The 288,358-nt window shown below is 44.3% G+C and overlaps 1 long non-coding RNA gene across 2 annotated transcripts; it reads right to left on the bottom strand.

Moving 5' to 3' along the window:
* Window positions 1–126,257: 126,257 nt before the first annotated feature.
* LOC143773695 (uncharacterized) lies at window positions 126,258–240,023 on the bottom strand. 2 transcript variants are annotated; one of them, XR_013215312.1, is made up of 3 exons: window positions 239,909–240,023; window positions 229,231–229,375; window positions 126,258–126,321 (listed from the first exon to the last, which is right to left on the bottom strand). It is a non-coding gene; the product is annotated as an uncharacterized LOC143773695 (long non-coding RNA). The 2 variants fall into 2 exon arrangements; XR_013215311.1 differs by lacking the exon at window positions 126,258–126,321 and adding an exon at window positions 126,588–126,712.
* Window positions 240,024–288,358: the final 48,335 nt, after the last annotated feature.

The following is a 288,358-nucleotide window of genomic DNA, read 5'->3' as shown; positions in this document are numbered from 1 at the left end:
GATTCTGGCAATATATTTGAGTTGTAGATGACAGGAGGTGGCAAGAGATTGGACGTATGGTTTGAAGGACACGGCAGAGTCGAGCGTTACCCCGAGGTGCGAGAGAGAGTGTGATGCCGTTTACCATAATAGATAGATCAGGTAGGGGGATTTGTGAGATGGGGGAAAGATGATGAGTTTGGTTTTGTCTACATTGAGTTTTAGGAAGCGAGAGTTGAAGAAGGAGGATATGGCTGACAGACACTCTGGGATTCTGGACAGCAGAGTGGTGACATCTGAGACAGAGAGGTAGATCTGAGTGTCGTCTGCATATAGTTGGTACTGGAAGTCATGCGACTTTATGAGTTGTCCTAAGCCAAGGGTATAGATGGAAAAAAGTAGGGGCCCTAGGACAGAGCCTTGAGGGACTCCAACAGAGAGGGGGGGGCAGGGTGAGGCGGTAGTGTGGGAGTGGGAAACACTAAATGTGCGGTCATAAAGGTATGAGGCAATCCAGAACAGGGCAAGACCTTTGATGCCAATGGAAGAAAAAATCTGTAGCAGTAGACAGTGGTCGACTGTGTCGAAAGCAGAGGACAGATCGAGAAGGAGGAGGATGCAGAACTGTCTGCTAGCTTTGGCTGTGAATAAGTCATTAGTAATTTTGGCCAGAGCAGTTTCGGTGGAGTGGAGGGGGCGGAAGCCAGATTGGAGGTCGTCAAGGAGAGAGTTAGATGAGAGGTGAGAGGAAAGTTGACCATGGACATGCTGCTCAAGGAGTTTGGAAGCAAACGGGAGCAGTGATATGGGGCGATAGCTGGGCATAGCAGTTAGGACAAGGTTAGCTCTTTTGAGGATGGGTGTGATGGTGGCATGTTTGAAGGCAAAGGGGAAGGTACTGGAAGATAGCGATAGGTTGAAGAGATTGGTTAGGGCTGGAATGAGCATGTTAGTGAGGTTGGGGAGCAGGTGGGAAGGGATGGGGTCAAGTGCACAGTGGTGAGGTGTGATTTGGAAAGGAGGCGAGTAAGTTCTCCTTCAGTGATGTTGGAGAGGGAAGTTATTAGGGAAGGGCAGAGGTCTTGTATATGGAGTGGTTGGGGTGGTGGAACAGTAAAGGTTTGCCTTCTTTGGTCGATCTTGTTTTTGAAGTAGGTGGCAAAGTCATCAGAAGAGATGAGGGGAGTTGGAGGTGGCAGTGGTGGGCAGAGGAGAAAGTTAAATGTGCTGAACAGTTGTTTTGGGTTGTAGGATAGTGAAGATACAAGGTTTGTGAAATAGGTCTGTTTAGCAGAAGTCAGGGCTAGTTTAAAGGCAAATGTAGCTTGTTTGAAAGCAGTGAAGTCGTCTGGCAGGCGTATTTTTTTCCAACGCCGCTCCATGACCCTGGATGCTTGGTGAAGTTTTTTGGTGAGGTTGTTATGCCAGGATTGCCTATTGATTTGTCACACTTTGCCATACATGAGAGGAGCAACTGAGTCTATGGCTGATGTGAGGGTGGAGTTATAGAAAGTGGTGGCACTGTCCGTGTCATGGAGTGAAGATATGAAGGAAAGGGGTAGGAGAGAGTCTTAGAGTCTGTGAATGTCTAGGTGTGCACGGTTTCTACGAGGATGTGGTAGTGGCTGGATATGGGGGGCAGCTGAGGAGGACAAGGATGAGAAGGTGAGTAGATGGTGGTCAGATGGGGGAAGGGAGAGGTTGTGAGATTAGATAAGTAACAGAGGCTGGTGAAGATGAGGTCTAGCATATGTCTGTCTGTGTAGGTGGCTGTGGAGGACCACTGAGTAAGTCCAAAGGATGAAGTAAGGGCCAGGAGCTTGGAGGCTGCTGGCTGGCGGGTGTCAGTAGGGATATTAAAGTCACCCATTATGATGGTGGGGATGTCAACAGAGAGAAAGTGAAGAAGCCAGGTGGAGAATTGGTAAATGAAGGCAGTGGCTGAGCCCGGTGGTCGGTATATGACAGCCATTTAGAGAATAAAGGGAGAGTAGATACAGACAGAGTGAACTTCGAAAGAAGAGAGGATAAGGGAGAGTGGGGAATGGATAGGGTTGAAGTAACAGTTTTTGGAAAGAAGGAAATCCTAACCATGTCTGTTGCCAGAGCGAGGAGTGTGGGTAAAGTGGAAGCCACCGTAACTCAGTGCAGCAGGGGACGCCATGTCAGGGGGCATCAGCCAGGTCTCAGTGAGGGCCAGGAAGGAAAGGTTGCGGGAAGTAAAGAGATCGTGGATCACGTGGCGCTTGTTGCAGACAGAGCGGGCATTCCAAAGTGCCCCAGAGAGAGGAAGCAGGGGGTGGGGGTCAGTGGCACAGATTTTAAGTGTGAGGGGTTGCAGTAGTTTGTCTTAGTGTGAGAAGGATAGGGGCGAGGATTAGTGGGATGTATGAGGCGGGGGGGCAGGATTGGGGGATATGTCGCCAGCAGTGAGAATGAGAAGAAAAAGGGAAAGCAGGTGGGTGAAGGAGAGTAGTCGGCTTATATTATATGTTATTAGGTGAGGTCTGAAGTTGAAGAGCAGGTCAGGTAGATCAGAGGGAGAGAGGTGCATGGATTCAGGGGTGCAGTGGGTATTCCAGGTTAGAAGACAGTTCAAACGTACCAGGTAGAAAAGACAGAGAGAGGTGCATGGATTCAGGGGTTCAGTGGGTATTCCAGATTAGGAGACAGTTCAAACGTACCAGGTAGAACAGAGGGAGAGAGGTGCATGGATTCAGGGGTGCAGTGGGTATTCCAGGTTGGGAGACAGTTCAAACGTACCAGGTAGAACAAGGGAGAGAGGTGCGTGATCAACCTGCATGGCATAAATATGCTACCATATGCTACCATGACCATGCAGGCAGCATCTCTGGACTTGTCTCCCACTGAGCACATCTGGTCAGCAATTGCAAAGTTAGCTGTTAGTGGCAGATCTTGATGATTTGTGTACCCAACTCCAACTGCATTCAGCATGGAAGAATAATCCTCAGACATCCATTAATGACCTCACTGATAGTATTCCAAGTGTGTCATTGTGTGTATGCCTGCAAGCCGCACTCATATTTGATACTGAATAAATCAACATGTTTTGAAAACTTGGGTCCATTTTTTCATCATTTGCATATCATTAACATGCCTCTTGATCCTATGCTTTTCATAAATCCACGCTTTACCCTTCATGCTGTTGCAATTTCAAACTTCACACTTGTCGGTAGAGTTTACATACCCAAGTGAGTCGACTAGTGTGCACATGAATACATATGGTTGTCTCCTGAAGAAGAAGTTGTATGGACTTTGAAACGCGTTGAGAATAAACCACCATCATCTATATTTTAAACGGCTGGATTCCTAATTTATTCAGCAGCGCAGATTATATCCACAAATTTCCAATCATATCACTCCTGGTTCGGTCACTTGCTGGTCCGTGGATCTGCTGCAGCTGATGATAATCTGTCTGAATTTTCATGCCTCAATGAAAGCAGCACCAGGTGAGCACCATCTGAAATATATATCTTGAATAACCACCGAATAAGACCCTATTTTGCGCTTATTTCGCCTCCAGTTATTTTCGTTGAATCTGATTGAGAGCATGGCCAGAAGGATTCAGGCGGTGTTAAAAGCCAAAGGTGGATTTATTAAATACTAACAAAATAATCAAAATGAAAATTTAGATCTTTATGAGCAAAGCAGTAACAATGCAGTGACATGACAAGAATCTGCATGATGTTAGTCTCACATTCAATGCAGTAGTGGATGGAGAGATATGGAGCCTGAAAATCAAAAGTTCAAAACATTGTTACCCTTTTGCTAATCAGTGTATATACAGTATAATGTCCCCCACAGCACTCCACACAGTATGATATCCACCACATCCACCGAATATAGTATAATGTCCCGCACAGTCCCCTATAGAGTATGTTCACTACAGCCCCAATATAAGGTCCCATCAGCACTCAATTCAGTATGATCACCCTCTTGTTATGCTCCCATAACCCCTCTTGTAATGTCCCCTGTGATGCAGTGACCCCTGCTACAGCTAGGTGGCGCTGCATGTGGAGCGCCCCCACACCGCCGCAGGGCCGAGGGGTACCCGGAGCCGGGCCTCTAGGTCTCAGTCCTGGGGTTGTCACGGTGGCTAGACCCGGTCCGTGGCCCTGTCTGTCAGTGGGGGACGTCCGGTGCAATAAGTGGTGTAGTAACGGTGTAGCGGTGCAGTTGTGGGGTGCAGGTCGCGGTAAATAACGAGGACACCAGGTTGCAGTCTCTTTACCTCTTTACTGAAGCTCTCTGGGTCCTCAGTCCAGAATACGGCTCACCAGGCTGCGCAAGTCCGGCCGGTCCAATGGCACTTCCAGAGCTCTCCTTGCAGGTGGAAATCGGTGCCTTCCTTCTAGCGCTATGTGTTGCAGTCCTTCCCTGCTGTGCTTACGGAAAGTACCCCACAACTGTTGTGTCTGTTTCTCGTGTTCCCTCACAACAACTTAATTCGCAATGATCTTCCTCGTCCCTCCAGATACTATGGTAGGAACGCACCCGTATGACGGGGAGGCTCGGAGATCTTCCGGGACTCTATCTGCGCCCCTCTCCTGTTGGTACCCCCCTTTGCCTTCCTGGGTGATGCGTGAGACAGTCCGCCTAAAGCTAACTGCCCTGCCGTAGGTCTGAGGTATGGCTTGAAACTCTTTACCTCCTCGGCGTTCCGGCCACCGGTAGTGCGCCTCAGTAAGGTGCTGCCTCTTTCAGCACAACCCTCACTGGTATCTCCTTTCGCTTGACTTCGTTTCTCACTCAGCACAATCTATCTCGCTTCTAGTCCTTTCTTGAGTCCCGCCGCTTCCAGGAGCCTGCGCGGACCCGTTACGTTCTTTCAATGCCAAGCCTCTGCCAGGATCCCACCCCTGGCAGAGACCCTACAGTCTCTCCCTTCACAACACCCCCTGCCACAGGGTGTTGCTCCGTTCAATCCCGTCAGCGTTCTGTCTAACTTCCTGCCTGACCCCCAGTTTACCCACTATGGTGGGGAGTGGCCTAATGAATAGCACCCTTAGCTCCCCCCGGAGGCCCGCTGTGAAATGTATTGGTGACTGTGATACCTGCTCAGAGAACCCCTTCAGTGCCATCGAACGCACCATGGCCCCCCTTAGTGGCTGAGCCATGATACTGCAACGACCAGGACTCTGGGGCGCTGCACTCCCCCCTGGTTAAACACAGTACTCCGGGACTGGGAAGAAAAACAACAATACAGGTTAGCAAAAAGACATACAATTTTGTTGAGTGCAAATAACAGTAAGTATACTTAAGTAGGCTTCCCTTTATGGGAGGTGAGGACACTTTTAACGTTACAAACATAATCAACATTATAAATTACAGAGCATAAATAACTTCTGTTACCCAACCGGGTATTCTACTTAGTGCAATTTTTTAGAACAATAACTTAACATTGCCTTTAAGAAACTCACACTCTTAGTCTATCAAAGGCCTTCCTATAATCACATTATAAGGCATTTCAACTTTACATTCTCCTTCTTGTGAACCTGCAGGACCGCCTGTCCCTACGGCACCAGACCTACTGCCTCTCCTTTCTTTTACAGGACCGCCCTGTTCAGCCAGGGCCTTCTGCCTTTCGCTACTATACACAGTATAGACATAACATTCCTTTCATTTAAAGAACTCTGAGCCCGCTCTACTCGGCTCCTTTAAGGACTCACTCTCTAACCCCTACGGGTTCACTCTCTGTCCTTAGTAACAAAGTAACTTTTCAATGGGGACGCGGGGTTTACCTTCTATCCTCACCTTCATTATTACTTCTTTTACTTTCAACTATGCAGGCTTCTACATCTACCCCTACGGGCTCTCTGCATCTTTCCTTTCTACAAAACATTATTCAGATTTCACATTTCAACAACTTCAACACATATAACTTAGCATGTAAAACAGTTACATTTCTTTTCAAGGCATCATTATGGCATTACTGTTCTGCAACAGTATCTCTCTCAAGTTCAGTTTCTCACATCCCCTTTAAGAGGAGACCAAGTCTTTCTAAGGTAGCTCGTCTTCTCAGCCTACCAGTCTTATGCAAAGTTCCAGCCCGGGATCTTCACAAAGTGTCTTTAACTAGGACTAGTAGGAAAGGTTTCTTCGCAAAGTGTCTTTAACTAAACCCAGTAGAGAAGGAATCTTCGCAAAGTGTCTTTTGGCTCAAACCAATAGGGCAAATATCTTCACAAAGTGTCCTTGGCTAAAACCAGTAGGGAGCACCTTTAAGAAGGTGCAAACTATTTACAAGGGAAGTTCGAATCATGCACAGTTCATGATTTCTGCAGTTTGTATAACTTTTGTGCAACATCTTTAGAAAAGGAAAACAAACAAAGAGGATCCCGGGTGAACAGAGGGATCCATTAACCCTGGGCGGGTTTAGCAGCAACTTAAAGGAATAAAAGACAAACAGTAACTATTTACATTTTCCATGGTATCGAGGTTTATTCTTTTTCAGGCGGCTCGGGCTCCTGCCCCCCAGCCACCGTGGTGCCAGCGTCCGCGGTTCGAACGTGAAGATGAACTCGACTGGCCAACTCGGTGGCCGCAACCAGGCGCACCGTTGCGATGGTGACAAGATCGGGTGCTCCTGGGACCAAGTCCGAGGCGGTAAGGGTCGCGGCTCCAGACATACACCGCCGAACATTCCGTGCATACCACCCGAGCGGGTTCTGGTGGCGGCTGTAGGTCACCGAATCCCCCTTTTGCAAGGGTTCTCCACTACGGCCACAGCAGGGAGCCCTCACGTTACAATGCGCAACAAAAACGTCAGTATCCAATCCTGGCTCGTGTATGAGGCCCCACCCTCTTCTTGCATGGTAGGCCAACACAGTGCCCCGCCTTGTCACGTCTCTGTCATCCCATGCCGGAGGGGGTTGTTGTACTTTCGATGGGCCCACCGACTCGGCCTCTTTCCGGCCTTTCCACTGTAGAATCAAGCACTGTCTATATTGTTCCCATGTAAGCACCGCAAGAGTGGACCCGTTCTCCCGGGATCCATCTGCTCTAAACCAGGGGGTGTCCCACCGAAGAACTACTCCATCTAAGCTCACATCCACAGGCTCCCCCACTCCAGTCGACAGCGGTGGCACCATCCTTCCCAGGTCATCGGGGGATAGCACCATTAGCCCTGCCGAGATAAGTCGCTCCCTACTGCGATAGAGGTGGGTCATGGAAGCGGGCTCGCGGAGGGGAGCAGGGACGCCGGCCATACCTGCGCCCAATATGGTTCCATCGGTGTCGCTCCGGTCCGTTAACGAGGACGCTAAAGTCTGCTGCAGCCCGGACCGGGGCTCCTCCAATGGGATGCTCGGATTCAGCTCCGCTGGCCGTGGTTCCTCCTCTTCTAACTCCGAGGTCGGGATTGGTGGACGCAACTCCGCTGTCTGGTCCGCAGGCTTCCGGTCCATCTCCGGTGAAGAAGGGCAGGCCGGAACTGCTTCTTCCTCGCTCAGGCACTCGCCGTTCATCATCGCCGCCTGATAGTCGCTGGCAGTGCATGCACCTAACTCTGCCATTTCTCTGAGGTCGGGCTTCTCCATCACCCGCTTCCCGCCGTTGCATCTCAGGGGGTTGTCTTCTGTTTTGGGGCAGGTCATCTCTTTGCAGCCAGAAGTGCAGGGGGCGGTAGCCATTTCTCGCGCCACACTGAGAGTCTCCGCCCATAACACACCCTCCTTCTCCTGGGGTGTAGCAATGGCGGCGCCTTTTGGCGGGAACTTCTGGCGGCCAATGGCGCAGCACAATCTTGCAATAAAGTACAGTCCAAGCACAGTAAATCACAGTCTCTAGGCACACATGACCCGATTCTTCAGGCTTAAGTACATCCTGTTCGTGACGCCAAGTTGGAGCGCCCCCACACCGCCGCAGGGCCGAGGGGTACCCGGAGCCGGGCCTCTAGGTCTCAGTCCTGGGGTTGTCACGGTGGCTAGACCCGGTCCGTGGCCCTGTCTGTCAGTGGGGGACGTCCGGTGCAATAAGTGGTGTAGTAACGGTGTAGCGGTGCAGTTGTGGGGTGCAGGTCGCGGTAAATAACGAGGACACCAGGTTGCAGTCTCTTTACCTCTTTACTGAAGCTCTCTGGGTCCTCAGTCCAGAATACGGCTCACCAGGCTGCGCAAGTCCGGCCGGTCCAATGGCACTTCCAGAGCTCTCCTTGCAGGTGGAAATCGGTGCCTTCCTTCTAGCGCTATGTGTTGCAGTCCTTCCCTGCTGTGCTTACGGAAAGTACCCCACAACTGTTGTGTCTGTTTCTCGTGTTCCCTCACAACAACTTAATTCGCAATGATCTTCCTCGTCCCTCCAGATACTATGGTAGGAACGCACCCGTATGACGGGGAGGCTCGGAGATCTTCCGGGACTCTATCTGCGCCCCTCTCCTGTTGGTACCCCCCTTTGCCTTCCTGGGTGATGCGTGAGACAGTCCGCCTAAAGCTAACTGCCCTGCCGTAGGTCTGAGGTATGGCTTGAAACTCTTTACCTCCTCGGCGTTCCGGCCACCGGTAGTGCGCCTCAGTAAGGTGCTGCCTCTTTCAGCACAACCCTCACTGGTATCTCCTTTCGCTTGACTTCGTTTCTCACTCAGCACAATCTATCTCGCTTCTAGTCCTTTCTTGAGTCCCGCCGCTTCCAGGAGCCTGCGCGGACCCGTTACGTTCTTTCAATGCCAAGCCTCTGCCAGGATCCCACCCCTGGCAGAGACCCTACAGTCTCTCCCTTCACAACACCCCCTGCCACAGGGTGTTGCTCCGTTCAATCCCGTCAGCGTTCTGTCTAACTTCCTGCCTGACCCCCAGTTTACCCACTATGGTGGGGAGTGGCCTAATGAATAGCACCCTTAGCTCCCCCCGGAGGCCCACTGTGAAATGTATTGGTGACTGTGATACCTGCTCAGAGAACCCCTTCAGTGCCATCGAACGCACCATGGCCCCCCTTAGTGGCTGAGCCATGATACTGCAACGACCAGGACTCTGGGGCGCTGCACATGTGCTCCTCAAGATATGCATGGAGGCATATCTGTAGTTGTAATGGTTGAACTAGCCACACACACCTCCCACCTATGGGAGTGGCTACAAGTATATAATGTGACCATGTGGTCACATGGGAAAAAAATGGATGTACCTGAGTGGTCTGTGTGCCAGGTCCTGGAGGGCCTCTGTGTTGGGAGGTCCTGGGAGTAGGACTAGATCCCTGAAGAGCACATGGGGGAGGCCTTGGACCTGGGGACCTGTGTGTTGGACGGTCCCAGATGCGGATGGACATCTTGAATAGTGCACAGAGAGGACGTGTGTGCAGAGTCCGTGATGGCACTGCGCTTGGGGAAGCTACAGCCCGTCTCAGGATCTGGACTGTTAGGTGGCCTGGTGAGCAAGGCATTGCCCGGGACAGTGATCCCAGTTCGGCAGCTTCCCTGAGAGAGAGAGTACTGACAGGAGTCAGCGTATGGAGCAGGAGCTCCTGGAAGGTAACCCAGCGTATGGGGAACTGTGCAGTCATCCATGGTAACTGGACGGAGTAAAGTCCAGCATGATTAGAGACTGCAACCGTATTGTCGTATGTTGGTGCTTGTTGTGCCCCATGGACATTAATGAACTGTGTGGCATGCGGTCACCCATGATAACTGGACACAGAGGTTCGGCGTGTTTAGTGACCGCGATTCAAAGCCGTATACTATGATGTGAAGATTGATGTAAAGACTGTTTGCTTGTCGTTCATATTTCTGTGGCTTATGACTCCATAATAAACCACATGGACTGTTAAAGTGAGAACCCGTGCCTGACTACGTCAATCCGCTGCCAAATGAGTGTCCCCCAATACACTCAGTAAGTGCAATCTTTCACCCCATAGCCAGTTCCCTGTTGCAATGTCCCCACAGCCAGCCCCTCTTGTAATGTCCCCATAGTCAGCATATATGCATGTAGTGGGTATTCATAATGCTATACTGTAATTTAAAAGGTTTGAGTTACACACAAAAGACCCTGCAATACCAACTTGTCACACTCATCTCTGTATAAAAGAAGCTTTTAGTTTTAGTAAATGATTATCACAAGGTGGCGATGTTGCTTATCTTTGTAGTACACCCTTTAAATTCTGTTTGTGTTGTTTTGTGTGATACTTGTGAAAGAAAAAATCACTAAAGAATGCAACACTGCATAAAACATGAATGTATGATAAAATCCATTTCTATAGCATAAAAGAAAACAAAATCTTTATATTAGATTGAAAACAATAATTAAGTAATAACTATAATTATTATTTATGCTATTTAATATTACTGCAATAGTTGGTCTAAGTGAGTCACTTCAATCTTAGAGTAACAGAAATAGTGCTACAGGGTGGGACATTTATATGGATACACCTAAATAAAATGGGAATGGTTGGTGATATCAACTTCCTGTGTATGGTACATTAGTATATGGGAGGGGGAAAACTTTTCAAGATGCATGGTGACCATGGTGGCCATTTTGAAGTCGGCCATTTTGGATCCAACTATATTTTTTCCAATCGGAAGAGGGTCATGTGACACATCAAACTTATTGAGAATTTCACAAGAAAAACAATGGTGTGCTTGGTTTTAATGTAACTTTATTCTTTCATGAGTTTCATGGCAGACTTCAAAATGGCCACCATGGTCACCAACCATCTAGAAAAGTTTTCCCTCTCCCATATACTAATGTGCCACAAACAGGAAGTTGATATCACCAACCATTCCCATTTTATTTAGGTGTATCCATATAAATGGCTCACCCTGTACATATTTGTACTGCATTTCAAGTTTCTTGAAATCTGTTTTATCTTACAAATTCACCATGGAATATGCTGTCAACAGAAAAGTCTGTAAAAGAACAACAAAATTTACTTATTATAGCATCTGTTGCCTTTGGGGATAAAATAGAAAAGCGCATTCATATCACTCCTTGCCCAAAGGGAGCATACTGTTTAATTCTCCTACTAATGCATGTGTACACACATGCTGTCACAAACATGAACGCCAGTTTAGTAAGATGCTGTTAACTTACCACCTTTGAGTAGAAGTCCAAGTTTGAAAGCCACTTTACAAGTTATTGCCATCACCGATATTTCCTTACTAAAGCAGTTATTATCACTGTCAAAACGAAGTGGCACTACTCCATTTTTCCAAGTAGACATGCAAACATTTCTTGCAAATGAAAAGTATAGAGTCAATTGCTTCCACTACAGACTTTTTGTTAGTTTATCAGAACCTCCTTAAAGACCCACTCCAAGGTGTTTTTTTTAAAATTTTACCACTGGAGTGGGGCACCTAGTTCTTTGTACCTAGTCTCATACTTACCAGTCGCCGTCTTCATCTGTTATTGATGTCGCTCTGGTAGGTCTTCTTCAGATTGTGTTTCCTGGGTGAGCCAGAAGCCACAACTCAATGTACGTCTATGGGAGTCAGAACAAGGCTCAATTAGACTTGCATTGAGAGCTTGAGACCATTACTTCTGACTGCTCAAGAGAGAGAAACTGGAGAGGAGACAAAAGCGCAAATAGGGTGTTATCTGCATAGCAATATAGAAAGATATGCACAATTGCACTCACCTGGTAGGGTTGTGTGCACACAACCACTTAAAATGCTTAATGCTGCTGCATACACACGAGAAGATATATACATAAAATTGGAGAAATAAATGGGTTATTCTGCACTGCTGTGGAGAAAAAATGAAGGATGTCAATCCAATTTCAGATAGTTTTTTTCGTCAACGTGTTTAAAAGTATAAAACTTCTTCGTCAGGATATGAGACGGGCCTTCCATATAGTGTACCACAATTGCGCACACTGAAATTGGATCAGTCAAAAACAAGAAGCTTGCATGCAGATTGTCCTGCAACGTACAAAAAAGCCAGGAGAGGCCTGAAATCTGGGATCAACGCAATGCCAACTATGCAGACTGTAATAGAAAGGATGCAGCTTGGAGACGCATATGCTGCCAGATGTTCCTCAATTATGAGGAACATCCACGAGAAATGCAGCAGGACATTAGTAAGTAGAAAAAAAACATAAAGTGTAAATTCATTATTCCACATGATTTTATTTAGAAAATCTGGCATGTTTGGTAATACACACTTGGTAAACTGAATGCAAGTTCACACTGTGACCTATCAATAAAAGCGCAAATAAGTTGATCATACTTAGATTTATTTATTGTGTCACTTTGCAGTGGCTGATGTCACAAGACCGTGACCGCAGCTGCCGATATCAATATCGCCGTGAGCACCAGCAGCGGGCCAGCAGTGGTGCAGAAGCCAGTAAAAAGCGAAAGTACATATACAGCTCTTGCAAAAATTAAGAGACCACTGCAAAATGTACAGTTTGTCTGATTTTTCTCTTCATAGTTATATTTTTAAGTAAAATATAAATTGTTATTTTATTCTATAAACTTCTGACAACATGTCTCCGAATTTCCAAGCAATAAATTTTGGATTTTTTTTCTGAAAATGAGAAATAGTCAAAACTAAAAAAGGGCTTTCAGACCTCAAATAATGCAAAGAAAACAAGTTCATAATAATTTAGAAACAACAATACTAATGTTTTAACTCAGGAAGAGTTCAGAAATCGATATTTTGGGGAATAACCATGATTTTTAATCACAGCTTTCGTGCATCTTGGCATGCTTTCCACTAGTATTTCGCACTGCTTCTGGCGCAAAAATTTTAGCAGTTCTTTGTTTGATGGCTTGTGACTATCCATCATCCTCTTGTTTACAATCCAAAGGTTTTCATTGGGGTTCAGGTCTGGAGATTGGGCTGGCCATGACAGGTTTTTGATGTGGTGGTCTCTTAATTTTTGCCAGAGCTCTATTATGACTGTTTGAATTTCCTAACTCCCGTTCTGGATCTTCGTTCGTAAATGCATTCTTAACATACATTTTTAAACTTGACCTTAAGTTAGATAAATTAATATTTATTCCTTTGTGCAAATAACAGAACTGAATCCAACATTCGTGAACAAGAAACAGCATCGGATTCCAAGGTCAACTTGCACCCAGTTGTCGAAGTTGAAGAGGAGGCTGGACTTTCTTCTGCACCATCAGCAACATACCAACCACCACCACCACCACCTTCAGCAGGACATGATGCTAATTGAGGATGAACATGGATGAAGCAGTAGTCCTACGCTCCCCCTAGATACCTCACCACAAGTTGCATATATGCCACTCTGGGGCCAACGCAGGAAGGAGCTTCCCACCACCAATAACAGGTGCCAAGTAAACATTGGTGTTTTGGAATATCTATCGCGCACAGTTAACGATGATGGTTGAGGAGGCCTATGGTCGGTATCTTGCTTGGTATATGCACACAATTCCCCGTGAGGTGAGGCTGTGTGCCAGAGGTGCCATACAAATTGTGATTGATTCCTGCACAGAGCCTAACAATACAAGACTGGTTTTCAACTTCCTTGAAAGATGGCAGATGTCCACCGATAACCACCTATACATGCCTGGAAGTCATGATGATCAGCCTATAGTACTCCCAAAACCATATCCACCAGAGATCCCATCACCTCAGCCACAGCAAACCCCATACCAACACCTCCAACCACAAGCACACTTCTCAAATCCAGCTGAACCTGCCCAATATGGCCACTTGATTATAGAGAAACTAAGCGCACCACTATATACAAAGATACCAGAGAAAAAGGAAAACTAAGGATGCAAGCTCAGTGGTAAACAATAATGGCCAAAAAAAGAGAAAACACCACTGCAATAAATGAACACCACAAGATTGTATAGAAAATTATTTAATAGTATATTTTATTGGTACGCCACACAAAATATTAAAACATAATTAAAACCAGACAGGAATCAATCCACTCAGAAAAATAAGTACATGTTATAGTGCCCAATATATACAGATATGCATATAAACCAATCTCAGACCTACTGGCTCATGGGGCTATGTGGTGCAACTCTGCAAACCTAACGTGGACAATAACATGCCCATCAAGGAAAAGGGTCCCCAAGGTAGGGAAGGACCCTATAGGTAAGACCACAGAAGATGACCAAAGACAATATATATAAAAAGGTTAATCTGCATAATGCAACCAAGAGAACTCAGTAAAAGCCAGAAAGGTAAAGGGTTAAATAACCAAATGCTCCACGTGTGAAAGAGGGCAAAACCCCTCAAATGCAGGAGCTGAGTGGAATGAAGACAGTGGCCCCACGCGTATTGCCCTAGTAGAAAGGGCTTCGTCAGGGGCCACTTGAACATACTCACTGTAGGAGATTGTGTATGTTCGACAAGACCATTCTGGGGAATTTAGCCAAATGCCAAACACAAATCCACATGAGTATGGATACCACTAACCAAGTGGCCGATACCATCTACCTCTCAGGGGCCCAATCATGTAGGAAACCAAAATCTCCACCTTCCTACCAGAATTTGTAAAAAATTGTATTTTCAGGTGCAATGTCCTTGCTTGTTTATTTCATGTTTCTATGGAATATTATCCTAAGTTGCCATATGATTTTAATATGGCTTTTTTGGTACAAATTACACTTGTTAGAAATAAAACTGTTTTTTAAGTGTGTGATTTATGTTTTGGCCAATATATACTCGATGCTTGTGATATACAGGGTCTGTTTTTGGACATAAATAGTCATCATACACTTTGGTTGGTAATAGTTGTTTATTGAATTTAATTGAACAAAGGATATTTTAGCATAGACACAGCATAGTCTTGCCAAGTAGTATATCCCTCTGATGATATAAAATAATTTGTGAATATGTTCCGCACTTTAAGGCCAAAGAAGGACTGACGACGTGGATTGACAACATGTGTTGTAGGTCTGCCATTATTCCCATATTCTCCATCATCAGCATCATTTGATGGACATTCATTGATCCTCATTAAATTGTGTAGGATGACACAGGTCTTAATCACACATTAGCTTCACTTAATTGTATGGATCACATCAGGACCCTGCATTTTGCACATAGGACTTCAAAGGCACACTCCATCAATCGTCTTGCGTGAGATAGCCGATAATTAAAAATTTGCTGCCAATGGTCCAGGCCTCTACGTGGATTTGCTCTCATTATATTGTGACTCAATTGAAATGTCTCAACAGAAACCATTACATAAGGAACCTCTTCCAAACGTGAACCCAGTAGAACACAAGGGGGTGGGATGTCCAAATCATTATTTCTTATGGAAGAATTGAAGACTCTTGAGTCTCAAGTTCTTCCATAGGACCCAATATTGACAATCTTAAACCTGTATGTGCTGTCGACCAGGGCCAGCAGCACTACAGGAAAATATTGCTTATAATTATAATATTGAGGCTCTGAGTTTGGTGGCTTATGAAAATGGATGTGCTTCCCATCCAGGAATCCTATGCAGTTGGGGAAATGGAGTGTTTGCTCAAAGCCACAGGCTATCCGTAGCCAGCCGTCTTGTTTGGGCTCGGGCATAACAGAATTATGAAGGACAGATGAGATTTATCTACAAGTAGAACGTATAATGGCTGATCAGAAAATCAGAAACTCCAGATAAAGTGCCTCGTAGGAGAGACCAGTGGATAGAAATCTACAATTAAAAATAAGCAAAAAATCTGAAAAAAAACATGTCCACACATAACATTAACAGTGTAGTCCATCATAAAAGCAAGCAACATAGCAAACTACAGGTACCTTCACACTAAGCGACTTTACAACGATAACGATAGCGATCCGTGACTTTGCAGCGTCCTGGATAGCGATATCGTTGTGTTTGACACGCAGCAGCGATCAGGATCCCACTGTGAGATCGCTGGTCGTTGCTGAAAGTCCAGAACTTTATTTCGTCGCTGGATCTCCCGCTGACATCACTGAATCGGTGTGTGTGACACCGATCCAGCGATGTCTTCACTGGTAACCAGGGTAAACATCGGGTTACGAAGCGCAGGGCCGCGCTTAGTAACCCGATGTTTACCCTGGTTACCATTGTAAAAGTTAAAAAAAAAAACACATACTCACATTCCGGTGCCCGGCGTCCGCTTCCCTGCACTCCTCCTGCATCCTGTGTAAGTGCCGGCCGTAAAGCAGAGCGGTGACGTCACCGCTCTGCTCTGTGGGAGATGCCAGAGATGTTCAGCGCTGACACAGGATGCAGGAGGAGTGCAGGGAAGCGGACGCCGGGCACCGGAATGTGAGTATGTGTTGTTTTTTTTACTTTTACAATGGTAACCAGGGTAAACATCGGGTTACTAAGCGCGGCCCTGCGCTTAGTAACCAGATGTTTACCCTGGTTACCAGGGGACTTCGGCATCATTGGTCGCTGGAGAGCCGTCTGTGTGACAGCTCTCCAGCGACCACATAGCGACTAAACAGCGACGCTGCAGCGATCGGCATCGTTGTCTGTATCGCTGCAGCGTCGCTTAGTGTAAAGGTACCTTTAGCCCTGAGTCTACAATAGACAACACTATTACATGCTAAGGAACAGTTCATTTTGAAGAACATCAGCGAGTGATAAAATGTTGCGAAGTAAAGATGCCGTAAAAATTCACATTGGCATATGCCATAATTATCAGTTTGATGGAGGTGACAACTCTGGGAGCTACACCTATCTCGGAAACATGAGTTCTCTAACCCAGTCTCACCTACTGGCCACTGGAAAATTAAATAGTACGCTGATTGGGCTTATTGAAAAGCAGTACTCGATACTCTGCTTTATTCTTCAGTTGACACTTACCAGCAGGGCCGGCATCAGCACCTGGCGCACGCGGGCAAGTGCCAAGGCCCTGAGCAGGCGGGGGCCCCACTCGCCATCGGGACACCGGTACGCTATTGGGTCTTGGTGCTGTCGCTCGAGAGTGGGCCCCCCCACTTGCTCAGGGTCCGGATACTTGCAATACTTACCTTTCCCTGTTCCTCCGCTGCAATGTCTTCCACGTCTCCTGACTCTGTGACGTTTCAGGTCAGAGGGCACGATGACATGACTACTGTGTGCCCTCTGCGCTGAACAGTGTCAGTGCAGAAAGCCTGAAGTCGGCAATGCTGAGGAGTCAGGAGCAGAGCAGCGACCAGCGAGGAGAGGTATTTCATTTTTAAAAAATGTTTAGAGCATTATATGAGACCATCATATACTGAAGCATTATATGGGGCCCAGCAAATACTGGAGCATTATATGAGGCCCAGCATAAACTGTTGCATTATATGGGGCCCAGAATATACTGGAACATTATATGGGGTCCTGCATTTACTGGAGCATTGTATGGGGTCCAGCATATACTAGAGCATTATATGGGGCCCATCATATATTGGAACATTATATGGGGCCCAGCATATAGTGGAGCATTATATGGGCCCAGCATATACTGGAGCATTATATTGGGCCCATCATATACTGGAGCATTTTATTGGGCCCATCTTATATTGGAACATTATATGGGGCCCAGCATATAGTGGAGCATTATATGGGGCCCAGCATATACTGGAGCATTTTATTGGGCCCATCTTATATTGGAACATTATATGGGGCCCAGCATATAGTGGATCATTATATGGGGCCCATTCTGTATGGAACAGTACATGGGTCCCATTATGTGGCCCATCATATACTGTGTGGAGCATTATACGGGGCCAATTATGAATGGAGCATTATATATGGCTCATCATATACTGTTTGGAGCATTATAAGGGGCCCATTATGTATGGAGCAATATATGAGGCTCATTATTTTGTATGGAGCAATATATATGGGGTTCATTATTCCGTATGGAGCAATATATTGGGTTCTTAATACTGTGTGGAATTATATGGGGTCCATTATTCTGTATGGAGCAATATATGGAGCTCACTAAATTGTATGGAACAATATATGGAGCTAATTAAACTTTATGGAGCACTATATGTGATTTATTATACTGTATGGAGCATTCTATGGTGCTTAATATTATGTATGCAGGATTATGTGGTGCCCATAATACTGTATGGAGAAATATATTGGGCTCATTATTCGGTATGGAGGACTATGTGGTGCCCATAATACTGTATGGGGCATTATATGGGGCTCATTATTCTGTATGGAGCACTATGTGGTGCCCATAATATTGGATTGAGGACTATACTGTCAGGATTCTGAGCTATAGATATTACTCATTTAATGTAAGAAGTAAGTGAAATCTTTGGCATTGTACTATACCTATATTTCTCTGCTGTATCTGTGCATTATAAATCGTGGTATGTGTTAAAGGGGCCCACTGAGACTTTTTCTCCCGGGGCCCACAAAATTCTGGAGCCAGCTCTACTTACCAGTTTTATTTTTGACAATAACTTTGCTAACAAAATAATAAATAATGTCAAAAAATGAATAATTTTTGTGAGATGACACGTAGAGAAACATTTTGACAAATAATAATTTTATAATAATAATTTTTATTTATATAGCGCCAACATATTCCGCAGCACTTTACATTATAGAGGGGACTTGTACAGACAATAGACATTACAGCATAACAATAATCACAGTTCAAAACAGATACCAGGAGGAATGAGGACCCTGCTCGCAAGCTTACAAACTATGAGGAAAAAGGGAGACACGAGAGGTGGATGGTAACAATTGTTTTTGTTATTTCGGACCAGCCATAGTGTAAGGGTGTTCATGTAAAGCTGCATGAACCAGTTAACAGCCTAAATATGTCACAGTACAGACACAGAGGCTATTAACTGCATAAAGCGTATGAGAACATGATGCGAGGAACCTGATTATGGTTTACATTTTTTGACAAATGGCATATCTCCTGTATTTTACTTTATTAACTATACATACTGTTCAAAAAATAAAGTAGAATCTCTCTACTTGATGGTTTTTCAATTTGTGGAGAAAAATGTTTTGTTAAATTGAAATAAATCATGTTTTAATTGTTTGCATTCTGTCCAAGTACACACCCGTCTCATTATCCTGACATTTCTTTCATAACTTTACTGAGCATTAAATGGGTGTGTACTATTTTTTCTTTATGTTTGTGTGATTTAACTTTTTGGAATATCTTATTATATTTTTTAACCCCTTAAGCCCCGAGGGTGGTTTGCACGTTAATGACCGGGTCAATTTTTACAATTCTGACCACTGTCCCTTTATGAGGTTATAACTCTGGAACGCTTCAACAGATCTAAGCGATTCTGACATTTTTTCTCGTGACATATTGTACTTCATGATAGTGGTAACATTTCTACGATATAACTTGCGTTTATTTGTGAAAAAAAACAGAAATTTGGCGAACATTTTGAAAATTTCGCAATTTTCCAACTTTGAATTTTTATGCCCTTAAATCAAAGAGATATGTCACACAAAATACTTAATAAGTAACATTCCCCACATGTCTACTTTACATCAGCACAATTTTGAAACCAAAACTTTTTTTTGTTAGGGAGTTATAAGGGTTTAAAGTTGACCAGAAATTTCTCATTTTTACAACACCATTTTTTTTTAGGGACTACATCTCATTTGAAGTCATTTTGAGGGATCTAGATGATAGAAAATACCCAAGTGTGACACCATTCTAAAAACTGCACCCCTCAAGGTGCTCAAAACCACATTCAAGAAGTTTATTAACCCTTCAGGTGTTTTACAGGAATTTGGGGAATGTTTAAATAAAAATGAACATTTAACTTTTTTTCACACAAAATTTATTTCAGCTCCAATTTGTTTTATTTTACCAAGGGTAACAGGAGAAAATGGACCCCAAAACTTGTTGTGCAATTTGTCCTGAGTACGCTGATACCCCATATGTGGGGGTAAACAACTGTTTGGGCGCATGGCAGAGCTCGGAAGGAAAGGAGCGCCATTTTACTTTTCAATGCAAAATTGACTGGAATTGAGATGGGACGCCATGTTGCGTTTGGAGAGCCCCTGATGTGCGTAAACATTGAAACCCCCCACAAGTGACACCATTTTGGAAAGTAGACCCCTTAAGGAACTTATCTAGATGTGTGGTGAGCACTTTGACCCAACAAGTGCTTCACATAAGTTTATAATGCAGAGCCGTAAAAATAAAAAATCATATTTTTTCACAAAAATGATCTTTTCGCCCCCAATTTTTTATTTTCCCAATGGTAAGAGAAGAAATTAGACCACAAAAGTTGTTGTGCAATTTGTCCTGAGTACGACGATATCCCATATGTGGGGGTAAACCATTGTTTGAGCACATAGCAGAGCTCAGAAGGGAAGGAGCGCCATTTTACTTTTCAATGCAAAATTGACTGGAATTAAAATGGGACGCCATGTTGCTTTTGGAGAGCCCGTGATGTGCCTAAACATTGAAACCCCCCACAAGTGACACCATTTTGGAAAGTAGACCCCTTAAGGAACTTAGCTAGATGTGTGGTGAGCACTTTGACCCAACAAGTGCTTCACAGAAGTTTATAATGCAGAGCCGTAAAAATAAAAAATCATATTTTTTCACAAAAATGATCTTTTCGCCCCCAATTTTTTATTTTCACAAGGGTAACAGGATAAATTGGACCCCAAATGTTGTTGTCCAATTTGTCCTGAGTACACTGATACCCCATATGTGGGGGGAACCACTGTTTGGGCGCATGGCAGAGCTCGGAATGGAAGGAGCGCCATTTGGAATGCAGACTTGATAGATTTGTCTGCAGGCATCACATTGCATTTGCAGAGCCCCTGATGTACCCAAACAGTAGAAACCCCCCACAAGTGACCCCATATTGGAAACTAGACCTCCCAAGGAACTTATCTAGATGTGTTGTGAGAATTTTGAACACCCAAATGTTTCACTACAGTTTACAACGCAGAGCCGTGAAAATAAAAAATCTTTTTTTCCCACAAAAATGATTTTTAGCCCCCCAAATTTTTATTTTCCCAAGGATACCAAGAGAACTTGGACTCCAAAAGTTGTTGTCCAATTTGTCCCGAGTACACTGATACCCCATATGTTGGAGTAAACACGGGAGAGCTCGGAAGGGAAGGAGCACTGTTTTACTTTCTCAACGCAGAATTGGCTGGAATTGAGATTGGACGCCATATTGCGTTTGGAGAGCCCCTGATGTGCCTGAACAGTGGAAACTCCCCAATTCTACCTGAAACCCTAATCTAAACACAACCCTAACCCTAATCCCAACGGTAACCCTAACCACACCCCTAACCCTGACACACCCCTAACTCTAATCCCAACCCTAATCCCAACTGTAAATGTAATCCAAACTCTAACCCTAACTTTAGCCCCAACCCTAACACTAACTTTAGCCCCAACCCTAGCCCTAACTTTAGCCCCAACCCTAACCCTAACTTTAGCCCCAACCCTAACCCTAAGTTTAGCTCCAACCCTAGCCCCAACCCTAACCCTAGCCCTAACACTAACCCTAGCCCTAACCCTAGCCCTAACCCTAGCCCTAACCCTAGCCCTAACCCTAGCCCTAACCCTAGCCCTAGCCATAACCCTAGCCCTAACCCTAGCCCTAGCCATAACCCTAGCCCTAACCCTAACCCTAACCCTAGCTCTAATCCTAATGGGAAAATGGAAATAAATACATTTTTAAAATTTTATTATTTTTCCCTAACTAAGAGGGTGATGAAGGGGGGTTTGATTTACTTTTGTAGCTTTTTATATAGCGGATTTTTATGATTGGCAACTGTCACACACTAAAAGACACTTTTTATAGCAAAAAAGTTTTTGCGTCTCCACATATTGAGACCTATAATTTTTCCATATTTTGGTCCACAGAGTCATGTGAGGTCTTGTTTTTTGCGGGACGAGTTGATGTTTTTATTGGTAACATTTTCGGACACGTGACAGTTTTTCATCGCTTTTTATTCCGATTTTTGTGAGGCAGAATGACTAAAAACCAGCTATTCATGAATTTCTTTTGGGGGAGGCGTTTATACCATTCCACGTTTGGTAAAATTGATAAAGCAGTTTTATTCTTCGGGTCAGTACGATTACAGCGATATCTCATTTATATCATTTTTTTATGTTTTGGCGCTTTTATAAGATAAAAGCTATTTTATAGAAAAAATAATTATTTTGGCATCGCTTTATTTTGAGGACTATAACTTTTTATTTTTTTCCTTATGATGCTGTATGGCGGCTCTTTTTTTGTGGGACAAGATGACGTTTTCAGTGGTACCATGGTTATTTATATCCGTCTTTTTGATCGCGTGTTATTCCACTTTTTGTTCGGCGGTATGATAATAAAGCGTTGTTTTTTGCCTCGTTTTTTTTCTTTTCTTACGGTGTTCACTGAAGGAGTTAACTAGTGGGACAGTTTTATAGGTTGGGTCGTTACGGACGCGGCGATACTAAATATGTGTACTTTTATTATTTTTTTATTTAGATAAAGAAATGTATTTATGGGAATAATATATATATATTTTTTCTTTATTTAGGAATTTTTTATTTTTTTTTACATATGTGGAATTTTTTTTTTTTACTTTTTTACTTTGTCCCAGGGGGGGACATCACACATCGCTGATCTGACAGTTTGCACAGCACTCTGTCAGATCAGCGATCTGACTTACAGCGCTGCAGGCTTACCAGCGCCTGCTCTGGACCCGGAAGTAATCCCTGCAGGACCCGGATGCAGCCCCGCGGCCATTTTGGATCCGGGGCCTGCAGGGATAGGAGGTAAGAGACGCTCGGAGCAACGCGATCACATCGCGTTGCTCCGAGGGTCTCATGGAAGCACTCAGGGAGCCCCCTCCCTGCGCGATGCTTCCCTATACCGCCGGAACACTGCGATCATGTTTGATCGCAGTGTACCGGGGGTTAATGTGCTGGGGCCGGTCCGTGACCGCTCCTGGCACATAGTGCCGGATGTCAGCTGTGATAGTCAGCTGACACCCGGCCGCGATCGGCCGCGCTCCCCCGTGAGAGTGGCTGATCGCATATGACGTACTATCCTGTCGGTGGGAATTAAGGCCCACCCCACCTCGATGGGATAGTACGTCATATGGGATTAAGGGGTTAAGTAAAGGAGCTGCTATAATTACAATTTCACACTTTAAGGTTCTAAGCATATGAGTACACCCCATTTGAAAAGTATGATTCCAATCAATGACTCACTGGATACAAGAACAATTTCCAAAATTTTGACCAGACAGTTTCGTGTACAGCAAAGAATGGGAATTTAAAGCATTACATTTATTCAACCAATTAAAATGCCAATATAAACCAAAGACACACATACATATATAGATCTTAACACACCTACTGTATGTAGGATCACAGATAGGTAGGTATAATTGTTACAATTTTTTTAAAGTGCTGCAATTGGCTCAGCACCTTTTCAGACCTAGAAATCACAAAGCAAAAAGAGTTGGGTAACATTGAACCAGCTCCATATGTCAGGTAATTCTCATTTGTGATTGACCACATGCGAGTCAAAATGTGTTTCCATACTAATTTAATGTAAAGGGTGCCAATACCAGTGTCACGGCAAGCATTAGGTTTTTCTATTTTTCCCTCCCATTGGTTTTTGTTTTAAATTACTGTTTATCATTTACTTTTTTGTATTTTGTGTTATATATATATATATATATACATATATATATGTGTGTGTGTGTATTAATAGGCATAATTATCATGGATTTTGCCACTTCACCTTAAATTGCCCTTGGACTCTCCACAGGGAAGTCTCAGGTTGCGTTAATTGAAGGCTTCCATGTGGTATTTTGAGGTAAGGTACAGACTTCTCAGTAGCATGACTGAATGCTGTTACAACATACTAGATCAAGGCAGGCAAAATTCAATCAGTATATGAACACAGATAAGTCAAATTCTAGCCCACGTAACTTCAGTTATACCTCGATAAAATCATATCTTTTAGCTGCCTTTACAATATTAACAAATTCTGCCCATAGCTCATCTTCAGCATTACATGTATTCTTTTTCAAATTCGAGAATATTTTAAAGTGGTTGTCTAGGTGTAACATATTGATGACCCAGTCAAAGGATAGACCATTGATATCAGATTGGCAGGGTTCCATCACCTGTCACCCCCATTGATCGGCTGTTATTTGCTATGTTGGAGGATTAATGTCAACCATGTATGGCGCCAAAACAGCACAGTGGATGCTTCCAGGTTCAGCATCATATTTTCTATTCTGTTGAATTATACTGTTCCAGCTATATACTGTACATTGTACATCTGGCCCTTCCTTGGAGCAGATATCAGTTGATTGGTGGTGGTGACAGGGACCAAACTGATATTGATATCCCTTCCTACAGTATAGAAAGATCATCAATAATGTTAGTCCAAGGCCCTTTAAACCCTGTAAATGGTTAAATTTAGCACTATATTTCCTACTGCATCAATAGAATTCTAGGACACAATTGCATTTTTATACTATTGTTTTTCTATGCTAAATTGTTATAAAAAAAAAACAATGAATAAAAAAGTTTGCCTTAGTAGTCATTTTAAAATTTTATGTTTTAAAATAAAAAAAAAATATTCTCTTGTGTTTAGGTTGATTAAAAGTTTACTCTATGTTTTATGAAAAGCCATTGTTTTAAATGTCAAGTTATTCATTTTTTAGATCTAGGAAAATCTCATTAAAGAGTAGAGTGAAGGATACAAAATATTCAAAAGTCTTACAAGCAGAATGCAGATAAAAGTAGCAATGAACAGTGGGAGAACAGTGGGAGAACATACAGATATAGCCGTATCTGTCTGGATGATGAGAATGAATTAGAATGCCTCCTTTAATGATAACAGTGAAGGGTGACTGGAGATGCCAGGCGTTTCATTGCTGGGGGGATGTGTCCTTGACTTGATATAGAACAATTCCTAATTGTAGACGAGTGTTCAAAACAGTCTACGTCTTTGTACAAGAACAATATGGTATTCTTCTTCCAGTCTTCCATTAGCTGATAAAGCCCTGTCACTAATCTCTGATTTATTAAATGCAGAACTAGTTATTATATTTTTTCATGTTTATTATGTATAGTTCAGAATTTATTTTATACAAACAAACGCCAGTACTGAATGTTGCAGCTGTAAATTAGCTACATTTCTCGTTATAGAGATACCAAAGATGTAATTAAATCTGTTGCTGCGAGAGCAATGAATCTGCAGTGATATAACAGCTGATGGAATAGAATGGAGATAAATTTATTTAAATAACACCTCAAAATATATTTTTTTTCTTCATTGTTTACCATGGATTATAGTTCAGAATGAAACAAAATGTGCTAGTCAGAATGAATGGAATAACACAGCCCTTCTCTTCCATATGTCCCTTGTATTTGCCTAAAACAACATCCATAAAATGTGAACCTTCTTGTGACATTTTAAAATGAACAGTGCCTCCAACGTCTGATTCATTCATTATCAGATGTTCTGCCATTATGTTTAGAAAACTTGTTTCCATAGAAATGTATTTAGTCATCTAATATTACAGACATAGCCTTAAAATAAAGAAATCTACAGCCAAAGGAAATATGTAATATCTGTAAGTCTGTTTTTGAAAAAGCCAAAAGCCTAGACACATATATTTTAGATAAGAATATTTATTACAATCTTTCTGACATTTCAAGTAACTTTTCAGAATAAGCTGTCATGTGTGTTTACATGAGGAATAACATTACTTCTGGCCACTATATGATTTGTATCCTGCAAGTTTAACCAGTTTTTCCCTCTGCATTCTTTCTCTCTAATTTTAAATCGTCTCTGACATAATGAATAGAGACTTGTATCTATGATGTTTCCCATACATATTACCGAAAAGAGATAGATTTCTGCTTTTCTTTCTCAATAGTACTAAGACAGAAGAGCAGCTGCATGGAGGACAGTACTGAGCTGTGTGGCTGTGAATCCAGCACTGAAGCAAAATACTTTTGCGGAGAAATGCCTGTGTATTCCTTGTCTTTCACAGTGTTGGATGTGCCTCATTCACCTCCCCCACTTCCATTTTATGGAATTTAATAGTATCTGTAACATGACACCCCAGTCTTTTTAGACTGGATAGTCCATGGGGCAGGGATGGGGGTGCCTGCAATGTTGGTAGAGAGCTTACAATGCACATTTGAGCTTACATAGCTATTACTGTTGCTTACACAGCACCAAGATATTTCACTGTACTATGTAAAAATAAACTAAAAGAGAGGGCACTCCATGTGTAGAATGTCACAACATATATGTGGTAAGGAAAGAGGTATTAAATTCGCCTCTGGTAATTGTGCATGTTAGGTACAACATTGATGCTAGGTGATGAATGACAGCTGCAGCACCTTCCACCCGTTCTTGGCATGCTGCTCAAGAGCTGTGAACAGTGAAAAACGATAAAAGGTGAGCGGTGCACAAATCAACAGCAGGAAAACAATTGGTTTTATTTATTTTTTGTGCCATTCCTCATGCAAAATAAGTGATTAAATGGCTCTATACTCCGGCTTGGCGATACCAGATTTACATCGGCTTTTTATGTTTTGCTGCTATCACACACTAAAGAACTTTTTTTTTTTCAAAAGTAAACTCTTGCATCTTCATATTTTGAGGGCTATAATTTTTCTATATTTCTGTCTAGAGTCAAGTGAAGGCTTGTTTTTTTGAATTTTCATTAGTACCATTTTCAGGCAACTTCTTTTTCTTATGCTATTCACCGTGTGGTAAAATTGCTAAAATTATTCTTTGGGTCAGTGTGATTACAGCGATACCACATTTATATTTTTTTTTATGTTTTAGTGATTTTACACAATAAAAAATATTTTATAGAAAAAATAATTGTTTTTCTGAGAGCTATAGCTTTTATACTTTTCCGCTTATGGAGCTGTATGACAGATTATTTTTTGCGGGGCATAATTACATTTTCAGCCATACAATTTTTATTTATGTTTGACCTTTTGATAGCGTTTTATTTCATTTTTTTGCCGGTATGATAAAAAAGCATGTTTTCTATTTATTTATTTTTTTACGGTGTTCACTGAAGGGGCTAAATAGTGTGACAGTCTTGTAGATCAGGTCATTCCAGAGAAAGCAATACCAATTATGTTTACTTTTTTTGTTTATTTTTTCTCGACAAAAATATGTGCATTTATTGATATTTTTTTTTTCCATTTGTTTTGTTCTTTATTTTGTGACCTTTATTTTTAGATTTTTGCAATTTTTTTGTTAACTTTTATTACTTTGATTGCTGGTATAATGCATTGCAATGCACCAGCATTGCAATGTTATCAGACCTGTCAGTGCTGTACTGACATAAGCCTCCTAGACTGTGCTCCTGGCATGGTCTAAACAGGCCACCATAGATAGCAAACATGGAGTTCGTCATGATAATCTCAGGTTCCATGACGACCATCGGGCCATCATGATGACATTGTGGAAGGGAAAAAGTAGCCCCCTCCCTCTCCTAGCCTCCTATATGTTGTAATCGATATCAGTCGTGGCATTTAGGGGATTAAACAGCCAGTGGTGGTGTGGGCACCTCTCCAGGCTGTGACTGCTGGAGCTCAGCTATCATTAAGATAAGCTCCCGGCGGCAATCGTGCATGCAAAGCTACTGTGCATGATTGCATGAAGTGTCTATACGTCATTGGACGAGAACCCCAGACTGACCATGATGTATAGGTACCTCAAATGCAGTGAAAGGGTTAAAAGGGATACTGACAGATGATACATGCTGCCTGAGCCATGGGAAGCATGTATCAGACACTGGCTGTATAATCTCAGCTAGGTATGTTTGACATTTAAAAACTGCGGCAATTCCCAAGCTGCACAAGGGACTAGTCGGAGAGGCGGGTACCCAGGGGCTTTTCCCTGCTGCTGCCCTAAAGTGACAGCTCTCTCCCTATGTCGTGAATAAGGAAGGATCAGGTAGCCAGTATTAGCTGTCAGGTTATTTTTAAGCATTTTGAGTGAATTAAATTATCTGAAGGAAACCAAAGCACATGACTGGAGAATATTTAAAGTGTAACAGTCATTTTCATTTTCATTTCAGAAATAAATAAACAGTACTCGTAAAAATAAGCAACTTCGTAATGTATTTTGTCAGAGGAAATCTCTAATTTCTCCTAGAGGACAGATCATTCATTTCCAATATTCTCAATTTACAGGTAAAATCTTTATTCAGTAAAGACAGATTGCTATGCAGGGCCGTATTTGCCACTAGGCACGTGAGGGCACGTGCCTAGGGTGGCCGGATGCTGGGGGCGGCACCTGAGCAAGGATTGGGGTATTTTTGGGTTTTTTTATTTATTAACCGTCACCCGCCAGCCCACCCACCATCCCCCCTCACTCCCTCCTCACTCCCCACTCCTCCCCTCCACAAAGACGACATACTCACCCTCCTCCAGCGGTGGCTGCAGCTCCATTGTCCTTAGCGCCGGCAGCTCGTCCTGTGTTCACAGAGGTCACGTGGTACCGCTCATTAAGGTGATGAATATGGACGCATATTCATGACCTTAATAAGCGGTACCATGTGACCGCTCACACAGGAAGAAGCTTCGGCACCGGGAGTCGGGACAGACACGCAGGACAGGGAGTCCATTCAGCGTGCTGTGAGGAGGGTCAGTATGATGGCCGGGGGAGGAGAAGGAGAATGGGGGAGGATGAAGGAGAACGAGGGAGGAGGACAGGGAAGCCACGCATACAAGATGGGAGGAGGGGGAAAGCGGAGCCACGCATACAAGGATGGGAGGAGGGGGAAGCGGAGTCACGCATAGAAGGATGGGAGGAGGGGGAGCAGAGCCACGCATACAAGGATGGGAGGGGGAGCGGAGCCATGCATACAAGGATGGGATGAGAGGGGAGCAGAGTCACGCATACAAGATGGGAGGGGGGAGCGGAGCTACACATATAAGGATGGGAGGAGGGGGGAAGCGGAGCCACGCATACAAGGATAGGAGGAGGAAGGAGCAGAGCCATGCATACAAGGATGGGAGGAGGTGGAGCAGAGCCATGCATACAAGGATGGGAGGAGGGGGAGCAGAGCCATGCATACAAGATGGGACAGGGGAGCCATGCATACAACAGGGGGAGCCACGCAGAGCAGGACAGGATGGGGGAACCACACATACCGGGATAGGAATGAGGGGGCAATACATACCAGGCTTATACTCGAGTCAATAAGCTTACCCTGTTTCCGTGGCAAAATTAGGTGCCTTAGCTTATACTTGGGTCAGCTTATACTCGAGTATATACGGTATGTAATATATACACATGTATGTGTGTGGCTGTGTATATACATATATATATGTAGCTTTGTTGCCATAAAAGGAGGGGGCCCAGACACAGTTCTTGCACAGGGGCCCCAAGCTGTCAGTGTCTGCCCCTGTCCAGGATCAATAGCACTCGCATCTTACAGAAGTGAGTGCAATTGAGACTCTGACTGCAAGTCAGAGCGATGTGAGCAGCGTGATCAGATCATGTGATCACGCTGCTGACGCCGTTCACTCGCACTGCAGAGGCAAACACTGGTGGTAAGTGCTCCAGTGGAGCAGAAGACACCGAAGATCAAGTGCACGGAGGGACAATTTGAGTGGGGATGGGGGATTTATTATGTGTGGAGAATTTGAGTGGGGATGGGGGTTTTTAATGTGTGGGGTGAGATTTGGAGTGGAGATGGGGTTATTTATTGTGTGTGGGGAGATTTGTAGTGGGGATGGGGGGATTTAATGTGTGTGAGGAGATTTGAGGACACAAAATGAAGAGCAAAGGGGAGATGGGGAAACAGTACGGGGGAATGGGGGGCATGTATGATTTAACAGTACTGGGGGAATGGGGGGCATGTATGAGGAAACAGTACTGGGAAATGGGGGGCATGCATGCGGAAACAGTACTGGGGGAATTTGGGGCATGTATGAGGAAACAGTACTGGGGGAATTTGGGGCATGTATGCGGAAACAGTACTGGGGAATGTGGGGAGGAAACAGTACTGGGGGAATGAGGGGCATGTATGAGGAAACAGTACGGGCTAATAAACAAAAGCTCTTTTTAACTTTGAATGGTGTGCTGCCTCCAATTTTTGGATTTCTATATAAGGTTGGGTCATTGCCTGGGGGGTCTTTGCACCCTACTTGTAATTTCTTGTGCTGCTCTTACTTTTTTGTTTTCTATATAAATACGTATCTGTGGCAAGAAATTGTATATTCCAATAAGTAATGAATTGCATCGTAAAATCTCCACATGAGAAAAACAATCAGAGGAAATATATCAAGCAGTTAAACATACTTTATAGCGTACAGACTAATTCAATTCAAAGCTCCAAATGCAAGAATAAATTTGAAAAAAGTTATTGTAAATTAAGGAAATTTAGCAAAATATTATAATGTTAATAGATGGAGATATGTTAATGTAAATAGAGTAGGTCGGTTTATGTAAAGGCCCCGTCTCACATAGCGAGATCGCTAGCGAGATCGCTAGCGAGATCGCTGCTGAGTCACTAGTTTTGTGACGCAACAGCGACCTCAGTAGCGATCTCGCTATGTGTGACACGTACCAGCGATCAGGCCCCTGCTGTGAGATCGCTGGTCGTGTCGGAATGGCCTGGACCTTTTTTTGGTCGTTGAGGTCCCGCTGACATCGCTGAATCGGTGTGTGTGACACCGATCCAGCGATGTCTTCACTGGTAACCAGGGTAAACATCGGGTTACTAAGCGCAGGGCCGCGCTTAGTAACCCGATGTTTACACCCTGGTTACCAGCGTAAATGTAAAAAAAAACAAACAGTACATACTCACCATCTGATGTCCGTCAGGTCCCTTGCCGTCCGCTTCCTGCTCTGACTGAGTGCCACCGTACAGTGAGAGCAGAGCGCAGCGGTGACGTCACTGCTGCGCTCTGCTCTCACTGTACGGCAGCTCAGTCAGAGCAGGAAGCAGACGGCAAGGGACCTGACGGACACCGAAAGGCGAGTATGTACTGTTTGTTTTTTTTGGTAACCAGGGTAAACATCGGGTTACTAAGCGCGGCCCTGCGCTTAGTAACCCGATGTTTACCCTGGTTACCCGGGTGCTGCAGGGGGACTTCGGCATCGTTGAAGACAGTTTCAACGATGCCGAAGTTGTTCCCCTGATCGTTGGTCGCTGGAGAGAGCTGTCTGTGTGACAGCTCCTCAGCGACCACACAGCGACTTACCAACGATCACGGCCAGGTCGTATCGCTGGTCGTGATCGTTGGTAAATCGCTATGTGTGCCGGGGCCTTAACTTAGCCCGGCAGGTTGCCTGGTATTACATTTGACGATCCAATGTGCTTTGTGTTTAAGCAAAGCTTTGGTTCAATCTCCACCTCTCAGAGGAAGATTGATCCTTTCTATACCGGTGACTGCAAGATGACAAAGATCACCCTGATGTTTATCAAGTAAGTGTAGATATGCCCAACATACAGTGTTTTATTATTAGTGGATCATATTTAGCATCATGAATTTATTCTGCAATGCAGAGTTTTTGTTTCCATGTGGTACAACTTAGATATTGTGCCATGCAGTCTGAACATTCAACTATATAAACAATATGTGTGGTATTGCAACTGATAAAGGAATTGATTGAGTATGTGGTCAAAGAACCATATGATGAGAATTGAGTTGTTTTGGACATGTATTTACATAAGATGGATTTTGAAAGACCACATTTGAAATTACCCTTAGCGGATAACTAAGACAGTATTGAAGAACCATGTTCATGATATAGGCTAGTGAATAGTATATTGCGTAAAGAGAGTGCTTTGTGGGCAGAGTGTCTGACACCAGGGGTCTAAGGGGTAACGTTTCTCCTTATGGAGAGTGACATACCAGCTCTGGCTTGTCAAGATAAAGAGGCTTATTGTTATGACCCCAATGGCGAGGGTCTCAGAGAAACAAGTAAGTCTGCGACGTACAAAAATCCAGCTCATAGGGCAGTGGTAACTGGGTTGACCATATATCTACTCCTAACGCCAACACTAGCAGTAGCCGGGGAACATGCCTACGTTGGTCGCTAGATGTCTCGCGCCAGCCGGAGGACTAACTACCCCTAGAAGAGGAAAACAAAGACCTCTCTTGCCTCCAGAGAATAGACCCCAAAAGTAGGATAGTAGCCCCCCACAAATAATAACGGTGAGGTAAGAGGAAATGACAAACACAGAGATGAACTAGATTTTAGCAAAGAGAGGCCCACTTACTAATAGCAGAATGTAGTAAGATAACTTATATGGTCAACAAAAACCCTATCAAAATCCACGCTGGAGATTCAAGAACCCCCAAACCGTCTAACGGCCCGGGGGGAGAACACCAGCCACCCTAGAGCTTCCAGCAAGGTCAGGAAACAGATTATATACAAGCTGGACAAAAATGCAAACAAAAACAAATAGCAAAAAGCAAGAAAGCAGACTTAGCTTAATCAAGCAGGAACCAGGATCAGTAGACAAGAGCACTACAGATTAGCTCTGATATCAACGTTGCCAGGCATTGAACTGAAGGTCCAGGGAGCTTATATAGCAACACCCCTGACCTAACGACCCAGGTGAGCATACAAGGGATGAATGACATACCCAGAGTCAAATCACTAGTAGCCACTAGAGGGAGCCAAAAGGTAAATTCACAACAGCTTATTCCCTGTGCAATGCTCCTCTGGGAATTTAATATGCAAATTGCCTCTTCAGAGAAAAAGAGGACTTAACTCTATAGCGCCACCTGTTGGAAGTAGCGATCCTACAAGTCACAATCAACCCTTTAACAAGTCGTGCAATATGACTTAGGATAAAAGCCAAATCAGTATCTCAATTCGCAGACACGGTGTTTCGGGCGGTTGGCCCTCGTCAGTGCGAAGCATGAGAACTAATTTGGCTGGTAAGATGTTAGAAAGTTTATCATCTTGATAAAGTAAGGTAAGATTTTTATTAAAAATGGTTTTGATTGCCTCAAAATCAGTACTAGAGGAAGATACAAAGGTAATTTTGTCTGGGAGACCATTATTAGAATTTCTAAATTAAGCTGGCATGGTTTTGATTCATCTATATTTTGGGCTCATATTTGTTGTATTGAGTATGCTGTGAATGTTATAACATTCATCCCATGGTGGCTCAGTGGTTATCACTGCAGCCTTGGAGCACTGGGTTCCTGGGTTCAAATCCCACCAAGGACTACATCTGCAAGGAGTTTGTATGTTCTCCCTGTGTTTGCGTGGGTTTCCTCTGAGTTCTCCGGTTTCCTCCAAAACTCCAATGACATGCTGATAGGGAATCTAGATTGTGAGCCCCAATGGGGACAGCGATGATTATGTATGTGAAGTGCTGCGGAATAAGATGGCGCAATATAAGCAAAAGCATAATCAATAAATAATAATCCCTGAAGGAGAGGTCATCAGAGCAGGCATGACGAGCTCTACTCACCCACAGGGAGATTCTTGATCACATGTTGTGGATCACAGTTTGTGGCATGAAGAACTGAATTGCCACAATTGGGTTTTCTGTACAGATTAGTATCTATACATTTATTTATCGAATTACCGGAAACGAAAAAACATCAAGAAATGGTGTGTCTGAACCAAAAAACCCTACTGTGAACCATAAATTAAGAATGTTGTTATTAAGGAAGGTGGTAAATTTAAAAGGAATAGATGGGTTGGTGTCACATCCCCGCCATATAAACAATAATTCTTCAGTATATCTGCCATACCATATGATATTGTGACACCAAGGAGCAGGTCTGGTCTTGTGACATCACAAGGTCTGGACATGGAATTATGTGGGGGTAGGTGCTTGGTCACAGGTGAACTGCCGTTTGGACAACAAATCCCAGAGGCTGATGGAGACAGCGATCTTGGTCGTAGTCCAGAATAAACAGGTAGCAAATCAGAAAAGGAGTTTTAGTAAGGAGGAAGGAAGTGCGAATTGCTGTGCCCTATCCCACTTGTGCTCACCTGATGAACTTGGACTGTTGAGTAAAAGCTTGGTGTCCCATGTATTGAGTAGTGGCCGGAGCTGGAGCCGCCCCTCCCCCCCCCCAGCGGCGTAGGTGAAGGCGAACATGACCGTGGGATGGAGGGAGGGGTTAGGGCTATTGGGGAGGGGTGATGAAAAGAGCGGGAGCTTATATAGTGGTGGGGGGCGTGGGCCAAGCAGTTCCCGCTCTCCTGGCATCGTGAGTACACCTACTGACAATGGCTGCGGTGGACCAGATCTTGGAGAGCCTGAGGGTTGCGGCTGCCTCGCACCCTCCTGACTGGCTGCAGCGACAGGTTGCCGGCATCCTGGGGAGTGGTGGTCAGGCTGCGGCTGCGGCGGCTTCCCCGCTGCGGCGCTCGCGCCGGGCCAGACCGCCGGACCGACTCTCACCTGACTCGGCACCTCGGGCCCCGCGTAGGCGTAGGAGCCCCTCCAGGGACCCTCCAGGTCGGGCGCCAGCGGGTCGCGGTGTTAGACGGCCCCGGCCTGGGAGGAATCCATTAGCCACGAGGGGTTCATCTTCGGCTGCTAGGCCTCCGCCTCGCAGCGCTGTGGGGGCGGAGCCTGTGCGAGCTGGGCAACGAGGAAGGAATTGTGCGACGGGGGGCCGCAGCGGTGATGTCCCTGCCGCGCGGCCTGCCTCAGCGTCATCAGTGGCTACGCAGAGCGGTGGTTCCGGGACGGGCGGCTTGGGGTCTCCAGAACTGGGGCCGGCCCGGGATGCTGCAGCAGGTTACTCTCCTGCTCCAGGAGTGATGGATGGATTGGCGTTTTCATCAGGACCGGTTGGTGGCTCCGCATCTTCGTCGGTGCAGTCATTTGGTGGGCGGCTGGCACCAGATCCTACACCCTCGTCGGCTGGAGGTTCGCTGGGATTGCTACAGGATTCATGCCAGGGGCCCAGCATGGCACCCCCTTCTGATGGATCGGTTGGAGCGGGACGGAGTCGGCAGGACCCTGGTACTCCGGCTGGAGGGATCACAGCTCCTTCGCAGCCTGGTGAGTGTGCGTCTTTGTCTTTACTATCGGATCAATTGTTATCCTCGCCAGTGGTTCGGGGTTTGCAAGGCGATGGGGGGTCTGTTTTTGGGGCCGTGGGCCCGAGTGCAGGGGATTCAGGGGGGGTGAGTGCGCTTTTGGAGAATGTGAGGGATTTATTGTCAAGATTGGAGAGGGGTATGAATGATCGGAGGCATTTGGCAGCATGGATAGGTGCTGGTGGTGTTGGTGTGGGCACGAGGGAGGTAGCGGTTAGCCCTGTGGCTCCGGTTTCAGTTTCAGTGCAGACGGAGAAGGAGAAAGAATGCCGTATTCATTTGGATGACAGGGCGCATGGGGAGGTGTATGTTTGTTTTGAGGGCCCTTTGGGGGCACACCTTAAAAAGGAGGTGAGAGAAAAAATTGGAAAGGATGAGTATGTGGAAATTTTTTCGTTACTTCCCCTTGAAAAATTTAATCTGGATAGAGGGAAGAAAGAGGACAGTAAAAAGGAGGAGGAGGAGAAGCGCAGATGGCGTTTAATTCCTCAGACTTTTGTTAATTGGCTGCAAGCCTTTGCTATTTTGGCTAGTGTGATTGGGGAAAAGGCGCCTGAGAATTGTTCGGGCCTGTTCTGCTACTTGGATTCCATTGGGGAAGCGCATAGAGTGTATGGGGGGCAGGCTTGGTTGAGGTACGACGAACAATTTCGTCAGCGTAAAGCGATTCGGCCGACATTGCGGTGGGACCAGAAGGATATAGGGCTATGGCTGCGCGTGATGGCGCAGTATAAGTTCGGTCATTCCTTTCAAGGGGGGGGCCGGATCTTCCGGTCAAGGTAGCCAATCCACCGGCACGGGGGCGTCAAGCCAGTCTAGTCAGGCAGGGGGGCATAAGGCAGGCCTGTGCTGGCAGTACAATGACGGACAGTGTAAGTACGGGGTTAATTGCAAATTCAAGCATATGTGCTCCTATTGCAATGGATCTACACACGGGGCAGCAAAGTGTTTTAAAAAAGGCAAGTCAAAGTCAGGGGCAGGGAATTCCTATGGGGGTGACGCCGGTGAGACTGGAAAGGATGGCCCCCTATCTAAGTAGATATCCTGAGAGGGAGGCGGCAGAGTTATTATTCAGTGGTTTTCAGGTCGGTTTTGTTATCCCGGCTCCGTCATTTGAGGTGCCTCAGGTTTTTAAGAATTTGCGTTCGGCTTTGGTTCATAAGGAGATTGTTTCGGAAAAATTGAATAAGGAGGTGGCGCTAGGGAGGATGTCGGGCCCGTTTTCGTCATTGCCGTTTAAGGATTTGGTAGTTTCCCCGCTGGGTGTGGTCCCTAAGAAGGAGGTGGGTAAGTTTCGGCTCATTCACCATCTTTCTTACCCGCGGGGACTATCGGTTAACGATGGTATCGCTCCGGAGCTCTGCTCTGTGGTGTATGCATCTTTTGATGAGGCCATTGGGTGGGTGCGTAAGTTTGGTAAGGGGGCGCTGTTGGCAAAAACAGATATTGAAGCGGCATTTCGGTTATTGCCCGTTCATCCGGATAGCGTAAGACTTCTTGGTTGTTTTTGGGAAGGGGGGTTTTTTGTGGATCGATGTTTGCCCATGGGTTGCTCGTTATCTTGCGCATTGTTTGAAACCTTCATATCAGTTCGTTTTTGGAATGGGCAATTAAGGATGTGTCAGATTGTGATTCAGTGATACACTATCTGGATGATTTCTTGTGCGTGGGTCCGGCTGGGTCCGATCGTTGCCATAGGCTTTTGAAGGCGGTGGAATGGGTGGCGGAGCGGTTTGGGGTGCCTCTGGCTCCTGGAAAAACAGAAGGCCCGTGCACGTGCTTGAGTTTTCTGGGCATTGTCATAGATACTGTGGCTTGGGAGTTTCGGCTTCCGGTGGAGAAGATTCAGGGGCTTCGCCAGGATTTGGTCAGGGTGCGTCGGGTAAAAAAATTGCCATTACGGGATTTACAGTCTTTGTTGGGAAAACTCAATTTTGCGTGTAGGGTGATGCCGATGGGGAGAGTTTTCTCCAGAAGGTTGGCCAGTGCTACTGCGGGTGTCCGAGCCCCGCATCATTTTGTGCGGTTGTCAGCTGATTTAAAAGAGGATTTGGCGGTTTGGAGCACTTTTTTGGAAACTTACAATTGTCGTTCATTGGTGATGGACGAGGTTGTGGGAAATGACTCGTTGGATTTGTTCACGGATGCGGCGGGCAGCAGTGGCTTCGGAGCGTACTTTCGAGGGCAGTGGTGTGCGGCGCCTTGGCCTGCGGAATGGTTTTCGGAAGGGTTGGTGCGGAATGTTGCGTTATTGGAAATCTTTCCTATTCTGGTGGCCGTTTGCTTATGGAAGCAAGAATTTCGTAACAGGCGCATTCGTTTCAACTGTGATAATATGGGGGTGGTGTGTGCAGTTAATGGTCTCACTGCGTCGTCACCTCCGGTAGTAAAAGTTTTGAGACAGCTGGTTCTTCGTTGTTTGGAGTTGAATTCTCAGGTTACGGCTACTCATGTGCCTGGGGTGTGTAATTCAATAGCCGATTCTCTTTCTCGTTTTCAGTTCGACCGTTTTCGGTCCTTGGCGCCAGAAGCGGAGAGCAGCGGCTTGGAGTGCCCGGCGGAGCTTTGGCTTGTGGTATCCGGGACGCAGAAGATCTGATTAGATCGTCGTTGGCTCCCAAGACGTGGGAGGCTTATCAGGCGGCTTGGTTGTTATGGGAAAGAGAGTTGTTTTTTCATCGTGGTGAGGGTGATCCTGATGGACAGGTGGGGGTCTTGTTGTCATGGCTGAGTCGGGGGTTTTCTGAAGGTTGGTCCTGGTCTAAAACGTCGCGTTTGATAGCTGCGTTAGCTTTTGGTTTTAAGCTGAGAGGACAGCGGGATTTGTCAAAAGTGTTCCTGGTAAAACAGGCAGTTAAAGGTTTTCGTAGACAGTATAACCGTCTGGATGCAAGGCGTCCAATTTCGTTCGTGATGTTGGAGCGGTTAGGTGAGGCGCTAGGTCAGTTTTGTGTGTCGGAATTTGAACATTGTTTGTTCAGACTGGCTTTTTCTTTGGCCTTTTTTGGCGCTATGAGAATTGGTGAGTTGGTGTCTCCCAATAAGAGAGTAGTGGGGGGTATTTTGGCACGCGATGTAATTTTGTATGACGAGTGTGTGGAATTTTGGTTACGTCGATCTAAGACGGATCAGGCGGGTCGAGGTAAGAAGATCGTGCTCGGCTCAGTTAGTGGTTCACGGATGTGCCCAGTAGATTGTTTGAGAGTTTTTTGGGGACGGGGTTCGTCCAGGGCGGGTTCGTTGCTTTGCCACGGGGACGGTTCCTCGTTGTCGCGATATCAGTTTCATATGGTTTTTAAAAGGGCGATTGGAGCCTTAGGGCTGGATGATTCTCGATTCGCTCCTCATTCGTTCCGGATTGGGGCAGCAACCGCTGCAGCAAAAGGGGGTTTGGGTTCGGAGGTCATCAAGCGCATTGGTAGATGGCAGTCTAACAGATATCGCATCTATGTTAGGGATTGATGGTGGAGTACTGGGTGGCATCAGGTTTGATGTTCAGGTCGTTTTAGCGTTGGTTTTAACTGCATGTGTTTGTATTTTTCAGATTCCCCCCCGCTGCTTGTGTGGATTTTCGGCCATTCTTATGTTCATTGGGGAGCCTTGAGAGCTGATGTGCGGTCTGAAGGTAGACAGCTGGGATTCGATCGCGCGGTGGCGGTGGTGCGATGGATCGGATTTAGGGGCTTGGTATGGAATAAGGTGCTGAAGGAAATCCACAAGGCAGTTATTTTGGATAAGTCACCTGACATTCTGGTGTTGCACGTGGGGGGTAATGATTTGGGGGCAAGACCCTTTAGAGAATTAATCAGGGACATTAAGCAAGATTTGCTGCGGGTATGGCTCTTATACCCGGGCGTGATAGTAGTTTGGTCTGAGATAGTGCCGCGGAAACATTGGCGGAACATGAGATCTTTGGACAAGCTTAATAAGGCACGTATTAAAGTAAACAGAGCAGTGTCTGCGTTTGTTGTGCGGAATGGAGGGGTTGCCGTGAGGCATTTTGAATTGGAGAAAGGTGAGGGGGCCTTTTGGCTGGCTGATGGTGTCCATCTGAATGCAGTCGGAATGGATTTCTGGGCATTGGGTTTGCAAGAAGGTGTGGAGAAGGCCATAGCGTTCCGTTTTGGTGGGGTCTTGGGTCTTTGAGGTATTCAAAGACCCTCGTTGTGGTGGCTGGGGGGAGTCCTTGGAGTTGGTGGAAATTGGGTTGGGGGAGCCATTGGCTGATGGCTCCTCTGTATTTAGAGGTCAATTGGTTTTGGATCTGGTGACTGGGGTGGGGGTTCCGGCAGGGGTGGTCGGTTCCCCTGGAATATTAGCGTGAGCAGTTAACCCGATGGGGTTCTTTGGTGCTCCCGAGCCAGTAAGGTAACGGCTGGGAGTAATTCTGGTTTGGATAAAGTCACGCTATGCTGTGTTGGTCACCAGATTCTTGGGAGCTTCAAGGACTCCTTCACAGTTTTCATGATTGGTGTTTTTTATATATTCAACTGTTGTTTTGTTGTTTTATGTTAAATAAATAAAAAGGCTGCTGTGGCCGATATTATTCCAAAGAATATGTTGTAAGTGTGTTTTTTGATGGGTAACGGGGGTGGTAAACGGAGGGATGTGCAAGTTTAAGTAAGATGGGGTGTTGCCCTGCTACCCCGGTCGCTCGACATTACCAGGGTCAAGTAGTGGCCGGAGCTGGAGCCGCCCCTCCCCCCCCCCAGCGGCGTAGGTGAAGGCGAACATGACCGTGGGATGGAGGGAGGGGTTAGGGCTATTGGGGAGGGGTGATGAAAAGAGCGGGAGCTTATATAGTGGTGGGGGGCGTGGGCCAAGCAGTTCCCGCTCTCCTGGCATCGTGAGTCCCGCCCGCCCGCCCTAATTTTATGGTTGGGGGGTTGGGAATTTTGTTTGTGGGGATCGTTTGTATCAGGTAACAGGGTCACTGTGGCTTTAATGGCTGGGGGGAGTCCTTGGAGTTGGTGGAAATTGGGTTGGGGGAGCCATTGGCTGATGGCTCCTCTGTATTTAGAGGTCAATTGGTTTTGGATCTGGTGACTGGGGTGGGGGTTCCGGCAGGGGTGGTCGGTTCCCCTGGAATATTAGCGTGAGCAGTTAACCCGATGGGGTTCTTTGGTGCTCCCGAGCCAGTAAGGTAACGGCTGGGAGTAATTCTGGTTTGGATAAAGTCACGCTATGCTGTGTTGGTCACCAGATTCTTGGGAGCTTCAAGGACTCCTTCACAGTTTTCATGATTGGTGTTTTTTATATATTCAACTGTTGTTTTGTTGTTTTATGTTAAATAAATAAAAAGGCTGCTGTGGCCGATATTATTCCAAAGAATATGTTGTAAGTGTGTTTTTTGATGGGTAACGGGGGTGGTAAACGGAGGGATGTGCAAGTTTAAGTAAGATGGGGTGTTGCCCTGCTACCCCGGTCGCTCGACATTACCAGGGTCATGTGCAGCGGCTACTAAGGATGGAGACCTGGAGGCAGCGGAGGCCTACGGCCTACAAGTAAGTGTGATGCACTTCACACTCTACAGCACACTGGGACTGGGATATTTCTTGCTTGTAAAGTGTGAGAGCAAAACTGGACAGCAGTTCGGTCACGACCACTGCTCTCAGCCACTTTACAGAGACCACCCCTTGAACCTGAAACCAGAGGGTGCTGTCCCTGAAAGCAGCACTGGATTGACTTCAATACACTACCAAAAAATAGCCCTGTCCTCAAAATACAGAGGTTTTTCAACACAAAGTAATAGTGTGAACTGAGGTCTTGAAACAAAGATATAAAAATTTCTGTCATAAAGGAAGCTTAGTTTACATAATTATTACAATTTTTTACTGCCTCATTCTGCTTTCGTGCAACCGGTCCTGTGTGTATCTACACTCCCAGCTCATCCCAGTGATGTCATCCTAATCTGCTATAAATCTCTCACACACACCAGTCATACCTGTATATGAAGTCTGTGACATTCTTAATCTCAGAACATTAATAATAAAAACAGTTGATAAATCCTATAATACAAATATAGATAATCTAACAAAGGAATGGGTGGTGCTCGACGAAAAAAAAGAAGTCACAATTGTTTAAATTCCACTAAGTGAATATTCAGTTTGCTAAATAAAAAATAAAATTAAATTTCAAAATTCAAAGTCACTTTCCCCAGAAAAAAATTAATATTGGTAGTCCTCAAGTGTCACATATAAATATAGCCAGTAGAGATATTCTAAATATTTCTTATAAGAACAAGTTACATTAAAATATTGAGCAAGTAGCTCTGCTAACATAGACTCAAAAGCTACTGGACTCGGCGATTGTAGTGGTGATGATGTGCAGTGTAGACATGGGGTCAGCTCTGCCGCCGTTAAACAAAGACTCGAGTAGCACGCAAAGATGCAGTGCTGGATCCAGGAAAATTGAATATATCACTGTTTGTTATGTTTGTGCACGCCAATGGGACAAAACAAACTTGAAAAGATACAGTGTCTGATGTATAGGCATTATGTTATAGAGAAAAAGAATATGACCAGATTCATGTTTAGTTTGGCAAGAAAATATTCAGTAAAGCTTACTACATTTAAATATTTATTTATTTTATTTATTTTACTCACTTATATAACGCCATTAATTCCACAGCGCTTTACAGACAATATTGCATCTGCTCTTTTTATGCTTAGTAGTCATGTGGATGGTCTTACTTAGTGATACCAGTCAATTACTGACTAAGACCTGCCATGTGGCATAGAAAGAGTAAGAATTTCAATAAGTTAAACACATGCTTATATATAGACCATTAATTTATAGACCATAAATTTTATTTGACTTGGTTAACAAAACGAAGCTGGAGGAAGATTCATTGACTTTTGTGCAACAAATCAACTGTCCATCATGAACACATTCTTCCAAAATCACAAACAGAGACTGTACACATGGACATGACCAAATGAGGCCTATAAGAATCAGATTGACTACGTATGTGTTCGCCACAGATGTAGGTCGTCGATCATTACTGTAAAAACAAGGCCAGGAGCTGACTGTGTAACTGGTCAGGAACTTCTGACAACAAAGTTAAGAGTCAAGCTGCACAAACAGATTAGACAACAAGCCATTTCCAACTTCGATTTGACCAACATACATGAAGTTTTTTGGAACGGTCTGCACAACCAATTACATGACTGGACATAGATTTAAAAAAAAGCCTGAGGAATTATGGACGCCTATAAAGACTACTGTATTTTTCAAACTATAAGATGCACCAGACCATAAGACACACCTAGGTTTTACAGGAGGCAAAAAATGAAGCAAAAAATGTGGTCATGATACACTTACAGGGGAGGGGATCTGCGGCTTACAGTGTTATATAATAATGTCCTTTCTATACTAATATCCCCATCCTGGTATATATGCCTCCCATCCTAATATATATCCCCATCCAGGTATATATGATCCCCATCCTGGTATAAATGTTCCCCAATCCAGGTATATATCGCACCTAATCCAGGTATACATGGCCCCTATCAACATTCTGGTATACATGGCCCCACCATCCCCATCCTGGTATATATGTCCCCATCCAGGCATATATGTCCCCCAATCCAGGTATATATGTCCCCCAATCCAGGTATACATGGCCCCCATTCAGGTATACATGGCCCTCCATCCTGGTATACATGGCCCCTCATCCAGGTATACATGGCATTCCATACTGGTATACATGGCCCCCATCCAGGTATACATGGTCCCCCATTCTGGTATACATGGCCCTATCCTAGTATACATGGCCCCCATCCTTATCCTGGTAAGTATGGCCCCATCCCAATCCTGGTATACATGGCCCCCATCCCCATCCTGGTATATGTCCCTCATCCCCATCCTGGTACATATGGCCCCCATCCTAGTATACATGGCCCCATCCTCATTCTGGTACACATGGCCCACATCGCCATCCTGCTATACATGGCCCCCTTCCTGATATACATGAACCCTATCCTCATCCTGAAATATATGGCCCCCCATCCTGCTATACATGGACCCCATCATGGTATATATTGCCCCATCATGCTGCACACATAAAAAATTACCATTTCTACTCACCTTCCATCTGTTTCCTTGGACAACATCCTGTTCGCAGCTGATTTCAGCATGTACAGTAAGCAGCGCATTACATCACTGCCATGCACCCTCGCAAGCCGAGGTCAGTGGCCGGAATATTCATTGCTCCCCATGCCTGAGACTATGGAAGTGGACAGCAGTGAATATTCATTTTTTTTAATAGAGTGCACACTGTTAGCCACAGCCGCCAACTTCTGCAGCTACGAGGCAATCATGTGTGCGGCTATTAAAGAGAATAAATATTCACTGCTCTCCACTCCCAGGGGAGTGGAGAGCAGTGAATACAGTGGGGAAAAAAGTATTTAGTCAGCCACCAATTGTGCAAGTTCATTCACTTAAAAAGATGAGAGAGACCTGTAATTGACATCATAGGTAGACCACAACTATGAGAGTCAAAATGAGAAAACAAATCCAAAACATCACCTTGTCTGATTTGGCAAGATTTATTTTGCAAATTATGGTGGAAAATAAGTATTTGGTCATTATACAAAAGTTTATCTCAATATTTTGTTATATATCCTTTGTTGGCAATGACAGAGGTCAAATGTTTTCTGTAAGTATTCACAAGGTTGGCAAACACTGTTGGTGGTATGTTGGCCCATTCCTCCATGCAGATCTCCTCTAGAGCAGTGATGTTTTGGGCCTGTCACTGGGCAACACCGACTTTCAACTCCCTATATCGATGGCACCACTCACCTAAAGGCATGGAAAGCCGTTGCTGCTGGTCCATGGCTGGAGGAAATCTTTTTTTAGAGGTATAATGGCAAAAATGGATGCTGGCACGTTTAGGCGGCTGTGCTGCGAAAATGAAGAGTCTGGGAATTCCAAAATGTTTGTTATTAATACCAACAAATTTCTACACCGGAGAGGCACCTTTCTCAAGGCATTAAAAGCAAGTTTCACTTTTCTTTTACACCTTAAGAAAGGCGCCACATTGGTATTAATAAAAAATAATTTTTGAATCCCAGTGCACATCATTCCCGCAGCCCAGCCAGGTTACAACTCCATGTGTCTCTAATAAATTATTCATTTATGATTTCATGTCATTTAAATGGTAAATGTGCAATTAAATGCTCATGTTCAGCACAGGGGGTAAAGGGAATGTAAAACATGTAAATGTGCTTGCTAACAACTTTCTGATCACATATTTTTCTGAAATAAAAGTTAAATTAGTAAATAAGAACGTAATTTGTAATTTCTTCTTCATGTTCTATCATTTCTTGAACATCAAAGGATTTGTTTGATAATCAAAATCATAAATCAGCATGCATACAGCTTTGGTGTAGCCAGCATAAACACATGTTAATTGTTTCAGAGACCAATTAAATATGTGTGGTTCCATATTTGAATAATGACCTCTGTGCTTTCATGATAGCCTAGTGAAGTTATTCCCGGGAAGCATTCATAATTTTTCAACTTGCCACCGCAAATGTAGTGTCATTTTGGAAGAAGTCCTGAAAATCACTATCTTTCAATAAGTAAGAACTAGTAGCTTAAGTCAAAGTCAAGGAAGTGGAGGATTTTCTATACCTCAAGAACAAGTCACGTACTTAAAACCATACACATTTACATGGGAAGATCCCAAACCTGAAAAATGGCTAAAAATAGTGGCCTTTACTGAGAAAAATTATCTAGATTGGAAGTGTAGTTTATTAAGGTTCAGTCTCTTAAACTGAAGACCTTGTTGGACCAACCATGAAATACATTTTGTACTAATTTATTCAATTTAATTTTAAGATGTATTTTGACCAGGAGTTTTACACTTGAGTAGCAGCTTCTGTTGTAAAACTGCTTATAGACATGCCTAGAGAGCAGATTAGCATGTTCAGGAGCAGGACTTAAAGGGAACCTGTCTGTTAGGTGTCGAGTTCCCACCTCTGCACAGGGGAAATCTCGAACCATCTCTGCTGCGGTCTCCCATTCTTCTACAGCTGCAGTGGATTCTGCTCAGCGGAGACGTTGGTCCCAGCATCTAGCTCAGGCTGATACTGGATGACTGGTTACTACTGCCCTTCCAAGCTCTGTCCTTGTAGCCAGCAATGTTCAGCAGCGAGCAGGTCTTTCTGGGACTAAGTCCTGCTTTTCCTATACTGAGCATGCCCACGGGACAACCTCCCATTGGAGGTCGGGGGTCACATGCTCAGGTCCTGTTGCAGCTCCTATTGGTCCATCTGGAAGGTCTTGAAGCACTGCCACAATAAAAGGTTTGCATGGCCGCTCATGTACACATGCGCTAGTGTACACTTGTGAAAGTGTGTGTGTTGATGAGAGAAAGTCGCTCTTTAATTATCCCCTCCCTTGTGTTTGACTGCTCATGAAAAGTGGATGATTGTTATCTAGCGCCCGACTTTGTTATCAACACTTGAACACACAAAACAGTGTCTATTTGCTGTGACCGCCAGTGCGGTGCCGTGCGCTATCACAGTGCTTTCCCTACCTAAGCCTGGGTGGTTAGTGGCATCCGCCAGAGCGGCACCGCATGCACTCCCGTGCATCTAAATTATTACTTTGGTTACGCTGACACCCCAGTTGCGGTGTCGAGCGCAAGAGGTCTAGCTGTACTCTAATCCCGAGTCTAGGGGTAGAGTTCTGTGACTCCTTGCTTGCGCTCTTTGTGTGGTACCACGGCCCTGTGACGCAACAGGGTTTGCTTTCTTTATACAGGGTGAAGTTAACCCGTGTGTGAATCCATATTGTACCGCCATATAGTCTGTCATTACATAGCAGCAGGTTCCATCTCTGCACAAGGGACCCCGGGCTGTGAACGCACCTTACTCTATCTTTCTAATCATTTGGTGCATTCCGCTAGCCGTAACACTGCCACCTCAAATTGGCGGGATATGCCTTTTTCCGGTCTGATGGGTGGTGTTTCGTCTTCATTTCTCCACCCCATCTGTCCCTGTTGTCCGCAATATATTCAAGAATTAGAGTACTTGTCCTCCATAGTTGGAGTGTGCACAATGCAATCTTCGCTCGCGCATGCACAGTATGCTTTGCCCAACTGCGGGCAAAGCCAAAAACCATTACTGTGCATGTGCCCGCGTACTATATCCCGGAACACAGAGAAATACTTGGTGGGACATAGTGCGTGGACGCATGCGCAGTAATGCTTTTCGGCTTTGCCCGCAGTTTGGCAAAGCATGCTGCTCGTGCGACAGCGAATATTGCATTGCGCACATGTGAACTATGGAGGACAAGTACTCTAATTCTCGAACATATTGCAGACAACATGGACGGATGGGGTGGAGAAATGAAGACAAAACGCCGCCCATCGGACCGGAAAAAAGGCATTTACATATCCCGCGAATTTGAGGTGACAGGTTTCCTTCAAATTTAGGAAATCGGTAAAGTCATTATTATTAAGAAATAACAATACATTAGCCTAAAGTTTACCGCCAGTGGAGTATATGATTTTCGGAGCACAAATTCAAATGTATATAATGCCGAATTATTATCATATGTTTAATACCGTGAAAGGTTATTCTGAGTGACTACTTCATTCCAAGTTTATAATGTAGATGCCTTGAAACTAATTGTTTTAGTTTTCTAAATGAGAATTAACTAAAGTCCAAAGGGATTTTAGAACATGGGATAGTCCTTTACATAAACATATTGCATGAAAATATCCTAATAGCAAAGTTGTTTACTTTCTTAGAACAATCGGCTTATTCATACATTTGAGGTCATCAAAATATTAAGAACACAATGAGAAATATCCGATTTATTTTCTTTCCAAACAAAGCAGTTCCCATGCTGCTCATTACAATAAAATATTATAACTTACATATTCATCTTGACATGATCATGCTCACATCTTCACTTTGTCTGTCAAAGTGGTGCATTTATTTTCATGGAACAACAACTAAGTAATAAAAAATATTATATTTAACTCCCTTGTACATAGACTTATTTGGAATAGTTCAAAATTATAAGTTTATTTTCCTGATCTGGCTGCCCTATTTATACCACTATGATCAGATATGAAAATCTTTAAAATATTAACTCTACTACATCACAGAGGTCTAAGAAAAATATGATGCTGAGTAATTTGTTTCATAAGTAATACAATTTTTTTTATTTTTAAACAAATACGGCAGGAGAGCTAACAGGTTTTTCTTTCTTGCTTTGTGCATTAAAATTGAACTGTACTTACAACAAGCTTTGCATAAATCAATAGTAGAGGTGAAGATAATAAAGTTTGTGATGCATCTAATCAAAGAAATCAGCATCATTCCCTATTTACACATTTTTCCCTCTCCATTGCCACCTAAACTTGTTATTCACTTTAAAAAATCAGTACAAATCCCTCCTGACAAGATAGGCTGCCAGCTGACTGTATAGTTATATAACAGTGCCCATTACAATCTAAGTATGTGGGAAGGAGAAGAAGATTGAAGGGCAGAAAGAGGAAACAGGTAGAGGAGACAGATTGTGCTGAGCTTTCTAACAAGTCTTTTACCTCAAATCTAAGCTAGATTCACAATCCAAGAAATTCAGAACTGCGATATAAGTCCAGCCATGCTGTTGATGCTTGTCACTGTCTGCTACCAAATTTTATGAAGACCAGGAATTCATCTCTCTGTGTTTTGTTTGTTACATCAAATCAGCTTGTCTCCTCCCCCTAGAATAGTTATTGCAAATCAATAGCTATAGTCTGCAGATGAGTTATATGAAAGATACAAGGTATATAATAGGCAGCTATAGTATTATTCCTCACAGATACACACAGGACAGCTTATTTTAAAAACGTTACTTGAAAGTACAGTTACCCTTTAAAGAAAACACATGCAATCCTAGACTGTTGCTTTAAAATCACAAACCAAGCAAAATAATATTACATGTTCCAAAATTCTTTATTTCTCCTGCAATTTATCATCATACATATGAATTGTGAAAGCATCCAAAAATGGCGCTTAAAACAACCCTTGTAATAAATGTCTCATGATTTTTCCACGTTTCATAAGATTCAGTTGGCGTGAAGTATAACTTTGGTTAACATGGTTGACAATAAAAATTTTAGCACTCTTTTCTGCATCAAAATGTCTCTTCTTCAAAACACATGAAGTAAAACATGTCAAAGCCTCCAGCACTAATTCAGTATTCCAGTTTTTCCATTACAAAAGCCAGTATAAAATCTGATACAACTAAGTAAAGCTTTTAAAACATGTCTCTCTAGACGGAAAATAGAATTAACGAAACTCATGAGCAAGCAAGGACCGTAGTTATGTAGAAGCTAAAATATATGGTAAGCGTACATCTTATAAGATAATAAAGTGAACGTTGTGTAAAATATAACAATTATATGGTATGTAGATGCACTAGATGTGTGTATGTATATGCACGTACTGTATGTAAAATTTGTATCACCAGTATTCAACAAAAGAAAGCTTTCTTGGAATAATTTCAATCTGCCTTGGCAGCATGCAATAATATGTCTGAAGTCTGGATGAAAATTTCCCTGTTAAACGTCAACTTTTACTGTCTTACAGATTCTGTTACAAAAGAATGCCTTACAAAAGAAAACAATTCTTAGTGTGTAATATAAGCTTTCAACACCTTTCAAATACATTGCATAAGCCAAGACTTTCTTTCCACGAAGACATTCAATGATGAAAACTTACCAGGAATCTACAAAGGACTGCCTAAGTGAGATTAACAGTATTTGACATGCACCTATAGAGAGCCCACCAGTCTCCTAATGATGAATTACTGGAACTTACAATATTTCCTAGGAGGATTTCTATACTGTCTATTCTACCTAGTGTTAAAAAAACATGAACTGAATTAATCTGTCTTGTTATACCATCCTTACTCAGTATGGAAACTAAAACCTTGATGTTTCATAAGACTGTCATTACTCACTAGCATCGGTAAAATTTGCCAAGCTCTGCCTGAGGAGAAAAGCAGAGATTCCAGTTATAAATTTCACTACTGGACACTGCAGAACTAGCATGAAAGAGAAAACTCTTAGGTCTGTATTTCTCATCACATGAGGAACAGTTTAATGTAAAGTGCAAATGTTCCCTGCCGAGGTGTATAACACACCATGTCAAAATACTCACGTCATTGAACCAATAAACAGCAACGCATTCTACTAAAATATTCATTGTGTCATTATTTATTTACCACATGCTTTATATATGTCCCTTCTAAGGAAAACAAGACTATTGTGTGGGGAGACATTGTGTTCTTGTTTACTAGTTCTTCGTAACTAGATTACTGGATCAAATGATTATAAGAACACTTATGGGAAAGGAAAATTTGCACTTTTTTATTTCAAGTGCTGGAGTTATATGTAAAGTTTGTACTGAAATGAGGAAAGTGCATCAGTGAAATACTGATGTTCAAAGTGTACCTGTCATGTATGGTGTCTTTTCAGAATAACCCATTAAAGACCGAGGCACTTTGTAGGTTACTGAACGAGCCTCATTTTTTAAATCTGACCAGTGTCATTTTATGTGGTAATAACTCTTGTAATGCTTCAACGGATAATTAGGGTTGAGCGAAACGGGTCGTTCATTTTCATAAGTCGCCGACTTTTGGCAAAGTCGGCGTCTCATGAAACCCGACCCGATCCCTGTGTGGGGTCGGCCATGCGGTACGCGATCTTGGCGCCAAAGTCGCGTTTCGTATGATGCGATTAGCGCCATTTTTTCAGCCAATGAATGAGCGTGGGCAGAGTGATGACATAGGTGTTAGGGGAGTGAACGCCTATCGTCATGTTATCGCTTGTGCGCAGTAGCGATTTGGAATGTGGAAATCGAAATTTTCTGTTCTGGGACGGAGGGGGAGAGAGAGAGAGAGAGAGAGAGAGAGAGGAGAGAGAGAGAGAGAGAGAGAGAGACTTTTCACTGAGGTCGGCCGATTTCACTCGACTCGACTTTTAAGACAGTCGGGTTTCACAAAACCCGACTCGACCCTAAAAAACTAAAGGTCGCTCAACCCTACGGATAATGGTCCGGAGCTGATTCTGAGATTGTTTTTTGTGACACATTGTACTTCATGATAGTGGTAACATTTTTGTCTATTTATGAAAATATCACAAATTTCAAAATTTGTATTCTTATGCCCCTAAATCAGAGACTTATGTCACACAAAATAGTTAATAAATAACATTTATCACATGTCTACTTCACATCAGCACAATTTTGTAAACTAGAATTTTTTTATTGTTAGGAAGTTATAAGGGTTTAAAGTTGACCAGCAATTTCTCATTTTTCCAACAAAATTTGCAAAACATTTTTTTAGGGGACACAACACATTTGAAGTCTCTTTGAGGGGACTATATGACAGAAAATACCCAAAAGTTACACCATTCTAAAAACTGCACCCCTCAAGGTGCTCAAAACTACATTTAAAAAGTTTATTAACCCTTCTCGTGCTTCACAGGAATTAATGGAATTTTACTTTAGACCCAAATGTTTTATTTTCATGTAACAGGAGAAAATTGTACCACAAAATTTGTTGTGCAATTTACGTGCCTAAGCAGTGAAAACTGTTTTTGCATCACCATATTTTGAAAGCTATAATTTTTCCATATTTTGGCTGACAGTCATTGTGTTAGGGTTGGCAGTTTGCACTAAATAAAATATAGATTAAAGTGCAATCGCAACCCGGGGTCCACCGTGCAGAGATGTATAACTGCTGCTAGTGAGAATAATGATGGAACAAAACAGCCAGCGTTACCTTGAACATACTGAATTAACACCACTCAGTGTGAACGGGACACCGAATACCAAGCTCAGTTACTTCACCGAGAGGTATGACACAAATATGCAAAGTGCTATACACTGTTAATGTCACAGAGATATTAGAACGTGGCTTGGACTAGCTCTGCAACTAAACGGTGCTAACCGCACACCTGAATGAAGCAGATGCAGAGCCAAGAGAGAGCTCTTTGACGCTATGTACAATAATAAACGGAAAAACACACACAACTATGGGGCTGCAGCATGTAGTAATTAAAAACCACAAATATATATGTGACCCATAGTAAATCTCAGGACATATCCTGACACACTGAAATCCAACTGGAAAACACCACAAACATAATTCAGTGTAATAAAGTCCAAGAGTTGCAAACATATATGCAAAAGATATTTATTGATAATTTACACAAGATGAATGGCAGAACACATGGTTAAAAAGTGACGGATTTTACCAATATACACAAGGCAGAGAGAGAATATGTGGAGCCCTAGGAGACATCGCAAAGTAACAAATGTCAGTGCACCGGACCATAACACACAGTGGCCGCGTCTCCGATCACATACCTGATATCACAGTAGGGACACACGTACTCTCCCGCCCTCCCCACGCGCGTTTCGGAAGTGAGAACTTCCTTCCTCAGGGGGTATGGGTGAGGAGACACCACTACAATAAAATAGAGCCCCAGGCCGGAAGTACGCGCCGGCCAGCAGGAGAAGCGCCGCCCACCCAGAAGCGCCGCACAACGCTGCCGACGCCAGAACACATGGGGCCCCATGTGACCAGGACGCCAGACAGCGGGCGGAGCCAAGAGGTAAGACGGAGCAACCCCCACTGCACAGCAAATACCGGCAGCCATGTTGGTATGGGGCAACAGCCCTTAGTACATACATAACCAGCGGCTAAGAATAAAAGTGCGGAGCCGGATACAAATAACCACGGCATCGGACACACTGGAATCGCAGGACTGCGGCACACAGTAGCCGACAGGCACCCGCCACCCATCCAACGGCATCGACACAATACAATACCCTGTCGCTTACACCAAGAAGTATAGTATAAGGGTTGAGCTTGCTCTGTAGCTGAACTGTGCCAATCACGCACATGAACTAAATAGATGCAAAGCCAAGCGGCTAGTTACCCCAGTCCTGACACTACTGAACATGTGCCTGACCACCACCCGAAGCATGTAGCAGACTTTAGACTCAGGCATTGAGCCATGGGAACGAAACCGCATAAGTGTGCAACCAGCCTGCCAACATCTACAGTCTCTGAGCAAAGACACACACATGTGCAGACAGAGTGGTAGAGTATCCACCGACAGACACCAAACATAAATGACATGCGCCTGAGAGCCTTTTATATGCTAGGCTCCACCCCAAACACTCACGCACAGTCGGCCGAGACATTGCCCGTGGGCCAATCCAGAGCTGCCACATCATCAGAGCAGCTAACGTCTGGCCACCAATGAGAAGCCACCACATCACGGACATGCTCAGTAATGTGATCTCTGGACTTAGACTCCAGAGCACAAGGCTGCACCTGCATATCATTGGTTACCATAGACTTGACTGGAGGGCCAGCAGTAATCAAATGTATACCATGAGCCTGAGAAAGACGCTGGGACCCAAGTCTGTGCTGAGCAGCAATCACAGCTGCCGGACCTGAGTGGGAGACTTGGGATCTATCCCGAGCAGTGGGAGAATCCCGACATCTAACACATGATAGCTTGTCTATTGCAGGACAAGTTGACTTTTTTAATGGTACTATTTTTGGACACGTGACTTTTTTATCACTTTTAATTCCGATTTTGGGTGACAGAATGAACACTATCCAGCAATTCAGGAATTGTGGGGGGGGGGGGGGTTGGGGGGGGATTTATGCCATTTCACATGTGGTAAAAGTAATAAGGCAGCTTTATACTTCGAGTCAGTACAATTAAATTCCGAACTTTTAAATTCCTATTTTGCATCTGTTTTCTCTCAGAAAGGAAATGTAACATCAATTGATCTTCACTATCTTATTAAAGGAATAGAAGAATCCAGGATATCTATAAACAGAAAGATAGTGAGGAAACACTTAGCTAACATAAATGAATTCAAGTCTCCAGGTCCAGATGAATTATACCCCAGAGTACTGAAGGAGATAACAGAAAAAAAATTTAAACCACTCTCCATAATCTTTGAAAATTCTTGGAGAACAGGAAAAGTCCCAGAAGACTGGAGAAGAGCAAATGTTGTTCCTATCTTCAAAAAGGGGAAGACGGTGGACCCATGGAAGAATAGGCCGGTGAGTCTGACTTCCATACCAGGAAAGATCTTAGAAAAAATTATTAAACAACATGTATGTAAGTACCTGGATAAGAATGAAGTGAGTAACCAGAGTCAGCATTGGTTTGTAACTAATAAGTCATGTCAGACTAATTTAATTTCCTTCTATGACAGAATCACTGACTGGGTGGATCAGGGAAATGCTGTAGATATAGTATATCTTGACTTCAGCAAAGCATTTGACAAAGTATCTCACACCCTCCTTATTAAAAAAAATGACTAAGTATGGAATGGACAAGGCAACTGTTAGGTGGATTCATAACTGGCTTAGTGACCAGACCCAAAGAGTGGTCGTAAATGGCTGCACATTCAGTTGGAAGAATGTCTCAAGTGGGGTACCACAGGATTCTGTCCTGGGCCCTATATTGTTCAACATCTTTACCTATGATTTAGATGAAGGAATTGAGGGTACACTGATTAAATTTGCTGATGACACAAAGCTAGGAGGTATAGCTAATACTAGAGAAGAGAGAGGATTCAAAAAGATATAAATAAACTGGAGCAGTGGGCAGCAACTAACATAATGTTTTTTAACAGGGAAAAATGCGAAGTACTACATCTGGGCAATAAAAATGAAAAAAGCATATACAGAATGGGAGGAATAGAGCTAAGCAACAGCACATGTGAAAAAGACTTCAGTATACTAATAGATCATAAACTGAACATGAGTCAACTGTGTGATGCAGCAGCAAAAAAGGCAAATGTAATTCAAGGATATATTAACAGAAGCATACAGTCTAGATCACGTGAAGTCATTATTGCCCTCTACTCCTCCTACTCCTCTTTGGTCAGACCTCATCTTGAATACTGTGTCCAATTTTGGGCACCACATTTTAAAAAAGAAATCAACAAACTTGAGCAAGTTCAGAGAAGAGCGACCAGAATGGTGACTGGTCTGCAAACCATGTCCTCTGAGGAACAGTTACAGGATTTGGGAATGTTTAGCTTGCAAAAAAGAAAACTGAAAGGAGACTTACCGTATATACTCGAGTATAAGCCGACCCGAGTATAAGCCGACCCCCCTAATTTTGCCACAAAAAATTGGGAAAACTTAATGACTCGAGTATAAGCCTAGGGTGAAAAATGCAGCAGCTACCGGTAAATTTCAAAAGTAAAAATAGATACCAATAAAAGTAAAATTAATTGAGACATCAGTAGTTTAAGTGTTTTTGAATATCCATATTGAATCAGGAGCCCCATATAATGCTCCATAAAGTTTGATGGGCCCCATTAGATGTTCCATATTAAAATATGCCCCATATAATCCTGCATACAGGGTAATAAGGGCCCCATAAGATGCTCCATAGAGATATTTGCCCTATATAGTGCTGCACAAGTGTTATGGCCCCATACAGATGATCCATACAGCCACTTGTCCCTTATAGTGCTGCACAAGTGTTATGGCCCCATAAGATGCTCCGCACAGCCACTTGCTCCTTATAGTGTTGCACAAGCGTTATGGCCCCATACAGATGCTCCGCACAGCCACTTGCCCCATATAGTGCTGCACAAGTGTTATGGCCCCATATAGATGCTCCGCACAGCCACTTGCCCCTTATAGTGCTGCACAAGTGTTATGGCCCCATACAGATGCTCCACACAGCTACTTGCCCCTTATAGTGCTGCACAAGTGTTATAGCCCCATAAGATGCTCTGCGCAGCCACTTGCCCCTTATAGTGCTGCACAAGTGTTATGGCCCCATACAGATGCTCTGCACAGCTACTTGCCCCATATAGTGCTGCACAAGTGTTATGGCCCCATAAGACGCTCCGCACAGCCACGTGCCCCATATAGTGCTGCACAAGTGTTATGGCCCCATAAGATGCTCCGCACAGCCACTTGCCCCATTTGCTTTTGCTGCCATAAAAAAAAAAAATCACATACTCACCTCTCTGTCGCTCAGGACCCTGGCACTTTTACCTGCTCCTCGTGCGGCTCCGTCTTCGGCACTGACGTTCAGCAGAGGGCGCGCACTGACTACGTCACCGCGCCCTCTGACCTCAGCGTCACTGCCAGAGGACGATGAAGACAGAGCCGCACTGGAACGAGGAGGGGTAAATGTCGTGCTGCGCTCCCCCTCCCCGTATACTTACCTGCTCCTGGCGCTGTGTCCCTGCTTCTTCCCCGGCGCTGCATCTTCTTCCTGTATTGAGCGGTCACCGTTACCGCTCATACATTAATGAATATGCGGCTCCACCTCTATGGGAGGTGGAGCCGCATATTCATTTCTGACCATGTGACCGCTCAGTACAGGAAGAAGCTGCAGCGCTGGAAGAAGCAGGGACGTCCAGGGACCGCGCCGGGAGCGGTTAAGTATAATTACACAGCCCCCGCCCCCCCTCACCTGCCGACCCCCAGGTATGACTCGAGTATAAGCCGAGAGGGGGACTTTCAGCCCAAAAAAATGGGCTGAAAATCTCGGCTTATACTCGAGTATATACGGTAATAGCTGTCTACAAATATCTCAAGGGCTGTCATATTGTAGAAGGATCATCTTTATTCTCATTTGCACAAGGAAAGACTAGAAGCAATGGGATGAAACTGAATGGGAAGAGACACAAATTAGATATTAGAAAAAACTCTTTGACAGTTAGGGTGATCAATGAGTTGAACAGGCTGCCACGAGAGGTGGTGGTGAGTTCTACTTCCATGGAAGTCTTCAAACAGAGGCTGGACAGACATCTGTCTGGGATGATTTAGTGAATCCTGCTTTGAGCAGGGGGTTGGACCAGATGACCCAGGAGGTCCCTTCCAACTTCACAATTCTATGATTCTATGTTTACAGGGACATCACATTTATCTTTTTTTATGTTTTTGTGCTTATACATAATAAAAACAAGCTGTATGGTGACGAGATGACGTTTTCAGCAATACCATTTTTATTTACATTGGTCTTTTTGATTGCATTTTATTCTACTTTTTTAGGATGAAAAAGCATAGTTTGCCAGTTTTTTTTGTTTTCTTCATTGTGTTCACTGAAGGGGTTAACTAGTGTGACACATTTATAGTTTGGGTCATTCCGGACGCGGCAATACCAAATATTTTTATGTTTTGTTTATTTTTTTAATTTTTACATAAAAATGTGTATTTATTAGTGTAATTTTTTTATTTATTTTATATTTTAACACTTTTTTTAACTTTTTTAAACTTTTTTACTTAGTCTATGGGACTTTCACTTTTTTAACTTTTATTCACAGGTATAAATGCAATGACACGGGGATAGTGTCACAACGGTTTAGGGCAGGGGCGCTAGCTGGGAAACGAGCCGATATACACAGAGCGAGAAGACCAAGGTGTGAAGAGCACACAGGACCTAAGCTAGGCCGGTTATGTGATCCAAGGGGGCAGAGCTAAGCCAGTCACGTGACCATAGGGGGCAGGGCTACCCCACAAACGGATGGAGAAAGATGCGCAAATCGAATAACGAAGTCAAAGCAAAGCCGAGGGTCAGAAGCCAGATAAGTACGAGGTAACCAAGGGCAAGACAGACGAGTAAACAGGGACAAGCCAAGGGGCCACAATACCAGGGGGACAAAGCAGTACAGAGCAGAAAGACAGAGACAGTAGTAAAGGGACAAACCGGGTCATATACAGCAAAACTCACACATGCAGAGGAACAGTGATTACAGACTAGTAACCTGGGTCAGCAATCTCTAGCTGAGTAAACAGAAGTATCACCGACACTGGACCCAGGAACTACCAGCATTAGAGAGCCACCCCAGAACCAAAGAGAGGCAGACAAACTTAACTCTGACCTGACCAGGATGGAGCAGAACCGCCCCGTGCTGAGTTATGACAGTACCCACCTCTCAACGGGGGACCACAGGACCCCCAGGTTTCTCAGGAAATCGAGCATGAAAAGACCGCACCAGACGAACGGAATGAACCGATCGGGCAGGAACCCAAGATTGGTCCTCCGGACCGTACCCCTTCCAATGCACAAGGAATTGAAGGGAACGACGGACCACCCAAGAACCCACGATGTGCTCCACCTCATACTGACCATCTACCAAAATGGGTAGGGAAGGACTCAAAGATCCTTCCTCATCAGCCCCCAACGGTTTCAACAAGGACTTATGGAACACATTGGGGATCTTAAAAGATGATGGAAGATGCAACTGAAACGCCACCAGGTTAACCATTTTGCAATTTTGCCGCAGGAACTTTAAGCTTAATGTTCCTGGTAGTGTTGAGCGATACCGTCCGATACTTGAAAGTATCGGTATCAGATAGTATCGGCCGATACCCGAAAAATATCGAATATCGCCGATACCGATACCCGATACCAATGCATTTCAATGGGACGCAAAGTATCGGAATGGTTCCCAGGGTCTGAAGGAGAGGAAACTCTCCTTCAGGCCCTGGGATCCATATTCATGTGTAAAATAAAGAATTAAAATAAAAAATATGGATATACTCACCTCTCCTGTGGCCCCTGGATCTTACCGCTGTAACCGGGAGCCTCCGTTCCTAAGAATGAGCGCGTGAAGGGCCTTCGATGACGTCGCGGCTTCTGATTGGTCGCGTGACCGCTCATGTGACCGCTCACGCGACCAATCAGAAGCCGCGACGTCAGCCGCGACATCATCGAAGGTCCTTCTTAGGAACGGAGGCTCCCGGTTACAGCGGTAAGGTCCAGGGGCCGCCGGAGAGGTGAGTATATGGATATATATGGATATACTCACCTCTCCGGCGGCCCCTAGACCTTACCGCTGTAACCGGGAGCCTCCGTTCCTAAGAATGAGCCCGTGAAGGACCTTCGATGACGTCGCGGCTGACGTCGCGGCTTCTGATTGGTTGCGTGAGCGGTCACATGAGCGGTCACGCGACCAATCAGAAGCCGCGACGTCATCGAAGGCCCTTCACGCGCTCATTCTTAGGAACGGAGGCTCCCGCTTACATCGGTAAGATCCAGGGGCCGCCGGAGAGGTGAGTATATCCATATTTTTTATTTTAATTCTTTATTTTACACATGAATATGGTTCCGATACCGATTCCCGATACCACAAAAGTATCGGAACTCGGTATTGGAATTCTGATACCGCAAGTATCGACCGATACCCGATACTTGCGGTATCGGAATGCTCAACACTAGTTCCTGGTAGACAGCCAAACTTTAACCCTAATCTAGAGCGTAGGTCTCGCAGCCCGTCTCCTGTCTGCAAAAACCTTAAACTTTCTCTGAGCCTCCCCAATTTTCCTCTAGACCTCTCGCCACAAGTCCCCCAACCGATGTACAACTACATCAGCCCCAGGGCAACTGGAGTTCAAACTGGAGAACTCCCAGAAATGTGGATTAAAGCCATAATTACAGAAGAATGGAGAAATGCCTGTGGAGTGACTAACACAGTTACTGAACGCAAACTCCGCTAATGGCAAAATTTATTCCAACAACTGGTTGGTCCGCTCAGTTTGACCATTGGTCTCTGGATGGTATGCGGACAAAAAGGATAACTCAACACCCAGCCTTTTTCAAAATGCCCTCCAGAACCTGGACACAAACTGCACTCCACGATCAGACACCATATTCAAAGGCACCCCATGCAAGTGAACTACATGCCGTACAAACAACCTGGATGAGGTTTCCGCAGAAGGCAAAGCCACCAAGGGTACGAAGTGTGCTTGTTTAGAATACCTGTCCACCACCACCCATATGACAGCCTAACCCTTGGAAGGGGGAAGATTGGTGATAATGTCCATGGGCAAGTGTGTCCATGGTCTATCAGGAACTGGCAAAAGCTCCAATTCCCCGGCCGGCCGGTTATGGGAGCTCTTAGCACGTGCGCTCACTTCACAAGCAGAGAAAAACTTTTTAACATCGGACATAAGCAAAGGCCACCAAAAAACTTGCAATGGCCCCCGAGTAGCTAAAATCCCAGGATTACCACTCAGAGCTGAATCATGAAACTCCTGCAGCACCCTGAGGCGAAACTTTATCGGAATAAACAGTTTATCAACTGGTTTGTAAGAGGGAGCTTGAGACTGAGCTTCTCGAATTTCTCTATCCAACTCTGATGACACATCCACCACCACCACCCCAGGTTGAAGAATGGAGGATGGAGCTATGTGGGGAGAAACCGGATCCAGACTCCGGGACAAGGTATCGGCCCTTGCATTCTTGGATCCTGAACGAAAAGTGATCGAAAACTGAAATCGGGAAAAAAGTGACCATCGGTACTGTCTTGGGGTCAACTTTTTAGCAGACTCAATGTATGCTAAATTCTTGTGGTCAGTAATCACAGTAATGGGATGAGCCTCCCCCTCCAAAAATGCCTCCTCAAAAGCCAACTTAACAGCAGTTCCCGATTGCCCACATCATAATTTTGTTCTGCCGGGGAGAACTTTTTCGAGAAGAAAGCGCAAGGTCTCAGATTGGCCAATGTGGCAGGTCCCTAGGACAACACTGCCCCCACCCCCACCTCTGAGGCATCAACCTCCACCACAAAATGTTCAAATGGATCAGGTTGGACCAGAACCGGGGCAGTCATAAAGCATTTTTTAAAGACAGAAATGCTGCATCAAATCAGTGAGGGGTTTGACTGCTTGAAAGAACCCCTTAATAAACCTTCGATAATAATTAGCGAATCCTAAGAATCGCAGAAGACCCTTCAGATCATGGGGCTGCACCCAATCAATAACACTGGTCAACAGCATTTTTGGTGCCAAAGATATTTCATCGAATTTAGGGTATTTTTGGGGTGCTGATTCTGAATATGTCATCAGTTTTGCCAGATTGGCTCAAGTTTTTGAGATTTTTGGTATCTTATTTATAGCACTTGTTGGTAAATGCGACACATCATCTCATTAATTTCTTTGGATTAAGTACTTGAACTGAGCAGTTCTCAATATAGTTTTGTGTTAATTAGTGTTCTAAAAGTTTGTTCATAGCTTGATTTTTGCACTAACTTTATGTTGTTGTCTGTTTTCCAGTGAAAAGCATGAACTCATCAAGAAGAAGTTGTCTTAACGATCCAGACTCATTCTGTTACATTTGTGGTGAATACACACTGCCAAAACATAGAAGAAACATAACAGACTTCGTAAAAAAAGTGTATTTTGCCTATTTTGGGGTTATGCTTGGGGACCAAGACAAGTTTTGGGCACCACACATAGTGTGCAAAGCATGTATCGAATTATTACGAAAATGGAGCAAAGGACAAAGAAAAAGCTTCAAATTTGGTGTTCCAATGGTGTGGAGAGAGCCAAAAAATCACCATGATGACTGTTATTTATGGTAAACACAGGTACAGGCACATCTTCACAATGAGGGACAGGCCTTCTTGCAGATTCCATGTTACTCCCATTTTCGTTTCTTATGCTTATTGAATCCTTGCACTTGCACTGCACAGAAATAACAGTCATCATGATGATTTTTTGGCTCTCTCCACACCATTGGAACACCAAATTTGAAGCTTTTTCTTTGTCCTTTGCTCCATTTTCGTAATAATTCGATACATGCTTTGCACACTATGTGTGGTGCCCAAAACTTGTCTTGGTCCCCAAGCATAACCCCCAAATAGGCAAAATACACTTTTTTTTACGAAGTCTGTTATGTTTCTTCTATGTTTTGGCAGTGTGTATTCACCACAAATGTAACAGAATGAGTCTGGATCGTTAAGACAACTTCTTCTTGATGAGTTCATGCTTTTCACTGGAAAACAGACAACAACATAAAGTTAGTGCAAAAATCAAGCTATGAACAAACTTTTAGAACACTAATTAACACAAAACTATATTGAGAACTGCTCAGTTCAAGTACTAATCCAAAGAAATTAATGAGATGATGCGTCGCATTTACCAACAAGTGCTATAAATAAGATACCAAAAATCTCAAAAACTTGAGCCAATCTGGCAAAACTGATGACATATTCAGAATCAGCACCCCAAAAATACCCCAAATTCATTAAAATATTTTGGACACCAGAAAATTTTTTTTTTTTTGTTGACCTGTGTAATGGCTTGAACCTTCTTGGGGTCCATACAGAAACCCTCACCAGAGACCATGAACCCCAAAAAGGACAATTCCTGAACAAAAAACGAGCATTTCACCAACTTAGCGAAGAGCTGGTTTTCCCTAAGTCTATGGAGAACTGAGCAAAGATGACCAATATGGGCTTGCTTATCAGAAGAATAAATTAAAATATCATCTAAATATATCACCACAAACTGCCCAGTAAAATCAGAGAACACATAGTTGATGAAGTTTTGAAAGACCACAGGAGCATTTGTCAAACCAAGTGGCATGACAAGATTTTTAAACAACCCTTCAGAGGTAAAAAATGCAGTCTTCCACTCATTTCCCTCCCGTACCCGGATCAGGTTATATCCCCCTGCAAGTCCAACTTAGAAAACCATTTGGCCCCACACAATTGGTTACACAAATCAGGAATGAGTGGAAGGGGGTATGTGTTTCTTATGGTAAACTTATTCAGTTCCCGAAAGTGAAGACATGGGTGGAGACCACGTCTTTCTTTTTCACAAAAAAAAGGGAACAGGCGACACAGAAGGGCAAATATGTCCCTTGCGGAGACTCTCAGAAATATATTCCTTCATGGCGACCCACTCGGGACTAGAAAGGTTGAACAATTGGGCCTTAGGCAATTTAGCCCCAGGAACCAGGTCAATGGCACAATCAAAAGGGTGGTGCGGTGGCAACCCCTCGGCCTGACTTTTGGAAAACACGTTCTCCAAGTCCTTCAGGAATACCCTCCAGGCTGACGGATGACACAGATGCAGATATCAGACAATTATTTTCACAATTTGGGCCCATTTAACAATTTCACAAGCCTCCCAGTCAATGATTGGGTTATGCAATTGCAACCAAGGGAACTCCAAGACCAACCTGGCAAGGAGGTTGTCCAGAACAAAACAGGCTATGTGTTCCAGATAAACAGGGCCAACCTTAAGGATGAAATCTTCTGTAACAGAATGGATCCCATCCTTGGTGAAAGGCGTAGAGTCAATAGCCACCACTTTCATGCATTTCCCCAACCTGACACATTTTGAGTTAATCAAGTTTATAGAAGACCCACAATCCACAAAAGCAGAAGAGGGAAAAAAACAATTGTTCACAGCAACTTCCACTTTCAGCAATAATTTGAAAACTGAGGAAAAAAGTACCTGGGGTCTGGGTAACCTCCTCGGCAGCTACCCAGACCTAGGCATTTCCCGAGACTTTGGAATCTGGCGGGCAAGAGGGACAGTCCTTTGTCCAACGGCCTGGAGCTCCACAATAGAAATAGAGTTTATTCTCTCTATGATGTCTCTTTTCTCTTTCTTTCATGGAGACTGCACCCACTTCCATGGGCTCAACCGGTGAAGAAGGTTCAGATTTAAGTGGCAATAACAGAGCCTCACGTTGCACCAATCATCTTTCACGCAGTCTGCGGTCCATGCCGACTGCCTTTTTCATGGCCTCTTCCAGAGAGTCAGGTGGTGGATGCAGAGCCAAGGCATACTTTAAATGCTCTGACAGACCCCTTTGGAAAATCCCCCTGAGCGCTGAGTCATCCCATGATACTTCTGATGCCCATCGCCTATACTCCGAACAATACCACTCAGCAGAGTGCTTTCCCTGGGTGAGACCCGAAATCATGTCCTCTGCCAATCTCACTCGATCGGGTTGATCGTATATCAGACCCAAGGCTTCAAAGAACCGATCAAGAGACAGTCTCTCAGGGGAGGTGGGAGATGGGGAGAAAGCCCAAGCCTGCAGCCCCTCTCGTAATACAGATATCACTATTCCCACCCTTTCACTCTAATCACCCGAGGACCGAGGGCGCAGGAAAAACAATAATTTGCAACTTTCTCTAAATACCTGGAATTTCTTTTTATCCCCAAAAAAAGTATCTGGCAGTTTGACAGAAGGTTCCGGAGAAGACAAAGAGACATCTGACACCGTACCACCCACATTGCCAGATGGGATAGGGGCACCCCGAATTGTGTTAACAGTATCCGCTAACTTCCTTTGCACCTGCTGGTGGGAAGTGACCAAAGCTCTTTGCTCATTTTAGTCAGATTAGCCACCTGATCAGACAGAGCATGGAGCGGATCCATGACATACAGTAAATCTATGCACCCCTAAAAAATGTTTGTGTCAGTGATAATGTAATGACATGGGGATAGTGTCACCAGGGTTTAGGCCAGGGGCGCTAGCCAGGAATGCGAGCCGATACACACGGAGCGAGAAGCTGTGTAGAGCGCACAGGACTTGAGCTAGGCTGGTCACGTGATCACAGGGGTGGGACTAAGCCTGTCATGTGACCACAGGGGCGGAGATGCTCATGAACAGACGGAGAGCCGACTATGGTGCGGAGAAAGGTGCACAAACAAAATAACAAAATCAAAGCAAAGCCCAGGGTCAGAAGCCAGACAAGTATGAGGTAACCAAGGGCAAGACAGACAAGTAAGCAGGGACAAGCCAAGGGGTCAGAATACCAGGAGGGACAAAGCAGTACCAAGGTGGAAGACAGAGACAGTAGCAAAGGGGCAAACCAGGTCATACACAGCGAAACTCACACACACAGAGGAACAGCGAATAAAGATGAGTAACCTGGGACAGCAATCTCTAACCAAGTAAACAGAAGTATCGCTGACACTGGACCCAGGAACTACCAGCATTAAACTGTCGCCCCAGAACCAAAGAGAGGGGGACAAACTTAACCCTGTCCTGACCAGAACGGAGCAGAATCACCTTGTCCTTAGTCAGCATTGCAGTGAATTATACCTGTACAGAAAGCTTCTTATACCATGCTCTGAGCATGGTCTAAACAGCTTTCCGTAGCTTGGTGACCCAGGGGTTGTCATGATGACCCTGGAAACTATCAGGCCCAAACTGAAGACAGAGGGAGTTCCCATCCTCTGCCTGCCTCCTGAATGTTGTGATCGCTCTCAATTGCAGCATTTGGGGGATTAGCAGACAAGAAGGGTGCTGGCACCGCTTTTGGTTGCTAATCCAGAAGCTAAGCCTCAGGCAGCGCTGAGCTCCTGCTGTTATCGTGCAGAGGTGCAGCACCACCTGAACGATCATGCTGTGATTGGTCAGTCAGATTGGCTGACCGATTACAGTGATTTGGTTGCGAGGACTGACAGCATATGTCCCCACACTTCTTCCTGTACTGCTCAGCTTTCAGTATCTTTACACACCGTGACAGTTGAAAGTCATGAAGAGCATAGCACGTCATGGTGCGGGAACTGACACCCGCTCATGACATGCTGTGTCCATCATTGGACATAAAGGGGTTATACCTGCAATCATGTGTGTTTATATGAGGAATAACACTGTTTCTCGTCCTTATAAAGCAGGTATCCTGCAAATTTCACCAGTTTTCTCCTCTGTAGGTTCTATCTGTAATTCTCTGTTGTTTCTAAGCTAGTGAGTCAAAACTAGATGCTTAATGCCTCCTATACAATATACTCTGGAACTTTAGGTATTTCTGCTGTGCTTAAAAAGAAAAATAGTTATCCTGTGCTTACCTTCTTGATATATAGTTCTCAGGAATGGCTCACTAGGTACTGCAGACTTCAGACATTCGGACAGTGGAATCGAGAAATTCCTGCCAGCAAGTGAGTGAAGCATACTAAATTGGCATGATAGCCATGTGGCAAGGCCTATAAAGAGTCTTTATAGACTGCTATGACTGCTACCCAAATAGATTACCATAGCATACTAGTCCTCTTCCTTTGGGAAAAGGCTATTTGCATATACTGTCACATAGCTTGTATAAAAGCTGGGGTAGAGAATGCAGTGCAACAACCATTTACACATGCTGTACAAATAGTGTGTTTGACAAAACACCAATAATGAAGGGATACCACTTCATAGTGTTATACTTGTCTTTTTTCATGGCAATTGGAATAACCGTAAATTAATGTGAATTCAAATTTGAAAAGACTTGATTATTTCTAATATTTAACATTATGGATATTTTCTAATGTATACAAAGAACCTGAATAAAATGATTGCATTCTTAAAAAGAAAGGTTTTGTTGTACTGCAGTAATGATATATACAGTAGTTTTGCTCATGGGGCACTAAGCTAACAGCTAATAATTTAGTTAAAAAAATGGATCTTGAAAAGCAGCGAGTCCTGGATTGTCTCTCATCGAGCTCCTCTGGGATGTTACTGGTCAGCAATTGCAAAGGAAGCTGCCAGCAGCATTCCTCAGACAGCCATTGATAAAATAACTCATAGCATGCCAAGGTGTGTATGAGCGTGTATTTATGTGCACAATGCTCATACTCAATACTGGATAAATCAAGATATTTTGAACAAGTTTTCCATCTGTCCATCATTCGCCTATCATTAGCACATTAATCTTATGATTTCTATAGGTCCATGACTTTTCTTTCTTGGTGTTGCTATTTCAATGTTGAAGAATGTTATAGTATATCTGGGTTCAAAAAAGAGCTGTTCGCACTGCTACTGTACATGTATTAGGGTACATGTGTGTATAAAAAAAATCCGAAAAAATAAGCTAAGATGCCGCTTTGAATAATTCACCTCAACTTCCTTCTATATCAAAGTATAGATATTTTGTCAATATATGCCAGCTTACAAATAGGTACATTGGATCTTCAAAGGAAATGTTCTGAGATAAGGTGCCTTTTGTTCTTTTTTACTGGCCCATGCCAGACCCTTTCCCAACTCTGCAGCTGCAAGTAAACAATGTGGCGTCTCCTGTCATCCAATGTGACCGGTGTCATGTGTTGTCAAAGTAGAAAATGACAACATGTGACCCCAACACCACCAGGTACATTGTTTATATGCAATCTTTGAGAACTGGAGCCAGGGGCAAATTACTTGATCATTACTTATTGGCAAGAGCCTTTAAATGTGTGACATGTCAATAATCCCCTTTATTCTGCCTCCCCCCACATTTTTTTCAAAAGAGAAATAAATAAAAAGTATAATTTGCTGAGCAGCTTTATTAAGTCCACCATTTGCAGACATAGCAGACTGATGAATGTATTGGATAATTGCATAGTAAATATTTGCTTTGGAAACTTCGTACAGCGACTACAAGGTCCATGTGACATCAATTGTTATCCCTTCTAACAATAGTCTACAGCTTGAACATAAACTGATCTTATCATGAATTTTCTATGCTGCACTTTGTTTTGGTTTATTAAGGTATTCTCAGATCTTCAATTAATTAAGTTTCTCATTTATAAATGAAAAATAGTAGCGTTCACATAAACTGATAATTTTAGTGACTTGTAATGTCTTGTAGGATAAAAGTGACATTTTTTTCTTGGTTGATGAATTGGTCTTTTAAGGTCAAATGTATCACTTTGTTTATATGTCCCCTTTTCAGTGACTGCTTGTTTCCAGACTAGTAAATAGTTCTGTTTACATGGGACAACCAAGGTAGATTTTTGTGTGTTGCATTTCCTCCAGGCAAAATTGCTGTCCAGGAGCCTGAAGTTTCCTGCAAAGGGGCCTGCTAGACTGATAGATCTTGACTTTTGGCCAGTTCTACTAATTTGTGGCTTGTCTTACTTGCCCCTTCACGGTAGGGCGCTTTCTCTACTGCCGTAGGCATTTTGACATAGACTCTCCTCATTGTTTACTTGACGTGACCTACTAAGTTCTTTTTCTGACCAAATTTATCATTTGTCTGTATGACTTGTTTTATGTTAATCAATGCATGTCAACTTATAACTGAACTCTGCTTATTTAGAGGCATCAATATCTTGTGATTTTTATATTTATACATGTTTTCTTAACTTTATGTATTGCTTCTGCACCTATTGCTCCAATGCGTGCATGTAGCATTCTTTTTTTTTCTTTAGAATTGTCCCACATCTGCCTTTTACATTGTCTCTAAGCTTCTAGGTAACATTGTATAATAATTTAAATTGTGACTAATTGCCTTCCTTGTGGTATTTCCATTGATGCTAAACTAATAAAATATTTATTACCTTTTAATAAAATGTTTATCAAAAGGCTTCTCCTTTGAAAAACTAAATTAAAGCATGACTTTAGTGAGGGGGGATCAGCATTGGAGTGGCGCTTTAAATGTAAGACCCCTGGACCCCACAGCTATATACTCACCCTCCAGTGTATTCACAGATCTTTTGGTGCCACTTCAGTCTCCATGCACCATTTTGTGACAGTATCTTCTAACTGGCCGGAGGATAGAAACTATGTAATACGCTCTCAATACAAGCCTATGAGAACCAGAAAGAGACTCTTATAGACTTGTATTGAAAAGTGACCCCCTCGCAGCTCCATGAAACATTGGATGTGTGAGCAGGTCACTTTTCGTCAGAGACTGGAATGACGCTGGAAACAGATGAAGGTTGCGGCAGGTGAGAATCAGACAGGGGGCAGGGGAATTACATTTGAAGCACCACTCTAAAGGTGCTTAAAAAAAACAGCTGGAGTGGTGCTTTAAGCAACTGTAAAAAATCAGTTCCCTTAACCAGTTCACTTTCCCCCATCTCTGACATGACATATGTTCAGTTTTTTCATACATGTTGTATAAAGAGCTATGCATTTTTATATAGTTATTTAGATCATTTTTGCATCTTTTTATAATACTGTGGGCTTCATTTTTATGTAATTTTCATATTTTCTTTTTTTATTTTTTTTTCCTATCGCACTAACATCAGAGGCACACTCAGCGCCAAAAGCATCAGCATAGAGCGAAGCAAGCCAAAGGGAATGTGCGCAATGAGGCACTTTTTTTCTGAATATTCAAGAGAATCTGATTTTTTTTTTTGTAAAATGAGAGGTGAATTCAATTCCTCTTGAATAAATTTGTTCATACCTAGTAACTACTAATGTCTACACCACAGGGAGTGGCAAATTTAAAATTACAAGATCATTTCAAGACTGGTGCTGACAAATGAGCAAATAAATTGGCAGCAAAGCAGGACAAATATTAGGACAAAGCAAAACATACAGCTGATAGCCTGGCTGCCAGACAAAAGATGGCATTGTGGAACATCTGCAATGATCTCCATTGATTAATTGCCTTAACCATCAAAACATAAATATGTCTCAACCATGAGAACAATAGAGTTGACGTTAAGAAGATAAGTGCTAATATGGTAGTGCACTTCTAACTTGATGACAATACTATTTTCCAGTCTAGTTTGATTGATGCTGATGTAGAGAGTGTCTGTTGATTTTTAGGAATTTTTTTTTGTGTGGTGGAAACAGAAATGTTGACTACTGGAGCCAGACATAAAATTGTGTGAGAAAAACTAATGAAGGTTCAATATTTATTTAAAGGCTGTGGAATTTTTTGCAACTATTTGTTGCCTTCGAAAGTCTCACATAGAAAAGTAACTTTAAAAATAGCGCTAATTATAAAAATAACTACAGACTAACTTACCTACTAACTATCAGACAGTAGGAGATAGGGCAGATAGAGTGTAGTGTGCAATGCTAGAATCACATAGGGTGCATGTATGCTAACCAATTATCATAAACGAGCATTCCTAGAAATAATAATAATAATTTTTATTTCTATAGCGTCAACATATTCTGCAGCACTTTACATTTTCGAAAGGACTTGTACAGACAATAAAGAAATTACAGAATAGCACATAAATCAACAGATATCAAAAGGAGTGAGGGCCCTGCTCGCAAGTTTACAATCTAAGAGGAAATAGGGGAGGCACAAATGGAGAAATGGCAATATCGGGCATAGGTAGGGTAATGGAGCGAGGAAACACAAGGAGTTCAGTTTTTGACAAATTCAGTTTTAAATAGAGGGACGACATAATGTTGAATATAGCAGAAAGACAATCACTGCTTTTTTGTAGTTATGCAGGAGTGATGTCAGGAGACGATGTGTATAATTTGGTGATATCCGCATAGAGATGGTACTGAAAACCAAATCTACTGATAGTTTGTCCAAGAGAGGCGGTATATAAAGAGAAAAGGATGGGGCTTAGGACTGATCCTTGAGGAACCCCGACAGTAAGGGGAAGGGGAAATAGTAAAAGACGCAGTGAAGGACTGGTCAGAGAGACAGGTGAAGAACCAGAAGAGAATGATAACTTTGAGATTGATAGAGTGGAGCATAATGAGAAGTTGCTGGTGATCCACCATGTCGAATGCTGCAGAGAGATCCAGGGGGAATCAGCAAGGGGTAGTGACCATTAGATTTAGCTGTTAGTAGATCATTAGAGACTTTATTGAGTGCAGTTTCAGTGAAAATAGCAGGAATCAGATTGTGAAAGGTCAGGAAGAGAGTGATCTGAGAGATAGTGGAGTAGACAGGAATTGGACCAAACATTCCAGAAGTTTATTATAGACAGGTTTGTAGTTAGCAGTTCTGGTTGAGGGATGGTTTTTTTTTAAGTAATGGGTATATGCAGGAGTGTTTAAATGAGACGGGAAAGATACCAGAGGAGAGAGATTAAATATTTTAGTTAGGTGAATGGTGATAGGTTGGGAAAGGGACTGGAGAAGATATGAGGGAATAGGGTCACTGCTATAGGTAGTAGGGCAAGAACATGAAAGGAGCCTGTTTACTTCTTCTTCAGTGAACGGTTCAAAGACAGAAAGTAAGCTAGATGCAGTGCAGAAGGAAGAAGAATGCATAACGTTAGGGGATAGCGAGAAAATTTCCTGTTGGATATAGTTAACTTTTTCTATGAAATAATTGTATTTTTTCCACATACTGGAGCACCATTGGAGAAAACGTATTTGCAGCATGTGCCAGGGTTGTCGGCATCTGTGTCAAGTTGTTCTATGTGTAGAAGATGCAGCTTCATTCAGGGCACTTTGCAATGTTTCATTATAATGTTTCAGTGCAGAGTCAGGACATAAGAGGGAGGAGATTTGGGCCAATGATAACTGCAAATTCTTCGTAAGTTTCTGGATGTTAATGGCACGTATGTTCCTATATGAGTGGTAAGTCGGGGTCTCCTGAGTGGGGTGACAGAGAAAGAAAGAAGGTTGTGGTCAGAGAGCGGGAGAGGTTATTTAGTAAAATCATGCACTGAGCAGAGTCGGTAGAAGATCAATTCCAGAGTATTCTCGTGTTCATGAATAGGAGAATTATTAAGCTGTGAAAGGCTGAAGGAGGAAGTTACTGATAAAAGTTGAGTAGCAGATGGGGAATGGGGATCAAGAAAATGGGTATGTTAAAGTCCCCAGTGATAAGGGTGGGGATATCACAGAATATGAACTGTGGGAGCCAGGTGGCAAAGTGATCCAGAAACTGAGTGAATGGACCAGGAGGGCAATATACAACTGCCACTTGCAGGGAGAAGGGAGAGTAGATTCTGACAGCATGGACCTCAAAAGAAGGGAAGGGAAGATAAGTTAGGGTAATATAGTGATAACTACAGATGAGCAAACATTTAAATATTTGGTTCGGCTCACAATTGCAGAATTTGCAATATTCGATGATTTATTTGTTGATTTAATCTCCAAATACACCGTGTCCCAAATTATTATGCAAATTGGATTCAAGTGTCATAAAGATTTAATTGTTTTGTTTTTCAAATAAACTCATGGATGGTATTGTGTCTCAGGGTTCAATGGATCACTGAAATCAATCTTAAACACATGTGATAATTAGTATTCCAGGTGATTCTAATTAAAGGAAAACTACTTAAAAATGATGTTCCAAGTTATTAAGCAGGCCACAGGTTTCAAGCAATATGGGAAATAAAAAGGATCTCTCTTCTGCTGAAAAGCGTTAAATAGTGCATTTGAGATTTGTGACTGAAAGAGACCACAGACAGAGTTCATGCAGATAAAGGCATAATGAGGAAGGTTTCTGCCAGACAAATTTATTGGATTAAGAGAGCAGCTGCCAAAATACCATAACAAGGCAGCAAACAATTATTTGAAGTTGCTGGTGCCCCTGGAGTCCCTCGAACCTCAAGGTGTAGGATCCTTCAAAGGCTTGCTGTGGTGCATAAACCTACTATTCGGCCACCCCTAAACAGTGTTCACAAGCAGAAAGGGTTGCAGTGGGCCCAGACATACATGAAGACTAATTTCCAAACAGTCTTGTTTACTGATGAGTGTCGAGCAACCCTGGATAGTCCAGATGGATGGAGTAGTGGATGGTTGGTGGATGGCCACCATGTCCCAACAAGGCTGCGACGTCAGCAAGGAGGTGGAGGAGTCATGTTTTGGGCTGGAATCATGGGGAAACAGCTTATAGGGCCCTTTAAGGTTCCTGAAGGTGTGAAAATGACCTCTGAAAAGTATATAGAGTTTCTGACAACAAAATCATCTTCATGCATGACAATGCACCATCTCATGCTGCAAAAAATACCTCTCAGTCATTGGCTGCTATGGGCATAAAAGGAGATAAACTCATGGTGTGACCACCATCTTCCCCTGACCTCAACCCTATAGAGAACCTTTGGAGTATCATCAAGCAAAAGATCTATGAGGGTGGGAGGCACTTCACATCAAAACAGCAGCTCTGGGAGGCTATTCTGACTTCATGCAAAGAAATACAAGCAGAAACTCTACAAAAACTCACAAGTTCAATGGATGCAAGAATTGTGAAGGTGATATCAAAGAAGGGTTCCTATGTTGACATGTAACTTGGCCTGTTAGGATGTTTTGGAGTTAAATAGCTTTTTTTGTTCAGTGAATGTGACCTCCTAATGCTGCAAATTCCACAAATGAGCATTTTCAGTTCTTTAAAACATATCAAATGTTTAGAAATTCTACTGCGCCTAATTATTTGGAACAGTGCATTATTCATTTTGGAGATTATACTGTTATCATTGGGAGATTTCTTCAATAAAATTCAATGTATAGTCTAACCAGTGATGACTTTTATTAGACTGATTGTCATTTGCACCGACCATTTAGGAAAATCCGAGAAAAATATAATTTGCATAATAATTTGGAACATGGTGTATAGCCGAACATACACAGCACAAAAGCAGGTGTCTCCCACCTTGTGGGACAGCTGGGAAACACTGGCATAGTGCTTCTGATCAGTGGAAAAAACAGCATGAGCGCTCAGCCATGATCAGAGGTATAAAGTTTACCTCCGGTCATTAGTGTCAGCTGATAAGGACTACAGCTCCCATCAACTGCCACCTGCTGCCACTAATAACAGTGATAGCAGGAGTAAATAAATAATTTTTTAAAAAACCTGCTTGGGTTTCCCTCTATTTTTGATAACCAGCCAGGCAAAACTCACAGCTGGAGGCTGCAACCCTCAGCTGTCAGCTTCAGCAAGGCTGGTTGTCAATAAGAGAGGGGTCTCCATGCCGTATTTTTTAATTAATTAAATAATTAAAAAAATGGCATGAGGTCCCAACATTTATGACAACCAGCCTTGCTAAAGCAGACAGCAGTTCAGTCACCAGTGGTTCTCAGCTTGGACAGTTGCATCTTGGCACCATTCAGGTTGAAATCTCTTAATACCCCAGATATGGATTGCGGCATGGGACAGAACGACTGACAGGTGAGGGATGTTGTTGTTTTTTTATTTTTATTTTATTGAAGGAGAACAAGGGCTTCGGTGGAATAGGCATTAGGTGAGTATAACTGTTATTTGTTATTTGTTAGTTATTTTTAAATAAAAAAGGAAAACTGTGTTTTGTCTTATTTCTAATAAAAAACTTTATTGTGGCTATGTCTTTATTTACTATATAACTACAGGATTAGTATTGGATAGGTGTCTTATAGATGCCTCTCTTATTACTAAGCCGTGGGATTGATGTCAACTGACAATAGAAAGGTGACATCAACCCCCCCACTATCACTCCACTTGCCACCGCTACAGGGCAGGTGGAAAGAGCGAGGCTAAGTGCCAGAATTGGCACATGTTTGAGATGCACCTTTTCTGGGGCAGCTGAGAGCTGATGTTTTTAGTCTGGGGGCACCAGTATCCATGGCCCCTTCCTAGGCTATTAATATCAACCCGCAGCTGTCTGCATAGCCTTTGCTGGTTATTAATTATAGAGGGACCCTACATCTTTTTTTGTTAGGGACCCCCATTTTTTGATATTTTTAGTAAAGGCTAAGTATACAGTTGTGAGATGATATTAATAGCCTGGGAAGCACCATGGGTATTACCCCCTTCCCAGGCTATAAATATCGGCCCTCAGCCACTGGCTTTCTCTCTGCTAGATACAAAAAGTACGCCGGAGCTCAAGCTATTTTTTCAGAAAAATAATCTTTTATTAATTAAATACATGTACAGTAAGCTGCACACATATTGTACTAATTGTGTAATAATTATAGGGGATAACTCAGGAGACTCTTTCCGTGGAACAAGACAACTACAGGACACAGTTTTATAAGTGGTAAAGTCTATATTATCACACAGTGATTCAAACAGGTGCAGAGAGAAACTCAAGTCCACAACACTTGGTGCAAATATCAAATGCAGCTCAGCAGTCTATAGGAAACTTCAGAGGAAAATGCAATCACGCAGAAAGTCTATGAAGCACAATTTTTCTTGAGGATACTTGACACGAATAAGTCCTTGCTTAGTCCAAAACACAGATAGATATGCTTATAAGGCAGTTAAAATAATATCTTAGCTCAACCAGGGAGGTCTGGGTAATAGTCTCAGGTTCTTGCAGAGCAGAAACAGCTTACATGTCCAGCAAATGCAGATGGAAGCAAACACGAGCAGCAGATGAAGGAGGATTACTGGAACTGGTGTATGCAGCAGGAACTCAGAGCAGAGTAGCAGGATAACCCCACAGGTTCACAGGAGCAAGCATATAGCCAGGGAGTCACCAGAGGTCAGGAGCTGGATGCAAGGCAGAATACTCTAGCACAGACTGAAGGCTGGGGTGGAGTTTTATAGCAGGAAGACACAGTGCACATGAGACCAAAGACGCCATCTTGGAAAAGGGCAGTAATGCACAAAAAGGTAATAAAAAATGTTCAGAGTCCTGACAAATTGTATATGTCACTGACATCTGTATATTTACCTATTCTATTTGTGTTTGCTGTATGTAATCCATCTCTTCCATCCTGTTGCCTCCTGCTGTGGTTTTCAGTACACGGCAGATGAATTGCCTGCTTTTCTTCTATCTATGCAATATATATACATATATATATACAGTTGTGGCCAAAAGTATTCACACCCCTGCAATTCTGTCAGATAATACTCAGTTTCTTCCTGAAAATGGTTGCAAACACAAATTCTTTGCTATTATTATCTTCATTTAATTTGTCTTAAATGAAAAAACACAAAAGAGAATGAAGCAAAAAGCAAAACATTGATCATTTCACACAAAACTCCAAAAATGGGCCAGACAAAAGTATTGGCACCCTCAGCCTAATACTTGGTTGCACAACCTTTAGCGAAAATAACTGCGACCAACCGCTTCCGGTAACCATCAATGAGTTTCTTACAATGCTCTGCTGGAATTTTAGACCATTCTTCTTTGGCAAACTGCTCCAGGTCACTGATATTTGAAGGGTGCCTTCTCCAAACTGCCATTTTTAGATCTCTCCACAGGTGTTCTATGGGATTCAGGTCTAGACTCATTGCTGGCCACCTCCTACCTAGAAGTCTCCAGTGCTTTCTCTCAAATAATTTTCTAGTGCTTTTTGAAGTGTGTTTTGGGTCATTGTCCTGCTGGAAGACCCATGACCTCTGAGGGAGACCCAGCTTTCTCATACTGTGTGCCCTACATTATGCTGCAAAATTTGTTGGTAGTCTTCAGACATCTTAATGCCATGCACACGGTCAAGCAGTCCAGTGCCAGAGGCAGCAAAGCAACCCCAAAACATCAGGGAACCTCCGCCATGTTTGACTGTAGGGACGTGTTCTTTTCTTTGAATGCCTCTTTTTTTCTCCTGTAAACTCTATGTTGATGCCTTTGCCCAAAAAGCTCTACTTTTGTCTCATCTGACCAGAGAACATTCTTCTAAAACATTTTAGGCTTTTTCAGGTAAGTTTTGGCAAACTCCAGCCTGGATTTTTTATGTCTCGAGGTAAGAAGTGGGGTCTTCCTGGGTCTGTTACCATACAGTCCCTTTTCATTCAGACTCCGACGGATAGTACGGGTTGACACTGTTGTACCCTTGGACTGCAGGGCAGCTTGAACTTGTTTGGATGTTAGTCGAGGTTCTTTATCCAACATCCGCACAATCTTGCATTGAAATCTCTTGTCAATTTTTCTTTTCCATCCACATCTAGGGAGGTTAGCCACAGTGCCATGGGCTTTACACTTCTTGATGACACTGCGCACGGTAGACACAGGAACATTCAGGTCTTTGGAGATGGACTTGTAGCCTTGAGATTGCTCATGCTTCCTCACAATTTGGTTTCTCAAGTCCTCAGACAGTTCTTTGGTCTTCTTTCTTTTCTCCATGCTCAATGTGGTACACACAAGGACACAGGACAGAGGTTGAGTCAACTTTAATCCATGTCAACTGGCTGCAAGTGTGATATAGTTATTGCCAACACCTGTTAGGTGCCACAGGTAAGTTACAGGTGCTGTTAATTACACAAATTAGAGAAGCATCACATGATTTTTCGAACAGTGCCAATACTTTTGTCCACCCCCTTTTTATGTTTGGTGTGGAATTATATCCAATTTGGCTTTAGGACAATTCTTTTTGTGTTTTTTCATTTAAGACAAATTAAATGAAAATAATAATACCAAAGAATTTGTGTTTGCAATCATTTTCAGGAAGAAACTGAGTATTATCTGACAGAATTGTAGGGGTGTCAATACTTTTGGCCACAACTGTATGTGCATGTCACTAACATCTATATATCTCTCTATTCTCTGTGTATTCTATTCTATCTATTCTATTCTAACCTGTCACTCAATGTGTCAATGTGATTTTTCTAAACGCGGCACAAGAATTGTTGGTTTTTATTCTTTTACCGAATGTTACCGACTTTTTCCAATTTTAATAAAAATGCTCATATTACCGATTACGAATTAAATATGTACATAATATGGCCAGAGCTGCCACTATACTGGCAACATTTTCGGGCCACCTTGAGACTTTTCCCTCACCCTCGAACCTTTCACAGTCCCATGGCCCACTCTTCGAAAAACTCCACTTCTGCACCACGTCCTCACCAATCACACATTAACAGATCACATATATAGCCAAGAGCTTTTGTTTTGGCCAAACAATTTCTTTAAGCCGCTCCATGACAAGGAAGACTCTTTTGGCAGGGCCCTGCTCTATTCTAACCTAATAAAATTTTCTTAAAATACCCAATATTCTTTTTAGGTATATTTTTATTTATTTTTCTTAAAGGGAATGTGTCACATGCATTTTTTAAAATGACCATTAATACCACATGCAAGGGTCAAATACCATCACATCGTGACTACAGCACATATTATCACCACATAGTGACCAAATAATACCACATACAAGGGACAAATGTTACCACACCATGACCAGACCATATATTACCACCACTTAGTTATCAAATAATACCATATGCAAAGAACAAATACCGCAACACCATGGCCGGACCACATATTACCACACATAGTAACTAAATAAAACCACATGCAAGGAACAAGTACTACCACACCATGACCAGACCACACATTACCACCACATAGTGACTAAATAATACCACATACAAACACAAAGACCACCACACCAAACCAGACCACATATTACCAGCACACACTGGCCAAATACTACAGTACTGATCATTAATTAAAAAAAACACAATACTAAGTGCCATTATACACAGTAGCTCTGCATATACGGTCAGTGTACAGGTAATACAGGGCTCACCAGTGACATTATACACAGGAGTTCCATATATACTGTCAGTGTACAGGTAATACAGTGATCACCAGTGACATTAAACATTGGAGCTCTGTATATATTGTCAGTGTACAGATAATAGAGTGATCACCAGTGGAGCTCTGTACATAGTATACAGTGTATAGGTGTATAGTGCACGTGTACAGATAATACACTGACTTACCAGTGACATCTCTAACTAAAGTCCTTCATCTTTCTTTTCATCATCATCCTTCTTTTCTTCTTCATCCAGCGCAGACTGCCATCACTTAGTCTAGTCAGGACTTGTCTCTGCATAAAATAACAGTTATCTAGAGCTTCCAGAACACATTCCCCACTTTTTCCTTTCTTCTACACTACTTAGCTGAACACAGATGTGTACCCACTAGTAATACATAATTAGTTATTATGCAACCCACCATTCCAAATATAAATTATAATCCACCACCTAATAAATATGTAAATTAATTAGCGCCTGTACTCTTTCATCCAATTCAATAGCAATCACTGCATCCTCAATGCCCCCACTATGCACTTCCCCTTCCTCCGATTCATTATATTTACATGCCCCTTCCACCACAATTCATTACGTCATGTCTTCTCTCTCTCCCACCCCAACCCTCTTTCCTTTATCAACTTCTTTCCCCTACATTCAATACATCATTAACTCTGCCCCACCCTCAATCTATCATTATTTGCTGCCCCACCCTCAATTCAACATCATTTGCTGTCCCCCAACCTCAGTTCATCATTTTCTCTCCTCTATCCCCCAGTCTCAATACACCATCGTTTACCCCCACCCTCAAAATTCATCATTATTTGCTCTCCCCCAGTTTCCAAGCCATCATTTGCTCTCCCCACCCTCAATTCATCATTTGCAGTCCCTCACCCTCAATTCATCACTTGCTGTCCCATGTCCCCCACCCTTAGTTCACCATTTGCAGTCCCTTACCCTTAATTCATAATTTGCAGGAATGCTCGGTCAAGCTGATATTTCTAATGTACGGGGGTGTCAAAAGAGATAGTATTCCTTTGTTTAGATGCCTTATGCAGCAATGAACACTAATATCCATGGTCATTATTCATTAGTAGGGTCAATGCTCATGTACTATTCATGCTACATTGGCCCCTCTATTGTGGTGATGGTTGCCCTGTCCCCCCCCCCCCTCACTTCTCCCATCAGCTGCCACATGCTCTTGCTGGCTGTTATTAGAGACAGCAGGCGTAGCCTGATGAGAGCAGTTGCACCATCAGCCGACGCCAGTGACTGGAGGTAAACTTTTTACCTCCGATCACAGCTGCGGGCTCACGCTGTAATTTGACAGAATGGGATCCGCGGCTGTCTGACTGGCAGTAATGATTTTACCGCCGATCAGAAGCATTGTTTGCCGCGCTGTCATGCACATAACAGCATGGCAAACACTGGATGATCAGGCAACAATTCACTGAATGGGGACCGGGTTCGGGTCTGAGTACTGTTCTGGTACCCAAGCCCGAACTTTTTTTAACTGTTCATCCAAAAAATGCAGGACTGAATAGCCGGGGGTCCACCCGTCTCTTTTTGCATGTCTTGCTTGTCTCCTTCCCTGTCCATTTGCTATCTTTAACTGCCCTGACACTTTGAAAAAATATAGCACTTGGATAAAATCTGCATAAGTGTCCCGTGCATAAATGCTTCACTTTAACTCTGAATATGTAGGAGGTATTTTTATAGATCCAATCCTAATTTAACTCATTAGCAATCAATCAACTAAAGACAACAGGAGGCAATAAAATGCAGAGATAAACAAACAACCTTGCAGGCCAACATGGATCATGAACTGTAAATGTAAGTGAGATGATCAAAATATCAGGTATTGACCCCTTCACCACCTTGGGTTTTTCAGTTTTTGAGTTTCCGTTTTTTGCTTTTTGTCATAACTATTTATTTTTCAGTCAATATGGCCATGAGAAGATTTGCTTTTTGTGAGACGAGTTGTACTTTTGAACAACACTATTGGATTTGCTATACAGTGTACTGGAAAACAGGAAACAAACTCAGCGTGCGGTGAAATTGCCCAAAAAGCGCAATTTCACAATTGTTTTCTGTTTTGCTATTTTGCCATGTTCACTAAATGCTAAAACTAGCCTGTCATTATGATTCTCCAGGTCATTATGAGTTTGTTGATACCAAACATGTATAGGTTCTTTCTTATTATATTTTTATTTTATTTGTATTTATATGCTACATGTATACCAACTTAAATCAAGCTCAATTTTGATGTTTTTGTCTTTGTATTTTTTCATTCTGTGCAAGCAGAGGTGTGGCCTCCCTCTCCTGAGCTAGAAAATAAATTTAAAGGCTTCCCCAGACTGGTGTCCACAGGTCGGGATTCAGTCCTTTTGTCTGCCCTTATTCACACATTTAGGTCAACTATGACACATGGTAAGGTTTTAATATTAGACAGCGTAGGATGGTCCTGATTAGGGTTACCTTGTCGATGGTGGGATGGCTTTTATACTATTTTTGATCAAAACCAGTATTACTAAGAACTCTCTGTTACTTAAAATCACGTTTGCTTTTTACTTACTGTATTTAGCTACAGTAGGGTTTATGTTTATTTTGCTTCTTGTAGGTTTTGTATGCTTTATGGCCAGAGTGAACATGTGTTTGTGTTCTGCATGTATACCAACTTAAATCAAGCTCAATTTTTGTGCTTTATTTTTGCATTTTGGCATTCTGTGCAAACCGGGGTGTGGCCTCCCTCTTCTGAGCTGGAAATTACATTTAAAGGCTTCCCTGGACTGGTGTCCACAGGCTGGGACCTGGTCCTTTTGTCTGCCCTTTTTATTGGCTCACCAACAGTCAACAACATATAGTACATTCCCATCAAGTACACAAGATAGTGCAAATGACAGTCTCACCCTTCCGCTGGCTCACCAGAGATTAGAACCTCCGTGACTTTGGGGCATTCAGGGTCAACTACCCCAACCAGTAGTACTTTGATTTTGGTGGGCACCCACAGAGAAGAGGTAGCAGCAAGCTTTGGAAGCTGACTGAGCACAGTGAGGTATGTGACCAGGTGACCTGATTATCCCAGCCTGGGTTCTCAAAAAAACTTTGTAGGCTCAGCGATGGACAGTGGAGCAGATCTGAATTCCACCAGCTGTAACTGTGGTTCCTGGGCTGACGTCCTGTAGAGTCAATTCAAAGGAATGGAGCACACTCAGCAAATCAGGTGGTGCAGGCTGTACTTGGGAAGAACCCAATACCAGTCAAATAAGCGAGAAAACAGCCGCACTCTCTCGGGTTATAGCTTGCAAAGTGGTGTATTTATTCACATGTGTTTGACATTCAAATATATGTACACATACAGCAGGATAAGAAAAAAAGTGACGTTTCGACCCAGTTCCGGGTCTTTCTCAAACTGCAAGTAAACATAAAATACAATTAGTGTTTATGTACATAGAGCATAATGCGTTTGAAAATTTGAAATTAGGTCCCAAAAGGGGCTGCGGGTAGAAAAGGGGGGATAAGAGGGGGAATCCTTAGTAAGGAGAAACGAGGTCTGTGTGGTATGAAAGGAAATCTAGTAAACTGCTAATGTGAAACCCCATAGGAAATGCATATTACCCAGGTGGACTTCCGACACACTCTGGGCCTTTCTTATAAGTATGAGCAGCATTATGCAGGCAACCCAGCCATTACATCACATCTGACTCCTAGACACAATCCATGCAGCTCGCACTCTGTGCTCCACAGCTCGCCCTGACATGACCTCACTTTATGGCCAGCAGGCATTATAAATGGAGCTACAATGCTCACATTAGCCCACACACTTCCAGGAAGCAGGATACCCCAGCGCCACACCAAGAGGAGGTTGGTAACTTGCCCACAATCTAGATTTCCTTTCATACCACACAGACCTCGTTTCTCCTTACTAAGGATTCCCCCTCTTATCCCCCCTTTTCTACCCGCAGCCCCTTTTGGGACCTAATTTCAAATTTTCAAACAGCATCAGCTACTCAGGTCAGTGCACTAGGTTTTCATCCACTTCATCCACTATATACCATTATGCATTTAGTTCACCACTGGGCAACCTAGATTATTCATTTTGACCACACAAACTCTCTCCACTATTGTGTCTCTGGTCCTAAATCTCGCGGTACAAAACCATCCATATACTGTGTATATCCACTGGCAATCCAGGGAAAGGACTTGCAGTGCATCTATTGTACCTTCAAAAAGATCCTTCACCTCAAGGGGACTCATGGAATTTTTATTAGTGATTACAGTTGTATATATAGTTGTAAATATTAATTTCACGCATTATGCTCTATGTACATAAACACTAATTGTATTTTATGTTTACTTGCAGTTTGAGAAAGACCCGGAACTGGGTCGAAACGTCACTTTTTTTCTTATCCTGCTGTATGTGTACATATATTTGAATGTCAAACACATGTGAATAAATACACCACTTTGCAAGCTATAACCCGAGAGAGTGCGGCTGTTTTCTCGCTTATTTGTCCTGTAGAGTCACACCGGTGACAGAAGCAGGGCCCTTTTATATGCCACAGATCTCATTTTATGGCATTGTACCACAGGATTGGTGGAAGGTGGGGGAGGTAATCTCTCATTGTTCGATTGTTCAATTAGACTGCGTATCTGCCCTCCAAGTTGTGCGGACTACTACACCACAGGGGCTTTTGTAATACATAATCATCAGGCACGACAGTCTCACATGAAGCAATGGCTCATGTCCCTTGACCTACCAAGCAAAGTAGCAGTACATCTAGCATAATTAAGAATAATTCCCCACAACACACATGTGACCAGATTGACGATGTGTTGTCACAGGCAACGCAGCTCCGACAACGTATTCCTAATTACAGTTGTGTCACCTACGTTTAAAAATGCTCTCTGTGTAAGGTTTACCATTTTAGGATTTCTTAGCTTAGTTTTTAAGCATACTGACATGGTTCTATATTTTTTTTACATATATGCCTTATTCTTGACTACCATGACAAGGAAAGCCTACAACTTGTATTTTGGCTGCAGGATAGGAGATCAGGACAAGAGTTGGGCTGCATTAGATGTGCAACACATCTTACCCAGTGGTTGCATGGGAATAGGCAATCTATGCTTTTTCCAGTCCCAATGATATGGAGAAAGCCAACCGAATACACTACAAATAGCTATTTCTGCATGGTGTCCACCATTAAGAAAGAAGTTACAAGGAAGAAGAAGTGGACTTTACATCATCCAAACATTCCTTCTGGCATGTGCCCAGCACCACCAGCACCAGAAACATTTTCAGTCGATTCAAGTGAGGCAGAAGAGGGTACTTGGTGTCATGAAGCATCTTCCTCTCATGATCCAGACTTTCTGTCAACTACCTCAACTGAATCACATCTTAAAATACAAAGTGAACTCAACGATCTTTTTAGAGATTTGGATCTGCACAAGAGTAAGGCTCACCTCTTAGATTCCCAAATGCAGTGGAATTTCCTAGTGGTCGATGTTCGAATTTCTTTGTTTGGCAACCATGATAAAGATTTTGTCCAATACGTCTTCATGGAGCATGATCTTGTGCCATACAACAACAGAGAAGTGGCCATAATAGAATGGAGTTAGGCCTGGCACTGGAGCTGGAACAGGTGAGTAGCAAACCCATATTAGCGGTGCATAAATTTTATTCTTAGGCCGGGGTCACACTTGTGTGATGCGAGAAACTCGCGCAAGTCTCTCGCATCAATACCCGGCACTGCCCCCGGCACTCGGATTGGAGCTGCATAGAAATACATGCAGCCACACGCTCCGGTTTGAGTGCCGGCAGCCTTATTCTTGATTCTTTCCATCACTTGAAGCCATTCAGCTATCGAGGAAGACATCTCCTGTGGTCTAATAAACTACCTTCTGCTGCCATGACTAACAGTTCAATTTTTAGAACATGGAACTGGCAATAAAAATTTTCTTATCCATCTTCCAATTGTTTTCTAGTTTTCTAAGAAGTAAATGTGACAACATAAGTACTGTCTGTACCACCTGTTTTAAAATTTAGATGTGAATTTATGAAAAAAATAAATACCTATGATTAGCTTAGCAACTTCAAAACCATTTTCATCTGATAAAGACTGATTGGTTGCTACCGACAAAAGCTTCACCTTTTGTCTATACTTCTGTGATTTCTATTTGTTAATATATTATAGATTTGTTTACTTTGGATGATCATCTATTTTTTCATATGTGCAGTTCATATATGAGACAATAAAAGGACAGTTGAAAGCTAAATATGTAAACTGTTATGATTATACTGTACATCAGCAGCATATACTTGTTTACACAGAAAATCTGCAGCTAAGGCTACTTTCACACTAGCGTCGGTACGGGTCCGTCGCTATGCGTCGGGCCGATGTACCGACGCACGTTGTGAAATTTATGCACGATGTGGGCAGCGGATGCAGTTTTTCAATGCATATGCTGCCCAGTCTAAAGTCCGGGGATGAAAGGGTGGAGTTTCGGCCACGCATGCGCTGTAAAAAATGGTGGACGCGACGGACAAAAAAAGTTCACTTGAACGTTTTTTCGTGCTGACGGTCCGCCAAAACACGACGGATCCATTGCATGATGGATGCGATATGTGGCCATCCGTCGTGATCCGTCGCTAATACAAGTCTATGGGAAAAAAACGCATCCTGCAGGCACATTTGCAGGATCCGTTTTTTCCCAAAACAACGGATTGCTAAAAACGCAAGTGTGAAAGTAGCCTAAGAATGATGATTTTAAGCCTACATAAAAATATCTCATCCCACAAAGGAGTGTTTTGTTAATTTGTCTGGTGATTGCTGGCCAATAATTGGGAAGTAAGAGTTACTTGAATTGTTTGTTCCTGTGAATGGTCTGTGATCCATAAGATAATCATCTTTAATTTCCTGTTCACATCAATGGGGTTTTTTTTGCTTGGTCCTCCTCCTCTCATCTTGCCCTTACTGTTACTGTTGTCCCCTCCTCTTCTCCTTGTATACTGCCCCTATTGGACAAACAATCTGTAGATTTGGTTTCCAGTACCATCTATTATCCTACCTATGCCCGACATTGCCATTTCCGTGTGTGTTCCTACCATTACTCCCCAGCAACATGCCCACAGCAGCCAGGATCATATTCCTAACCAACTGTTACATCGATGCCTCTATCATGTGCCAGTCATTGCACTGGTTACCTATCCACTCCAGAATTCAATATAAACTTATCACTCTCACCCACAAAGCGCTCCATGGTTCAACACCACCCTACATCTCCTCCCTCGTCTCAGTCTACCTCCCTACCCGTGACCTTCATTCTGCTAATGACCTAAGATTAACATCCTCAATAATCAGAACCTCCCACTCCCGTCTCCAAGACTTCTTATGTGCTGCGACAATTCTTTGGAATGCACTACCTAGGACATTTTGATTAATCCCCAATACCCACAGTTTTAAGTGTGCCATAAAAACACATTTCTTCAGACTGGCCTACTGCCTCAACACATTTATCTAACTATCCCTGTGTTGCCCATTCAAAATTTTCTTCATAAACAGGTTTCTCGTATTATGTTCTCACACGCTTTCTGCATTTAATAGAACACTGTGTCTGTACTTTTACACATTCTGGCTGATAACCGATTCATGCAGCATTACATGAACACACGATTTATTACATTATGGCTGGTCAGAATAATGAAAGCAATTGTGGTAAAATCCACCTTTTGTGTCTCCCCTATAATGTAATGTCTTTTATTGACTGTACAAGTCCCCTCTAAAATGTAAAGTGCTTCGGAGTAATTTTGGTACTATAGAAATAAAATTATTATTATTATTCCCTTGCAATGGGGTCACCTAGAGGTCATAGCCTTGCTTCAATATTCATTATCAACTGTGAAATGGCTTATAGATTTTAAAATTACATCTATGACAATACATAAATAAATATTGCTATGAACATAATATGAATAGAAGAACTATCCAGCTTCCTGGACTTGGAAGCTGGATCATCCTTCTATTCATGTCTACAAGATACTGTGCAGCGGCATGATCACGGGCTTCCTTGCTGTGCGGATCCTCTGATGGTGAGCTGATTAAATTTTAATTTTCTCTCATTATCCATACAATATAAATTATTCTTCTTTAGCTAAATCAAGCAATCCAGCAACAATCTACCCAGGCGTTACTCTGATTAATTAGTGTATTAATTAAGGATTAATTAGTGTATTACCTCCTAAGCGTTACCATAAAATGGTGTTGTACCATATGACTGACCTACTATAGATTATTTCAATAGTTAAGAACAATAGACAAATATTTGAATAGTAAAATACTTTAATATTGTTTGAATATATTTTAAGATTAGTAGTGTTCCAAAACAATATTTAAAAAAAATTTTTTCAGTTGAAATCAGCTCACATTTCCTAATTACGAAACATAAAGAGGTTGTCTGACTTTTTCAATAATTGAACTAAATGGGAATAGCATAAAAATTAAAGATACATTGCTTACCTAGTATATCCAATGTCAGTTCCACACTGCTACTTATCTGTCCTTCAGCATCCTAAGTGGTGTATATGGGTGTTAGGGCTCATTTCCACATGCGAGGCACACGTCCGTATCTCGCATGTGGAAACCAAGCTGTGGAGCCGGCACTCCAGAGCGGAGCGTGCGGCTGCATAGGAACACATGGAGCTGCACGCTCCGCTCCAAAGTGCCGGCACCAGAGCTTGGTTTCTACATGCGAGATACGGACGTGTGCCTCACATGTGGAAATGAGCCCTTAGGGGTCAACTTTATCAGGTAAGTAATAGAGCCTTCATTATTTTATGCAACTGCCCTCATTCTCACTTGGTCCAATTTATGAAAGCGTCAGAAAATTCCTTTAATTGTTACTTCCATGAAAATATCACAAGTGCTCAACCATGGCAAGGAAATGAAACATAAACCATACAAAAATGCTTCAGATCATCCGATTATACAATAAAAATACTTCTTTGCTAATACCTATTGATGAGCGAATGTGCTCGCCACTATTCGTTACTCGCCCGAGTATCGGGGTACTCGCCGAGCAGCGAGCATTTCCGGGATTATTCGGTAATTGCAGTCTGCTTATTTACTGTCTATATACCTTATTTTTTTTCCAAAAAACAGACTGAGGCCTGTTGAAAAATTATAGTTTGTCAGGCATACGTAGCATAGTTGTGTGTGCTACCCTTGTGCCCCTTTTCTTTTTTTTTTATGTTTTAAATTCACCGAAAAAGGCCTCATATATCTCTGTGCTCTAAGTTTGGGCATTGGAGGCCAGTGTACTTACTTTGTGGCTGTGTGATACTCAAATTCTATACAGCGCTATTCAGCCTAAAAAAAATTTGAAAGGCCACAGATTTGCCAGTGTGGTGTTTCTGTAACAGCCATCATATATCTCTGCTCCAAGTTTTGCCATTGAAGGCCGTTGTACTTACTTTGTGGCTGTGTGATACTCAAATTCTATACAGCACTATTTAGCATAAATTAACTTGAAAAAAAAAACCTTGAATACAGTCTGTGAGGTCAGGCTGAGGCCTGCCTGGTGTTTGGGTTTGAAAAATCGTAGATTTGCAGGCATACTGATCACATATTATTTCGATACTAATAAAAACATTTGTGTTGAGCATTTGAAATAGTGCAGTAGTTATTATTAAGGTTGAAGGAAGACTTTAAGTCCATCTAGTTCTAGTAGTCCATTTAAAAAGGGCAAGGCAAGGGGCAAGGGACGGGGAAGTGGACGTGATGCTGATGGTGCATCCAGAGGACGAGGCCATGGGCAAGGTGAAAGTGGGCAACAACAAAGACCCACATATTCTCGCTCGACCTTCCTGTCCCAGTTTCTAGGGGACTGCAGCACACCACTATTGAAGCCAGAGCAGTGTGAAACGGTTGTTGGTTGGATAGTGGATAATGCTTCCAGTCACTTAGCCACCACCCCCACCTTGTCTTCCACATGGTCAAGTCTGAGTAGCCATGAGCGTGGCCAGGATATTCCTCACCCTGATCCTCCTTCCTCCCACTATGCCGAGTGCCCTGAGACAACTGATACCACACTTGGACACTCTGAAGAGTTGTTCAGTTTTCCATTTCAAGATTCAGAAATCTCTGCCGGTCAGCTTGAAGTGGGGAAAGATGAGATCACATGTAGAGCTGCCCAAAGCTTTGACCAGCCCCGGTCACACGAAGGCAATGGTGGGAAAGTGTCACAAGAGATGGACGATGATGAGACATAATTGCCAGAAAGTCAGGAGGAGGAGCAGGATGCGGATGTGGAAGACAAGGTGGTGGATGACATAGAGACTGACCCAACCTGGCAGGAGGACATGCATAGCGAGGACAGCAGCACAAATAGGGAAGGAGGCATATCCCCCCAACAGGCAGGAAGAAGCAGTGTGGTGGCCACAGACAGAAGGCGTGCATCTGTTCCCCGTAACACCAACATGAGTGAAGTTGCCATTCCACCTGTGAGATCTTCCCAAGTCTGGCTATTTTTTAAATACTCTGCCGATAACCCCAAACAGGCCATTTGCAGCACCTGCTATGCCCGCATCAGCAAGGGTAGCAAAACAACCAGCCTGACCACCACCAGCATGATCAGGCACATGCAAGCAAAGCACCCAACTTTGTGGGCCGAACCCCAGGCTCCAGGACCACTGCCTGCTGGTCACACCACTGCTTCTTCCACTGTTTTGCGTAGAAGCCAATCCTGTCATGATCTCAATGGCAAGAGATCATAGCATAAGCATATATAGGAACTAGCTCTTGGAAGATGGGAACTGAGCTGACCATGAACTAAACCTAACACACAACTAGCAGTGGCCGGGTAGCATGCCTACGTTGATTCTAGATGCCCAGCACCAGCCGGAGGACTAAATAATGCTAGCAGAGGAAAATATTAGTCCTAGCTCACCTCTAGAGAAATACCCCAAAAGGAGACAGAGGCCCCCCACATGTATTGGCGGTGAATTAAGATGAAATAACAAACGTAGTATGAAAATAGGTTTAGCAAATTTGAGGTCCACTTACTACATAGCAGAAGACAGAAAGGACACTTTCATGGTCAGCTGAAAACCCTAATCAAAAACACCATCCAGAAATTACTTTAAAACTCTGGCATTAACTCATAACACCAGAGTGGCAATTCCTGTTCACAAGAGCTTTCCAGACACAGTAACGAAACTACAGCTGTGAACTGGAACCAAAATGCAAAAACAAACATGGACAAGAGTCCAACTTATCTAGTAGTTGTCTAGGAGCAGGAACAAGCACAGAGAGGCTTCTGATAACATTGTTGACCGGCAAGCAACTAACAGAGCAGCAAGGTTATATAGCGACTCCCACATCTTGATGGGAACAGGTGAACAGAGAAGATGAAGACACCAGTTCAATTCCACCAGTAGCCACCGGGGGAGCCCAGAATCCAAATTCACAACAGTACCCCCCCCCTCAAGGAGGGGGCACCGAACCCTCACCAGAACCACCAGGGCGATCAGGATGGGCCCTATGAAAGGCACGAACCAGATCAGAGGCATGAACATCAGATGCATTCACCCAAGAATTATCCTCCTGGCCGTATCCCTTCCACTTGACCAGATACTGGAGTCTCCGTCTGGAAACACGAGAGTCTAAGATTTTCTCCACAACGTACTCCAACTCACCCTCAACCAACACCGGAGCAGGAGGCTCAACGGAAGGCACAACCGGTACCTCATACCTGCGCAATAATGACCGATGAAAAACGTTATGAATAGAAAAGGATGCAGGGAGGTCCAAACGGAAGGAAACAGGGTTAAGAATCTCCAATATCTTATACGGGCCAATGAACCGAGGCTTAAACTTAGGAGAAGAGACCCTCATAGGGACAAAACGAGAAGACAACCACACCAAATCCCCAACACAAAGCCGAGGACCAACACGACGGTGGCGGTTGGCAAAAAGCTGAGTCTTCTCCTGGGACAACCTCAAATTGTCCACCACCTGCCCCCAGATCTGATGCAATCTCTCCACCACAGCATCCACTCCAGGACAATCCGAAGATTCCACCTGACCAGAGGAAAATCGAGGATGAAACCCCGAATTACAGAAAAACGGGGACACCAAAGTGGCAGAGCTGGCCCGATTATTGAGAGCGAACTCCGCCAATGGCAAAAAAGCAACCCAATCATCCTGGTCAGCAGACACAAAACACCTCAGATATGTCTCCAGGGTCTGATTAATCCGCTCGGTCTGGCCATTCGTCTGAGGATGGAAAGCGGACGAAAAAGATAAATCTATGCCCATCCTAGCACAGAATGCCCGCCAAAATCTAGACACGAATTGGGTCCCTCTGTCAGAAACGATATTCTCAGGAATACCATGCAAACGAACAACATTTTGAAAAAACAGAGGAACCAACTCGGAAGAAGAAGGCAACTTGGGCAGAGGAACCAAATGGACCATCTTAGAGAAACGGTCACACACCACCCAGATGACAGACATCTTCTGAGAAACAGGCAGATCTGAAATAAAATCCATCGAGATGTGCGTCCAAGGCCTCTTAGGAATAGGCAAGGGCAACAACAATCCACTAGCCCGAGAACAACAAGGCTTAGCCTGAGCACAAACGTCACAAGACTGCACAAAGCCTCGCACATCTCGTGACAGGGAAGGCCACCAGAAGGACCTTGCCACCAAATCCCTGGTACCAGAAATGCCAGGATGACCTGCCAACGCAGAAGAATGAACCTCAGAGATGACTCTACTGGTCCAATCATCAGGAACAAACAGTTTATCAGGTGGGCAACGATCAGGTCTATCCGCCTGAAACTCCTGCAAGGCCCGCCGCAGGTCTGGAGAAACGGCTGACAATACCACTCCATCCTTAAGGATACCTGTGGGCCCACAGTTACCAGGTGAGTCAGGCTCAAAACTCCTAGAAAGGGCATCCGCCTTAACATTCTTAGAACCCGGTAGGTATGACACCACAAAATTAAACCGAGAGAAAAATAATGACCAGCGCGCCTGTCTAGGATTCAGTCGCCTGGCGGTCTCAAGATAAATCAAATTTTTGTGGTCAGTCAACACCACCACCTGATGTCTGGCCCCCTCAAGCCAATGGCGCCACTCCTCAAAAGCCCACTTCATGGCCAAAAGCTCCCGATTCCCAACATCATAATTCCGCTCAGCGGGCGAAAATTTACGGGAAAAGAAGGCACAAGGCCTCATCACGGAGCAGTCAGAACTTTTCTGCGACAACACTGCCCCAGCTCCGATCTCAGAAGCGTCGACCTCAACCTGAAAAGGTAGAGCAACATCAGGCTGACGCAACACAGGGGCAGAGGAAAAACGGCGCTTAAGCTCCCGAAAGGCCTCCACAGCATCAGGGGACCAATCAGCAACATCAGCACCCTTCTTAGTCAAATCGGTCAATGGCTTAGCAATATCCGAAAAACCAGCAATAAATCGACGATAAAAGTTAGCAAAGCCCAAAAATTTCTGAAGACTCTTAAGAGAAGAGGGCTGCGTCCAATCACAAATAGCTTGAACCTTGACAGGATCCATTTCAATGGAAGAGGGGGAAAAAATATATCCCAAAAAGGAAATCCTCTGTACCCCAAAAACACACTTAGAACCCTTCACACACAAAGAATTAGACCGCAAAACCTGAAAAACCCTCCTGACTTGCTGGACATGAGAGTCCCAGTCATCCGAAAAAATCAGAATATCATCCAGATACGCAATCATAAATTTATCCAAATAATCGCGAAAAATATCATGCATAAAGGACTGGAAAACTGACGGAGCATTAGAAAGACCAAAAGGCATCACTAAATACTCAAAGTGGCCCTCGGGCGTATTAAATGCGGTTTTCCACTCATCCCCCTGCCTGATTCGCACCAAATTATACGCCCCACGAAGGTCAATCTTAGAGAACCACTTGGCCCCCTTTATGCGAGCAAACAAATCAGTCAGCAACGGCAATGGGTATTGATATTTAACAGTGATTTTATTCAAAAGCCGATAATCAATACATGGTCTCAAAGAGCCGTCTTTTTTTGACACAAAGAAAAAACCGGCTCCTAAGGGAGATGACGATGGACGAATATGTCCCTTTTCCAAGGACTCCTTTATATATTCTCGCATAGCAGCATGTTCAGGCACAGACAGATTAAATAAACGACCCTTTGGGTATTTACTACCCGGGATTAAATCTATGGCACAATCGCACTCTCGGTGCGGAGGTAACGAACCAAGCTTGGATTCTTCAAAGACGTCACGATAGTCAGACAGGAACTCAGGAATTTCAGAGGGAATAGATGATGAAATGGAAACCACAGGTACATCCCCATGAGCCCCCTTACATCCCCAGCTCAACACAGACATAGCTCTCCAGTCGAGGACTGGGTTGTGAGATTGCAGCCAAGGCAATCCTAGCACCAAATCATCATGTAGATTATACAGCACCAGAAAGCGAATAATCTCCTGGTGACCCGGATTAATACGCATAGTTACTTGTGTCCAGTATTGTGGTTTATTATTAGCCAATGGGGTGGAGTCAATCCCCTTCAGAGGAATAGGAGTCTCCAAAGGCTCTAAATCATACCCACAGCGTTTGGCAAAGGACCAATCCATAAGACTCAAAGCGGCGCCAGAGTCGACATAGGCGTCCGTGGTAATAGATGACAAAGAGCAAATCAGGGTCACAGATAGAATAAACTTAGACGGTAAGGTGCAAATGGAAACAGATTTACCAAGTTTTTTAGTGCGCTTAGAGCATGCTGATATAACATGAGTAGAATCACCACAATAGAAACACAACCCATTTTTCCGTCTAAAATTCTGCCGCTCGCTTCGGGACAGAATTCTATCACACTGCATACTCTCTGGCGATTTCTCAGTGGACACCGCCAGATGGTGCACTGGTTTGCGCTCCCGCAAACGCCTATCGATCTGAATAGCCATTGTCATGGACTCATTCAGACCCGCAGGCACAGGGAACCCCACCATAACATCCTTAATGGCATCAGAGAGACCCTCTCTGAAAGTCGCCGCCAGGGCGCACTCATTCCACTGAGTAAGCACAGACCATTTACGGAATCTTTGGCAGTAAATTTCCGCTTCATCTTGCCCCTGAGATAGGGACATCAAAGTTTTTTCTGCCTGAAGCTCCAAATGAGGTTCGTCATAAAGCAACCCCAAGGCCAGAAAAAACGCATCCACATTGAGCAACGCAGGATCCCCTGGTGTCAATGAAAAAGCCCAGTCTTGAGGGTCGCCCCGGAGCAAGGAAATCACAATCCTGACCTGCTGTGCAGGGTCTCCGGCAGAGCGAGATTTCAGGGACAAAAATAATTTGCAATTATTTCGAAAATTCTGAAACCCAGATCTATTCCCCGAGAAAAATTCCGGCAAAGGAATTCTCGGCTCAGATACAGGTGCATGACAAACAAAATCTTGCAAATTTTGTACCTTCGTGGCGAGATTATTCAAACCTGCAGTTACACTCTGAAGATCCATTACAAACAGGTGGACACAGAGCCATTCAAAGGAGAGAAAAAAAAAAAAAAAAAAAAACAATTTCAGCAGACTACTTATTTCTCTCCTTTCTCAGCCAAGGATTTTAACCCTTTAGTGGGCCGGTCAAACTGTCATGATCTCAATGGCAAGAGATCATAGCATAAGCATATATAGGAACTAGCTCTTGGAAGATGGGAACTGAGCTGACCATGAACTAAACCTAACACACAACTAGCAGTGGCCGGGTAGCATGCCTACGTTGATTCTAGATGCCCAGCACCAGCCGGAGGACTAAATAATGCTAGCAGAGGAAAATATTAGTCCTAGCTCACCTCTAGAGAAATACCCCAAAAGGAGACAGAGGCCCCCCACATGTATTGGCGGTGAATTAAGATGAAATAACAAACGTAGTATGAAAATAGGTTTAGCAAATTTGAGGTCCACTTACTACATAGCAGAAGACAGAAAGGACACTTTCATGGTCAGCTGAAAACCCTAATCAAAAACACCATCCAGAAATTACTTTAAAACTCTGGCATTAACTCATAACACCAGAGTGGCAATTCCTGTTCACAAGAGCTTTCCAGACACAGTAACGAAACTACAGCTGTGAACTGGAACCAAAATGCAAAAACAAACATGGACAAGAGTCCAACTTATCTAGTAGTTGTCTAGGAGCAGGAACAAGCACAGAGAGGCTTCTGATAACATTGTTGACCGGCAAGCAACTAACAGAGCAGCAAGGTTATATAGCGACTCCCACATCTTGATGGGAACAGGTGAACAGAGAAGATGAAGACACCAGTTCAATTCCACCAGTAGCCACCGGGGGAGCCCAGAATCCAAATTCACAACACAATCCCCAGTACACCGTGCATGTGAAGATGCCTCTAGCCCTGCACCTGTTGTGGCCCACAGTCAAGCAGCTCCTGCCCCCCCTCTTTGGACCTCATCCTGGCTCCTGTGGCTCTCAGTATGACTGCTTGCATTTCCCTGCAGTCCACCTGCCATCTGCCGTAATGTATACCTTTTTTTCCCCTTTATCTGTGCCTGGGTTGGTCGTGCGCAATGATTAGTATTTTTACTGGCATATATTTCATATTGTTGCCCTAATATGTGTGTGAATTACTAATATCTTTTGCAGATTATCCCGCATGCGCATACAGTACACCTTAGCTGGATTATGTACTTTGACTATCAAGATTATCATTAAGGCTTAGGTAATACAAGTTATAGTTGAACCTTCCAAGAGGTATTTTCCTCCTTTGGGCACTTGGGTGAATCCTTCTCATTTTTCTAAAGATTCATCCGTTCACTTAATGGTATTTTTTGGTTTTGGTGTAGAGGACTGAGCAGCAACTTGCCCTACCAGGTGCCATGACTAGTATCTGTTTTTGACAGTTGTATGGGTTATACATACCAGACCTGTATATAATGTTGTGACTAGCCTTCATCTGTGGTCCTTTTTTGGGGGGGCCTCCATCTATCAGAGAATTGTTTGTGTGTTTTTAGATGTTTTTAAGGTACTGTTGGTCTGTTTGCACACTTTAATAAAGCTTTCATTGTTTACAATTTTGGTGATCTCCTTACCAGCGTGTCCTTTTTCTGTTTGTGCATATCCACAGTCAAGCAGCACCATCAGCAAGCGCGTCCACGTCCTTGTCCCAGCACAGCGTTCACTTGTCTATAACCCAGTCTTTGGAACACAAGCGGAAATACCCCGCCAACGCCCCACAGGCCATAGTCCTCAATTCTAATATTTCTCTTCTGCTTGCACTAGAAATGCTGCCTTTTAGGCTTGTTGAGATGGAAGCTTTCCACAACCTGATGGCGGCGGCCGTCCCAAGGTACTCGGTCCCCAGTCACCACTATTTCTCCCGATGTGCCGTACCGGCATTACACCAGCATGTGTCCCACAACATTAGTCGTGCCCTCAACAATGCTGTTACCAGGAAAGTCCACCTAACCACGGACACGTGGACAAGTGCGTGTGGGCAGGGACAGTACATCTCAATGACGGCACACTGGGTTAACATAGTGGACCTTGGGATGGAACACATCCTCCCCACGCCGAGGATTGCTGGCCCTATGTCAATCAGGGTTGCCCCCACAGTCTACAGCTCCTGCACCTCCTCCTCTTCATCCTCCATGTCTGAAATCAACACATCAGTCAGAAGCTGGAAGCACTGCAGCACTGCCTCAGCCAAGCGGCAACAGGTTGTGCTAAAGCTAATCTGCATAGGTGACAAACCGCACAATGCAGAAGAGTTGTGGACAGCGCTGAAAGAGCAGTCAGATGTTTGGATGACACAGCTGAACCTACAGCCAGGCATGGTCGTGTGTGACAATGGCCATAACCTGGTGGCGGCTCTGAGGCAAGGTGAGCTCACACACATACCTTGCTTGACCCATGTGCTTAACCTCGTGGTTCAACGTTTTCTGAAAAGCTTCTTCAGATCTACCAAAACACAAATAATTTACTAGGAAAGCTTTTGTAGCAATATTATATTCTCTTACCAATAAACGAAAACATCCTTTTAGGGACAAACTTTAAAAGTTGAAAATAGATCAGTCACATTAAACCACTGACACCAAGTATATATTTCATAGTAACGTCTGCAGCCCTATTTAGAGATTTCAGTTCTCAGGCTATAAATGCCAACAATGTTGTTTTAATTTTCTCAGGCTGCAAACTCAAAGGAATCCCAGTACTTAAAGAAACACAAAACCTAGAAATTAATATTTAAATTAAACTAGAAAGTTGCCTTTGCTGTTTGCTAGTCCAAAGCATTCTCTGCACAATCCTGAAACAGTCAGTCTTGTAGAACTCTTGCAGAGAACAAACGGATTAATCAATTGCTGTTGACTGGCTAAAGCCCCGTCCATTAGTCAACAAGGTGGGGTTCAGTGATGTTTAGTTCTGTACATAGGAAAGAAAATGGAAGCTTCAGCTCCAACCAGTTGTCATAGAAAAATTAGGAGGAGGGGAAGACACAGCTGATCTCCCAAGACCCATGTAAAAGATTTCTTTTTATGTTTCCCTTTTTTTTATCCTCTCATGTAAAACAATAGGATCAAAGAAAATATGTTTAGTCCTTTCGAGTCACCTGCTGTGCATATATGTCATTGTCGGGGTGCACATGTATGGAGGATCTATGCCCAATACATATAGGGCAAATGCCAGCTGTAAATCATAGTTGTAAATCTGCCCATAACAGCAGAGATCAGTGCTGCTCGGGATTGTTGCTGCTTGACTATTTAAATGGCAATATCAATCTCTGACAGCGGTATTTAGATATCGTGATTGCAGGTGATTGTGCTTACTGGTGCGTACCTGTCCATTGCAATGTGACTGTGGGGGATGAAAGGGCTACCATGGCAACCAGTGGCCTGGTTAAGACCCCTGTAAACCCCATCTTGCTATTCTTTTCAAGTTCAAGAAAAAGGCTGAGCCTAAAAGAAGACCATGAGCTATATGATATACTGCAAGATTACAGTATGTAATATAACCGATCAAAAGAATGCAGGTTAAAATACAGCAAAAATTTAAAAAAAAATAATAATAATAAAAGTAGAAAATATTTAAACCTGGCATATCAGGAGGTGCTATTTGCCTGCAGTTTTTGGGTTAATCTGCAGGTCAATAGTTTCAGAAAGCTGCCCAGCTACCTTACTGAAAGCCATCGGCTCCTGAGAGGAATAAAGTTAATATTCTCTTGGTTACTGCAGTTTCAGCTAGGCAACTTTCTGATGCTATTAACCTGCAAATGAATTCTACATATGCAGGTCAATAGCGTTATCTGACTTGACAGGTTCCCTTTAAATCATCCCTCTTCTAATTTTAACATAAACAAATAAAAATAATAATAAACCTGAAAAATGAGTGGAGTACAGAATATGACCCAACACCAGGCAGGAAGGCCAGTCCCGAAGCACCTGAGCAAGGCAGTTCTTGGAACAACTGGCAAGGAGAAACCCGTTGTACAGTGTGCCAGCCAAAAAAAGTGCAGCATAAATGTCCAGAAAGAAAAGAGGCAGCATTCACCGTTCTGGGCATTGATTCTTTATTCACAAGTAGGTAAAAACATTGCAGTGCGGGAGAAGAGGTGGAGACAATGTACGACTATGGCTGTTTCGCGCTGCCAGCGCTTCCATGGCTCCAATGAATGGTAAGTGCTGCCTCTTTTCTTTCTGGATAATAATAAACCTATGTGGCAACATTGTGACCATAAACATCCAGTGTATCAAAATATGAAATATTTAAAACTTATGTTGAACTCCAGATTTGCAGTTTTCAGTGCCAGAGTTCCTGACAAAATGCAATAAAAAGTGCTCAGTATGTTGTACGTACCCTAAAATGGCATAAATGAAAATTTCAACTTGGTACACAAAATGTAAGCTCTCACAGTTTCTTTGATGTAAAAAGTAAAAGAGTTATGGGTCTCAGAAAACGGCAAGACAAACAAAAAATATTTTTTTTACAAATTACAGAATTGTTTTCACTATTAAAATATAAAAAAACTTTGCAAGTTTTGTATCACTGTGTGAATCATGTTTCCAGGTTATTTTTACGACACAATGAACGTAAAAACAAAACCAAAAAAAAAATGGTGGAATTGCAGTTTCTTTCACATTTCATCACAAATTTTTATCAGTTTTTCAGTATGAAATGGAATGAATTGAGTGAGTGAATGGATTTCATGAAGGAATGAATAGTGAAAATGAATAGTGTTATTCAAAACTAAAACTTGTCTTGCAAAAAACAAGCTCTCATTTGACTATGTGGACAAAAAATAAAAAGTTATAGCTTTTAGAATAAGGGGAGAGAAACACAAAAGCGCAAAAAAAGGAAAAATCGTCCAACAAATGTTACAATTTCAAGGATTTTTTTTAGTCATAATAGTTTAGCATGTGTCTCAGTAGCTTAGCTACTGGGGGGGGGAACAGAGGGGCTCTTTGCCAAAGACCCCGCCACATGAAGGGGCCCACCGGGAGCCACGGCCACTTTTGCCATGAGGCCGCATCTGAGGTGTCAGGGAGTAAGCAGCAAAATGCCTGCTCCCATCTGACAGACTCTGCACAGTGGAGGCGCTTCTTCCAGGCTGGGCCGGCAGCAGCTGCAGTTAGTTTCTCGCTGCGCAGGCTCTGATTGGTTCAGGAACTCTAGGTCCTAGTGCCCTCCTTGCATTTAACTGGACATTTCCTGGTCCTGTCTCACTACCTGCAAACTTCATCTGTAAATGGGAATGGAATTTATGAGATTGATTCAATTTAGGCATGTCATGGTCACTGGGGGTGAATGTGAGAGGCTGGGGATTATTGTGGGTGTTGGGGTGTGGGAGGGGTCCGGGCGCTGGGCAGCAGATTATTATACTGTTTAATGTTATGAGATTTTATGCATTCCATCTCATGTAATAGTTGCTGTCTTGGGGAGCTGGAGATGGGGAGGTCGGGCACTTTTTATACTTGCGAGCTGGGTCTTTCATAAGTATTAGTATAACAAGTATAACAATACAGTTTAAGAGCATTAATACTTTAATAATAGGTTAATATTTTAATGTTAGTATAACAAGCATAAGTATTAGCATAAGGGCGCTGACAGACAGCCGTATAATTCATCGCATTGTAATAGGGTGCAGGGTTGCGTATGTCACCACGGAACAGACAGACCAACTGTTGAAGGGGATTTATTAACAGGGGTAAAATTATCCTCGCAGGGAGTAAAAGGGGTTAATAGAGTCAAGTAAAACAGTAAACAGTTAAGCAGAATCGAAGGGTTAACGAGTGTTCTTGTAACTTATCAGCCCAGGGAGGTCCTGACTGGAGGGTCCTTTTCCCAATGTGGATACAGTCACCAGCAGGGCTTGAGATCCTGAAGTCTCTTCTATGTCTCCTGGAAGGTCCGGGGTTAAGTCTCTCTGCAATCTGTTCTTCGCAAAGTGAAAGTGAAACCAGGAAATAGCACAGTCTCCGTCGCTGCTGCAATAGCCTCTATGCATCAGGCTGACAGTCTCCCTGTATTAACGCTGTCACACACACTGGGTAGTTACTTATCACACTCAGGGATTCTTTGCTTGTCACTGCGGTCACCAGGGATTCTTTGCTTGTCACTGCGGTCACCAGGGCTGCACAGTCACTGTCTCTGATTCTGGAGGCTTCCAAATCTACACCCCCACATCCAGCCTTCACTCTGGTGGGTATCTCAGCCTCAGTGCCCTCACGGGGAGCACTACTTTTAGGGGAGCGCGGCGCTGCACCCTGCCCTCTCTTTGGCGCGCTGCCTTCTCTTTGCTCTCCCGCTCTTTTCTGACCACACCTCTCTTTTCCCAGCAGTCCCCTGGTCCCCTCTGTCCAGGGCAGAAAGTCTTCCCCCCAGCACCCCAGCTGTCTGACTAAGTGGTTCCAGGCAAGGAGCAGGGAAAGCAACCTCCTTACAGCATCACAATCATCGGACTGGCCGGCACCTCTCCCGACCTGAGCATGACAGCATGATGGATTAATATGCCGCTGTTATGCTCAAGTCAGGAGAGCCAACAGTCAGTCCGATGATTGCGATACGATCCTCTCACGAGAAATATGTCTGTCTGTCTGCGCCCTAACAAGTATAACAATACAGTAACCATAGGCTGCATTCTATCTTATAATAATAAATAACTTATTATGAAATTATTAAGTTATTAACCCCATTACGACATCGGGCACAATAGTACGCCAATGTCGGCCACCCTCCCTTTGATGTGGGCTCTGATGGCGAGCCCACATCTTTTCCAGCACGTCAGCTGTTTTGAACAATCAAAAAATCAAACATACACATAATTAGCATCGTCGCACTCAGAATCGACCGATTTATCAATTAAAAAAGGATTAACCTGATCGCTAAATGGCGTAGCGAGAAAAAAAGTCAAAACGCCAGAATTACGCTTTTTTGGTCGTTGCGACATTGCATTAAAATGCAATAATGGGCGATCAAAAGATCGTATCTGCACCAAAATGGTATCATTTAAAATGTCAGCTCGGCACACAAAAAATAAGCCCTCACCTGACCCCAGATCATGAAAACTGGAGACGGTACGGGTATCGGAAAATGGCACAATTATTTTTTTTTAACAAAGTTTGGAATTTTTTTTCACCACTTAGATAAAAAGGAACCTATACATACATGTTTGGTGCCTATGCACTTGTAATGACCTGGAGAATTAAAATCACAGGTCAGTTTTAGCATTTAATGAACATAGTAAAAAAAGCAAAACAAAAAACAACTTTGGGATTGCACTTTTTGGGCAATTTCACAGCACTTGGGATGTTTTTCCTGTTTTCCAGTACACGATAAGTTAAAACCAATGATGTTGTTCAAAAGTGCAACTCGTCCCACAAAAAGCAAGCCCTCACATGGCCATATTGACCGAAAATAAAAAAGTTATGGCTCTGGGAAGAAGGGGAACAAAAAGCAAAAATTCAAAAACAAAATCACCTTTGGTCAGGAAGGGGTTAAAGGTTTGGGATAAATGTCTGCAGTCACTCTGAGACTACAGACTGCCAAATCATGATAGGGTGCACCTGCTGTCATGAAACCTCAATACCACTGGTGCAGTCAGTGCCAGGGCATCGGTTACAGCCGCCACTCTCTATATACAGAGTGGTGACTGAAAACGCGCCGGAGCCTCCCCTATGACTGGAAGAGCAAGGCTGCTGGGAGGAATAAAGTTACTTTCCTCCCAGCAGCAGGGTTCTCAGTGCGGGTGCCGCACGGTGTCAAAACGCTAATAGCCTGCAGATTAACACAATATCTGCAGGTTAATAGCATTACTTTACATGACAGGTTCCCTTTAAGCTCTGTAGTAGAGCAGGGAGACACAATCTCCCTGCACTACTGCTCTCCATTTTGTAGATGGCCACAGGTCGTTTTAAGCCAGTGGTCTACAGAAAGGCAGGGTGAAGCTCTGGCTGAGTCACCAATGCATGCGCAGAATATCAGAGTGGGAGCTATCATGAGTCATTATACAGTTTTGGTGGCCTTCATACAATGTGGGAGCCCATATACAGTGTGGGGACCACTGTGGAGGACCATGATAAAGTGTGGGGACTACTGTGGGGGCCATTATACAATGTGGGAGCTAATGGGAGGGTCATTATACAGTGTGTGGACTACTGTGTGTTGTGATCCTAATGGCAGAGGATCTCAGGGTCTTCAGCAAAGTCTGCAAACATAAAAACTAGCTCTTAGGGAGGTGGTAACTGAGCTGACCACATACCTGATCCTAGCCCACAACTAATAGCAGCCGGGGAACGTACCTGCGTTGGTTCTAGACGTCTCGCGCCAGCCGGAGATCTAACTAACCCTTTCAGAGAAAATACAGACCTCACTTGCCTCCAGAGAAAGGTACCCCAAAGTAGATACAGGCCCCCAACAAATAATAACGGTGAGGTAAGAGGAAAGGACAAACGTAAGTATGAACTAGATTCAGCAAAGAGAGGCCCACTAAATAATAGCAGAAATATAGAAAGCAGACTTATGTGGTCAGCGAAAAACCCTACAAAAATATCCACGCTGAATATCCAAGAATCCCCGTACCGACTAACGGTATGGGGGGAGAATATCAGCCCCCTAAGAGCTTCCAGCAAAATCAGGAATCACATTATGAACAAGCTGGACAAAAAACAGAATAATACAAATAAACAAAAAACAAGAAAGCAGGACTTAGCTTATGTTGCAAAAATCAGGACCAGTAGACAAGAGCAACCAGACAAGGACTGATTACATGGATGCCAGGCAATGGACTAAGACTCCAGGAAGTTTAAATAGAAACACCCAGAGTCTTAACGAACCAGGTGACTACCAACCTGGGGAAAGAGTATCCAAGAGCCATACCGCGAGTGACCACAAGAGGGAGCCCAAAAGTATAGTTCACAACAGTACCCCCCCTTTAAGGAGGGGTCACCGAACCCTCACTACGACCACCAGGGTGATCAGGATGGGCAGCGTGAAAGGCACGAACCAAATCGGCCGCATGAACATCAGAGGTGACCACCCAGGAATTATCCTCCTGACCATAGCCCTTCCATTTGACCAGATACTGAAGCCTCCGTCTAGAGAGACGAGAATCTAAGATCTTCTCCACCACATACTCCAACTCGCCCTCAACCAAGACTGGAGCAGGAGGGTCAACAGCAGGAACCACAGGCACAATGTACCGCCGCAACAAAGACCTATGGAACACATTGTGAATGGCAAACGACACAGGAAGATCCAAACGAAAAGACACCGGATTAAGGACCTCCAAAATTCTATAAGGACCAATAAAGCGAGGCTTAAACTTAGGAGTGGAAACCTTCAGAGGGACAAACCGAGAAGACAACCAAACCAAATCCCCAACACGAAGTCGGGGACCCACACCGCGGCGGCGGTTGGCAAAACGCTGAGCCTTCTCCTGTAACAACTTCAAGTTGTCCACCACATGATTCCAAGTCCGCTGCAACCTATCAACCACAGAATCCACCCCAGGACAGTCAGAAGGCTCAACATGACCCGAGGAGAAACGAGGATGAAAACCAGAGTTGCAGAAAAATGGCGAAACCAAAGTAGCGGAACTAGCCTGATTATTGAGGGCAAACTCAGCCAATGGCAAGAAGGTCACCCAATCATCCTGATCCGCAGAAACAAAACATCTCAAATAAACCTCCAGCGTCTGATTAGTTCGCTCCGTTTGGCCATTAGTCTGAGGATGGAAGGCAGACGAGAACGACAGATCAATGCCCATCTTAGCACAAAAAGATCGCCAGAATCTGGACACAAACTGGGATCCTCTGTCAGACACGATATTCTCAGGAATGCCGTGCAAACGAACCACATTCTGAAAAAACAAAGGAACCAGATCGGAAGAGGAAGGCAACTTAGGCAAGGGCACCAAATGGACCATCTTGGAAAAATGATCACACACCACCCAGATGACAGACATTCCCTGAGACACCGGAAGATCTGAAATGAAATCCATGGAAATGTGTGTCCAAGGCCTCTTCGGGACGGGCAAGGGCAAAAGCAACCCGCTGGCACGAGAACAGCAAGGCTTAGCCCGAGCACAAGTCCCACAGGACTGCACAAAAGCACGCACATCCCGTGACAAGGAAGGCCACCAAAAGGACCTAGCCACCAAATCTCTGGTACCAAAAATCCCAGGATGCCCCGCCAACACCGAGGAATGAACCTCGGAAATAACTCTGCTGGTCCATTTATCAGGAACAAACAGTCTATCAGGTGGACAAGAGTCAGGTCTACCAGCCTGAAATCTCTGCAACACACGTCGCAAATCAGGAGAAATGGCCGACAAAATCACTCCCTCTTTAAGAATACCAGCCGGCTCTGAGACTCCAGGAGAGTCAGGCACAAAGCTCCTAGAGAGAGCATCAGCCTTCACATTTTTCGAACCAGGCAGGTATGAGACCACAAAGTCAAAACGGGAGAAAAACAATGACCAACGAGCCTGTCTAGGATTCAGGCGTTTAGCAGACTCGAGATACATCAGATTTTTGTGATCAGTCAAGACCACCACACGATGCTTAGCTCCCTCGAGCCAATGACGCCACTCCTCAAATGCCCACTTTATGGCCAACAACTCCCGATTACCAACATCATAGTTCCGCTCAGCCGGCGAAAACTTCCTGGAAAAGAAAGCACATGGCTTCATCATAGAGCAACCAGAGCCTCTCTGCAACAAAACAGCTCCTGCACCAATCTCAGAAGCATCCACTTCAACCTGAAAGGGAAGTGAGACATCAGGCTGGCACAAAACAGGCGCCGAAGTAAACCGGCGCTTCAGCTCCCGGAAGGCCTCAATGGCCGCTGGAGCCCAATTAGCGACATCAGAACCTTTCTTGGTCATATCCGTCAGAGGTTTAACAACGCTAGAAAAGTTAGCAATAAAACGACGGTAGAAATTAGCAAAACCCAAAAACTTCTGAAGACTCTTAACAGACGTGGGTTGAGTCCAATCATGAATAGCTCGGACCTTGACTGGGTCCATCTCCACAGCAGAAGGGGAAAAAATAAAACCCAAAAAGGAAACCTTCTGCACTCCAAAGAGACACTTTGAGCCCTTCACAAACAAAGCATTATCACGCAAAACCTGAAACACCATCCTGACCTGCTTTACATGAGAATCCCAATCATCAGAAAAAACTAAAATGTCATCCAGATAAACAATCACAAATTTATCTAGATACTTCCGGAAGATGTCATGCATAAAGGATTGAAACACTGAAGGAGCATTAGAGAGCCCAAAAGGCATCACCAGATACTCAAAATGACCTTCGGGCGTATTAAATGCAGTTTTCCATTCATCTCCCTGCCTAATGCGCACAAGGTTGTACGCACCACGAAGATCTATCTTGGTGAACCAACAGGCACCCTTAATCCGAGCAAACAAGTCCGACAATAGTGGCAGAGGGTATTGAAATTTAACCGTGATTTTATTCAGAAGCCGATAGTCTATACAAGGTCTCAAAGATCCATCTTTCTTGGCCACAAAAAAGAATCCCGCACCAAGAGGGGAAGAGGATGGACGAATATGTCCTTTCTCCAAAGACTCCTTTATATAAGAACGCATCACGGCATGCTCAGGTACCGACAGATTAAATAATCGTCCCTTAGGAAACTTACTACCAGGAATCAAATCTATAGCGCAGTCACAGTCCCTATGAGGAGGAAGAGCACTGGACCTGGACTCACTGAACACATCCTGATAGTCAAGCAAATACTCAGGAACTTCTGAAGGAGTGGAGGAAGCAATAGACACCGACGGGGAATCGCAATGAATTCCCTGACAGCCCCAACTTGACACAGACATTGCCCTCCAATCCAGAACAGGATTATGAGCCTGTAACCATGGCAGACCCAAAACGACCAAATCATGCATTTTATGCAGAACAAGAAAACGAATCACCTCCCGATGTTCAGGAGTCATGCACATGGTCACTTGTGTCCAATACTGCGGTTTATTCTCCGCCAATGGCGTAGCATCAATTCCTCTAAGAGGAATAGGATTTTCTAAAGGCTCCAGGACAAAACCACAGCGCCTGGCAAACGACAAGTCCATAAGACTCAGGGCAGCGCCTGAATCCACAAACGCCATAACAGGGTAGGAAGACAATGAGCAAATTAAAGTCACAGACAAAATAAATTTAGGCTGCAAGTTACCAACGGCGACAGGACTAACAAACTTTGTTAGGCGTTTAGAGCATGCTGATATAACATGTGTAGAATCACCACAGTAAAAACACAACCCATTCTGACGTCTATGATTTTGCCGTTCAGTTCTAGTCTGAATTCTATCACATTGCATTAAATCAGGCGTCTGTTCAGACAACACCGCCAAAGGATTAGCGGATTTGCGCTCCCGCAAACGCCGATCAATCTGAATGGCCAGCGTCATAGAATCATTCAGATTTGTAGGAATGGGAAAGCCCACCATCACATTCTTAATGGTTTCAGAAAGGCCATTTCTGAAATTTGCGGCCAGAGCACACTCATTCCACTGAGTAAGCACGGACCATTTCCGAAATTTTTGGCAATACACTTCGGCTTCATCCTGGCCCTGAGAAATAGCCAGCAAAGCCTTCTCTGCCTGAATTTCAAGATTGGGCTCCTCATAAAGCAATCCGAGCGCCAGAAAAAACGCATCAATATTCGCCAATGCCGGATCTCCTGGCGCCAATGAGAAAGCCCAATCCTGAGGGTCGCCCCGCAAGAAGGAGATAACAATTTTAACTTGCTGAGCTGAGTCTCTAGACGAACGAGGTCTCAAAGATAGAAACAATTTACAATTATTCCTAACATTCCTAAATTTAAATCGATCTCCAGAGAACAGCTCAGGAATAGGAATCTTAGGCTCTGACATAGGACTGCTAATAACAAAATCCTGAATGCCCTGCACACGAGCAGCAAGCTGATCCACACTGGTAATCAGAGTTTGCACACTCATGTCTGCAGCAGAGTTTCAAGCCATTCAGAGATAAAGGGGAAGGAAGGGAAAAAAAACAAAACTCAGAACTTCTTTTTCTTTTAATCCCACTTCTGCAATGCATTAACTATTCAGTGGCCTGGCATACTGTTGTGATCCTAATGGCAGAGGATCTCAGGGTCTTCAGCAAAGTCTGCAAACATAAAAACTAGCTCTTAGGGAGGTGGTAACTGAGCTGACCACATACCTGATCCTAGCCCACAACTAATAGCAGCCGGGGAACGTACCTACGTTGGTTCTAGATGTCTCGCGCCAGCCGGAGATCTAACTAACCCTTTCAGAGAAAATACAGACCTCACTTGCCTCCAGAGAAAGGTACCCCAAAGTAGATACAGGCCCCCAACAAATAATAACGGTGAGGTAAGAGGAAAGGACAAACGTAAGTATGAACTAGATTCAGCAAAGAGAGGCCCACTAAATAATAGCAGAAATATAGAAAGCGGACTTATGTGGTCAGCGAAAAACCCTACAAAAATATCCACGCTGAATATCCAAGAATCCCCGTACCGACTAACGGTATGGGGGGAGAATATCAGCCCCCTAAGAGCTTCCAGCAAAATCAGGAATCACATTATGAACAAGCTGGACAAAAAACAGAATAATACAAATAAACAAAAAACAAGAAAGCAGGACTTAGCTTATGTTGCAAAAATCAGGACCAGTAGACAAGAGCAACCAGACAAGGACTGATTACATGGATGCCAGGCAATGGACTAAGACTCCAGGAAGTTTAAATAGAAACACCCAGAGTCTTAACGAACCAGGTGACTACCAACCTGGGGAAAGAGTATCCAAGAGCCATACCGCGAGTGACCACAAGAGGGAGCCCAAAAGTATAGTTCACAACAACTGTGCATAGCCCTCATATTGTGTGGAGATTACTGTGGCAGCTATTATGAAGTGTGAGTGACATTATACAGTATGGGGGCTACTGTGAGGACCAATAAACATTGTGGAGGCTAGTGTGGATGCCAATATACAGTGTGAGGGCCATCAAAGTGATACGACTACTGGGAGGGTCATTATACTGTGTTTTGGATGAGCAGTGGGGACATCATTCTATGTATAGAGGGAACTCTGGGGTACATCTGTCATGTCGGACGCTGTTCAGACCAGGGCGTTCGACAGACAGCGGTAATTCCGCTTTTGACCACTATGTGCTCATTGGCGTCGGCTAGATTTTATCTAGCTGTTCCGGGGTTAATTTACCTGTTCCTCGGATTGGAAGCTGGGCCATGCCCATTGCCTTTAAAAAGTTCTCCTGATCATTGGGCGTCGCCGATTATAGCTTCTGTCTTGTGCGTTGTTATCTCGGTCTGGAGTGGAGAGCTGGTTGTTGGAGATTCGTTGCTGGTGGTGTATTTTCCTTTGTCTTATTTACTCCTTCCTATATTTGTATTTATTTTGCCCTGCACATTTATAGTGTATTCCTGAGTGACTGCGGCGTGGTGTATATTTTCCTTTATCCTTGTCTGTGCTAACTGTGGGTATTGGTGTATTACCCCTTCACTGGGTGGTGGGCGGTTGGTTTCAGCCTAGGGCTGAAACAGGAGACAGGGCGAGGGTCGAGGCCTGGACATGCACACCATCAGTGTAAACTCCAGGTAGAGGGTCAGTCAGGATTTCCCTAGTCTGAGGGAAATTGCAGGGGCCCGGGTTATTAGCTCTCGCTCACCTAGTCTCCCCGTGACAACATCATACCATATATAGAGGAGCTGTGGGATCATCATACGGTGTATGGGGAAGCTGTGGGCCCATCATACTGTGTATGAGGGAGCTGTGGGCCCATCATACTGTGTCTGAGGGAGATGTGGGATCACCATACTGTGTATGAGGAAGCTGTGGGGGCATTATACTGTGTTTAGGGCAGTTGTGAGCCCATAATGTTGTGCATAGGAGAGCTGTGGACCCATCATCTATCTATATATATAATTGTCTAAGGGTTTTTCTGTCTGTCCTGGAAATCCCGCGTCTCTGATTGGTCGAGGCCGCCTGGGCCTCGACCAATCAGCGACGGGCACAGTATCGACGTAGATGTCATAATGGTTGCCATGGCGATGCTTATGTCATAAAGGTTGCCTTGACCAATCAGCGACGGGCACAGTCTGCCGCGAATTCTGGAATCATCATTGTCCATATACTACGGGGACATGCATATTCTAGAATACCCGATGCGTTAGAATCGGGCCACAATCTAGTACTGTATGTAAGGAAGCTGTGGGGGCATTACATTGTGTATATGGGGAGCTGTTGGCTCATTATACTGTGCATAGTGGAGATCTGTCAGCCTTATATCATGTATAAGGGGGCTGTGGGATCACCATACGGTGTATAGGGGATCTGTGGGCCCGCCATACAGTGTATAGGGGAGTTGTACATGGGGAACTCCCGGGACATTATTAAATGTTAAATGGGCACTCAAACATTATTATAAAGAGGGGCACTCAGTATTGTGACCATCAAAGTTGCACATGGAGTATTATTACTTTCTAGGGACAAAATGTGGAGAGCACATGCCCAATTAATATTTTCTAGTGGGCAATTTTATCATCTAGAGAGCACAGAAGAGTCATTATTACTATGTGGGGCACTAAGAGGAGCTCTGTTTTTTTTACCACACAGTAGGCACAGAAATAGGGACATATACGATGGCAGCAGCTCAGTATTGGGGTATCAGCAGGATGAGGAGTTTGTGCAGGTTGGGAGTAGATGTGAACAGCACTGGAAATGTCCCGGGAAGTGTGTGAAGTCAAATGTGTCTTTTTGCATTCTCTGCAGATGAGTCCTAGCTGGAGAAGTTAACATGTCTGTCTGGGCCAGATGGTAAAGATGGGAAAAGTGAATGACACCAACAGAAAGAACGTCAGCTGTGAGGCGCCATCTGTAACTGTGCTGTGATCTCTATATGTCCTGCAGGACTAGTATCTACCACTACATGTCACCGTATGTCAGTAATATCATTGCTGGCCTTTGTATAGAGATTTATTTTCAATAACAGTGCGACATTCTCCTGAGGTTTACCTATACCCACCGTAGTTATAATCATGGGTACCTGGTTAGGGGCCACAGGCCGACACAGACAGAAAAGGGCACATGTGCAGGAATAATATATGGTGCGTTTGCAGCCCAAAAGATCCTAAAAATGCAAAATTGCACCTTCTTTAGAGTTAGAAATGGGCCCTCTTAGCTCTTGGGCCCATGTGTGGCTGCACAGGTTTCACTAATGATATGTCCGCCTGTTAGGGGCCCACCCACATGTTTCACCTCCCCCCCAGAGTTGAACCCCTAGCTATGCCTCTGATGTGGCTTCAATGCACAGATTCACTTAAATGTTAACAATACTTTATAGAATATGTATTATGCCTTTTATAGTCATAAAGATCATTTTATGCAACTTTAACATCGACCAAATAAATAAGAATTCATGTACAATTGAACTAATATATTTGAAGAAGGATTTCAGACGCTGGGACTCCTGGTGTTTGGATCCACCCCAAAACCACAATGTTGGATGCAAAAAACTTACACAGTGTCTGTCACCACTTTTTTGCTGCAATCAATGTTATACTGCAATATACTCTCAAGGGACACATTTTTAGTATCATAAGCAATGTACATGAAATTATAGGTGCAAGTGAATCTACGCTATTGGCCTCTCTCTGAGTCGAAGGTCCATTGCTAAGTAAATAGTGCCATGTAAACAATACTTCATGTAGCAAAGTAGGCAGGAAGAGGGAGGCAGTGGGGTGACCAGAGGAATTAGGAGGGCAACTGTTCCGCAAAGCAATGACACTTCTGAATTTCTCGGTCAAAGAGTTAGAGAGTTCTGAGGCAAAAAATGGTCATTTGCAGCCTGTGCCATGCAAAGTTCATCAGGGGCCTGACCACTAAGGCTACTTTCACACTAGCGTTAACTGCATTACGTCGCAAATCCGTTTTTTGCCAAAAAAACGGATGCGTCAAAAAAGTGAAAAACGTATGCAACGCATACAGCATTTCGACGGATCCGTCGCAAATCCGCTAAACGTTTCCGTCGAAAATACTGGATGCGTTGCATACGTTGCATCCGTTTTTACCATCCGTTGCATACGTTTTTACGACGGATCCGTTTTTAAAATGGGAGGCTCCCAAATTTGATTGGCTACTGGAAAATATGGAAAACTATATAGTTACTGTTTTTACAGCCCATCTTTGAGGGTTTTAGTTTTGTGGCAGCGATGGAAGGTGTTCTTGTGAGGATTGCTAGTTTGGTTACTGACGTTATCTTTGAGACGAATCGCCTGGATATCATAGTGCGGGAGAAGGAGGCGGCAGCGGAAAGACGTAGGATGCTTCTGCAGCAACGGAGACGGAGACGACTGTGGATTCATCCGATTAATGAACTACGGATGATGATAAAGGGATCCAAACCCTAACCCTACCCCTAACCTCACACCTAACCATTTAATGAACATTTTCTGACAGTCATAGTGCCACGTATTTCAGTGCCACGTACTATAAATACTATAACTACGTGGTTATACGTGGCACTGAAATATCGTGGCACTTAAATACGTGGCACTTAAATACGTGGCACTTAAATACGTGGCACTTATATACGTGGAACTTATATACGTGGCACTTATATACGTGGCAATTAAATACGTGGCACTTAAATACGTGGCACTTATATACGTGGCACTTATATACGTGGCACTTATATAAGTGCCACGTATATACGTGGCCATATATGTGGGGTTGAAGGCCCAGGCCAGGTTTATATAGATTTGGGGGTGTCTGGCCAATTGGCAACAAAATCCAGCTTCTGAGCATGCTCAGTGTAAAAAACGTATTGCAGCGCTGCATTGCGTCGTACGACGTGTCCCGACGCATCCGTCGCTCATAGGCTTCCATTGTAGCCAACGACGCATGCCGCAGGATGTGTCGCGACACGTTTTTTAGGCGGAGACAAAAAACGCTACAAGCAACGTTTTTTGCCGACGACGTATCGCCAAATTTCGACGCATCCGTCGTAAAACGTACACGACGTATGTCAATCCGTCGCAATACGTCGCCAATACAAGTCTATGGGGAAAAAACGCATCCAGCAAAAACTTTTGCTGGATGCGTTTTTTCGAAAAAAAGACGTTTTGAGACGTAATGCAGTTAACGCTAGTGTGAAAGTAGCCTAAGAGGCACCATCATTAGGCACTTCCAAAAATGTGTCCCAGCACAGCGTTCAAGCCTTTGACTGAAAAAGAAAGCTGCCAGCCACCCACCCATAGGCACAAATGCTTAACATGCACATTTCCAGGCTGCTTGCCATAGAAATGTTGCCATTTAGGCTTGTAGACACTGAGGAATTCCATCGACTCATGATTGCAGCTGTCTCTCGGTACTCGGTACCCAGCTGCCACTATTTCTCCCAGTTTGGCATCACCGCCTTGTACCTGCCCTTACCAACGTAGTTACTTAGAATGTACACGTAATGACCAACACATGGACAAGCGCTTTTGGCCAGGGATGCTTTATTTCCCTGATGGCACACTGGGTGAACATTATGGAGGCTGGGGCCGAGTCCCACTCTGGCACGGCACACGTGTTACTGATCCCAAGGAGTGCTGGCCCTACTTCTATCAGAGTTTCCTCCAACCCTACTACACTAGTTCCTGAACCCCATCCTGCTCTTCCTCATCCTCCATCTATGAATTGGTATCTCAAAGAACATTGTAGACAGCAGCAGAAAGCTGGAGGCACTGCAGCACTGCCTCAGCGAAGCGGCAACAGGCTCTACTGAAGCTAGTTTGTCTAGGAGACAAACCAAACAAGGCGGAAGAGTTATTGAAAGGTATAACAGACCAGACTGATCTGTGGCTCTCGCCACTGAACCTCCAACTAGGCATGGTCTTGTGTGATAATGGGCATTACCTGGCAGCGGCTATGAATCTTGGCAAGCTCACACACATACCATTCTTAGCCCACATGCTAAACTTGGTGGTTCAGCAGTTTCTGAAAACCTACCCAGATTTGCCAGAGCTTCTGGTCAAGGTACGCTGTTTCAGCGCCCATTTCCGCAAATTGGCTACAGCTGCCACCACTCTGACAGTGCTGCAGCAGCACATGCAAGTGCCATTTCACCGACTGGTGGGCGATGTCACCACATGCTGGAACTCCACACTGCACATGCTGGCAAGGCTTTGTGAGCAGCAAAGGCTAGTTGTCAGAAACATCACACCCGTTGGTATTTTGGGTAGCCTCCGTACATAACAACTGAAGAGTAGTTATGGATGTCTGACATTGTGTGGTTCTCCACAACTTTGAGGACTGCACAAAGATGGTGAGCAGAGAAGACGCATCAAGGCAACAATTCAGCTTCTGTGCATACTTAAACAGTCGCTTAACACAATTAAAGCTGAACTTTTGCATGCATACCAGGTGGAGATGGATGAAGACATGAAACAGAGATGCTACCTAGGCCAGCTTCATCTCATCTTCTCATCGGAGACTGGGTAACAATGAGAAGGTGGATGCTGAAAAGGAGGAGGAGGAACAGGAGCTGGTTGCTAGCGCAAAAGAGTCTAGTACCCACACAAGCTTCTTACCATCTCTCTTACATGAATGGGCTGAGAAGGTGAATGAGGCAGAAGAGATGGAGAGGGAGGAGGAGATGGAGAATAGTCATCATGGTGGAGAGAAGTGTAGGGAGCTTGGCACATGTGGCTGATTTTATGCACTGCTGCCTTTCCCTTAACCCTTGCATTACATTTATTTTGGCAAAAAAAAGTATTGGTTGTTCACCCAGCTAGACCCACACTACAAGGAGAACCTTGCATCTCGGAGCTACCTTGCATCTCTCCTTTTGGAGGCGGAGAGGTTTACTAAAATTATGCTATACCAGAAGGCCATTGTTGAAAATATGTTGAAAAAAATTCTCATCAGACAATGCTAGCGGCAGGGGGCAGGGGCCCAACTAAGGAAGAGAATCAGCTATAGCAGAGGCAGCAGTACACTCTCAAAGGCCTGGGCCAAATTCATGACACTGTCCCAGCATCTATGTCCTGATGACTTGATATTTTTGACAAGGAGGGAAAAGTTTTTAAAGATGATTGAGCAATACTTAGCCAACAAAATCAGCACGCTCCCTAATTCCTCTGCAACCTTTAACTATTGGGTCCCAAAGCTGGACACCTAGCATGAGCTGTCACTCTGTGCCTTGAAGGTGTTGTGCTGCCCTGTCGCTAGCAACTTATCTGAGTGGGTTTTTAGTTCTGATGGGGGAGTCATAACAGACAGGGGCTTTCCCCTGTCAATAGAAAATGCTGACAGGCTGACAGGCGCACTGTGATAAAAATGAACAAAGGCTAAACTTTTCCACACCACAAGATGACAGCAGTGCATAAAATGTTTTTAATCTTTAATATTTGAATTCAATGGTGTATGGATTACCCACCTTATATTTTTTTACCTTTATGAGTGTAGAAGTGCCACAACTACACTTTGTTCACAATATTTTATGAGATACTACAGTTTGTGCCTTCAAGGGTGTATGAATGACCATGCTTGTAATTTTTGGCAGGTTTTGTACTGTCTGCAGAACTTTTATAAGTGTGGGAGTACCACAACTACACTTTGTTTAAAATATTTGCATGAGGTCTTACAGTTGGTGCCTTCAAGGGTGTATGGATGATCCTGCTTTTAATGTTTCACATTCTTTGCACTTAGAGCATAGCCTTTATGAGTCTAGGAGTACCACTACATAACAATTTGAACAGATTGTGTATGAGGCCCTCCTTTATGTCTAATACATGGTGTATCTTCCATCAAATTTTTGTCAGTTCTTACTTTTTCATAAATTACGCTGAAATTTCCATTTTTTTAATAAAGATTTCAATTTTGGTTTACTTAAATTATTATTATTTTTAAATCTTTTTAAAGTTGCCCTTTACAAGTCATTATATAGAAAAGAATGTTGTTTCCTGTGAACTCCAATTTCTTATTGAATTTGAATGTTTTGTTGTCAGTCCTTAAAGTGGAGTAAAATTGTGACACCATTGTTCTCAGCAGCGATTTGGAAATCAGAGATGCTTAAAGGGTCTTCCCCATGCTGTTATTCTTCCATTCAGCACTTTTTTCATCCATCATCCATTTCAACGTTTTCAATGCACCCCAGAGCTCCTTTTAGGGTCTACTGGAAAAATGCTTAGTTTTCCCATTGACTCTGATTATACTCGTTACTCGAAATGAGCATCCTATCATTAAGAATTGATCAGTTTGAGTAACGAGCATCTGGCCATCTTAGTATTCGCTAATCCCTATATGAAATCCATTAAAACACAAACCAGTTCCGGTAAGACATTAAAACTGACGCGTTTCTGGCAACTGTAATTAATCATAGAATTCAAATAAAGACTAATAAATACTAATTTCTACACCACTTCTTTATGAACTAGCTGTGCTACACAAGCGAAATTCAAGGCACTCAAGGTTATTTATCATAAATCCAGCAACTACATTAATGAAGGTGGTGAGCTCTGTTTTCTTTTACTATAATATTACAGTTTGAGCCCAATGTATGTTCCTTCACCCAGATCTGTCACTTGTCTTTGTAATCCAACCATGTGAATTAGGAGCTCTAGGCTGGAGTTACTCTAGCGTGTAAAAAAATGGTCGATTGTTGATCCAGAAAAGTAGGACGAGTGTAATGCGAGTGTCATGCGAGTACAATGCAATTGTTTTCAACTAGCATGCTGTTGTTAAATTTGCATGCAATGCATTTTTAACATCATCTATTACACAGAGTAAGCTCTATGCAACTTAAAGCTAATTTTCCAAGTAAGAAAGCATTCTTATATACAGAGATAGATAGATAGATAGATAGATAGATAGATAGATAGATAGATAGATAGATAGATAGATAGATATTTAATAGACTCTGTGGAGCTTATCCGGCAGCTTTTTAGGAATAAATTAAAAAAATATGGCATGGGGTCCCCCTTATTTTTAATAACCAGCTAAGAGAAAACAGACAGCTGTTAGCTGGTTTTAATAGTTTGGGAAGAGGCCAATAACCACGGAGCTTCCCAGCCTATTAATAGCAGCTAACAACTGTCTGCTTAGCCTTTACTGGTTATTAAAAATGGGAAACCAAAAAAGAAAAAACCCTTAAAAAATAGCTTTATTTCCACTTTTTAAAAAAAAAACAATTTTTCAATAAAAAAGTCAAAAATGTGAACTAACACCAAAAGAGAATAGGGCTGGGTGCTGCAATGGACCATAAGGACCAAAGGGGAGAAAAAAGTGACAAATTCCTCAGAGACCCTGATAAGATCCTAAATGACCTGTGCCCTACCTAACAGTGGAGGTTGGCACCCTAACACACGATGTGGCGCCCCCACTCCGCGTCGACTGTCCCTTATGTCCCTACACCTCCCTAGCCACTACCCAAAACCCAAATCCCTTCACACCATACACACAGAGAAAACAGGTCTAGCTGAGTGATCTTAACCTTAAAAAGTTTTCTGCCTAAACAATGGGCCAGAAAAAAGGTTTGCCAAATGGATACGCCTCTAGTGAAATTTTTAACATTGTGTCAGCCACATGTAGACCACACCTGCATATATTTATGCTCAAAAAGAATGATGTTATAAAAAGAACCAGGGTATTCTATAGATTAATAGTGTCTGTTGATTATGATATGATATATGTACAAACCAACAAGTTATTCAACACTTATCCATTCCCTATACTTCAAGTCTACACATGTAATGAATTGACACAGAGTAATATATCTCAGCGATCAGTAAACTGACCTAGCATGCTAGAAAAAAATTAAAAATTATTAACACCTCGTTCCTTTCACAATGGAACATACTGTAGCAAGGTGATTTTTATCATAAATATGTCATCATATAAATTTAACAACAGCATGCTAGGAACACCATAATAGGTAGACTTATCTGGGTAAAAGCAGCATTCTTTGTCCCAGTGTCCTTGTCCCAACGCGTTTCACCCCCTCCTACTATAGGGGCTCATCAGGGGACCATAAGTTGGAGTAAGCCATAATGGCGAAAATAGTATGTGGAAAAAGGGGTCGGTATGCTGTTCCTTAAATAATCACCGAATACCGTATTGCCTCTAGGTATATAGCCGTTCGTATAAGGGACCATTTTCTACTTCAAACTTATAGGTACAAATACGGCGCTCTCACCTGCTGGCTTAGTTGAGATGCACGCCAATGTTCAAGCCTCCTTTTGGCTGCATTCACGGGACTTGTTTAGTCTGAGATACGTCATTACCGTCATGCGCACTCCTCTGTCAATGACGTAGACCAAGACCCGCCCGGGTATTCGCGGTAGTTTGGAGCACAAATATGCTCCACCCATTATTTACATGTGGAACGCAAACTGTGTTCCACTGAAATGACATGCGCGGTAGTGATCTCTAGTATAATGGTTACAGTTACCATTCATCTGCAGCTGAAAAAACGGGGCATGCATATATTGTATAGTATTCAGAGCACAACACAGATCCACCACAATATTCAAAGTACTTAGGAGCCTGTTACTATTGATCCATATTCTTTATATTGGATTCACAGTCAGGCATATATCCACATCTCAGAAACTACCAGATAAGAATTGCATGTATTTAAATAACCACCGAGGGCATTATCTCAAAAATATAAATGCCCCCATAATATATATGGTGTCAAGTATACATCATGATGCAGGCCTTAGAGCGGTTGAACACTTTTTGAATACAAGAGGAAACCATTTATTCCCACATAATGGTTTTGTACTGGAACTCTTGAACTATATTTTGCAGCATAATTTTTTTGTGTTCAACGGCAAGTACTACCACCAGCTCAGGGGCATCGCAATGGGTAGCCCTTGTGCACCTACTTATGCGAATCTGCTCCCGGGCTGGTGGGAGGACGCGGTGGTCTTTGGGGACGAGGATGTCATCTGGGGCCCCTTTCTCCAGTTTTGGGGCAGATACATAGACGATATCCTCGTCTTCTGGACAGGAGATGTACCTACCTTCTGTAAGTTTATGAAATCCCTCAATGCTAACCAACTGGGACTTAGGTTCACATACGAGATGGGGGGTAGAGACATTGCTTTTCTTGATGTTAAAATCTCAATTGAAAGCAATGGCTCAATCAAAACCACGTTACACCGCAAGCCGACTGTGGCTAATGGTTTACTTAGATGGGAAAGTTGTCATCCTACCCCTTTGAAACATGGTATCCCCAAGGGACAGTTTCTTAGATTAAGAAGAAACTGCTCCCGGGGAATTGATTTCAACAATAAGGCCAGGGATCTCAAGAAGAGATTCCTTGATTGGGGTTACCCGGGAGCATTATTGAATGAAGCATGCCATAATGCCCAGATGACTGATATGGCCACATTGCTCAATCCACGCCCAAGAGTTGAGAGTGACTCGAAAACGAGATTAATAGGGACCTTTGACGATCAGCAGCAGAAAGTTTTGGGAATTCTAAGGAAGTACTGGGGTATTTTGCAGGCAGACTCTGACCTTGCTAAATGGATTTCTCCTTATCCTTCGGTCACGTATAGGAAGGGGAGGTCCATCAAGGATCAGATAGTTAGGAGTCATTACAACCCCCTGAAGAGACCTGAGACCTGGCTTGCTAATAGCTTGTCTGGATTTTATATATTCAATACAATAAAGTTTGTTATTTGGACTTGGTGACTGCTTGTCCTTCTTTGATTAGTTTACTGTACATTGCAGTTGTCCATATGTCTATGCAACAAGTGGTGGTGTCCTAGACGCTAATGTACAAGTGTGTGTATTTATATACAAACACGTTTGGTATAAAATCGAGTTAGTTTCCCCATTGATGATGCTTAACAGAATTTTCTTCTTATATAGTTTCTGAGATGTGGATATATGCCTGACTGTGAATCCAATATAAAGAATATGGATCAATAGTAACAGGCTCCTAAGTACTTTGAATATTGTGGCGGATCTGTGTTGTGCTCTGAATACTATACAATATATGCATGCCCCGTTTTTTCAGCTGCAGATGAATGGTAACTGTAACCATTATACTAGAGAGCACTACCGCGCATGTCATTTCGGTGGAACGCAGTTTGCGTTCCACATGTAAATAATGGGTGGAGCATATTTGTGCTCCAAACTACCGCGAATACCCGGGCGGGCTTGGTCTACGTCATTGACAGAGGAGTGCACATGACGGTAATATGACGTATCTCAGACTAAATAAGTCCCGTGAATGCAGCCAAAAGGAGGCTTGAACATTGGCGTGCATCTCAACTAAGCCAGCAGGTGAGAGCGCCGTATTTGTATCTATAAGTTTGAAGTAGAAAATGGTCCCTTATACGAATGGCTATATACCTAGAGGCAATACGGTATTCGGTGATTATTTAAGGAACAGCATACCGCCCCCTTTTTCCACATACTATTTTCGCCATTATGGCTTACTCCAACTTATGGTCCCCTGATGAGCCCCTATACTAGGAGGGGGTGAAACGCGTTGGGACAAGGACACTAAGACTAAGAATGCTGCTTTTACCCAGATAAGTCTACCTATTATTATGTTCCTAGCATGCTGTTGTTAAATTTATATGATGACATATTTATGATAAAAATCACCTTGCTACAGTATGTTCCATTGTGAAAGGAACGAGGTGTTAATAATTTTTACTTTTTTTCTAGCATGCTGGGTCAGTTTACTGGTCGCTGAGATATATTACACTGTGTCAATTCATTACATGTGTAGACTTGAAGTATAGGGAATGGATAAGTGTTGAATAACTTGTTGGTTTGTACATATATCATATCATAATCAACAGACACTATTAATCTATAGAATTCCCTGGTTCTTTTTATAACATCATTCTTTTTGAGTATAAATATATGCAGGTGTGGTCTACATGTGGCTGACACATTGTTAAAAATTTCACTAGAGCCGTATCCATTTGGCAAACCTTTTTTCTGGCCCATTGTTTAGGCAGAAAACTTTTTAAGGTTAAGATCACTCAGCTAGACCTGTTTTCTCTGTGTGTATGGTGTGAATGGATTTTGGTTTTGGGTAGTGGCTAGGGCGGTGTAGGGACATAAGGGACAGTTGACGCGGAGTGGGGGCGCCACATCGTGTGTTAGGGTGCCAACCTCCACTGTTAGGTAGGGCACAGGTCATTTAGGATCTTATCAGGGTCTCTGAGGAATTTGTCACTTTTTTCTCCCCTTTGGTCCTTATGGTCCATTGTACCAGCCCACCAACATCCAGCCCTATTCTCTTTTGGTGTTAGTTCACATATTTGACTTTTTTATTGAAAAATTTAAAAAAAAAAAAAAGTGGAAATAAAGGTATTTTTTAAGGGTTTTTTCTTTTTTGGTTTTCTAAGTAAATGTACCCTGGTTTATTCAGTCTTGGTTTGTTATTAAAAATGGGGAAACCTAAAAAAATGACATGCGGTCCTCCCTATTTTAACGAATCAGCTAAAGCTAAGCAGACAGCTGATATTAACAGGCTGGGAAGGGCCATGGATATTGACCCCTTCACAGACAAATAACACCAGCACTCAGCCACCGCCGGAAATGGCACATACATTAGGTGCACCAGTTCTGGCACTTAGCCTCAGCTCTTCCCAATTGCCCTGGTGCGGTGTCAATCAGGGTGATAGCTTGATGCCATTTCTTGGGCGGCTGAGGGCTGGTGTTATTAGTATCCATGGCCTTTCACATCTAATGGATGCTCCTTATTATTCTGGAAAGGGAACAATATTCATAGCCATTCCCAGCCTGTTAATATTATCCCTCAGCCACCTCTATAGCCTTTGCTGGGTGATAAATATAAGGGGACTCCACATCATTTTTTTATGTCTACCTTTTTAATAATCAGTGAAGGTTATGCAGACAGCTGTGAGCTGATAATAATACGCTGGCAAGCTCCATGGATACTGGCCCCTTCCTAGCATGATAACACCAGATCACAGTTGTCCGCTTTCCTTCACCTGGATATTAAAAATATAGGCGGGATCCACATCATTTTTTTCATTCATTTAGTTATTAACTTATTAGCTAAATACAGGTATATAAAACTACACATGCAAAGCACTTATTATATTTTTCACTGCCATGTTTATCTATTCTATCTATTCTATTCTGACAGTTCTGGATGGGAATTTACTCTACTTGGCTGATGAAATGTCAGGTTTACTTTGAGATGTGTGGGTAAAAATCGGAAGGCACACTCATGGTTCGTGTGATTTTTTTTCTTGCACCCATTGACATTCATTAGCAAGTGCGATCCAATTCTCGCAGACAACAGCAGCATGCTGCAATTTATTTCTCAGTCCAATCCAAACTGAGAAAAAACTCTCAAATGAGCAATGAATCATAATGTAACAATGGTCAGAGTGCAAAGGGACTCTGTCAGCACAGAATGACTGTTCAAACCAAGTCCGTGCATCATGGCATGGCCAATCACCTAAGAGCACCTTCCTATCTGCTTGCTTTCCAACTATCTCTGCCCTTATCTGGCCCAATGAAGCCAGAGCTGTCAATCAAAGAAGGAGGAACATGGAGATAAAGGACAACAAGATGGTAGGAAGGTGTATTTAAATTACTGGCCCCGTCATGAAGCATCGAGCAGCGGGATTTAATTTGAACAGTCATTCTGTGCTGACAAAGTCCCTTTAACGGCTCACTCACATTGTGAGCAACCTACATGAACTAAACATGCTACCATGTCCTGCTGCATATCAGGACTTATCTTCCATTATGCAAATCTGGGACATCATTGGGCGCTGCCTGCAGGGGATCATGATGATTTTCATGTCCAAGTGCATGAAGCGTGGCAGAAAATACCTCAGATAACCATTAGTAACATAACTAATAACATGCAAAGGCATATACAGTGGGTAAGGAAAGTATTCAGACCCCTTTAAATCTTTGACTCTTTGCTTCATTGCAGCCATTTGGTAAATTAAAAAAAAAATTCATTTTTTCACATTAATATACACTCTGCTCCCCATCTTGACTAAAAAAAAAACAACAGAAATGCAGAATTTTTTGCAAATTTAATAAAAAATTAAAACTGAAATATCACATGGTCATAAGTATTCAGACCCTTTGCTCAGACACTCATATTTAAGTCACATGCTGTCCATTTCCTTGTGATCCTCCTTGAGATGGTTCTACTCCTTCATTGGAGTCCAGCTGTGTTTAATTAAACTGATAGGACTTGAATTGGGAAGGCACACACCTGTCTATAAGACCTCACAGCTCAAAGTGCATGTCAGACCAAATGAGAATCATGAGGTCAAAGGAACTGGCCAAGGAGCTCAGAGACAGAACTGTGGCAAGTTACCCATCTGGCCAAGATTACAACAGAGTTTCTGCAGTACTCAAGATTCCTAAGCGCAAAGTGGCCTCCATAATCCTTAAATGGAAGAAGTTTGGGACCACCAGAAGTCTTCCTAGACCTGGCCATCCAGCCAAACTGGTCAATCATGGGAGAAGAGCTTTGGTGAGAGAGGTAAAGAAGAACCCCAAGATAACTGTGTCTGAGCTCCAGAGATGCAGTAGGGAAAAGGGAGAAAGTTCCACAGTCAACAATCATTGCAGCCCTCCATCAGTCAGGCATTTATGGCAGAGTGGTCTGATGAAAACCTCTCCTCTGTGCAAGACATATGAAAGCCCGCATATAATTTGCTAAAAAACACATGAACAATACCCAGACTATGAGAAATAAGATTCTCTGGTCTGATGAGATGAAGATAGATCTTTTTGGTGATAATTCTGTGCGGTATGTGTGGAGAAAACCAGGCACTGCTCATCTCCTGTCCAATACAATCCCAACAGTGAAACATAGTGGTGGCAGCATCATGCTATGGGGGTGTTTTTCAGCTGCAGGGACAGGATGAAGGAAACATGAATGCAGCCACGTACAGAGATATCCTGGGTGAAAACCTCTTCCAGAGTGCTGTGGACTTCAGACTTGGCCAAAGGTTCACCTTCCAACAAGCCAATGACCCTAAGCACACAGCTAAAATAACAAATGAGTGGCTTCGGAACAACTCTGTGACCATTCTTGACTGGCCCAGCCAGAGCCCTGACCTAAACCCAATTGAGCACCTCCCCTGAAAGAACTAAAAATGGCTGTCCACCAACGTTCACCATCCAACCTGGCAGAACTGGAGAGGATCTGCAAGGAAGAATGGCAGAGGATCCCCAAGAATCATTCCCAAGAAGATTCATGGCTGTACTAGCTCAAAAGGGTGCTTCTACTCCATACTGAGCAAAAGGTCTGAATACTTATGACCATGTGATATTTCAGTTTTTCTTTTTTAACAAATTTGCAAAAACTACTACATTTCTGTTTTTTTTCAGTCAAGATGGGGTGCAGAGTGTACATTAATGAGAAAAAAAATTAACTTTTTTGAATTTACCAATTGGCTGCAATGAAACAAAGAGTGAAAAATGTAAAGGGTCTGAATACTTTCCATATCCACTGTAGCTTGTGTTTCTGCAAGTGACCCTAAGGCTATGTGCACACGTAGGAAATGTGGTGCAGAATTTTCTGCACTAAATCTGTATTTCCTGGCAAAAAACGCAGGTGCAAATTTTGATACAGTTTTTGTGCGTTTTTGTTGCAGATTTTGTGCAGTTTTTGTGCAGTTTTTGTGCAGTTTTTGTGCAGATTTTACCAGTGCGGATTTTTATCATGGAGGGGTGCAGAAACACTGCAGAACTGCACAAAAGAAGCGACATGTACTTCTTTGAAATCTGCAGCGCTTCTGCGTGGATTTTTCTGCACCATGTGCACAGCTTTTTTTTTCACATTGATTTACATTGCACTGTAAATCACAGTGCAGATCTGCAGCGTTTCTGCAGCAGAAAAAAACGCTGCAGATCTGAACTAAATCTGCACTAAGTCTGCATCGTGTGCATACTCAATACTAAATGAATTGAGAAGGTTTGAAAATTTTGCTTTTGTCTTTTCATCATTTGCATATCATGTAAATGTCTATTGATCCTGCAATTTCCATAATTCCACCTCTTTTCATTCTGAGGGTATGTGCACAAGTCCGGAATGCATGCAGAATTTTCCTGACATAAACCTGAGGTTTTCCACAGGAATTCTGCATGCGTTTTTTTCGCGGTTTTTGCACGTTTTTTGCACGGATTTGACGCGTTTTTTTTGTGGATTTTATGCAGATTTTTTTGTGGTTTTTTCCCTGCACTCCAAAACAATGGGAAATCCACAAAAAGAATGAATATGATGCTTCTTTTCCCGCAATGCGTTTTTTTTTGCGGAAAAAAACGCATCATGTGCACAAAAATTGCAGAATGCATTCTAAATGATAGGATGCATATCCAAGCATTTTTTTATGCGCTTTTATTGCGAAAAAACTCGCAAAAAACACAAAAATTCCTGATCGTGTGCACATACTCTGAATGGTGCAATTTCGATGTTGAGGAGTATAAATCAAAATATGAAAATATGACCAACTGTTACATATATTTACAATAAGATGACTGAATGGGCAAACACTTGACAAATGAGGTTTAATGTAGATAAATGTGGAGTAATGCACCTAGGACAGAGTAATCCTATTGCTGCATATACATTAAATGGGAGTATATTCAGGACCACAGAACAGGAGAAGGACATGGGTATTCTTGTTACAAGTAAGCTAAGCAGCAGTACTCAATGTCAGACAGCAGCCGCAAAAAGCAAACAAGATTTTAGGATGTATAAAAAGAGAGATAAATTCCTGCAAATCCAATCCACTTTATATATCACTGGTGAGGTCACATCTAAAATATGGGATCCAGTTTTTGGCTCCACATATTAAAAAGGATATCCAGAAGTTAGAGTCAGTTCAAAGACGAGCAATTAGAATATTACAATGGATGGAAGGCTGCTCATATGATGAAAGGTTGGAAAAGTTGGGCTTTTAGTAAAAAGACACCTCAGAGGAGATCTCATGTACATGTACTGTATAAGTATATGTGTGGCCAGTACAGAACACTGGCACATGAGTTATTCCTTCCAAAGACCATGCTAAGGACCAGGGGGCACTCATTACGGGAGGAAGAAAGGCGATTCGGCAGCTAAATAGGTTCTTTACAGTTAGAGCAGTCACACTGTGGAATGCCCGACCACAGGAGGTAGTAATGGCAGACACTATAGCAGCTTTTAAAAAAGGGCAGGACGATTTCCTTGATACACTTAACATTGGGGGTTATATTTAAATTAGTGACGAAATGTATAATTGGTGGAGAAAAGTTGAACTTGATGGTCCTAGGGCTTTTTTCAACCTATGTAACTATGTAACAATATGAAAGCTATATTAATTCACAGTACATAGAAATAAAATAAAAATAATCTCTGCCACCAGGTGTCTAGCATAGTGGATATCACTGATGTTCTTCTCTGTTTAACCTGAAAAGAATTGTTTAGACTCAGAGGGAAGCTGGAAAAAAGACTTTAACTACAACTGTTTTGTATATAGATTGAATGACTGTCACAAGGATCAATGTCAATGGTCCTTGCCACAGAAGACAGAAGAAGAGTGCCCACAGTATATGTTACACAGACAAATTTTGATCAAATAGTTATCAGAGGGGATCTATTAGGTTGAGAGGGTCTATTAAACATCAGATAGAAACATTAGAGCACTACATTTCCTCAAAATCACCCCAAACTTTGTGTAGTTCCCATATAAAAACAAAGTGAAAGGCTCCCTTCACATGTTCGTTTTTTGTGTCTGTATGCGGTCCATTTTTTAAGGAATGTAAATACGGACGCACACACGCACACCTATTGTATACAAAGGTGGGAGCACATGTCAATTTCTTACACGCAGCACGGACAAAATACATGCTGCACACGTGCTCACTGATGACATGGATGACATCCCAGGTGCTGGCTGCTGCAGTCACCTCTCATCATTGTCACCTTTTCTCCCTGAAATTAGCACAACCAGGCAACAATGATGGGAGTTGTATTCAGAAGTCACTGTGTCCCTCCTTTGTAAAATTAAGAATTAAATTTAAAAAATGATGTGGGCTCCTGCATTATTTTTATAACCAGCAGAGGGAAAGCACATGGCTGGGGGCTGTTAAAAGATCCAGGAAAAGGGACAATATCCCAAAAGGTTCCCAGACTAATAATAACAGCTCACAGCTGTTTGCTTAGCTTTACTGGTGAGTAGTGTTGAGCGATACCGTCCGATACTTGAAAGTATCGGTATCGGAAAGTATCGGCCGATACCGGCAAAGTATCGGATCTAATCCGATACCGATACCCGATACCAATACAAGTCAATGGGACTCAAGTATCGGACGGTATTCCTAATGGTTCCCAGGGTCTGAAGGAGAGGAAACTCTCCTTCAGGCCCTGGGATCCATATTAATGTGTAAAATAAAGAATTAAAATAAAAAATATTGCTATACTCACCTCTCCGACGCAGCCTGCACCTTACCGAGGGAACCGGCAGCGTTCTGTGCTTAAAATGCGCGCGTTTACTTCCTTCCGTGACGTCACGGCTTGTGATTGGTCGCGTGCCGCCCATGTGACCACGACGCGACCAATCACAGCAAGCCGTGACGTAATTTCAGGTCCTGAATGCAGAAATAGGCATTCAGGACCTGAAATTACGTCACGGCTTGCTGTGATTGGTCGCGTCGCAGTCACATGGGCGGCACGCAACCAATCACAAGCCGTGACGTAATTTTAAAATGCGCGTGTTTCCTGCCTCCCGTGACGTCACGGCTTGTGATTGGTCGCGTCGCCCATGTGACCGCGACGCGACCAATCACAAGCCGGAACGTAATTTTAAAATCATGAATGCCTAGAATTAGGCATCCAGGACCCGAAAATTACGTCACGGCTTGCTGTGATTGGTCACGTCGCGGCCACATGGGCGGCACACGACCAATCACAAGCCGTGACGTCACGGAAGGAAGTAAACGCGCGCATTTTAAGCACCGAAAGCTGCCGGTTCCCTCGGTGAGGTCCAGGCTGCGTCGGAGAGGTGAGTATAGCAATATTTTTTATTTTAATTCTTTATTTTACACATTAATGTTGTTTCGATACCGATACCCGATACCACAAAAGTATCGGATCTCGGTATCGGAATTCCGATACCCGCAAGTATCGGCCGATACCTGATACTTGTGGTATCGGAATGCTCAACACTACTGGTGAGTCTACAGGGAACCCCAGAAAAAAAATGACATAGGGCCCCCTTATAAATTGAAACCAGCAAAGGCTAAACAGATAGCTGTGGGTTGATATTAATAGCCAGGGAAGGGGCCAAGGATATTGCCCCACCTGCCAGGCTACCAATATCAGTCCTCAACCACTCCAGAAATTGCGCATTCCAAAGATGCGTCAAATCTGGTGCTAAATCTCGCTCTTCCCACTTGCACTTTGGCAGTGGCAAGTGGGGTAATAGTGTTGGGGTTGATGTCAGCTTTGTATTGGCTGCTGACATCAAGTTCAGGAATTAGTAATGGAGAGACTTCTATAAGATGCCCAAATCACTAAACACATAGTAAATTTGGAAATAAACATACTGCAAGAATAAAATCCTTTATTTGAAATAAAACTTAACACCCTCTTTTACACATTTATTTAAAAAAAGTTATACTCACCTTTACCTTTATAATTTATTGAAGCCCATGTCACTCGTGAAAAAACAAAAATAATAAACAACCATATTCATCTGCTGAGGAAAAAGCACAGACACGCGGACGGCACATAGATGTGACGCACTAACACACGGACAGCAAACTGACCCACATATGTCACATACGTACATATGGATGGCACACGAACACAGACCTCAGATCTCACCAGTACTGGTTTTTCCTGTACAGGAATCACCAGGGCATGTGAAGGAGAACTCATAGATAGCAAATAGAGAAAATAGATGCACAAATACAGTATATTCCTGAAACTCACAAATAAGGGTTTCTGGAAGACTTCATACAACGATTCATGAGGCAAATGTCCATCCTTAACTCAGAATGGAAACTTAATTGTCACCATCTACACTGATCTCTTGTCAAACCATTTTCATTCACTTCTTTTTAATATGCCCTATGGAGAAAAAAGAATGAAAATGTAAGTATATGGGGGTAAGGAAAGACATAGTTCTTCTTCTAATATTGTTCATTAAAGGGGTTTTCTCAAGTTGAATCTCCAGGACCTGTACTTTCTCAGACTGCGAGCAGACACACTTTACCTTTGCCCCTGTAACATAGAAGTAGTGCTGGGACACTGAGATTGGTTAGGGTCAGGATTGAGGTCAGCTTTAGATTGGCGCAATTTATGTAATCGATCACAGTCAAATTAGGACTAAACTACCTGCCTCTTGTGCCTGGTGCTGATCTCTGCCGGCTCACTGTGGTCACGGACCACTCCTGCAGGCAATTCTGCAGTTTCCACTGAGGTCACATCAGCAGAGCAACTTCTTGTCTTCTTCTCTGCTCTGTTGACAAGACATGATGATGGTCGATCTCATACTGATTTTTTCCACTTTTCTATTTCCTCCAAGAGCCATAAATGAATTACTTTTCTTTTGATATAGCTAAATGACAGATTGTTTTTGCAGAATGAGTTGCAGCTGTTAATGAGAACATTAATATTACTATATAATATGTTGAAAAATTGGAAAAATAATTACAAGTGGAGTAAAATAATGAAAAAAACTGCAATTCCGCCATCCATTGCTTTATGGGTTTTGTTTTCATGGGGTTCATTGTGTGATAGTATTGACCTCGCTTGGCTACATGATTCATGGGTACATCTTAGTGGTTGAAAAAATCAGGACTGTGGGTTGCCATTATCTGAGACCAGTAACTTTTTTATTCTTCCGTTATTGGAATCGCATAAGGACTGGAGTTGTTTTCATGTTTTTTGCATATCAATCTGTAGCTTTTATTTATATCATTTTTAGTACTTATGACATTTTGATTGCTTTGTATTGCTTTTTTGGTGGGAAATTGCAGCAAACAAAAAAGGCTATTTGGAGTTTTTTTTTATTTCAGCATTCACTTTATGGGATTAGGATAATTAGTTTGATATTTTACTAATTCAAGCATTTCCATACTCAGTTGTATTGTGCAAGGGGGCGATGGCTGTGACAAGTGACAGAGGCATTTAAGAGGCTCACCTTTTTCATTTGGGACAAGCATCACATCAGCATTAGTGATGAGCGAGTGTACTTGTTGCTCGGGTTTTCCCGAGCACGCTCGGGTGGTCTCCAAGTATTTGTAACTGCTCGGAGATTTCGTTTTTGTTGACGCAGCTGCATGATTTACGGCTGCTAGCCAACCTGAGTACATGTGGGGGTTGCCTGGTTGCTAGGGAATACTCACATGTATTCAAGCTCTCTATAAGCTGTAAATCATTCAGCTGAGGCAACGAAAACTAAATCTCCGATCACTTACAATTACAAATACTCAGAGACCACCCGAGCAACGAGTATACTCGCTCATCACTAGTCATCATCAGTTACTCTAGGACGCTCGCTCAGCTCTTGGACCCCATTTACATAGAAAATGGTAGACACAGCCACTGTACATATATGACAGCCATCACCAAAAGGATTAATGTCCTTGTCAGACATACCAATGCTTTCAGATTTATTTGTTCCAAGAAATGCGTTGTACATTTTGTAAAACAATGCATGTACATAATGTTTTATTTTTAGAGACATCCTAAACTTAATACAGCTATCGCTTACATTGTACGGAACTTTACCTCAGGTTAAATAGCTTTTTTTTTCAACGTCACTTATTGAGCCCTTCAAGCATATATGCCAAAAAAGATGAATATTAAAAAAAATCACCAGTTTAAGCTAACTGAGCTTTAATATTGTTATTATATATCTGGCTTGTGTAGAGCATTGCTGCCTAGGGGAAGATTACAAGAATGCAATGTCTTGTTAAAACCTGAAAGAGCAATGAACAAAAAAGAAGTCTCCTTCCAGTGAGCAATGTCATCCTGATAATAAGTAATGCTTTTCTCCCCGCTGTGAACACTGGTGACCTGGCATGTAGACCACAGCAAAGTAGTGAATAATTCACAGAGAGAGTCACTGGCCTCCTCCTCGTTGATCTCTTTAGTGCTTTGTTCTACAAATATGTTCTCCCACAGCACTGAACTTGACAGAGGCCCTTCCAGTCTACAAATGTTTGATCTAAAGTCCTGTCTGATGGAGAATGTGAGAGAGGAACACTCAAATTATGGAATGTTTCAAGAATAGGGTTTCACTCAGCCATTTGCTCATTATCGGCTAGTTAACACCATTTGTCATCATAAATCTGTATGTGCTGAAATCAAGAGCAATAAAACACATGCACGGCTCAGATAAGGTGTTGGTTCACACACCACTTATGTTGTGACTGCCCTGAAGTACAAGATCAATATTCATCATTAATCTTCACTATCCTGAGAGCTTCACAACACTCATTTTATTACTGTGGCAAAAAGATGGTTAAGGATTCATAAGCCGAAAATACCTTCTTTATGACCTCACCACCCAAGAAAGTAAGCAGCGGTGTATAAATAACCCAGATAATCCTGTTATTTGTGAGAAATACTTTTTATCATATTATTTTCCAATAGACCTAATAGTAATGTGCTTACATTTACAGCAGTGGGGTGGCCCATCTAATGCTTACCACCGCCAGGCTTTACTTCCAAGCCTTTAGATATATAAACATTCAATACTGCATGTCATCCATATTCTGTGACATGATCCGGCTAGATGGTTACAGCTGTAGAAACTACATCATACACATTGGTATGCATAGGCAAATGTCTGCCTGAAACAGTGGCCGGTATTGAAAAGACTTAATAGCATTTTTACGACATGTGTGATGTTCTGGAATGCAAACCCGCGCACTTACTGTACATTTCTGAAACGTTGTGATCAAAGTAAGATTATATGTATTATTATTTAGTAAAAAAAATTACATAAAGAGATTCAAAAATACAAGTTAGATGTCGTTCTGGCATATGGTTTCGTTTCGTACATGATCTATCCGTATTTTTTCACAAATAGACCACGTACCAATTATAATTTTTAAGGCTTTTCACATGTACATTTTTTGTGTACTGAATTTTTATTGAAAAAAATGAAGGCATCTCCATTTTCATCAAAAGCAAATTTTTTAATGCAATTCTATGGGTTTGTGAGAAACTTGAACGTTCATGGCATCATAGTTGCAGATATGTGCTGTCCAATTTTAAACAACTGTTTGATAGGAGAATTGGAGAAACATCCATAAGTTATTTTATAAATGGGAAGGACTGATGAAACTCCAATGATAAAAACCGACATACTGGCAATGATGAAATACGGTCCAAAACACTAATGAAAATCTGCCCTTATTTATTTATTTTTTTAAATGGTTGTCTGAATGAGGCTTGCATAAAGTTCAAAAAATGTTAGCAAATTATAGGAATTTTTAGATATGTTTATACCATAGTTGGAAATATTCAAAGCTATCTACTGGCAGATGAAGGATTTTTGTTTATATAACCACATTTGCTTTTTGGTAGGCCCGTCTTTATTCTGGGACCTGGGAAGTACAGAGATTTGTCTGTAAGTCCAGTAGGTCTCTTCGTTTTTTGAGAGCCTCCCGGAGGCACAGAAGGATTAAACAAGTACAACATACTGCACATTTAAAAATCAGATACAGTACATCTATGCATATATTTAACAGAAAAGTCGGTATAACCTACTGTTTGAACTAAAAATTAGACTGCCCTTTACAACTCACACTCAGAGTGCAGCTACAAAGCAATAATTCCTCCCAAGCAGCTGAGCGGCAGTATTTCCAAAAGACCTTAGTAACAAAGATCATGTGGATGTGGCCAGACGGTATCGCTTTGCATACATAGCCCAATATATCAGGGCTTTACCAATCAAATAGAGCAGCACATAAGGACTTCTACATCCCGAATTCAAAAAAAGTTGGGTCTCTTTGTAAAATGTAAAGAAAACAAGAATGCAATAAGATCATAGATCACAAATCAGAAATTGACAGTCAGACATTTTTCTATTTAACTTAAAAAAAATAGAAGTTGATGGCAGCAACAAATCTCAAAAAAGTTGAACAGGGTTAACTAAAGGTAGGAAAACTAAATGGTACTAACGAAAAACTGCTGGAGGGTCAAAACTCAGACATATGATTTTGTATAAAAGGAGCATGCTAGAGAGGCAGAGTCTCTCAAAAGTGAAGATGGTCAGAGGTTCAACCATCTGTTAACAACTGTGTCTTAAAATTGTGGAACAATTTAAAAAAATAATGTTCCTACTGTAAATGTAAGATTGCAAAGACTTTGAATATCCCATCACCCAACATATCGTCCAAATAGTCAGATATTTTGTAGAAATCCATGCGTACAAGGGACAAGGCCAATATTGGTCAATATTGGATGCTCTTGATTTATGGGACCTCTTGTGGCACTGCATTCACCCTTTCACCCCGGAGTCTGTTTTCACCTGTCTTACCAGGCCAAATTTTACAATTCTGACCAGTGTCACTTGATGTGGTAATACCTTTGGAACACCTCAGTGAGTCTTGAGTCTGAGATTTTCTTTTTTGTGATCTATTGTATTTCATGTTAGTGGTAAATTTAGGCCAATATTTTTTGCCTTTATTTGTGAAAATATTTGAATTTCTGCAATTTTCAAACGTTTAAGCCCTTAAACCAGAGGCCAAAAGACCAACCCATACCTCATGTAATGTATTTATTTTATACATTATTTTTCATGTTTTTATTGCACCTTTTTCCCATTTTATGCATTATGTAGCCAGGCCATTTAATGTTGGTTGGGTGAATTGAGGCATCTCTCTTGTGGAGTGCACTTATATAGTCCTGGACAGCCTGCCTGATCTTAAGGTACCGTCACACTCAGGGACGCTGCAGCGATATAGACAACGAGCCGATCGCTGCAGCGTCGCTGTTTAGGTCACTGTAGAGATGTCAAACACAGCAGCTCCACAACGATGCAGGAGCGATCCAGTGACGTAACGGTGACTCACTTATCGTTCTCACAGGTCTTTAGCTCCATGTAAAACATTGCAGGCATCGTTGCTTTTGCTGTCAAACACGACGATACATGCCGATCTGACGACCAAATAAAGTTCTGGACTTCTAGCTCCGACCAGCGATATCACAGCGGGATCCAGATCGCTGCTGCGTGTCAAACACAACGAGGTCACTAACCAGGACGCTGCAACGTCACGGATCGTTGTCGTTCTCGTTGTAAAGTTGTTTAGTGTGAAGGGACCTTAACAGTATGGGAGTTATCAATAGGCTGTAAGCCAGACACTGTGCATCACACTTATCTGTCCTAAGCAAGCTCCAGCTGGGTGCATGTTTAACCCTACCCAGCCACCCCCTCCATGAATTGATAGGTTTGTGAGTGGCTATTTGTATCAGTATTTTGCACCTCTGCTTCCCCTAATTTTATCATGGGGGTGTACTTCACTCTGCTAGTGCATTGGTAATCTCACCTGGTGTTCGTAAGGTTGTATCTTTTTTCTGTGATTTTTTTTCTTAAACCAGAGGGTTATATCACACAAAATAGTTAAAAAAATAACATTTACCACATGTCTAGTTTATATAAGCTGTCATGTCTCACGACTTGAGAAATCATTTAATGTTTGCATTGCTTGTGTTCGATCCTTTCTTTCTAGGCAGAAGTTTGCCTTTCCCTGTATTTTGTCCCAACTCTCTCACTGTAGTCCTGTGATGTATGTTTGTTCACGCCCTTATTCTCCATTTGTCATCATTCCTCTATCTGTATGCATCCTACTACATGTCCTCTGTTGAATATTCCTTTTTACCTGCTACTTTCATCATAATACAAGAGTTTCAGTTAAAGCAACCCTTTTTTCCTGGAGTCTTCTTACATGAGATCGTGGCTGAGTTAAGCTATCTGATAAATCGGTATGAACGTGAGTACAGGTCAATACGGAAGCGCCCAAAAGAAAGGCCTATCCAGGCACCACTGCGTTCTACATATCCATGAGTCAGAATAGTAAAAAGGAATATCCTGCCTTCAGAGACAGTAACTCAAGGTCTGTGCTGAACCTCAGTGGAAAAGGACATTTCCCAGATACACAGTAACCCAGTTCCCAGCCAGACCCCAGCGTGCATAGAAGCACACACTGCAGATAAACAGTGAGAAGTATAACCCTCATCATCCACTCTTCCTGCCTGCAAACAAATCATGTCTGAAGCGAGGTATACAATGTCCCTACCAGACTTACAAACACAGGAAAGATACCCAGATCCCCATCCACCAGCTAGTGAAAGGGGAAAACGTACAGTCAAACCTACATGGAAAGTCATGGAGAATTTAGAGACTGAAAAATGTGTTGTATATAGTGATGTGTCTTCACTATGGGAGAAAGTGCTGAGTCACATAGACACTGTATCAAGGCCTGCTTCTCACGAGTTACCACTTGAGGGAGCCCTAGAACAATTATGCACAGCATACCAAAGGTATATGGAGAAGACTGACCAATACATTATTCTCCTGAAGAAACTGAATCTGCCAGAGACTTTAAAAGAATTGCAAAGTTTCCAGCAGCTTAATTCTGAAAGAGACTACACCGTACGCGACATTAAGACAAAGATAGAGACTAAAATTGCACGGACACCAGATGCATCATCTCGCTCATCCAAATCGTGTTAGCACTCAAAACGCTCATCTAGGTCAAGTTCATCAAAATATTCCACTCTCAGCCAGCAGCTTATAAGGGCACGTGCTAAGGCAGAAACGTCTAAGATACAAGCAGCCTTTGCGCAAAGGAGAGCAGAAATGGACGCAGCCACAGCACAAAAGAGAGCAGAAATGGCAGAAATGGATGCAGCCACAGCACAAAAGAGAGCAGAAATGGATGCGGATGCAGCACGCAAGGAAGCTCTGGAGAAGGAATGTGAGCACGCAACAGCCATGGCGGAGTTAAGGATCCTGGAGCGAGCTATCAGTGGGAGTCAAAGAGACAGCATCAGTTTGTGTGAAGTGGAGGCAGAGGACCCTATTGAACGCACAAGAGACTACGTGCTAAGCCAAAATGGCGAACCGCAGATCATCACTAACACTCCTGATGGCGTTCATGCTTCTCCAGGGCACCAGGATGCCGATCCACTTACAGAACCCTACACTCAAGGTCAGTACAATGCTCCCAAACTTGAACTTCCTTCGTATTCCGGTATGCGCCAAGACCCTGCATCTCATCAAACTCCACAGGCTATTATCTGCACGCAACCCGATATACCGGCAGGTCATTATACTCTCGACAACCGCATAGTGCCAGCTCCGCATGTAGCAGAGACTATACCCACCAAACCGGTTGCTGGACTAAATGCATATGCCACTCCATACTTACCCACGTTTCAAGGCCAAGACATCTCCACCCCTATGTACAGCACCGCTCAGCCCACATTCGTGCATCCTAAGTCAGAAAGAACAGACATGTCCGACTTCGCAAGGTACATGATTCGCCGCGAACTTACTAAAACCGGTCTCACAAGGTTTGACGACCAACCTGAAAATTACAGAGGTTGGAAAAATGCCTTTAGAACCGTAACTAGTGACCTCGGCATCACTGCTGCCGAAGAGCTGGACCTGCTAATCAGATGGCTAGGACCACAATCTACAGAGCGTGTCAAGAGACTCAGGTCTGTACATACCAGTAATCCAATGGCTGGTCTCATGGCTGCATGGGAAAGACTAGAGAAAAACTTTGGCAGTCCAGAAGCCATAGAGGATGCACTGTTCAAGCGTCTACAGAGTTTTCCAAAGATATCAAGCAAGGACAGTTCAAAGTTCCTAGAGCTCAGTGACTTGCTGTTAGAGCTCCAGCTGGCCAAGGCAGACACCCACCTACCTGGCCTCAGCTACCTGGACACTGCTCGTGGAGTAAATCCCATTATCTCCAAGCTACCATACAACGTGCAAGAAAAGTGGACTACACTAGGGTCAAAATACAAGAAAGACCATCAAGTGTCATTTCCTCCATTCTCCTACTTCTGTGAGTTTATAAAAGATGTGGCAGAGCACAAGAACGACCCAAGCTTTTCCTACCAAGAATCCAGTGGCCCAGATTCACCTCCTTCTAAATACGTCAGCGCACGCTCGAACGACAGAAACCGCAGGGGTCCAGTGTCAGTGAAGAAGACGGATATTCTTCCCTTACCAACATCAGCCCCAGGCAAGAGTAACAAGGGTGAAAAGATAGAGAACCCAAATCGTGAATGTCCCATCCACAAGAAGCCACATCCCTTAAAAAAGTGCATCGGCTTCAGGAAGAAACCGCTCCAAGAACGCAAGGAGCTTCTAAAGAAGTTCGGGGTATGCTACAGATGTTGTGCTTCTACTGAACACCTTGCTAAAGACTGTAAAGCTACAATTAAGTGCATGGAGTGTGACAGTGAGGACCACGTACAAGCGCTCCACCCATTCCGTCCTGACTCTACACTTACTCATTCCCCCACCATGAGCCATGGCGGGGAGGACGCAGCTCAAACTGCAAGCCATACCACAATATCTTCTTCATGCACAGAAGTCTGCGGAGAAGACCTCTGGGACAAGTCCTGTGCGAAGATTTGCCTGGTGAACGTGTATCCCAACGGTCACCCAGAGAAAGCCATGAAGGTGTACGTCCTTCTGGATGATCAGAGCAACCGATCACTTGCAAGGTCAGAACTCTTTGATATGTTTAACTTAAAGGGAAATGCTTACCCTTACACCTTAGGTACCTGCAGCGGTGTTACAGAGGTTTCTGGGAGAAGGGCCAGTGGTCTTACAGCGACATCTCTCGAGAACACCGTCGAGATACCGTTACCTACACTGGTCGAGTGCAACCAGATTCCATCCAATCGAGAAGAGATCCCAACGCCAGAGGCTGCTCTTCATCACCAACATCTCAAGGGGATAGCAAACAAGATACCAGCCCTCAACAACAATGCAGATATCCTGATTCTGCTTGGCAGAGACATTCTCCGGCTGCACAAGGTGCGTCAGCAAATTAACGGACCACACGATGCACCATTTGCCCAACGCTTAGATCTAGGCTGGGTAATTGTAGGCAATGTTTGCATACACAAGATGAAGAGACCTAACAACATCTCCTCTTATAAAACACACATCTTGTCAAATGGTCGCAGCACCCATTTCCAACCATGCCCACATCACTACTGGGTGAAAGAGAAAGTGAGCAACACCAAGTGGCAACAGGAATCCTTCAACAACATGAACACGCACCAGCCCTGGGATGAAAACCTCGGGTCATCAGTGTTCGACTCTACAAGTAGCGACAACAAGTTGGCACCCACAAGGGAAGATAAAGAATTTATAAAGGTTATGGATAAAGAATTTGTTCAAGATTACTCCAACAGTTGGGTAGCTCCTTTACCCTTTTGTTTCCCAAGAGTGAGGTTGCCGAACAACCTGCAGCAAGCAACTGCAAGGTTCTCATCCTTAAAGCGTACCCTAAAGAGGAAACCAGAGATGGAGAAGCATTTCATTGACTTTATGCAGAACATCTTTGACCGAAATCATGCTGAACCTGCGCCACCACTGAGGGAGGGAGAAGAATGTTGGTATCTTCCATCCTTTGGTGTCTATCACCCTCGCAAGCCTAACCAGATCAGAGTGGTGTTTGACTCCAGTGCTCAGTTTGAAGGCCTCTCTCTCAATAACCTGCTCCTAACTGGGCCCAACCTGAACAACAGCCTCCTTGGAGTATTGATCCGCTTCAGACAAGAACCTGTTGCCATAATGGCCGACATTCAGCAGATGTTTCATTGCTTCATTGTGAAAGAAGACAACAGAAACTATCTTAGGTTCCTATGGCACAAAGACAACAATGTCAACAATCAGGTCATAGACTACCAGATGAAGGTCCATGTCTTCGGCAACAGTCCCTCACCTGCTGTGGCGATCTATGGACTGAGACGGACAGCCCAGGAAGGTGAGAGAGAGTACGGTTCCGATGCTCGGCAATTTGTAGAGAAGAACTTCTACGTGGACGATGGGCTCAAGTCCTTGCCCACAAGCGAAGATGCAATTGACCTACTCTCCAGGACACAGGAAATGCTATCCACATCAAACCTCAGACTCCACAAGATTATCTCTAACAGTCAAGAGGTAATGAACGCGTTTCCATCTGAGGACCACGCCACAAACCTAAAGGACCTCAACTTGGGTTCTGATGTTTCTCCAGCCACACTTCTCACACAGAAGATTGGAGCTGCTACAGTTCCGCCTGGGAACTTCGATAACAAGGACATTTACAGACGTCAGTGGAGGCAAGTACAACACCTGGCTAACTTGTTTTGGCATCGATGGAAGACCAAATATTTACACTTGCTTCAAAATCGTCACAAATGGCAGACGCCCAGTCCCAATCTCCAAGAAGGAGACCTTGTTCTCTTAAAGGACAAAGAGGCTCATCGTAATGACTGGCCATTGGGACTTATCACCAAGGTCTTACCCAGTGAGGACGGAAAGACTTGTAAGGTAGAAGTTAAGGTGACAAAAGGGGGCTCTACCCGAACCTTTTTCCGCCCGGTCACTGAACTCGTGCTGCTTCTACGAAAGGAGGACATCACATGAATTGAACATGCTCCTGGACGTTGCTCACGGCGGGGAGCATTCCTCTTCATTCTCCAGTTTATTGAACTGTTAACATTCCCATTGGATTCTGGGTTGGTGGAAGAGTTGGCATGTTTGCGGCTTCCCCAATCTGAAGATGGGTTTAATATATTTGGACTTATCTTTCGGTTTGATCTACGGGTCGACAACAACGAGTTTTGGACTTTAAAATCTTTGATGTTTATTATTGCATGCATGTTTTCTTTCTTCTTGTTTTTCAGGTTCGAACGACTTCCAAGAATTACGGACATCGTGAAATCCAAGGATTTCAGACGGGGAGTGTCATGTCTCACGACTTGAGAAATCATTTAATGTTTGCATTGCTTGTGTTCGATCCTTTCTTTCTAGGCAGAAGTTTGCCTTTCCCTGTATTTTGTCCCAACTCTCTCACTGTAGTCCTGTGATGTATGTTTGTTCACGCCCTTATTCTCCATTTGTCATCATTCCTCTATCTGTATGCATCCTACTTCATGTCCTCTGTTGAATATTCCTTTTTACCTGCTACTTTCATCATAATACAAGAGTTTCAGTTAAAGCAACCCTTTTTTCCTGGAGTCTTCTTACATGAGATCGTGGCTGAGTTAAGCTATCTGATAAATCGGTATGAACGTGAGTACAGGTCAATACGGAAGCGCCCAAAAGAAAGGCCTATCCAGGCACCACTGCGTTCTACATATCCATGAGTCAGAATATAAGCATTATTTTTTTAACTTCATTTTTTTCTGTTTAGGAAGTTAGAAGAGTTAAATGTTGTTCAGCAATTTCTTTAGTTTTCCAACAAAATTTACAAAACCTATTTTTTTGTAGGGACCACATCACATTTGAAGTGAATTAGAGGGGCCTATGCCAGAAAATGTCATAAAGTGACATCATTTTAATAGCTTCACCCCTCAAAGTGCTCAAAACTAGAGATGGGTGAATCCAAGCTGTAAAGTTTGTGGTCCGTACCAAACACCTATGGGGGGACGCCACGCCAATTATTATTTTTTTTTTTAAAGGTTGGTGGCAGTAGTAGTTGATGGCAGTAGTAGTCCCATCAGCTGACGCCAGTTATAGGAGGTAAACTTTTTATCTTCAGTCACAGCTGCAGGCTCATGCTGTCATTTGACAGACGGCCTGACCGGAGGTACTGACTTTACCGCCGATCAGAGGCAGTGTTTGCCGTGCTGTCATGCACAGGACACCATGGTAAACACTAGATGTTCAGGCCCCCATTCAAGTGAATGAGGTCCAGGTTCAGGATAAGGTACCTAAACTTTTTTAACTGTTCGGCAGAACCTGCTGGACCAGAACATCCAGCGGTCCACCCATCACTACTCAAAACCACATTCAATAAGTTTATTAACCCTTCAGATGCTTCACATGAATTAAAGCAATGCAGACAAATGAAAACTTTTCTTTTGCCCACAAAAATGTTTATTCAGCCCCAAATTTTACATTTTCTAAACAGTAACAGAAGAAAGTGGACCATATAATTTACCATGCAATTTCTTCTATTTGAGTATGCCAATACACCATATGTGTTGGTAAGCTACTGTTTGGGCATCATATGGCAGGGCTCGGGCTTTTGGCTGGAATAAATTGCGGATGCCATGTCACTTGTGAAGAGCCCCTGACATGCCAAAATGGCAGAAACCCCACAAATTACCTGATTTTGGAGCCTGCACCTCTCAAGGAATTCATCTAGGGTATAGTGAGCATTTTTAACCTTCAGGCGATTCACAGAATTCTATAACATTAGGATGGGTAAATTAAAAATTACCATTTTTTCTACTAAAAATTTGCTTTGGCTCCAAGTTTTTAATATTCCAAAGAGATAATAGGAGAAAATGAACTGTACAATTTTTTACACAATTTCTCCTGAGTAGGTAAATACCCCAAGTGTGGTCAAAAACTACTTTTGAGGCACAGTGGAAAGATCAGAAGGGAAGAAGGGCCATACTGGAGTTCAGATTTTAAAATTGTTTGAGGGTGCCATGTCACATTGACAGAGCCCCTGAGGTGCCAAAACAGCAGAACCCCTCCACAAGTGAAGTAATTTTACAAACTACATCCCGCAATGAATTTATCTAGGGGTGCAGTGAGCATGTTGACGCCACATGTGCTTCGCAAAAATTTATACCATTGGGCAGTGAAGAAATAATAATTACATTTTTACCACAAAAATGTTGTTTTCACCCCAAGTTTTTAATTTTTATTAGGGCTAATAGGAAAAAATTGACCTGCTGTGTAATTTTTTCTAAATGAGTAAACATCCTACATGTAACTGGGAAATACTTTCAGGCACAGTGGAAAGCTCAGAAGGGAAGGAGCGCCATTTTTTAGTGTAGATTTTGTTTTTCTGGTTTGCGAGTGCCATGACTCATTGGAAGAGCACCTGAGGTCCCAGAACAGCAGAATCCCCCATAAGTGACACAATTTTACAAACTACACCTCGCAATAAATTTATTCGAAGGTTGCAGTGATCATATTGACTCCACAAATGTGTTAAAGAATTTTATAAAATTTGGCAGTGAAGAAAAAATAATTACATTTTTACCACAAAAAAATTATTGTAGCCCAAAAAATTTATGTTTTTTCAAGGGGAAATGGATAGAAATGGCAACAAAATTTGTCACACAATTTCTGCTGAACATGGAAATACCCATTAGTGGATGTTGTCGATTGAAAATTGCAAATCTGCCAGTATAGTGCCTAGTACATTGTAGTGCCCAATTCATTGTAGTGCCTATACATTATGCTCATCTCATGATTCTGGAAATATGCACCTATCGCTAAATGCCTAATGTGTGATGCTAAATGTGGTTTAGCACACTGTGGCGCTTAGAATGGAGGGGGGCATTTGGATTTAGGAGCTCAGAATTTGCCGGATTTCTTTTTGGGGGCGAAGATAAATAGTGCTTTTCTAGAGCCGAGGTACTACCAGTAATGTGGAAGCCCCCTATATTTCCATTGACAGATGATGGACCAGATTGAGGACATGCTTTTTTGTGGATTAAGCTGAAGCTTTTATTGGGAACATTTTACATAATATTTTGAATCACATTTGACCTGCACTCTACACTGAGCACTTACATCAGGGTTTCCATCTACATCCATATAAATCTCTGAATGCCATGATTCAGGTGAAACCCTGAGGGATCCATTCACTATAATGAGGCAGCAGAGTAAGGCCGGCCTCACACTGGGCGTAAGACAATACGCCACGTATTATACGTCCGTACTACGGCCGTAATACGGAGAAATGTTCCCAAAATATTGATCCGTAGTCAGGGTGTGTCAGCGTATTTTGCGCATGGCATCCTCCGTATGTAATCCGTATGGCATCCGTACTGCGAGATTTTCGCGCAGGCTTGCAAAACCGACATCTAATGGATTTATGTGCTCAAATGTTCGGGAAAACATATATACAGTATATATATATATATATATATATATATATATATATATATATATGTGTCATTGAGACACATATATATATATTCTGTATTTAGATTTCATTCAGCGCGATATGTGTTAAAAGCCGGTAATTCAATTGCCGGCTTCTCATTTCTCCTGCACAAACCCGACAGGATATGAGACATGGTTTACATACAGTAAACCATCTCATATCCCCTTTTTTTTTGCATATTCCACACTACTAATGTTAGTAGTGTGTATGTGCAAAATTTCAGCGCTGTAGCTGCTGAAATAAAGGGTTAAATGGCGGAAAAAATTGGCGTGGGCTCCCGCGCAATTTTCTCCGCCAGAATGGTAAAGCCAGTGACTGAGGGCAGATATTAATAGCCAGGAGAGGGTCCATGGTTATTGGCCCCCCCGTGGCTAAAAACATCTGCCCCCAGCCACCCCAGAAAAGGCACATCTGGAAGATGCGCCTATTCTGGCACTTGGCCACTCTCTTCCCACTCCCTGTAGCGGTGGGATATGGGGTAATGAAGGGTTAATGCCACCTTGCTATTGGAAGGTGACATTAAGCCAGATTAATGATGGAGAGGCGTCAATTATGACACCTATCCATTATTAATCCAATTGTTGGAAAGGGTTAAAAAACACACACACACATGATTTAAAAGTATTTTAATGAAATAAACACAGCGGTTGTTGTAATAATTTATTGTTCTCTCAATCCATCAGGAACACCCTCGCTTGGAAAAATGATAAACGCACAAGATACATACCTTCTGGTGAACCGTCTCGTCCCACGAAGTAATCCATCTGAAGGGGTTAACTAATATTACAGGCAGGAGCCCTGCTAAATGCAGCTGTGCTCCGTGCTTGTAATTCCCCAGCGAATGAATGAAATGTAGGTCATTGACCTACATTTCCTTCAGTCGCGGTGATGCGCCCCCTGGTGGATGTCCTCATATGACCTGGAGCGTGGGAAAAAGTTCCCAGGCTGCAGTTCATGAGAACATCCACCAGAGGGCGCATCACCGCAACTCAATGTAAGTATAGATCACTGCTTTCCTTTCAGCACCCGGGATTACAGGCACGAGCGAGTGGTTTATCGCAGCTCGTGCCTGTAATATTAGTTAACCCCTTCAGATGGATTACTTCGTGGGACGTGACGGTTCAGCTGAGGGTATGTATCTTGTGCGTTTATTATTTTTCCAAGCGAGGGTGTTGCTGATGGATTGCGAGAGCAATAAATTATTACAACAACCGCTGTGTTTATTTCATTAAACTACTTTTAAATCATGTGTGTGTGTTTTTTAACCCTTTCCAACAATTGGATTAATAATGGATAGGTGTCATAATTGACGCCTCTCCATCATTAATCTGGCTTAATGTCACCTTCCAATAGCAAGGTGGCATTAACCCTTCATTACCCCATATCCCACCGCTACAGGGAGTGGGAAGAGAGTGGCCAAGTGCCAGAATAGGCGCATCTTCCAGATGTGCCTTTTCTGGGGTGGCTGGGGGCAGATGTTTGTAGCCACGGGGGGGCCAATAACCATGGACCCTCTCCTGGCTATTAATATCTGCCCTCAGTCACTGGCTTTACCATTCTGGCGGAGAAAATTGCGCGGGAGCCCACGCCAATTTTTTCCGCCATTTAACCCTTTATTTCAGCAGCTACAGCGCTGAAATTTTGCACATACACACTACTAACATTAGTAGTGTGGAATATGCAAAAAAAAGGGGATATGAGATGGTTTACTGTATGTAAACCATGTCTCATATCCTGTCGGGTTTGTGCAGGAGAAATGAAAAGCCGGCAATTGAATTACCGACTTTTCACTAACACCGCTGCGTATTTCTCGCAAGTCACACTGCTGGTCAGTGTGGAATCCGTATTTTTCTCGCCCCCATAGACTTTCATTGGCGATTTTTTTGCGCAATACGGTGACAAACGCAGCATGCTGCGATTTTGTACGGCCGTAGAAAGCCGTATAATACTGAACCGTAATATACGGCTAATAGGAGCAGCCCCATTGAGAATAATTGTGCCGTTTATTTTGCGAGTTTTACGGACGTAGTTTATGCGCTCATACGTCCGTAAAACTCGCTAGTGTGAGGCCGGCCTAACTCTGTACACAAAACTGTGTCTGACCACGCTTTTATGCGTGCATAAAAAAACAGACACCGCAGGGTCATAGGCCAGACAGAGTCCACAGTGTCGTCATCCTCCTCATTATAGCGATCTTCCATTGTGGGTTCTGCTTGAATCACGTAATTCAGAGATTTACAATAAATCCCCAGGGTAAGCGTAGCGTGCACGATAAATGTGAGTCAAGCCTTACTTCGATCTTTGGGAGACAGAATGAACAAATCGACAGCAGTTCAAAATTGGTTTTATTAATTTTTTTATGCCGTTCCTCATGCGGTATAAGTGATTAGACAGCTTTATTCTTCGAGTCAGTGTGATTACAGCGATACCAGATTTAGGCTATGTGCACACGTTCAGGAATTTTCAAATTTTTTTCACATTTTTTGTCCAATTTCCGCGGGAAAAAAGCTTAAAAAATGCATACATAAGCATCCCATCATTTTTAATGCATTCTGCAATTTTTGTGCACATGATGCGCTTTGCAATGCATTGCGGTAAAAAACGCAGCATGCTCATTAATTTTGCTAATTTTTCACGTTTTTCCCGCTGTTTAATGCATTGGGAAGCTCCGGAAAAAAACGTACAAAAAACGGTCAAAAACTGCGTCAAAAACGCGAAAAAAACGCATGCGGATTTCCTGCAGAAAAAGTCCAGTTTTGTTCAGGAAAATTCTGCAGAAAATCCTGATGTGTGCACATAGCCTTATATTGTTTTTTGATGTTTGGCTGCTGTCACACACTAAAAAATGCTTTTTGTTTGCAAAATAAAGTTTTTGCATCGCCATATTTTCAGAGCTATAATTTTTCTATATTTCTGCCGACAGTGATGTGAGAGCTTGTTTTTTGATGTTTTTATTGGTACGATTTTCAAGCACATAGCATTTTTTTGATTGCTTTCTATTCTGACTTTTGAGAGGCAGAATGAACAAAAAACAGCAATTCAGGAATTGCTTTCTGTTTGTTTTTTTATGCCATTCACCATATGGTAAAAGTGATAAGACAGATTTATTCTTTTTGTCAGCACAATTGCCCTGATACCACATTTATATTTTTTTCTGTTTTGCAGCTTTTATACAATAAAAACAATTTTATAGAAAAAATAATTATTTTGTATGCTGTCTACAATTTTCATGGACCCATAGACTTGTATGGGTAATGTCGATCTATCACTTGGAGCAAAAATATGTCACTGTGATTTTTGCAGACCAAAAGAACTGCAAAAAAAAGAACTGCAAAAAAAAGAACGGACATGTGAACAGCCACATAGATTTTAATGGACTTGTGTTCTATGCATAAAAAATCATGAACAGAACATGCACATGACTCACGGACAACAGAATGAGGCTGTAGATATCAAGACAGTGATTGCCCTTTCTTGAAAAATGTTGCCTGTGCTACCACTGTAAAGTACTGGCATACAAGATATCTTTGCTATTATAAAGTTCCAAAATTGAGGGATCTGCAGAACTTCCAAGCTTTGTAGACAACAAGGAAAAACAGCATTTGGGACCTGACACCCGGTACAGTCCTGAAGCAGGCAGCTTAGCTAATCACTTTCTTGCCTTCTTATTGTACAAACTGACTGCTTGTACTGACTGAACAGCCATCATGGGTAGTCTTTTTGAGTTCTTCAGGTAAATATATACAGAAGAGAAGTCCAAATAACATCTTCCTGTATTTTGTAGCAAAATACCAAAAAGCCCCCTATGGTATAGTCAGGGTAGAGGGCATGAAGTTGATGACGACTCTAATCTGTAATAAAGCAACATAACAGCAGCAGCATTTTATTTTAATAGAGCAGCAACCAATAGCTATAAAAAATACCATATGGCAAATTTTTTTGCACCAAGAAAAATATCTATAGCTGTACCAGCTAATAGAATTCTTCGCCTTCAACATGTTTCTTTCTAGAAAAAGAGGCCTTCTAAAACTACACTTCATGCAGATGATTGGGGAGGGGAAGATTTGGCTCAATGGATATGTCATTGCTATTGTGCTTGTAGGAGTGGAAACATGAGACACTGTTCTTTACTTGAATTCATTGCAGTGACAGTAAACTTGGGAGTTCCCTACAGCAATCAAAGCATTAGGGCTCAGCTGGCCTCTGGCAATTCCAAAAAAGTTGCAATCAATTATTTTAAGCATTCTATTTTTAAAAATCACTCTTTAATATTAATGAAAGGCATAGTTTGCAGATAAAATGACATTTATTGTCATAATCATATTGCTTGTTTTCTTTACCACCCTGCTTTATTATTTATCCATCTGGAGATTTTCACTCCCTGCCATTATCCTTTAGTAAATTGCTTCTGGACTCATGGCCAAATAATAACATTGTCGTCTGCTAGTGTTCATGTTTAGATTTGATGTATTTCTACTAAACGAAATGTCTTGATTGATTTGTCATTGCTGCTGGAAATGTTTCTGACATGTTGTCTAATGTTCTTTCGATTTAATACGCTCAGGCTTTATCCCATGTGCCAACCACTTCTACCAACAAGCAGGACAAGGGAGAATCTTTTGACACAAAGTACAGAATAGTGATAGTTCTGCTTGTACACATGCCGCAAGTTAGGTAGACACCAAAATCTTGTTAGTAAAGACCCTGTGTCACAATTCCTCCGCTCAGTGAGTGATTGCTATGCTGTTCTAAGGCTATTTTCACACTAGCGTCGGACGACGCACGACGAATTGCGTTGTTGCGACGTACCGACGCTAACAGTGAATGCGTCGCACAACGGGGCCAGCGGATGCTGTTTTTCAACGCATCCGCTGCCCCATTGTGAGGTGCGGGGAGGCGGGGGTGGAGTTCCGGCCGCGCATGCACGGTCAGAAAAGACGGGAATGACGCAACACGACGCAACCATCGAACGACGGTTGTGACGTGTGGTAATGCGTCGCACTGCGTCGCTAATGCAAGTCAATGGAGAAAAAACGCATCCTGCAAGCACTTTTGCAGGATGCGTTTTTTCTACAAAATGACGCATAGCGACGTGCAGTGCACAACGCTAGTGTGAAAGTAGCCTAAGGAAGCTGTCTTGCTGAGTTGTCTGTGCCCTGATTGACAGTTTTGCTGTCCAATAATGTGGTGGGCTTGCTGAGCTGTCTGTGTCTTGATTGGTGGCTCAGCTGTTCAATCAGTGACTGAGGTGCAGGACTTTCTCCAGGTGTTTGGTGTTCTGGTGAATGCCCAGCTACTTAACTGTGCTGTCTGCCCCCTGTCTGATCCCTGCCAGACGTAGATTGGGCTTCTTGGTGAGTATTAGCCTGATTCTGTTGCTCTGAGTTCTGATCTTCTGCTGCCTGACCCTTTGGACCGTTTTCTGACTATCCCTTTGTCTTGTCCTTTGGCTTTAATCTGCTATCTCTTGTTATTGACCCTGGACTGTGACCTGTCTTACGACTTCACATTTCCCTTGGTTAGCTACGTACTCTCATGGTATTGACCCCGAAACATCTGACTCTTCTGCCTTACGGTCTGTTCGTGAATAGTGACTAGCGTCACACCCTTCAATCATTTGATTTTCAACAGTCTCCTGCCCTTATAAATTAAATATATTGCTGGATTTAATAGTGTATATATTTCAGTTACCATTATTTTAACTAGTACTTTAGTTGATTTGGTTTATTATTATTTTATTACACTGCCTTCCATGTTAACCCCTTAGTGACAGAGCCAATTTGGTACTTAATGACCGAGCCAATTTTTACAATTCTGACCAGTGTCACTTTATGAGGTTATAACTCTGGAACGCTTTATTGGATCCCGCTGATTCTGAGATTGTTTTTTCGTGACATGTTGTACTTCAAGTTAGTGGTAACATTTCTTCGATATTACTTGCGATTATTTATGAAAAAAATGGAAATATGGCGAAAATTTTTAAAATTTTGCAATTTTCAAACTTTGTATTTTTATGCCCTTAAATCAGAGAGATATGTCACAAAAAATAGTTAATAAATAACATTTCTCACATGTCTACTTTACATCAGCACAATTTTGGAAACAATTTTTTTTTTTGTTAGGGAGTTATAAGGGTTAAAAGTTGACCAGCAATTTCTCATTTTTACAACACCATGTTTTTTTTAGGGACCACATCACCTTTGAAGTGATTTTGAGGGGTCTATATGATAGAAAATAACCAAGTGTGACACCATTCTAAAAACTGCACCCCTCAAGCTGCTCAAAACCACATTCAAGAAGTTTATTAACCCTTTACGTACTTCACAGGAACTAAAACAATGTGGAAGAAAAAAATGAACATTTTACTTTTTTTTGCAAACATTTTACTTCAGAACCATTTTTTTTAATTTTCACAAGTGTAAAAACAGAAATTTAACCACAAATTTTGTTGTGCAATTTTTCCTGAGTACACCGATACCCCATATGTGGAGGTAAACCACTGTTTGGGCGCACCGCAGAGCTTGGAAGTGAAGGAGCACCGTTTGACTGTTTCAATGCAGAATTGGCTGGAATTGAGATCGGACGCCATGTCGCGTTTGGAGAGCCCCTAATGTGCCTAAACAGTGGAAACCCCCCACAAGTGACACCATTTTGGAAACTAGACCCCCCCAAGGAACTTATCTAGATGTGTGGTGAGCACTTTGAACCCCCAAGTGCTTCACAGAAGTTTATAACGTAGAGCCGTGAAAATAAAAAATCGCATTTGTTTTCACAAAAATGATTTTTTCGCCCACAAATTCTTATTTTCACAAGGGTAACAGGAGAAATTAGACCACAAAAGTTGTTGTGCAATTTCTCCTGAGTACGTCGATACCCCATATGTGGAGGTAAACCACTGTTTGGGCGCACCGCAGAGCTTGGAAGTGAAGGAGCACCGTTTGACTTTTTCAATGCAGAATTGGCTGGAATTGAGATCGGATGCCATGTCGCGTTTGGAGAGTCCCTGATGTGCCTAAACAGTGGAAACCCCCCACAAGTGATACCATTCTGGAAACTAGACCCCCCAAGGAACTTATCTAGAAGTGTGGTGAGCACTTTGAACCCCCAAGTGCTTCACAGAAGTTTATAACGTAGAGCCGTGAAAATAAAAAATCTCATTTTTTCTACAAAAATGATCTTTTTGCCCCCAAATTTTTATTTTCACAAGGGTAATAGGAGAAATTAGACCACAAAAGTTGTTGTGCAATTTCTCCTGAGTACGTCGATACCCCATATATGGGGGTAAACCACTGTTTGGGCGCACCGCAGAGCTTGGAAGAGAAGGAGTGTCGTTTTACTTTTTCAATGTAGAATTGGCTGGAATTGAGATCGGACGCCATGTCACGTTTGGAGAGCCGCTGATGTGCCTAAACAGTAGAGACCCCCCACATATGACACCATTTTGGAAACTAGACCCCTTAAGGAACTTATCTAGATGTGTGGTGAGCACTTTAAACCCCCAGGTGCTTCACAGAAGTTTATAACGTAGAGCCGTGAAAATAAAAAAATCGCATTTTTTCTACAAAAATGATCTTTTTGCCTCCAAATTTTTATTTTACCAAGGGTAACAGGAGAAAATGGACTCCAGAAGCTGTTGTACAATTTGTCTTGAGTACGCCGACACCCCATATGTGGGGGTAAACCACTGTTTGGGCGCATGGCTGAGCTCGGAAGCAAAGGAGCGCCATTTGACTTTTCAATGCAAAATTGACTGGAATTGAGATCGGACGCCATGTCGCGTTTGGAGAGCCCCTGATGTGCCTAAACAGCAGAAACCTCCCAAAAGTGACCCCATTTTGGAAACTAGACCCCCCATGGAACTTATCTAGATGTGTAGTGAGAACTTTGAATTCCCAAGTGCATCACAGAAGTTTATAATGCAGAGTCGTGAAAATAAAAAATATATATTTTTTAACAATAAAGATTTTTTAGCCCCCAAGTTTTTATTTTCACAAGGGTAACAAGAGAAATTGGACCCCAAAAGTTGTTGTCCAATTTGTCCTGAGTATGCTGGTACCCCATATGTGGGGGTAAACCACTGTTTGGGCGCACGGCAGAGCTCGGAAGGGAAGGAGTGCCATTTTGGAATGCAGACTTTGATAGAATTGTCTGCGGGCATTATGTTGCCTTTGCAGACCCCTAATGTACCTAAACAGTAGAAACCCCCAACAAGTGACCCCATTTTGGAAAATAGACCCCCCAAGGAACTTATCTAGATATGTGGTGAGAACTTTGAATGCCCAAGTGCTTCACAGAAGTTTATAATGCAGAGTAGTGAAAATAAAAAATATTTTTTTTCCCACAAAAAAGATTTTTTTAGCCCCCAAATTTTTATTTTCACAAGGGTAACAAGAGAAATTGGACCCCAAAAGTTGTTGTCCAATTTGTCCTGAGTATGCTGGTACCCCATATGTGGGGGTAAACCACTGTTTGGGCGCACGGCAGAGCTCGGAAGGGAAGGAGCGCCATTTTGGAATGCAGACTTTGATAGAATTGTCTGCGGGCGTTATGTTGCGTTTGCAGACCCCTAATGTACCTAAACAGTAGAAACCCCCAACAAGTGACCCCATTTTGGAAAATAGACCCCCCAAGGAACTTATCTAGATATGTGGTGAGAACTTTGAATGCCCAAGTGCTTCACAGAAGTTTATAATGCAGAGTAGTGAAAATAAAAAATATTTTTTTCCCACAAAAAAGATTTTTTTAGCCCCCAAATTTTTATTTTCACAAGGGTAACAAGAGAAATTGGACCCCAAAAGTTGTTGTCCAATTTGTCCTGAGTATGCTGGTACCCCATATGTGGGGGTAAACCACTGTTTGGGCGCACGGCAGAGCTCGGAAGGGAAGGAGCGCCATTTTGGAATGCAGACTTTGATAGAATTGTCTGCGGGCGTTATGTTGCGTTTGCAGACCCCTAATGTACCTAAACAGTAGAAACCCCCAACAAGTGACCCCATTTTGGAAAATAGACCCCCCAAGGAACTTATCTAGATATGTGGTGAGAACTTTGAATGCCCAAGTGCTTCACAGAAGTTTATAATGCAGAGTAGTGAAAATAAAAAATATTTTTTTTCCCACAAAAAAGATTTTTTTAGCCCCCAAATTTTTATTTTCACAAGGGTAACAAGAGAAATTGGACCCCAAAAGTTGTTGTCCAATTTGTCCTGAGTATGCTGGTACCCCATATGTGGGGGTAAACCACTGTTTGGGCGCACGGCAGAGCTCGGAAGGGAAGGAGCGCCATTTTGGAATGCAGACTTTGATAGAATTGTCTGCGGGCGTTATGTTGCGTTTGCAGACCCCTAATGTACCTAAACAGTAGAAACCCCCACAAGTGACCAAATTTTGGAAACTAGACCCCCTAAGGAACTTATCTAGATATGTGGTGAGAACTTTGAAAGCTCAAGTGCTTCACAGAAATTTATAATGCAGAGTAGTGAAAATAAAAAAATATATTTTTTTCCAACAAAAAAGATTTTTAGCCCCCAAGTTTTTATTTTCACAAGGGTAACAGGAGAAATTGGACCCCAAAAGTTGTTGTCCAATTTATCCCGAGTACGCTGATGCCCCATATGTGGGGGTAAACCACTGTTTGGGCGCACGGCAGAGCTCAGAAGGGAGGGAGTACCATTTGACTTTTTTAGCGCAAAATTGGCTGTCGTGTTTGGAGACCCCCTGATGTACCTAAACAGTGGAAACCCCCCAATTCTAACTCCAACCCTAACCCCAACACAGCCCTAACCCTAATCTCAACCCGATCCATAATCCTAATCACAACCCTAACGATAATCACAACCCTAACCCCAAAACAGCCCTAATCTCAACCCTAACCATAACCCTAATCAAAACCCTAAATCCAACACACCCCTAACCCTAATCCCAACCCTAACCCTAATCCCAACCCTAATCCCAAACGTAACACTAATCCCAACCCTAATCCAAACCCTAACCCTAATCCCAACTCTAACCCTAACTTTAGCCCCAACCCTAACTTTAGCCCCAACCCTAACCATAACTTTAGCCCCCGTCGTCACAAAAAAAGTTCAATGTAACCTTTTTTTTGTACGTCGCGTCCGCCATTTCCGCGGATGCGTGGCCGTAACTCTGCCCCCTCCTCCCCAGGACATAGACTGGGCAGCGGATGCGTTGAAAAACTGCATCCGCTGCCCACGTTGTGCACAATTTTCACAACGTGCGTCGGTACATCGGGCCGACGCATTGCGACCGCCCCGTACCGACGCAAGTGTGAAAGAAGCCTAAGGCTACTTTCACACTAGCGTCGTACTCGGCCCATCGCAGTGTGTCGGGCCGACGTACCGACGCTAGCGTTGTAAGCGCCGCACAACGGGTGCAGCGGATGCTGTTTTTTCAACGCATCCGCTGCCCCATTGTGAGGTGCGGGGAGGCGGGGGCGGAGTTCCGGCCACGCATGCGCGGTCGGAAATGGCAGACACGTCGCACAAAAAAGTTACATGTAGTTTTTTTTGTGTCGACGGTCCGCCGAAGCACGATGCATCCGTCGCACGACGGATGCGACATGTGGCAATCCGTCGCAATGCGTCGCTAATGCAAGCCAATGGAGAAAAAACGCATCCTGCAAGCACTTTTGCAGGATGCATTTTTTCTCCAACGACGCATTGCGACGGAAGCCAAAAAACGCTAGTGTGAAAGTAGCCTAACCCTAACCCTAGCCCTAACCCTAACCCTAAATTTACCCCCAACCCTAACCCTAACTCTAACCCTAACTCTAACCCTAACCCTAACCCTAACTCTAACCCTAACCCTAACCCTAACTCTAACCCTAACCCTAACCCTAACCCTAACCCTAACTCTAACCCTAACCCTAACCCTAACTCTAACTCTAACCCTAACTCTAACCCTAACCCTAACCCTAATTTTAGCCCCAACTTGTCTTCTCCTGCCGGCCGGCAGATGGCAGCAGATGGCGGGCGCACTGCGCATGCGCCCGCCATGATGAAAAAGCCGGCTGGCAGGAGAAGACAGAAGAGGACCCAGGGACCCCGGGTGAGTATGATAGGGTCCCCGAATCCCTCTATTTCTCTGTCCTCTGATGTGCGATCACATCAGAGGACAGAGAAATAACTGATCGCTTTTTTTTTTTTTTTGCGGTCGCCGGTAAACTGTTAATTACCGGCGATCGCAAAGCAGGGGTCGGTGCAAACCGACCCCGATCATGTTCTTTGGGGTCTCGGCTACCCCCGGCAGCCGAGACCCCAAAGAACATCCGGGTGCCGGGCGGCGGGCGCACTGCGCATGCGCCCGCCATTTTTTCCCGGAAAAAAGATGGCGGCGCCCATCGGGAGCCACGAGGAGCACCGGGGGAGATAGGTGAGTATTGGGGGGCTATTGGGGGCCATCGGGGACCACATTTCTCTGTCCTCCGATGTGCGATCACATCGGAGGACAGAGAAATTAAACGGCAAATCGCGTTTTGTTTTTTTTGTTGCGACCGCCGGTAAACGGTTAATTACAGGCGATCGCAACTCGGGGGTCGGTAAAAACCCCCCGAATCATGTTCTCTGGGGTCTCGGCTACCCTCGGCAACCGAGACCCCAGAGAAAATCCGACTCTGGGGGGGCGCTATTCACTTTTTCCACAGCGCCGTTAATTAACGGCGCTGTGGATTATGTACCCTTAGCGGCCGCCGTTAAAAGGCGTATCGGCGGTCGTTAAGGGGTTAATATATGCACAGTAACCAATATTGATAGACAATGTTGTAGTGTAATGCACAGAGAATGAAAAGAGCTGTGGTCTCAGCTTCTGATAGTTGTCATGACTCTGGACAGGATGGTGCCGCCTCCATCCTGGTCAGGTCAGGGTTAATTTTAGTCCGCCTCTCTTTGGTTCTATTTAATGTTGGCAGTTCCTGGCTTGTATGTCGGTGATACTTCCATATACTCGACTTGTGGTTGCTGACCCAGGTTCTCGTCGGTAAACGCTGTGCCTCTGTGCTAGTGTGCCCGGCTGTGTATGACTCGGTTTTGTTCTCTGACTTCTATCTTTGCATTCTGCTTTGTACTGCTTTGTCTCTCCTGGTTATCAGACCCCTTTGCTTGTCCCTGTTTACACTTTGTCTTATCCCTAATGTACCTCACTCAGTCCTGGTTTTGACCTTCAGCTCTCTTTGACTACGTTTTCTGTCTGTGCCCTGCACACTATGTGTTCAGTGTCATTCCCTACGCTCATGTGCTGTGGCTCGTCCCCTTGGTCACATGACTGCTCTGTGCCAGGTCCTGTGCTCACTGCATTAGAGTAAGGTCCTTGAGTTCGGCGTGACTTGTTTCTGCACTTACTACGTTTATTCGTACTCCCCAATAACACCCCCTAGGCAGCGCCAGTGACACCTGAGGTGTCACGACAATAGTGATATCAAATTCACTGTATATAATTCAGCTAATTTATCTACTGATCTTTGCTGTGCTGGGAAGGAGTAAACCCTAAATGCCTCCAAGGCGATATAAAGTAGGTAGTCCTACCCTGGGAGGCTGTGGCCCGCAGGTCATGCAGCCCCTGCCTGTTGCCACCCTCTGCATCTCAGTTTCAATGCTATATGCTTCCCCAGGATACAGATACAGTTTAATTCATTGGTGGAGGAAGCTGTGGGCACCACGATACTGTTTGTGGAGGTGTGAGGGCATCTTACTCTGTGTGAGGGGCTGTGGGTGCATTATACAATGTGTAATGACTGTGCTGTACATAGGAGCTCTGGAAGCATCATATTTATACTGTGTGATGGTTGTGGGGGCATCATATTGTGTACGGGTGCTCTGAGTATGGGAACTGTAGGGTTATCATACCATTTTGGGTGCCTGTGTGGGGCATCATACTGTCTGCGAGTGGAGCTGCAGGCCATCACACTATTTGTGGTGAAGCTGTATGGGCGCCATACTGTGTGTGAGTGACAGGGGGGTATCATACTAGAGGGGAGCTGCAAGTACATCATCCTGTATTAGGGTGACTAGGGGCATCATACTGTGGGGGACAACATACAATGTGTATGTTATATATGCTTAAGATTGAATAACAGGAGCAGTAAGATGTATTGTTTTTTATAAACTTGATAAAAAGCAGCAAATTATATGGTGTGGATCAGCTGCTACAGGTAAGAATACATGTTACTATAAGCTCTACGGTAACATTTATTAGCAGTAGCAACTAGTCAACATACTTAATTCAGCTCAGTATTAAGTTATTAAAAAATAATATAAATAATATTAATAATATTGAGCATGATTAAGTTCAACATGTTGATTCAGCTTTCCACAACAGACATGGCTCCTTGGAAAAATGAACTGCCCACTTCTGCACTAGTCTATAGTAATAATACTCATTTTAATTGTTAAGTCTGCAATTACAAAACTATTCTAATAATTTACGGTTTTGTGGACTACATAAAGGGTTGACGTTATCTTCTATCTTCATGAGTGCACAGTTCTGCAGCCTCCCACCTTCTGCTTGCTGGGAGCAGTGTGCTGGTTTGAACTGCCATTCTACAAGCAGAGGAAGCAGGGGCATCAAAGCTGGCTAGAACCAATGACACAGCCAGGAATAGAGCAGCACTTGCAAGCTCGATACAGCAAAGACTTTACAAGCTTGGGCTCCTTGCCTAAGAAACTAGCCACCAATAGATGTTAACCTAGGCAAGAAGAAATTAACCATATAATAGAAAAACTCTCTTCTTTAGAACAGAGAAGAATTTTAATAAGTGATAAATTGCAAAGCTGCTTGTTTTTAGAAGCATTTTGAAATTTTACCCAGTTATAGAAATGAGAACCCCCCTTTGACGATTAAAAAAAATTCAATCACGGGTCAGACAGAGAAAGGTTTATGCCCATTAGAAACTAATGTGTCAGTAAAGTGGGCGATAATGTGTATATGGGACATTACCACAGCAAATTAACCTAAAAACAACATAAATAGCTCTAAGTATAAATCGCTTTGGCTGTTTAGTGTCTGTAACTAAATTGTCTTATTTATTTACTTGGAGAAATGACATAGTGACCTGCAGTAATGGGTCAGCAGTGACGCTGGAGCCTGGGGGAAACATATGGTTGTAGTATATAATAATGGATGACTGGGACTCATTAGCCAGACATGTTTTTCACAATTTTTGAAAACAAAAATTTAACCCTGACAATAAAATTATATTGCACTAACGTGAGAAGATTGTTTTGTCTTTTGTTTTTGTGTTGTTTTTTTTTTATTTGCACAAATTCATTTAATTCCAATTATACTCGCATGTTTCACGATGACACTCTATTTGCTGTCTTTACCAGGTAAATTAATTGCCAAGCCCAGGCAACCCATTTTTAGTTATATGTTCATTTAAGGCATATGTACTATTAATAAAAATGCAGATACAAGCTGGCCTTCAGTAAACTATTTGCAGCTGCTGCCAAACTGGTTGATCACTACTAAGCAAAAGTGGACGACCAACCTTAGAGGGAATCTGTCAGTAGGATCAACCCTCCTGAGCCATCTATATGGGCATGTAGGTTATAGGAAGCTGAATAAAATGATACATTGATATCTGTAATCCGATGTCTTATTACAGAGAAATCCACGTAAATGAGCTGCTAAGATCTATGGATTGGACATTTCCTTCAGAGCTTATTTTTTATGAAAGGAGGAGTTACCAATATGAAGTGTAATGGCCTCTCTCCGCTCTCCTGACCTCACTGCAGAGCTGTCTGTGATTATAACGGACACATCTGCAGGTTCCTCTCATTGCTTCAGCTTATATCTGACAGGCAGACAGTGTTGCAAAACAGCAGAGCTGTGAGAGCTGCAGCACACGTGTTTGTAAGGAGACAAAGTTCAGTTCTACTGTTCTGTGTTAGTTACATGTCCCCTTTCATTTATAATAATCTCTGGGGACAGATTCTCAAGTAGATCCATGTTCAGCCCATAGAGCTTAACAGCTCATGTGAATATAAGAAAAATGTGTATTTTTCTAGAATAAAATATCACATTGCAGATATTGATGTATCAAATTATTCAACTTCCCATGACCTACATTCCCATATATATGGCTTAGAAGAGTTCCCTCTATCAACCACTTGATATTCTATGCATGCTATAACCAAAGTAAGGATGGCTGGATTATTAGCCACATATACTGTAGAAACTACCAATGTATTTTAAAAAATCTCTAATTTTGCCTTAAGGAATCATTAATTTTTTAAATAATAAATACATAAAAAGAGGAAAAGCAGATAATGCTTGAAAATAACAGAAAATAACAAAATAGGCATTACCTGTGGAAACATCTGCCACTCCTGTGTATTTTGTTGATGTAAGGAAGTAGAGGTGTTGCACACACCTCCATTGAAGATTTTTGTTGTGATTTAAAGTATTTCACTGTGGTATTTGCTGTTTGAAAATTTGGGACTAGCCCAGAATGGGAGGGGCTATGATGGAAAGCAGAAGGCGACTTCCTAATAGTGAGTTAGTTAGAGCCCAGCATTTAGTAGAGAAAGACGTCCGACAGTTAGCAGACTGACATGTTTCAGTGTGTGGTGTGCGAAGAGGGAGGACCACAGGACATGAGATAATATGTCCCAAGGACCTTTGAAATTTGCCAGATTGGAACTCAGGGCAGGGAAGCCACCTAAAATGTATGGAACTTAACCCAAGGGGAAGTGGAAGGCCCACTTAAAAGTAGAGAAGGCATTGTATCTGAAGGACATCAGTGAAAAGTTATCTACAGTGAAAGGAAGTTCAATTGTGTATATTGGAAGGAAGCAATGGTCACCACATTGAAACTTAAATTCTCCTACAGAGAGCAGTGGGCTTGCAAGGTTCCAATGTACCTCAAGCAGAGGTATCTTCATTAGTCAGTTGGGAACTGAGAGTAGCGGTGAGCGGCGGCAGCATTATACATCAACCTGTGCGGCCTTCTCGGAGGAAGATGGAGTTTCCTACAATCATTTGCTGGTTTGTAAAGAGATGCAAGAGCGTGAACTACAAGAGAAATGAAGTGTTATTGAATGCAACCGAGAAGTGCAAATGCCTGCTTGATGCAAGAGAAACCTTTATGAAGAAATGTGCCTAATATCTGATGTACATACAGTTAGGTCCATATATATTTGGACAGAGACAACATTTTTCTAATTTTGGTTATAGACATTACCACAATGAATTTTAACCCCTTCGTGACATGCGCCGTACTAGTACGGCGCTGCCGGCACTGCATTAGTGCCAGCCGCAGTACTAGTACGGCGCCCCGATCACCGCGGTCTCACGCTGAGCGCCGCGGTGATCGGGTGCGGGTGTCAGCTGTATATGACAGCTGACACCCCGCAGCAATGCCCACGATCGGCGCTGTCGCCGATCGCGGGCATTTAACCCCTCTGATGCCGCTGTCAATAGTGACAGCGGCATAGAGGGTGATCGCGCAGGGACGGGGGCTCCCTGCGCTCTCCCACCGGAGCAGCGCGATGAGATCGCGCTGCTCCGGTGACCTGGAAGGAGTCCCCGGATCCAAGATGGCCGCGGGACTCCTTCCGGGTCATAAGATGACCCTGCTTGCCGGCGTCTGCTGAGAATCCTCATAGCAGGCGCCGGCAAGCCTCTGTTACGTGCCTGTCACATCGGTGATCAGACCGAGTGCTATGCACACGGTCTGATCACCGATCTGTGATGTCCCCTCCTGGGACAAAGTAAAAAAGTAAAAAAAAAATTTTTCCAAATGTGTAAAAAAAAAAAAAAAAAAAATTCCTAAATAAAGAAAAAAAAAAAATATATATTCCCATAAATACATTTCTTTATCTAAATAAAAAAAACACCACACAATAAAAGTACACATATTTAGTATCGCCGCGTCCGTAACAACCCCACCTATAAAACTATATCACTAGTTAACCCCTTCAGTGAACACCGTAAAAAAAAAAAAAAAAAAACGAGGCAAAAAACAACGCTTTATTCTCATACCGCCAAACAAAAAGTGGAATAACACGCGATCAAAAAGACGGATATAAATAACCATGGTACCGCTGAAAACGTCATCTTGTCCCGCAAAAAAAAAGCCGCCATACAGCATCATCAGCAGAAAAATAAAAAAGTTATAGCTCTCAGAATAAAGCGATGCAAAAACAATTATTTTTTTATATAAAATAGTTTTTATTGTGTAAAAGCGCCAAAACATAAAAAAATTATATAAATGAGGTATCGCTGTAATCGTACTGACCCGAAGAATAAAACTGCTTTATCCTTTTTACCAAACGCGGAACGGTATAAACGCCCCCCCTAAAAGAATTTCAGGAATTGCTGGTTTTTGTTCATTCCGCCTCCCAAAAATCGGAATAAAAAGCGATCAAAAAATGTCATGTACCCGAAAATGGTACCAGCAAAAACGTCAACTCGTCCCGCAAAAAACAAGATCTCACATGACTCTGTGGACCAAAATATGGAAAAATTATAGCTCTCAAAATGTGGTGATGCAAAAACTATTGTTTGCAATAAAAAGCGTCTTTTAGTGTGTGACAGCTGCCAACCATAAAAATCCGCCCAAAAAACGCTATATAAGTAAATCAAATCCCCCTTCATCACCCCCTTAGTTAGGAAAAATAATAAAATTTTAAAAAATATATTTATTTCCATTTTCCCGTTAGGCTACTTTCACACTAGCGTCGGTACGGGGCCGTCGCGCTGCGTCGGCCTGACATACCGACGCATACTGTGCAAGCGCCGCACAACGGGGGCAGCGGATGCTGTTTTTCCACGCATCCGCTGCCCCATTGTGAGGTGCGGGGAGGTGGGGGCGGAGTTCCAGCCGCGCATGCGCGGTCGGAAATGGTGGACCGTCGGCACAAAAAAAGTTACATGTAACGTTTGTTGCTGCCGGCTGTCCGCCACAACACGACGCAACCGTCGCACGACGCTTGCGACGTGTGTCAATACGTCGCTAATGTTAGTCTATGGGGAAAAAACGCATCCTGCAGATGACTTTGCAGGATGCGTTTTTTCGCCAAAACGACGCATTGCGACGTATGCAAAAAAACGCTAGTGTGAAAGTAGCGCTAGGGTTAGGACTAGGGTTAGGGTTGGGGTTAGGGTTTCAGTTAGAATTGGGGAGTTTTCACTGTTTAGGCACATCAGGGGCTTTCCAAACGTGACATGGCGTCCGATCTCAACGCGTTTGTTTGCGTTAAAAACGCATGCGTTTTTATAGAAAAAAAACAGAACACACTGAAAAGTCACCCACCACCATCAAGGTGATAAAGGGATCCAAACCCTAACCCTACCCCTAAACTCATCCCTAACCGTTTAATGAACATTTTCTGACAGTCATAGTGCCACGTATTTCAGTGCCACGTATTTCAGTGCCACGTATTTCAGTGCCACGTATTTCAGTGCCACGTATTTCAGTGCCACGATATTTCAGTGCCACGATATTTCAGTGCCACGTATTTAAGTGCCACGGTATTTCAGTGAAATACGTGGCACTGAAATATCGTGGCATTTACGTGAAATACGTGGCACTTAAATACGTGGCACTTAAATACGTGGCACTTAAATACGTGGCACTTAAATACGTGGCACTTAAATACGTGGCACTTAAATATCGTGGCATGTACATGAAATACGTGGCACTTATATACGTGGCACTTATATACGTGGCACTTATAAACGTGGCACTTATATACGTGGCACTTATATACGTGGCCACTGAAATATCGTGGCACTTATATACGTATATACGTATATACGTATATAAACGTATTTCAGTGCCACGTATTTCAGTGCCACGTATTTCAGGTTAGGGGTAGGGGTAGGGTTAGGGGTAGGGTTAGGGTTTTTTGGTTTTTTCTTGTTTTCTTGTGTTTTTCTATAAAAACGCATGCGTCTAAAAAAACGCATGCGTTTTACCGCGATTACATGCGTTTTTTCACACATGCGTTTTTTTAAAAAACGCAAGTGTGAAACCAGCCTTATCCTTGGAAAAATAAAAACATGGGGGCTAAAATATAATTTTCGTGGAAAAAAATATATTTTTTATTTTCGCGGCTCTGCGTTATAAACTGTAGTGAAGCACTTGGGGGTTCAAAGTTCTCACAACACATCTAGATAAGTTCCGTGGGGGGTCTAGTTTCCAATATTGGGTCACTTGTGGGGGGTTTCTACTGTTTAGGTACATCAGGGGCTCTGCAAATGCAACATGACACCTGCAGACCAATCCATCTAAGTCTGCATTTCAAACGGCGCTCCTTCCCTTCCGAGCTCTGCCGTGCGCCCAAACAGTGGTTTATCCCCATATATGAAGTATCAGCGTACTCAGGACAAATTGGACAACAACTTTTGTTGTCCAATTTCTCCTGTTACCCTTGGGAAAATAAAAATGTGGGGGCTAAAATATAATTTTCGTGGAAAAAAAAAAATTTTTTATTTTCATGGCTCTGCGTGATAAACTGTAGTGAAACACTTGTTGGTTCAAAGTTCTCACAACACATCTAGATAAGTTCCGTGGGGGGTCTAGTTTCCAATATGGGGTCACTTGTGGGGGGTTTCTACTGTTTAGGTACATCAGGGGCTCTGCAAATGCAACATGACACCTGCAGACCAATCCATCTAAGTCTGCATTTCAAACGGCGCTCCTTCCCTTCCGAGCTCTGCCGTGCGCCCAAACAGTGGTTCCCCCCAATGTATGGGGTATCAGCGTACTCAGGACAAATTGGACAATAACTTTTGTGGTCCAATTTCTCCTGTTACCCTTGGGGGAAAAAAAATTGCGGGCTAAAACATCATTTTGTGGAAAGAAAAAATGATTTTTTGATTTTCACAGCGCTACATTCTAAACTTTAGTGAAACAACTGGGGGTTAAAAGTGCTCACCACACATCTAAATAAGTTCCTTAGGGGGTCTTCTTTCCAAAATGGTGTCACTTGTGGGGGTTTCCACTGTTTAGGCACGTCAGGGGCTCTCCAAACACGACATGGGTTCCGATCTCAATTCCAGCCAATTTTGCATTGAAAAGTCAAATGGCGCTCCTTCCCTTCCGAGCTCTGCCATGCGCCCAAACAGTGGTTTATCCCCATATATGAAGTATCAGCGTACTCAGGACAAATTGCAAAACAACTTTTGGCATCCAATTTATCCTGCTACCCTTGGGAAAATAAAAAATTTGGGGCAAAAAGATCATTTTTTGTGAAAATTAATATTAATTTTTTTTTACGGCTCTACATTATAAACTTCTGTGAAGCACTTGGAGGTTCAAAGTGCTCACCACACATCTAGATAAGTTCCTTAGGGGGTCTTCTTTCCAAAATGGTGTCACTTGTGGGGGTTTCCACTGTTTAGGCACGTCAGGGGCTCTCCAAACACGACATGGGTTCCGATCTCAATTCCAGCCAATTTTGCATTGAAAAGTCAAATGGCGCTCCTTCCCTTCCGAGCTCTGCCATGCGCCCAAACAGTGGTTTACCCCCACATATGGGGTATCAGCGTACTCAGGACAAATTGCACAACAACTTTTGGGGTCCAATTTATCCTGCTACCCTTGGGAAAATAAAAAATTTGGGGCAAAAAGATCATTTTTTGTGAAAATTAATATTAATTTTTTTTACGGCTCTACATTATAAACTTCTGTGAAGCACTTGGAGGTTCAAAGTGCTCACCACACATCTAGATTAGTTCCTTAGAGGGTCTACTTTCCAAAATGGTGTCACTTGTGGGGGTTTCCACTGTTTAGGCACGTCAGGGGCTCTCCAATCGCGACATGGGCTCCGATCTCAATTCCAGCAAATCTTGCATTGAAAAGTCAAATGGCGCTCCTTCCCTTCCGAGCTCTGCCATGTGCCCAATCAATGGTTTACCCCAACATGTGGGGTATCGGCGTACTCAGGACAAATTGTACAACGACTTTTTTGGTCCAATTTCTCCTGTTACCCTTGGTAAAATAAAACAAATTGGATCTGAAGTAAAAATTTTGTGAAAAAAAAGTTAAATATTCAATTTTTTTTAAACATTCCAAAAATTCCTGTGAAGCACCTGAAGGGTTAATAAACTTTTTGAATGTGGTTTAGAGTACCTTGAGGGGTGCAGTTTTTAGAATGGTGTCACTTTTGGACATTTTCTGTCATATAGACCCCTCAAAGTCACTTCAAGTGTGAGGTGGTCCGTAAAAAAAATGGTTTTGCAAATTTTGTTGCAAAAATGAGAAATCGCTGGTCAACTTTTAACCCTTATAACTCCCTAACAAAAAAAAATTATGTTTCCAAAATTGTGCTGATGTAAAGCAGACATGTGGGAAATGTTGTTTATTAACTATATTATGTGATATAACTCTCTAATTTAAGGGCATAAAAACGAAAAATTTGAAAATTGCTAAATTTTCATAATTTTCGACAAATTTCTGTTTTTTTCACAAATAAATGCAAGTCATATCGAAGAAGTTTTATCACTATCATAAAGTACAATATGTCACGAGAAAACAATCTCAGAATCACCAGGATCCGTTGAAGCGTTTCAGAGTTATGACCTCATAAAGTGACAGTGGTCAGAATTGTAAAAATTGGCCGTGTCACTTAGGTGAAAACAGGCTTTGGGGTGAAGGGGTTAAACAAAACAATTCAGATGCAGTTGAAGTTCAGACTTTCAGCTTTCATTTGAGGGTATCCACAATAAAATTGGATGAAGGGTTTAGGAGTTTCAGCTCCTTAACATGTGCGACCCTGTTTTTAAAGGGACCAAAAGTAATTGGACAATTGACTCCAAGGCTATTTCATGAACAGGTGTGGGCAATCCCTTCGTTATGTCATTCTCAATTAAGCAGATAAAAGGCCTGGAGTTGATTTGAGATGTGGTGCTTGCATTTGGAAGGTTTTGCTGTGAAGTAAACATGCGGTCAAAGGGGGCTCTCCATGCAAGTTAAACAAGCCATACTTAAGCTGCGAAAACAGAAAAAAACAAGCCGAGAAATTGCTACAATATTAGGAGTGGCAAAATCTACAGTTTGGTACATCCTGAGAAAGAAAGAAAGCACTGGTGAACTCATCAATGCAAAAAGACCTGGGCGTCCACGGAAGACAACAGTGGTGGATGATCGCAGAATAATCTCCATGGTGAAGAGAAACCCCTTCACAACAGCCAACCAAGTGACCAACACTCTGCAGGAGGTAGGCGTATCAATATCCAAATCTACCATAAAGAGAAGACTGCATGAAAGTAAATACAGAGGGTTCACTGCACGGTGCAAGCCACTCATAAGAATCAAGAAAAAAAAGGCTAGACTGGACTTTGCTATAAAACATCTAAAAAAGCCAGCACAGTTCTGGAAGAACATTCTTTGGACAGATGAAACCATGATCAACCTCTACCAGAATGATGGAAAGAGAAAAGTATGGCGAAGGCGTGGTACAGCTCATGATCCAAAGCATACCACATCATCTGTAAAACACGGAGGCAGTGTGATGGCTTGGGCATGCATGGTTGCCAGTGGCACTGGGTCACTAGTGTTTATTCATGATGTGACACAGGACAGAAGCAGCCGAATGAATTCTGAGGTATTCAGAGACATACTGCGTGCTCAGATCCAGCCAAATGCAGCCAAACTGATTGGTCGTCATTTTATACTACAGATAGACAATGACCCAAAACATAAAGCCAAAGCAACTCAGGAGTTTATTAAAGCAAAGAAGTGGAATATTCTTGAATGGCCTAGTCAGTCACCTGATCTCAACCAAATTGAGCAGCATTTCACTTGTTAAAGACTAAACTTCAGACAGAAAGGCCCACAAACAAACAGCAACTGAAAACCACCGCAGTGAAGGCCTGGCAGAGCATCAAAAAGGAGGAGACACAGTGTCTGGTGATGTCCATGAGTTCAAGACTTCAGGCAGTCATTGCCAGCCAAGGGTTTTCAACCAAGTACTAAAAATGAACATTTTATTTAAAATTATTGAATCTGTCCAATTACTTTTGGTCCTTTTAAACAGGGTGGCACATGTTAAGGAGCTGAAACTCCTAAACCCTTCATCCGATTTTAATGTGGATACCCTTAAATGAAAGCTGAAAGTCTGAACTTCAACTGCATCTGAATTGTTTTGTTTAAAATTCATTGTGGTATTGTCTATAACCAAAACTAGAAAAATGTTGTCTCTGTCCAAATATACAGTGGGGCAAAAAAGTATTTAGTCAGTCAGCAATAGTGCAAGTTCCACCACTTAAAAAGATGAGAGGCGTCTGTAATTTACATCATAGGTAGACCTCAGCTATGGGAGACAAACTGAGAAAAAAAAATCCAGAAAATCACATTGTCTGTTTTTTTATCATTTTATTTGCATATTATGGTGAAAAATAAGTATTTGGTCAGAAATAAAATTTCATCTCAATACTTTGTAATATATCCTTTGTTGGCAATGACAGAGGTCAAACGTTTTCTGTAAGTCTTCACAAGGTTGCCACACACTGTTGTTGGTATTTTGGCCCATTCCTCCATGCAGATCTCCTCTAGAGCAGTGATGTTTTTGGCTTTTCGCTTGGCAACACGGACTTTCAACTCCCTCCAAAGGTTTTCTATAGGGTTGAGATCTGGAGACTGGCTAGGCCACTCCAGGACCTTGAAATGCTTCTTACGAAGCCACTCCTTCGTTGCCCTGGCGGTGTGCTTTGGATCATTGTCATGTTGTAAGACCCAGCCACGTTTCTTCTTCAATGCCCTTGCTGATGGAAGGAGGTTTGCACTCAAAATCTCACGATACATGGCCCCATTCATTCTTTCATGTACCCGGATCAGTCGTCCTGGCCCCTTTGCAGAGAAACAGCCCCAAAGCATGATATTTCCACCACCATGCTTTACAGTAGGTATGGTGTTTGATGGATGCAACTCAGTATTCTTTTTCCTCCAAACACGACAAGTTGTGTTTCTACCAAACAGTTCCAGTTTGGTTTCATCAGACCATAGGACATTCTCCCAAAACTCCTCTGGATCATCCAAATGCTCTCTAGCAAACTTCAGACGGGCCTGGACATGTACTGGCTTAAGCAGTGGGACACGTCTGGCACTGCAGGATCTGAGTCCATGGTGGCATAGTGTGTTACTTATGGTAGGCCTTGTTACATTGGTCCCAGCTCTCTGCAGTTCATTCACTAGGTCCCCCCGCGTGGTTCTGGGATTTTTGCTCAACGTTCTTGTGATCATTCTGACCCCACGGGGTGGGATTTTGCGTGGAGCTCCAGATCGAGGGAGATTATCAGTGGTCTTGAATGTCTTCCATTTTCTAATTATTGCTCCCACTGTTGATTTCTTCACTCCAAGCTGGTTGGCTATTGCAGATTCAGTCTTCCCAGCCTGGTGCAGGGCTACAATTTTGTTTCTGGTGTCCTTTGACAGCTCTTTGGTCTTCACCATAGTGGAGTTTGGAGTCAGACTGTTTGAGGGTGTGCACAGGTGTCTTTTTATACTGATAACAAGTTTAAACAGGTGCCATTACTACAGGTAATGAGTGGAGGAAAGAGGAGACTCTTAAAGAAGAAGTTACAGGTCTGTGAGAGCCAGAAATCTTGATTGTTTGTTTCTGACCAAATACTTATTTTCCACCATAAAATGCAAATAAAATGATAAAAAAACAGACAATGTGATTTTCTGGTTTTTTTTTTCTCAGTTTGTCTCCCATAGTTGAGGTCTACCTATGATGTAAATTACAGACGCCTCTCATCTTTTTAAGTGGTGGAACTTGCACTATTGCTGACTGACTAAATACTTTTTTGCCCCACTGTATATGGACCTAACTGTAGTTATTATCAAATTCATGTTCAGTAAAAAGAAGTTTATTTTTGGACTTTGGTCTAACTCAATTCGTTCTCTAACATCTGGTCCTGGCCTAAGAAGCAGCACCATGCAGTTTCCAGAGGCGTATCTCCTAAACAGGGCCGGATTTAGGCAAAGTGGGGCCATAGGCAAAGTTTAAAATGGGGCCCCAAATGCTAACATATTGCACATCACACAGAAGCATTTCGGTTGTAATTACAAGCGCTGAGATCAGGGCGCTAAATAATATAATGTGCTCCATAGTCTTCCATATAGTATAATACACTCCCCATAGTCCTCCATATTGTAAAATGCACAACCCATAGTCCTCCATAAAACATAATATGCCTCATAGTCCTCCATATAGTATAATACACTCCATAGTCCTCCATATAGTATTATACACTTCCCATAGTCCTCCGTATAGTATAATACATTCCTCATAGTCCTCCATATATTAAAATACACTGCTCAGTCCTCCTCATAGTGCTCCATATAGTATAATGCATCACCATAGTCATCCATGTAGTACAATTTACTTCCCATAGTATAATACACCCTCTAGTTCTTCATATAGTATAATGTATTCCCCATAGTCCTCGATACAGTATTATGCAGCCCACATATAGTATAATGCAGCCACTCCATAGAGCATAATGCAGACACCCCACAGAGTATAATGCAACCATCCCACAGAGTATGTTACCCCCCATAGAATATAATGCAGCCCCCCTCATATAGTATAATGTAGCCACATCATAGAGTATGATGCAATCACCCCTCATAGAATATAAATATATTACAGACCCATAGAATAGAATGTAGCCCCAAATAGAATATAAAACAGCCCACCTCCCCATAGAATATAATGTAGCCCCATCAAAGAGTATAATGCAATCCTCCCTAATAAAATCTAATACAGCCCCCATAGAATATAATGTAGCCCCCCCATAGTATATAACACAGCTTCCCTCATAGAATATAATGTACCCCAATAGTATATGACACAGCCACATAGTATATAACACAGCCTTCCCCATAGAATATAATATACCCCCCAATAGTATATACTACAGCCACATAGTATATAACACAGCCCCCCATAGAATATAATATAACCCCCAGAGTATATAACACAGCCCGCATAGTATATAGAACAGCCTCATAGTATATAACACAGCCCACGTAGTATATAACACAGCCCACGTAGTATATAGCACAGCCCACGTAGTATATAGCACAGCCCGCATAGTATATAGCACAGCCCACATCTCCCCCCCAAGAATGGCCCTCCAGTCCAGTACTCACTGTTATAGTAAAAAAACAAAAAACACACAATACTCACCGCTCCTCGTGCCCGCACTGCTCTCTGTTCCTGTCTCAGCGGCTGCACTGCCTGGCACACAGTGAGTGCGCGATGACGTCATCACGCACCCGCAGTGTCAGACGCAGAGCAGGGAATGATGGAAGAGGGAGCGTCAGCTGACACTATCTCCTCCACCATTGCTTTGAACTGTACTGGCAGACGCCGGTATAGTTCAATGCGGTGGTGGGGGAGTTGGAGCTGGAGGCAGGCGGGCCCCCCTGCCTCACAAGGGCCCATAGCGGCTGCATGATTTGCTGCTAGCTGGGGGCCCCTGGGGGAGCAGGGGCCCTAGGCAGCTGCCTGGCCTGCCTGCCCCTAATGCCGGCCCTGCTCCTAGATAACAAAAGCACACATAGCAAGGACCCCCTTTTTCCTGTAGAATGCTGGGGTGGGAAAGACGAATACCATGCCCATGGCTATCGCCCTGTGCCATGTTACAGTGACATGGAAGATGTTCTTTGTTGGTGTCCCAATGCCATTGCAGCAAACAATTGATCTTTAGCGGTCATGCTGAGGTAGACAGCACATGACCAATAACCAATTAGGTCAATAATTGAATGTAGTGCTTATGTTGGTGGACAGGATATTACAGCTATAGACATGTCAATCGTTAACTGCAGGAGCCAATGGAGAGGCAGCGCTGGAACATCAACAGGTAAGGCCATCCAACTTTCACTTTATGAATACGGTCTGTAATATCCACAACAGCAAAGAGTCTCCTGGCATAGCTATGTAACTATAACAGCTGCAGAGCTTCTAGTTGCACCAGTGCCCTGAAGCTTAGGGGCTCCAAAATGTGAAAACCAGTGCTATTCCAAAACTATTAGATAAAGCTAGCAAGTAATGGGTTCTTTGTGAAATTGTGGATGTAATAAAAATAACAATTTTATTCATATAATGCTAAAATATCTCGCAGCACTTTGCAACATAGAGGGAACATGTACAAATAATGCAGAATAATACAAAATTCATCAATTCAAGCAAGAGGAGTGAGGGAATGGACATAAGAGCTTACAATCTATCAGGACATAGTGGTGACAAAATGTAAAAAGGAGGATGTGGGAAAAAATTAGATGATTTGTGATCATATCATACCTAGGCCCCCTGCAAATGTAGGACTCTAGAGCCATAGGCAAGGTATGTTCTGCTATTTAGTACTTCTGCATGGCATTGTATTATAGTGTAGTTTCCCTAATGCTTCTAGGAGGCAACCTACTAAACCTACATAATATGACATCCAATGGAGGAAAAATGGACTGCATACAGAGGTATAGTATGGTATGTTAGACTTGGTTGCCATATTACATCTCAATACAACATTGTGTTTGTATGCAGATGTACGAGAGCTATATATTGATATTTTATACCTGTTCAAAATCCATACCTGAAGGGGTTGTCCAGCCTTGGGGTACAAGTCTACAGTCACCCTGTATGTCTGCAGACTTGTGAGTCCTCACATCAAACATACTGCGTGCTGTGCAGATTTTCTGTGTTTATGCCGGGAGCTGTAGGCACATGAATGCTTTGATACGGTTTACATATATGTGGTCACATGCCAACTAGACGTGAACGGCCTCCCTCAAAGCAATTGTATTGAGCAAGACCAGACACGTTTAGTCGGAATGTGGCCGGAAGTATGCAAATCGCATAGTTGCTTTCACATGACCGCAACACAGAATTTTCACAGCGCAAAGTGTGCACACTGTGAGGATTCACAAGTCTGCTGTCACAAAGAGTGACTGAAGACTTGAGCGCCAAGGCCAGGCAACCCTTTATTGCTAAACTGCATTAGTTATGACATATTTTTAAAGTCAAACAAAAAGTTAAAAGTGCATTGCTGAGTGTAAAATCTGCAAATTAAACATCTTATTCTCAGGGATTTTTATTAGCTTTGGTTTGAGCAGGTTCTTAACAGGATACACTATCAGGATGTATTTGCCCCATGTTCAGTTCATCTTTTGATCTCATTCATTCCGCATACAGGTGCAACACAGCAACTACAAGTACGCTGAGAATAAAACACACTGAAAGGTCGCCAGTGTAATTGTAGCTCCTTAGATGAACCCTCAGACTTCGGAACATAATACATAAAGTCCTTTAGTCTAGTTCTGGGTCACTTGTTGGTAATTGCATAGAATTACCTGATTTCTGAAGAAAAGGAGATTGGTGTTGACCAAGTGTTTTTTCATCTACCTCTGAAGCTCAATACATATTAACAGGTTGGACATCAATTTACTAGAGAGAGATGAAGCACCTTTTTGTTTCCATTTTAAGTACAGAATATCCCTTAAGAACTAGGTAGCAACACAGGTCAAAAGGATAAAGAAAAAGTATAATATCAATATCAACTGCTATACTATATAAATCTAGGCAGCCATATTTACTGAATATGTATCTGTGTAAACATGTTTTTAAATACATATTATCAATAAACCCAGGGAGGTGAACAAAATAGTTTTTTTTTTTTTTTTTTTAATTAACCTCTTCCCCCAGTGCCACTCCTCTATACTCAGTGCTTCATCCCTCTCCAGTCCTCAGTGCAGCACCTCTCGCCAGTCCTCAGTGCAGAATCCTTCGCCAGTCCTCAGTGCGGCATCCCTCATTAATTCTCCGTGCAGCATTCCTCTCCAGTCCTCAGTGCAGCACCTCTCGCCAGTCCTCAGTGCAGCATCCCTCACCAGTCCTCAGTGCAGCATCCTTCGCCAGTCCTCAGTGTAGCATCCCTCGCCAGTCCTCAGTGCAGCATCCCTCGCCAGTCCTCAGTGCAGCATCCCTCACCAGTCCTCAGTGCAGCATCCTACGCCAGTCCTCAGTGCAGCATCCTACGCCAGTCCTCAGTGCAGCATCCTACGCCAGTCCTCAGTGCAGCATCCCTCGCCAGTCCTCAGTTCAGTATCCCTCACCAGTCCTCAGTGCAGCACCCCTCTCCAGTTCTCAGTGCAGCACCCCTCTCCAGTCCTCAGTTCAACATCCCTCGCCAGTCCTCAGTGCAGTATCCCTCACCAGTCCTCAGTGCAGTATCCCCCACCAGTCCTCAGTTCGGTATCCCTCTCCAGTCCTCAGTTCGGTATCCCTCGCCAGTCCTCAGTTCAGCATCCCACGCCAGTCCTCAGTTCAGGATCCCTCGCCAGTCCTCAGTTCAGCATCCCTCACCATTCCTCAGTGCAGCATCCCTCTCCAGTCCTCAGTTCAGTATCCCTCACCAGTCCTCAGTGCAGCACCCCCCTCCAGTCCTCAGTTCGGTATCCCTCTCCTGTCCTCAGTTCAGCATCCCTCGCCAGTCCTCAGTTCAGCATCCCTCGCCAGTCCTCAGTTCAGCATCCCTCGACAGTCCTCAGTGCAGCATCCTTCGCCAGTCCTCAGTTCAGCATCCCTCTCCAGTCCTCAGTGCAGCATCCTTCGCCAGTCCTCAGTTCAGCATCCCTCGCCAGTCCTCAGTGCAGCATTCTTCGCCTGTCCTCAGTTCAGTATCCCTCACCAGTCCTCAGTGCAGCACCCCTCTCCAGTCCTCAGTTCGGCATCCCTCACCAGTCCTCAGTGCAGCATCCCTCGCCAGTCCTCAGTTCAGTATCCCTCTCCAGTCCTCAGTGCAGCACCTGGATCGCCCCCAGGTGCAGGGCAGTGGGGTACTCGGTACCGGGTCCCTCTGTCTCGGTTCTGGGGGTGTCACGGTGGCCCAACCCGGTCCGTGGCCCTGCTAAGGGGCGCCCAATTAAAGGATGTAGTTTGTCAAGTGTTCGTGACGCCACCTGTGGTGTTCGGTCAGGGTGACCGACGCTGCTTAGGGGTCCGCAGAGGTGATGTTATGGCAGCTAGATGGAATACCTTCCCACAGGTGAAGTATGTCCCCAGGGCTTCCCAGTAAGGTAGATGATGATGGTGTAGGTCGCAGTAAATAACAAGGACACAGGGTTTCAGTCTCTTTACCTTTTACGGTAGACTTCAGCGTCCACAATCCAGAGCACTGTTAACAGGGCTGGCTGAATCCGGCCGGTCCGAAGGCACATCCAGAGTTCCCTTTGCAGGTGGAAATCAGTAGCCTTCCTACTAGCGCCTGTGTGTTGTAGTACTTCCCTGCTGAGCACCACGGGATAGTCCTCACAACTGTCGTGTATGTTTCTGATATTCTCTCTCCGTCCCCCAGATGGTATGGATAGGACGACCCGTATGACGGGGTAGGCCTGGAGCTATTTTATAGGGACCCTAGAGACGCCCCTCTCCCACAATTTGCCTCCGTTGTCTTTATTAGGTTAAAGGTTGGGCAGCCAACTTGGAATTAACTGTCTTGCCGTTGTTTGAAGTAATGCGTAGAGCCTATTACTCCCTCGGTGTTCCGGCCACCGGCTACGCGCCTCAGAAGGAGGCCGCTGATCTCGGGGCAGACCCTCCTCCTGGTGTTATCTCCTTGTGCTGTGATCTCATTTCTCACTTCTCACAGCTCCGTAACGTTCTATCTCTTGCTATGTCTCTGTCAGGATCCTGTCATGATTCTCAATGGCGAGAGAACATAGCCCAGCATATATGAGAACTAGCTCTTGGAAGATGGAAACTATACTGACCATGAACTAAACCTGCCGCACAACTAGAAGTGGCCGGGTAGCATGCCTACGTTTTTTTATCCCTAGATGCCCAGCGCCAGCCGGAGAACTACCTAATCCTAGCAGAGGAAAAGACAGTCCTGGCTCACCTCTAGAGAAATTTTCCCAAAAGGCAGACAGAGGCCCCCACATATATTGGCGGTGATTTTAGATGAAATGACAAACGTAGTATGAAAATAGGTTAAGCAAAAATCGAGGTCCGCTTACTAGATAGAAAGAAGACAGAAAGGGCACTTTCATGGTCAGCAGAAAACCCTATCAAAACACCATCCAGAAATTACTTTAAGACTCTAGCATTAACTCATAACACCAGAGTGGCAATTTCCGCTCACAAGAGCTTTCCAGACACAGTAACGAAACAGCAGCTGTGAACAGGAACAAAATGCAAAAACACACAAGGACAAAAGTCCAACTTAGCTGGGAGTTGTCTAGTAGCAGGAACATGCACAGAAAGGCTTCTGATTACATTGTTGACCGGCATGAAACTGACAGAGGAGCAAGGTTATATAGCGACTCCCACATCCTGATAGGAGCAGGTGAACAGAGGGGATGATGCACACAAGTACAATTCCACAAGTGGCCACCGGGGGAGCCCAGAATCCAATTTCACAACAGTACCCCCCCCTCAAGGAGGGGGCACCGAACCCTCACCAGAACCACCAGGGCGATCAGGATGAGCCCTATGAAAGGCACGGACAAGATCGGAGGCATGAACATCAGAGGCAGTGACCCAAGAATTATCCTCCTGACCGTATCCCTTCCATTTGACCAGATACTGGAGTTTCCGTCTGGAAACACGAGAGTCCAAGATCTTTTCCACAATGTACTCCAACTCACCCTCAACCAACACCGGAGCAGGAGGCTCAACGGAAGGCACAGCCGGTACCTCATACCTGCGCAACAATGACCGATGAAAAACATTATGAATCGAAAAGGATGCAGGGAGGTCCAAACGGAAGGACACAGGGTTAAGAATCTCCAATATCTTGTACGGGCCGATGAACCGAGGCTTAAACTTAGGAGAAGAAACCCTCATAGGGACAAAACGAGAAGACAACCACACCAAGTCCCCAACACAAAGCCGAGGACCAACACGACGACGGCGGTTGGCAAAAAGCTGAGTCTTCTCCTGGGACAACTTCAAATTGTCCACCACCTGCCCCCAAATCTGATGCAACCTCTCCACCACAGCATCCACTCCAGGACAATCCGAAGATTCCACTTGACCGGAGGAAAATCGAGGATGAAACCCCGAATTACAGAAAAACGGGGACACCAAGGTGGCAGAGCTGGCCCGATTATTGAGGGCGAACTCCGCCAAAGGCAAAAAAGCAACCCAATCATCCTGATCCGCAGACACAAAACACCTCAAATATGTCTCCAAGGTCTGATTAGTCCGCTCGGTCTGGCCATTAGTCTGAGGATGGAAAGCAGACGAAAAAGACAAATCTATGCCCATCCTAGCACAGAATGCCCGCCAAAATCTAGACACGAATTGGGTCCCTCTGTCAGAAACGATATTCTCCGGAATACCATGCAAACGAACAACATTTTGAAAAAACAGAGGAACCAACTCGGAAGAAGAAGGCAACTTAGGCAAGGGAACCAGATGGACCATCTTAGAGAAACGGTCACACACCACCCAGATGACAGACATCTTATGAGAAACAGGCAGATCCGAAATAAAATCCATCGAGATGTGCGTCCAAGGCCTCTTCGGGATAGGCAAGGGTAACAACAATCCACTAGCCCGAGAACAACAAGGCTTGGCCCGAGCACAAACGTCACAAGACTGCACAAAGCCTCGCACATCTCGTGACAGGGAAGGCCACCAGAAGGACCTTGCCACCAAATCCCTGGTACCAAAGATTCCAGGATGACCTGCCAACGCAGAAGAATGAACCTCAGAGATGACTCTACTGGTCCAATCATCAGGAACAAACAGTCTACCAGGTGGGCAACGATCAGGTCTATCCGCCTGAAACTCCTGCAAGGCCCGCCGCAGGTCTGGAGAAACGGCAGACAATATCACTCCATCTTTAAGGATACCTGTGGGCTCAGAATTACCAGGGGAGTCAGGCTCAAAACTCCTAGAAAGGGCATCCGCCTTAACATTCTTAGAACCCGGTAGGTAAGACACCACAAAATTAAACCGAGAGAAAAACAACGACCAGCGCGCCTGTCTAGGATTCAGGCGCCTGGCAGACTCAAGGTAAATTAAATTTTTGTGGTCAGTCAATACCACCACCTGATGTCTGGCCCCCTCAAGCCAGTGACGCCACTCCTCAAAAGCCCACTTCATGGCCAAAAGCTCCCGATTCCCAATATCATAATTCCGCTCGGCGGGCGAAAATTTACGGGAAAAAAAAGCACAAGGTCTCATCACGGAGCAGTCGGAACTTCTCTGCGACAACACCGCCCCAGCTCCGATTTCAGAAGCGTCGACCTCAACCTGAAAAGGAAGAGCAACATCAGGCTGACGCAACACTGGGGCGGAAGAAAAGCGGCGCTTGAGCTCCCCAAAGGCCTCCACAGCATCAGGGGACCAATCAGCAACATCAGCACCCTTCTTAGTCAAATCAGTCAATGGTTTTACAACATCAGAAAAACCAGCAATAAATCGACGATAAAAGTTAGCAAAGCCCAAAAATTTCTGAAGACTCTTAAGAGAAGAGGGTTGCGTCCAATCACCAATAGCCTGAACCTTGACAGGATCCATCTCGATGGAAGAGGGGGAAAAAATGTATCCCAAGAAGGAAATCTTTTGAACCCCAAAAACACACTTAGAACCCTTCACACACAAGGAATTAGACCGCAAAACCTGAAAAACCCTCCTGACCTGCTGGACATGAGAGTCCCAGTCATCCGAAAAAATCAGAATATCATCCAGATACACAATCATAAATTTGTCCAAATAATCGCGGAAAATGTCATGCATAAAGGACTGGAAGACTGAAGGGGCATTTGAAAGACCAAAAGGCATCACCAAATACTCAAAATGGCCCTCGGGCGTATTAAATGCGGTTTTCCACTCATCCCCCTGCTTGATTCGCACCAAATTATACGCCCCACGGAGATCAATCTTAGAGAACCACTTGGCCCCCTTTATACGAGCAAACAAATCAGTAAGCAGTGGTAACGGATATTGATATTTAACCGTGATTTTATTCAAAAGTCGATAATCAATACACGGCCTCAAAGAGCCGTCTTTCTTAGACACAAAGAAAAAACCGGCTCCTAAGGGAGATGACGAAGGACGAATATGTCCCTTTTCCAAGGACTCCTTTATATATTCTCGCATAGCCGCGTGTTCAGGCACAGACAGATTAAATAAACGACCCTTAGGGTATTTACTACCCGGGATCAAGTCTATGGCACAATCGCACTCCCGGTGCGGAGGTAGTGAACCAACCTTGGGTTCTTCAAAAACGTCACGAAAGTCAGACAAGAATTCAGGAATCTCAGAGGGAATAGATGATGAAATGGAAACCAAAGGTACGTCCCCATGAGTTCCTTTACATCCCCAGCTTAACACAGACATAGCTCTCCAGTCGAGGACTGGGTTATGAGATTGCAGCCATGGCAATCCCAGCACCAAAACATCATGTAGATTATACAGCACCAGAAAGCGAATAACCTCCTGGTGATCCGGATTAACACGCATAGTCACTTGTGTCCAGTATTGTGGTTTATTACTAGCCAATGGGGTGGAGTCAATCCCTTTCAGAGGTATCGGAGCCTCCAATGGCTCCAAATCATACCCACAGCGTTTGGCAAAGGACCAATCCATAAGACTCAAAGCAGCGCCAGAGTCGACATAGGCGTCCGCGGTAATAGATGACAAAGAACAAATCAGGGTCACAGATAGAATAAACTTAGACTGTAAAGTGCTAATTGAAACAGACTTGTCAGGCTTCTTAGTACGCTTAAAGCATGCTGATATAACATGAGTTGAATCACCACAATAGAAGCACAACCCATTTTTTCGTCTAAAATTCTGCCGCTCGCTTCTGGACAGAATTCTATCACATTGCATATTTTCTGGCGTTTTCTCAGTAGACACCGCCAAATGGTGCACAGGTTTGCGCTCCCGCAGACGCCTATCGATCTGAATAGCCATCGTCATGGACTCATTCAGACTCGCAGGCACAGGGAACCCCACCATAACATCCTTAATGGCATCAGAGAGACCTTCTCTGAAAATCGCCGCCAGGGCGCACTCATTCCACTGAGTAAGCACAGACCATTTGCGGAATTTTTGGCAGTATATTTCAGCTTCATCTTGCCCCTGAGACAAGGACATCAAGGCCTTTTCCGCCTGAAGCTCTAAATGAGGTTCCTCATAAAGCAACCCCAAGGCCAGAAAAAACGCATCCACATTGAGCAACGCAGGATCCCCTGGTGCCAATGCAAAAGCCCAGTCTTGAGGGTCGCCCCGGAGCAAGGAAATTACAATCCTGACCTGCTGTGCAGGGTCTCCGGCAGAGCGAGACTTCAGGGACAAAAACAATTTGCAATTATTTTTAAAATTTTGAAAGTGAGATCTATTCCCCGAGAAGAATTCAGGCAAAGGAATTCTAGGCTCAGACATAGGTGCATGAACAACGAAATCTTGCAAATTTTGTACCTTTGTGGCGAGATTATTCAAACCTGTAGCTACACTCTGAAGATCCATTAGAAACAGGTGAACACAGAGCCATTCAAGGATAAGAAGGAGAGAAAGAGAGGAAGGCTGCAGTATAGGCAGACTAGCAAGTGATTCAATTAAGAGCACACTCAGAACTAGAGGGAAAAAAAAAAAAAAAAAAATTGTAGCAGACTTCTTTTTTCTCTCCTTTCTCAGCCAGTAATTTAACCCTTTTTTTTGGGCCGGTCAAACTGTCATGATTCTCAATGGCGAGAGAACATAGCCCAGCATATATGAGAACTAGCTCTTGGAAGATGGAAACTATACTGACCATGAACTAAACCTGCCGCACAACTAGAAGTGGCCGGGTAGCATGCCTACGTTTTTTTATCCCTAGATGCCCAGCGCCAGCCGGAGAACTACCTAATCCTAGCAGAGGAAAAGACAGTCCTGGCTCACCTCTAGAGAAATTTTCCCAAAAGGCAGACAGAGGCCCCCACATATATTGGCGGTGATTTTAGATGAAATGACAAACGTAGTATGAAAATAGGTTAAGCAAAAATCGAGGTCCGCTTACTAGATAGAAAGAAGACAGAAAGGGCACTTTCATGGTCAGCAGAAAACCCTATCAAAACACCATCCAGAAATTACTTTAAGACTCTAGCATTAACTCATAACACCAGAGTGGCAATTTCCGCTCACAAGAGCTTTCCAGACACAGTAACGAAACAGCAGCTGTGAACAGGAACAAAATGCAAAAACACACAAGGACAAAAGTCCAACTTAGCTGGGAGTTGTCTAGTAGCAGGAACATGCACAGAAAGGCTTCTGATTACATTGTTGACCGGCATGAAACTGACAGAGGAGCAAGGTTATATAGCGACTCCCACATCCTGATAGGAGCAGGTGAACAGAGGGGATGATGCACACAAGTACAATTCCACAAGTGGCCACCGGGGGAGCCCAGAATCCAATTTCACAACAGGATCCCACCCCTGACAGGGACCTCTGTCTGCAGCGCCGATGTTCCTCCTTCTCCCTCTGTCTGCCTGATAGGTCTTCTCTGGGACGAACCCAGGTAGCTTTCTGACTAACTTCCTATCCAACCCCCAGTTTTACCCGAATGTGAGGAGTGGCCTAATAGATAGAACCTTTTGCTCCCCCTGGTGGCCGGAGTGTGAAGTGTAGTGTGTGACTGTGATACCTGGTGAGGTGAACTCCTTTAGTACCATCAGACGTACCATCACTCCCCCTGGTGCGAGAGAGACAATACTGCAATGACCAGGACTCTGGGGAGCTGCACACCCCTCTCCAGGGGAGCATCCCTCACCAGTCCTCAGTGCAGCATCCCTCGCCAGTCCTCAGTTCAGCATCCCTCTCCAGTCCTCAGTGCAGCACCCCTCTCCAGTCCTCAGTTCGGCATCCCTCACCAGTCCTCAGTGCAGCATCCCTCGCCAGTCCTCAGTTCAGCATCCCTCTCCAGTCCTCAGTGCAGCACCCCTCTCCATTCCTCAGTTCAGCATCCCTCGCCAGTCCTCAGTCCTCAGTGCAGCATCCCTCGCCAGTCCTCAGTTCAGCATCCCTCTCCAGTCTTCAGTGCAGCATCCGTCACCAGTCTTCAGTGCACTACTGTTGTGAATTCTGTTCTCGAGCTCCCTCCTGTGGTTATGAATGGTACTTCGGCGAGTTCTGTTCATGGACTCCCTCTGGTGGCTGTGAGTGGAGCTGCTGGTTCTGAGATTCCTTCTCCAGCTGATCTCGTTCAGGTCTTGGCTGGCTGCTCTATTTAACTCCACTCAGATCGTTACTTGATGCCAGCTGTCAATGTCCTAGTACTGGTTCAGTTCTCTTGGATCTTTCAGATGACCTGTCTACTTCAGCAAAAGCTAAGTCCCTGCTAGCTTATTTGTTACCATTGTGTTTTTGTCCAGCTTGCTATTATATTTAATCTTGTTAGCTGGAAGCTTTGGGATGCAGAGTGGCACCACCGCGCCGTGAGTCGGTGCGGTGGTTTCTTTTGCACACTCTGCGTGGTTTTTTGTTAGTTTTTTATGCTGACCGCAAAGATACCTTTTCTATCCTCAGTCTGTTTAGTTCAGTCTGGCCTCCTATGCTGAAACCTATTTCATTCCTGTGTTTGTGACTTCCATCTTAACTCACAGTCAATATATGTGGGGGCTGCCTATTTGGGGAATTTCTCTGAGGCAAGGTATGCTGTATTTTCTATCTTTAGGGGTAGTTAGCTCTTAGGCTGTGAAGAGGCGTCTAGGCAGAGTCAGGAACGCTCCACGGCCATTTCTAGTTGTTGTTGATAGGATTAGGGGTTGCGGTCAGCAGAGCTCCCACTTCCCAGTGCTCGTCCTGTATTGCTAGTTTGCTCATCTGGTCATTTCTAGTGCTCCTAACCACCAGCCCAACATAACACACTACCCCTCACCAGTCCTCAGTGCGCTAGTCCTCAGTGCATCATCCCTCGCCAGTCGTCAGTGCATCACCCCTTGCCAGTCCTCAGTGCATCATCCCTTGCCAGTCCTCAGTGCAGCATCCTTTGCCAGTCCTCAGTTCAGCATCCCTCTCCAGTCCTCAGTGCAGCATCCTTCGCCAGTCCTCAGTTCAGCATCCCTCGCCAGTCCTCAGTGCAGCATCCTTCGCCAGTCCTCAGTTCAGTATCCTTCACCAGTCCTCAGTGCAGCACCCCTCTCAAGTCCTCAGTTCAGCATCCCTCGCCAGTCCTCAGTGCAGCATCCCTCGCCATTCCTCAGTTCAGCATCCCTCTCCAGTCCTCAGTGCAGCACCCCTCTCCAGTCCTCAGTTCGGCATCCCTCACCAGTCCTCAGTGCAGCATCCCTCGCCAGTCCTCAGTTCAGCATCCATCTCCAGACTTCAGTGCAGCATCTCTCGGCAGTCTTCAGTGCAGCATCCCTCGCCAGTCCTCAGTGCACTACCCCTCACCAGTCCTCAGTGTAGCACCTCTCGCTAGTCCTCAGTGCATCATCCCTGGCCAGTCGTCCGTGCATCATCCCTTGCTAGTCGTCAGTGCATCATCCCTTGCCAGTTCTCAGTGCATCATCCCTTGCCAGTTCTCAGTGCATCATCCCTTGCCAGTCCTCAGTGCAGCATCCCTCTCCAGTCCTCAGTGCAGTACCCCTCGCCATTCCTCAGTGCAGCATACCTCGCCAGTCTCCTGGAATCAATATCCAGTGGGGGCATTGGAAGAGCACAGCAGCCAATCAGTGTTCACATTTTATCTGAGGTGAAAGAAACAATGGGATGAAAGATAAATGCTGCAGCCATCGCTGATTGGCACCCCAATCGAATGTTGATGTCAAGAGAAGGGATGGATGGAGGATTGTCACCAGTTTGGGAGGTATGTATCATTCTTTAAATGTTCTCACCTCTCTGCGCCCACTAAAAGGGGATGTCCAGTAGTGGTCAAACCCTTCAATTTTACTTCTAAATTTTATTATGTGCGGCTAAGGGATTTATTGTTATTCCTTATCTTAAATTATATGTAAAAATTATGGCACTCTATATTCAATGACAAGAAAGCTAAATGTTCCTATGTGGCTTTGACATAAATAGTTGTATTACAAGGACATATTTATTGCACAGAACTCTCCTCAGGGAATAAGAATACATTTGTTCACTCCATTACAAGGAGAGGAGAAGTGAACAGCGATCACTGAGTGCAGCAGACAAATGAGTATAGGGATTATGTGATTTTCCATGTGTCAAGGATATTTATATGGAATAATTCACTTTTATTTTATGTTGTGCTTCATTCACATTACATAACACATCTTATTCTTTTAGGCTATGTGCACGCGTCAGGATTTTGTCAGGATTTTGTCAGGATTTTGTCAGGCTTTTTCATCAGGTTTTGTAGCCAAAACCAGGAGTGGGTTTCTAAATGCAGAAGTGGTGCATATGTTTCTATTATACTTTTCCTCTAATTGTTCCACTCCTGGTTTTGGCTACAAATCCTGAGGAAAAATCCTGAGAAAATCCTGAGAAAATCCTGAGAAAATCCTGAGAAAATCCTGACGTGTGCACATAGCCTTATTCTGGCCATAGTCTACAACCAGGCAAAAGTATTGATATCAGCCTCAATGTAGTCGGAGAAGACACAGGCTCTAATGCTGGATGGAAGCTCGTACAGTATAACCGCAATATACCGGTATGAACCATATTGATTGGAAAAGCCACTAAAGCAGGCCATACTCACTGCGAAAAACCTCTGAACCGGCATTGGAGATTTTGGGACACTGCGGCTTACGCCGCTGTCCCCTGACTGCTGCGCCTTCCCCCTGTGTTAGAAACAGATCTCCCATCCAGTGAGACCAAAATGGAATATGGGGTTAACTCCCCATGGAGGGGGCGGAGCTTATCTCCTGCTCTTGGCGCCGGGAAGTGCTGAAGCACATCCGATCCCTGGACCCGGACCTGTTGGGCTGCCGGATCATGGACCCGCTGGAGCATGCGGTGAGGGATAGGATCGGCAGGGAAGGAAGCGCTTGGTTAGCAGCTTTGCTGACTGGGAGCGACTCCTTCCCTGTTATGGTGCAGGCGATGCCGCCGGAGGGTCGGCGCTCTCGCTGAGCCCGCCATTATATTCAATGAAGAGCGCGCGCAATTCGCGTGCGCGCGCTTCTTCTGATTCGGGCGCCAGGCGCAGTAGTACGGCGGGAAGCAGCGTCGTACCTCAGGTGGGGGAGGATCAGGGATCGGCGCTGCGCGACACGTGCATTAGTACAGCCCCTGCTGCCCCAGTGACAGGAAGGAGTGCAGGTCTGCAAGTGCCAGCGTTATTACCTGGCTCTGCAATCTTATTTGGAAACAGCATGGGGGGAGCCCAGGGAACGTCTGCTTCCTCACAGGATGCAGGCTCTGCAGAAAAGGAGACTGAGGCTCCGCAGGGGGGCATCCCACCACTTTCTAGGAACATGGGGGAAGTTGTGGCCAATACTGACAGGAGCAGGGATACGGCAGCCCCAGTGCAACATAATGTGGGTTCACCTCACATAATATCAGCGCCCGGACAGCATAGCGCATACTCCCAGTCTATTATAGGAGGAGAGTCGCAGTTTCCATCCTACCCACTCATCTTTAGTACCCCGTATTCGCAAATACCAGGCGGGCAATTAGCTCCCTCTCAGGCGGCGGTAGCCGAACATCAGAACACCCCAGCGTCGCTATCGCTGATGGCAACCGGTTGTTCATCCCCCAATTCAGGGTGCTGGCACCCCGACTCTGGATAACAGACAGAGTGCGGGTATCCGCTCCGCGCGCAGATCATCATCGTCATCATCGTCATCCCCCAGAGGGCACAGCAGGAATAGACATAGGAGGCGCGGTCGTTCTGACAGCAAGAGGCGTTCGTGTAGATCCAGGTCCAGCCGGCGCAGTAGGCGGTCTTGAGCGTCGCGTTGGCGCTCGCCTTCGTCATCAGGCAGTTCTTCAAGCAGGTCGCACAGGCAGGAGTCTTCTCGTCGTAGGTCCATACATCGCACGGAGCGTCAAGGTTCGATGAATCCCGTGGCACGGGACGCAAGCCGTCCGGATGTTGGTGCACCAATTGGTGAGTACCCCTTTGTTGGGGCTTGGGGGGGGGAGAGAACCAACACCATCCTTTCAGACACAGTAGCCAATGCGGCCACAGGGAATAGGATTTATGTTAACCCAAAAATACTATAACCGTCAGGATCGTGCAGGCAGCCCCTCCCTCCTCGCCCGGACGTTTATAGGGATGGTCTGTTTTGTGGTGTCCCTCCGTTAGGGGCTCACTTGGACAGCGCCATCAAGGAACAAATCTGGGCCAATGAGTTCATCGATATATGGTCCCTGGTTTACACGGACCAACACTCAATTGATAGAGAGAGACGTTTGGGCGACAAGACATACGAACGAAAACCAAAAGTTGCGAAAACCATTAATAACTGGTTGCAAGCTTTTGCGGTTCTAGGATGTGTTATGGGAGAGAAGCACCTGGAGAGGTGCTCTGAGCTATTTATATACCTAGACAGCATCTATAATTCCTATAAGGCCCACGGGGGATCGGCATGGTGGAAATATGATGAAGATTTCCGCCGTCGCCTGTCCGTCAATCCCCAATTAGGCTGGGGTGTGAAAGCCACGGATTCGTGGCTTCGCCTGATGATGGCCCAAAAAACGTCTCAATCCTTTCATGGTCCCGCTGCCGGGTCCAATAGCAACACGGCAGCAGCATCTATTCGTAGGCCAGGTTCGTGCTGGTTATTTAATGAAGGACACTGTAAGTTCTACGGGCTCTGCAAATACAAGCACGAGTGTTCAGCGTGCGGTGGACCCCACTCCGTGGCTAAATGCACACGGCCGCCCCAAAAAGCTAACCCCGGAAAAAACCCCTCTACAGGTGAGGTTACCGACGCCAGTGAGCGTAGAAAGAATGGGGCCGTGGCTGGACAAATACCCCAATAAGTCGGCTGCGGCGCAACTGCGGTTAGGTTTTTCCTATGGTTTTTTCATCCCGTTTAATCGGTCCCTCGGGTCACAGTCAGCCCCAAATTTACAATCAGCTAGGGAGTTACCCAACGTGTTAGCAGAGAAATTGGGCAAGGAAATCGGGTCGGGTCGCTTCCGCGGCCCTTTTAAGACACCCCCTTTCCCTAATTTGCGTGTTTCACCCCTAGGTATAGTTCCCAAAAAAGAGACAGGCAAGTACCGGTTGATTCACCACCTGTCCTACCCCAAGGGGACGTCGGTCAACGACGGTATACCCAGTGAGGACTCAGCCGTTACTTATATATCCTTCGATAAAGCTGTGGATTTAGTCAGAAATGCCGGTCCGGGGGCCCTTATGGCCAAGTCAGACATAGAATCCGCTTTCCGTCTACTTCCGGTTCACCCGGATTGCTACCACTTACTGGGAGCCAAATTTGAGGATTTTTACTATTACGACACATGTCTTCCCATGGGGTGCTCAATTTCCTGTTTTTATTTTGAATTATTCAGCACGTTTTTAGAATGGGTTGCCCGCGAGATCACCCGGCTAACCGCCATTACTCATTATCTTGATGACTTTTTGATAGTTGGCCCAGCTGATTCAGATGTCTGTTCCACAGCGCTGGCACAATTCAAAGAGGCCATGACATATTTTGGGGTTCCACTTTCCCCCGAGAAGACGATAGGGCCAGTATCAGTGATCACATTCCTTGGGATTGAAATCGACACGGTCGCCATGGAATTTAGATTGCCGAAAGACAAAATCAACAAATTGCTGGACCTCATTAATGGATGCATTTCGGTTGGCAAAGTCACTTTGACGCAAATGCAGTCACTTCTTGGCTCACTAAATTTTGCATGCAGGATCATGCCAGCGGGCAGGATATTTTCTCGCAGATTGACGATTGCCACTAGAGGAGTGAAACAACGTCATCACAGAATCAGGATCACAGCTCAGTTACGTTCTGATTTAAACACATGGAAGATGTTTCTCAGCAATTACAATGGTAGGACTTGCTTTCAGGAGACGGAATGTTCAAACGTTGATATGGGTTTGTTGTTTGCAGCGTCAGGCCACACGGGTTTCAGTGTTCGTTTCGGCAGCCGAATATGCTCTGCCCTATGGCCCGCTTCCTGGATTGCCAGGAAGTGGAATGGTGATCCAACCTTGATTGACCTTTTTCCCGATGCGGTTGCCATGGAAATATGGGGCCCACTATTGGTCAACAAGCGAATTCGCTTACACCTTGAAACCGTTGGCGGGGCGCATGCCATCAACTACCTAGCATCTCCTTCTCTTGGTTTTGGACCTGATCAGATTCATAGTATTAAAATGTTTGATGTTTAATGTTTGGTTTAAAGCTAATACATTACCTGATAACAATGAGACTGTTCCAGAGTCAGTAACTGGGATTTATTCACAGGACCTACGGGATTTGCGTCTTCAGGAGCGTTTGGAGGAGGTGGATTGCCCACATTCGATCTGGGATGTCCTGGGGACCTGATGCCGTTAATACGCTCATCGGTAGCTCCGTCGACCTGGAGAGCCTATGGTAAGGCGTGGGAGGAGTGGTGTCTTTTAGCAGACGGAAAGCCGGTGGGGTCTTCGGATGATGTTCGGATGCAGGTGACCATGGCATTTCTATCCAAAATGCATGCCAAGGGAGTATCGGGTGCGGTAGCGCGCAACCGTGTGTCTGCGTTAGCATTCCATTTTAAATTGCGAGGGTGGTCAGATTCCACGAAACATTTTTTAGTTAGTCAGCTACTGAAAGGTTGGCGCCGAGTGGATAAGCACTGTGACAACAGGCATCCTATCTCCTTTGACTTGCTAGTTAGCTTGGTTAAGTCTGCGGTATCAGTTTGCGATTCTAACTATGAAGCTGCACTTACATCAGCGGCTTTTGGCCTGGCTTTTTTTGGGGCTATGCGGGTCAGTGAGATCTTACCCACAGCCCTAAATAAACCGGGTGGACTTAGACGAGACGATGTTTTAATTTGTGACGATGGTCTCAGGATCAGAATATGTAAATCTAAAACTGATCAGGAGGGCAGGGGGATTTGGTTCCCAATATTTGCCATCAACAAGGATGTTTGCCCATTAACGTTAATTAAGAACTTCATGCGGGTGAGAAAGGATGGTGACCAATTTTTCATGCATGAGAATGGCCTTCCTCTAGTGTCTGGTCAATTCTTAGCCATTTTGAGACGCGCGTTGTCGTTTTTGGGAATGCCCGCAACATAATTCGGGACTCATTCTTTTCGAATAGGCGCAGCAACTGAAGCCTCCAGGGCGGGTTTATTTGATTCAGAGATTCAAAGGGTGGGTAGACGGAAATCCCGTTGTTTTGCTAGATATATCAGGCCTGACTTATTGTTATAAAAAAAATTTTGGTTGCTTTGTCAAAACAATAATAGAAGCAGCTCCAGGGATAAATCGGAGAAGTTATCGTTAGTGTTTGATTATTGTATGTTGATTAATTGTATTCTTTAATTCCTAGATGGAGTGCGACCCAGCGTCTGGATTGTGGGTCACTCATACATCTATTGGGCAGCTCGTCGTGCTGAATTGTGCCCAGGAGGGCGATCCTTGGGTTTTGATGATGTCGACGTGATATGGCGTGGTATGAGAGGTCTGACGTGGTCCCAAGTGCTGCCGGAGGTCGTTCACATTGCACGGGTGTCTTCATCTCCCGCCATTGTGGTTATCCATGCCGGAGGAAATGACCTGGCTTCGTCTCCACTTGCCAAGCTGCTCACGCTTATCAGATCTGATATGGACAAATTCCCGAGTTTTTCCCGCTGATGCGACTAGTCTGGTCTGAGGTTATCCCAAGACTGGTGTGGCAGGGTGCCAGGGAATTGGACGCTATGGAGAGATCCAGACGTACGTTGAACCAGAGGATATCGCGCTTCGTGAGATTTAAGAATGGTGTAGTGGTAAGGCACCACCGTCTGGAGGGAGACAATTCCGGTTTTCTTCTTCCAGACGGAGTTCATTTGAACGAGGCAGGTTTGGATATTTTCCTCAATGGGCTTCGTGAAGGCGTGGTACAGGCTATGCATTCGTTGGGGGGGTCGTAGCTCTCTGTATTTGCTCCTCCTTGGCGGAAGGGTGGAGTTTTGTTGGTGGTGAAGATACCTGCCCGGGAGTCCGGAAGGCAGTTAATCTCCCTACACCCCAATTTGTTGGCAGATATTGCCTCTTTTTCTAAGCTGCGACCAAAATATTTTACCCAAAGTTAAAAGATGGAAATTTTATGTGTAGATTTCCCAATAAAAGTTTTCAATTTTTATATTTGTTTGTGTCACTTAATGGGAGAAAACGGTAATGGGTCGTAGCAGTCTTTGGGACACTGCGGCTTACGCCGCTGTCCCCTGACTGCTGCGCCTTCCCCCTGTGTTAGAAACAGATCTCCCATCCAGTGAGACCAAAATGGAATATGGGGTTAACTCCCCATGGAGGGGGCGGAGCTTATCTCCTGCTCTTGGCGCCGGGAAGTGCTGAAGCACATCCGATCCCTGGACCCGGACCTGTTTCCCGCCCTCCCTCCCTCTTGTATGGTTTGTTTCAGTCGCAGCTGCGGAAGGGTGGAGTTTTGTTGGTGGTGAAGATACCTGCCCGGGAGTCCGGAAGGCAGTTAATCTCCCTACACCCCAATTTGTTGGCAGATATTGCCTCTTTTTCTAAGCTGCGACCAAAATATTTTACCCAAAGTTAAAAGATGGAAATTTTATGTGTAGATTTCCCAATAAAAGTTTTCAATTTTTATATTTGTTTGTGTCACTTAATGGGAGAAAACGGTAATGGGTCGTAGCAGTCTTCACCACACTCCTTTGCTGCCACAGCACATTTCCCCCTCCCCATAAAAAGAAACAGACATTCTGGGTAATGTGTGCATGTTTATGATAAAATCATGAAAAATGGCTGTCGGCTTATTAAGCCTTTGATCTTGAAATGTCTAATCTTTTCTTTTAGAAAGGTTTGATTGTAACCCCTATAGAATGGTCAGAAAGAGGGCTTAAAACAGTTTCCTCAGCGGATAGGCTTGTAGACATACAATATTTTATTGCTCACTTGTACAGTTTTACTTTTAGCCCATTTTCAGCCAACACTTGGTCATATGTTTACATCCAACAGAGGAACTATACCATAATCTGCAGAGTTAGAATTTTGGCCGGTATATCACTCTATGGCTCATGAAGTTTCTTCATCAGGAATTATGATTCTGTCTCAGTTGGCAGGAAGACTGGCACAGTGCGGACATTATCTAGGACTTGAATATTAAGAGATTGTCCAATGTTGAAAAATTGTTGTGAAAAAAAAAATAGAGGGATAGTCACCTGCTGTCACCCTTGTGGATTCAGCACAGGCCACGTTGGTTGTCGTCCCTGGCTCTGAGAGCAATCACTGCAAAGTCTGGACTGCTGAAGCCTGGGATAGACTACAGCAGTCAGGTGACTGAAATAGTGCATCGTTGAATGTTTTAATAGAGACCACCATGTAACACCCTTTTCTGCAGTAGTGGTTGAATGGTTGCGATGGAACAGTTCTTCCCAGCTGATTACTGTCATGGTACCTTCCCCTTTACGATGTTAGTGGAGAATTTGAATCTATAACTATATATCAGAGCAGGCACCAGCAAGCCTCCTGCAGTGCCTGTCAGATCGCTGATCTGACACAATGCACTGCAAAGTGCCAGACCAGCGATCTGACACTATACTGTGATGTCCCACACTGGGACAAAGTACAAAAAAATATATATTTACATGTTTAAAAAAAAAAAAAAATTCTAAATAAATAAAGAAAAAAATATTGTTCCAATAAATACATTTCTTTATGTAAATTAAAAAAAACAATAAAAGTACACATATTTAGTATCGCCGCGTCCGTAACGATCCGACCTATAAAACTGTCCCACTAGTTAACCCCTTCAGTGAACACCATAAAAAAAAAGTAGGCAAAAAACAATGCTTTATCATCATACCGCCAAACAAAAAGTGGAATAACACGCGATCAAAAAGACGGATATAAATAAACATTGTACCACTGAAAACGTCTTGTCCCACAAAAAACAAGATACTATACAGCATCATCAGTGAAAAAATAAAAAAGTTATAGCCCTCAGAATAAGGCAATGCAAAAATAATTATTTTTTCTATGAAATAGTGTTTATTGTATAAAAGCGCCAAAACATAAAAAATGATATAAATGAGGTATCGCTGTAATCGTACTGACCCGAAGAATAAAACTGCTTTATCAATTTTACCAAACGCGGAATGGTATAAACACCCCCCCAAAGGAAATTCACAAATTGCTGGTTTTTGTTCATTCTGCCTAACAAAAATTGGAATAAAAAGCTATCAAAAAATGTCATGTGCCCAAAAATGATACTAATAAAAACGTCAACTCGTCCCGCAAAAAACAAGACCTCACATGACTCTGTGGACCAAAATATGGAAAAATTATAGCTCTCAGAATGCGGTAATGCAAAAAATACTTTTTGCAATAAAAAGCATCTTTTACTGTGTGACAGCTGCCAAACATAAAAACCGCTATAAATAGTAAATCAAGACTCCCATTATCACTGCCTTAGTTAGGGAAAAATAATAAAATAAAAAAAGGATTTATTTCCATATTCCCATTAGGGTTAGGGTTAGGGTTGGGGCTAAAGTTAGGGCTAGGGTTGGGGCTAAAGTTAGGGTTGGGGCTAAAGTTGGGGTTAGGGTTTGGATTACGTTTACAGTTGGGTTAGGGGTGTGTCAGAGTTAGGGGTGTGGTTAGGGTTAGGATTAGGGTTAGGGGTGTGTTGGGGTTAGGGGTGTGTTGGGGTTGGGATTAGGGTTAGGGGTGTGTTCAGGTTAGGGGTGTAGTTAGGGTTGGGATTAAGGTTAGGGGTGTGTTGGGGTTAGAGGTGTGGTTAGGGTTGGAATTAGGCTTAGGGGTGTGTTGGGGTTAGGTTGGAGATAGAATTGGGAGGCTTCCACTGTTTAGGCACACCAGGGGCTCTGCAAACGCAACATGACGTCCGATCTCAATCCATACAATTCTGCGTTGAAAAAGTAAAAAGGTGCTCCTTCCGAGCTCTGCCATACGCCCAAACAGTGGTTTACTCCCACTTATTGGGTATCAGCGTACTCAGGACAAATTGGAAAATAACTTTTGGGGTCCAACTTCTCTTGTTACCCATGGGAAAATACAAATCTGGGGGCTAAAAAATTATTTTTGTGGGGAAAAAAAAGATTTTTTTATTTTCACGGATCTGTGTTATAAACTTTAGTGAAACATTTGGGGCTTCAAAGTGCTCACCACACATCTAGATAAGTTCCTTTGGGGGCTAGTTTCCAAAATGTAATCACTTGTGGGGGGGTTCTACTGTTTAGGTACATCAGGGGCTCTGCAAACGCAAAGTGACGCCCGCAGACCATTCCATCAAAGTCTGCATTCCAAAACTCCACTTCTTCCCTTCCGAGCTCTGCCATGCGCCCAAACAGTAGTATTCTCCCACATATGGGGTATCAGCATACTCAGGTCAAATTGCACAACATCTTTTGCCATCCAATTTCTCCAGATACCCTTGGGAAAATTCAAAATTGAGGGCTAAAAGATCATTTTTGAGGGGAAAAAAAAGATTTTTTAATTTTTACGGCTCTGCATTATAAACTTCTGTGAAGCATTTGGGGGTTCAAAGTGCTCACCACACATCTAGGTAAGTTCCTTAGGGGGTCTACTTTCCAAAATGGGGTCACTTTTGGGGGGTTTCCACTGTTTAGGCACATCAGGGGCTCTCCAAACGAGACATGGCGTCCCATCTCAATTCCTGACAATTTTGCATTGAAAAGTCAAATAGCGCTCCTTCCCTTCTGAGCTCTGCCATGCCCCCAAACAGTGGTTTACCCCCACATGGGGTATCACCGTACTCAGGACAAATTGTAAAACAACCTTTGGAGTCCAATTTCTCCTGCTAAATTTGGAAAAATAAAAAATTGGGGGGGGGGAATCATTTTTGTGAAAAAAATTAGATTTTTTATTTTTAAGGCTCTACATTATAAACTTCTGTGAAGCACTTGGGTGTTCAAAGTGCTCACCACACATCTAGATAAGTTCCTTAGGGAGCCTAATTTCCAAAATGGTGTCCCTTTTGGGGGGTTTCCACTGTTTAGGCACATCAGTGGCTCTCCAAACAAGACATGGTGTCCTATCTCAATTCCAGCTACTTTTGCATTGAAAAGTCAAATGGCACTCCTTCCCTTCTGAGCTCTGCCATGCACCCAAATAGTGGTTTACCCCCACATATGGGGTATTGGCGTACTCAGGACAAATTGTACAACAATTTTTAGGGTTCATTTTCTCCTGTTACCCTTGGTAAAATAAAACAAATTGGATCAGAAATAATTTGTTTGTGAAAAAAAGTTAAACGTTCATTTTTTTTTTAAAATATTCCAAAAATTCCTGTGAAACACCTGAAGGGTTAATAAACTTCTTGAATGTGATTTTGAGCACCTTGAGGGGTGCTGTTTTTAGAATGGTGTCACACTTGGGTATTTTCTATCAAATAGACCCCTCAAAGTGACTTCAAATGTGATGTGGTCACTAAAAAAAATGGTGTTGTAAAAATGAGAAATTGCTGGTCAAATTTTAACCCTTTTAACTCCCTAACAAAAAAAAATGTTGGTTCCAAAATTGTGCTGATGTAAAGTAGACATGTGGGAAATGTTACTTACTAAGTATTTTGTGTGACATACAGTATCTCTGTGATTTAAGGGCATGAAAATTCAAAGTTGAAAAATTGCAAAATTTTCAAATTTTTCACCAAATTTCTGTTTTTTTTTCACAAATAAACTCAAATAATGCCAAGGAAATTTTACCACTAACATGAAGTACAATATGTCATGAGAAAACATTGTCAGAATCACCGGGATCCGTTGAAGCGTTCCAGAGCTATAACCTCATAAAGGGACAGTGGTCAGAATTGTAAAAATTGGCCGGTCATTAACATGCAAACCACCCTTGGGGGTAAAGGGGTTAAAATCTGAAATGTTGGCCTGCTGAAATGTATGTTCAGTAAATGTACTCAATACTTGGTCACGGCTCCTTTTCCATCAATTACTGCATTAATGCGGCGTGGCATGAAGGCGATCAGCCTGTGGCACTGCTGAGGTGTTATGGAAACCCAGGTTGCTTTTTATAGCAGCTTTCAGCTCTTCTGCATTGTTGGATCTGGTGTCTCTCATCTTCCTCCTTATAATACCCCATAGATTCTTTATGGGTTTAAGGTCAGATGAGTTTGCTCGTCAATCAAGCACAGTGATACTGTTGTTTTTTAACCAGGTATTGGTACTTTTGGTAGTGTGGACAGGTGCCAAGTCCTGCTGGAGAATGAAATTTCCATTTCCATTTCCAATAAGCTTGTCGGCAGAAGGAAGCATAAAGTGCTCTAAAATTTCCTAGCAGATGGCTGCGCTGACTTTGGTCTTGATAAAACACAGTGGACCTACAACAGCAGATGAAATGGCTCCCCAAACCATCATTGATTGTGGAAACTTCACACTAGAGCTCAAGCAGCTTGGATTGTGTGCCTCTCTACTCTTCCTCCAGACTCTGGAACCTTGATGTCCAAGGTCTAGTGAGAGTACAGAGATATAGGGGTCCCCAGCAGATCATTGAGTTGTAGGATTCCTGTGTTCCCATCTCCATTATGGGGAACCACCCTCCAGGACCGTACTCCTCCTGCATCCACAGTGTATTGATCTGGTAGGCTAACGGTGCTGTGCAGATCAGGAAATTCCTTCTGCCTCTTGAGTCCTAGTCCTCAGGCTATCCTACAGGTTTCTTCTGGTCAGTCCATCTCTATGTGGCCTACTGGATGGGGAATTATTAATCCCCCCACATGTTAACTGGCTGGTCCCCAACTGGACTCTCAGGAGTTCACTGGAATTCTGACTGGAATAATTGTTACAGCTATTCTTAGTATACCCAAAGCCTCCTACCACCTAGCCATTCGCCTAGCACCGGCTCAGTGAGGTGTGTAGCTCCTTTCTACCTGGGCTGCTGCAGTAAGTGCTGACTTACAACGATAATTATACAGACTACATGTATACATGATTACATGTGGGAATTCCCTAGCAACCAGGCAACCCCCACATGTACTCAGCCTGGCTAGTAGCTGTAAATCATTCAGCTGCCGGGATGAAAATTAAATCTCCGAGCAGTCATAAATACTTGGAGGTAAACGGAGCAACGAGTACACTCACTCATCACTAATAAAGACCACTACATAAAAACAGTGCAAAACTTTAATATTATAACTAACAGCATGCAAGGTTATAGTAATACCCAACTCTGGGGTATTGCAATCAGTACTTACTGTAACCATGAAATAAATGGATAAAATGCATATGTGCAAGACGGATGTGTGAATGAGGCCTAGACATAGATTAGTGGCAGTCATCTGTGCAGCCTCCCCTGTATGAGCGATACAGCTAGTTGACCCTGATTAGTGTTTTGAAGCTGTTTTTATATTCAGAATAGCTCTACTTTTAGTGTTCAAATGAAGTGGAACAACAGGTTCCAGTTGAATTGTTTCTCTGTTCTTAGGGATATCTTCCAAGTTTGCCTTACCCTACAAGTGCATAGTTTCCTGCACCATCCCTCACATATTGCTCTAGTTATCACTGATTCAGCCATGTTAACATAACATAGCAGGACCTTTAAATGATGCTTTGCTTTGGTGGATTGGCAGACTACAAGATGATAGCTAAAGAGTATAACCTGGGGGCAAATTCCAGAGCTGTTTCATCTGCTGGAGTATTAGTATTTTACAGCCAATTTGCTTATTTACATGTGTTCATGAAAGTTCATTTAATATAGAGGGACTGAATGGAATTCAGCATCAGTTATCTTTGCAAAATACAAATGGAAACCAATATTTTAAAAATAAAAAATAGGTTATTTAAAGGCTAGGATAACAACCTGTTTTCTAAAGTATTCTCAGAAGCCATATGTTCTCAAAGTCTTAAGGAGTGGTTTCCCCTTGTGCAAAGCTCCACCCTTTCTTTATTTAACATTTGCCAAAATCATGATAAACAAGCACACTTTTATTTCAAGGGACTAAACTACACAAATATAAATATACTAGATGGAGGCCCGATGCTATCGCATTGGGAGGGCGGTAATGTCACGATGGGGGCAAGCATGCGGCGCTGTTGTTGCCTAATGGCATCCTGTGATAATCTAATGACTTTTGTATCAGGGGACTCATGTGCTTGACGCCTACGCTTATATGCATTGTTTTTGTCCCAGCGATGCTGTTGCTCTTCAAGAGTCTCATTTGCCCGTTGTTGTCTTCGACATTGTGCCTTTGCTGCTTTCCTTTCATTGTCATTGGCGTACTTTTTAGGAGGAGCCATGTTGGCGTTGATATTTGCTTTTTAAAGGGGTTTTCCCACGAACGAAAGTTCATTTTAAAAATTGTCTGTGTCTGACCGTGCACCGAACATACCACAGCTCCTGGGCAGGGGAAGAAGCAAAAGGCAATACTGACATTACAGCAGGAGATCGCAGAGGATACATTTTGTGAGATAAAATATTTTTTAAAAACAGTCAGTGAAATATTTTCCCTCACAAAATGAATCCACTGTGATCCCCTGCTGTAATGTCAGTATTGTCTTTTGCTTCCTCTCCTGCCCAGGAGATGTGGTATGCTCCGTACACGGTCAGACACAGTCAATTTTTAAAATGAACTTTCATTCTTGGGAAAACCCCTTTAATGTGACCGGCTTCCTCTGCCTGTTGACATGTCGCGCATCTGCCGCCGGAATCAGCTGAATGATTCACTGCACCTGCGCGTAATTCGTGCAGGCACAGTAACTCAGACCGCCGTCATCTTTGTGCAGACAGATACCGGCGGTCACATTAAAACTGCGCGTGCGCTCCTCCTGTACAAAGATGGCGGCAGTCAGTGAATCATTCGGTTGATCCTGGCGGCGGAGTGTTCACGATGGTGTTCCGCTGGTGGTACCACGCAAGAGGCTGTGAGAGTGGTGAGCGTGTGAGAGTGTGCGCATGTGAGAGTGTGAATGTGAGTGCGAGAGTGTGAATGTGTGTGTGTGTGTGTGTGGTGCGTACGGTGTATAGAGTGTGTGTGTGTGTGTGTGTGTGTGGTGCAACAGTGATCCGCTGGTGTTACCGCGCAATAGGTTGGTACCAGCAGCAGTTTCCATATTGACACACCCATCACTTTGGTTTCCTAATAAGGTGGTCAGTGAATTTCCTCCACTTCGAATTCTGGGATCTGGACAGAACAGGAAATGAAAACATTACAAGGCAATTATATAAATCGATACTGCTTTATGATTTACTGCTTTTGTCAATGTTGTTAGTTAGCATTTGTAAGTAATCTGTTCTTAAAGGGGTTGTCCAAGCTTTCTGTATAATTTTTGTGTGTTTACCTAGGATGCAGAATGCTGACAGTTTGTAATTTACTCCCTGTCAGCATTCTGCATGGTGTCCGAGGTATGACACTGGTCTGGTGAGCAGCTCTCTCCTGATTCTGAAGGAGCTGCTCACTCCTGGAATAGAGTTTTCCTGTCTGGCAGAGACTGGTTGTAACAGTAACCACCCCAGTTTCTGCTAAACCCTCCCACTCCTGCCTCCTGCTCCAGTCTCCTGTGCAGCACCCAGTGCCGGGCTGTGGAATGTGCGCAGTTAAAAGAGAAATGGGCTCAGCTGATTGGACGAACCAGGAAGGAAAAGGCTTCTTCATAGGTGAGTATAATGTGCTGTCTGCATCCGTCTCTTCCTCTTCCATCCATCCATCCCTCATTCATCCATCCCTCCATCAATCCACACTCATCCATACACACATCATTATAGGCTGAGGTTCTGCAGTAGCTGAAGTGTATTGTGTGGTATATATGTATATACGCACACATCACTATAGACTCTTCACCTCACAGCACTCGTATATTTGTGGGTACGTGACGGTCTAAGACCACTGTGTATGTGATGTATGGAGACATGTGAAACTCTATCACCACTTCTCTCGGACTGGAGAACACTGGACCCACCAGAGAACATCATTGTTGGGACCCAGCATCAAGTAATTTAGAAATTAGACAGGACAAAATCTGCTACAAAAATGGGACGGAGCTCTATACAGTAAGATGATAATAATAAATAATAATCTTTATTTTTATATAGCGCTAACATAAACCGCAGCACACAGTATCATCGCTGTCCCCGATGGGGCTCACAATCTAAATTCCCTCTCAGTATGTCTTTGGAGTGTTGGAGGAAACCGGAGAATCCAGAGGAAACCCACGCAAACACGGGGAGAGCATGGTGCGTGTGAACCTAAATGTCAGAGATCTTTTTAATTTTTCCTACCACAATTTGGACTTAAATTAATTTGACGGACTTCACTGGACCAACATGGGAGCTAGTTGGTTATTAAAATGGTCAAAAGGGTATGATGTAGGGTAGTGTTGTTTTGGGTTTTTAAAACAAACTTTTTGTTTGTTTATTAAATCATTAGTAATTGAGGTATCTGACAGACACCTTTAAATTGTTCTTTAAATTATTCTTGCTGGGGCTCAGTGTCAGCCAGGGTTGTTTTGTCGCCTGTGGACACCCCCACATTATTAATTCAATGCCTATTGCACCATGTAAACTTGGAAGCAGTTGGTTACCCCCAGAAACAGACCACCCAATGTGATAGTGTCATGCCCTCAGCCGCGGGTCCGGTCTCCGCTGCACACATACTTAAAGCAGCAGGGCACCTGTACTCTATTAGGGCTGTCTCTGCCTACATGCTCTGTGCATAAAAGGCATCCTCCCTGTAAGGGAGGTTCCTGGGCAATGTGTTCCTACTTAGGATCATTGCCTCCTGCTCAGGCCACACTCTGCTGTGCTCTGCGATCTGAAGACTGTTTCTTTGTATTTTACTAATACCTCTGTCTCCACAGAATCCTCTGCTGGCAGTTCCACTCCAGGCTGACCAAGCCTTTCCTCACAGAACCATCCAGATATCGCTGCCGGCTGGATCAGAATTTCCGGGATTACATGGAGCTCCCGGGATTCTCTCCACCGACAGAGCCAGTATTCCACAGTCTTGTTTATACGGTCTGTACAGGTCGTCTCACTGGTCCTGGTTTCGTTGCATTTAGGCCACCTGATGTTGCGACGGGGGAATCCCTGTATAGAGGGATACCTTGCCCGGTGCTCCACTACGTGGTTTAGTCTTGTGGCCCAGAGGGTTCTCCCCTCAGGCACCTTTCCCTTTTTATTAAGCTTCCTTTAATAAATATCTTTGGTTTCTTGAAGCTCATTCTCCTGTCTTTTGAGTATCAGGTATACAGCTACCACTGCACCATCAGTGGTCTAGTGAGTCCACTATACATCATCACGCCCTGTGGGCGTAACAGATAGTTTGTGCCGGCGGTGGCTGCTAGCCATTATTTTCAGATTAGGAAGTCACCAGCATCTAAGGACCTTCCCTTCCTGAGAGGATCAGTTTACTGGTATTATTTTTGTATTGGCTGGTTAGAAAAATGTGCCAATCCACAAAAAACGAGTAAATAAATAATGTTGCTTTATGTGTAAATATTTTATTCTGTGTGTTAGATGTCGAGTTCCTGCCCCTGCACAGGGGGAATTTCAAGCCATGTCCGCTGCGGTCTCCCATTCTCCTCCAGCCGCAGTGGAACCTGCTCAGTGGAGACATCGGTCTCAGGCAGATAATGTGCACTTGGTTACTACTGATCTTCCAGGCTCAGCTATTGTAACTAGCACTATTCTTCGGCGGGCAGATGCTCCTGGGACTAAGTCCTGCTTTTCCTCTACTGAGCATGCCCAAGGGTCGACCTTCCATGGAGGTCTGGGGTCACACGCTCAGGTCCTGTAGCAGCTCCTATTGGACCACTAGAAAGGTCCTTGTCTGCTACAGCTATAAAACGGGGATGCGCTAGTTTCAACCATTGTCATGAGCTTTGCTACTTTGTGGTCATGTCTGCATGTGGTCAGGTTTGGCTGAAATAAGCCCCTAGAATACCGGCACCTCCGGTGAGATTTGTGTGTATGAATTCAGGGCTGGCGTATAGCCACTAGAATTCCCGCTCCACCGGAGAGGAGTTGTTCGTGTGCTAGGCTGACTGCATGACCACTGTTTGCTTTCTGCTCTGTTAGGTAGCTGTGATCCTCTGTGAGGTTAACAGGGCACAGCATTTTCCTATCTTAGCGATTCTGTGAAGTAACAGAGTTCGCTTATACCGCCATATAGTATATATTCTAGCAGCAGGTTCTCTCCTGCACGGTGGACCCTGGGTTGCGAACACACCTATTATAACTCATATATACTCAGAGCGTTCCGCCAACCCTAACATAATACTAGCGCCAGGGTCTGGCTAGTAAATGGCGGACGATCAGCGTACATCCAGCAGCTGGAGGGTAGGTTGGTGGCTCTTGAGCGCACAACCTCGGCTGTGGATGTCACCGCAGTCGCTGTACAGGCTGCTAGCATAGCTGTAGCCAGTTTGTCCTCCGCCACCCCTGCTCCAACCTTATCTCGTCTCCCACTTCCAGACAAGTTTGCTGGTGACAGTAAGCTCTGTTGGGGATTCGTGAGCCAGTGCACCATAAATCTAGTGCTCCTGGCTGCACGTTTTCCTACGGAATGGGCTAAAATGGGATTTATCTTATCCCTTCTGTCGGGCAGGGCATTGGAGTGGGCAATGCCACTGTGGGAGCGTGATGATCGTGTGGTACAGAGTGCCCCTCGCTTCCTGGACTCTCTGAGACAGGTCTTTTTGGGACCTCGTATTACCCTCGATACAGCGCTCCAACTGCTGGCATTAACACAGGGTTCGTCCATGGTCAGCCAATTTGCCGTCCACTTCCGGACTTTGGCATCAGAGCTGGAGTGGCCAGATAAAGTCCTTATTCCTGTGTACTGGAAGGGACTAGCTGACCATGTAAAGGACGCCTTGGCCACCAGAGAGATTCCCGCCACACTGGAGGACCTCATAGCTATATCTACCCACATCGACCACAGTTTTAACGAGCGGAGGTTGGAGCGGACCCAGTGTAGGCAGAGGTTCCGGTTGGTTCATACCTTTGCCAGTCCTCTGGAATCTCCTATTCAGGCGTCCAACTCCCATGTGGCCATGGAGGTTTCTTGAGTGGGACCTAAGTCCCAGGCCGCTCGAGTACCCGTGGTCTGTAGTAACTGCCAACAGATGGGACATTATGCCAATAAATGTCCTCAGTGGTCGGGAAACAATCGTGTCTAGTAACCATAGGAGGAGGCTCACTAGACACAGCGGTATTTTCCTCCAAGCTGTCCTTTAAGGGGACAATCACTTTAGGCTCTTCCACTCTTACAGTCGAGCTCTGTGTGGACTCTGGGATGGAGGGGAATATTATGTCATCTGCGTTTGCCCAACGCCACGCTATACCACAGGTGATGCTCGCCAAGCCAGTGACTGTTCGAGTGATAAATGGGTCAACACTGCCCACACAAATTACACATCAGACCATCCCTTTCACATTATCTATGTCTCCTTCCCATCAGGAGATTATCTCCCTGCTTGTCATTCCCGAGGGAACAGATGAGATACTACTAGGGATACCCTGGTTACGTTTCCACTCTCCTCATATAGAGTGGTCCTCTGGGAGAATTTTGGGTTGGAGTGAATCTTGTAAGGGTAGATGTATGAGACAGTGCATTCAGGTTGCCACCACAGAGGTACCAGCAGATCTTACTTCTCTCCCCAAGTGTTATTGGTCCTATGCGGACATGTTCTCCAAGAAGGCTGCAAAGACCCTTCCGCCTCAACGTCCCTATGACTGTCCTATTGATCGGGTCAGGTCTATCCTCTCTCCCACCCAGAGATGGAGGCTATGACTCAATATATTCAGGAGAATTTGGCTAGAGGGTTCATTAGGAAGTCAGTGTCACCTGCAGGGGCGGGGTTCTTTTTCATTCAGAAGAACGGAGAACTTCGTCCATGCATAGATTACAGGGGTCTTAATGCCATCACCGTTAAGAATAAGTACCCTTTGCCCCTGATTTCTGAGCTCTTCAATAGGCTATGGGGAGCAAGAGTATTCACCAAATTAGATCTGCGGGGTGCTTACAACCTGATTCGCATCCGTGAGGGGGACGAATGGAAGACAGCATTTAACACCAGGGATGGGCATTATGAATATCTGGTGATGCCCTTCGGCCTCTGTAATGCCCCAGCCGTCTTCCAAGACTTTGTAAATGATATCTTCCAGGATATGCTCTCCACTTCAGTCGTAGTCTATCTGGATGATATACTCATCTACTCTCCAGATGTTGACTCTCACCGGAGAGATGTTTGCAAAGTCTTCGACCTCTTACGGGCAAACTTCCTCTACGCTAAGTTGGAGAAATGTGCGTTTGAGCAGGAGTCCTTGCCTTTCCTTGGTTATATCATCTCCGCCCAGGGGTTGGCTATGAATCCTGCCATACTACAGGCTGTGATGGACTGGCAAGAACCCCACTCTCTCAAAGCGGTGCAGCGCTTTATGGGGTTCATTAATTACTATCGCCAGTACATTCCGCATTTCTCAACTTTAGTAGCTCCCTTGTTAGCCCTCACCAAGAAGGGAGCAAATCCCAAATTGTGGTCGGAGGAGGTCTCCAAGGCCTTTCTCTCAATAAAATCTAATTTTGCTAGCGCTCCCATTCTACATCGCCCCGATATTGATAAGCCGTTTATAATGGAGGTGGATGCCTCATCCGTTGGTGCTGGAACAGTCCTCTTCCAAAAGGATGCTCAAGGTCGGAAGCATCCTTGCTTCTTCTTTTCCAAGACCTTCACACCAGAGGAGAGGAATTATTCCATCGGGGACAAGGAGTTGCTTGCCTTGAAATTGGCTTTCTCTGAGTGGAGACATCTTCTGAAGGGGGCTCGCTTTCCCTTCCAAGTTTTTAGTGACCACAAAAATTTAGTATACTTACAGACAGCCCAGTGGCTAAATTCTCACCAGGCCAGATGGTCAGTGTTCTTCTCCCAATTCCATTTCACTCTCCATTTTCTCTCTGGGGAAAAGAACATTCGTGCTGACGTTCTCTCTCGCTCCGTTATGTCATCTGTGGAGGAGGAAGAGGAGCCTCGGCTTATTGTCCCCTCTGAGAGCCTGAGAACTGTGGCCCCGGTCTCACTAGAGTTTGTGCCCCATGCAAGACTTTTGTACCATCACATTTTGCCACTGGAGGTTCTCTCTTGTGCTCATTCGTCTAGTGTAGGTAGACATTTTGGGACCAAGAGGATGTCTGAGCTGCTGGCGAGAACATACTGGTGGCCGCATATGGCTCGTGACATCGGGGACTATATTCGGGCATGTGTCTCCTGTACTAAGAATAAGTCTCATCGACAACGGCCAGCAGGATTACTTTATCCCCTACTGGTGGCAGACAGGCCCTGGGAGATGGTAGGGATGGATTTTGTGGTGGGCTTACCCAAGTCTCGTGGCTGCACCATCATTTGGGTAATCACCGACCATTTTTCTAAAATGGTGCACTTGGTGCCTCTTCCACGGCTACCTTCTGCACTGGCTTTGGCAGCATTGTTTGTAAAACATATTTTCCGCCTACACGGTATGCCAGACAAGATTGTCAGTGACCGGGGTCCCCAGTTTGCGTCTCGGTTCTGGAGAGAGCTTTGTCGACTACTCAGTATCGAGTTGAATCTGTCTTTTTGAATATCATCCCAAGACGAATGGGTTGGTAGAGAGGGCCAACCAGACCTTGGTCACATATCTGCGACATTTTGTTTCAGCCAGGCAGGATGATTGGGCATCCTTGCTACCATGGGCGGAGTTTGCGCTAAACAATGCCGTAGCCGACTCCACTGGCCAGACCCCATTTCGCCTTAATTACGATCAACATCCGCGGGTTCCTGTGCCCATGCCCATGTCTTGCTGACTCCAGGGTGGCAGACTGGACTGTGGAGGCACGGGACATTTGGGACCGTACTGAGAATGCCATCCGGTCTTCCAAAGTGAGAATGAGGTTCTCTGCTGATGCACACCGGTACCCCGACCTTGCTCCTGGCGATTTAGTGTGGGGTCTCTGCCCGTAACATCAGGCTGCGAGTTGAGTCCACTAAGTTTGCACCTTGCTACTTGGGTCCCTTCAAGGTCCTTGAACAGGTCAACCCTGTGGTCTACTGTCTGGCCCTTCCTCCGTGCCTAGGTATCACAGACACCTTTCATGTGTCCCTCTTAATGCCCGTACACATGGCCCGGTTTTCTAATTCATCTGCCGGGACATCGGGTTCGTCTACGGATGATTACGAGGTGAGTGCTATCATATGGTGCAAGGTGGTACGTTGCAAAAAATTTTATTTGGTGGATTAGAAGGGTTATGGTCCAGAGGACAGGTCCTGGAAGCCTGCTGAGCACATTCAAGCTCCGCAGCTCATTGCTGCCTTCGAGCGTAGCGAGGCCCAAGGAGGGGGGTAATGTTAGGTGTCGAGTTGCACAGGGGGAATCTCAAACCATGTCCGATGCGGTCTCCCATTCTCCTCCAGCCGCAATGGAACCTGCTCAGCGGAAACATTGGTCTCAGCGTCTGGCTCAGGCAGATAACGTGCGCTTGGTTACTACTGATCTTCCGGGCTCAGCCATTGTAACTAGCACTATTCTTCAGAGGGCAGATGCTCCTGGGACTAAGTCCTGCTTTTCCTCTACTGAGCATGCCCAGGGGTCGACCTTCCATTGGAGGTCTGGGGTCACACGCTCAGGTCCTGTAGTGGCTCCTATTGAACCACTAGGAAGGTCCTTGTCTGCTACAGCTATAAAAGGTTCGCATGGCCACACGGCCATGTGCTAGTTTCAACCATTGTCATGAGCTTTGCTCCGCTAATGACCTCAGGTTAGCATTCTCAATAATCAGAACCTCCCACTCCCGTCTCCAAGACTTTACACGTGCTGCGCCGATTCTTTGGAATGCACTACCTAGGTTAATACGATTAATCCCCACAGTTTTAAGCGTGCCCTAAAAACGCATTTGTTCAGACTGGCCTACCGCCTCAATGCATTAACCTAACTATCCCTGTGTGGCCTAATTAAAATTAAAAAAAAAAAAAAAACATAATCAGGTTCCTCGCATCATGTTCTCATACACTTTATGCAGTCAATAGCCTCTGTGTCTGTACTGCTACATACTTAGGCAGTTAACTGGTTCATGCAGCTTTACATGAACACCCGAGCCTTACACTATGGCTGGTCCAAATAACTAAAGCAATTGTTACCATCCACCTCTCGTGTCTCCCCTTTTCCTCATAGTTTGTAAGCTTGCGAGCAAGGCCCTCATTCCTCCTGGTATCTGTTTTGAACTGTGATTTCTGTTATGCTGTAATGTCTATTGTCTGTACAAGTCCCCTCTATAAGTTGTAAAGCGCTGCGGAATATGTTGGCGCTATATAAATAAAATTATTATTATTATTATTATTATTTGTGGTCATGACTGCATGTGGTCAGGGTTGGCTAAAATAAGCCCCTAGAATACCGGCACCTCCGGTGAGGAGTTTTGTGTGTATGAATTCAGGGCTGGCGTATAGCCACTAGAATTCAGGCTCCATCGGAGAGGAGTTGTTCGTGTGATAGGCTGACTGCATGACCACTGTTTGCTTTCTGCTCTGTTAGGTAGCTGTGAACCTCTGTGAGGTTAACAGGGCACAGCGTTTTCCTATCTTAGCGATTCTGTGAAGTAACAGAGTTCGCTTATACCGCCATATAGTGCCACCAATTGCTAGCAGCAGGTTCTCTCCTGCACGGTGGACCCCGGGTTGCAAACACACCTATTATAACTCATATATATATACTCGGTGCGCTCCGCCAACCCTAACACTGTGTTAGCTTGAAAATGTAACCAGGCGCTCAAAAAAGAAAAAATGACCTGTATCTATTCTAAAGACATCGGAATAAATGGCCCCAGTATATTTAAATATAGACTGTTCAATTCTGCATAAATGAAGAGTTCGAAAACAAAAAATATGGGTTCCTCTAATGTTACACAACCAACCAAGGTAGAAATGACAGCAGCAAACTGACAAGCTGATACTATCAGGATGGGAAGGTCCATGGATGAATATTGGTTCCTTCACACCCTAAAAACACCAGCCAGCAGTCATCCCAGTGGCCATCATATTGAATGGTCCAATTCTGAGGGTAACCTGGATCTTCTCAATACCCCTTTTTTGGGTAATTAAATAATAGTGTATGTGGAGTGGAGTGGGGAGGAGGGGAACAACCCTTGGGCATCAAACAACAACACTGGCTGATACCAAGTCCCAGAGACAGTAAAATAGTGGTAAGTTGTCTGTGACATGCATTACTAATATTGTAATAAAGTGTTAAAAATTAAGAATACTTTACTTAAAAAAAAAACATTCCTGACACCGTCCCACTGTGACCATTTTATTACAGACATGGTTCTATCGTTGGTCCAACGTAGTCCATCAAATCCAATGCAGATCAAACTGGGAACATGCAAAAAGTAAAAGCACTACAAATTCATGGTTTCGCTAATTTTATATTTTGATAGAATGGACCTTTTTTTTACTTGGTGATGCTAAATATGTTTATTTGCATACATTTTCATTGTTATTGGAGGAAAGGGGTGGTAATTTGAATGTTTATATATGTTTTATTTATATATTTTTGTTTATTTTTCTTCAATTTTTTTAGTCCCCTCAGGGGGCTTGAACCTGTGATTGTCTAATTGCTTATACTACGTACCAGTCTTTTAAGGCAGAAAGAAGACATTCTTTTTGTATCAGGGAAAAAGGGCATGATCATTGTATGGACCGTAAAGGGAGACATAAATGATTTATCGGGTCTCAAATGAATACATTTTGCATCTATATATATAAGAGGCATCGTGATTACTCGCTAATCCCACCCCCTGCACAGTAGCTCCGCCCCCACACATCACCACACATTATCCTGCCCCCCACCCCATTATTACACACAATCCCGCCCCCACCACATTACCACACACAATTCTGCCCCCCACCACATTACCACACACAATCCTGCCCCCCACCACATTACCACACACAATCCTGCCCCCACCACATTACCACATACAATCCCACCCCCCACCACATCACCACACATAATCCCGCCCCCCACCACATTACCACACACAATCCCGCCCCCCACCACATCACCACACATAATCCGGCCCCCCACTACATTACCACACATAATCCCGCCCCCACCACATTACCACACACAATCCCGCCCCCCACCACATTACCACACATAATCCCGCCCCCACCATATTGCCACACACAATCCCACCCCCCCACCACATCACCACACATAATCCCGGCCCCCCACCACATTACCACACATAATCCCGCCCCCACCACATTACCACACATAATCCCGCCCCCCACCACATCACCACACACAATCCCGCCCCCACCACATTACCACACACAATCCCGCCCCCACCACATTACCACACATAATCTCGCCCCCACCACATTACCACACATAATCCCACCCCCACCACATTACCACACACAATCCCACCCACCCACTACATTACCACACACAATCCCGCCCCCACCACATTACCACACACAATCCTGCCCCCCACCACATTACCACACACAATCCTGCCCCCACCACATTACCACACATAATCCCGGCCCCCTGTTGTGAACTCTGTTTCCGGGCTCCCTCCTGTGGTCATGAGTGGTACTGTGTGAGTTCTCTCTTTGGGCTCCTCCTGGTGGCTCTTTTTGTTATTTTGCAGGTTTCTGGCAGGATCAGGTGTCTTGTCATCTGCTAGTTAGGTTTCCTATTTAATCCACCTGGTCCTTCATTCCTTGCCTGTTGCCATTGTATTCAGTGCTATTCTGATTGCTCCTGTCTACATCCGTTATCAGTCTCTCCAAGAGAAGCTAAGTTCTGTTTGCTTATTTTTGCTCATCTGTGTTCAAGATGTTTCCTAGTATATGATGAGTTTTTGTCCAGCTTGCTAATATGTGATTTCCCTGCTTGCTGGTGCTCTGGGGTGCTGAGTTGCTCCCCCCACATCGTTAGTTGGTGTGGGGGTTCTCGCATTCTCTGCGTGGATATTTTTGCATAGGGTTTTTTACTGACCGCACAGTGTTATGACCCCAATGGCGAGGGTCTCAGAGGAACGTGGAAGTCTGCAGAATACAAAAATCCAGCTCATAGGGCAGTGGTAACTGGGTTGACCATATATCTACTCCTAACGCCAACACTAGAAGTAGCCGGGGATCATTCCTACGTTGATTCTAGATGACACGCGCCAGCCGGAGAATCTAACTACCCCTAGTAGAGGAAAACAAAGACCTTTCTTGCCTCCAGAGAAGGGGACCCCAAAGCTGGATAGAAGCCCCCCACAAATAATGACAGTGAGGTAAGAGGAAATGACAAACACAGAAATGAACCAGGTTTAGCACAGAGAGGCCCGCTTACTGATAGCAGAATAAAGAAAGGTAACTTATATGGTCAACAAAAACCCTATCAAAATCCACACTGGAAATTCAAGAACCCCCGAACCGTCTAATGGTCCGGGGGGAGAACACCAGCCCCCTAGAGCTTCCAGCAAAGGTCAGGATATAGATATGGAACAAGCTGGACAAAAATACAAAACCAAAACAAATAGCAAAAAGCAAAAGGCAGACTTAGCTGATATAACTGGAACCAGGAACAGTAGACAAGAGCACAGCAGACTAGCTCTGATAACTACGTTGCCAGGCATTGAATTGAAGGTCCAGGGAGCTTATATAGCAACACCCCTAACTAACGACCCAGGTGCGGATAAAAGGAATGACAGAAAAACCAGAGTCAAAAAACTAGTAACCACTAGAGGGAGCAAAAAGCAAATTCACAACAGTACCCCCCCCTTAGTGAGGGGTCACCGAACCCTCACCACGACCACCAGGGCGATCAGGATGAGCGGCATGAAAGGCACGAACTAAATCGGCCGCATGAACATCAGAGGCGACCACCCAGGAATTATCCTCCTGACCATAGCCCTTCCACTTGACCAGGTACTGAAGCCTCCGCCTGGAGAGGCGAGAATCCAAGATCTTCTCCACCACGTACTCCAACTCGCCCTCAACCAACACCGGAGCAGGAGGCTCAGCAGAAGGAACTACAGGCACAATGTACCGCCGCAACAAGGACCTATGAAATACATTGTGAATAGCAAACGACACAGGAAGATCCAGACGAAAAGATACAGGATTAAGGATTTCCAATATCTTGTAAGGCCCAATAAAACGAGGTTTAAATTTGGGAGAGGAGACCTTCATAGGAACAAAGCGGGAAGAAAGCCATACCAAATCCCCAACGCGTAGTCGGGGACCCACACCGCGGCGGCGGTTGGCAAAGCGCTGAGCCCTCTCCTGTGACAACTTCAAGTTGTCCACCACATGATCCCAGATCCGCTGCAACCTATCCACCACAGAATCCACCCCAGGACAGTCAGAAGACTCCACATGACCCGAAGAAAAGCGAGGATGGAAACCAGAGTTGCAGAAAAAAGGCGAAACCAAGGTGGCGGAACTAGCCCGATTATTAAGGGCAAACTCAGCCAACGGCAAGAATGTCACCCAATCGTCCTGATCAGCAGAGACAAAACACCTCAAATAAGCCTCCAAAGTCTGATTGGTTCGCTCCGTCTGTCCATTAGTCTGAGGATGGAAAGCAGACGAAAACGACAAATCAATGCCCATCCTACTACAAAAGGATCGCCAGAACCTGGAAACGAACTGGGATCCTCTGTCTGACACAATATTCTCAGGGATGCCGTGCAAACGAACCACGTTCTGGAAAAACACAGGAACCAGATCGGAAGAGGAAGGCAGCTTAGGCAAAGGAACCAAATGGACCATCTTGGAGAAGCGATCACATATCACCCAGATAACGGACATGCCCTGAGATAGCGGAAGATCAGAAATGAAATCCATGGAGATATGTGTCCAAGGTCTCTTCGGGACAGGCAAGGGCAAGAGCAAACCGCTGGCACGAGAACAGCAAGGCTTAGCTCGAGCACAAGTCCCACAGGACTGCACAAATGACCGCACATCCCTTGACAAGGAAGGCCACCAAAAGGACCTGGCCACCAGATCTCTGGTGCCAAAAATTCCCGGGTGACCTGCCAACACCGAGGAATGAACCTCGGAAATGACTCTGCTGGTCCACTTATCCGGGACAAACAGTCTGTCAGGTGGACAAGACTCAGGCCTATCAGCCTGAAATCTCTGCAACACACGTCGCAGATCCGGAGAAATAGCTGACAAGATAACTCCATCTTTAAGAATACCAACAGGATCAGCGACTCCAGGAGCATCAGGCACAAAGCTCCTAGAAAGAGCATCGGCCTTCACATTCTTTGAACCTGGTAAATACGAGACAACAAAATCAAAGCGGGAGAAAAACAATGACCAGCGGGCCTGTCTCGGATTAAGGCGTTTAGCAGACTCGAGATACATCAGATTTTTGTGATCAGTCAAGACCACCACACGATGCTTAGCACCCTCGAGCCAATGACGCCACTCCTCAAATGCCCATTTCATGGCCAACAACTCCCGATTGCCCACATCATAATTTCGCTCGGCAGGCGAAAATTTCCTAGAGAAAAAGGCACAAGGCTTCATAACAGAGCAACCAGGGCCTCTCTGCGACAAAACGGCCCCTGCCCCAATCTCCGAAGCATCCACCTCAACCTGAAAGGGAAGTGAGACGTCAGGCTGGCACAAAACAGGCGCCGAAGTAAACCGGCGTTTCAACTCCTGGAAAGCCTCCACGGCAGCAGGAGCCCAGTTAGCTACATCGGAGCCCTTCTTGGTCATATCCGTCAAAGGTTTCACAATGCTAGAAAAATTAGCGATAAAACGACGGTAGAAGTTAGCGAAGCCCAAGAACTTCTGAAGACTCTTAACTGACGAGGGCTGAGTCCAATCAAGAATAGCTCGGACCTTGACTGGGTCCATCTCCACAGCAGAAGGGGAAAAAATGAACCCCAAAAAGGGAACCTTTTGTACACCAAAGAGACACTTTGAGCCCTTGACAAACAAAGAATTTTCACGCAAAATTTTAAAGACCAACCTGACCTGCTCCACATGCGAATCCCAATTATCAGAAAAAACCAAAATATCATCCAGATAAACAATCAAAAATTTATCCAGATACTTCCGGAAAATGTCATGCATAAAGGACTGAAAAACTGAAGGCGCATTGGAGAGCCCAAAAGGCATCACCAAGTACTCAAAATGACCTTCGGGCGTATTGAATGCGGTTTTCCATTCATCACCTTGCTTAATGCGCACAAGGTTGTACGCACCACGAAGGTCTATCTTGGTGAACCACTTGGCACCCTTAATCCGGGCAAACAAGTCAGACAACAGCGGTAAAGGATACTGAAATTTGACAGTGATCTTATTTAAAAGCCGATAATCAATACAAGGTCTCAAAGATCCGTCCTTTTTTGCCACAAAAAAGAATCCCGCACCAAGAGGGGAAGAAGACGGACGAATATGTCCTTTTTCCAGAGACTCCTTGATATATGAACGCATAGCGGTATGTTCAGGTACCGACAGATTAAACAGTCTTCCCTTAGGAAATTTACTGCCTGGGATCAAATCTATAGCACAGTCACAGTCCCTATGAGGAGGCAGTGCACTGGACTCAGACTCACTGAAGACATCCTGATAATCAGACAAATACTCCGGAACTTCCGAAGGCGTAGAAGAAGCAATAGACACAGGCAGGGAATCCTCATGAATACCACGACAGCCCCAACTTGAGACTGACATAGCCTTCCAGTCCAGGACTGGATTATGGGTCTGTAACCATGGCAGCCCTAAAACGACCAAATCATGCATTTTATGTAAAACCAGGAAACGTATCACCTCGTGGTGTTCAGGAGTCATGCACATGGTAACCTGAGTCCAATACTGCGGTTTATTTGCTGCCAATGGTGTAGCATCAATACCCCTAAGAGGAATAGGATTTTCTAATGGTTCAAGAGTAAATCCACAGCGCTTAGCAAATGAGAGATCCATGAGACTCAGGGCAGCACCTGAATCTACAAACGCCATGACAGGATAAGATGACAGTGAGCAAATCAAAGTTACAGACAGAATAAATTTAGGTTGCAAATTACCAACGGTGACAGGACTAACAACCTTAGCTATACGTTTAGAGCATGCTGAGATAACATGTGTAGAATCACCACAGTAGTAGCACAAGCCATTCCGGCGTCTATGAATTTTCCGCTCATTTCTAGTCAGGATTCTATCACATTGCATTAAATCAGGTGTCTGTTCAGACAACACCATGAGGGAATTTGCGGTTTTTCTATCACATTGCACCGAATTAGGTGTCTGTTCAGACAACACCATGAGGGAATTTGCGGTTTTGCGCTCCCGCAACCGCCGGTCAATTTGAATAGCCAGTGCCATAGTATCATTCAGACCTGTGGGAATGGGAAAACCCACCATAACATTCTTAATGGCTTCAGAAAGGCCATTTCTAAAATTAGCGGCCAGTGCACACTCGTTCCAATGTGTCAGTACGGACCATTTCCGAAATTTTTGGCAATACACTTCAGCCTCGTCCTGCCCCTGAGACATAGACAGCAAGGCCTTTTCTGCCTGAATCTCAAGATTGGGTTCCTCATAAAGTAAACCGAGCGCCAGAAAAAACGCATCAAGATCAGCCAATGCCGGATGTCCTGGCGCCAGCGAAAAAGCCCAATCCTGAGGGTCGCCCCGTAAGAACGATATAACAATTTTTACTTGCTGAGCAGAATCTCCTGATGAACAGGGTCTCAGGGACAAAAACAATTTACAATTATTCACGAAATTCCTAAACTTAAACCTGTCTCCGGAAAACAGTTCAGGAATCGGTATTTTAGGTTCTGACCTAGGATTTCTGATAACATAGTCTTGTATGCCCTGCACACGAGTAGCCAGCTGGTCCACACTTGTAATCAAGGTCTGGACATTCATGTCTGCAGCAAGCATAGCCACTCTGAGGTAAAGGGGAAGGAGAAAAAAAAAACTCAGAATCTTCTTTCTTATAATCCCTCTTCTGCAATGCATTAAACATTTAATACTGGCCTGGCAAACTGTTATGACCCCAATGGCGAGGGTCTCAGAGGAATGTGGAAGTCTGCAGAATACAAAAATCCAGCTCATAGGGCAGTGGTAACTGGGTTGACCATATATCTACTCCTAACGCCAACACTAGAAGTAGCCGGGGATCATTCCTACGTTGATTCTAGATGACACGCGCCAGCCGGAGAATCTAACTACCCCTAGTAGAGGAAAACAAAGACCTTTCTTGCCTCCAGAGAAGGGGACCCCAAAGCTGGATAGAAGCCCCCCACAAATAATGACGGTGAGGTAAGAGGAAATGACAAACACAGAAATGAACCAGGTTTAGCACAGAGAGGCCCGCTTACTGATAGCAGAATAAAGAAAGGTAACTTATATGGTCAACAAAAACCCTATCAAAATCCACACTGGAAATTCAAGAACCCCCGAACCGTCTAACGGTCCGGGGGGAGAACACCAGCCCCCTAGAGCTTCCAGCAAAGGTCAGGATATAGATATGGAACAAGCTGGACAAAAATACAAAACCAAAACAAATAGCAAAAAGCAAAAGGCAGACTTAGCTGATATAACTGGAACCAGGAACAGTAGACAAGAGCACAGCAGACTAGCTCTGATAACTACGTTGCCAGGCATTGAACTGAAGGTCCAGGGAGCTTATATAGCAACACCCCTAACTAACGACCCAGGTGCGGATAAAAGGAATGACAGAAAAACCAGAGTCAAAAAACTAGTAACCACTAGAGGGAGCAAAAAGCAAATTCACAACAGCACAGATCCCTTGCTATTTTCTGCTATCTAGCGTTAGCGGGCCTCATTTGCTTAACCTGTTTCATCTCTGCGTTTGTCTTTTCCTCTTAACTCACCGTTATTATTTGTGGGGGGCTTCTATATCTCTGGGGGATTTCTCTGAGGCAAGTGAGGTCTTTACTTTCTCTTTAGTGGTAGTCAGTTTCTCAGGCCGTGAAGAGACGTCTAGGATTTCAGGAAACGTTCCACGGCTGCCTATAGTGTGTGCGGTTAGGATCAGGTTTGCGGTTAGTCCAGTTACCACATCCCCAGAGCTCGTCCTATTATTTTCTACTTAGCTGGTTAGATTTGTGATCCTAAGCCACTAGGATCATAACAGCCCCCCACCACATTACCACACATAATCCCGCCCCCACCACATTACCACACATAATCCCGCCCCCCCACCACATCACCACACACAATCCCGCCCCCACCACATTACCACACACAATCCCGCCCCCACCACATTACCACACATAATCTCGCCCCCACCACATTACCACACACAATCCCGCCCACCCACCACATTACCACACACAATCCCGCCCCCACCACATTACCACACACAATCCTGCCCCCCACCACATTACCACACACAATCCCACCCCCACCACATTACCACACACAATCCCGCCCCCACCACATTACCACACACAATCCCGCCCCCCACCACATTACCACACACAATCCCGCCCCCACCACATTACCACACACAATCCCACCCCCACCACATTACCACACACAATCCCGCCCCCACCACATTACCACACAATCCCACCCCCCCACCACATTACCACACACAATCCCGCTCCCACCACATTACCACACACATTCCTGCCCCCCACCACATCACCACACACAATCCCACCCCCCACCACATTACCACACACAATCCCGCCCCCACCACATTATCACACTCAATCCCACCCTCCCACCACATTACCACACACAATCCCGCCCCCACCACATTACCACACACAATCCTGCCCCCACCACATTACCACACACAATCTCGCCCCCACCACATTACCACACACAATCCCACCCCCACCACATTACCACACATAATCCTGCCCCCCACCACATTACCACATATAATCCCGCCCCCCACCACATTGCCACACATAATCCCCCCATCACATTACCACACACAATCCCGCCACCACATTACCACACATAATCCTGCCCCCCACCACATTACCACACATAATCCCGCCCCCCACATTACCACACATAATCCCACCCCCACCACATTATCACACATAATCCCGCCCCCCACCACATTACCACACATAATCCCCCCACCATATTACCACACATAATCCCGCCCCCCACCACATTACCACACATAATCCCGCCCCTACCACATTACCACACATAATCCCGCCCCCCACCACATTACCACACATAATCCCACCCCCCACCACATTACCACACAATTCCGCCCCCACACCTCATTACCACACATAATCCTGCCCCCCACCACATTACCACATATAATCCCGCCCCCCACCACATTACCACACAATCCTGCCCCCCCACCACATTACCACACATATTCCCGCCCCCACCACATTACCACACATAATCCCACCCCCCCACCACATTACCACACATAATCCCGCCCCCACCACATTACCACACATAATCCCGCCCCCCCACCACATTACCACACATAATCCCGCCCCCTCACATTACCACACGAGGCTCCTTCCCCACACATTACCACACGAGGCTCCTTCCCCACACATTACCACACGAGGCTCTGTCCCCACACATTACCACACAAGGCTCCTTCCCCACACATTACCACACGAGGCTCTGTCCCCACACATTACCACACGAATCCAGTTTGCTTTTGATTTTACACTGTGAATAAAATGTATTAGTATTATTCTGATTTTTAATTATTATTGTTGTTATTAACTTCATTTTACGTTAATTTACCACCTGCGTAAGCGCTATTTGAATGTTGTAATTATTTACTTTAGTTTAATCACTAGCAGCGTTAATGAGCATGCCGAGCGTTAGCTGGCTGGAAACAGCTAGTAGGGCATAAAGTGGGACACTGCTTTTTGAATTTGCACAAAATACATATACATGGTATAAAGAGCACCTGTGCACACCTAGTTTCTACAATGATTTCGTCACTGCATGGTGGTAATATTGGCCTTAGTACAGTGGTTTTGGTTAATGATCAGTATGATGGTATTATTCGGTCACTATGTGGTAGTAATATGTGGTCATGATGTGGTGGGATTATCTGTTCCTTCTATAATGGTATTGTTGGTAGTATTGGGATTAATATAGCAGGTTTTGCTAAGTAACAGTGTGGTAATATGTTTACTTTTATAGTGGTACTATTTGCTATTTGTGGGTTTTTCGTGGTTTGTTTTGTGTTTTTGAGGGAGGAGACACATATATCCTTACAGATGTTAGCAGACTGACCGGGACCCACACAACAAAGCAATGACTTGGTGGTTGTGAGGGACAGGTCCAAACCTCATCCCAGAGCCCCCAAGGCTCTAGTTAAGCCCCTGCTGCAGACTTATAGGATGGGCATAGTAAAGTGGATGATGGCCGGGGACTGGTCAAGGTTGTGCCCCGAATCTTCATGGAATATGGAGAAGCAGCATCTATAATCATCACAAGAAATTGTGTGATCTAACCCCTTAGTGACGGAGCCAAATTTTTAAAATCTGACCAGTGTCACTTTATGTGGTAATAACTCTGCAACGCTTCAACAAATCCCAGTGATTTTGAGATTGTTTTTTCGTGACACATCATACTTTATGATAATGGTAAATTTAGGTCAATATGTTTTGTGTTTATTTATAAAAACTATCAACAATTTGAGAAAAATGTTAAAAAATTAGCAAATTTCAAAATTTGAATGATTATCCCTTTAATCCAGATGGCCATACCACAGCAAACCATTAACCCCTTAATCCCATCTGACGTACTATCCCGTCGAGGTGGGGTGGGCCTTAATTCCCACCGACGGGATAGTACGTCATAGCGATCGGCCGCGCTCACGGGGGGAGCGCGGCCGATCGCGGCCGGGTGTCAGCTGCCTATCGCAGCTGACATCCGGCACTATGTGCCAGGAGCAGTCACGGACCGCCCCCGGCACATTAACCCCCGGCACACCGCGATCAAACATGATCGCAGTGTACCGGCGGTATAGGGAAGCATCGCGCAGGGAGGGGGCTCCCTGCGGGCTTCCCTGAGACCCCCGGAGCAACGCGATGTGATCGCGTTGCTCCGAGGGTCTCCTACCTTCTTCCTCCCTGCAGGTCCCGGATCCAAGATGGCCGCGGCATCCGGGTCCTGCAGGGAGGGAGGTGGCTTACCGAGTGTCTGCTCAGAGCAGACACTTGGTAAGCCTGCAGCCCTGCACAGCAGATCGCAGATCTGACAGAGTGCTGTGCACACTATCAGATCATCGATCTGTAATGTCCCCCCCTGGGACAAAGTAAAAAAGTTAAAAAAAAAAATTTCCACATGTGTAAAAAAAAAAAAAATCCTAAATAAATAATAAAAAAATATATATATATTATTCCCATAAATACATTTCTTTATCTAAATAAAAAAAACAAAACAATAAAAGTACACATATTTAGTATCGCCACGTCCGTAACGACCCAACCTATAAAACTGCCCCACTAGTTAACCCCTTCAGTAAACACCGTAAGAGAAAAAAAAAAAAACGAGGCAAAAAACAACGCTTTATTACCATACCGCCGAACAAAAAGAGGAATAACACGCGATCAAAAAGACTGATATAAATAATCATGGTACCGTTGAAAACGTCATCTTGTCCCGCAAAAAACGAGCCACAATATAGCATCATCAGCAAAAAAATAAAAAAGTTATAGTCCTGAGAATAAAGCGATACCAAAATAATTATTTTTTCTATAAAATAGTTTTTATCGTATAAAAGCGCCAAAACATAAAAAAATGATATAAATGAGGTATCGCTGTAATCGTACTGACCTGAAGAATAAAACTGCTTTATCAATTTTACCAAACGCGGAACGGTATAAACGCCTCTCCCAAAAGAAATTCATGAATAGCAGGTTTTTGGTCATTCTGCCTCACAAAAATCGGAATAAAAAGTGATCAAAAACGGTCACGTGTCCGAAAATGTTACCAATAAAAACGTCAACTCGTCCCGCAAAAAACAAGACCTCACATGACTCTGTGGAGCAAAATGTGGAAAAATTATAGGTCTCAAAATGTGGAGACGCAAAAACTTTTTTGCTATAAAAAGCGTCGCTGGTTTCACACTTGCGTTTTTGTCTGCAGTGTTTTTTGCACAAAAAAACACATGCGTTTTTCCCTATATTTTACATTGAAAACGCATGCATTTTTTTTCTGCATGTGTTCATTTTCAGAAATACAGCCTGCAGTATTTTCTTGCGTTTTTAAGCACATGCGTTTGCGTTAAAAACGCATGCGTTTTTATCAAAAAAAAAACAGAAAACACACTGAAAAGCCACCCACCACCATCAAGGTGATAAAGGGATCCACACCCTAACCCTAACTCTACCCCTAACCTCACCCCTAACCGTTTAATGAACATTTTCTGACAGTCATAGTGCCACGTATTTCAGTGCCACGTATTTCAGTGCCACGTATTTCAGTGCCACGTATTTCAGTGCCACGTATTTCAGTGCCACGTATCACGTATTTCAGTGCCACGTGTTTCAGTGCCACGTATTTAAGTGTCACGTATTTCAGTGCCACGTATCACATATTTCAGTGCCACATATTTTAGTGCCACGTATTTAAGTACCACGTATTTCAGTGCCACGTATTTCAGTGCCACGTATTTCAGTGCCATGTATTTCAGTGCCACGTATCACGTATTTCAGTGCCACGTATTTAAGTGCCACGTATTTCAGTGCCACGTATTTCAGTGCCACGTGTTTCAGTGCCACATGTTTCAGTGCCACGTATTTCAGTGCCACGTATTTCAGTGCCACGTATCATGTAATTCAGTGCCACGTGTTTCAGTGCCACGTATTTCAGTGCCACGTATTTCAGTGCCACGTATCATGTATTTCAGTGCCACGTATTTCAGTGCCACGTATTTCAGTGCCACGTATCACGTATTTCAGTGCCACGTATTTCAGTGCCACGTATTTCAGTGCCACGTATTTCAGTCACGTTTAGGGTTAGGGGTAGGGTTAGGGCTAGGGTTGGAGGTAAAGTTAGGGTTAGGGTTGGGGCTAAAGTTAGGGTTGGGGCTAAAGTTAGGGTTAGGGTTTGGATTACATTTACGGTTTGGATTAGGGTTGGGATTAGAATTATGGGTGTGTCAGGGCTAGGGGTGTGGTTAGGGTTACCGTTGGGATTAGGGTTAGGGGTGTGTTTGGGTTAGGGTTTCAGGTAGAATTGGGAAGTTTCCACTGTCCAGGCACATCAGGGGCTCTCCAAACGGGACATGGCGTCCAATCTCAATTCCAGCCAATTCTGCGTTGAAAAAGTAAAACAGTGCTCCTTCCCTTCCGAGCTCTCCCGTGCGCCCAAAAAGGGGTTTACCCCAACATATGGGTTATCAGCGTACTCGGGACAAATTGAACAACAACTTCTGGGGTCCAAGTTCTCTTGTTATCCTTGGGAAAATAAAAATTTGGGGGGCTAAAAATCATTTTTGTGGGAAAAAAAAGATGTTTTATTTTCACGGCTCTGCGTTATAAACTATAGTGAAACACTTGGGGGTTCAAAGTTCTCACAACACATCTATATAAGTTCCTTGGGAGGTCTAGTTTCCAATATGGGGTCACTTGTGGGGGGTTTGTACTGTTTGGGTACATCAGGGGCTCTGCAAATGCAACGTGACGCCTGCAGACCAATCCATTTAAGGTTGCATTCCAAATGGCGCTCCTTCCCTTCCGAGCTCTGTCATGCACCCAAACAGTGGTTCCCCCCCACATATGGGGTATCAGCGTACTCAGGACAAATTGCACAACAACTTTTGGGGTCTAATTTATCCTGATACCCTTGTGAAAATACAAAACTGGGGGCTAAAAAATCATTTTTGTGAAAAAAAAATTTTTATTTTCACGGCTTTGCGCTATACACTTTAGTGAAACACTTAGGGGTTCAAAGTTCTCAAAACACATCTAGATAAGTTCCTTGGGAAGTCTAGTTTCCAATATGGGGTCACTTGTGGGGGGTTTGTACTGTTTGGGTACATCAGGGGCTCTGCAAATGCAACGTGACGGCTGCTGACCAATCCATTTAAGTCTGCATTCCAAATGGCGCTCCTTCCCTTTCGAGCTCTGTCATGCGCCCAAACAGTGGTTCCCCCCCACATATGGGGTATCAGCGTACTCAGGACAAATTGGAAAACAAATTTTGGGGTCCAATTTATTCTGTTACCCTTGTAAAAATACAAAGCTGGGGGCTAAAAAATCATTTTTGAGAAAAAAAAAAAATTATTTTCACGGCTCTGCGTTATAATCTGTAGTGAAACACTTGGGGGTTCAAAGCTCTCAAAACACATCTAGATAAGTTCCTTAGGGGGTCTACTTTCCAAAATGGTGTCACTTGTGGGGGGTTTCAATGTTTAGGAACATCAGGGGCTCTCCAAACGCAACATGGCGTCCCATCTCAATTCCAGTCAATTTTGCATTGAAAAGTGCTCCTTCCCTTCCAAGCTCTGCCATGCGCCCAAACAATGGTTTACACCCACATATGGGGTATCAGCGTACTCAGGACAAATTGCACAACATTTTTTGGGGTCCAATTTCTTCTCTTACCCTTGGGAAAATAAAAAATTGGGGGCGAAAAGATCATTTTTGTGAAAAAATATGATTTTTTATTTTTACGGCTCTGCATTATAAACTTCTGTGAAGCACTTGGTGGGTCAAAGTGCTCACCACACATCTAGATAAGTTCCTTAGGGGGTCTACTTTCCAAAATGGTGTCACTTGTAGGGAGTTTCAATGTTTACGCACATCAGGGGCTCTCCAAACGCAACATGGCGTCCCATCTCAATTCCAGTCAATTTTGCATTGAAAAGTCAAATGGCGCTCCTTCCCTTCCAAGCTCTGCCATGCGCCCAAACAATGGTTTACACCCACATATGGGGTATCAGCGTACGCAGGACAAACTGCACAACATTTTTTGGGGTCCAATTTCTTCTCTTACCCTTGGGAAAATAAAAAATTGGGGGCGAAAAGATAATTTTTGTGAAAAAATATGATTTTTTATTTTTACGGCTCTGCATTATAAACTTCTGTGAAGCACTTGGTGGGTCAAAGTGCTCACCACACATCTAGATAAGTTCCTTAGGGGGTCTACTTTCCAAAATGGTGTCACTTGTAGGGAGTTTCAATGATTAGGCACATCAGGGGCTCTCCAAACGCAACATGGCGTCCCATCTCAATTCCAGTCAATTTTGCATTGAAAAGTCAAATGGCGCTCCTTCCCTTCCAAGCTCTGCTATGCGCCCAAACAATGGTTTACACCCACATATGGGGTATCAGCGTACTCAGGACAAATTGCACAACATTTTTTGGGGTCCAATTTCTTCTCTTACCCTTGGGAAAATAAAAAATTGGGGGCAAAAAGATAATTTTTGTGAAAAAATATGATTTTTTATTTTTACGACTCTGCATTATAAACTTCTGTGAAGCACTTGGTGGGTCAAAGTGCTCACCACACATCTAGATAAGTTCCTTAGGGGGTCTACTTTCCAAAATGGTGTCACTTGTAGGGGGTTTCAATGTTTAGGCACATCAGGGGCTCTCCAAACGCAACATGGCGTCCCATCTCAATTCCAGTCAATTTTGCATTGAAAAGTCAAATGGCGCTCCTTTCCTTCCGAGCTTTGCCATGCGCCCAAACAGTGGTTTACCCCCACATATGGGGTATCAGCGTACTCAGGACAAATTGTACAACAACTTTGGGGGTCCATGTTCTCCTGTTACCCTTGGTAAAATAAAACAAATTGGAGCTGAAATAAATTTTGTGTGAAAAAAAGTTAAATGTTCATTTTTATTTAAACATTCCAAAAATTCCTGTGAAACACCTGAAGGGTTAATAAACTTCTTGAATGTGGTTTTGAGCACCTTGAGGGGTGCAGTTTTTAGAATGGTGTCACACTTGGGTATTTTCTATCATATAGACCCCTCAAAATGACTTCAAATGAGATGTGGTCCCTAAAAAAAAATGGTGTTGTAAAAATGAGAAATTGCTGGTCAACTTTTAACCCTTATAACTCCATCACAAAAAAAAATTTTGGTTCCAAAATTGTACTGATGTAAAGTAGACGTGTGGGAAATGTTACTTATTAAGTATTTTGTGTGACATATGTCTGTGATTTAAGGGCATAAAAATTCAAAGTTGTAAATTGCGAAATTTTCAAAATTTTCGCCAAATTTCCATTTTTTTCACAAATAAACGCAAGTTATATCGAATAAATTTTACCACTAACATGAAGTACAATATGTCACGAGAAAACAATGTCAGAATCGCCAAGATCCGTCAAAGCGTTCCAGAGTTATAGCCTCATAAAGGGACAGTGGTCAGAATTGTAAAAATTGGCCCGGTCATTAACGTGCAAACCACCCTCGGGGCTTAAGGGGTTAATAAATAACATTTCCCACACGTCGGCTTTACATCAGCACCATTTGTAAAATGTTATTTTATTTTGCTAGCATTTTAGGAGGATTAAAAATGTAGCAGCAATTTTTCATTTTTTCAAGGAAATTTACAAAATTTATTTTTTTAGAGACTTATCCATGTTTAAAGTGACTTTAGGGGTCTCATATATTGGGAAACCCCCAAACATGATACCATTTTTAAATCAGCACCCCCTGACGTATTGAAAACTGCAGTCAAGTAGTTTATTAACTCTTCAGGTGCTTTACAGGAATTAATGCAAAGTGGCATGACAGAAATGAAAATGTGTATTTTTATCACCTAAATGTCTCTAAAGGCTGAGTCACACATAATGATATCGTTAACGATATCGTTGCAACGTCACGCTTTTGGTGACGTAGCAACGATCCCGCTAACGATCTCGTTATGTGTGACAGCGACCAACGATCAGGCCCCTGCTGGGAGATCGTTGGTCATTGGGGAATGATCAGGACAATTTTTTGGTCGCTGATCACCCGCTGTCATCGCTGGATCGGCGTGTATGACGCCGATCCAGCGATGTGTTCACTTGTAACCAGGGTAAATATCGGGTTACTAAGCGCAGGGCCACGCTTAGTAACCCGATATTTACCCTGGTTACCATTGTAAAAGTTAAAAAAAACCAGTACATACTCACCTTCTGATGTCTGTCACGTCCCCCGGCGTCCACAGGGTTAAAACTGCTTTCGGCAGGAGCGCTGCTAACGCACACGCTCCGGCCGAGAGCTTCCCTGCACTGACAGTGTCAGCGCCGGCCGTAAAGCAGAGCACAGCAGTGACAGCACCGCTGTTACTGCCGGCGCTGACACATTCAGTGCAGGGAAGCTCTCGGCAGCAGCGCGTGCATTAGCAGCGCTCTTGCCGAAAGCAGTTTTAACCCTGTGGACGCCGGCGGGGATGTGACAGACATCAGAATGTGAGTATGTAGTGGTTTTTTTTTTTACTTTTACAATGGTAACCAGGGTAAATATCGGGTTACTATGCGCGGCCCTGCACTTAGTAACCCGATGCTTACCCTGGTTACCCGGGTGCTGCAGGGGGACTTCGGCATTGTTGAAGACAGTTTCAACGATGCCGAAGTCGTTCCCCTGATCGTTGGTCGCTGGAGAGAGCTGTCTGTGTGACAGCTCCCCAGCGACCACACAACGACTTACCAACGATCACGGCCAGGTCGTATCGCTGGTCGTGATCGTTGGTAAGTCGTTTAGTGTGACTTAGGCTTAACTTCTGAACAGATTACTACAGCCGTTAGATTCTTAAGGTACCGTCACACTAAACGATATCGCTAGCGTTGAGTTTGACAGGCAGCAGCGATCAGGATCCTGCTGTGATATCGCTGGTCGTTGATTAAAGTTCAGAACTTTATTTGGTCGTCAGATCGCCGTGTATCGTTGTGTTTGACAGCAAAAGCAACGATACCAGCGATGTTTTACAATGGTAACCAGGGTAAATATCGGGTTACTAAGCGCAGGGCCGCGCTTAGTAACCCGATGTTTACCCTGGTTACCAGTGTAAAATGTAAAAAAACAAACAGTACATACTCACCTTCGCGTCCCCCGCCGTCCGCTTCCTGCACTGACTGAGCGCTGGCCGTAAAGTGAAAGCACAGCGGTGACGTCACCGCTCTGCTGTTAGGGCCGGCACTCAGTCAGTGCAGGAAGCGGACGCCGGGGGACGCGAAGGTGAGTATGTAGTGTTTGTTTTTTTACATTTTACACTGGTAACCAGGGTAAACATCGGGTTACTAAGCGCGGCCCTGCGCTTAGCAACCCGATGTTTACCCTGGTTACCCAGGGACCTCGGCATCGTTGGTCGCTGGAGAGCGGTCTGTGTGACAGCTCTCCAGCGACCAAACAGCGACGCTGCAGCGATCAGCATCGTTGTCTGTATCGCTGCAGCGTCGTTTAGTGTGACGGTATCTTTAGGCCACTATTTGGTCATGAATTGCCATGGCGAACATCAAGACCACAAAATCATGATCTGAGGGCACCTATTTGGATAAAGAGGAAGCCCCCACACTCTGTTAACCATTTATAATGATGTAGTCACTATTGACAGCAGCATCTAAGGGGTTAAACAGATATGGACGGTGCCAACACTAATCGTGGCTGATACAGCAAGTTGTCAGCTATAGTGTACAGCCGACAGCTGCTGGATTGTCTCCTGCATGTGGAGGCTATTCTCTTATATCTCAGGTCAGTTAAAAGACGTATTGGCTGTCATTAAGGGGCTAATAATCCCAGAGAAGAACAACACCAGAATAGGTTGTGGTTACATTGTATTTACTACAAAAAATCTGAATTATAATACGTGTCCCGGAAAATTAAAAAGAAGAATTATAATAGGTGTCCTGGAAAATTAAATAATAATAACAACCATAGAAAAATCCTAATAATTTGTCCCGTTAAAAAAAACATGTCCTCATATGGTTATATCGATGGAAAAATAAATGGTTTTTGGAAGAAAAAAATAAAAGCGCAAAAACAAAATTGGTTGAGAAAGGAAAAAGTTAATAAACTCCTTGTACTAAATAAAAATTATTATTATTATGTTTCCGGGGCACACAATCTTGCTCTGATGAGCTCACAATCTAGAAACATTGTGTTTACCCCTCAATGACTTTATGACAATGTTTATAGATAAAAATAAAGATTATATAAAATATTAATTTTTCAGCCCAACAGAAAATCTTCTCCAGGAAAAAAAAAATAAGGGCAGAAATATCATAGATGGAAGGATGAAAATAGAAAAATAAATGTCTGTTCATTTAGGGGTGAAGGTTCACAGTGTCATATTACATAATTAGTATCTAGAGAGGATTCCTGACTGTCAAGGCTCACAATGTAGTAACATGACAGGATAAACCTCGCTCCTAAGAGTTTACAATCTAAAGAAAGGAATCATCCCAATAAAAATAACGATAGAAGGGACAATCAATATAAGTCGCCTAGTACAATGTAACCTGTTATATATAAGGGACATCATGCTAAATGAGCTCAAGATCTGAAGAAGCCCATTCATGTTGATCCAGAGGAAGGCAAAAACCCCATGAGGCAAAAGGCTCCATATTAGGGGGAAAATTCCTTCCCGACCCCACAAGTGGCGATCAGACTACTTCACTGTATCAACGTCCCGTCACAGAATCAAGGATTATAATGTAATGTCTTCTTCTTTCCAAGAGATCCTTGGACTTCATTGCTTACAATCTAAGAAAAATAACCGGAACCCTTTTATGACCAACAGCTTTTAGAAAAACCCTGCAGCTGTATGCAGCCATGAGGGGTGTAAGGCTCGTGATCTACACTTTCTTCACCAAAAAAAGAACAAATAAACACTCAAGTGTGAAGTTCCAGAAGGCACGATAATTCACAGCAAAAAAGGTACAGACTGTGAATCCACTCATGTGAAAAGTTCAAGTGTGAGTGATCATAGAAAAGTTTTATTAGTGATGAGCGAGCGTTCTTGGATAAGGTGTCATCGATCATGCTCATGTGCTAACGAGTGTCTTCCGCATTCTCAAAAAATATGTTCGAGTCCCCGTGGCTGCATGTCTCGAGACTGTTAGACAGCCACAACACATGCAGGGAGTGCCTAACAAACTGTCATGTCGGACGCTGTTCAGACCAGGTCGTTCGACAGACAGCGGTAATTCCGCTTTTGACCACTATGTGCTCATTGGCGTCGGCTAGATTTTATCTAGCTGGTCCGGGGTTAATTTACCTGATGCTCGGATTGGAAGCTGGGCCATGCCCATTGCCTTTAAATAGTTCTCCTGAACATTGGGCGTCGCCGATTATAGCTTCTGTCTTGTGCGTTGTTATCTCGGTCTGGAGTGGTGAGCTAGAAGTTGGAGTATCGTTGCTGGTGGTGTATTTCCCTTTGTCTTATTTACTCCTTCCTATATTTGTATTTATTTTGCCCTGCGCATTTATAGTGTATTCCTGAGTGACTGCGGCGTGGTGTATATTTTCCGTTATCCTTGTCTGTTCTAACTGTGGGTATTGGTGTATGATCTTTTCACTGGGTGGTGGGCAGTGGTTTCAGCCTAGGGTTGAAACAGGAGACAGGGCGAGGGTCGAGGCCTAGACATGCACACCATCAGTGTAAACTCTAGGTAGAGGGTCAGTCAGGATTTCCCTAGTCTGAGGGAAATTGCAGGGGCCCGGGTTATTAGCTCTTGCCCACCTAGTCTCCCCGTGACATTATAATCGGCCTTTAAAACAAAAAAGAAAAAGGGGGTTTCCTTTTTTTTTTTTTGTTTTGTCATGGATCCCATGACTTCCATAACCCACCAGTTGGAGGCGCTGTCCCTACAGGTCACTGAGTTGAGGGGGGCAGTGCAGCAACAGGGATTAGCAGTGTCTAATGTGCAAGCTGGAGCGACAGGTAGAGTTGCTGAGCCTAAGTTTCCTTTGCCTGAAAAATTTGCTGGGGAACGCAGTAAAATTGTTTCTTTTCGTGAAGCTTGCAAACTATATTTCCGTATGCGCCCGATCTCCTCAGGTAATGAGGCTCAGCGTGCGGGCTTGGTGTTGTCATTGTTAAGCGGGGATCCCCAAGCATGGGCGTTTTCTTTGCCATCTGATTCTGCTGCATTTGACTCTGTGGAGAGTTTTTTTTCCTTTCTTGGAAATATTTACGATGAGCCAGACAGAATTCCTCTAGCAGAATCTAAGATACGCACTATTCGCCAGGGGGAGCAAGTTGCAGAGGATTACTGTTCTGAATTTCGTCGCTGGGCGATCGATACACAGTGGAATGATCCAGCGCTGCGGAGTCAGCTTATTCATGGGGTTTCTGGAAGGGTTAAAAAAGCCCTTCTGATGTACGAGACTCCTACTTCTCTAGATTCCGCTATGAGTCTGGTTGTCCGCATTGATCGCCGTTTGCGTCAGGGGGAGCATGAGACACCGCCTATGGGAGAGGGTTTAGGTTCACGTGTGGTTGCTGCAGGTGAGCCCATGGAGCCTATGCAAATCGCAGGGGTGTCACATGTGAAGCGTCGAGCCCCTGAGCTCAGGAAGCAGGGAGCCTGTTTTTACTGCAGTAAGACTGGTCGTTTTATTAACATCTGTCCTCTACTGTCTAAGAAAGACGCAACGGCGGAAAACTTCTAAGCTCAGAGGGTGTGGAGGAGACCAATCTGAGCTTATGTATATCCTCCATGGTGGTTTCTCAATGCATGCTCCCTGCTAAGGTTATAATCGCTGGCAGTGAGCTGCCAATTACTGTGTTTGTGGATAGTGGTTCAGCCACAAATCTCATTGATGAGGAGTTTGCGCGCACAGCAGGTTTTAGGATTGAAAAACTGCCTCATCCTATCCGCGTGGTCACCATCAATGCTGCTCCTCTCTCACAGGGGGAGATTACTGAATTTGTGGCTGAGGTGAAACTCCACATTGGGGTTCTACATTCCGAGCAGGTTACATGTAAGGTGCTCAGGAATCTTCCTGCTCAGGTTGTTTTGGGTTTTCCATGGTTGTCTATGCACAACCCGGTAATTGACTGGAAAACTGAGGACATAATTCAGTGGAGCGAATTCTGCCAGGAGAATTGCCTGGCCACATGTGTGTCTGCTGTGACTTCAAGCGTTCCAGAGTAACTTCTGGATTTTGTGGATGTGTTCTCTGAGAAGGGTTGTTCAGAGTTGCCGCCACATCGCCCCTATGACTGTACTATCAGATTTAAACCACGGGCCAAATTGCCTAAAGCAAGGATGTTTAACATCTCCAGTCCGGAGAGACAAGCATTAAAGGATTACATTGCTGAAAGTTTGAGCAAAGGGCACATCAGGCCTTCATCCTCGCCTGTGGCAGCAGGGTTCTTCTTCGTGTAGAAGAAAGATGGCGGATTACGCCCGTGTTTGGATTTCAGGGAATTGAACCAGATTACGGTTCGTGATCCATACCCTATGCCACTAATACCAGATTTGTTCAACCAGGTGGCAGGTGCTAAGTGGTTTACCAAGCTTGACCTCAGGGGGGCGTACAACCTCATAAGAGTCCGTCAAGGTGATGAGTGGAAGACGGCTTTTAATACCCCTGAGGGTCATTTTGAAAATTTGCTGGTGCCATTTGGGTTGACTAACGCACCTGCAGTGTTCCAACATTTCATTAATGATGTGTTTTCGCATGTTTTGGGGAAATTCGTTATCGTGTACTTTGATGACATTCTCATATATTCTTGAGACCGTGATACTCATTTAGGTCATGTCAGGCAGGTGTTACAGCTTCTCAGAGAGAATAAGCTGTATGCTAAACTTGAGAAATGTGTATTTTCTGTTCAAGAGTTGCCTTTCTTGGGTTATATTTTGTCTGCTTCTGGTTTTAAAATGGACGCCGCTAAGATGCAAGCGGTGCTGCATTGGGAATGGCCTGATAACCTGAAAGCACTTCAGCGGTTCCTTGGGTTTTCTAACTACTATAGGAAATTTATCAAGGATTTTTCCATCATTGCTAAACCGCTAACTGACATGACTAAAAAGGGTACCAATTTCTCCGTTTGGCCTGAGGCTGCTGTGCGCGCATTTGAATTTCTTAAGAACAGTTTTGTTTCGGCCCCCATTCTTGTGCAGCCAGACGTGTCGAAGCCTTTTGTTGTGGAGGTCGATGCGTCTGAGATTGGTGTGGGGACGGTGCTGTCACAAGGCTCATCTTTGAGTGATTTGCGTCCATGCGCCTATTTCTCCAAGAAACTGTCGTTCGCCGAACGTAGCTACGATATCGGCAACAGGGAGTTGTTGGCAATCAAGTTGGCCTTTGAGGAATGGCGACACTTCTTGGAGGGGTCGGTACATCAGGTTACTGTTATTACCGATCATAAGAATCTGCTGTATTTGGAGTCAGCCAAGCGTCTGTCCCCCAGGCAGGCTCGCTGGGCATTGTTTTTCACGCGGTTCAATTTTGTTGTCATTTACAGACCGGGGTCTAAAAACACTAAGGCGGATGCTCTATCCAGGTGTTTTCCGGGGGGAGAACATCGGGAGGATCCAGTACCCATCCTCCAAAAGGGTGTTGTGGTTTCGGCTCTCACTACCGAGGTTGAGGCTGAGATTGCCGAGGCTCAGGAGGAGGTACCATCTGAGCTTCCCATCAACAAATCTTTTGTACCGCTTCATCTCCGCCTAAAGGTTTTGGCGGAGCATCATGATGCTGTCCTGGCTGGCCACCCAGGGGTTAGAGGTACCTTGGAGTTGGTGTCACGTCGGTTTTGGTGGCCCAAGATCCGACAGGACGTGGTCTCATACGTGTCAGCTTGTAACACGTACGCTAGGGCTAAGACACCCCGCTCCCGTCCTGTTGGCACACTACTTCCTCTTGAGGTACCTAGTAAGCCATGGACGGAAATCTCCATGGATTTCATCACTGATTTGCCCTCCTCAGCTGGGAACACGGTCATCTTGGTGATTGTTGATCGGTTTTCAAAAATGTCGCACTTTGTGTCTTTGCCTTCGTTGCCTAACGCTAAGACTCTGGCTCAGGTATTCGTGCAGGAGGTGGTCAGACTTCATGGGGTTCCGTCTGACATCGTGTCTGATAGGGGTACTCAGTTTGTGGCAACATTTTGGAAAGCATTTTGCTCATGGCTGGGGATCAAGTTGTCTCATTCTTCGGCATTTCATCCTCAGTCAAATGGTCAGACTGAGCGTATGAACCAAAATTTGGAACAGTACTTAGGCTGCTTTGTCTCTGATAACCAGGAGGAGTGGTCTACCTTTCTTCCTTTGGCTGAGTTTGCCATCAATAATCACCGCCAGGAGTCGTCTGGGGAGTCTCCGTTTTTTTGTGTTTAGGGGCTACATCCTCAATTTTGTACTTTGAGTCAGAGGGGCTCTTCCGGCGTTCCGGAGGAGGACCAGTTAGGAGCACAATTGTCATCAGTCTGGAGGAGAGTTAAACAGCGCCTGTTGAGTGTGGGTGCTAGGTACAAATGTGTGGCTGACAGTAGGCGTGTGCCAGGTCCGGACCTGAGTATGGATGACTGGGTGTGGTTATCCACAAAAAACATAAGACTCAAAATACCATCCCTTAAATTGGGTCCACGGTTTATTGGTCCATTTAGGGTCACCGCCGTCATTAACCCTGTAGCGTACCGATTGGAGCTTCCTACGGTGTATAAGATACACAACGTGTTCCACAGGTCTCTTTTAAAGAAGGTGGTGGGTTCTGTGGACGCGGCGCCTATGCCACCTCCAGTCTTGGTGGATGGTAATTTGGAATTTGAAGTCTCCAAGGTGGTTGACTCTCGTGTAGTGCGCCGCACTTTACAGTACTTGGTACACTGGCATGGTTATGGGCCTGAGGAGAGGTCCTGGGTACCAGCCTCGGACATTCATGCGGATCGGCTGGTCAGGTTTCTTCACCGTCGCCATCCGGACAAGCCGGGTGCTATAAGCCGTGAGGGCCCTGGGGTCCCTCGTAGAAGGCGGGGTACTGTCATGTCGGACGCTGTTCAGACCAGGTCGTTCGACAGACAGCGGTAATTCCGCTTTTGACCACTATGTGCTCATTGGCGTCGGCTAGATTTTATCTAGCTGGTCCGGGGTTAATTTACCTGATGCTCGGATTGGAAGCTGGGCCATGCCCATTGCCTTTAAATAGTTCTCCTGAACATTGTGCATCGCCGATTATAGCTTCTGTCTTGTGCGTTGTTATCTCGGTCTGGAATGGTGAGCTAGAAGTTGGAGTATCATTGCTGGTGGTGTATTTCCCTTTGTCTTATTTACTCCTTCCTATATTTGTATTTATTTTGCCCTGCGCATTTATAGTTTATTCCTGAGTGACTGCGGCGTGGTTTATATTTTCCGTTATCCTTGTCTGTTCTAACTGTGGGTATTGGTGTATGATCTTTTCACTGGGTGGTGGTTTCAGCCTAGGGTTGAAACAGGAGACAGGGCGAGGGTCGAGGCCTAGACATGCACACCATCAGTGTAAACTCTAGGTAGAGGGTCAGTCAGGATTTCCCTAGTCTGAGGGAAATTGCAGGGGCCCGGGTTATTAGCTCTTGCCCACCTAGTCTCCCCGTGACACAAACAGGAAATCCCTGCTGTCGAACAGCCATGAGACATACAACCGTGGGGACTAGAATATATTTTCCGAGCACACTGGAGTCACTCACTCAGCACACAAGCATGCTCGGATGATGCCTTATCCAAGCACAGTGGCTCATCGCTAGTCATTATACATTAATATACAGGTCCCCTGACACCTAAGCGCTTACAATCTAAAAGAAGGATGCACACAAGACACAATCCTGCTCTGATGAGCTCACAATCTAGGAACATTGTCCTTACCCCATAATGACGTTATGACAATATTTATAGATAAAAATAAAGCTGATAAAAAATACTAATTATCCAGCCAGCATAACGTGATAAAAATTATATCTTTTAATTCTATAAATATTTAAAATATACATACAAGGGATAATCATCAATACATGAGGGTAACACAACCACCCGGAACAAAATAAATAATTAGAGTAATTATACAAATAAATAGCACACTTGATCCATTGCACATATCTCAATTGCAGATATTAAACAGTGAAGCAGGCTTACACATAAAAAACCTTTACTCCCCACTGCCCACAATAAGAATAGAGCAACAAAAGTGCCTGGTGCAAGTAAGGTGCCTTAGTATAATAACCAAATAAATAGTAATTCGGACAAGTTAGAAATATAAATAACACACTCAATCCTTTACATATATCTCAATTGCAAGTATTAAGACAGTGAGGCAGGTTTATAAAAAAACCTTTCTCCCCACTGCCCGCAATGAGACTGGGGCAAAAAAGTGCATGATGCAAGAAAGGTGCCTTAATATAAAAAAGTCCGGATGTAAACAAGTATAAATACTTACAAAGCTAATGTCCCGGTGGTGATACCCTCAAAAACCCCAAAAAGGGGTTTATCCATATAAGTCTGTGTGCATGTGAAATATTGCACTGCACTCGGATATCACCTGAGTGCAGTGCGATTCCCGCGGATGCAGGCAATGGAGGAGATGGAGAAATTACTTTCTCCGTTTTCTCCGCACCTGTGCTGCGATTCTCTAATGTGAGAGGATGGGAGCACAGTGCACTGACTCTCGGATCACGCTCGCAGCAGAGCAAGAGCCGAGTGTCACTCACTAGCATATTGAATCCGATGCTCTCGCATCAGATGTGATTCACTAGTGGGACTCTGGCTAATAGGTCAATATTGACCCTTTAAGGGGTCTATATAGAGTTTTAGGACTGCTACGTCCTATTGATGGCTGTAGAGTACTGTCCTCTTCATCTATGAAGAGGGTATGTGTATATAAGACTTTAAAAGGACCAAAAAGAGAAGCAATTCCTGAAGCATATTCTGTGTGAAAACCAGATGTTTTTGACCACTTTGAAAAGACATAGTGTGAACAAACCCCTAGTCTTTCAATATCTTCATCTGGCGATGTCTTTCTCTTCTGACATCCTTGTCTTCTGATGTCTTGGTCTTTGATGATTAGACACTACTATCAGGCTTTAGAAGTAAGCTTGTAAGATTCTTGTTGGTCTCTCATATAAAAGCTGTAGAGGGAATGGAAATCAGAGACTTTTTATTAGCAGGCATAAATGATGTAAAAGTTGTGTTAATAGGACCATAAACAAACCAGAAGCTATAGATGAAGAGCTGGAATCCCAAAGCTAATAATGACCTGTGACATCCACTTAATCATCACTTATATGAGGTCAGCGGGATAGTTCTTAAAGACATCACAGATTCAGCGAAGACAGATGTAACGGGTGGAGAAAGATGGGGGAGGAATGATCTACAACCAGGTGAGATAGTGAACATCCAGTGTCTGGACTCTGACTCATGAAACTACAAAGACATAGTACTACTCCCCCACATGTAACATATATATAAGGTCACATACACACTACACAGATACAGACACAGATAGACATGTACTGGTCAGAGGTATATAGAAATCAAGAGTTTCCATAGCAAAAGTCATATATCTTGGTACCGTGTTAGCCAGTAGATAGAAAAATGTTTAGAATTGAGAGTCCTCAGTGGTTGATACCTTTTACCTCTCGAAAGCTTGCAATTTGTTACCATCTTTTCAGTTAGCCATTAAAAGGTATAAACCACTGAGGACACTCAATTCTAAACATTTTTCATAGCAAAAGTCCTAATTTATTTTCCCTCATCCAAGCCCAGAAAAATATCATGTAGATTGCACATAAGTATAGTCACAGAGGAACAAACCTGACAACTTTTAAAGACAGGGAAAGGAACAAGCATTGCAGCACTTAGGCTGCCGTCACACTGGCAGTATTTGGTCAGTATTTTACCTCAGTATCTGTAAGCCAAAACCAGGAGTGGGTGATAAATGCAGAAGTGGTGCATATGTTTCTATTATACTTTTCCTCTAATTGTACCACTCCTGGTTTTGGCTTACAAATACTGATGTAAAATACTGACCAAATACTGCTAGTGTGACGGCAGCCCAAGTGTTCTCACCCACTACAATGCTAATGTGGCGCCCCTAGGGGTATTTGCCACAAAAATAGTTATTGACACCAAATACAATTATTAAAATAGCAAGACTGCACTACCATCTCCAGCCAGAAGGGGGAGCTCCAGAGACTCCCCTTGATCTATTCTGGTCTGAGAAAAGGACTGGCAGTTGGGTTGAGGAGTTGAAAGTGAGAGGTCATATAACTGAACTCCTAACAGCCCTATGACAGATTATAGGCCCGTGATTCCCATAGTAGGAAAAGAGGAATAGAGAAAAAGGACATTGTGAGAACTGGGTAGCAATAACCTCTACCCAGAATAGGCGCAGAGACGGATACCGGATCCGTGGCTATATTCATTATATATAATACAGCAACCGGAAGGAAGTGAGGTGATATCAGCTTCACCAGGGTAAGACGCAGCAACAGACACAGAGTTCAGCGGTACTCCCAGAGGGGGTAAGCCGACAAAAAAAGGACTCGGGTTGTCCGTCGAACCAGAGCACAGAAGAGACAGATTGGGTCGGCAGCCAGTTCACAAACAGCAGCAGGGCCATACAGAAACTGCGCATAATAAGAGGTGGGAATCCTGACAGGGTCAAAGTAATTCTGAGTTCTTATACAGACTCCGGTGACAGTATTGGTTGCAAATCCCTTTTTGTTGAAGTAAACTGGTTAAACGTTTCAGCACCTCAGTCTTTCATTTGGACAATAGCCATCGATCCAGGATCGGGGTCATCACAGCTGAGAGGACCTGCTGCTGATCAAGTAAGTGTCTGTTCCTTCATGATATCCCTTACATTGTGCATCGCCTGAGGCCACAGCACCGGGTCAAGCCACTAGTGACATCCCCCTCAAGAGACGGACCTCATTGATCTGGTGCTGGGTACCTCGGTCTCCCGGGCGTCACAACTGGCGTCACGAACAGGATTGGGCCAGCCCGTACACCGGGTATTGTGTGCCGTAATTGGAGTCTGAAACTGTGAAAATTTGGATTAAAAATCTTGGAGATTGACTTTGTTAAAGAAAATCCCGTTCCCCATTGAAAACTATTGAAAGTGACTTTTCTCCATTGGTTATAATGGGGTAAAAATGGCCGCCATCCCCTGATGTAATCATCTCATAACCGTTAGGCACAAAACTGTTAATCGAGCTACGTCATTACCCAAGCCCCAGTCTAACTGAAAAACTTCAAAATCCACCATCACAGAGCGTGCAGCAGTTAGAGGCAGCAGGGGGCATGTCATTGTCATCCTGCTGCACAGAGGAACGAATCTACATTAACTAGACGGAAGCTGGGACCGGAGGGGTCTGGATTAACTAAGGGGGTACAGTATGTCGCAATACAGAGATGCCGCAGCACCCGGCGACGCTAATGCAGCTGAAAGACAGAGTGTCGATAGAGAGCCTGGCAGCGCAGCTGTGCAAGGAGTGGCGCTCATCATGCCAGTGTTGATGCCATATACCCCGGGTGGCCCGTGGCTTCCAATGTATGAAGGTGAACCTAATACCCTTGACGGCTTCAGGGAAAAGATGCTGGCTCATTTTGATATGTTCCCCGTGGGTGAAGCTCAGCGTGTTAGTCTCCTGATGATGCAGTTAAGTGGCCATGCTAAGCGAGAAGTCACGGCATGGGCAACTGATCTAAAAGGTACTGTTGAACGCATATTTGCTGGATTAAAAGCTACATTTGAAACCACTGCCAGCAGCAAAGCTAAAGTACGATTCTTTAATTGCAAACAAAAAGCTAATGAGGGCGTGAGAGAATTTGCCTTAAACCTGCAGGAAGCCCTTAAATCACTTATACTGGCTGAACCCATTTTTAACACAGGAGCCGATAAACTGCTAAGAGATCAATTTATTGAGGGACTCTACACCCCTTCTCACCGGGGGCATGTGAGCATGCTTGTTTTTAAGAACCCTGAATTGACATTTGCCCAATTAAAGGAGAGCGCTATACGTCTCCAGCTGGCAGAGGCACCTCGGGATCAGGATCTCACACAACCCTTGGCAGATGCACTTCAGCAATGGGGAATGCCAGTGACATCAGCTATGTCCGGTGCCAGTGCTAAGTCCCTGGGGCCCATTACTAATGAGGCTCTTCAGCAAAAGCTTGACTCTTTAACTGATGTTGTTGCTTCAATGGCTAAAACCATGCAGGAGATGAGAGAACCCAAGATGGAGTTGGCAAACCGTAGAGAGGATGTTCCATGGATGAGGTCCCGGAGATACCCGACATGGAGAGGACAACCCCGTGACCGCTACCAACCGGATGGACAGCCCATTTGCCGCCATTGCCAGCAGCCAGGCCACTTTGCACGAAATTGTGATTTAAATGGGAATCCCCTGGGAATGTGGGCCGCTTCGCAGGAATGAATTTTCAAGGCCCAACACCCTGGCACGACAGGTACATCGGAGGACGACCCATCATCCCTATCGTGCTGGACGGAATTCCCCTCAACGCTTTGCTGGATACAGGTTCCCAGATTTCATCTATACCATATATCCTTTATAAGAGGTACTGGGCTGAGGTAGATATTGATAAAGGACCCTCTGATGTTGAACTAGATATATGGGCCAGTAATGGTAAGTTGGTACCGAAACTAGGATTCAGGGAGATGACCATAAAGATTGGTAAAGCAGAATTGAAGAAACAGGGTATAATTGTCGTTGATGTTGACCGACAGATCTGTGAACCAACTGTATTGATAGGAATGAATGTGTTAGAGAACTGCTTTTCCGAAGTTATTTCTGTCTTACAACAAATTGCTAAAACTGCCCGATCCTGCCAGCAGAGAGTTCTCCGGAGGGAAATAAAAGTATTAATGTTAAGGCAACAGATAGAAGTTGCAGGTGGAGAAATCGGCAGTGTGAGGGTGAGTGATCCAACGTCTATTGTAATCCCACCAAAAACAGAAATGCTGGTATGGTGTAGAGCGGCCATTGGTACTAAAGGACGAGACTATCAAGCCTTAATAGAACCAGCGTACACCGACAGCAGGCCCACTATACTCACGGCACGAGGGGTGGTCGAGGTACACCGGGGATGGGTGCCGGTACGACTTTTGAACTGTGGAGAGGAAGAGGTCACTTTGCCAAGGTACGCTACAGTGGCAAAGTTATATACTGTTGACAACAATGCCATCACAACCGTTGAGCCCTTAGAATCGATATGTCAGGTGGAAAATAACGGCTCAGATGGAAAATTGGAGGATTGGTGCCAACAGCTAGACGTAGGTGTAGATTCAACACCTACCCATCAAAGACAAGGGGTGTATAGATTAGTGACGGAATATGAACAGGTCTTCAGTAAACACCCATTGGACTTCGGACGGATAGAAGAGGTGGAACATACAATCCCCACCGGTGACCATCCCCCGATAAAAGAAAGATATAGACCCATACCGCCCGCTCACTATCAATGCGCGAAGGACATGCTGAGAGAGATGAAACAGGCCGGGGTAATAAGAGATAGTTGTAGCCCTTGGGCGGCCCCTCTGGTGATTGTCAAAAAAAAGGACGGAACCATGAGAATGTGCGTAGACTACCGGCAGATTAATAACATCACCCATAAAGACGCCTATCCCTTGCCTAGGATAGAAGAGTCCTTGACTGCTTTTAAATCTGCTAATTATTTTTCCACCTTAGACTTAACAAGCGGGTATTGGCAAGTCCCTGTGGCTGAGAGAGATAAAGAAAAAACGGCATTCACCACACCAATGGGTCTAAGCGAATTTAATCGCATGCCGTTCGGACTCTGCAACGCATCCGGTACTTTCCAGCGACTGATGGAATGTTGCCTCGGACACAAGAACTTCGAGACCGTCCTCCTGTACCTAGATGATGTGATCATCTACTCAAAGACTTACGAACAGCACTTAACAGACCTGGCAGAGGTGTTCGAAGCCTTATCCAAGTATGGTATGAAAATCAAACCATCCAAATGTCACCTTCTCAAGCCAAAGGTACAATACTTAGGGCACATCGTGAGTTCGGAGGGAGTAGCACCGGATCCCGAGAAAATAACTGCCATAAGGGATTGGCCAAGACCTACCAACGCAAAAGAAGTGAGGCAATTCTTGAGATTAGTGGGTTACTATCGTAGATTTATAAAAGGATTTACCAAATTGGCAGCGCCCTTGCAAGATGCTTTGATAGGGCAGACGAAGAAACCTTCAAACCGAAACCCTCCTTTTCAGTGGAACGACGAAAGAGAAGACTCCTTTGAACAACTAAAGAAGGCACTAACCGGAGAAGAAGTTCTGGCGTACCCGGATTACCATCAACCTTTCATCCTCTACACTGATGCCAGTAATGTGGGATTGGGAGCGGTGCTGTCACAAAAGCAAGAAGGTCGGGAGAAAGTCATCGCCTTTGCAAGTAGAAAACTCCGGCCTACTGAAAGAAATTCTGAAAATTATAGCTCCTTCAAATTGGAGCTACTGGCAGTAGTTTGGGCTGTGACTGAACGTTTCAAACACTATTTGACCGGTGCAGAATTTATTGTCTATACTGACAACAATCCATTGACCCACCTAAACACGGCTAAATTAGGTGCGTTAGAACAGCGATGGATAGCCCGGTTATATAATTACAACTTCGTGATCAAGTATCGAGCAGGTCGCAAGAATGGAAATGCCGATGCCCTATCCCGGATGCCGCACTTGAGAGATGTAGAAGAAGAAACGGGGGAGCTTGAAGAAATTGAACTACCAGCCTTTCATCAGCCCAAGGTAAAACATCGTCAGTCAAATACCTATCAGAAACAACAAGAAGTGAATTTTAATCCGTTAGCACACCATAGATGGGCTGACACCCAAGATAGCAATCCGGCTGTGAAGCTAGTGAAGGAACTATTGGCTGAGCAAAGTGCATATCCCGATGAGGATGCCCCAGAAGAGACGCATCAACTCTGGAAAGAGAGAGGCAAAATGTTCCTGTATCAAGGGAAACTCTGTAGAAGATACACCAATCCGAAAACACATGAATTGGTTTGGCAGATTATCGTGCCTAAACAAGATGTGAGGATGGTCCTCAAGGCTTACAACAATGGTGCTGGTCACTTTGGTTGGAAAAAGCTAGAAGTACTTCTGAGAGAAAGATTTTATTGGGTCGGGATGAGAAAATCAATCGAACAGTGGTGTAGAAACTGTAGCCCGTGCAACCTCAGAAGGAACGATCAAAAGAGCCAAAGAGCACCACTGCAGCCCATAATCACCAAACAACCACTTGAACTGGTAGCCATGGACCACGTGAAGTTGACACCGAGCCGATCCGGTTACGTCTATGCATTGACCATCGTGGATCATTATTCGCGCTTCTTGGTAGCAGTCCCTGTAAAAGATCTGACTGCAAAAACAGCAGCCAAAGCGTTCCAAACGTACTTTTGTAGACCCCATGGATATCCGGAACAGGTTCTCACTGACCAGGGTACAGCCTTTGAATCAGAGATCTTCAGAGAATTCTGTAATATGTATGGTTGCAAAAAGATCCGGACGACGGCCTATCATCCGCAAACAAACGGCTTCTGTGAGAAGATGAACCATATTGTGATAGACCTACTAAAGACTTTACCTGAAACGGAAAGGAATCAATGGCCAGAGAAATTGCCTGACTTGGTGGATCTGTATAATCATGTCCCGGTGAGCTCTACCAACTGCACCCCAGCTTATCTTATGCGTGCAAGACCCGGCCAATTGACAATCGATCTAGAAATTGGAATTCTGAAACCAGACGCAGAAGTTCAAGACTCCAATTGGGATGTCGTACGGCAAAAGCAGTATCGCCAAGTGCAAGAGAGTGTGGAAAGAAGCCTCCAGCAAACCAGAGAAAGACAAGAGCAAACTTTCAACCAGAATGCTCTAGCAACTCCATTAAGACCGGGTGACCAAGTACTCAAGAGGAATCGTCGAACCAATAAACTGGATAATCAATGGGAAGCCGTACCCTACACAGTTTTACCAACAAGAATGGATAATCCTAAAATGTGTCTCATTAGCAAAAACGGAGGTTTAACATCGGTACTAGTGTCAAGAGACAATCTTAAATTATGTCCGGAAACGTTGAAAGAGCCAGAAGTTGTCCAGCCAGAATCAGAAGTTATTCAACCTATACAGGTTCAACCAGTAAAGGAAAAAGAGGAGGAAATGTATCACACCTGTATAGGAGACTTTCCCAAAACCCTACTAACATACCATGGTGCAGTAGTGGTTCCCATGGTGGCCTTTTATCCAACACGGAATCCAATATTAGAAGTCCCAAGACAGGAAGAGGTTGACCCCGTACTACAAGAGGTTCCAGGTCAGGAAGAACAGATTCCTGATCAGAGTGATCCCATTCACGGTGGACTTGCCAACCCCTTAGTGGTGGAATTATCTTTAGCAGAGAGGGTAGATACTATATCCGCAGTAGACAGAAGTACACCACATAAAGAGACACCGCTATTACGTAGATCCCAGCGTAGTACCCAGGGTCAATTACCGGCCAGGTATGCGGATTACCAACTATAAGACTATAGTCATTGTTATCGTTCTGTAACGTTTAAGCCCAGTACCTACAGAGACTTACCTGTATGAACTTTTTGCATATTCTTGAACTTTTTATCAGCCCGGAAACACTAAATCAATGCTCCGGAAAGACTCCTTTGTGAACTTTGCTTCCTAGTACCTTCAAGGATAGAACTGTATTAATGGACGCTATTTGAAGTGACTTTTTACAGAATTCCATTTTTTTTTTGTTTCTTTGAGTGGTTTTTGTAACTTTTCATTTTTAAGACTGTACATATCAATTGTTATTTCAAAATGTTATCATCCCACAGTCCCGGAGTACTGTTCTTAACTAAGGGGGAAAATGTGGCGCCCCTAGGGGTATTTGCCACAAAAATAGTTATTGACACCAAATACAATTATTAAAATAGCAAGACTGCACTACCATCTCCAGCCAGAAGGGGGAGCTCCAGAGACTCCCCTTGATCTATTCTAGTCTGAGAAAAGGACTGGCAGTTGGGTTGAGGAGTTGAAAGTGAGAGGTCGTATAACTGAACTCCTAACAGCCCTATGACAGATTATAGGCCCGTGATACCCATAGTAGGAAAAGAGGAATAGAGAAAAAGGACATTGTGAGAACCGGGTAGCAATAACCTCTACCCAGAATAGGCGCAGAGACGGATACCGGATCCGTGGCTATATTCATTATATATAATACAGCAACCGGAAGGAAGTGAGGTGATATCAGCTTCACCAGGGTAAGACGCAGCAACAGACACAGAGTTCAGCGGTACTCCCAGAGGGGGTAAGCCGACAAAAAAAGGACTCGGGTTGTCCGTCGAACCAGAGCACAGAAGAGACAGATTGGGTCGGCAGCCAGTTCACAAACAGCAGCAGGGCCATACAGAAACTGCGCATAATAAGAGGTGGGAATCCTGACAGGGTCAAAGTAATTCTGAGTTCTTAAACAGACTCCGGTGACAGTATTGGTTGCAAATCCCTTTTTGTTGAAGTAAACTGGTTAAACGTTTCAGCACCTCAGTCTTTCATTTGGACAATAGCCATCGATCCAGGATCGGGGTCATCACAGCTGAGAGGACCTGCTGCTGATCAAGTAAGTGTCTGTTCCTTCATGATATCCCTTACATTGTGCATCGCCTGAGGCCACAGCACCAGGTCAAGCCACTAGTGACATCCCCCTCAAGAGACGGACCTCATTGATCTGGTGCTGGGTACCTCGGTCTCCCAGGCGTCACACTTTCATGGCCCCCCTAGAGTATAATGCCTGCCAAAATACCTCTATACACAGCATGATACCCCCACTTTGAATGTGCCTACAGTAACCTCCACACGCACCATATGATGACCTCCCAGTGCCTGCAACACACTGTGATGCCCCCACATCCTCCACACAGTATGATCCCTTCAGAGTATGGTCACCACAAGCCCATAACACATTATGGTGGCTTCCACATGGTACTTTAGCCCCAATAAGTCTCCCCACTTAATATGATGGCCCCCATTACATCCCCCCACACACAGAGGACGATTTCCACCATAGCCACAGACAATATGATGGTCCTGCAGCTCCCCTATACATAGTATGTTGGCCTTCACAGTCCTTAAAGGGAACCTGTCAGTAGGATGGTGCATAGTAACCTACAGACAGTGTCAGGTCGGCGCCGTTATACTGATTAAAATGATACCTGGTGATGAAATTCGTCTTGCGGTTGTTCATTATTCTTTATTTTCAGTTTGTCGTTAATGATATGCTCCTGCCCTAAGGCAGGGTTCATGTATGTGGTTCTCTGATTAGATATTCATAATGTAGACTGCTGACAGGTCACTGATCCCTCAGTGACCCGTCCTCTAGTTTGCATTATGAATATCTGTACATATTTTTAAAAAAAACTTCTGTAGGCAGGCGGCAGCCGTGGCACCTGCGTTGCAGCATAATCGCATTTTTTATGTGCCAATAATATATTTTATTCATGTTATTCAGCTTGGAAAAAAAACCTGTGATCCGATAGCTGCTACTGCGCAGGCACGGGTGACGCCATCTTGGTGGAGAATTTTTTTTCTATAGTAAGATAAACGCCGCCGGTGCATGCACAGTAACAGCTATCGGATCACAGCTACACCAATAGTTGCTACTGCCCAATTTTCAAATTGATTTTTTTTTTATTTCCCTATTTGAATAACATGAATTGAATGTATTATTGGCACATAAAGCATGTGATTATGCTGCCGAGCAGGTGCTATTGTATGGCTGGCATCTGCCTGCAGAAGGATTTTTTAGTTTTTTTTTTTTAAATATGTACAGATATTCATTATGCAAACTATGGAGCAGATCACTGAGGGATAAGTGACCTGTTAGCAGTCTGCATTATGAATACCTAATCAGAGCACCACATGAAGCCTCCCACAGGTCGTCCCAGAGCATGAGCATATCATTAACACAAAACTAAAAATAAAGATTAAAGAGCAACCACTAGACGAATTTCATCACCCAAGGTATCATTTTATTCAGTATAACGCCGCCGATCTGACAGTGTATGTAGGTTACTGTGCACAATCCTGCTGACAGGTTCCCTTTAACCACACAGTTGTTATGGTGGCCACCCTAGCACTCTCCACACAGTATGATGGACCCCACAACCCCCCACACAGTAGTATGACAAGCCACAGCCTCCATCAAACCTAATTAGATATCAAATATTATCAGGGCCCCCACAACTCCCCACACAGTATGATACTCCCATAGTATGATGTCCTCCCACAGCTCTACACATACAGTCTGAAAGCCCTTACATAGTATAATGTTCCCAGAGTATGATGTCTGAAAGCCATTATGATGGCCTCCGGATAATATGATGTCCTCTCAGCCCCTCAACATACAACAGATGGTCCGTACAGCAGACATAATCTAATGACATCATTGCCTCTGCTTCGTTGAGACTCAGATGCACTTGCTGAATGATGGACCTGGGAGATACAATTCTATTTGACATCCTAAGCTCAGGCCCTTCTCCACCAGATTCTGGAGTCTCTCTATAATGGGCGAATGTGAGCTCTGTATAGTAGATGGTGGTTGTGTTGCTGCTGCACATACCTGGTGTACCCCTCTCTCTGTAGGACACAGTTCTACAACTTCATCTTCTTTCTACCTCTTGGTCTCTTTTTGTCTCTTGTAGAATAATGATCAGCTCCAGCAGTGTAGCTCTTTACACTCAATTACATCATTGTGATGTCATGGAATGCTGCATAGTCATGTGGCTTTGTGGTGTCATCGTGATGTCATGGAATGCTTCAAAGTCATGTGGCATAAGTTCCTACTGTAAAAAAAAATGTGTATTGAAATAATTCATAAATGTATTAGGCTGTTTTGTTGATGGAGACAATCTGACATTATGTGTCATTACTTCTTTTCTTTAAGGACATTTTCCGTCCTCACTGGTCCTAGATAATTAATAAACATTATGAACTTTGTAGATATTTTACCCAAAATACAGACACTCACAACCTGCGTCAGGGGTTCCTCACGGGCTAGTGAGTCAGAAATTTGACTACAATAGAATCAGAATGTGAGTAGTAATTTTTTGGCCAATAATACTAATTAATTCCTTATAATTATTATTTCTGCAGGATGCAATCAGGCCTTGTGATATTGGCAGTACTTAGAAAATGGTGAGAAGTTGCTCTGATCAAATATTAATGGTTGATAACCAGCAGGGTTGATGACCATGGCAAGGCCACTTTCAATGTATTTTATCTGTGTGAAGTGGCCTCAGTAGCTGAGCTCTCTCCACACGTGGTAGGTGCCAGCTGGGTTAATTAGTCAGCGGCTGTGTCTAACAACAGCAACCGGCACTGAGCTCTGATCGCTACCGTTAAGCCTTGTGCACACGAATCTGTACATATAGATATAACTTGGTTAAAAAAATGTTATTAGAGCTTATTCACACATTGTTGTTTTTTAATTTTTGGGGGGGCAACATTTTTTTCAAAAGTTTTGCAAAAAATTTGACTAAATCACAGCATGTGAATAAGTCCTGACACCAATCATTATAAGGCAATAAAGGGTTTTCCCTTGAGCTATTTATGTCATAGCCAATAATCACTGGGACCTCCACCAATATTGGCTGCCAACTCTAGGTCACAACAAGAATGCACTGCAGGATGCATCGCCCCTGATAAAGTCGGGGGCATCACAGGTGCAAAATACTGATGAAACAACTCACACACCGACCATTCATGGAGGAGGTGGTCGCCCAGTATTGTAAATGCACACGGATAAGGTTTGTATAGGACGTCAGTCACACATAGTGCACAATGTCTGGCTTACAGCCTATTAGTGACGCCCATACTATTAGATCAGAACTATAGAAGTACACCCCAATTTCCTCCATCAACACTACAACGCCTGGCTGCATCCCATAGGAGGACGATGAAATACATGATGCATTGGTTGATATTTTGACCAAAACACTAGGCAACCACTCCTTATGACCAGTGTTTGACTGGGTTGGCAAAGGCGTGCCAGTTACATTGATTCTTGGGGCCCACTGTTCAGTTAGATGCAAAAATAACCTAACCCTAGTACACAAATTAACTTTTGCTTCTATGTAATAGTAAATTGGCTAGCTTGTTTAATGAATTATTAAATTATACCTTTATACTTTTTTCTGCAACTTGAGAATCAAGTGTACTACCACTTCTCATCAGCACTCCTTCACAGGGTCCTACCAGAGAATTCTCCTGCTCTCCTGTGGGCCAGTCCGAGCCTGTGAATATCTATCACCACAGTGGATGTGATGTGTGGGGAGACATCAAACTCTATCGCCTCTGCAGATGTGATGTGGGAACATATGAAGTTCTATCCCCTCTGTGGATGTGATGTGGGGACACATGAAGCTCATTCATCTCTGTGGATGTGCTGTGGGGACATGTGAAGTTCTATCTCCACTGTGGATGTGATGAGGGAGACATGTGAAGTTCTATCTCCACTGTGGATGTGATGTGGGGACATGTGAAGTTCTATCCCCTCTGTGGATGTGATGTGGGGACGCATGAAGCTCATTCATCTCTGTGGATGTGTTGTGGGGACATGTGAAGTTCTATCTCCACTGTGGATGTGATGAGGGAGACATGTGAAGTTCTCATCACTGTTGATGTGATGTGCAGACATGTGACGCTCTATCACCACTGTCGATGTGATGTGTGGAGACATGTGAAGCTCTATCACCACTGTGGATGTGATGTGTGGACATGTGACACTCTATCACCACTGTCGATGTGATGTGTGGAGACATGTGAAGCTCTATCACCACTGTGGATGTGATGAGGGAGACATGTGACGCTCTATCACCACTGTGGATGTGAAGTGGGGACACATGAAGCTCATTTGCAGCGCCCCAGAGTCCTGGTCGTTGCAGTACTGTTGCTCTGCCACTAAGGGGAGTGATGGTACGTCTGATTGCACTAAAGGAGTTCACCTGACCAGGTAACACACACCCACAATACACTTCACACTCCGGCCACCGGGGGGGTGGTTCTATCTATTAGACCACTCCTCACACTTGGGTAAAACTGGGGGGTTGGACAGAAAGTCAGGGAGAAAGGAGATGGGAAGAGCTCGAGAGAGGACCTGTCAGAGGTGGGATCCTGGCAGAGCCCTAGTGAATAAGAAAGAACGTTACGGAGCCGTGTCTGTGCTTACAGCGGCAGCCTCCTAGGAAAGGACAAGAAGCGAGGGGTATTGTGAAGAAGTGAGAAACAGGAATACAGCGCACAGGTGATAGGACCAGAAGGAGTTGTGTTATGATCCGGTGGTAGGATCACCAAACTGACCTGATAGGTAAACCTGAATAGTAGGACAAGCTCCAGGAATGTGGAACTATACCGACCGCAATCCTGATCCTATCCACACACACTAAAGGCAGCCGTGGAGCGTTACCTAAAAACCTTGCCGCCTCTTCACAGCCTGAGAAACTAGCTACCCCTAGAGAGAAAGCAAAGCCTCACTTGCCTCAGAGAAATAACCCCAAAGTTTAGACAGCCCCCCACAAATAATAACGGTGAGTTAAGGGGAAAATACAAACGTAGGAATGAAAAACAGGTTTAAGCAAATGAGGCCCGCTAACACTAAATAGACAGAAGATAGCAGGGATCTGTGCGGTCGGTACAAAAACTATCCACGCAGAAAGTACAAGAACCCCCACACCGACTCACGATGTGAGGGGCGCACTTCTGCTCCCCAGAGCTACCAGCAAGCGAAAAATCACATATAAGCAAGCTGGACTGAACACATCATATACTGAGAAACATATTCAAGGATACAATGAGCAAAAAGAACTAGCAAGACTTAGCTTCTCAGAAATAGACAGGTCACCAGGAAAATCCAGGAGAGGTCAGAACCAGTACTGAATACAACGACAGCAGGCAACAAGTAAAGGTCCAGGTGGAGTTAAATAGGAACCAGCATAGCAGGAAACGAGGCAGCTGAGCCCAGCTCCTACCCGCAGTATCGCTAAAGGCCACCAGAGGGAACCCAGACGGAATTCACAACAGTACCCCCCCCTTGAGGAGGGGTCACCGAACCCTCACCAGAGCCCCCAGGCCGATCAGGACGAGCCGAATGAAAGGCACGAACCAAATCGGCCGCATGGACATCAGAGGCAACAACCCAGGAATTATCCTCCTGACCATAGCCCTTCCATTTAACTAAGTACTGAAGCTTCCGTCTCGAAACACGAGAATCCAAGATCTTCTCCACCACATACTCTAATTCTCCCTCGACCAAGACCGGAGCAGGAGGGTCAACAGAAGGAACCACAGGCACCATATATCTCCGCAACAATGACCTATGGAACACATTGTGAATGGCAAATGATGCTGGGAGGTCCAAACAAAATGACACAGGGTTGAGGATTTCCAAAATCTTATAAGGACCGATGAAACGAGGCTTGAACTTAGGAGAGGAAACCTTCATCGGAACATAACGAGAAGACAACCATACCAAATCCCCCACACGAAGTCGGGGACCCACACAGCGACGGCGGTTAGCAAAGCGCTGAGCCTTCTCTTGTGACAACGTCAAATTGTCCACCACATGGTTCCAAATTTGCTGCAACCTATCCACCACAGAATCCACCCCAGGACAGTCAGAAGGCTCAACCTGACCTGAGGAAAAACGAGGATGAAAACCAGAATTGCAATAAAAAGGCGAAACCAAAGTAGCAGAACTAGCCCGATTATTGAGGGCGAACTCAGCCAATGGCAAAAAAGTCACCCAATCATCCTGATCCACAGAAACAAAACATCTCAGATAAGTCTCCAAGGTCTGATTAGTTCGTTCGGTTTGGCCATTCGTCTGAGGATGGAAGGCCAATGAAAAAGATAATTCAATGCCCATCTTAGCACAAAAGGACCACCAAAATCTGGACACAAACTGGGATCCTCTGTCAGACACAATATTCTCAGGAATACCATGCAAACGAACCACATTCTGAAAAAACAGTGGAACCAAATCGGAGGAGGAAGGCAGCTTTGGCAAGGGCACCAAATGGACCATTTTAGAAAAACGATCACAAACCACCCAGATAACAGACATCTTCTGAGAGACTGGAAGATCCGAAATAAAATCCATGGAAATATGCGTCCAGGGCCTCTTCGGGACAGGTAAAGGCAAAAGCAGTCCACTGGCACGAGAACAGCAAGGCTTGGCCCGAGCACAAATCCCACAGGACTGCACAAAGGAACGCACATCCCGCGACAAGGAAGGCCACCAAAAGGACCTAGCCACCAAATCTCTGGTACCAAAAATCCCAGGATGACCCGCCAACACCGAAGAATGAACCTCGGAAATGACTCTACTGGTCCATCTATCCGGGACAAACAGTCTCTCCGGTGGACAACGGTCAGGTCTACTGGCCTGAAATTCCTGCAGTACCCGTCGTAAATCAGGGGAGATGGCAGACAAAATCACCCCCTCTCTGAGGACACCAGCCGGTTCAGAAACTCCCGGAGAGTCAGGCACAAAGCTCCTAGAAAGAGCATCAGCCTTCACGTTCTTCGAACCCGGAATGTATGAAACCACGAAATCGAAATGGGAGAAAAACAGCGACCATCGAGCCTGTCTAGGATTTAGCCGACTCGAGATAAGTCAAATTCTTGTGATCCGTCAAGACCACCACACGATGTTTGGCTCCCTCTAGCCAATGTCGCCACTCCTCAAATGCCCATTTCATTGCCAACAACTCCCGATTACCAACATCATAATTCCGCTCGGCAGGCGAAAACTTTCTTGAAAAGAAAGCACATGGCCTCATCACAGAGCCATCAGAGTTTCTCTGTGACAAGACAGCCCCAGATCCTATCTCAGAAGCATCAACCTTGACCTGAAAGGGCAGAGAGACATCCGGCTGACGCAAGACAGGAGCCGAAGAGAACCGACGTTTGAGCTCCTGAAAGGCCTCCACGGCCACAGGAGACCAATTCGTCACATCAGAACCCTTCTTGGTCAAATCCATCAAAGGCTTAACCACACTGGAAAAATTAGTGATGAAGCGACGGTAAAAATTAGCAAAACCCAAGAACTTCTGAAGACTCTTTACCGATGTAGGTTGAGTCCAGTCATAAATAGCCTGGACCTTGACTGGATCCATCTCAATGGTAGAAGGAGAAAAAATAAAGCCCAAAAAGGAAACCTTCTGGACTCCGAAGAGACATTTAGAGCCCTTCACAAACAAGGCATTGGCTCGCAGGACCTGAAATACCATCCTGACCTGCTTCACATGAGATTCCCAATCATCAGAAAAGACCAAAATATCATCCAGGTACACAATCATAAACCTATCCAGATATTCTCGGAAGATGTCGTGCATGAAGGACTGGAACACAGATGGGGCATTAGAAAGCCCAAAAGGCATCACCAAGTACTCAAAATGGCCTTCGGGCGTATTGAATGCTGTTTTCCATTCATCACCCTGCTTTATACGCACAAGATTATACGCTCCACGAAGATCTATCTTGGTGAACCAACTGGCCCCCCTAATCCGAGCAAACAGATCGGACAACAGTGGCAAAGGATACTGAAATTTGACCGTGATGTTATTTAGAAGGCGATAATCTATACAGGGTCTCAGAGAACCATCCTTCTTGGCCACAAAAAAGAACCCCGCACCCAAAGGGCAGGGCCGCCATCAGGGTATGACAGCCATGACTGGCGTATGGGGCCCGGTGAGCAGAGGGGGCCCGCATCGGGCCCCGTCTAATCTGCTCACCGGGCCCCCCCTGCCGGCGCTGCGGGCCCCCCACCTGCCGGCGCTGCGGGCCCCCCACCTGCCGGCGCTGCGGGCCCCCCCCTGCCGGCGCTGCGGGCCTGTATTGACGTGCGGGCCCGTGCCCGCACGTCAATAGTTAACAGCCGCCGCTAGCCAGTCGGAGGCTGGCAGCTGACTTGAGCGGCCGCAGTGCGCAGTCGCAATTCGCCGGCGTCTGACGTCATTGTCAGCCGCCGGCGAGTGCGTCCTTCACCTGCGTGGAGGAAGTGAGGTTCCTCGCCGCAGGACCATGGCAAGGTAAGAACTCGTTTTTTGTTTTTTTTTTGAGAGCGGCGATCCCAGGGGGGTGGGGCCCGGGGCAGAACGCTGGACACGCTGGGGCCCAGGGCAGAACGCTGGACATGCTGGGGCAAAAAGCTGGACACGGGCAGTATGCTGGACACAGGGGCAGAGATGCTGGACACAGGGGGCAGAATGCTGGACACAGGGGGCAGAATGCTGGACACAGGGGGCAGAGATGCTGGACACAGGGGGCAGAGATGCTGGACACAGGGGGCAGAGATGCTGGACACAGGGGGCAGAGATGCTGGACACAGGGGGCAGAGATGCTGGACACGGGACAGAGATGCTGGACACAGGGGGCAGAGATGCTGGACACAGGGGCAGAGATGCTGGACACAGGGGGCAGTATGCTGGACAAGGGGGCAGAATGCTGGACACAGGGGGCAGAATGCTGGACAAAGGGGCAGAGATGCTGGACACGGGGCAGAATGCTGGACACAGGGGGCAGAGATGCTGGACACGGGGCAGAGATGCTGGACAAAGGGGGCAGAATGCTGGACAAAGGGGGCAGAATGCTGGACACAGGGGGCAGAGATGCTGAACACGGGGCAGAGATGCTGGACACAGGGGGCAGAGATGCTGGACACGGGGGCAGAGATGCTGGACAAGGGGGCAGAATGCTGGACAAGGGGGCAGAGATGCTGGACACGGGGCAGAATGCTGGACACAGGGGGCAGAATGCTGGACATGGGGCAGAATGCTGGACAAAGGGGGCAGAATGCTGGACACAGGGGGCAGAATGCTGGACACAGGGGGCAGAGATGCTGGACACAGGGGGCAGAGATGCTGGACAAAGGGGCAGAGATGCTGGACACAGGGGCAGAGATGCTGGACAAGGGGGCAGAATGTTGGACAAAGGGGCAGAGATGCTGGACACGGGGCAGAATGCTGGACACGGGGCAGAATGCTGGACACAGGGGGCAGAATGCTGGACACAGGGGGCAGAATGCTGGACACAGGGGCAGTATGCTGGACAAAGGGGCAGAGATGCTGGACACTGGGCAGAATGCTGGACAAAGGGGCAGTATGCTGGACAAAGGGGCAGTATGGTGGACAAAGGGGCAGAGATGCTGGACACGGGGCAGAATGCTGGACAAAGGGGCAGTATGCTGGACAAAGGGGCAGAGATGCTGGACACAGGGGGCAGTATGCTGGACACGGGGCAGAATGCTGGACACGGGTCAGAATGCTGGACAAAGGGGCAGTATGCTGGACAAAGGGGCAGAGATGCTGGACACAGGGGGAAGAATGCTGGACACGGGCAGTATGCTGGACAAAGGGGCAGTATGCTGGACAAAGGGGCAGTATGCTGGACAAAGGGGCAGGATGCTGGACACGGGGCAGGATGCTGGACACAGGGGGCAGAATGCTGGACACGGGGCAGAATGCTGGACACAGGGGGCAGAATGCTGGACACGGGCAGTATGCTGGACAAAGGGGCAGAGATGCTGGACAAAGGGGCAGAGATGCTGGACACAGGGGCAGAGATGCTGGACACGGGCAGAGATGCTGGACACAGGGGCAGAGATGCTGGACACAGGGGCAGAGATGCTGGACACGGGCAGAGATGCTGGACACAGGGGCAGAGATGCCGGACACAGGGGCAGAGATGCTGGACACAGGGGCAGAGATGCTGGACACAGGGGCAGAGACGCTGGACACAGGGGCAGAGATGCTGGACACACGGGCAGAGATGCTGGACACAGGGGCTATGAATGATGCTGGACACAGGGGCTATGATGCTGGACACAGGGGCAGAATGGAGATATGGGGTATGATGAAAGACATGGGGGCATGACTGGAGACAGATGGGGAAGGATTGGAGACACAGGAGGCATGATTGGAGACACTGGGGGCAGAATTGGAGACAGATTGTGCAGGATCATGGGGCAGGATGGATACGATGGAGACAGATGGGGCAGGATGGGGAGATCATATGGGGCAGGATGGATACTCATGAGGGCAGGATGGGAGAACATATGGCTGACGCCAGGAATGAGACACACGGGGGCCAGGATGGGGAATATTATTACCATAGGGACTAATTAAGGGATATTATTACTGCAGTGATGTATTTATTTTTTGAGGACACTGTTTTAAATGAGGGGGCGGTCCTGTTACTGTGTAGAGTGACACTATGTCGCCTCTTTTTCTTTATGCGGTGTAATGTAGAAGTTGGGAAAAATTAAGTAATGTGTTTTACAAGCGGAGCTCGAGATAACTATGTTATTTCCTGCAGAAACGAGTCCTGGCTGGAAGACATGATGGCGGTCTGTGCTGGATGAAAGATGAAGGACTTCACCTAGAGACGTCACTGGTGAGTCAGTGTTACCTATACACTGACACTGTACACTGTATACTATATACAGAGCTCCTGTGTATAATTTCACTAGTGATCACTGTATTATCTGTACACAGACACTGCATACTAAGTACAGATCTCCTGTGTATAATGGCACTTATGGTGATAGTGTGGTGCTTTTTTTTTTATTACTGATCAGAATTGTAGTATTCAGTAACTATGTGGTGGTAATATGTGGTCTGGACATGGTGTTGCGGTATTTGTTCCTTGTATGTGATATTATTCGATCGCTGTGGTGGTAATATGCGGTCTGGTCATGGTGTAGCAGTATTTGTCCCTTGTATGTGATATTATTCGATCACTGTGGTGGTAATATGTCATCTGGTCATGGTGTAGCGGTATTTGTTCTTTTTATGTGATATTATTGGTCATTTTAAAAATTGAAAAATAAATAAAAATATACCTAAATTGTATTGCATATTTTAACAAATATTTAATAGGTTACAGCAGAGTAGGGCCTCACCAAAAGAGTCTACCGTGTTATGGTGGCGGCTTACAAAATCTTTTGGCCAAAACAAAAGCTGCCGGCTATATGTGTGATCTGGTGATGGGAACTGTTAGGGTATGTGTCCACGTTAAGTAAACGCTGCGTGTTTGACGCTGCGTGGGGCCACAGCGTCAAACACGCAGCGTCCAGATGTTCCAGCATAGTGAAGGGGATTTTATGAAATCCCGTCTCCACTATGCGTGGTAACACGCACCCGGCGGCCCTGCGACTCCGGACATGCGGCGCTTCTTTTAAGATCGCAGCATGTCCGTGTTCCTTGCGGCAGCTGCGCCGCCGCAAGCTATAACACAGGGCCCTATGTGTGGGGTGCGATGATCCCGGATGTGTGCAATGAACACATCCGGCATCATCGCGTCACAGTAGGGGGCGGGGCTTAGCGCCGAGCGGGTTTGCCGCTCCGACGCAACCGCCGGCCATCCTGAAGGTGGACACGTACCCTCAATGTGTGATTGGTGAGAAGTGGAGTTTTTCCAAGAGAGAGCGGTGGGACTGTGGACAGTTTGAGGGGTGGAGCGTGGAGGCGGGGCTGGGGTGGAGCCTGGGTGGAGTCTCAAGGGGGCCCCGAAAATTTTGCCAGTATGGGGCCCCGAAATTTCTAGTGGCAGCCCTGACAAAGGGGACGAGGACGGGCGAATATGCCCCTTCTCCAAATACTCCTTGATATAACTCCGCATAGCGGCATGTTCTGGTACAGACAAATTAAAAAGTCGTCCCTTAGGGAACTTACTACCAGGAATCAAATTTATGGTGCAATCACAATCCCTATGAGGAGGTAGGGCACTGGACTTGGGCTCATCAAATACATCCTGGTAGTCCGACAAAAATTCAGGGACTTCAGAAGGAGTAGAAGAAGCAATAGACACCAAAGGAGCATCGCCATGAATCCCCTGGCAACCCCAACTTGACACAGACATTGCTTTCCAATCCAGGACTGGATTATGAGCCTGCAGCCACGGCAGACCTAACACGACAACATCATGCAAATTATGTAACACAAGAAAGCGAATCACCTCCTGATGTGCAGGAGTCATGTACATGGTCACTTGAGCCCAGTACTGAGGTTTATTCTTGGCCAATGGCGTGGCATCAATTCCCTTTAGTGGAATAGGGAATTGCAAAGGCTCCAAGATAAAACCACAGCGCCTGGCAAAAGACAAATCCATCAAATTCAGGGCAGCACCTGAATCCACAAAAGCCATAACTGAGTAGGATGACAGAGAGCAAATCAAAGAAACAATATAAACGATAATTGTAAGACGTGCGGACGGCACCAGGCTCAAGATCTATAGCTTTCCCTTCTCAACGCTGTAGTATGCTGGTCTCACCTAGCGTTGCAGTTTGCAGGCATGGCGGGGGGTGCTCAACATAAAGTGGTGAAGATTCGTCCGTAAAAATGAGAAAGAAATGTGGCACTCACCCTTCAGCTCTGCTTGATAAATATCCTTTATTCGTCTTTATATTAAAACATGTGTCATGCGGAGAGGCGGCTGGGAACGGGAGACGGGTAGCGGAGGAGAGAAAGGGACGACGGCCGTTTCGCGCTTATGCGCTTCCACGGGTCCATGTGGACCCGTGGAAGCGCATAAGCGCGAAACGGCCGTTCCCAGCCGCCTCTCCGCATGACACATGTTTTAATATAAAGACGAATAAAGGATATTTATCAAGCAGAGCTGAAGGGTGAGTGCCACATTTCTTTCTCATTTTTACGGACAAATCAAAGAAACAGACAAAATGAATTTAGGCTGTACAGTACCAATGGTGACAGACTTAGCGAAGTTTTTTATGCGCTTAGAACAATCTGAGATAACATGAGCAGAATCACCACAGTAAAAGCACAACCCATTCTGACGTCTGTGATTTTGCCGTTCAATTCTGGTCAGAATCCTGTCACATTGCATAGACTCAGGCTTCTGCTCAGAAAATACCGCCAGATGGTGCACTGGTTTGCGCTCCCGTAAGCGCCGATCAATCTGAATGGCCAAAGACATTGACTCATTCAGACCCGTAGGCGTGGGGAACCCCACCATAACATCCTTAATGGCTTCAGAAAGACCCTTTCTGAAAATCGATGCCAGGGCACACTCATTCCATTGAGTGAGCACAGACCATTTCCTAAACTTCTGACAGAAAACCTCTGCTTTATCCTGACCCTGGGAGAGAGCCAGCAAAACCTTTTCTGCTTGGTCTACCAGATTAGGTTCCTCATAAAGCACTCCAAGCGCCAGAAAAAACGCATCCACATTTTGCAATGCAGGATCTCCCGGCGCCAGAGAGAATGCCCAATCTTGAGGGTCACCACGCAACAAAGAAATAATAATTTTAACTTGCTGAACCGGATCACCAGAGGAACGAGGTCTCAGAGAAAGGAATAATTTGCAATTATTTTTAAAGTTCAAAAACCTAGATCTGTCTCCGGAGAACAGCTCAGGAATAGGTATCTTAGGCTCTGACATAGGACTGCGGACTACATAATCCTGAATGCCTTGTACCCTAGCAGTGAGATGATCCACACTAGAAGACAGACTCTGAAGGTCCATAGCTGCAGCTGAATTCTGAACCACCCAGAGATTAAGGGGAGGAGAGAGGCTAGACACACTGCAGAGGAAAAAAAAAATGAACTCAGAATTTCTCTTATCCCTCTTTTGCGATGCATTAACTCTTTATTGGCCTGCTGTACTGTTATGATCCGGTGATCACCAAACTGACCTGATAGGTAAACCTGAATAGTAGGACAAGCTCCGGGAATGTGGAACTATACCGACCGCAATCCTGATCCTATCCACACACACTAAAGGCAGCCGTGGAGCGTTACCTAAAAACCTTGCCGCCTCTTCACAGCCTGAGAAACTAGCTACCCCTAGAGAGAAAGCAAAGCCTCACTTGCCTCAGAGAAATAACCCCAAAGTTTAGACAGCCCCCCACAAATAATAACGGTGAGTTAAGGGGAAAATACAAACGTAGGAATGAAAAACAGGTTTAAGCAAATGAGGCCCGCTAACACTAAATAGACAGAAGATAGCAGGGATCTGTGCGGTCGGTACAAAAACTATCAAAAACTATCCACGCAGAAAGTACAAGAACCCCCACACCGAATCACGATGTGAGGGGCGCACTTCTGCTCCCCAGAGCTACCAGCAAGCGAAAAATCACATATAAGCAAGCTGGACTGAACACATCATATACTGAGAAACATATTCAAGGATACAATGAGCAAAAAGAACTAGCAAGACTTAGCTTCTCAGAAATAGACAGGTCACCAGGAAAATCCAGGAGAGGTCAGAACCAGTACTGAATACAACGACAGCAGGCAACAAGTAAAGGTCCAGGTGGAGTAAAATAGGAACCAGCATAGCAGGAAATGAGGCAGCTGAGCCCAGCTCCAGACCCGCAGTATTGCTAAAGGCCACCAGAGGGAACCCAGACGGAATTCACAACAGAGTTGTGCTGTAAGATCGAGGCAACATCCTTCTGAAGCGCAAAGTCGGTGGCCGGAACGCCGAGAAAGTAAGAGACTTTAAGCATTACTTCAAACCAAGGCAGGACAGCCAATTATAGGTTGGCTGTCTCACCTAAACACCTAAGCAGACAACGGAGGCAGCTGTGGGAGAGGGGCGATTCTAGGGTCCCGGAAGAACTCCAGGCCTACCCCGTCATACGGGTGCGTCCTAACCATATCATCTGGGGGACGGAGAGAATGAACATCAGAGACAGACAGAATCAGTTGTGAGGACTATCCTGGGGTGCTCAGCAGGGAAGGACTACAACACACAGGCGCTAGAAGGTAGACACTGATTCCCACCTGCTAAGAGAACTCCGGATGTGCCGTTGGACCGGCCGGTCTCAGCCAGCCCTGTTAACAGTGCTCTGGATTGAGTATCTCCAAACCTTCAGTAAAGAGGTAAAGAGACTGCAACCCAGTGTCCTTGTTATTCATCGCACCCTGCACTACATATCATCACTCTCAACTTTCATTGGACGCCCCTCAGCAGGGTCACGGACCGGGTCTAGCCACCGTGACAATCCAAGAACCAAGACAGAGAGGCCCGGTACCGGGTACCCCTCGGCCCTGCGGCAGTGGGGGCGCTCCACATTCATCTCTGTGGATGTGCTGTGGGGACATGTGAAGTTCTATCTCCACTGTGGATGTGATGAGGGAGACATGTGAAGTTCTATCTCCACTGTGGATGTGATGTGGGGACATGTGAAGTTCTATCCCCTCTGTGGATGTGATGTGGGGACGCATGAAGCTCATTCATCTCTGTGGATGTGATGTGCAGACATGTGACGCTCTATCACCACTGTGGATGTGATATGTGGACATGTGACACTCTATCACCACTGTCGATGTGATGTGTGGAGACATGTGAAGCTCTATCACCACTGTGGATGTGATGAGGGAGACATGTGATGCTCTATCACCACTGTGGATGTGATGAGGGAGACATGTGAAGTTCTATCCCCACTGTGGATGTAATGTGGGGACATGTGAAGCTCTATCACCATTGTGGATGTGATGTGGGTACATGTGAGGCTCTATCACCACTGTGAATGTGATGTAGGTACTTGTAAAGCTCTATCCCCACTGTGGATGTGACATAAGGACATGTGAATCTCTGTCACCACTGTGGATGTGATGTGGAGTGCAATGATTGTGAGTGTTTCCACAGATGAGAGGACACAGGACGCTGCTCTGTTATTTCCTATACTGGAGTGATGACAGAGGTTAATGCTAGGAGAAGATTACTGACAGCCAATGAGTGTGCAGAGGGCGGGGCTGAACACTTTGGCCAGGCGGTGCCAGCTCTGACTGTGAGGTAGGATAATAAATGCTTAACGACCGCCGATACGCCTTTTATGTCATCGTGATGTCATGGAATGCTTCAAAGTCATGTGGCATAAGTTCCTACTGTAAAAATAAATGTGTATTGAAATAATTCATAAATGTATTAGGCTGTTTTGTTGATGGAGACAATCTGACATTATGTGTCATTACTTCTTTTCTTTAAGGACATTTTCCGTCCTCACTGGTCCTAGATAATTAATAAACATTATGAACTTTGTAGATATTTTACCCAAAATACAGACACTCACAACCTGCGTCAGGGGTTCCTCACGGGCTAGTGAGTCAGAAATTTGACTACAATAGAATCAGAATGTGAGTAGTAATTTTTTGGCCAATAATACTAATTAATTCCTTATAATTATTATTTCTGCAGGATGCAATCTGGCCTTGTGATATTGGCAGTACTTAGAAAATGGTGAGAAGTTGCTCTGATCAAATATTAATGGTTGATAACCAGCAGGGTTGATGACCATGGCAAGGCCACTTTCAATGTATTTTATCTGTGTGAAGCTGCCTTATTAACCCCTTAATGCAATATGACATATACTGTAGGTAGCGTGGAGTGGCCTTGTTATGGAAATATTAGGGTTGGATAAATTTATCCCTCTGTGTGTGCTGCGGCCGCTCCCAATTAGACTGAGTATTTTGAGCGCTCATCAAGAATGGACTGTACACAACTGTGACAGAACAACATTCCATCAATACTGATACTTTATTGTACATACATAGTTTTATATTTTCACATAGAAAGGAGTGGTTAGGGGTTGTCAGGGGTGGTTAGTTAATTACCATATTGTCTAGCTCCTCTGTCATTGTTTATCTAAACATATATGGAATATTGTGATTAATGCTCATATGACTGCAGATTAAGGAACTAAAATGTACCTCTGTATGTAGGACAAAGATGAGACATTTGATCAGCAGTTAATACATCTGACACTGTTCTGCTTTTGAGAGATGGAAAACCCCATACAATCTGTCTGGCTCATATCAGTTCATTGTCAGCCATTTTAATCCATTGATTATAATGTATATATTGGCTGTGAGCATATGAGTATATATGATTATAGAGGGGTATACATGCAAGTGAGATCTACATGATATATATATTTCTATCACAAGCCCCCCTTAGATATCACTTGCCCTAATCCTAGCCTCCTGTCCCAAAGCGCTGCAACTCTTTTGTGCTGTCGGCGAACTGACACAAGCCTAACGCCTGTGCCCCACTCCGTACAGACTTTTCGCAAATGGGCGGTCAGGAGATCTGTCCCTAAAGGGGGTTCGTTGCAATCAGTCTCTTAGTCAATAGCATGTGTAGTGAGCGATGTGTAGTCTTTATCAGGTAGGTCATCTATTCGGTCAGGCCGCAACATCATTCTGGCTTGGATGTCATCTTCTGGTAGGGAAGCTTTCTTGCGATGCGATGAGTGGATCCAAGTGGGTCTTCCCTCCAGTTTCACAGAGTTTGGTGTCATCAGCAGCACTTGAACAGGACCATCAAATCTGGGATCGAGTGGTGTTCTCCTTACAAACCTTTTCACTAACACCCAGTCTCCTGGCTTCGAGGAGTGCGTACTGGACACTGAATCTGGATCTGGGAATGAAGAAAAAAACTCGAGAATGGATGTTAGCAAGTTTCTTGGTGATTTCAATTTACATAAGCAGGCAAAGTATCATATTGCATAATCAGCTGCTAAGGGAAAGGATACCCCTAACCTGGGACTATACACAAACAAAATTTCATATGGTAACAGCTTTTCTGGGCCTCTGGGAGTGTGCCTTACACTGAGTAGTGTGATTGGGAGTGTGTAGGCCTAAGTCTGACCCTACTGCTGACTAGATCTCGTGTGAGGTTTGCTGTGAATGCGGGTCCCTGGTCACTCTCTATCACTTCTGGGACCCCATAGCTGCATATCTCGTATCTGAGAGTAGCTTCTTTGCAGTAGTCTTTGCTGACTGGTTATTCACTGGGAAAGCTTCTGGCTGTCATCCTGAGAACATGTCCACGACCACAAGGGCATATTCGAATCCTCCACTTGGCGGAATTTGGATGTGGTCTATCTGGATCCTCTGGGACGGGTACGGTGGTCTGGCAAGATGATGTATGGGAACTTTCTCCATTCTTCCAGGGTTGCATTGGCCACAGGTCAGACAGCTGTTTATGAACTTGGCTGTTAGGGTGGAGATTTCTGGAGCGAACCAGTAAGCACCAATCGGATCATTCATCTGTGTCTTTAATCTGTGTGTGGGCCCATGTGCCCACTAGACCACGATAAGGTACATGCTTCGGGGTAAACAGGGTTTGTAGTCCATTGAGTATACCCTTCCTTCTTCATGTGCTGCTCTCTTCTGCATCCAGCATTCCTTCTTGTCCTTTGGGGCTTGCTCTTGCAGCTTTTTGAGCAGATCACAGGACGTCATTTGGTCAGGTTTCTTGTCTTCAGTCGTCATGTAGCCGTCCGGCTCTACGACCTCTTCCACTTTTCCATATTGTCTTCCCTTGACTGCTTCTTTGGCTGCCATATCCGCCATGTTGTTGCCTTGTGCCTCTACTGTGCTTAGTTTTCCATGCGCTTTGACTTTTAGTACTGCCACCACTTTTGGAAGTTGAAGTGTGTTCAGCAGGTCCTTAATGGCTCCATGATGCTTCACAGTTGTTCCGCTTGCTGTGATGAAGTCCCTTGCAGCCCAGATGGGTCCGAAGTCGTGTGCTATGCCATGCGAGTACCTTGAATCGGTATACATTTTCTCAGTCTTGTCTTCTGCCATCTGGTAGGCCTTCATCAGCGCTATCAGTTCTGCTTCCTGGGCTGACAGACTGGGCGGCAGACTTCTGGACCACAGGATCTCTTGATTGCTGATCACTGCACATCCCGTGTGGAATCTTCCTTCATCATCTGCAAATCTGGAGCCATCCACAGAGAGGATCAACTCTGGGTTGGTCACTGGCTCTTCTGCCACCTTGGGTAGTCCTGCCGTTTCCTGTGGCATGATGCTGAAGCAATCATGGTCATCCGTCCGGAGCAAATTCAGATCCCATGCAGACTTTTTATCTGAGGGTCCATATCTGTATCCCCCCTTGGGAGTGGGAGTAGAGTGGACGGGTTGAGGACTGTGCATCTGGAGATGGTGACATTGTTGGGCAGGAGTAGAGAGCACTGGAGGCGAAGATGCCTGGCGGTGGAGAGATGTTTTAGCTGGGTTTGGTTAAGGATTGCCGAGATGTCATGCAGAGCCAGGATTTCCAATGGTTTTTCCAATGATGTCAGTAGTCCTATCCAGGAGGGCGTGTGCTGCAACTGCTGCTCTCATGCGGGAGGAAGAGGCTCCCCTTGCAACTGGATCCAGGCAAGCTGAAAAGTAGTCTGAAAGTCTCTGCTTTCCCCCCTGAAGCTGCGTCAGGACTCCAGTAGCAAGGCCTTCTTTTCTCATCAAGTAGAGACGGAATGGCTTCTCGTAGTCAGATGGGCCTAGTGCTGGCGCTGAGACTACTGTGCCTTTTAACTTCTTGAATGAGCTGAAGGCTGCATCAGTCAGGAGGAACGGGGCCGAGGAAGGCCTGTGGAACCATCTTCTCCACTGTGGTCTTCCGGTCATCTGTCAGGAGTTTCGCCTGGTGAGCAATACAGTGTCTCTGGAACGTAACGCTTCAGACACCACTGGACTTTGTTCTTTGAGATCTTGCAGTGCTGCTCCACCAGGTAGAGTAGGAGACACAAGGAAAGGGCTTTACACGTGTCAAAGTCAACTGCACAAAGGAGTAGATTGTCCATGTATTGTAGCAGGGTTACTTCTGCTTGTTCTGTGACTCAGTTGGTGAGGACTGTGGACATTGCTCTGGTGAACTGTGGAGGGCTGTTCTGGGCCCACTGTGGCATCACTGTCCATGTGTGGTGTCCCCCCTGGTGCATTAAGGCAAACAGGAACTGGTCTTCCGGATGAAGGGGAACACTGGAGAAAACATTAGCCAGGTTGTTCACTGTGAACACTTTTGCTGTGGCATGCACATTTGAGAGCAGAGTGTGCGGATTCGGCATAATTGCAGTTTCAAACACCGTGGTGTCATTCACAGCTCTCAGGTCATATACCATTCTGAACTTGGCTGGCTCTCCTTTAACAGTCTTTTTCTTGACGGGGAAAAGGAGAGCAGGGTATTGCAAGGCGATGTGCGAGGAACAATGATTCCTATTTCCAGGTAGACCTTCAGTTGGTCAGAGGCAGCTTGACTCTAGGCCTGGCCTGGGCCTTACGAGGGTATGGGGTACATGGCTTGAGTGACACCCATACTGGGGCAACTTGAGGTCTTCTCATGTGCTGGGGTCCCTTAGACCATAGACTTTCTGGTACTACATCCAGTACCTCCTTGGGTAGGCCTCATCGATTGTTTAATGTTCTTGTAGGGCCGCCAGCATGACTCTTCTCGGGTCAGGGATGAAGAAAGTGTCACTGTCCCATCTTCCTGGAACACTGTGGCTGCCTTCGGCTTCTGCAGTAGGTTCGCTCCCAGCAGGTTGAGTGGCAGGTCCTTTACACCACAAACTGGGACAGGATAGAGTGTCCTGGCTGAGTGCACACGCTCAGTGGCTTTGTAAGCTGAGAATGTCTGACTTGACCATCAATGCCCATGCGAGACACAGAGGATTCTGATAGGCAGGTGGGATCAGTGAGTTCCACAGGTGTCATCACACTTCTGGCTGCACCACTTTGGATCTGACAACGCCATCCATTTTAAGGGTAATTTGAGGTAGTGGTCTTGCAGATGAAGTTTTACATGTCAGGAGCATAGTGTCTTGCGGGCCTGGCTTGCTTGCCTCTGTCCTATGGACAGGGTACTTCACTGCTTTCTGCACTTCTTCCTTGACCTGTTTCTCTGGACCAACTCTTGGGCTGCATGGGTCCAGTCTCTTCGGGGGCGTGGCTGTCCTGCACTGGTTCTGGAAATGGCCAAACTTGCCACAGATGTAACACTTGACACTTCTTCTGTCTTCGTAGGGTGGTTGCACTTCCAGGTCAGTGGTCACCATGAGAGGGGCTGTCTTCTGCACCCCTGGTTGGGACTCAATCCCTTTGGCTACTGTGGACAACATGATGGGTACTGCAGCGGCAGCGGGGTCCGGCCTGCTGATTGAAGCTGCGGTGGTAAGACGGGGCCTGCAGGTGCATTCGTGGCGAGGCCCGGGGTGCCATGAGACCGGTGGCTGCATCCAACCCAAGGTCTTGGGGCATTACAGGGGCTGTGGCTGCATCTGCCATCACTTCTTCCTCCTGCTCCGACATAGCTTCTCCCCTTTGCTAACCTTATTGAGGTCGGTGTCTCCTCTCTGGAGTCTGCAGTGGTTCTTCCGGTGTGTCGATCGGCACTTTGTAGCGTCTTCACCTCTGGCTCCCCTTCTGGTGTTCTCAGCAGCACGGCACCCTTTTCCTTCTTTGTGCTCTTTTGTGGTGCTATAATGGTGGCAATTTTGGTGACAATCGGCAATAAACAGTCTCCTAGGCGCACATAAAACATTTTTTTCTGGGCCAGTCCACTGCTATTGACCTGTTCCTAGGCCTAGCCACTATCAGTGGTTTCCTGATTGGCTGTCTCAGTCCATGCCCAAAGGCCTGTGTATCTGGTCATGAATGGTGAAGCCCAAGTCTTAGAATACTTGCATTACTCTGCCATGAAACTTCTTTACAGACTCTGTCTTATCTTGGCTCATGTCATGGCTTGTCCTGCCAATCTGCCTTTGGCCCACTCTCTGAGCTGTTCAATTAGCTGTGGCCCTGACTCCCAAGCGTGTACGTCTGATTCTGCTGGAAGTTTGAATTGTTCCTTCATGATTGGCCAGAGTGCATCACCTGCTTCTATTTCCATTTATGGCCCAGAGATCATTCCAGGTGGCTGCATATGTTCGCTGGTTCTGCTACTTTCTTCGGTAAAATGGCATGGGATGCATCCCTGGGTCTGGAAGATTGTCACCTGACTTGGGGTGGAGTGCACATAGTGTAATGGTGGTGCCTCTATCTGCCCCTGCATTCTTGGTGCCTGTGGGTTTCTTTCCTAGTACTGGACAGCATGTATGATGTTCCCTCTTCATCTTCATCAGAGGAATAGTTGTGATAGCTTGTACTGGGGTCGTACACTGACTGATTTTGGACTTAGAAGTTGCTGTGATGATGTCTCCCCCCTTGCTGAAGCTGTGATGGATTAGGCTTATAGTTGTATGTTGGTGTGAATGTAGGCAGCTCTGACCGGTGCTGAAGTTGTACATTATCAATACATGGTGATATCAAAGTTCATGTAAAACCTTAAGGGTTACAATATTGTTGACTGAAATGAGGTAACGGAGGATCTGTCAGTGAGCTCGTTCTGATATCATTCCTCCCCCCTCTGCACCCAGGGCTGAGCTGTCTGCTGCCTGATACGTCTGGGGGCTGCCCACTGCATTGTGTGTAGGGGGATTTTCACTTTCTTTCCCTGATATCATAAATGGCAATGGCTGGTTTGTGCCAGGGGCATAGAGGGAAACCTTGTGCTGTAAGCACCATATTGTTCGAATTGGGCGTTGGCCCAGCCGGCAACGAAGAGGAAAAAAGAGGAAGAAGAAGGAGGAGGGGTTGACGAGTGAGACAAAGGAATAGTAGGAGGGGAGAGAGAATGTGGACAAGAGGGAGGAGAAGATGGGAGGTGTGGAAGGGAGAGAGAGGGAGGAGAAGAGAGGAGTGGAGAAGGAGGGGAGAGAGAGGGTGAGGAGAGATGGGTGTGGAGAAGGAAAAGGAGGAGAAAGATGTGGTGGGGGAGTGGAGAAGGAGGGAGGAGAAGATGGAGGGTGTGGAGGAGAGAGATAGAGAGGGGGAGAGAGAGAAGAGAAAAGTGTGGGGGAAGAGGAGAGGAAAGGAGAGAGAGAAGAAAGCGGAGAGAAAAGACTGACAGAGGAAAAAAGAGGATAGAGGAGAACAACAAGAATAATAGAGAGGAGCAATTATGCCTTCTCCCTGTAGGGAGAGACGGGGCGCGCCACATACTGTGCAAAAATAACTACCTATACCATGGATTCTGCTAAAAGCAGACTGCGCAGATTCTCCCATCTCATACCCACAAAAATCACTTCCTGGTTTGCTCACATAACTTTCTGTACCACCTAAACGATGTAAGCTCTGCTGTCACTTCATACCATGTATTAGTATTCAGCAATCTAACATCAGCTAACTTCCCTTATTTTCCTTTCTACGTCATGCCAATCCGCAGCTTGAAATCTGCCATTCTAATGAATTTCACGTACTTTATACCTTCCAAAAATCTTCACATACTTAACACCTTCGTTTTCTGCCACTATCTAGGGGCTGTTTGCTCATCAGGAAATAAAAGACTCTCCTGTTGCTTGGTCACTTTATTCCCCATGGCAAAAGCAAAAAATGAAAAACACACAAAAATGAAAAAAACGGTACTAGAAAAAAAAAAAAAAACTTCTAAAAATGAGTATATAAAACTCTAAGAAAAACCCAAAACGATAAGAAAAACCGTCAAAACTTAGTTCACAACCAAAAACTCAAAATTTTGATACAAAAGGAAAGAAAAACTTTTTTCAAAAATAAATAAATAAATAAAAAATAAAAAGGTAAAGAGATTGAAGATTGAGGAAAACTTAATTAAAAATTTTAAAATGCCGCAAAAAGAAAAAGACCCTTTAAGAGAGTAAAAAAAATTAAAAATGAAAACGGCTTTTCTCTTCTCCCCTTTTTTTTTTTTTTTTTTTTTTTTAGAATCTCTGCGCTCAAATGCAGTCAGAGACACATTTCCTCTTTTTATTCCATATGCTATTGCAATAATATCAAATGTCACTAAAATCACATATCTGAAAACATGTATGTCACATCAAAAATGATAGATACAATTTAACTTAACTTCTTCACAAAAAGCTACACATAGCCAGCATTGCAGCTGAAAACAGTCAGTAAAAAAAAACAAAAAAAAAAACGATGTGACAGTGTGATTTACAATGCATATCTCTGCTACAGCAGAAAAAAGAGGAAGTTCAAGAGAGAAAGAGAACAACAACAAAAAAAAGAAACCCAAAGCTTTCTTTTCACTATTTCATGCTTCTTAAAGAAGCAACACTTGACAGACAGAAACAGATAGACAATCCGAGAGACGCCCTTTTAAAGTCTGTGACACGTGCAGGTTGCGCTGGGAACAGACAACTATCAATCGCACTGGCACGCATATGCCGGACTCTACCACCCTCCGCTCCGGTCGTCCTGACTGGCCGCCGGCTACGGGAATCTGTGGCAGCCCTTTTAACTATCACCATCCGAGCCTGGAACATGGAACTGCCTGTCCCGAGACCTCCTGTCTCTCCTATTGCACGGGAATCTGTGATAGCTTATTCAGCGATTTGACCTCCTGCTGTCCGTTACTCAGCCACCACAAGCAAAAGTCACTTTTCCTTCCTTCTCCCGGATCTTACACAAACACAGAACATATACACGGCACACAGCAGACACCTCCCAGGGTCTGGATTCGTGGCTACGGATTTTTTACACTACCTGGGAATTGGTGACCACACCTGACTGGCAAGAGGTATAGACTCGGACTGGGCACAGGGGACTTTCAGGTAAGATGATAACATTTTCCTACCTTACTTATGGAGCTGCGCAGTCTCCTGCCCCTGTGCCAAGGCCATGGCTAAAACCTCCGTCTTTCCAGTCAGTAGTGGGTCACCGTGTGCGTTTCATCCATGCCTCGCTGTTGGGGGCCATTAATGTTATGGAAATATTAGGGTTGGATAAATTTATCCCTCTGTGTGTGCTGCGGCTGCTCCCAATTAGACTGAGTATTTTGAGCGCTCATCAAGAATGCACTGTACACAACTGTGACAGAACAACATTCCATCAATACTGATACTTTATTGTACATACATAGTTTTATATTTTCACATAGAAAGGAGTGGTTAGGGGTTATCAGGGGTGGTTAGTTAATTACCATATTGTCTAGCTCCTCTGTCATTGGTTATCTAAACATATATGGAATATTGTGATTAATGCTCATATGACTGCAGATTAAGGAACTAAAATGTACCTCTGTATGTAGGACAAAGATGAGACATTTGATCAGCAGTTAATACATCTGACACTGTTCTGCTTTTGAGAGATGGAAAACCCCATACAATCTGTCTGGCTCATATCAGTTCATTGTCAGCCATTTTAATCCATTGATTATAATGTATATATTGGCTGTGAGCATATGAGTATATATGATTATAGAGGGGTATACATGCAAGTGAGATCTACATGATATATATATTTCTATCACAGCCTCACTAGCTGAGCTCTCTCCACACGTGGTAGGTGCCAGCTGGGTTAATTAGTCAGCGGTAGTGTCTAACAACAGCAACCTGCACTGAGCTCTGATCGCTACCGTTAAGCCTTGTGCGCACGAATCTGTACATATAGATATAACTTGGTTAAAAAAATGTTATTAGAGCTTATTCACACATTGTTGTTTTTTAATTTTTTGGGGGGCAACATTTTTTTCAAAAGTTTTGCAAAAAATTTGACTAAATCACAGCATGTGAATAAGTCCTGACACCAATCATTATAAGGCAATAAAGGGTTTTCCCTTGAGCTATTTATGTCATAACCAATAATCACTGGGACCTCCACCAATATTGGCTGCCAACTCTAGGTCACAACAAGAATGCACTGCAGGATGCATCGCCCCTGATAAAGTCGGGGGCATCACAGGTGCAAAATACTGATGAAACAACTCACACACCGACCATTCATGGAGGAGGTGGTCGCCCAGTATTGTAAATGCACACGGATAAGGTTTGTTTAGGACGTCAGTCACACATAGTGCACAATGTCTGGCTTACAGCCTATTAGTGACGCCCATACTATTAGATCAGAACTATAGAAGTACACCCCAATTTCCTCCATCAACACTACAACGCCTGGCTGCATCCCATAGGAGGACGATGAAATACATGATGCATTGGTTGATATTTTGACCAAAACACTAGGCAACCACTCCTTATGACCAGTGTTTGACTGGGTTGGCAAACACGTGCCAGTTACATTGATTCTTGGGGCCCACTGTTCAGTTAGATGCAAAAATAACCTAACCCTAGTACACAAATTAACTTTTGCTTCTATGTAATAGTAAATTGGCTAGCTTGTTTAATGAATTATTAAATTATACCTTTATACTTTTTTCTGCAACTTGAGAATCAAGTGTACTACCACTTCTCATCAGCACTCCTTCACAGGGTCCTACCAGAGAATTCTCCTGCTCTCCTGTGGGCCAGTCCGAGCCTGTGAATCTCTATCACCACAGTGGATGTGATGTGTGGGGACACATCAAGCTCTATCGCCTCTGCTGATGTGATGTGGGAACATATGAAGTTCTATCCCCTCTGTGGATGTGATGTGGGGACACATGAAGCTCATTCATCTCTGTGGATGTGCTGTGGGGACATGTGAAGTTCTATCTCCACTGTGGATGTGATGAGGGAGACATGTGAAGTTCTATCTCCACTGTGGATGTGATGTGGGGACATGTGAAGTTCTATCCCCTCTGTGGATGTGATGTGGGGACACATGAAGCTCATTCATCTCTGTGGATGTGCTGTGGGGACATGTGAAGTTCTATCTCCACTGTGGATGTGATGAGGGAGACATGTGAAGTTCTATCTCCACTGTGGATGTGATGTGGGGACATGTGAAGTTCTATCCCCTCTGTGGATGTGATGTGGGGACGCATGAAGCTCATTCATCTCTGTGGATGTGTTGTGGGGACATGTGAAGTTCTATCTCCACTGTGGATGTGATGAGGGAGACATGTGAAGTTCTATCTCCACTGTGGATGTGATGTGTGGACATGTGACACTCTATCACCACTGTCGATGTGATGTGTGGAGACATGTGAAGCTCTATCACCACTGTGGATGTGATGAGGGAGACATGTGAAGTTCTATCCCCACTGTGGGTGTAATGTGGGGACATGTGAAGCTCTATCACCATTGTGGATGTGATGTGGGTACATGTGAGGCTCTATCCCCACTGTGGATGTGACGTGAGGACATGTGAATCTCTGTCACCACTGTGGATGTGATGTGGAGTGCAATGATTGTGAGTGTTTCCACAGATGAGAGGACACAGGACGCTGCTCTGTTATTTCCTATACTGGAGTGATGACAGAGGTTAGTGCTAGGAGAAGATTACTGACAGCCAATGAGTGTGCAGAGGGCGGGGCTGAACACTAAGGCCGGGCGGTGCAAGCTCTGACTGTGAGGTAGGATAATAAACGCTTAACGACCGCCGATACGCCTTTTAACAACGACAATTAAGGGTGCTTATGCCTCAATGCCACTTTTTAACAGCACTGAGAAATAAGTGTATAGTGCCCCCCAGAGTTGGAATTACTTTGGGTTCATGGCTACCAGGGGTAGCTGAGACCCCAGAGAACATGATTCGGGTTGGTTTTTACCGACGCCAGTGTTGCGATCGCCCTTATTCATGGTATAACGGCAACCGCAAAAACAAAAAAAAGTCAGATTTTCCATTTAATTTCTCTCTCCTCTGATGTGATCGCACATCAGGGAAGAGAGAAATAGGGTCCCCCGAACTCCACCCCCCAGTACCTCTGGTGTCCCTGCAACCCCCTGTGAAGTCCCCTGGGCCACCGGCATTCTCTTCCGGGAGAAAATGGCAGGCACATGTGCAGTGCACCCGCCAAGATCTGCCGGCCACCACCGAGCAACAATAGGAAATTTTTCATATGGTTAATTTCGATCACTGTGATAAACCCTAAGGGAACTTCTTTAATGTGGTTTTGCGCACCTTGAGGAGTGCAGTTTTTAGAATGTTGTCACTTTTGGGTATTTTCTGTTATATTGACCCCCAAAACTCACTTCAAATGTGAGGTGGTCCCTAAAAAAATGGTTTTATAAAATTTGCTGGAAAAATGAGAACTCGCTGGTCAACTTTTAACCCTTATAACATCCTAACAAAAAAATTATGTTTCCAAAATTGTGCTGATGTAAAGTAGATATGTGGGAAATGTTATTTATTAAATATTTTGTGTGACACTACCCTCTGACTTAAGTGTACAAAAATTAAAAGTTTAAAAATGGCAAAATTTTCTAAATTGTTGCCAAATTTCCATTTTTTTCATGAATAAATGCACGTTATATCGAATAAATTTTACCATTTACATGAAGTACAATATGTCACGAAAAAATAGTCTCAGAATCAGTGGGATCCGTTGAAGCACTCCAGAGCTATAACCTCATAAAGTGACAGTGGTCAGAATTGTTAAAATTTGCTTGGTCATTAAGTACCAAATTGGCTCTGTCACTAAGGGGTTAAAGCACAGGGAGCTGTCAATGTTGGTGGCAGGTAAACACAGTGGGTGCAGAGAATGAAGTGACATTGAGGAGGAGCGAAAGGCAGAAACCAAAAACAAAACAATGTATAGGAGTGTTGTATATCACAATACAGCACAGATTAGCTTAAAAAATGGATTTCAGGGTTGGATAACCTCTTTAAGGATATGGTACCCCTTCTTAGATAGCTCTGCACTGAGACTGTGTTGTCCACTGTGGTCTGAGGCCATGCTGTGTGAATTGCAGAGTATTGCATTAAGCATATACTGTATGATCACAGTTATGGTTTGAAACTCTGTAAAGGGCAGTGGTGGCAGAAGGCCAGGGCCGGACTGGCCATCTGGCAATTCTGGCAAATGCCAGAAGGGCCTGTCTGGTCATGGGCCACCTTGTCTGCTGCGTTGTTAATGTTGCAGAGTGCGTCTTCTTGCAGTCACCGCTGTAGTTAGGAGAGCTTCAATCAGCAAGATATCTTGAGTAAACAGTATTTACTTCATACTGGATAAACATGAGATACAATTCAGTGTCACACAATCCGTGCACTGAGGCATAACACATTCAAGAAGAAGAAGGAATAATCAGGAAGTAAGAAAACAACCAACAATTGAGAGCTTCCCTCCCCACATTACAGCAAGTATATAACTTTACACACTATCGCCATCTGCTGTCTGGTTAGTATAAAGTCCTCCTTTCACTTATAATAAGTCCTAATCTGTTGCATATGCCAACACCCTTTCTCAACAGTAAGGACTTATTCAATCAAACCCAACTTTTTTATTAGTCTCTGATGTTTATCAGCATTCAACGCCTTCGTGAGGATGTCTGCTGTCATTTCTTCAGTAGGACAGTACTCTAACTTCAAGACTCCTTGTTCCTGATGATCTCTCAAGAAATGATATTTCACATCAATATGCTTGGTTCTTGGATTGACTCTTTCCATCTGAGCAAGAACAAGACATCCTTGATTGTCCTCTTTCAGTTTTGTTGGTGCCAACTGTGGTTGTCCTAATTCTGTCAACAATTGTCTTAACCACAGTACTTCTTGACTCGCATGTGCTGCGGCAACATATTCTGCTTCTGTTGAAGATAGTGTCACAATTGACTGTGTTGTGAAATTGGATTCTGGGCTCCCCCGGTGGCCACTTGTGGAATTGTACTTGTGTGCATCATCCCCTCTGTTCACCTGCTCCTATCAGGATGTGGGAGTCGCTATATAACCTTGCTCCTCTGTCAGTTTCATGCCGGTCAACAATGTAATCAGAAGCCTTTCTGTGCATGTTCCTGCTACTAGACAACTCCCAGCTAAGTTGGACTTTTGTCCTTGTGTGTTTTTGCATTTTGTTCCTGTTCACAGCTGCTGTTTCGTTACTGTGTCTGGAAAGCTCTTGTGAGCGGAAATTGCCACTCTGGTGTTATGAGTTAATGCTAGAGTCTTAAAGTAATTTCTGGATGGTGTTTTGATAGGGTTTTCTGCTGACCATGAAAGTGCCCTTTCTGTCTTCTTTCTATCTAGTAAGCGGACCTCGATTTTTGCTAAACCTATTTTCATACTACGTTTGTCATTTCATCTAAAATCACCGCCAATATATGTGGGGGCCTCTGTCTGCCTTTTGGGAAAATTTCTCTAGAGGTGAGCCAGGACTGTCTTTTCCTCTGCTAGGATTAGGTAGTTCTCCGGCTGGCGCTGGGCATCTAGGGATAAAAAAACGTAGGCATGCTACCCGGCCACTTCTAGTTGTGCGGCAGGTTTAGTTCATGGTCAGTATAGTTTCCATCTTCCAAGAGCTAGTTCTCATATATGCTGGGCTATGTTCTCTCGCCATTGAGAATCATGACAGTTTGACCGGCAGCAAAAAAAAGGGTTAAATTACTGGCTGAGAAAGGAGAGAAAAAAGAAGTCTGCTACAATTTTTTTTTTTTTTTTTTTTTTTCCCTCTAGTTCTGAGTGTGCTCTTAATTGAATCACTTGCTAGTCTGCCTATACTGCAGCCTTCCTCTCTTTCTCTCCTTCTTATCCTTGAATGGCTCTGTGTTCACCTGTTTCTAATGGATCTTCAGAGTGTAGCTACAGGTTTGAATAATCTCGCCACAAAGGTACAAAATTTGCAAGATTTTGTTGTTCATGCACCTATGTCTGAGCCTAGAATTCCTTTGCCTGAATTCTTCTCGGGGAATAGATCTCACTTTCAAAATTTTAAAAATAATTGCAAATTGTTTTTGTCCCTGAAGTCTCGCTCTGCCGGAGACCCTGCACAGCAGGTCAGGATTGTAATTTCCTTGCTCCGGGGCGACCCTCAAGACTGGGCTTTTGCATTGGCACCAGGGGATCCTGCGTTGCTCAATGTGGATGCGTTTTTTCTGGCCTTGGGGTTGCTTTATGAGGAACCTCATTTAGAGCTTCAGGCGGAAAAGGCCTTGATGTCCTTGTCTCAGGGGCAAGATGAAGCTGAAATATACTGCCAAAAATTCCGCAAATGGTCTGTGCTTACTCAGTGGAATGAGTGCGCCCTGGCGGCGATTTTCAGAGAAGGTCTCTCTGATGCCATTAAGGATGTTATGGTGGGGTTCCCTGTGCCTGCGAGTCTGAATGAGTCCATGACGATGGCTATTCAGATCGATAGGCGTCTGCGGGAGCGCAAACCTGTGCACCATTTGGCGGTGTCTACTGAGAAAACGCCAGAAAATATGCAATGTGATAGAATTCTGTCCAGAAGCGAGCGGCAGAATTTTAGACGAAAAAATGGGTTGTGCTTCTATTGTGGTGATTCAACTCATGTTATATCAGCATGCTTTAAGCGTACTAAGAAGCCTGACAAGTCTGTTTCAATTAGCACTTTACAGTCTAAGTTTATTCTATCTGTGACCCTGATTTGTTCTTTGTCATCTATTACCGCGGACGCCTATGTCGACTCTGGCGCTGCTTTGAGTCTTATGGATTGGTCCTTTGCCAAACGCTGTGGGTATGATTTGGAGCCATTGGAGGCTCCGATACCTCTGAAAGGGATTGACTCCACCCCATTGGCTAGTAATAAACCACAATACTGGACACAAGTGACTATGCGTGTTAATCCGGATCACCAGGAGGTTATTCGCTTTCTGGTGCTGTATAATCTACATGATGTTTTGGTGCTGGGATTGCCATGGCTGCAATCTCATAACCCAGTCCTCGACTGGAGAGCTATGTCTGTGTTAAGCTGGGGATGTAAAGGAACTCATGGGGACGTACCTTTGGTTTCCATTTCATCATCTATTCCCTCTGAGATTCCTGAATTCTTGTCTGACTTTCGTGACGTTTTTGAAGAACCCAAGGTTGGTTCACTACCTCCGCACCGGGAGTGCGATTGTGCCATAGACTTGATCCCGGGTAGTAAATACCCTAAGGGTCGTTTATTTAATCTGTCTGTGCCTGAACACGCGGCTATGCGAGAATATATAAAGGAGTCCTTGGAAAAGGGACATATTCGTCCTTCGTCATCTCCCTTAGGAGCCGGTTTTTTCTTTGTGTCTAAGAAAGACGGCTCTTTGAGGCCGTGTATTGATTATCGACTTTTGAATAAAATCACGGTTAAATATCAATATCCGTTACCACTGCTTACTGATTTGTTTGCTCGTATAAAGGGGGCCAAGTGGTTCTCTAAGATTGATCTCCGTGGGGCGTATAATTTGGTGCGAATCAAGCAGGGGGATGAGTGGAAAACCGCATTTAATACGCCCGAGGGCCATTTTGAGTATTTGGTGATGCCTTTTGGTCTTTCAAATGCCCCTTCAGTCTTCCAGTCCTTTATGCATGACATTTTCCGCGATTATTTGGACAAATTTATGATTGTGTATCTGGATGATATTCTGATTTTTTCGGATGACTGGGACTCTCATGTCCAGCAGGTCAGGAGGGTTTTTCAGGTTTTGCGGTCTAATTCCTTGTGTGTGAAGGGTTCTAAGTGTGTTTTTGGGGTTCAGAAGATTTCCTTCTTGGGATACATTTTTTCCCCCTCTTCCATCGAGATGGATCCTGTCAAGGTTCAGGCTATTGGTGATTGGACGCAACCCTCTTCTCTTAAGAGTCTTCAGAAATTTTTGGGCTTTGCTAACTTTTATCGTCGATTTATTGCTGGTTTTTCTGATGTTGTAAAACCATTGACTGATTTGACTAAGAAGGGTGCTGATGTTGCTGATTGGTCCCCTGATGCTGTGGAGGCCTTTCGGGAGCTCAAGCGCCGCTTTTCTTCCGCCCCAGTGTTGCGTCAGCCTGATGTTGCTCTTCCTTTTCAGGTTGAGGTCGACGCTTCTGAAATCGGAGCTGGGGCGGTGTTGTCGCAGAGAAGTTCCGACTGCTCCGTGATGAGACCTTGTGCTTTTTTTTCCCGTAAATTTTCGCCCGCCGAGCGGAATTATGATATTGGGAATCGGGAGCTTTTGGCCATGAAGTGGGCTTTTGAGGAGTGGCGTCACTGGCTTGAGGGGGCCAGACATCAGGTGGTGGTATTGACTGACCACAAAAATTTAATTTACCTTGAGTCTGCCAGGCGCCTGAATCCTAGACAGGCGCGCTGGTCGTTGTTTTTCTCTCGGTTTAATTTTGTGGTGTCTTACCTACCGGGTTCTAAGAATGTTAAGGCGGATGCCCTTTCTAGGAGTTTTGAGCCTGACTCCCCTGGTAATTCTGAGCCCACAGGTATCCTTAAAGATGGAGTGATATTGTCTGCCGTTTCTCCAGACCTGCGGCGGGCCTTGCAGGAGTTTCAGGCGGATAGACCTGATCGTTGCCCACCTGGTAGACTGTTTGTTCCTGATGATTGGACCAGTAGAGTCATCTCTGAGGTTCATTCTTCTGCGTTGGCAGGTCATCCTGGAATCTTTGGTACCAGGGATTTGGTGGCAAGGTCCTTCTGGTGGCCTTCCCTGTCACGAGATGTGCGAGGCTTTGTGCAGTCTTGTGACGTTTGTGCTCGGGCCAAGCCTTGTTGTTCTCGGGCTAGTGGATTGTTGTTACCCTTGCCTATCCCGAAGAGGCCTTGGACGCACATCTCGATGGATTTTATTTCGGATCTGCCTGTTTCTCATAAGATGTCTGTCATCTGGGTGGTGTGTGACCGTTTCTCTAAGATGGTCCATCTGGTTCCCTTGCCTAAGTTGCCTTCTTCTTCCGAGTTGGTTCCTCTGTTTTTTCAAAATGTTGTTCGTTTGCATGGTATTCCGGAGAATATCGTTTCTGACAGAGGGACCCAATTCGTGTCTAGATTTTGGCGGGCATTCTGTGCTAGGATGGGCATAGATTTGTCTTTTTCGTCTGCTTTCCATCCTCAGACTAATGGCCAGACCGAGCGGACTAATCAGACCTTGGAGACATATTTGAGGTGTTTTGTGTCTGCGGATCAGGATGATTGGGTTGCTTTTTTGCCTTTGGCGGAGTTCGCCCTCAATAATCGGGCCAGCTCTGCCACCTTGGTGTCCCCGTTTTTCTGTAATTCGGGGTTTCATCCTCGATTTTCCTCCGGTCAAGTGGAATCTTCGGATTGTCCTGGAGTGGATGCTGTGGTGGAGAGGTTGCATCAGATTTGGGGGCAGGTGGTGGACAATTTGAAGTTGTCCCAGGAGAAGACTCAGCTTTTTGCCAACCGCCGTCGTCGTGTTGGTCCTCGGCTTTGTGTTGGGGACTTGGTGTGGTTGTCTTCTCGTTTTGTCCCTATGAGGGTTTCTTCTCCTAAGTTTAAGCCTCGGTTCATCGGCCCGTACAAGATATTGGAGATTCTTAACCCTGTGTCCTTCCGTTTGGACCTCCCTGCATCCTTTTCGATTCATAATGTTTTTCATCGGTCATTGTTGCGCAGGTATGAGGTACCGGCTGTGCCTTCCGTTGAGCCTCCTGCTCCGGTGTTGGTTGAGGGTGAGTTGGAGTACGTTGTGGAAAAGATCTTGGACTCTCGTGTTTCCAGACGGAAACTCCAGTATCTGGTCAAATGGAAGGGATACGGTCAGGAGGATAATTCTTGGGTCACTGCCTCTGATGTTCATGCCTCCGATCTTGTCCGTGCCTTTCATAGGGCTCATCCTGATCGCCCTGGTGGTTCTGGTGAGGGTTCGGTGCCCCCTCCTTGAGGGGGGGGTACTGTTGTGAAATTGGATTCTGGGCTCCCCCGGTGGCCACTTGTGGAATTGTACTTGTGTGCATCATCCCCTCTGTTCACCTGCTCCTATCAGGATGTGGGAGTCGCTATATAACCTTGCTCCTCTGTCAGTTTCATGCCGGTCAACAATGTAATCAGAAGCCTTTCTGTGCATGTTCCTGCTACTAGACAACTCCCAGCTAAGTTGGACTTTTGTCCTTGTGTGTTTTTGCATTTTGTTCCTGTTCACAGCTGCTGTTTCGTTACTGTGTCTGGAAAGCTCTTGTGAGCGGAAATTGCCACTCTGGTGTTATGAGTTAATGCTAGAGTCTTAAAGTAATTTCTGGATGGTGTTTTGATAGGGTTTTCTGCTGACCATGAAAGTGCCCTTTCTGTCTTCTTTCTATCTAGTAAGCGGACCTCGATTTTTGCTAAACCTATTTTCATACTACGTTTGTCATTTCATCTAAAATCACCGCCAATATATGTGGGGGCCTCTGTCTGCCTTTTGGGAAAATTTCTCTAGAGGTGAGCCAGGACTGTCTTTTCCTCTGCTAGGATTAGGTAGTTCTCCGGCTGGCGCTGGGCATCTAGGGATAAAAAAACGTAGGCATGCTACCCGGCCACTTCTAGTTGTGCGGCAGGTTTAGTTCATGGTCAGTATAGTTTCCATCTTCCAAGAGCTAGTTCTCATATATGCTGGGCTATGTTCTCTCGCCATTGAGAATCATGACATGACTGTTTCTTACTTGTCCAACTTATTGGTCCACCTGAGAGAAAAAAAATATGTCCACTGGTAGATCTTCTGTCAGTTGGATCTCCAGCCCAATCTGCATCAACATATCCTGTTAAAATGCAATCATCACTTGTGGGTAATTTCAGCTTAACATTGCTAGTTCCTTTCAAATAACGCATTACTCTCTTCACGGCATTCCAATCAGCTTTATTTGGTTTTGATACCTTTCTACTCAGGATTCCTACTGCGGCTGCGATGTCTGGTCTTGTAACGGTCGCTAGATACAGTAGTTTTCCTATTGCTGTTCTGTATTCTTCATTATTTGGTAGCATATTTTTTTCACTGTTCATCTCTTTGAGATAATTAGTTTCCATTGGAGACTTTACTGTCTTTGCATCCTTTAATCTAAATTTTTCTGTTATGTCTTGAATCATGTGATTTTGATTCAGTAGGAAACTTCCGTCTTCTTCTCTTTCTACCTGTATTCCTAGATATTGTTTTACATTTCCCAAGTCTTTGATTTCGAAATGTTGCTTCAGGATTTTTAGAATGTTTTCGTTATCCCTTTCTTGTTCAAAACAAATCAAAATGTCGTCTACATATATGAGTATATAAATCCATCTATTACTCAGCCTTTTTGTGTATAAGCATGGATCAGCTTTGCTTCTTTGAAATTTTTCATTTGTAAGTACTTCCGTGATTTTGTCATTCCACGCTTTAGCTGCTTGCTTTAAACCATATATGCTTTTCTGTAGTTTACAAACTTTGTTTGGATTTCTTTCATCTTTGAATCCTGGAGGTTGTTCCATATAAATGTCTTCTGTTAAATCTCCATTCAGAAAAGCTGTTTTTACATCCAAATGTCTCAGTTGCATCTGTTTCATTGCTGCAACTGTAAGTAAAGTTCTTATTGTAGTGTGTTTGACAACTGGAGCAAATGGCTCATCATAGTCTTCTCCATATTTTTGAGAATACCCTTTAGCTACGAGTCTTGCTCGGTATCTTTCAGCTGTGCCATCTGTTTGGTATTTAACTTTAAAAATCCATTTACATCCTATGGTTTTTCTTCCTTCTGGTAAATCTGTTAGTGTCCATGTATTTGAGTCTTGCATGGATTTAATTTCTGTTTCTGTTGCCTCTATCCATTTATTAGCTTCTTCTACAGGAAGATTAGATATGTCTTCCCAACAGGTAGGCTCATAGATTTTTCTTGTGCTTGTCTTGTATGAGAGACGTTTTGGTGGTTTTCCTTTGTTCTCTCTAATTGAACGTCTTGGTTCTGTGTTTGCTTGTAGTTGTGATTCTTCACTTTCAGTATTTTGTTCTTCATTCATTTCTGCTTCTTTCTCATCAGATATTTCTTCAGTTGTGTCACTATTGGTTTTCTCATTTTTTGTTTCAACTGAAATCATAATGTCTTAATTTAAATCTTCAATGAATGTCACACTGTTACGCACCGTAACTCTGTCTGTTTTGGGATCTAGGATTCTGTATCCTTTGCAATTTTCACTATATCCAACAAATATTCCTTCCATGGATCTGTTTTGAAGTTTGGAACGTTTTTCTGTTGGAATGAATATAAAAACTTTACATCCAAAAACTTTTAAATGATTGACACTTGGTTTCATACCTTGCCACAGTTCATATGGAGTTTTCGTCAGTTTTCTGGAAAAAAGTCTGTTCTGTAGATATGTAGCTGTCATTGCTGCCTCACCCCAATATTTCTCTGGTAGTTCGGAATCCGTCAGCATACATCTTATCATTTCTGTTAAGAGTTCTGTTTTTTCTTTCTGCTTCTCCATTTTGTTCAGGTGTGTATGGAACCGTTTTCTGGTGTTCTATTCCATTTTGTCTTAAGTAGTCTTCTATTCTGTGACCTGTAAATTCACCTCCATTATCACTTCTGATGACAATTGGCTTCCTTTGAAATTTGTTACTTGATCTTTTTACATAGTCTACAAGTTTATCAAAAACTTCACTTTTGTTTTTAATTAAGTATGTGACTGTGTATCTTGAGTAATCGTCTATAAAAGTCAACATGTATCTATTGCCTCCTGATGTAGTCACTTTCATGGGTCCACATACGTCAGTATGTACCAAATCAAGTGGTCTTTCGCTTTTCATCTCACTTTCTTTTGGAATAGATATCCTTGTGGCTTTGGATTTTATACAACATTCCCATCTTATGGTAATTGAGCAATCTGATATCTTTGAATCTTTTGTCAATTCTTTTCTCTGTAGTTCCCTTATACTGTCAGGGTGTCTATGTCCTAGACGTCTATGCCACATGTGAATACAGTTTTTGTGATCATGTGTACATACCTTCATCTGTTCCTTTGGTGTGTCAAAATGATATAATTGTTCATCTGCCTTTACTTTGGTTATCACTTTGTTTCCTGCAATAATTGCACACTCATTGTCTTTGAATTTCACTGTAAGTCCTTTTGCTGTTAAACGTTTCACAGATAATAATCCGCCTTCCAATTATGGAACATACAACACATCTTGTACAAGTATCTTTGAATCTTGCCCGAACTTGTTTGAACAATTTAGCATACCTTGTCCGATACCTTCTGCGGTTATTTTGCTTCCATCTGCAAGATAAATGGCTTATTTCTTATCTGAATCAAGATCAGTAAAGAAATTCTTGTCACTTGTCATATGACTCGTTGCTCCTGAATCAATAAACCAACCAAGTGATGATTTCTTGTCTGTTACTTTAAATGTGCCATTATGTTGTAATTTTTGTTGTTCTGCTTTCCATATGGTACAGTCTTTCTTTAAATGACCTTTTTTCTTACATCTGAAGCATTCTCTTGTCTCTTTATTATAGGGTTTTTTGAATTCTGTACGGGAATCATTAGAAATATTGGTCATGTAGTAAATCTTGCATTCCTGCATCAAGGGTAATATTAGTAATATATTCAATTTGGTGCTTGGGGACGGGGACAACATGGGCCTGTATTATTTCAAATGCCAGGGCTGAATTTTAGTCCCAGTCCGTACCTGCTGATGGCACCCACAAAAGTGAAGGGCATATCAATTCAAAGTGACTAGTGTAACCCCATATTTAACATCAAGGTATTGTAAGCTAAGGAGTATCCTCCAGAGACACTCAGTGCCTCTTTTGGATGAGCAAAGGATGACAGCCACTTTGGGAGCAATCTAGTATGGAGCATCTCACAAATCCTAATTGTGTCTGGCCACTACTATTTATTGATGGTCTAATCTTAGCATTGGCCATAAATATCTGATTGGCGCCTCTGCCAATCAACTGTCACTAACACTGGCGGCAGCTGGAAGCTATCTCATGCTGCTGGAACACAACAACATTATAAAAAAAATGCTGCGGCCGGGCACTATGGATCAACCACTTATTCATTAGAATAAGGGGTGGCTGTGCCATGTCTTGTTGAGGCCACAATAGAAATGAAAAACCTGTTATGTCGAGCTGCTGCTGGTAATAATAATAATAATAATCTTTATATAGCGCTAACATGTTCCGCAGCGCTTTACAGTTTGCACACATTATCATCACTGTCCCTGATGGGGCTCACAATCTAAATTCCCTATCAGTATGTCTTTGGAATGTGGGAGGAAACCGGAGTGCCCGGAGGAAACCCACGCAAACACGGAGAGAACATACAAACTCTTTGCAGATGGGGTTTGAACCCAGGACTCCAGTGCTGCAAGGCTGTAGTGCTAACCACTGCGCCACCGTGCCGCCCTGGTAATAGCTAATCGGTGGGGGTACCGTGTGCCATACCCAAACTATATTGATGGCCTATCCTCAAGGTAGCACAAAAAATGTGTGGTCGTGTTTTGTCATGTTGAAAAATTGGCTCCTGTGGCACTTTGAAGAAAAGGGCATACCATTGGTTGCACCACCAAATCAATATAATGCTATGTTTTTAGTGTACCTGGGATATAGACTAGAGGGGTTCAGTTACTGTACATGATGCCGCTCCACACTATAGTCCAAGGAATAGGACTGGTGTGATGTTCCTCACGAAAGCCTCTTCATGGCATGGCCCAAATGGTCGGCGTTACATTGATTTGGTGGTGGAACTGGTGATATGGCCATTTCTCCAGGAACAATTTTTCAACACTACAACACCAGATGCCATGTTGCTCTTGCTACTGTGGCCAGACTGCATGGCCTAAATGTACTAATATAGCCTGCAGCATCACCAAACTTGTCTCCCATTGCTTAAATCTGGCACTTTATTGGTGATGAGCAATTGTAAAGGGAGCTGCTTGATGATTAGCCTTGCCCAAGTACAGTTAGATTGGCAGAACATTCCTCGGAAAACCAGCTATAACCTCACTGATAGCATGACAAGTTGTGTAAGGGCGTGAATTTCTGAGCTTGGCACTCATACTCAATACTGAATATTTCGACATGTTCTAAAGGTTTTGTTTCCTTTTTTTATCATTTGCATCTCATTGACATGTCTATGGATGTGTTGATTTTTATGTCGATGACTTTTCCTTGAATTGCAATTTCAATTTTCATTTTCTTTTCTGCTCGCTTTCTAAAACTGAACATGGACAAAACAGAATTCATCATCTTTCCCCCACCTCACTCTACCCCTCCACCAGACCTATCTATCAATGTCAATGGCTGCTCACTTTCCCCAGTCCCACATGCCCGGTGCCTCGGGGTGATCCTCGACTTTGCCCTCTCTTTCAAGCCACATATCCAAACCCTTGCCTCCACCTCCTACTCTCTGGCCTCCCCTCTAGCACTCTGGCACCACTGCAATCCATCCTACACTCTGCTGCCCGACTAATCTACCTATCTCCCTGCTAATCCCCAGCCTCTCCCCTATGCCAAGCCCTTCACTGGCTTCCCATCGCCCATAGACTCCAGTTCAAAACCCTTACAATGACATACAAAGCCCCATCCACAACCTGTCTCCTCCGTACATCGGTGACATGGTCTCCCAGTACTTACCTACACGCAACCTCTGATCCTCTCAAGATCTCCTTCTCTACTCCCCTCTCATCTCTTCTTCCCACAATTGCATCCAAGACTTCTCCCGTGCTTCCCCCATACTCTGGAACTCTCTACCACAACACATCAGACTCTCGCCTATCATAGAAACCTTCAAAAAGAACCTGAAGACTCACCTCTTCCGACAAGCCTACAGCCTGAAGCGATCCTTAACCTACTGAACCGCCGCATAACTAGCTCTACCCTCTCCTAGTGTATCCTCACCCATCCCCTGCAGACTGTGAGCCCTCGCTGGCAGGGTCCTCCCTCCTTATGTACCCGTGTGCCTTGTTTTTTGCTCATGCTTATTGCATTTGTCTCTATTTGACCCCTTTTCACATGTAAAGCGCCATGGAATAAATGGCGCTTTAAGAATGTGTAATAATTATAATAATAATATATATGTCTTCACATCTAGAATTGCTTGTATGCTTTGTATATTATTAAACATCAGGTAAAAAAATAAATTGGCAATGTAGCATGTCATGTGTGGAGAACGGAGACACATTTTCTTATTCAGCCGAGGTGGACATACTGAAGTGTTTGTAGACACTGTGTACCAGCATCAATTAGGTGTCCATGCATAACTCCCTGCCCCAGAGGCAATTGCTGCTCAAGTCAGACAGACATGCCATTGATGTGTAAGATATTGGACACCTTCCTTGGCTGGATACAAAGTGTAGTGCCATTGATGTAAATGACTACTTATAAGCCAGGATTCTAGAGAACATTAGAACTCTCAGTCGATATACGTAAAGTATTTATTACATTTTCAGCTTTTATATATTAAAATATGGTTCCTATTACGTGATAACTGATAATTTAATTGCACATTTTAATGCATCACTTCATCAAATTGAAACGTTTTTATAACATATTGTAAATAATTAGCGTTCAATCTTAGGGGAAAAAAGGATATAAGCCATACTTTTTAGTGTGTGAATAGAAAAATGTAACATTTTCTAGCATAAAACTCTTGATAAGTTGTTTCCATTTTTCCATGAGTGTCTCGCTGCCATTCGGTAAAATAAAGTACTGCACTGCTCCTGTTTGTAAGGAGAAAGGGAATAAATGCTTTTTATTTCAAAAGGTTGTCTCATTATGGCAACTTCTTCAGTAAAGGAAGCCTCTGATCGTTGGAGGTCAGGCTTTCACGGGCCAGCAGGGTCGATTATTTAAAAGTCCATTGCAGCCATTCAGTAATATAAAAGGAGATTAAACCATGGGACCACCCTTTATGATTTATGCATATGTAAACTGAAAAGGCTGGGAGCATCAGGATCTGAATATGTTCACATCAAGGGTAACCATCATTTTTATTTTTATTTCATAAATCTATGGCGCACATGAAAATATGCAGTTTTGTTCTCCTGTAAATCTGTAAATTCTGTATTTGGAGAAAACAGACTTTCCCATTACTGAGATAGGAAAGGGCAGCTAGTTCTTATAAGATTCTATGGAGGGTGGGAGGGAGGCGCTAGAGGCAGCCACAGACAGACATTCTGCCACAAGTTCTCCTGAAACAACACTTACACTTTGATGATATCTTTGTATTTTCCTTTGCATTATGGCATAGCCTAAGGTGTGGCCCTATTAGTTCTGTCTTCAGTGCTTTACATTAGTTTTATTTTTTTTTCTTTTAAACTGCATTTTACAAATTAAAGTGTGGTTTATACAGGGTTTTATATGATGCATAGTGTATTCTTAATATTTTGAAGTTTAAGGATTAGAAAGTGGCTCAAAGGAGAGGGACAATATTTCCTAAATAAATATTACAGAAGCCTAAAAAATATAAATAAAATAGCATGAAACTTACAGAGTATCAAAAATAGAAGCAATGGGAACAAATATCTAAAAAAAATAGCACATTTTATTTAGATAAAGTCATATTAATGCAAACAAAGATAGGTGACCCTCCAGAAGGTCAACCCAGTGTATATAAATGATTTATAATGGATTTATGAACAGAAGCATGAGAAAAATTGTGCTCTGTAAAATGGCAATAGAATATAATGGGTATAGGTAGTAAGTCTATATAGCTAGTATCCTCAAGCAAAATACCACTATGTACATCAAATTATTTTAACCAGCTTGGGCATATGATCCTATATGCTATAGAACATACATATACAAAGGCAGGAATGAATCCATGACTATAATAGTCTTCCCAGAAGCTTATGTCTATGGCCTCAAAGTCATCAGTGTAACGTTATGGTAACAGAATTTCCGTAGTTAATAAAATATTTGGTTACATGTGGCCATAATCAAAATAAAGCGGTGCTGAACACCTCGGCACGCGTCTCACGGCCTTACCTGCGGTTTCATCAGGAGGTCAGCAGTAGAGATGAGCGAATATCTCATTCTTCGGTTCGGCTCACGATCACCGAATTTGCAATATTCGCCGATTTAATCATCAATTAAATCGCCGAATATAGCCAAACATACACAACACAAAAGCCAGTGTTTCCCACGCTGTGTGTAGCGCTTGTGATCGGCGGTGAAATCATCCCCGTCGGTCAGAAAGCCATGGTTCCCACACTGTCAGAAGACAGCGTGAGCACTCAGCTGTGATCAAAGTTATAAAGTTTACCTCCAGTCACTGGTGTCAGCTGATGGGACTACAGCTCTCATCAGCTGCCACTTGCTGCCACTAATAACAGTGAGAGCAGGAGCGAGGGCACCGCGAGTGTGAGAAAGTTCTCCTGCACACGGTGCCGTCTGACAGGTCCTGCGCATTCACTGCCAATGAACTCACTTCACCTATGTGACGTCAGCGCGAGGGCCGTGGAAAATTTTCCCATGGCACTCGCATTGATGTCAAAAAGGTGAAGTGAGTTCATTGGCGTTGAACTCGCATGACCTGTCTGACGGCACCAAGAGCAGGAGAACTTTCTCACACTCGCGGTGCCCTCGCTCCTGCTCTCACTGTTATTAGCGGCAGCAAGTGGCAGCTGATGGGAGCTGTAGTCCCATCAGCTGACACCAGTGACCGGAGGTAAACTTTATACCTTTGATCACAGCTGAGTGCTCACGCTGTCTTCTGACAACGTGGGAACCGTGGCTCTCAACTTACTCATGCTCGCGGTGCCGTCAGATACGTAATAGCAGTTCACAGGCAAACACTGAGCAGACGGTGCTCAGGGTCAGTTGGATGACAGGCTGTATAGATGCATCATGCATCTATGCAGCCTGCCATCTAGATGTAGCAGAGCTAGACCTGTCATGGGACAAATGGATTAAAAGCATCTTTGTGGAAAGGTGAGTAATATTGTTGTTTTTGTACCTCTTTTGCAGATGACGAGGGCATCAGGGGAATAGGTGAGGTCCTAAGTATGGTTTAGTTAATGATATTAAAGGAGTCTGTGTCATTCTTTCAATTAAAGGGAACCTGTCACCTCCAAAATGGAAGATGAGCTAAGCCCACTGGCATCAGGGGCTTATCTACAGCATTCTGGAATGCTGTAGATAAGCCCCCAATGTATCCTGAAAGATGAGAAAAAGAGGTTAGATTATACTCACCCAGGAGCGGTCCCGCTGCGGTCCGGTCCGATGGCATCGCGGTCCGGGTCCGGGGCCTCCCATCTTCTTACGATGACGTCTTCTTGTCTTCACGCTGCGGGTCTGGCGCAGGCATACTTTGTCTGCCCTGTTGAGGGCAGAGCAAAGTACTGCAGTGCGCAGGTGCCGGGAAAGGTCAGAGAGGCCCGGCGCCTGCGTACTGCAGTACTTTACTCTGCCCTTAACAGAGCAGACAAAGTACGCCTGTGCCGGAGCCGCAGTGTGAAGACAAGAAGAAGTCGTCATCGTATGAAGATGGGAGGTGCCGGACCGGACCGCGACGCCCATCGGATCGGACCGCCCGCCCAGGTGAGTATAATCTAACCTTTATTTCTCATCTTTCAGGATACATCGGGGGCTTATCTACAGCATTACAGAATGCTGTAGATAAGCACCTGATGCCGGTGGGCTTAGCTCATCTTCCATTTTGGGGGTGACAGGTTCCCTTTAAAGGACCTTTTTCTGCGTGTTTGGGTTTTCTTACAATGTGACTATGGGGTTAGTAATGGGGGCATCTTATGGACGCCTCTCCATTAGTAACTTGATGTCACCTGACAATACAAAGGTGACATCAATCCCTCCAACTATCACCCCACTTGCCACAGCGCAAGTGGGTAGAGCAAGGCTAAGTGCCAGAATAGGTGCATCTTAGAGATGTGCTTTTTCTGGGGCAGCTGGGAGCTGATGTTTTTAGCCTGGGGGGCCAGTATCCATGGTCATTTCTTTGGCTATTGATATCAGCCCGCAGCTGTCACCATAGCCTTTGCTGATTGTTAATTATAGGGGACCCTACGTCATTTTATTAGGGTCCCCCATTTTAATAGCCAGCAAAGGCTAAGTATACAGCTGTAAGCAGATATTAATAGCCTGGGAAGCTCCATGGTATTACCCCCTTCCCAGGCTATAAACATCGATCCCCAGCCATCTGCTTTCCCTCTGCTAGTTATGAAAATGATGCGGAAGCCTACGCCATTTTTTTCAGAAAAATATTTTATTAATTAAATACATGTACAGTAAGCTGCACACACACTGTACTAATAGTATTTGTCACTGACATCTATATAACTACCTATTCTATTTGTATTTACTGTATGTAATCCATCTTTTCTATCCTGTCAGCTCCTGCAGTGATTTTACACTACGTGACTGCTAAATTGGCTGCTTTTCTTCTATTTATCTATGTAATATACAGTGGGTACGGAAAGTATTCAGACCCCTTTAAATTTTTCACTCTTTGTTTCATTTGGTAAATTCAAAAAAGTTCATTTTTTTCACATTAATGTACACTCTGCACCCTATCTTGACTGAAAGAAATGTAGAAATTTTTGCAAATTTAATAAAAAAGAAAAAGTGAAATATCACATGGTCATAAGTATGATTATGTGATTACGTCATGGTTGCACTGATGATCGCATTGAATGCTGGCATGTTGTTAAAGCCACTGTCAAAGGTTGACAGCAGCATTTAACAGATTAACAATTGCGAATGGAGCTTTGAGCCACCTGCGATTATTGAACGAACATCTTGGCTGTAACACACAGCCATTACCTGCCAGGCATGGGGCTAGCTTACTCTGTGAGCCAGCTCCATGCATTCAATACCAACTAGCACTGTCCATGTATGACGGATAACGGTAAGGGGTTAAGTCCATTGCTATTGTAACCTCTTGAGTAGTAAATTTTCTAAGGGCTTTCTGAACTGTAAACTCAACAGATCATTCTGTGATTGTTAACTAGCATACATTAAAACCAATGGGGAAAAAAACGCAACAAAACTAATCAATTATATCATAATTGAATCACTTCCATCCTTCTGTCCTCCAGATAAACACAACGTGATTATTTACATGATGCATAATTTATCTACTAGTCTAATTTTAAATAATAACAGCTGGTAATGCTTCCTTACCATGCTACACAAATCAGGTAGATATGAGCTTCACAATTTTGATACTTTGACAGCAGTAAATTTGTATTTGTAAAGCACAACCACAAGGCCGAATTATAATGGAGAATGTATGAATGCAGGTGTTTCCTATGTAATAAATATTTCTCTTGCCTATTTACCACCTAAAGGAGATCTTCACACAACCCTGGTCCATGGTCCAGGTCAGCGCTCTCTGGCTGTGGACAGGAGCTGTGTTAATTTTCTTACTCTCTGGGAATCCAAGCTCAGTTTATAATTATCCGGGCTGTCGAGACATCAGCTGTGCACCTTACCTGTGCACAGATGAAGTGACGCCAGGCCAGCTAATCAAATGCCACGCCAAGGAACCGGAAAGTTCTGAAAATTCACACTGTCCACAGTCATACAGCATTGACTTGGACCTTGGATGGGCATCAGGGCCGGACTGGTCGTCTGGCAATTCTGCCAAATGGCAGATGGGCCAGCCCAGCCATTGGCCCCATTGTCTGCTATGCTGTTAACAGTATCAGTATCCTCAAACCACCGATCAGTTGTAACAGATCACAATGCCACTGGCTTCGTCAGTTACCCCGGTAGGCCTCAGGGTTTCCCTTTGCCTTTGGCCTGCCGGAGGCTGGCACTACACATGGGACATCGCTGACACTATGACATTACTGCATAGTGTAGTAGATGAAAAGGAGGCTGTGGCGGACAGGAGTCTGAATTAGGTCAGTATAAGGAATTTTATTCTTTGGGAGGCTATAGGAAGCTATTGGGGTGGACCATTATACTAAATTGGAGGCTGTGGGGTGGACCATCATACTACAGTGCCCGCAAAAAAAATCTTTACAAGTTTAACAAAACCACAAAATTTTAACATTCAAGTGTTTATTGTGGATATTTCACTACAATTTGTATTTCGTCATGTCACCCTTACATTACCCTTACTGGCAGCTGAGACAGTTTTGCTATCAGACAGTTTTTGATTATCCTCCCCATTGTGTGCACTTTGAAGAAGTGAAATCATGATTTTATATGTAAAGTTTTTTTTGCTGCACAAGTGTAAAGATTTTTTTTGCTGGCACTGTTTATAGGGGGTTGTAGGGTGGACCATTATACTATATAGGGAGCTCTTGGGGGTACCATTACACTATGTAAAGGGCTGTTGTGGGGCCGTCATACTATATAGGTTGCTGTTGGAGTGACTTTCATACTATACGAAGGTCTATATGAAGGTCTATAGGGGGACTATTATACTATATGGGGCACTGTTGGGGGAACCATTATGATATATGTGGGCCATCATACTATATTGACTCTGTGGAGGGACCATGATACTATATGTAGGACTTTGTGGGGGACCATCATACTGTATGGGGTACTATAAGGGGAATATCATACTGTATTGGGGCTGTGGGGGTTAATCGTAGTGTGGGGGTGGCTGTAGTGGATCCATCATACTGTGTGTGGTGGCTCTTGTGGCTTATTATACCGTGTAGGGTGGTTGTGGTTGACATTAAATTGTAAAAGGTGGCTGTGGAGTAGCCGTGGGAGGATTAACATACTGTACAGGGGCTTTGGAGGCAATTTATACTATATGCAGGTCGACAGGGACGATTATACTCTTGTTGTGGACTGTGTTTACCAACATAATGTATGGGGTGGTTATAGGGGACATCATACTATATTAGGGCTATCATTCTGCATGTGGGTTTTGGTGGACATCATATTTTATATAGGGGCCTGTGGTGGACATCATACTGTGTGGAGGTCTGTGGTGCACCTTATACTGTATATTGGGGACTGGTTAAAACCAAGCTGTTGGTACCATCTTACTGTGTGGGGTGTTGTGGGCATCATACTTTGTGTGTGGTTTGTGGGGCAATCACACTGTTTTGGGTCATAATACTATGTGGGGGTATAATACTCTCATGGGTCATGAAAGGTGTTTCATAGTGGGGAGGCAAAAATAAATGTGTAAGTGCTGAAATACATATCCTTTTCTGTTTCTTAAAAAGTTGAGAGGTCTGGAATTACAGAGGAAAAGAAACCATGTAGGGGCACAGTAGGAGGGTAGTATTACTGTATGGGCCAAAAAGGGGCAGCATTATTGTTGTCTGGGGCATTGTTAATAGCAGTATATGGTTTGTGTAGAGGTGGTAGAATGTGATGAGGGTCCTGGAATAGCAGTAAAGATGTCTGTGTGCTATATTTTACATGGTCGAATTATGGAAAGAAGAAGAAATCATGGCTGTCTGGGCAGAATGCAAAGGAACAGGAATAACATGGGCCTGTGTGATTTCAAATGGCAGGGCTGAATTTCAGTCCCAGTCTGTCCCAGATGGGCATTGAGGAAAGCGATCCGCTCATCTTGGCTTATATTAATAAAAAGAACTCTTAGACCTAAAGAAGTTAATGACTGTACAATACTGATGTTAACTTGAATAGTTTAGGGTTTCATCTGAAGAGTGGGAGAGCTCTTGAGTCCAAGTGCATTTAGTCTTTGCCCACACATCCTGACTGACAGCTGCAGCTTGTACTGAGCAGTGTGAGATATCAGCAGCAGGTGGGGCACTGAAGAGCTGTCTGTCAGGCTAGGTGGGCATAAATTAAGCTTAGACTTTCATAGAAGATGACACATCTGCAGCGCCCCCACTGCCGCAGGGCCGAGGGGTACCCGGTACCGGGCCTCTGAGTCTCTGCTCTGGGGTTCTCACGGTGGCTAGGCCCGGTCCGTGACCCTGGTGAGGGGCGTACAGTGATAGATATGATGGATGATGGTGGTGGTGAGGCTGTAGTGGTGCGGTGCAGTAAATAACGAGGACACCAGGTTGCAGTCTCTTTACCTCTTTACTGAAGATCTCTGGGTCCTCAGTCCGGAGTCCGGATAACCAGGCTGCGCAAGTCCGGCCGGTCCAATGGCACCTCCAGAGTTCTCTTAACAGGTGGAAATCTGCGCCTACCTCCTAGCGCTGTGTGTTGCGGTCCTTCCCTGCTGTGCTTACGGAAAGTCCCCACAACTGTTGTGTCCGTTTCTTAAGTTCCCTCACAACTCGATTAGATGATGTTCTGCTAATCCTCTGTCCCTCCCTGATGTTACGGTTGGAACGGCACCCGTATGACGGGTAGGCTCGGAGCTCTTCCGGGACCCTAGAGTCGCCCCTCTCCACAAGTTGCCCCCCAAGACTGCATAGGTGATGTAGTTGAGACAGCCCGCCTGAGACTGACTGTCCTGCCGTTGGTTTAGAGTATTGCTTGAAGCTGAATATTGTAATACTCCCTCGGCGTTCCGGCCGCCGGTTGTGCGCCTCAGTAGGATGTTGCCTCGGTCTTACGGCACGACCCCTACTGGTGTTCTCCTTGTTGCTTTGATCTCGTTTCTCACTCAGCACAATCTATCTCGCTTTCAATCCCTCCTTGGGTACCTCCGCTATACTGAGCAGGCACGGTCCCGTTACGTTCGCTCAAGTTGCCAAGCCTCTGTCAGGATCCCACCCCTGACAGAGACCCTACCGAATCTTCTCCCGCAACACCTTCTGCCACAAGGTGTTGCCTGGTTCCAACCCAGTCAGCATTCTGTCTAACTTCCTGCCTGACCCCCAGTTTTACCAGTGTGTGGAGAGTGGCCTAATGAATAGAACCCTTAGCTCCCCCTGGTGGCCCGGTGGTGAAATGTGTTGGTGTCTGTGATACCTGATCAGATGAACTCCTTCAGTGCCATCAGACGTACCATAGCTCCCCTTAGTGGCGGAGCCACAGTACTGCAACGACCAGGACTCTGGGGCGCTGCACATCCATTCTGACTGAGATTTATAAATTCAGTACACAGGTGTACGAGATGGAACTAATAATGTTTTCAGTTTGTATTGTGAAATCTTGTAACACATCTGCTTTAACAATTTTTGTATTTTTGTTTAAAAGGAATGCATCAAATATCACATTTTTAAAAAATTAAAACAAAATACTCATGCATAGTATTAGTATTTAATTTATCATTATTACAATGAAGGGCAAACAGTTACGCATACAACTGGCATGCTAACCCATTGGCACCCCACCATAACATCGCCAGAGGCCCATAGACTAAGAACTCCATCTTTTTGGCACACACCTCATATACATCTGTCAACCTCCATAAGACCTTGTGTCATTTTTACATTTCTGGTCTCTATCTCTTCTCTCAGTTGTCTGCAGATTTTTAGAAAACCTTGTCTACACCCACTTGACTTATTTCCTAACCTCATTATATTTAGTATCCAGGCTTCACTTCCACAACATTCCACTGAGACAGCGCTGACTAATGTGGCCTGAGAGCTGCACTTCCAGCATTCTCTGCTCGGTGCCCTAATATTATCTGCTATACTTAGTACTTTTTGTATTTACAATATTCTTATATCTACCTTCACCTTAAAAGCTTTGCACAGTAGATAAAATCATAAAATGCTGATATTCTTGGCAAATAGACAATTCTGAACAGTCATATTAGATTTCCAATGGTAGCATAAAACTAGATAAAGGATTAGCACTTAGTGAGTTTTGATGGTATTTATGGAGAT

This window comes from Ranitomeya variabilis, chromosome 5 (assembly GCF_051348905.1).
Source record: "Ranitomeya variabilis isolate aRanVar5 chromosome 5, aRanVar5.hap1, whole genome shotgun sequence".
Classification (NCBI taxonomy): domain Eukaryota; kingdom Metazoa; phylum Chordata; class Amphibia; order Anura; family Dendrobatidae; genus Ranitomeya; species Ranitomeya variabilis.
The sequence above is the reverse complement of the archived record's forward strand: the minus strand, read 5'-3'. Positions and strand labels throughout refer to the sequence as shown.